Below are 219,475 nucleotides of genomic sequence, written 5' to 3' on the forward strand. Positions count from 1 at the left end.
GGGGGGGAGTGGGGGAGCCATACTTGAACGAGGCACTCTCATCATCCCCCAAAGAATCAAACACCATGCCATCATCAACCTTTTCACTACCCACCTCCCTCCTCGCCTTCTTCCACCCCTTGCCCGCAGAAGCCATCCCCTTCCGACCCACAAAGACAATCTCCTCGTCCTCGCTATCCCCCTCGGCATCGCTCGCCTCGCTGCGCTCCTTCAAGAAACTCCGCACGGGCTCCTCGAGCACGCGCACCCAACCCCGAACAGCGGGCGTCCGCTTCGCCGTGTCGCGCAGGTCGCGCGGCACCTCGCCGACGGCCAGTCCCGTCGCGGACCCATCTTTGCGCTGCTGCTTCTTGCGCTGCGCCTGGAGTTTGGCCGTCTTTTCTTCGATGCGCTGGCGGAGGCCCGTGTCCCAGTATTGGGCTACCTGGTAGGGGACGACTTGGACTGGGTAGGTTGGGTGGACTTCCCAGTCGCTTGGGAGGGGAGGTTGAACGTTGGGTACGCCAATGAGGCGGTCTAGATGCGAGGAGTACGGTTAGCGGTGGTGGTTAATGTGGATGTGCCGTAGGGGCAAGTCGATCAAGATAATGACTCTTAGGCCAGAGTGAGAAGAAGGGGAATAGACGCACCATTCTCCCATCGCCGACGCGCCCTGCTGCCCTCATTACCCTTCAGAAGCTGCTCCCTCTTCTTCTGGCTATCTCGCCTGCTCAGGGGCCGCCGGATAGGCGTCTGCTGTATAGTCGTCGTCGCCTCGGCGGCGATCGTGACGGCGGCGGCGGCAGAGGCCTTTTGTACCTGCTCGTCGAGGTTGATGGCCAGCGGGGTTCCCGTGCCGCGGGCGACGGGGCTGACGCTCAGGGCCTCGAGGGCGGAGACGGTCCACGCCTCGATGTCGACCGAGCCGGCGGTCGCGCTCTGGGCGGCGACGTGGGCAGCAACCGGGGTCTGGGATTGGGGCGGCGGGACGACGTCGTTGGGGGTCTGGTGGTCGATAACATCGGGGGGAGGGACGGCGCTGAAGATTGCCATGCTGGGCAGATGGAGTGATGCTCGTGGAGTGGTGGTTTCGGTGGTGGCTGGATCAGTGCTTGGAACAGATGGACGTCGGATGTCGAGAACGCGGAGAGGAGATGTGAGGTAAGGTAAGGTAAGGTAGGGTTCAGGGCTGCCGATAAGGGGCGATAAGAGCGGCGATCGCGGGGTGCCCGGATGCTGCTGATAAGAGTCTAGGGATTCGGGGTGAATGCTGGATCCGGGTCTTTGAGGCGTCTACTGCAAGTTTGAGTGTTTGTCTAAAGGGTTTGGCCGGTGAGCAATTCTAACACTGTTAGGAGTCTAATGTAGGTTCATGTATGATGATGATAATAGTTGAAAGGGGGATGATGAGCGAGGTGGGAATGAGAATGCCGGGGAAGGTCGCTGCGGACCGGGGTTGGCTTAGCTCCGGGGGGGTAGTGCGCATGACACACTTCATTTCGGAGCTTGGACCAATCACGACGCGAGCGCAAACCACGTCTCCTTTTTCGGCGTGATTCATGGGTAGCTCATCGTTGCGGCTCTGAATCGCCATGTCTTGAAAGAGCGCAATGTTGAAACAATATTGAAAATGAGACGATTCAGCTCGCTTTCCGCTCGCTGCGAATGGATTCCGCATGGCGGCATTCACACGAGCAAGACCTCCATAGATAGCCTGGGTATTTCCTATCGAGCCTCCCAGAATTGGACGGATATTAAAGTAAGGTAGTAAGGTGTTCCAAGGTAAATCGGTTTCGCGAGAATGGACGGGACCCCCAAGGACATCAGCCAGGCTCCGCCGCAAGCGATATCTGTCAACGTAATACTTTCCTGTAGTAGACACGATGTGCTACTTCTCTCAAAGCGACGACGTGCAGAGGACAAGGACATGATGCAGTATCTGGCGAAGATGCGGTATCCACAGGATTTCGGGGAACAGCAATTTCAATTGCGCAAACCACGAAATCTGAAAATGCATGAGCCTCCACCAAAAAAGGTCCATCACCATCTGGAAATAAAGGTCCCAATTGAGAATGTCCGTTCCAATGCAATAGGGGTTCTGATGTAGCCCTCAAAGCATCTTATCCGTCAACTCAAGAAAGCCTACAGCCAATCCTCCTTGTATTAACTCCTGTCACTCAGAATTGATCCAGCAGCTTTCCAAACCATATATCGCCTTACTCTGCCAAGCCATCTTCGCGCTCCTCATGGATTGACAGCCCAAGAAGACTTGACAACCGCCTAGGTGCCGGACTAAGACTGCTGGTCAGTAGGCAAGCTGAAGCAACGGGTCTTCGAACTTACTACTCTGCGGTCACCTGTTTGTATCGGACAAGCCAATGCTTCCTCAGACCTCCCTTGGGCCCTTCCACTCGATTCGGACAGGAGGTTCGACACCTTTGCAAACGCCGCAAGAATGTGTGTCAAGAACCTAAACCAAAAGTCAACGATCACAAAACATAACATGAGCAGAATCCGAAATACTTGTTGTTTTGCAGAACAACGTGCCCATGGTCTCCTGTTTCAGAACGTTAGCATTTGTCATGTATGATGCGTGGATCGAGGTGTGATATGCTCGCCTTTGGCCCGCTTGCGACAAATACCAAGGCCCATGGCGCTGATTGGTGATGCCTTGCAAGTTCTCTCTGCCATGCTCGATTGCGATTTCCGCCCGCTGCTTGTAAGCCCGATGTGGCTGCATTAGCAATCAAAGGACCAATGACGCGGGATGTGTCTATATCATACCTGCGCTGACCAGTAGCTTCAACTGGGGAAGATACAAGAGAACAAACTCTTTATGGGTACGCGTGGGGTGGATGGCGCAACTTGCGTATGCTTCTAGCGTCCCAAAATCCGCGACACAGAGACATAAAAGGACCAAACAAACCGTTCACTCATGATGAGCTGCTCTCAATGTTGAGAGGAATGGTTGAGCAATCAAACTGCCGATTGCAAGAAGTGTGCTGTGAAGAACATACACCAGCTAGTCGGAATTCTGGCCCCGTTATCGCGTGTTAATGAGGGTTTTGTTGCGAAGAGTTCCAAGTAGTGAGATCGCATCAGAAAGGAAGGTTTTCATTCAATGAGTGATAGAATGCTAAATCAGGGCCAAGGCTGGTGGCCGTGGTCGAGGTTGGGGTGCTCCCGCCATCGGGCCTTGAGGAGGCTGTCAACAGTCAATGTTTGAAGTCGATTACGAGAGTGTCGAAGGGTTCCTGCCGCTAGACACCCGATGCAAAGGTAAGGCAAAGGTGCCATGCAGTTGGATGAGCGAGTGGTGTCTCGTTTCTGCTGCCGCAGAAACTTAAGACAGATACACCGATGGTGTTGAGAGGAAACAAAAAAAGGCTGAAGAGTCTTTTGAGTGTTGTGCTTTTGCTGCCTTCGAAGTAAATCGAAAAATAGGATATTCTTAAAAGGATTGAATCATGTGAAAAGGGTTGAGCTCCTGCCGCCGGAAGAATGGAGTGAAGGATTGGAGCTGTTGGATTCCTGCTGCCCCAGAAATCGAGTGAATGTGAGAGAAAGGTGCTGAAATTGAAGTATGTGCCGTGTGAAGTGTGGGTTTCCTCCCGCCCGAGGAATGGAAGTGGAAATTCAGAGGTGTTCAATAAAATGAGGTGTTGAGTTTCTGCTGCCCCAGAAACATAAAGTGAGGACAAAAAGGTGCCAATGGAGTTTATGCGTATTTGCGTGTCGAGGTCCTGTTGCCCAGGGAAATAAAGTAAAAGCTGAACCGGGTTGAAGTGCCGATCAAGAGTGAAGTGCTGGGTTTCTGCTGCCCCAAAAACATGAGTTGGAGTCTAGGATTGCTAGAGGAATGAATATTCGAGTGAAGCATCATGTTCCTACTGCCCAAAGAACATGAATTGAAGAGAATAAAGTGACGAGCCGGAGTGAAGAGTTGCGTCAGAGTGAAGTGGCACGTTTCTGCTGCCTCAGAAATATGATGTGAGACAATCGTTGCGTGTTCCTGCTGCCCCAGGAACGCGGAATCAAGAACGAAAAGTCGAAGACGACGAAATCGCTCATGTATAATGGAATGTCGAGTGTCTATGGCCCAAGAAACGTGAAGTTAAATAAGGGCCAAGACTCAGACATAAAGAAATGCCAGAACTGCTGAATGAAAACAGTTCGTCAAGTTTCTGCTGTCCCAGAAACGTCATGTGAGTAGAAAGTGTGAAAGGTACCCAGTGATTTGAAAGGTGAAGTATCGAGCCCTTGATGATTCAGGAGCTCGAAGTTGAGAGCCAAGAGAAAAGTCGATGAAGTCGACTGATGTTGTAGACAATTGGGTGCCGAGCTTCTGGTGCCAACAGAAGCAAAGTGTGGAGAGTGAGAACGAGACCCCGAAAGAGAGAGAGAGAGAGCTTGCGCAAGGTGAGTGTGGCTACCAAGCTCCTGCTGCCGCAGGAGCGTGGAGCGAGAAGCAAAGAAGAACCGCCAATGAAGGTAGCCAAGTTGAGGTGACCGACTTGAGATGAATGGGTCGAGAGTTTCTGCTGCCCCAGAAACATGGTTTGAGGATGGTCCGAAGGTATGTGTGATAACCAAGTATGATCAGTGAAGGATCAGATTGAGTATTGGAAGAGAAAACGACCACCCGTGTGCTGCCTTGGACTAGTCATGATGCCCTCACTTGCAACGGAGAAGCAAAAATGCTTTCCATGATGAATGAGATGACATAAGTGCTGTCGTGAATTGTTCAATGGACAATGTGTCCCAGCTAGGCGAGTGTGCGTGAGACGCAACAGGCCGTGTTGTGGCTGGGACAGACAACCCCAGCGAATTGAGTTAAAGGTTTGGGGATGGTTGTAAACGAACAGGTGTCCTGTTTGACGACCCTTTAGAGAGACTGGTGCGTCATTCGACTGGTAGAAATGTGTCATTCAACTGAGGTGTTGATCGACTGAAATCTCAATTGACTGATATGACGTCCGAGATCGAGGAAAGTGATGATCATTGAGTGAAGAGTGATAGTCGAACCTCAAGGCTAGATTTGGATGTTCGCCGAGGTTGATGACCGAGGTGATGAGCCTCTACTTGATTGCAGTCTCGAGCAGGTAGCTGTGCGTGCTTCCTGCGCCGAAGCCACATTACACAAGGTTTGATGGTCGTGCAATAGGTCCCGTGTGTTGAGATGAGTGTAGAGTGTTGAGACTGCAATGGATCCTGGGGTGGGTAGTGCCTGGTGTGTGTCTGAAGGTTGGCAAGTTTTCGAAGTCACAATGTTTGTAGGTTGAAGTTGAAGTGTGAGAGTGAGTGTGTGACTTGTTGAGAGTTTGAGATACCCAGGGGTGGCAGGCCGTGTTCCAAAGAAATGATGAGAACAGCGACCCGCCGTCGCGTTAGTTTCGTCGTCTTCGATCGCCCGATCGCAATTTCGACTACTAACAGCCGACACCAACGAGAAGGTGCGACATTTGTCGGCCGCGTTTTTTAAGGAGGTTGACATCCCCCGAAGCCCAAACGAATCTTCGTCCGGGGGGCGAGACCTCTTGTGGGCATCAACCGCAAGAAGGTCGAAAAGATATTGATTGTCCTGTGTGCATGGCAGGCGCATATCTTGTCAAAGAATAGACTGGGCGAGGCGAGTAAATCCGACCTCAGCCGTCACGGAGGGGCGCGTAACCGACCACCAACCGCGTGCCAGGGCGCGACGAGGCGAGTAACCGTCCTCAAGTCGCCGGCCCCCGGCCAGCCTAGGAATCCTCCGACGTCCAGCCGCGTCGGCGCCGCGAGCTGTCGTGTCGAAGGGCGAGGGGAGGAGGAGCGAGGCTGATGCCATCCGGTATAACCAGAGCGCGATCTTCCATGAACTGGGCCCACCGAGGTCCGAAAGGGAGATCCCAATCGGCATGGGTCCCGAATTCCCGTACCCGGCGAGGGATACGCCAGAAGAAAGGCCACTCCCAGATGCTGTCGCCAAGCACCGCACGCAGGTTTCCCATTGTGCCGAGATCCCACGGGTTGAACGAAACCACCACATGCTCGAAGCCGTTAGGCCCGGCAATCCCCATCGGCCATGCCTGCTGGGGGAGGTTCCGAACATAACGCGCCGTCTCTGAGTGCGTTTGGTTCCGAAGCCCTTGGTTAATCCATTGGGCCCGGAAAGGCGCTTTCTTAACCCAAAAAAAGACGAAGGGAAAAGACGTAGTAGCCACGATAGCGGGAGGATACGGCCACCTGGTTCCGAAGGATACCATGGGCCAGCAGAGAACTCCCAGAGAGAAAAGGTGAAACACCAGAATCCAGACCGTGAACAGGAGGTAGGATTTTTGGGTTTGGAGGGAGACCGGGCACCACAACCACCAGCACTGAGCATAGAATTGTCAGCCGAGTACTATTCCTACTAGCGCTTCCCCTAACCCGGGACGAGAGATTCACGGATAACTTGCAGGGAGAGGGAGGGAGGTGAAAAGAGAGATAGATGACTTACGTAGTGGTCAAACAGTGCAATGCACCCCAAGTCCTTGCCCTTGTTGGTCTTGCCGTGGTACATTCTGTCCAGGAACGACCCGAGGCCCTCCCCACCTTCGAAATCGGCGGTCTGGAGGCAGTGGTGGCAGGTATTGGGTCGGAACCCCAGGTCGAACCAGTGGCGGGCGGCGGCGGCGTCAGGCAAGGACTGCATCACTATCTTTTGGCGTAAGATAGCGCCCTTCGGGATCCTGTATCCCTGGTGTACAATCCGGTACGAATACACCCAGAGAGAGGCAAGGCAGCCCAGGGTGTGGAAAAGCACAAAAAAGTACATGCCCAAAAGGGCCCAGGCGGTGACGAGGTCGGACGAGAGAGGGGAGCGGACAGTCCAGAGAGGAACTTCCCGGGAGGCAGGCAGGATATACGTCGTGACTTATATAAGTTAGTATATAACAAACACGTGAAGGGAATAAACACAGGACGAACCCAAGGAATGGCAGACGATCCAAGAGGTCGCGACAAAATCGACGACGAGCAAGACGGGGATCCAGGCCGAAACCTGGGAAAACAAAAAATTGGCGAGGGCGAGCGGCACGGCCACGACCTAGGCGGCGGCGAAGGAGACGTTCTCGAGGATCTCCATGGCGGCGGCGGCGGCAGAGCGAAGACAGCGAGAGAGAAAAAAAATAAACTCAAAAAGCAAGAGGCAGTTGGTTTTCAATAGTTCTATAGTCAAGTCAGCAAAAGTCGACCAGAAAGTCGTCTTTTAGGGGGGTCAACAAACCGTTTCTCGTGGTCCGAAGAAGAGAAGAGGTTCAGAGGAGGGGGCCGGGTCGGGGAGATGATTAAGTACCAGGCCTCTGAGGCGGATGGATTGGACTTTCTTCATGCTCTGATCTGATCTGGAGCTGTCGTACCTTCGTCCTTCTCAGAAAATCAACAGGCTCGTGGAGCATGAAGGCACCGCAATGGCGACATGAGTGGAAGGAACACTCAGAGAAGGTGCGCCGTGTTCAGGGACGGAAGGCAAGTTGACACCATCCCAATTGTTGTCTGAGAAGGAAGCACCGCAAATTGTTTCAAGGATTCGCAACAACCATCAACAAACTAATCGGCAAAGCAGATCGAATCCTCTCCAACATACACATATGGCATAGTTTACACCCCATTCCTCCCTGGACAGCGGTCATGTCACTTGCTACCGCCCTTTCTAGAATCATATGAGCCATTACTTTCTCCATCGATTTGAACATTCTCTTCATGGTTACTGCTGAGGAATTTGCTAATCTCTCACCGGGCAGTGCCATCCCTGAGGTCCCCACACTCTCCCCATGCCGCTGGGCCAACTTCTTCCTTCTCAACGTCCCCGTCGTGGTCAGAACTGATTTCCTCGATCAGTGACGGTACTTGTGTCAAGTTGGACCGGGGGAGAACGTCCGAGGGTCAACGCAGTATCATCCCGACTCCGTTAGGCTGCAGGCACGTTGGTATGCGTGAAAGACCATATGGAAGGAAAGCTCCAGCCAACTCTGTGATTTGAAAGAATTTAAACTCTTCTAAGCAGGCTGACACGTCGGGGGAGCAGGAAAATACTAGTCCCCCGGGAAGCTCGCCCTTTCTTCCTGCACTTACACAGAGTTTCCCTATTCTTCTTCTTTTCTGAAGACCGACTGCAAAGTCAACGGCAGCTGAGAACGACATGGGCGAGTGGACAAAAAGAGAGAAAGAGTTCGATGTCCAAGGCAAATTAAAAATTACAGCCAGAAGGATTGACGAAGGAAACTCTCCTTCTACCTAGATAGAACGATAAATCTCACGACTACTCGGCAGTAACAGATAAAGAGGGCAGCATAAAAAGCGACTACGGCGTGTGTCCAGTCAAAAGACCTCCGCCATCTATGCAAAGATCTCGCTGACGCTGGAGTCTTCTCGCACACTAGCGAGGCAATAATATTTCGCTATTACATCCCGTGGTCTGATTTTGTAGATTGGGAAAAAAAACTTCTAGCACTTCACCCGCAAGACATCAAAAGACAGGCGTGTAGAACGCTCAGATGCATCTGTCTGATCTCCGTTCTAGATCTGTACCTTCCTCCTCAAATCTCGCACCATTCTGTCTTTCTGAATCATCAAATAACCTACTGAGTCCCGATTGTTGCGCCTCAGAAACATCATCCTCAGCCCATGTCATGCTCTCCCACTGATGATGTACCCTCAATAGAGATTTCTTCGTACACGGGAGCTGACAAGTCTACAGGCTTCCACATATTACTGCCAAGGACAATTCACTACATGAGCGATGTCCTGGAGTGGGCTCATGTATCTTCTTGCTCGCGCTCGGCACTCTTCTGTCGGCAGTGACCATGTGTAAGTGGCCACTCTGGCCGCTGTCAAAGCAAAGGGGTTGAGAAATGTACTGAGAGGGAAAGGCTAGCTGAGATGAGCAGAGTTCATTCCATAAACAAGAGGATCAAGGCGTTAGCATCTGCGTGGAAAAAAAGATGGAGTATCCTCTTCCTAGGTAGTCTGAATCTGTGTCCTTGACGCCTTATATATCTGGGTCTCCTCGCGCTCAGACCGTTCGACGAGGCACCTCACAAATACCTGGTACCAATTGCAGATTTGGTCTAGGTCTCTCTATAGACAACTGAGGGAAATGACGGTGGAAAGCACGAAAATGAGGCTTGAACCAATTTTTACTGAAGAATAACACATCGACATCGCCAGTCATGGACCTGGGGTGACCCATGAGCCACATCACTTGCAGTAGCTTCCCGTGTGTCTTGCTTTGTTGAAAGACGGCAGACCCATCCTACGAAAATACATTTCACCGCAGATTTCTGCCTGAACTCTCAAACCACCTATCACAAAACGCAAAAGGCTCAATGCCATCGAGGTGGGTGGTTTTGCAAAGTACGTGGTGTTTCGGTCGGAGAAAGCAAATGGCCCCACTCTTTTGAACAGCAGTGCACCGAGACCCGTTGCCCGGGCCTGGACAAAGAAACTGTTCAGGTTGCGGTAAACCTCAATGTGAGCAGCTTCGAGGTTCGCGCGACCCAATCAAAGTAGAATAATCAAATGAATGATTCGAGGTTTCGAGTGCTCATTGAACAATGAAAGTCCATAGATAAAGCTGAACAGCATTCTAAGTCCAGCATGGTGTGGTCGTGACGAGAGCAGAGAGCGCGTTCCACAATCAACATCAGTCAACTGTCCATTATTTCGTGTCCCATACTGAACTGAGTAATATCGCAAGTCAAGATGGCAAGCTTTGAAACCTTACCGCCTGAGACCCTCTTGCAAATTGCAGCTTGTTCAGACCTCAGCTTGTCATGTCTTCATGATCTACAACTCACTTGTCGTCGACTTTTCCACATCACGAATCCTTTGTTGCACCGCAAAGCTGCTCAGAGTCTTGCTGCCCTACATAGATTGGTCGAAGAAGATCAGGGCCGCATCATTCAGCGGGTTCTGAGTTACCAAGTCAAGGTGAAATCGGCTGCGCCTCAACACTTCCTCGACATCAGTCTCTTTCAGGCGCTCTCGGCAGGTCACTTCAAAGCTGCCTACGCTTTGCTCAACGGCGGGGCGGAGATCATCTTCAGCACCTATTCTCCAGACCGCTCACAATGTTGCGAGACCAGAGAATGGCTCAAAGACAATGATGTACTTGGACTCGGGTCCCTCGCACACGCAGCCAGGAGTCGGTATCATATGACGTTCTGGTACAAATCTACTGCGCCGCCATACGCCTCTGAGGAGTATTTCTGGAAGTGGAAGGGGAAGGTCCTGGAGAAGATTTGGGTCAGACTCCAGCTCCATTTCATCCAAGATATTTCTCTCGGACTCCCCAGCGTCGCCAACCAGACGTATTCAAGAGAGCTCAACATGGCACTCGCTGAAGCTGCAACGGCGGACGCGCATTCCATTGACATGATGGAATACCTCATCCGAAAAGGAGCAGACGCCCACTGCCAAAATTCACCGCAGTTGACTGGACAAGCCTGGCATAATGCATTGAACGAGGAGGTCCCAGCTCTTTTCGAAGCCAAGGTGAATCTGCTCCTTTACCATGGGGTCGACCCAATGAAGGTCTGGACCTGGGAGGGAGCGCGGACACCAATCCAATTCTTCCTCACAAAGTTGTATCGAGACTCTCTGTATGGCGAAGAAGGCAGCCCCTTTGTCAACAAGGTCTTGGGTTACATGGATTACTTGGAGTCATGTGGCTGTCTACGCTGGCCCCAAACCACACTTGAGTCCTTTGTGCCCGATATTGGAACTGTGCAGCTCAACGGCACCATTGGCAATGATCAGACGGAGGAGAATGACTTGTGTGACGCTCACGGAGTGGATGGCAGTCGGGAGCTCGATCTCATCTTCAACGAGCCGAACGAATCCCTGCAGCCACTTCGGGAAGCTTTGTCGAGTCACTGTTCACGCAAGCAGTTTCAGCAACAGGTTCCGCTGCGTCCACCCGCCTCTTTCAGGGAGCGGTTTGACAGGGATTCAATGCCGATCGCTATTCAAAAGCTCGATAGCCTGTTCATGGTTTTCCCAGTCTTGAGACCCAGTGTATCGACAACTGGTGAGGGAAGTACTAGTCCTGTGGAGAAGTAGGGCAACAAGGATCAGCCTGGGTACGAGGATGGAAGCTGTTTCTAGCCTGAATCGTCGACCGTTTCTTTCAGCAGTGCTGCACCATGGCGTCTGAATTGTAACCCATGATTCAGCCTCTTTGAGTATTATATAATTACCTTACTCAACCACCATATTGCCCCGTTGTGAATCTGAGACTCTCTGGATGTTGACTTCCGTCTTCCTTGCGATCGCGCCAAGACCATCGGATTATTGTCCTATTCAAAGGTGGCTGACATCAATTCAAAGTCCAGTCACGATCAGTAGCCCCTTATCTTATCCAATCCCCAAGCATCAGTTCGAAATATGTTCACAAGTCTAGACGTGAAATTTTCATTATTAAGCATGGCACTGGCCTGTCCCGTTAGCGCACAGCAAAGCGCCTGGGCTCAGTATGGAGGTACTAGCCACACAGGCGGGACGAAGTCCGTCTCTGGATGCTCTTTGGATACTGCTGCCGTTAGCAAAACAAGTGGTATTGTCAGTGTGTACTTGGCGCGCCAAATAGCAGAGCGCCTCACGCTCAGCCGCCTACGACTACTCTCCAGGCCATGACTACATTATCCGCATGTGATCCGGTCACAACTACTTCCACGGCACCGTGGAGTGAGGGCACCGCATGCCCCGCTCTGCCGAATGGCCTCGGCGCATCCACATCCGTTCTGCCGCACCCATTCACCTTCCAAAATAGGGGCAAGGTCACGTCTTAGTCTGACTTGTCTTGCAAACATGCCTAGATCAGCTCCCGGCTCCAACGCCTTGAACTAGGAACCTTGCCTCCCAGAACCACAGTCTATCACGGCATCCTACTCCCGCAACAAATAGATAATGAACATTTCGGACAGTGGCAAATCTATCTCTTTTACTGTTACCATCTCCAAGCCAAGCGGCAACAGGGTTCCAGCCATCATCGGACAGTGGGAGCCTGGCTAGATTCGACCTTTTCCCTAGCGGGCAGACAGTGGCTCGAATCTTGCATCCGGATCACCACAGGCACAAGTAACAAGGGCCATGTCGCCATGGTCGTCCGAAACTCGAGTCGTTCGACCATGTCGGATCATTGATGCTCTTGAGATGATGCCAGCCATGGGAATCGATCCAAGCCGAATCGGTGTACCATGCTGCTCCCGGAACGGCAAAGGGGCTATGGTCGCCGGTGCCTTTGGCTCCCGGATTGTACTGACTCTTCCGCAAGAATCTGATGCCGGCGGTGCAGGATGCTGGCGAATCGCCGATTGACAGAACGGAAACGGCTTCACCGTCCAGGATGCCAAGCAGATTGAGGGCGAGAATCCTCTGTTCACCTCAGCATTTAAGCAGTATGCCAGCAACATCAAGTAGGTACCCTTTGACCACCACATTCTTCGTAGACTCGTCGCACCGAGGGCAACATACGTCAGGAGGATCCGTATTTTCAGAGGCTTGCAGCGACGAGAACGTATGGATGTATGTCAGGCGCCAGGAACCAGTGGCAAGTGCTTGGATCTCTCGATAGCTTCGGCTGTAGTCAGCATGAAGGTCACGCTAATTGCAGCTTTCCTAAGTCTCAACAGAATGAGCTCTCTGCCTTCATTTCTCAAGCAGGAATGGCTGGCTACACTGGAATATATAGGTCAGACTAGTCTGGTACCAACTTCAATGTAGACAGTTGGTCGACATGAATTGTACGTACGCTGATTCAAAGCTTTACGAGATTATCTAGGGGTTGAAACAATATACTTATCAAGAAGGGAGTGGATCTTTACGCTACTGTCACAATTTGGAAAGACGTTTGTTGAAGATGAAGTAGAAGCACAGAGCAGCAAACTGCTGTGTTCTAATTTTGATTGTCTAGGCCTTCCTCGATGAATTAATGTTTGATATCACCAGAGTCCCACGAATCCTTCAGTCATAATCATCCTCTTTAGGTATGCTTAATGCCCTCATAGCCGTGCTTATCCTTCTCGCGATTCCTCTGAAGTCTCCAGCTTCGGTTTATTTGCGAGTAAACGGTTGTTTGTTTGTTGAGTGCCAGAAGAGTGAACTGTTGTGTAGAGGTGACTAGTTCAAGTGGCAGATGTCAAAGTACCAATCCTGGGCTTTATAGGCCTCCTCTTTACTGCAAGCGCCGGCTGTGCATGTTGCAAGTGAGTGCTGAGACCAGAAGCGGAGGTGCAGGCCGGTGTCCATGCAGAAGTCGTAGACGTTGACCTTGTTGATGTTTGGCGGATACCAGTGATTCTCGCTTTGGAGACAGCCCTGCCAGCATTCGGGGAGCTCATGAAGTGGGACCGGGCCTCGTGAGAGACTATCCGGATCCTTGGGGCCTCCGGGTTCTCCTGCCTTTACGATGGAAAGTCTGGAGAGGATGGCGAAGATGATGGTAGTAGACTTCATCTTGGTTGTTTAGAGGTGATGTGGCTTTTGCAGTATAGGTTGTGTATGCTGGGCTGAGAAGGTTGGATGAGAGGGGAATTTTAGATGAAGAGACAACTGAGGATGAGGGGAGAAGCTTGGGTGAGAGGAGTATTGGGCTTGAAGACAGCGAAAGAAGATGAGTTTGTTTGTGTGGTTGGTTCTTGACTGTTTCCGATTCTGGCATGCTCTACAGGAGAAGTCACCCTCTAAATATAACCTCCCTTCCCTCTATTTCCCGGTATGGTGACCATAAAACCCTTTCACAACGTGACCTTAACTTCTAGTTTACTTTGGTTCCTGGCTTTGACGGTAAACTTTCACCAACCTTGAGGACTACGACGTTATCCGTTGTCTAAACGGTGTAACTTTACTGGCTCTGAATTAAGCTTTGGATTGAATCTGGGATTTCCATTGCCGGACAAAAGTTGAGTATATGGCACAGCGGCTACACAAGGTGTCCTGAATCCAGGGGTTGGGCGTAGTTCTTGGCTTTTCCTCCGCCATCAGCGACTTGCCCAGTGTGAGCCCGGTGTGAAATCCAATTCACCTTTACCGGGACCGGATCTCAGAGACTAACACAGATATCAACAGATCCCATGTCTCTGTTCATTTCCTACGTCTTTAACCGGTTTCAACTGAAGGATCTCATGAGGCCAAGCTCATAGATTGCCATCTTCTGTAACCAATGAAGAGTAGGCTACATGCAAGTATCATATGAAGAAACCTTGGGTAAACGTGTCAAGCGATTCCGAGGTCATCAGAAAACCAGAATTGAATCTATGACTCCAATCCACAATCAAGGTGCCTTGTGAGGCCTCAAGGTCGTTTTGAAGGCTTACACGTCAATTTGGAACCCAAGGTAACCAAGACACGAAGCTGAGACCTCAAGGTTCTAGGACCAGGCGATCAGAGATTAAATGTCAAGACTACCATTTCAATTCGCCACCTTTTTTCGTCCCCAAAATCTGTGGACAACTTCTCTTCCACTAAACCCAAATCGAAAAAACAAAAAAGATGAAGCTTAATAATATTCTCCTGGTCGCTATACCTCTCGTGACGGCTGGGGGCAATTGGTCAACGGATCCAGAGAGTCTCCTGAGGGTTTCGCTTCCCCTTCACCAATTTCCCGAGTTCTGGCAAGACTATTTGCACAAATAAAAGAACCATTATGCTCCGTATATTAACAAAACGTGCACGAATTCTGTGTCGATAATGGGTAACACGGTCGATGGTGGTCTCTCAACGCCCTTGCCACATGTACGGCTGGCAAATGCAGCAGGAAAGAAGCATTGAAGGCACAAGACTGGTTTTTTAACCGATGTTAGATGGGAATGAAGCATATCAGGAAGATACCGTCATTCGTGAAAGAAAATGACATGGCTCCCAGCAAGACCAATTCCAGCTGGATGATCGATAATAATGTCTAAGGAGGAGTCAAGACGCAGAGGTTGCAGGGCAGCCGAGGATTGCCTACGTTCCAAGACGGGGCTTCGTTTCTCAGTATATCACACGAGAGTTGTAAAATAAGACACAAAATATTTCACTACTTTCTAGAATATTGACTAAAGGTTATGTTTTGGCTGTGCGACTGCCTACATATATGTCCAACCTGGAGTAAAGTATAACAAGCTAGAGAATAACCTAGGCTTACCTGCGTGCCAGCTGGAGGCTCTATCCCCAGTTTTCTCCCACTCACCGCAGCCACCTAGTATTCAATCGGGACTAACGCTGGAGATGATTGAAGAAGGATAGAGACAGGTAGAGGATAATTAATTTGAGCGAGGATCGAGGCTAACTAAGGAGTATGGTTTTCTGGATTTGTGGAGTTTCGTAGGTGTTGCCCAAACCACCAGCCTCGAGAAAAAGACTTTCTCAGTCAAACTTGAATAACCAGACTGTAATGATTGAAGCTATAGTGAAACTGTCACGATGGCATCAATCATCCAGAGTCTCAAGACCATCGCGTGACCTCAATTAAGTAATCACCAGGGTTCAGCGAACTTCGCCCTGTGGTACTTTGTATTCCAAGAAGACAACTGAACCTTCCTGCTATTATCAATGCCCAAGTACCGCCTCTTTAACAGAAAAATCAATATAACCAAGTCCGCTGTTCCTCTGTTCCGATGGTGTTGAGCTTGAAGATGCAGCACAAGCGCCTAGTCAGTCACGAATCTGCTGTCCGCGTTTCCTCGGGAACCCGCTGCGTCAATCCGAGACTGGTCCGTAGGAGGTTGCCAGAATAGGCGAAGTGGATTCCCCATGGACATATCTGATTGGTTATGTAGCAAGATGGAGTAATTTCGAATCTCAGGATCAAGTACCCAGGCGCATGAACTGGCCCCAGAAATCTTGCACGGAACGAGTCGTTCGCAAAGAACCAGAAGGCGGTGCGCTTGGGCAGCTGACGGGAGAACAAATGGCAAACTTGGATTCACCGGCCACACTGCAACTCCATCAATGCCAGCTTGCCTAGGCAGGTAGGCGGAATGGCGGTTTGGTTTATCAAAAACCATCATAGTCTGAACTCGTGTCCCCACTATGATTCGCCGGGACTTGGCTGTTCATTCTGGTCTTATTGGCCGGTGACATGCGGTTCGATGAGCACTAAGGCCCAGGGCTGGCGGGCCGATGGGGCGCCTGCATGATGCGAGGGGGAAACTGTTGAGCAATCCTGTGAGTTCTTTCAGAGTAGGATGGCAGCATCAGGCATTGCTGTTCGGTCGGTAAAACAGGTATGCATTGGGCCTCGTCGAATTGAGGGTATTCCCAAGGGTCAAAGGATGCGAAAAGTCCGAGGTAGGACGGTTTGGCTCCAAGTCTTTTCATGACGTAAGGCAAAGGAAATTAGTCCGTCCGGCGTTGGCCGGGATCGTCGGGTGGACGGAGCCGGAGGCTGCGGGCGAAAAGATAAGCTGACAGGTGACAGGGGTTGGGTCACAGGGGGGAGGGGGTTGGGGGGAGGAGCTGCAGGCTGGAGCAGCCACAGGCACACCAGATTCTCCCGCTCACTCCCAGTCGATTACCACATCAAAAGGAAATGGACTGGATCCAAATGGGCTATGGATGGATCCCGCGCGCCCGCCCCCTGCCGCTGTCCGCCCGTCATGCCGGGCTGACAGTCCAGACCCTTTCCCTGAGCGACCTCGCACCGTCGCGCTGACGAGTAGAAGTTCTTCAAAATCAAAAAAAGTGCGATGCAACGACGGCTGCGTTCTTTGTAACACATCACTTTTGCGACCCCAAATCACAGATACCCAAACAGTATCCGTACCCTACTCACATACAATGACGACCGATACCGCATCTTCCGACCCCGCGACCAGGGTCAAATCCCACGCCTCGACGGTGTCTGACGTTGGGTACCCTCACGGCCACTTCGGTCACCTCAACGAGCACGAGGAGACGCAGCTCGCCGCCTTCAGGACGCTGCTCGAGGAGAAGGGGCTGTACAAGCCAGGCCCGCCAGCTTCCCACGACGACCCGACTCTGCTGTGAGTGATCCAACGAGCTCCTCTTTTTTCTGCCGCAGTCCTGTCTGCTTTCCTGTGCCGGAACACCCGGAAGACACCCAAAGGCACTTTTGCTGACTTTTTCTGCCCCCCGCCTTATCCTGCAGCCGATACTTGCGGGCGCGAAGATGGGTCCCTGAGGACGCCCTCACGCAGTTCAAAGACACCGAGTCCTGGCGCGCCGCCAACGACATTGACGTGCTCTACGAGACCATCGAGCTCGAAGCCTTTGAGCAGTCTCGCCGCCTTTACCCGCAATGGCTCGGCCGCCGCGACCGCCGCGGCATCCCGATCTACCTCTTTGAGGTCCAGAAGCTCGACAGCAAGACAATCGCCGCCTACGAGAAGCTGGGCAAGGAATCGACGTTCAGCAAGGCCAAGTTTGACGGCAAGACCCCCGCGGGCATGATGCGCCTGTTCGCCCTGTACGAGAACCTCACACGCTTCACGCAGCCGCTGTCGACGCAGCTGCAGGACCGCGAGCACCGCGACGCCCCAATCACGCTGAGCACGAATATTGTTGATATCTCTGGAGTCAGCCTGAAGCAGTTTTGGAATCTCAAGGGGCATATGCAGGCTGCCAGTCAGCTTGCAACGGCGCATTACCCCGAAACTCTTGACCGTGAGTGGACCATCATCTTCTTCATCACTACCTTGCCCATCATTTCATTCACTGACAGATAAAACGTCCAGGCATCTTCATCATTGGTGCGCCAGCCTTCTTCTCAACAGTCTGGGCCTGGATCAAGCGCTGGTTCGACCCCATCACCGTCTCCAAGATCTTCATCCTCAGCCCCCACGAGGTACGCCCGACGCTCGAGCAGTTCATCGAGCCGCGCAACATCCCCAAGCAGTACGGCGGCGAGCTCGAGTTCAAGTTTGGCGACCAGCCAACCATCGACCCGGCGTGGGAGGGAATCATCGAGTGGGCGCCCGGCCACGACCGCTTCACCTCGCGCCCCGCCATCTGGCGCGAGACCGAGGACGGCACCCGCGTCGAGTGCATCGGCATCGGCTACGTCAAGGGTGTGGAGCAGAAGGAGGCCATTTGCTCCGTCCCCAAGACGTGGCCGCCCAAGGCGAAGGTACCCGCGGCTGAGCCGACGCCGATTGCTACGCCTGCTACCAAGGAGGGCAGCGTGACGGAGGAGGCTGGCAAGGCGGAGGCTGAGAAGGCGGAGGAGCCGGTGAAGGTTGCCGACGCGCCCGAGTCTGATCTGCAGAAGCTTTCCATTGCGGATGATAAGCAGGTTGCGGAGAAGCACGTCGAGGGCAGCACGTCGGCGCCCACATCGGCACTGGCATAGGCCGTCGGGATTGACTGGCATTCATGAGCATGAGACTTTGGTTACGGAGAATTAGGATTGCATGTTTGGCCTGGTAGGGTCGATCTGCTTGGTAATCTGGGTTGGTTTGAATCAATACCCCCGGTGGTGATGGACGTGACTGGGGAACGGGAGCAGTAGGTCTGGGCAAGGCAATAAGGGTTGGAGTTACATCATTACCAATTCAATTCGATTTTTTTTTTTAAACTTCCAACATTTGGTATCATGACGTTGCACCGTCCCATCTACCCTGAATACCCTAGCGGCGCGCGCGCACAGGGGTTGAATCTAGGTTCAGATCATCCCGTCTTCGCCGTTCCGTCTATGGCGTCTATCCTATCCGTGTCCAAATGCGACGATGAAGAAGAGATGAAACTTTGTCGCCCAATCCCAAGAACGCCGTTCTATGCAAAAACCGGCCCAATCGTGCGTGGCACTTCTATCCCGAATGACCCCTCCTCTTGCGCCACTCCGCCACGCCCTTCTCCATCTCGTTCCACGTCAGACCATCCCTCACCAGCTGCATCGTCACCCCCAAGCTCTCCGTCTCCCGATTTCGACTCTCGTCGTCAAAAAAGAGCATATCCGTGTATGCGATACCTGTCTTCTTGAAAATCGTCTCGAAATGCTTAATCTTGCTACTCGGGTAAATCTCCAACGGCGCGTCAAAATATTCGAGCGCCTTCTTCGTCTTCTCCTTCTTGCCGCTGCCGCCCTCCTCGGCACTCGGCGGCGGAACGTGTAGTAGCTTCAGCATGTCCTTTGCCAGGTCGGGCGCCGACGTCCGTGACGCGACGGCAATCTTGATGCCTGCCAGCGGCAGCGTGTAGAGTATCCGCGGCACGTCCTGGTAAAAGGCGAAAGATTCGCCGTGGCGGTCCGTGACTGCCGAGTGCGTCGCGTTGGCTTTCAGCGGGCCGGCGACGTGAGTGTCGACCCAGAAGGGCCAGAGAGTGTAGTCGAGATCGAAGACGATGAGTTTGGGGAGGGGCAGCTCGTCGGTGAGGATTCGAGGCAGGGAGAGGGAGTTGGAGTTCGTTGTCGAGGTCGAGGGCGTCCCGAGGTTTGTGGTGCTCCCTCCTTGGGGATTCTTGGAGAGTTTCTTCGGCATCGGATCGGTGAAGGAGGGATGTTCGGGTAGCTCTGTAGTAAGTGCGAGGCGATCAAAAATGCGACGGATAGGCGTCGAAGGGTGCTGTTGCAGGTTCCAGGATAAGTGACGGATACGTTTAAGAGCGGAAGCAGGGCGAGGGTAGATTGCGACTGCGATTCCGATTGCTCGCGACAGGCTTCGTCACTGCATCCGGGTCAGGTTCCATGGTGGGGAGGCTAGAAAAGAGTACGTACCTGCCTGCCTGTGCGTGTGCCTGCTTTCCATCTCGGGCCCACCGAGGTACACAGGCACGTGGGACGCCTGAGGTGGCACCGTGGCTATTGACTTTTGGAAAGTGGAAAAAAAATGAGATGGCCTTCTGCGAGGAAACATGGTGAATTAAAATCCCATCTGGGTACGTACACCATTTGTCTTCAGCCGTATTGTCACATCTCATCAGCGACGTTCAAGAACATTTAAATCGCAGTAATCACCACCAACTTCCGCCACACCGCGACACCGCGACACTTGCTACTGCCCTTCGTCATGTCAACGGGACTTGCATGAATAAGACAGGCACGAACGTTTCACCACACGAGACAGTCATCGAAGCGGACAAAAAGCAAGAGTCGACGTTGGCCTGATTCGAACAGACGCTCCCGAAGGAACAAGATTTCTAGTCTTGCGCATTAGACCACTCTGCCACAACGCCATGTGATGAATCCACTGTGAAGCGGGGATGTTGATGGCGTCCGGTCACGAATTCAAGGATGGAACTGTGCGGACTGCAGTGGGTTAGGGCTACGATGGGAAACGCCGCGATACTCTGAACGGAGCGGTGGAGAGACTGCGCTTCGAATGGACCCTGGCGCCCCAGGCCTATGCTGGCTTCGGACGTGAGTCTCCTCTTTTGGAAAAAGACTGACCGTCAACTTCGGCTCCGATAGCTTCAAAGTCTGGCGACTCGTCCGACCGGCTGGCCCACTCCCGAGCGTCTTAGATCGATCTGGACGGGGCCGTTCGGGATCCAGTTTACGCCTACGACGTCCGGCGACACAACTTGGATCGACACGACTCACGGCAGCGGCTCTTGTTTGTTCTGACGAAAGTCGGCCCAGAAACCCGCGGATTTACGGACTTTCGGGTTTCTGTACCCTGTCGGCAACATGCACCCCGCGATGGCACTACCCCACATGCTGATGATGGAAAGAGAACACTCGACTATGTCCAGCAAACATGGCCCATTCAGTATCAAGCAGCCAGTTCCCGGCAAACTTTGGCAAACTTTTGTGCCTGTTGCATCAGTTCGGGGCTACTTTTTGGCCCCGAAAGCGATGGCCATCCGTCAGAAAGCATGGTTCACCCATCCTTCATCTACGTCTGTTTTGGTGTGCCGAGGAAGCTCTGATACGCCACGAAACCAGGCGGCAGAATCACTCGGCACCTAGCTCGAAGTAAATCACTACTCACTACGGCTCATTGAATCTTCAAGTCGGCACATGATGCACTTAAGATAATGAAATGAGTGGCAGCTTCAGCCCTTGCGCCTCGGTCTTGTTGGGATTCTCTAGAGAAGCATCCCAGCGACAGCCAGCGCCTTACCCAAACGCCACGACCCCGAATCGCCGTCTGAGCTTCGGCACCGCACCATCTAAAGTTGCAGCACAACGCTTCCAAAGATAGCGAACTTGCAGCAGCCACCACTCCTTTTGCGCCGGACTCTGACGCCCCTTGCGCAAGTACCGAGCCGTGCGTGACGTCCGATGGACTGTAGTGGGGTAGTGCGGGGGAACAAACATGGCTGGATCGCCCATCCAACGGCATTCGCGTCGGTGAGATGTCAGCTCCAGCTCTCGATATAAGACGGTTCCGTCCCTCCTCGCCCGTATAAGTGGCATCCGGCGCCGAAACTTTGTGACCACAGTCAACCCTCTTCCCGAATCTTCAAATTTGCATCTCCCAGCACCCACGATCTGTGCCCACCATGCCCGAAAGAAAGATTCAGCTCGTCCGCCTGGCGCACGTCTTCTACAAGCACAAGAACATTGAAGAAGCTCACAAGTTCTACGACGACTTTGGCTTCTACGAAATCGAGCGCAGGGGTAACAAAACGTTCTATCGCGGCTACGGCACCGAGCCGTTTGTGTTATGTGCAGAGGAGGCAGCGGAGGACGAGTTCGGAGGTCCGGCGTTCGTTGTGGAGTCGTTGGAGGACCTCGAGTACGCGTCAAAGACATTGCCAAGTGCGACAGAAATCTACGACCTCAAGGATGTACCAGGCGGCGGCAAATGTGTGACGTTCAAAGACCCCGTCGATGGCTGGCCGCTGCATCTCTTGTACAATCAGACGCCGGTTGAGAAGAGGGACCCAGGGTTTCCTAACCTCAAGTTCAACTTTGTGAGCGAAACGCACTGAGGTACTCAGGGAGCTTATGCTGATCAGATTGTAGCCGGAAGAGAAGCATCGCGACGTGAACAAGAAGCAGCGCTTGACCAAGCGCCCGGCGCCGGTTCACAAGTTGGGCCACTTTGGCGTGTGTCTCACGAACTTTGACAAGGCGTACGAGTTCTATACCAGCAACTTCAACCTGTACCCCAGCGAGGTGAGTATTCAAAGCGCGCGAAAGTCGATCGCAGCCATTCTGACAAGACCATGTAGCTCGTCCACGCTCCCGACAACAAAGACAAGGGCGTGACCGTCTTTTTCCGCCTGGCACGTGGCAAAGAATTCGTCGACCACCACTGCTTCTTTTTCCTTGAAGGCCCCAAGTTCCACGTCCATCACTCCTCGTTCGAGACGCATGACTTTGATACTCAGGTGTTGGGCCATGACTGGCTGAGAGAACAGGGCCACAAGCTTTGTTGGGGCGTAGGCCGTCATATTATGGGAAGTCAGATCTTTGACTATTGGTGAGTCCACGATGAGAGCTTCGATGCCTTTTCGATGTCTTGCAAGGGATATGGCAAGCTGACACGGGGACAGGTTCGATCCTTCGGGCTTCATTATGGAGCACTACGTTGACGGCGACCTGCTCGATGACACGGAGGAGACGCACCGTCTGCCCGCGGCGCCGGGTAACCTGCACATCTGGGGTGAGTAAGGAAGGTGATTTGTAGATGTGCCTCATGCTGACTTTCTTCCCGCAGGTCCCGAGGTTCCTTCGAGCTTCCTGCAGTGATCGCAGACGGATGCCGTGTTTCCTTTTTGTAGCAAGAACATGTATCGTAATGCATAGCACTTCAGCACAAAATTTCCGGCGAGGAATTCTAGGAATTTGACATTCTCAAAAAGGCGGGACTCATAAGCCATTTTAAGATTCAGTGACATGGAATCGCGAACGCCAGGTCTGGTAATAGTCAGCAGCCTTGCCAATGGATAGTGCCAAAAGCCACAGCTCTTCTTTTACATTGATCTCGGACAGCGGGCTGTGGGGACCTATGCTCACCAACAATTCTACGCATCATTGATGGGTGGACCATACTTCGGCCAAATTTACGTCAGCCACTTTCATATCCTTGGCGGAGATGAGGTGATTCGACCTATAAGTGGCTTTGCTGTGGCTTTGCCGTCGCTCCGCCTCGTTGACCAGCTTAGAAGCACAGGCCTGTTGTCGAGCTTAGAATTGGCTATTCGGGGATCCCGCGGTTTCGAAAAGTCTTTCCTGTTTGGTTGCGGCTGCACACTCTGGTGCCGCTCCTCTCAATTCACCAAGAACCCAAAAGACGAGTTGTTTGGTTTAGGTCGCATTATCAAGCGTCGAAAAAATAGAACCGTGTCGAAGGCCTGTGACAATTTCACATTAGTCGATATCGGGCCACCGCACGAAATGATATCGAAACAGCTGCCGTTTATCCGTTTCACACCACAACGAAATCTAGAAATGATTAGACTTTCCGCACCTCCCCACGAATATTGAAGTTATTGACAGCCGAGGTGCGTGGTTGACGGATGCTATTCGACTGCCCCTTGAAGTGAAGAGCATGTACCCCTGCACGACGATGCAAGCTCGTTGGGACGAAGATTGACTAACGAACCCTAGTCCTAGTCCTCCCGTCTAGGGTCGCATTCTCTATCGGCACTGCCTCCCTCTTGCGGCACCGGTCGCCGGTGCAATGTCAGCGACCAAGAGACCCACGTGTTCGAGCGCAAGCAGGTCGAGAGCTCCGCGGTCTTTCTGGATGGTCGAATGGGATCTTTAATCGGGAGGGGGGCGATTGACGAGCCGCAGCTCTACGGATAGGAATAGGCGCAGAGGTACACAAGCTTCGGCTCCTTCGGTTGGCCCTTTGCCTCTTTGGGGCAGGTTTCACCGATTCAGGAGCGCATCGGCGCCTTTGACAGCCATTGGTGTGCGGGGGTTAGGGTAACATTATGGTGGATGAGAATTCGCCGCCTGCAGCTCCCGTGGGCCGTCGGCCAGCTTCACATCGCAACCGGGGTGGACGGTGAGCTGAGGCTTGAAAGGCCTCCTCCTCTCTCCTCGTCCGCGATCCAATGGCACGTCCCAAAGGTGGTTCACGGATGACGTTCCCGAATGGTCAGGGCCATCCGTGGGCCTTGGGGTATTGATTTGCTCATTTACTTAAGGTTGAAAGCTGCCGCACTCATCGTGAGAAACATCGCTCCATCGCGCATCCTCCCGTCTCCCCTCGCAAGCCGCCCGCCCGCCCGCCCTTCCTCCTCTCCACGCCTCCATCTCACCCCCAAATCGGACCGCGTGCTTCCCCGCCTCCGCATCGCAGATCACGATGCGCCCCGACGCCACCTTTGCGTTGCTCACACAGGCTCTCGCCGTGCAGGCCGTGCGCATCGTCCAGTCCAACGACGATGGGTGGGCAGAGCTCTACATCCGCTCCTTCAACGACGCGCTGAGGGCCTCGGGCCACGACGTCCTCCTGTCGGCTCCCGCCGAGAATAAGTCCGGCTCAAGTTCGTGCAATTGCCTTTCCAAGGGCGCATCCAAGAGGGGCATATGCTGATATAACCTAGGCTCCCTTGACGTCGAGCCCAGCCCGCGCAAGAGCGCCTGCGAATACGACAGCTGTCCAGCGAACAGCGGACCCGTCGGCCTCAACGAGACCCGCAAGGACCTCCGCTGGGTCAACTCGTACCCGGTGACCGCAATGCGCTACGGCATCGAGCAGTTTGCCCCGGAGCAGTTCAACGGCGCCGCCGTGGATCTCGCCGTCTCCGGCCCCAACGTCGGCACAAACCTGTGGCTCCAGGTCCTCTTCTCCGGCACCGTTGGCACGGCTGTCTACGCCTCGGGCAAGCAAGGCATCCCCGCCATCGCCTTCTCGGGCGCCTCGGAAGGCGCCCTCGCGTGGAACACGCTGCCCGTGCCTGCGCGGAGTACCATTTACGCGGAGCTCGCGACGCGGCTGGTCAATGAGCTTGTTAGCGGGGGCGCGCCGTACCTGCCGGACAAGACGTGGCTGAATGTCAACTTCCCAAAAGTCAGCGACACGGAGTGCAACGACCCGGACCAGTTCAAGTGGGTCCTGAGCCGTATCAACCCGGGGCTGCTGTCCGGTCCGGACGTGAGCACCTGCGGGGGCAACGCGAGGTTGCCCGAGGAGAATACGGTTGCCGGCACGGCGGGATGCTATATTTCTGTGAGCGTGGGCGATTCGAACGACAAGACTACGGCGTCCAAGGAGCAGCAGCAGCCTGTGCTGGATCGGTTGTCGGGCTTTTTGTCTTGCTTGCCTTGACGACGTGGCGGGAGGAGAGGTGGCTTTCTGATGAGATGACTGGGTCGTTGTATGATTGATTATATAAACGATACATGAATAATATAATGTCACGGCTGCAAAAAGGTGTGGGCATCAGGACTTGGGAACGTCGTTACTGTGAGGAACCACTTGATTCGAGCCTGTTTTCGAGAAACCAACTCGACAGGTGTACATCCCATCTGCCATAATTTCTCATAAATTCAGCCTCAACTAAGAGAGATACCGGCTCAAGTGCGCAGATTGAGGGGGGCAGCGATAGTCCCATCATCCCTATACACTGCGAGACACTGCCAGCGAAACTGCTGTATAAACTCACACTGTGACTCTACTAAACATACATTGTGAACATGGCCATCTGAATCACCACTCATTCTTATTCTCTGCCATAATTAGGTTCAAAATGGATTACCACGCAGGTGCCGCCCAGTCCCCAGCTTGATAAAGCACAGAAACGCTATTAGTATCGTCGAGAACCTCGCCCTGACTGCCATCATCGCTACTATGGAAGCTGTAGCCGACAACTTGTCCATTGATGTCGCCTGGGTTGTGGCGCTTACTCTTGGCCTCGTGAATTTTTGTCTTTACTACTATCCTTTTATTTGTCGACATTGGTGCGACCAAGCAGCTTGTTTAAATTGACTTCGCCTTTTCCCTTCTTTCCCTTTGGGCCGGCGACAAGAACTATTTCCTGACCACTTCGTATAGCCATTGCTGTGTGCCATACCTTCTTACAGAAACAGCCCCCCTTCTCTAGGTACAGCGTTCGTTCCGCCTCGTCTAGGAGGGTTTTCTTAAGGCCATTCTTTTTATATGTCGACCAAATCTTCTTGAACTGAGGGAAACTTTTCAGTTGCAATTTCTATAGCCAGGAAGAAAAATGTCTGAATTGACGCTCTACCGTGCCTAAATGTACATACCTTGGTAGCAAACATGAGCGTGTTAGTCACTCCGCCATACCACTCCTTTGTCATATCCTTCTCCCTTGTGCCATCCAAGCGCCCGAGAGACACTACACTAGCACCTGGCCACAATCTGAGGGTCAAGATGGGTGGCATGAGTCGTTGCCTCGTCCTCCCCGTCCCACATCATACTATCACGGCTAGAATTGGAAATTGGGCCCCATGGGCCCCCATGAACACCCATGGGCACCCATCTTTTTGGGATGGGTAATTTGGGCTGCCCGATAACGAATCCAATATACCCATATTACCCATGGGCGTTCCCCACAAGCGCCATCCTCTACCATTGACTCATGAGTAGCCCACAAATTACCCATGGGTCGTATGAACTGCATCCATATGGGATACCCATGGGCCCTTCCAGGCCCAATCACCGCGCTCTTGAGACACGTCCCTGCTCCGTAACGCACCCGCCGACTTATCCATCTCATCAGCAGCAGGAGTGTCAGACATGACCTAGTCAGTCTGCTTATGAGAAACCCCACTCGAGGTCGTTGGCCGCTTTCCAACTCGATGAACTGTTGGTGTTGGTGTTGTTGTCTTTGTTGTTCTCATATTTCGCGATTCTAGAATACCATCGCTGCTGCGAAGACTTGCAAGTGGTGAGGTCCCGGCATGGGTGAACTCGGCGACGTAATGCGTTGCTTCGCTGGAGCCCGCATTGTTGCAAAGGAAGTTCGAGCTCACCGTCCAGCCTGCCGGGGTCTGGCCAGCTGCGACCTGCCGGGTTGGACGGACGGGCATCCGAAGGAATCTCGGTTTTGGTGGTGTCTGGGAGACCTTGTCGTGAAGCCACCATCTGACAAAAGTTTGCATCAAAGTCAGTTTCGACCGCAGGGGACGGGTGATTGAGAAGAATTGTGTCAATCGTCTTGGGGGATGGCATTGGTTGTGGTAATAGTCCTACTCTCTGCGAGAGGTGTTGCTCGGATTCGGTTGCCATGTTGATGGTCTCCTTTGGTGAGCTGTTTTGGTGAGAGAATCGGTGGATTTTATGAGTGTGAGTGTGTATATCCTTGGCAAGTTGGGATTCAGCCTTTACTCGAGCGCGATTGCAGATGAGAAAGCAAATGTCATTGAGAACGTCTATCTATCACAGCTGTTCAGCATAGCTAAAGACATGTTGCTGCTCTCATCCATCTCCGATAATGTCAGGTCGACAGTTTGTGTTGGTTCAAGCACTCCTTCAGGGTTTCCCACCTGACCACTGCGTGCGTGAAGCCATCTCCGAAAGACATATGCTGTGTCTAATTATCTCAGGGCACTCCGACTGCGATCCACCGGTAATGAGAAGTTTAATGCGAGTTGCGCGTCGTGGGAGATGAGGTAGAAGAACATCGCTAAGCACAACTTGAAGGCATCCCTAATTTGTGAGAATATGTGGATTCACACGAGTGTTCAAGTAGATAGAAAACAAAGCAAACGATGCCAGCTTCTTCATCCCAGTCCTTAGATGCTATCAAAAAGAAGAAAATGTTCTATATATATCAAGAGAATAGATGTCTGTGGTTGTGTGAGGTAGGAAAAAGCTTTCTGGGTCGGTAATTCTGCGGGAATGAGTAGCTGATGAGAGTCTTAGACTGGTACGTACCGAGGCTCCTCCAAAGCAAAGCTAAGCTAATGTGATCTAGCCGGTGAATAGGGCGATACTTTCTGGATAATTCATTATATTGCCATTTGTATAACAAGGTATTGAACGCTTGCTCATCCCGGGAAGACCTCTGGCTACAAGATAGGTTCGGAAGTCTTCTAGGGTTGATGTACATGTCTTAGTGATGACGATGGACACCGCATTACTTGATGCGTTTGGCGTTAGCCATATCTTGCAATCTGTGGATGAGAATCTCGAATAAAGACCCATATGGTCTACTCTTATGGGTTCGTTCTGCTGCTATATTCTGAAAGCTGTCTAGCGACAGGTGTGAGAGTTGTTTGGTCATGTTGCAATACATCTATTGTAAGTCGTTGCACCCAAACCCTCGATAGATGAAGGTCATCTTGCTGAGTTTTGGCCGATGAGTCCAATCTAGTTACTTGACACACCAGCGATGTTAACAAAAGTCATCGCCCAGAAAAGTGAAGGCTGACTTGGAGCATATATGAGCTTATCTCCACAGGAGTGCAAATTTGGGATTCTACTACGCCCTCAAGATCCTCGGCTATGAATCCTACCACCAGCTCTCAGTCTTTAAAAATGGTGTACCTCATTTGGGTCATGTCCGCATGATGGACGAAGCCGTCCGCGGGAAGCCATCAAGGTCTATGAGAGACAACAAGTGCCAAAGGTTAGCAGTCAACAAGGTTGGTGTTTCTTGTGGGTACCTTGCTGGCTGCATCCAAAGCAAAAGGACTGCCAAGAAGATCATTCTGGCGGACAAGCTCCCTGTGATTAAGGCTTCAAAAAGGTCTTGGACATGTATTCTTGTCCACATGCACCTTTTGACTTGAGCCATCGTCTCCTGCCAAGTGCACGTAGGCAAACTGCTCTCTCTTGGTAACGTCCTTGAATTACAACTTTCATCTACTTGACATTTTGTTCCTGGAGCTTCCTTAAATTGACCGTAAAATTTGACTGCCTTACAAAGAACGAGTTCCACACGTCCCAGGTTCTTGCCTTCTTGTTCATCTTGAACTAGAATCCAGTATGAGCTTACGTATCCAAACGAACATCAAAGTTGGGGAGAACACTTCTGTAAAAGCTTCTGGAAAACGTACCTCGTAATTCAGAAGGAGTGTTGGTATGGTCTTGTAGATCTCGAGTAGACTGATGTTTTTACCAATGCAAGTCCGAGGCCCAGCACCGAAAGTGAGTGACGCGCTGTGCATTAGAGACTTCCTTATCTTGAAATTCTCGTCAGACTCATCAGACCTCTGGAGCCACCGTTCGGGAGTGAATGATTCCAAATTCTCGCCAAATAGTGGATGGCGGTGTATAACCCACGGGTTGACACCGACGACCGTACCGGGCGGCAGCAAAGGTCCATCTGGTAATTGAAGCCCTTCTTCTGGGACAACCCTTTCCAGAAGTAGGCCGACAGCTGGATGGAGACGGAAGGCCTCCTTGACCACCGCATCAAGATAAGGTAACTGCTTGCTCTCTCTCCATCTGACGGGCAGAGACAGACTGCCCTTTCTTCGGGCTTCGGAAAGTTCTTTTTGAAGGGCAGCCATACAATGAGGACTTTTCAGTAAGAAGTACAGGATCGAGCGGAGTGAGATAGCAGTAGTGTCTGAGCCGGCCGTGACATTACTGAGCGTGTACTGAAAGACCTGACGATCATTCACGATGCCGGGATGTTTCTCTTTCGCAATGAGCAAGCGGTGTAGAAAGTCGTCATTCAAAGACTCATTTTCGTTTAGCTTCATGGTAAGGCGCTCTTCCAAGCACTTGATGGCAAAGCTCGCGATTGCCCCTGTACCGCCTCCCAAAAGTCTCATGAGAGGGTTCTTGAGAAGTAAGTAATCGAGCCATGGCATTTGTCCTACCTGAAATTCACCCCATTAGAGTTAGCGCACTCCTCCCCTTTACCTGCGACTTAATGACTTGGGGAACAAGTAGGTTATACGAACCATAGCAACGTAATCCTGGGCCTTGCTGAGAGACTCAGTAATGTCTCCAACGTCTTTGGCTTGACTTAAAAAGCCCAATGGCTTACCAAACGTGATCTTTCCAATGACATCAAACGCATCTATTTCGCAGTCAGCGCGTCAACTGTCCTGATCAGCTCCAAATAACCACATACAGAATTGTAGCCATTTCCCAATGTCGCAGACCTTCTGCTGGGAGGCGAAGTCATCTAGACGGCAAAATAGCACTTTCATAATTTCGTCGACGTCGGCCTCGAATCGGAGTAAGTTGCTCATCGCATAGGCCGAAGACACTGGTCGTTTAATCAAAGAATGATAATCTTCATCTAGCGTGGAGAACAGCGTGGGCGCGAGTTTTCCCCATGCCATCTGCTGTGCGACTCGATAATAGGCACTCTATTACCTAGTCAGCGACTGGTACATGTGAAATGCAGAGTGTACTATTGTGACCACCTTCTTGTATGCATTCTTGATGCTATAAATGGTCTTCAGCACTTCAACGTTCTGCACGCTGACAACATTGGGACCAAGGCGCACATATTGCCCATGTTTTGCGTGCAATGTTAAGTGCGTCTTATGGGCATGTCCTTGGGCTACGTCGACCAACCTCCATAAGTCTGTGAGTTTTGCAAGGAAAGGCCCTGGTACAGCGTGTAAGCCGGGTCGAAAGAGGACTCGCAAGCAGAGAATGCATAACGCAGCAGTCAAGATGAGTAGAGCTTGGCCGAGGAAGTCAGCATCGGTGATCCAGTTGACAGCAACCATGTCAGAGATGATGCAAGTTTTTTGGCTGGTAATGAATGGTATGGGGCAGCAAGCTGAGGCTGGATGCGAGACAGAATTCTGGACATCAGATCCAAGAGGTGCAGGCATGCTTAACCCAAAACCTACATTGAGGAGCGCCGGTTCTTAGTTATCTTCAAGCACACGGTTTGTCCACCTCTACCAAGTGAATTTGATAGGACTGTGGCATTCAGCAATGGGCTTCATTGCAAATCAGACATGCTAGGGAGAATGTGGGAACGGCGAACCCCGGAGTTGGGATTTCAGCTAGTCCGCGTGAACCAGCTTTGCCTGGGTGTTTGAGCGGGATTCCGGCCCATTTTCATCGTCGGAGGTGGGTGGTCCGCTCAAGGCCGAGCCGGTGTTCCTCCTTTGGCCGCGAATGTCCGGACTGGCGGCTTCTCTAATTGACTTAGGTGTTTGCCAATAGCGGTCGTCCCGGATCTCGAAGTCTACATGTGGTTGATCGTGTGAGTGGCGATCTTGGTTCCGCTGATCCGGTCTTGGTCATCTCTGAAACAAGCCGGCAACGTCACTTGAAGCAAGGTAGTGAATGAGGAGACCAGGACACTTCATTCAACCGTGCGAGCCTGGAGGCATTTGTTGCAGCTGGCATCTACCCTGAATCATACTCCCCGTTACTACCTGCTTTTCTGCTTACTGAACACACCAGACTGCTCGGGGTTCCGTCAAATTGAAATCGATTGACAGTGCTTTATTGAAAAAATATTTAGGAGAAGTAGAATGCATTGATAGTACAGCAACTCGTCTTTCCTGCGCGTTACTAGAGGGGGTGCCTTGGGAAAGCGTGGAAAGCCTTCCACCTCTCAAATGCATCGACACTTTCCCCCACGGCATCGAACCCCAAAGTCACCCTGAGATAAGCTGAATCTGCAAAGGTGAACCCGTCTGGCGAAGCAGTCGCCGGACCAGATCTGAGCCAAGCGTCCCTGGCCTCTTGAAGGGGCCCGTCTGGTAAATGATATGCTTGCTGATTCGACCTCGCCCCCTGAACGTTGACAGTGGTTCGTGACTTTCGCAAGTTCTCATAGATCTCTAGCATATCCAACACATTGTCTCTAGCTCCGCTTTTGTACAGACCTGAATTGAATAACTGGCCAAGTAACTTGCCGAGCACAGCACCATCTTCTACCGCCATTGCTGCGCCCTGTGCTTGGTACGGTAGGGTGGGATGGCATGCGTCCCCGAGTAATGCTATTGGCCCCTGTTTCGGGTCAGTAGTGATCCAGATTCACTTCGCAATTGAAGTGGAGTTTTACCCTCCGCCAAGCTCTCAATTCTTCATGATGGCATAGCTTCCATTTCAAAACGGACGGAACGCACGATAGCATTTTTGTCAGCCTGCGAAAGTCTGATTAGTGTTGCAGCTGACATCTAGGGGGCTGTGGATTGGATGTACCTTTCATCCCACCCGGCGAACAAAGCCCTCATCTCTTCCACATCCCCAGGCGCCTGCCTGACATCTTTGGAGAGATCATCTGGGCACAGAATCACGAGGTTGAACATTTGTCCGCCGTCTATGGGGTAAAGAACGCAATGCTTGTTCGGACCCATCCAGCATTTGACAGTTTTATGCTTGATCATGTCGTCTATTCGAGGATCTCCAAAGTCTTTCATTTGCTGCAAACTTACTGTAGCTCGATAGGCTAGATCCCCCGTTTCGGAGGGAGGCGAGTGGCGCCCAAGGATTTGATCTCTTGATCTCGACCAGAGACCTACATGACACTCGATTAGTGTTGCACTGGCATGAGGGGATACCAGAAGCAGGTGAGATTAGAGAGTAAGAGGGGATGTGAGCATAACTGACCGTCGGCGCCGATAACGACGTCGCCACTGACAACCTCACCAGTCGCGAGGCGCACACTTGGGTCCTCGAAATCGATCTCAACTGCCTCCGAGCCCAGTCTCAACTCCACGCCAGCTTCTTTGGCCGCGTTCCACAGTACATCATGGTAATGTGGTCGAGCAATGACCCTGATTGAATTGTCAGCCCAGTTTTCGTAGGTCTGCAATCGGGCGTAATGCGCCGCAGGCTGCACCGGCAACTAACATCCAAATATCACCGTACGCCTTCTTGATTTTGTCACCAGCTTCTATCTGGAAGAGAACCTTGCCATCTTTGTATCGGAGGTAATCAATTGTGTCGACCAAGATGGCCTTTTCTAATAGTTGAGGCAGGAGACCAAGTTTGCGAACGATACGGGCAGCGTTGGGAGGAATTTGTATACCGGCGCCGACCTATTCTGTGTTATTAACGGAGCGCCATGGAAAAACTGACTGCCAAGGAAAGTAGGGCGATTATCTTTAACAAAGACTGATACTCACTGGTTTCAAACCGGGAGCTTGTTCGAGGACCACGACGTCGAGTCCTTCGCGACGGCAGGAGATAGCGCAAACCAATCCGCCGATCCCGGCTCCAATCACTACTACCTTCATCCTAAAATTGGCAAAGTGGGATTTAGAGAGGCAGATTTCGCATTGAGTTAAATCGACAAAATGGCAGTTTTAACTGGATTCTCTCCGACTCGATTCTTATATAGGGCTGGTTGAGGAGAACCAATGCATCAGTATCCTGACGCGCCGAGATCAGATGGAATTGGGTTGCCGAAGAAGGGAACCCTGATCGATGCCACCAAAAATCCGGAACGGTGAGTTTGCCGTCGTTGACCGGGCTTTTCCGATGCGTTATTGAACCTGACCCCATGGCCAGATCGCGCCTTTGTGCAAAGTCATGGTCAAGGAAGCCCGGGCCGTTGATTTCATCTTCGAAATTGTCCAAATTGTTTCTTTACTCGCGAGTTGCGGGGTGAACAGCCTTTCTTGTCATGAACGGTCTGATTTCAAACAAATCATCGTATTTTGTTGCACGTCTTCACCGTCTGAATTCTAAGCGCTTCATGCATTTTCACTATCAAAGATCTATATGACCAGGGTGGGTGCATGAACTAGGAAAGTTGAGAGAGAATTGATATTAGGGTTTATTTTCGCCCAAAACCACAGACGCATCTTGAAGCCAGCAAACCAGATACACAATCGACTTAATCTACATACGTGTCTTGGATCGAAGCATCTGATGAGCCATACCGCCTGCTACCGCAAGATGAGCTCACTGCATGCGCATCGTGCCAGAGTTCAAGCTACAGGTGGCAAGATCGGCTTCCCGGCATCCTCAATTCTACCTGTCACAAATCCAAGAGGAACGTTCGGGCCCCAAATGTGGAGTGAGTCTGGTGCTTCCGGAGATCGTGTAGCTGGAGTATTTTCGTTGACCAGGTCGCCGTCGCAATAATGTTCAAGAATGTTTCCAGAGCTATCAAACCTACATGTATGAAGCACATCAACGGTTAACAGAATGATCTTCCAGTATTGTACCAGAAGAGAGAGAGGGATTGTTAGTTAGTTGTGCTTACCAGTAGTCAAAGAGCTGGCTGCCTAGGACGTGTCGTCCTATTCCCCAACAGTTGGTGTACCCCTTTTTCAGCAGCCACTCATGGCCGAGGGCTTCTGTGTCCATGTCATTCACCTCAAAACTGGCATGATGAACAAAAGGTGTCTGGCCAAATGGGTGGACGCTGAGGAAGAAGCTCTTGTATCTACCATCAACGAATGTAACAATCCTTGCACGACAGTGCCACTTACGTGATGGTCTGTGAAAGTGCTCCGGGAGCCTTTTCGACAGCGTAGACATATGGGTCGACACCAAACCCAGCGAAGTAGATGCGGTCGTCCTGCCGAGCAACCTCTTGAAGACCAAAGTCTTCCAAAAATTAAGCTGCTTTGTCGACGTCAACATGCTGGTACACAACTGAGCTCAAGCGAACGACATTGACTTTTTGAGGCGATGGGGCCATTGCGAGTAAGATTCGTGATGTGCGTCTCAAATTGAAAGGGTTTACCGAAAGCAGATTGGGTGAGAGGTGAGCCCTTTGACTCAATGGATCAATTATTCGTATGATTTAGCCTAATATTCCAGATATGGCGATGACACTTTGCGGATTTATTTACTACTGTCCGTCAGCCGGCATTGGACGGTTCTGCCGCGAAGACCGCCCTTTTACCTTTATCTCTCGGAGGAGGCAGATGAAAGTTCCCAAAGAACCAGTTCTAGTGGAAGGCAATTTATCGGCAGTTTATGAACTCCGTGAATAAAGCTCGTTATCAATCGTGATCCGGCTCACCCGAATTCAATTTGAGTGCTAGACGCAATCGGACTGCTCCAGACAGGAAACCCCACTTGCAGCCCTTCTGGATGGAATCTGTATAACGAAGCACCTTTCATAATGCCTTTCAATCAACTCGTCCGATTTGAGGAAGATGGTGGGACTAGGTATGGTGATCTGGTCGATTCTGGGGATGAGAAAGGCTACACAATCTTGGAGCTCAGTGGCAGCCCATGGCACCAGTTGAAGTCCACCGGACGCGAGATCAAAGTTTCCAAAGTATTTCATCCACCCTTTCAAGCTTTCTCCTTACTTACGATAATTGAGTAGCTTTTATGCCCACTTGAGAGCTGTCCGATCATCATCTGCGTCGGGCTCAACTACAGGCAACACGCAGAAGAAGCACAGGTCTATTCCATACCCATGTTCTGCCCTGACAATGGCGTATGTTACCAAGGAAAAGTTTACTGACGTATCAACCAAACCTCTAGTTGAAGGTACCAACCTATCCAGTAATCTTCACTAAGCCCAGCGATTCTATGGCAGGCCCGTTTGACGATGTCAAGGCTCACCCTGACGCGCAAGTCCAACTCGATTACGAAGGGGAACTCGTCGTCATCATCGGACGAGATGCCAAAAATGTCCCAGAAGAACAGGCTCTAGACTACGTGCTGGGATACACGGCTGGAAACGACGTGTCCGCGAGGAATTTCCAACTGCCAGAGGCTTCTGGTGGACAGTTCTGTTATGCAAAATCTTTCGACAGGTTCGCACCTGTTGGTCCAGCCATTTGGTCAGCCGAGCGGGTGCCAGATCCCCAAAAGCTGCACCTCAAGACGATGGTCAACGGGGAGGTCGTGCAGGAAACCGACACAAGTGATATGATTTGGTCAGTTGCCCAGATTATCGCGCATCTTTCGCGAGGAACAACATTACGGAAGGGAACGGTAATTATGACGGGCACACCCTCTGGGGTCGGATACTTTCGAGACGCGTTTCTCAAGGACGGTGACGTGGTAGAAGTAGAGATCACAGGACTGGGGAAAATTGCGAACCGGATGGTCTTTTGACACTCGACGAAAATAGCGGGAAGCGAAAGTTTCTAGAATGACGCATGGTGTTATAACAACAAAGAGTGAAGCCTTACTTCGGACCGTACGTGAACGTAGAATGTGTCGGCGATGCGTGCATCTTCAAGTCGTCAGCAATGTTGACACGCGGCACCACCACGATTAAGCAAGCCACTGGTAATTTGAGGACCACTTTGTTTCGGATGCCCAGAAGACTGCAAGCAATATCGGTGCAATCCACGGAATAGAGCCTTGATAATCAGGTTCCAGGATTGCACGACGAGTCTTCCTAACTACTAAAGGTGTGCGTGGTAGCAGATCACACCTTCATGTAGCAACTAAGACAATGTGGCCGGCTCGATATGGACACTTTTTAAATTCAAGTTGCCCCAGAAGTTGATTTCCAACGTGGTTACATCACCTCAAAATCCTGTGCGCCCGCAGGTGACGAGAATCTACTCGAAGCAGCCGAACCCCCGGCTATCGCCGCAGAGATAGTCCATCTGTGTTGGAGAGCACCAGTTGTACACTCCTTCCAATGTGTCTGTTGGCAGCTGTACTGCGTCACTCGCAACCTCATCAAGTCCAAATTGAATGTTGAATAGTTCTCCAGGAGATTGGCAAGCCTCTTGCGGCTGAACAATCTCTTCGCGGGCAGAGCTCATGTTTGAATGGCGCATCTCTACCTGAGCTGGATTTCGGCCTCCTGGTGATTCATGTTGAATGGACAAGTGGGAGAAGTATATCTTGCAGTATTTCGTCATCGAGCATTGGGTTTTGCGAAACTGTTCGTCGTAGCTTGACTTGGAAGTCACTAGGCCTACGAAGATTTGCATCATTACGCTTAGTCGAAGGTGCCTGTCTGGAAAGCGATGGACTCACCTAGTAGCAAGGAACCTAACTTCCAGAAGGTCGCAAAGTGGGAAAGAATGAGAGCCGCCAGTTCCTGGTTACATGAGACACTGAGAGGCCGTGTTGAAGACAGGGAGGGGTACGTTCGGGCATAGAGAAGTGTCCCAGCAAAGAATGGATGACTGAGAGCGATGTATTCAGGGTGCCAGCGGTTGAGAATTCTTGAGAAGTCATCTCCAAAGGTCTCTATTCCTGCCACGGGGCCAACCGTGAGAACTGAGAGACATGCTCTAGTGCATGCCAGCATCAGGTGCATGCCGATGATCCAGTTATCCCTTGCAAAAGTCCCAGCAACGAAAGCGGGAGGGTTGGTTTCCAGACCATATCGCTGCGATACTGCAAGGGAAAAGTATGTAATCGAACTCGTGAGCTCGCTGTGGTCTCGCTGAGACTTGTGACGGCCTGACGCTGCCTCGTATGCCAAGGCCATGAGATGGTTGGCCAGGAGGAACCACGCTCGTTCGTCATTGTTTGGAGAGTCGAGCAGGACTTTCCAAGCCTGAGCTGGATCGGGAGGAATCGCTGGAGACTCGCACGGATGATTGGAGAACCAAGCTTGGTCGCTGGCCGGAAGACGTACGACGATCCGTTGGCTGTTGAGTCCTCGCGGGCGCATTGACAAGATGGAAGCAAATGTATCGAGTTCCCACACGAGCCAAAACGCCCTCCTCCGCTCTTCTGCCGCCGACCATTCCGCGGCGGTTTCGTTGACGTCTTCATCTTCGTCCATGCAGCACAGGTCTAGGTCGTAAGCTAGGCGGACGCATACCCCAGTCAGGATCCATGCTTGGTGACTTGGGCCGCTCGTATAGAGGTAAAAAGCCAGTAGAATGCAGCCCTGTAAATATTCCAAGTTCGTTTCAAAATCAGCAGACCGTAATTCGGCGTAGTATTTTATCGCTTGCTCCGCAAACCTTTCGCCGCGATTCGGCGACGCCATATCTTTAAAATATTCATGCTTGGAGTGTCGGGCGGCGAGGGCAAAGATACCGAAAAACAGCAAGGCCTCTTGTAACGAGACCTTTTGTAGCCTATCACTGTGGAAGCTGCCGTCGGCCAAGTATTGGGCAAAGAAGTTTGGCCGATGGAGGAGTGGCAGCCACGCTTGGATCTTGTCAAAATATAGATTGACAAGCTCTGTCACCACATCATCGGGTATTCCAGTCCAGGTTGATGCCGTGCTTGGCTGCTGGTTGCTGTCCACGGTCTCGGCCTCAACATATTCGTGAGTCCGAGAAGCGAGGCCAGGGCCTGTTGGCATGGCGGCAGTGCTATTTGGAATCCCGGAGATTTGCTGCCCCGAGGCATCTTCTCGACACGTTCCGGTTGATTCGGAAAAACTTGGGCTCGTGGCGCTCGATTGAACACTCCCTGTATCCCTTCCTGGTGATTCACATGTTGAGCTTTGGCTCTTCGGGGTCTCTTCGAGCCTGGATTCGAGCAGACCAACAAGATATTCTAGTTGAGAGCTTAGTATCAACCACGAGTCACGAAAGGGCGGTCGGTCGAACCAATCCTCTGCGGGTCTATCATATTCGCGTCCCTCGCCTTCGTAGGCCGCTTCCGAAATTCCGGGGCTTTCCTCCTTGTCGGAAATGTACAGCATCCTCCCGTTCTCCGACAAAGACCACAGATGGGCTGTCGCATGTCGCCTGCAGCTTCGTAGTCAGCGGATTCTACATGTATAAAGGATTCGGACAGGCCATCTTTGTTTCCATACATCGTGTCTTCTTGCTGCAATGGGAGACGGAAAAACAACATTAGCTACGGTGACGAGACGAGGGAGTAGCTTTGGGTCGAATGGCGACGTACCGCCGGCACTCAATACAGGCACGAAATCCCCTCTCTAGAGAGAGAGTTACGATCGGTTGGTCCTCGTTCGAACTGCGATTTTGCTGCGTCTTTTCAGCCTCAGTCGTGTCGACCTCCATCGCGGATACGTCTTTTCAGATCGGTCTCAGGGGTAAACAATCGGAAGTCACATGCGCTAGAAGTACGAGTAATCTTGTGAATCGTATTCACTCGTGACGATGGCCGCGCAGATGCAGAAGGCAACCTGAAACTGCGCCCCGCTAGCTACCCCAGATTTCAAGTGACCGGCACTGCCGGATTCACGGTGTAAGGCGATTAAAAGATGCGGGGTTCGGCGGGTTTAAAGCACAGGACGCTTCGGAGGTAACTTGATCGGCAACATAGTTCGTCTGGGGTAAGTAAAGTCCACTTTGGGGAAGCACGTGTGGATTTAGTCCTCCCTTGAATCCATTTCCCCGCGCGAGTTGATCAGGCTTGGCAACCAAGAAAGGCCCAATCTGTTTCCATCATTGGTTTCTAATCCATTGATTACAGATTGACGTTACCAAGTTCTCCATGATGGCGTATTAAAAATGTAAGGAGCTTCAGTCTAGCACCGTTAGTATCTGTGCATATAGTCTTTGCCAAACTTTAAACATGCTAAGTCGGCTGTTTTAGGTATTTGCCCAGGTGGGGCCGGCCAACCGCGGCATTCCGGAATGCCGTCCCAGGCTTGTTAGGCACGCGTAGAGACGGAACCGAAAGGAAGATGCCCGGTCGAAGAGCTTCGCCGTGGAAGCCGGTATTGTGAGTACTGGGAGCCTGATGGATGGCATTTCCAGCCTGTAGAGGTATTGGTGGGCAAAAAGCTTTGAATAAAACTAACATGAAGATACCAAAGCAGCTGGCGAACACATTGTTCTCGGCTTGCGAAATGTGACTTGAACAGAACCTTTACTCACCAAAATTTACATAATCAAAGTCTTCGAACAAAAAAGAGATGGCTTCAGATCTGGTACGTAAGACATTCCATTGCCCAATTCGATGCGCTGATGAGTACTAAGTATTTTATGCGCAGGTCATCGAGCATCATGTGCCAGTTCTGATCGTTGGCGCCGGTCCTGCTGGCCTGCTTCAAGCAGTCCAGCTGGCAAAGAATGGCGTGAAGAGCATGATGGTGGAGCGAAACCTAGATTCAACCAAATGGCCCAAGATGGATATAACCAATTGTCGAAGCATGGAGCTATTCAGGAAACTTGGGATTGCAGATGACTTCCGGGCTCAAGGTGTCCCGCAACACTACTCATTCGATGTGCTCTTCAGCACGGGTCTGTCAAAAGACGGGGAGCTTATCAACAAATGGGTACGACCTCGCAAGAGTCACAACGTTTTACAGTCCCAATCTTGCGTTCTCTGACGAGATTTTACAGTCTTTCTTCGCCAGACGAGTGGCGACAGCGCATTCGCGATTGTAACGATGGGTCGATGCCGAGGGAGCCCTATCAGCGCTGTAGCCAGGCAATCTTTGAAGCTTGGCTGAAGCGTCGCATAGAGACTGAGGATCTTATCGAGGACTACTATGGCCTCAAATTCGAAAGTTTCGCGGAAACTCCCGACGGTTTGGAATCGAATCTTGTCGATGTCGTCACTGGAGAACGGCATCTGGTCGTCAGCCAGTACTTGGTCGGTTGTGACGGCGCTGGAAGTAGCGTCCGTCGACAACTAGATATCAAGATGATTGGTGGTCCTGTGTAAGTTCTGATAATTCGCCGTCAAACAGGCCCCATTCTGATAATGCGTCTTCCAGGCCCTCCGCAATGTATCTTGTTCATTTCAAATCGCGAGATCTGACAGCGCTTCACAAGCAGGGTCAGTTCTGGCACATATTTTTCACCAGCGGCGGCGTCATAATATCCCAAGACGAAATCGACACTTGGACCATTCATCTCCCCATCTCTCTCGACACAGATTGGAAATCTTTGGATCCAAAAGAGTCTATCTATCAAGTGCTAGGCGGTTCTTTGGCCCCGTATCCTATCAAGGTAGATGACATCCTTGTTTGCAGCTCGTGGCGCCCAAATATCGCCGTCGCAGAGCGATTTGCCTCAGAAACTCTCCGAATCTTCTTAGCCGGTGACGCTGCCCATCAAAATATCCCCACTGGTGGATACGGCATGAATACGGCTGTCGGCGATTCCTTCGACATAGGTTGGAAGCTGTCAGCTGTTCTGAATGGTTGGGGAGGCCAAGAACTGCTTCACTCTTACGAAATCGAACGGAAACCGGTTGCCATTCGCAACATTGAGCGATCTGGGCAACACTTTCAGGTCCATCAGACGTATGTCAAGTGGGTTACCGATGGAGGACCAGATACCCTTTCCAACAGTGGAGAACGCAGAGCGTTGCTTGATCGCATAAGAGCTCACACTGAGGCTCACCAAGGCGAGAACAAGGATCATGGAATCGAGATGGGATACCGATACAACGGATCACCTGTCATTCTGCAGGAGGATATTGGAGAAGAAAGACAGGAGCCTTCCTGGGATGCTCGTACTTTTGTACCATCCTCTTGGCCCGGTGGGCGGGCTCCCCACGTCTATCTCAAAGATGGAACAACGAGTATCTTCGACCTTTTTGGACCTGGATTCACAATTGTTGACTTCACTGAAGCTGGGAATTGGAGTCTAGAATTTGGGGCCGCAGCAACTCTGCTCAAGGTTCCGCTCAAAAAGGTGCACTTACCGGAAGAGGCCCGTGCGAGGCAAATCTGGGGTAGAGACGCTATTCTTGTTCGCCCTGATGATCATATTGCCTGGAGGTCACCACTTTACGGGAAGAAAGTCGATATCAAAGCAGCCTTGGAGGTTGTGATAGGACAACGCTCACAGTCGCGGACGTCTGAAAACGCCTCTTCTGCTGCCTTGGAAGGCGTCAAACAGCGTGGGTTTACATCGACAATGGGGAATGTTGAAGATGACAGAGTTGGTCTGCTCGCCCCGTTCCAACGATAAAGCATCTCTAGACTTCTATAGTGCCATGACGACTCACTTTATTACTGCTTCTAAGTAATATTTATCATGGAAGTCCTGCGGGCTGTCTCAAATTATGTGGTAGGTCTTTCATAAACCCAGGGAGCCCATGACTCCAGAAATTGTCGTGACAATCCACAAGGAAACAGTACCGCAGTGCGGCATTTATTCGCTCTTTCCCCTTATTTCGTCCAGTATCCCGTCACTTCTGTTCAATCTCAAAACCATCCAACGCTATTTTTATTTGTACACAATGCGCTGTATGAAAGCCAAAGGAGGGTATTTTGCTATGCTCAGCCAGAATTAATGCCAGCAATTCCTTGTGAAGTGAAGGGACAGAGTGATCTAAATATCGCATGAACATCGACCATTCATGAAGTCATCTACTGTCTGTAAACCGGCAGTGCCCTTGTTGCGCAAAGCGTCTTTGGCTTTGCTAAGAACTCACTTGCATCCCGACGACCTGAAAGACACAGTAACTTCAGCACTATCCTCTAATTGACTGATTTTACTAGTCAGATCATTAACTTGCTTCGTCGTGGTAGCCAACTTCTGCACAGTATCCGCAATGGTTTGCTAATGGAGATTGAGACGGTGGCAAGAGTTGGCCAGATTGGTGCCCATCGAAGTGCTCTTCTATAGATTCTTGTAGTGCGCTTCCATTCCTCGGAAAGCGTGGCTCTCACATGTGCAGAAAGCAGAAAGTCTAGCTTGCGGTGAATCTCGGCCAAGGAGGCGTTGATGCCTTCAATCCACTTCCAAAACCCCTGTACTTCAGGATCGATCGTCGGAGAGATAGGCGGCTTGGAGATGTTGGCTGCCTGTCGAACGTCGGACCATTTGATGATGTTCGTTTGTACCTGAAGAAATTTACTGTTAGAGTGCCGCCGCTCAGAATTCTATTGCTTGATTAATAACAGAGGAGGAATGAAACAAACTCCTGGAAACTGACCCGGCATCTTGGGCCACTCTCCGACTGTGGTCTCCCGCTGCCGCTTGTCGTTGGGGACTTGTCGATCCATCTCTATGAATATTATCGCAAATTATCTCGGGCCTGCCGATCAATGATGCGTGTCATGTGTGATATTGCCAGGTGTACAAGATTCATGCAAAGTCAGATACGATAGCGCCTTGCGTTGTCAAATGTCGGGTAGTATGAGCTTTCCGCTTCTCTTGTTGGAGAAAGTCGGAAGATTCTCGACGTTGTCTATGTGAATGTTTTAGAAGAGAATCAACTACAGAAGGTGGAAGATCTTCTCTGGCAAGAGACTTGGGTGGTTCTCTGGATCACATATATGTTTCTGGTCCGACCTCACCTTACCTCTCGCCAGCCGTGAGATTTTACGGTGGGGAAAGTAGCACGTGAGTAATATTTAATTCCACTACCTTCCATGGTAAGTCTGAATGCTTCTCTTCTGTTCCTCTCACCTTCATTTCTGGTCTTTGCCTTGTGATCAATGATCCCACCAAACTTGCGCGAAGGTGAAGTTGTAGGTGAAGCGAGCCCTCACGAAGTCCCACAGTTTCCCCTTTCGGACATAGACGGCGAAACTAGGTAACTTGAGATGAACGGACGGCAACACGGCAACACGGCAGCACGGCAAAACGGCAGCGTCCTTTGCTGCTTGCGGAGACAGGAGCCTTAAACGCAGACACAATTTTCAGCTTAGCCGCTGAATCTTCATTTTACTTTGGCCATCTCCACGAAGTTTGATTCGAGACTTCCAGCTTTAACACGATGAGGTCTGGTGTCTGTATCACAACCCGCCTTCCGAGTTTGACCTCATGTTGCAAAAGGTAGAAGGGCCCACGAAGCCATTCAGCAGTGAACTTATACACTTTCGCCAGCTTCAGCGCCTGTAAAAGCTATTCTGCAACTGTGGGTGGCATAGAATATCAAAATGAGGGTGTCACCACTGACGACCATCGAAACCATTAAGGGGAAATTTTGTGGACATGGCATCAGACCAGAAACGCAAAGACGCCAGACGCGACATATATCTAACGTGGCCAAGTCTTCTTGTTCGAACCGGAGGTACTTGTTGTTGTATCCATCAAAATGTAAGCGAGCAAGGCATACCCGAGTCAAGCTAAACTCTCCCAACCTGGCTGGGCCCGACTTACGCTTGTCAAAGTCGTCTGAATTGAGATGTCTGCTTATGCACATACAAACTTGACTTTACCAGCAAAAGCTTACGAGCCCAACGGTCAATGCCGTAGACATGTTCCCACTTTCCTCGATTCATCACAAGCTTGAACTCTCAAGAAGCCCAGCTCGTGAGCTGATTGGGAGTATGCATCCCGCCTCACCAGCTTTATTTTTTCGGAAGGCTATTTCCGAGAATCCAAATCGTGATGGTTATAGCCTTAACCCCTAATCTTAAAAACCCAAAAGATGAGGTCGAATCTTCTGCCGAATCTTCTTTTGAGCTTGATTCTAATCCTACAGATGCACCCCTCAACGATAATTGCTTATTCGATTTCGACTGCCGCAAAGGATGAGTTGCATTTCGTTTACCCGCTTGCCTAGCGTATTGATCGCAAAATGTCAAATGACTCGGCAGTCGCCATCCCATAAGCTTTCCACAAGGTCTACGAACATCCCTGTGTAGATAAATTTGTTACTGAGCTTTCCTAGTAGGGCTGCGAAGACAGTAACCGAAGGGGTGGATACAACACCCGTCTTGAAGTGCCTTCGGTCTCAACAAAGGTTTGTTCATCCTGGTCCCCCAGGACCACCACCCGCACCATCTGTTGATCTTCTGTGCCTCTTCATATCGATGCCAAGGCTGTCTATCCGCCTTGGCTATACTCTTGACATGTGGTATGAGATGCTGATATCTCACAACCGCAGAGGAGCCTCACCGCACAAAGAATTTGCGAACGGGGGCTTGTCCGAGCGCTTGGCTCTTGGCTCTCCATAAATAGTCCTCCAAGCGCGAGTTCGCAGCGGATTTGCAAACAAGTCTACACAGCCCCCAAGATAGCTGCGACAACAGGCCCAATGACTAATCTGTCTTGTGTGACAGACCCGAGTCCTCAAGCATTACTCAACTTGCGGGTACGGGCACAACTGGCATCACTTTGCGTTTTGGTGGTCGCCGGGAGCCGAGATCACAAAGTTGCCCCTGACGCTTGGACCGACTTAGCCTTTAGGCGCCGGCTAACCTTTTTTCTTGCCTTGAATTGAGCTGGCTGCCACCCTTGAGGCTCACGGATCCAGCCGAGAGCGATTGCGAAGGCAGGAGGGACAACATCAGACACAGCTGTCTTCCCCTTCCTCCCTCCCACCCGGCACCTTACTCTCAACTGAAAATTGGCCCAACGGCAGCGCTTGCCCTGAGTCGGGGAGGGAAAATGTGGTTCACAGCACAAACCCAAAGTTGTGCCGTGCACAGCCCGCGCGCTGGCGCCGGTTGGTGTTGGCCGACCTAGACTAGGGCGCAGCAAGGATCCGTGTGGAGGGGGAAGCTAGTAAATATTGTTCAGACATCAAAGCAAAATCCAACATAATGTAGCCACAGAGCTTGGACTTGCCGGGGAGTGACATGTTCACAGTCGGAAACAAACTAGGTTGCCCTTGGTGAGAGCGACGGTGCCTTTTCAGGTGGGAGGGGATAGTGGTGAGTTATGGCAAAGGGGGCTGTTTTTCTGCTCTGCGAAAGCGAGAAAGGCATAACCATAAATCCAACAGCATCTTCGGATAAGGAGGGCGGAATCTTTGGATGACGCGCAGCTTCAGGGCTGCCCAACGTTCAGCTCTCACCCATGGATTGTCTCGAGAATCAAGTTTGCGCCGCTTTGTAACTCCCATGAGGCTCTCATGAGGGAAGTCAACCAACCAACAAATAAGCCAGTGGATACCGATAGGTATAATGGACCGGATAATATGTGAAAACAACGTCGTTTTACATGCTTCTTGATGACTCTTCATACCTACCGGTGGACCTCGGAAGCGAGGCGACGGCCGAAAGCTTAAACGGCGTAGTGCCGGCAGCGGGTCGGCGGGTGTGCCAGCGGTCGACTGGGTCAGTCAACAACTAAGCCGCAACCAGAACGACTTGCGTCGTTCAACCGCTAAGCTGGGAAAGGCCAGTGTGGTCGCAGTTGTCGGGGACATTTTGGTCCCAAAGGTAAGAAGAGAAGAGGAAGGGAGGGAACCAAGGTTTGTTTCACCCCCGGACAGAGTTCGCCGCTCGCGGCCAATCCCCGCCGACGGCCATCCCCCATCAACGACTCTCCTAAACTTCTGGACGACAGCTTTTCAACCGGACTCAACGCAATGCGCGTCTCAGGAGGGCCGCTGTAGATTCGGCGTGCTCTGGAGTGCAAGGCAAGTCCAGCCTGTCGTGGACGAACGCGGGGACGTACGTCGTCTGAAATATTTGCGCCCCGTGCATGCCGAGGGCGACATCGAGATCAGTGTCTTCCAGTCCTTTTGTCTGCGGTTGCTGGCAAGTTTGGAACTCGGCATCCCCTTGCATTCGAGGCGTACGAAGGGCAGGAGCTTTGGGTGTCTCTCCATATGTCGTCTCTTCCCCCCCCAATACGCACGCACTGAAACGACGTGGGATAACCATCAATGCTCAGACTGCCAGAGGGGTTGGGCCCTGCAAGGCACGGCCGAAGCTAGAAGATGGTGAGGGATCATGACAGTCCGGGAGAAGCAGTGCGGGAGAAGGAAGAACGAGGCGTAAATAAGAGTCATCGTGCTCCCGCTCCTCTACCCTGAATAGTCTTCCGAGCGTGACTCTTTTACTCAAGGGCGTGCCACGCAATCATGGGATAAGGGAACTTGATCACGATCACTTTACCAAACTATCAACATGAACACCTTCAACCCTCGTCGGGTCTCGTACCTCAGGCCGCCTACCACGGTCATTGAGGTGCGCGAGTCCTGGGCATCGCCGTACCCTACGCCCAACTCCGTCGGATATCCCCCATCGGAAAGATCGGCCGACGAGAAATTCGCTTCTGCTGTCTGGAAACGCACCTTCAACCACGTCGATTATGCCGCATACAAGGCAGCTTGCGATGCCGAGAGGGAGGCCATGCCTGAACAGGACCCGGATGTCTCTTTCCCTGCCTCCAATTCAGCGCGGATGGGTTTGTCAAGATTGGGCGGTATGCTCACTATTTACCCCTACCGCGATATGGGATGGCTCGTCACCATGGTCTTCACTGGAGCCGGAATTTGCCTCTCTCTGAACGGCATCTTCAGTCTTATCCACCTCCTGGATCCTAAGCTGGACTTCCCCGGACGCGAGGCTGGCGCCCAGGTCACTGTCACTCTCGGAAGCGCTCTTCTAGCTCTGAGTGCCCTCATGGGCTTGCTGGCCGCATTCAACGTCGACCGCGGCATGCTCGATCCCAAGAAGGACGCTCCCGACGCATACAAGCCAGCGCTCCTCGGCAGCGAAGATTGGGTCTGGTGGCCCAGCTGGTACGAGTTCAAAACCATCTACTGGCCAAGCTCGGCCTTCCGCGCCGGCATCCTCCAGTTCCTCGCCGGCTCCTTCTTCACCATCGCGGCAATAGCCATCCTGCCAGGCGTCCTCGACCTCACACACCCGGACGCCTCCGCCATTTTCGTCTCTTTACCTCAACTCTCCGGCGGCAGCCTCTTTGTCCTCGCCGGCCTTCTCATGATTTTCTTGTCCCAGGACAAGTGGTACATCCCAAAGGTTCTCGACGCCAGTTGGCAAAACGGATTTTGGAATTTGGTTGGCGCAAGTGGGTTTTTGGCCATCGGCGTTGTGACCTTGCTCGCAAAGACTGCGACTGTGGCGATTGCTTCACTTTTTCTTATGAGCGGACTCGGATTCTTGATTGCCAGCCTGATCCAGTGGTACATCATTATGGAGTACTACCCGGTCGATCCTTACGTCAAGGACCCCATGCAGGCGGCAGAGATTCCTTCCCAATCGATCTATTAACGACACTTTTATGAACTGGGATACGGGTTAACGGGGTTAACAAGGCTTGGGCTTATACCAGAAGTAAACAGAATTTAGAGATAACGACTCAGATTTTAATTTATGATTTTACGACTCAACCTTACTTCTTCCTCACTCCGCCCCGTGTCAAGAACACAAATTCTTGATCTCTGGTGTGACTGCCCGACACGTTCCGTAGATATTCTTCGGATGAGTCTCGATGTACCCATACTCGTCTTTCAGCAGGGAGTGGAAAGATGATACCTTGACGAAATGGACACCACAAAAATGTATCATTTGCACAATTTATGAGATGGTGCTTGAAAGTCCGATCTTGGGATCAGCGTACGACTAATCTTTCTACCCAGAGCATGGTCATGGTCTCATCCGACCTCTTAACCAGGCTTTCATTTCATCGCGCCCTGACCATTCACGCACCTACATGAGCTCCTGCTACCCACAATTCAACTTGCCCTATGCTTTGGGGAAACAGCCTTCCCACTAGAGCATCAGAAATAGACCGAAAAAGCTTCTCTACTTTTTGGATCTGCGGTCCGCAATAGTGTAGAAAAGGCTGCCGTCGTAGATGCCACGAATGTCCTCCTTCGTCATCCGTCCATCCGCGGGCCAAAGCATGAGATACGTAGCGAACCCTGCTCAACGGTTAGCACTGGGAAGGCCTATACAACGTGCCAGCGTAAGTACTCACACTCGAAGAATGCACCGCCCCAACCAATCGGATCAGCCACAAGCCTCTGACCCTTCAACATCGCGAGTACGTCCCAGATGGTCATGTAGTCTCTTGCCTCGGCGTACTTGGAAAACATGTCCTCAAACTTTTGCGGGTTGAATCGACCCTCGGTGTCATACGTGTTCGTATCACTGCCGTGCTTATCCTTGTGAATTCTGTCAAGGAAGATGCGGAAGAGGGGGTCCGGCAGGTATCCGCTCACTGTCGGATAAGAAAAGTTGCTGTGGATGATGAAGACGGAAACTAGTGAGAGAATAACCCCGAATCCAAGGGCGTAGAATCCCCAGAATGTGTCAGTGGGATAGATTACACCATCTTTGTCCTGCAGTGCCCCCTCATCAACTTTTGAATCCACTCAAGGAGAGGGCAGCAAACGTACGGTATCGAAAAACTCGCAGTGTTGTTGCAAGACGGTTTGATGACGGTGCCTTTGTGACCAGCCATGTTCCGTCGTGCCGTTGGGCTTTTCATGAGTTGCCGCGATATTCGCCCGAGGAGTGCCTGCCATTGATTAGTTCCTGGCTCTCACGGAATCCGATGGTATCGTCATCCTACCAGTGTGGGCGAGCTTTTGGTCCTTCTCTGGCTGCAAGAAGGGTTTTCGCTGTTGCGTGACCGGCACTTCTGGAATCGACCAGACGACCGGTTCTGCTAGCTTATCAGCCGTCTTCCTGGACGGCTTTTGCGCCGGCTTCTGCATCTTTGTGTAATTATGATCTTCGAGGGTGGCCATGGTTACAACGCTTTGGTGTGTGTTTGCTGGGAGAGAAGCATGAGCCAGTCATAACAATCAGATTGGAAAATACCTGGTTCGCGGTGGCATATATCATGCTATTGTGAGCTACGCGAGCTAAGACATTTCCGAACATGCGCTGTTCATTGTGACGTCACTGAGCCCGTTCAAAGACCTCAGACCATCGCGGTTTTCAGGCCATAATCCGTCTCGATTCCGCCATTTCAATTTTGCATGTGATTATTGGGATTGTTGCATTCCTGTCCTTGCTTACTGCTGTAGACGGATACGAGCGGTGCTAGCCCCAAGCAGCTACATTGGTATTTCTGATGGGTTGCTTCGAGCCGCATCCTGCATAGATGAACACCTTGGCACCAACCGCGACCACTATAGTCTCGGTAGAGAATCGAGACAAGTCAATACTTATTGCCATGGTGATGAAAAGATACCCATCGGTCGCAGTGTTGAAGTCTTCGTGCTTTTAATTCGTGATGTGCCTGAACCTGCGCTATCCAACTCAGCCAACGGCACATTTTCACGATCTTGAACAATCCACATGAATCACATTATGACTTGATTTACCCGAGTTGACAGCAGCCGAAGAGATTGAAGATTTAAGGCATGCAAGGCATGTTGGAATTCACTTGAGGGGCAAGTGAAGCAATGATAGGCTATAGCCACGATAGCGATGACTGAGCGAGGGATGTACGGAGACATGTTAACACTGAGGAGAAGCATGGAAGGCAGCCACTTAACATTACCCTTTGAGCAGCTAGTTATGCATTGGTATGTGGATGGAGGAAACAATGTGTTATGAGGAGAGTGATGTGTGGACATATGCATCACGGTCCGGAAGAGCCCCGGTAGACGATCTAGGACTCTGGTAACTCCATAGACATTAAAGGGCTATATTGCAATGGCGAGTGTGACAAAATTTCAAACCAGCTTACATGCAGTCCTTCTTGTCAGATGACAAAGCTGGAAGTAGTGGTACAGACGAAGCGTTCCTACAAATCCCAAAGCCGCCAAATTTCAGTCACTCTGCCAAGAGGATCTGTCATTAGCTTTCGGAACTGAGTAGTAAAAGGTTGCTAGATTCTTACTTATTACTGTGGGACTTCTTCAGGAATGCATTAATTTGCGGACGAATGAGCTGGCCAACTGTTTCCCGCGGGCTGGTGAATTCCATCGATCATTCGTCAGTGACGTTTGGTTTCTTTAATGAAAACCACATCAAATGATCACGCGGAAAGAGGGAATTAATGTTCACGGCAGCCATCGAAGTCTGGGCCAACAGTTACTAAGCTACGCGAGTGTGTAGAAAAGCGCAGAAAAAGCGCGGCTTTTATAGCAATCCGCTTCAACCTTGGCAAGGTTGATTGAAAATTGATGGTCTTTGCACTAGGGACTGAGAAGCAGACAGGGCTGTTGTATGGAGCGATGGTGAAAGTGTCATGTCACATTTGGTTCGGGACCTCTATCACTTCACAACTCAATTTTGCCATGCAATTGTGCAACCACGTTCCAACGACTTGGCGATGTGGACAACATCCGCGTTGATGCTGTGGCGCGGTCACGAACCAGCATATTAGGCTCTTCGGTGACCGAAAAGTCGCACGAGGGCAAATCGCGATTTGCGATTCAATGTCTAACTTTGAGCAGCCTCGCCTCTTGCCTCTCCGCGCAGGCCACAAACATGTTCGTGCCAATGCCAGAGCAGACCCCATGATGATCTTTGCGAGACGAACGGGTCGCGAGGAGGGTTGGCCGCCCTTTATTTACGAAACCCGCCAGCATGAACCATCATGCTCAGGCGCCACGATGGACAAAAACGGACATTACCCAGGCCGTGTTCATGGAACGATCAGACCATCATCGCCCGCATCCCTTTTTTCCCCCCAAAAGCTGGCCGCCCGTGTGGTCCCCGAAACTACCAGCATTTTGTGCCAGGCCTACTTTGGGATCCTGATCGCAGACCTCCGCCAGTTCGTGAACGCTTGGACAGTGCTCGGGCTCGCACCACTTGGCGGCAACGGCTCACCCGTCAATGACAAGAACCTCTGTTTGTCTTTTTGAAACAGAAATCGCGCAGACAGACCTCCCCGAGCTGAAAGAGGAACGGCGTCCTGCCGACCGTCTGTCTATCTGTCTGCCTCTCTGTCTGCGCCCTGCCGACCAACTGAAGAAACACGTTCGTCTCTTGGCGGCATGGCACAAACCTCACAGCTGCATGGACCAATTGATTGTGACAGAGTCATCACTCAGCCAGTGCGGCCCAATGACACTGAGGCGCTCGGCATGCACGACCGTTGAAGCCTTGATTCCACATTTGAGTTGATCGGCTTTCATCGGGCGCAATGTCTGGCCGTGTTGAGCACGAGGCGGCCTAGGTATTTGTCGAGGCTTCACTGGTTGTCAGTTCATCTCAACTCCAATCACTTGGGAGCTTGCGAGGGTGTTTGGAGCTAACTTTCTCACGTCAGGAGTCACATTCCGGAGGAACCGGCATACGATTTCACAATAAGAATACGGCAGTGGCTCGGAGCATGCATGTCCGGGTGAACCCGTTCCAGGCTGTTGAAATTTGAGAGGACAGGCTGTGGTAATGATGTTGATAAGACGCCGAATACGTGGGCACCTTATTTGATGTACGTTCCATCGTGATCTAGAAGATCCAACGGCTCTCGATTCACAACGTGGAAAGAGGCATCAAAAACGGCCAGGGATCAGATGACAATCTTGCATCTCGCATGGACGGAGCGCATTCGGAGAATTTCGGCGATTAAATTGTTGAGTACGAAGTACGCGTCAGACGATTCCCAAGACCCAGATCACATCCTGCGGCGATTTCGTGGACAACTCACGCGCCGAAGATGATTAAGTGACCCGCTGACTGCACTGAAGGTCAAGACACGGCGATACATTTCGGATGAGGCCATAAAGGAAGCCGGTTACTAACAAGGTAAATAAGAGACAAACTCATTCCCCGGAACCGACCATACTGATTGACGTCTTCTTATTAAAAAGAAATCTTCAAAAGCAGGCATCGCAGGGTGAAGGAGCAAAAGCATATGATCAGTGGGAGGCTTGAACTCCCGGCCTTGGCATTACTCAAAATTTCAGATGAAATATTAGTACCACGCTCTAACCAACTGAGCTAACCGACCATTTGGTTGTTGGTGATGTGGTTGTGGAATTTTCGTGTTATGGAGCTGGGGGGTGGAGTCGTGGGTGAGTCAGTCAGAAGAGTTTTTTCTCGTCGACTGGATGCTCGGTTTTTTGTGCAGAGTCCAATGACAGTCCGGGAACAACTCGGTTGTAATAGCGTGCGCATCAATGCGAGCTACAGGTGGATTGGTGGAAAGAATAAGCTCGGCGAACTCAAGATACGTCACGGTTGTCTCTTTTGATGTCTACCTTGGATCTTGTTATCCCGCAGCAGATTGATTGATTGATCACTCTCCATGCCCAGTATCCGTAGCATCTAGGAAATAATTCTCGCAATCCTACGTCGATGAACACCCCTTTGTCGGCGCTTTGCTTTTCGGCTTTGCTGGCGTCAGCCATGGCCTCAGTCAAAGAGGGAGAGTTCAGTCAGAGTTCACTGTACAGGTATTTACTAGCAACTCATACGCGTAAAGCCAGACCGCCAAACCACCATGACGTCGCTAAAGCCCCATGGTGCCATAGTGCCGTACCCCCTAAAGTAAGGCACCCTGGGCCTTCGGATCCGCACCCGACACTCCGCGACGGCTCCCAGCTCCGATAGGCGCGCCATGTGGCCCTCCCCCAGGCCTTGCAGGGCTAGAGTCGCACCAGGAACCAGGCACAAGTCCCCCGCTCCTATCAAGGGGGGAAGCTTCCCAAAGTTTCCCCCCAACGGCAGCCCGAAAGAGGCAAAGCTGGGTGTCACGCAATGACATTGACCGCCGGCCGAGGAAGAAGGCGTCTGTCTCTGCCTCTGCCTCTGCCTCGTCTCCTCCTTCCGGTGTCGGTGCCCTTTTTCTACACTCCATTTCCTAAAACATCCATTCCATCCGGAAACCTTCCATCACGACCTTTTTTCTGCTCTCGAACACGCCTTGTTCAACACATGCCCCGATCCCATACGGACGGCCACGGCGAGTCGACCTTCCAAGGCATAGAACGTTTGTGCCAGACCATTCTACCCCGGATTCTTGAAACCTGAACCCGGTCACATCCATCAACCAACGCCCGGATGCTCTGCTCTCGCCCTGCCATGTGTTAAAGCATCGCTCAACATCGACAAGGCTGTGCACTCTCTCGCTGAAGTGACGAACGACAATGGACAGAATCGATCCCGCCATCATGGACTCGGGGGGCCGGGAGCCAACGTGCATCAATGCTCCGCGTCCCCGAGCTGCCGACGACGAGAACATCTCTGTCCTTTTGAATGGCCAGCCCTGCAGCTTCTCGAATGAAAAGATCATGCCCGAAGAGCCCCAATTTCCTCACGCCACCAAGAAATCCAAGGAATACGACAGTCACCACAACCACACTACCCAAGGACCAACCAGACTTGCCACCCTTTTCCCCCTCCAAAGATGTACGAGACCATGGATTACAGGCGCGTTCGCGTTGTACCTCACGGGCCTCATCCTAATCTCGGCCTACTCTGCCAGCAAGCTATTCGACGTCGGCAGCTGGCTAGCCCCTCGACCAGCACAGCCAGCAGCTGCTTCTCCAGCGTCTCGGGTCTCACCGGCCTCACCAGTCCGGAACTGGGATGCGGCCGCCTCCAAGGCGACGGCCTTTGTGGCGCAACTCAACCTCACCGAAAAGACGCTGATGGTGACTGGCCAGCTCGGTCTTGAGGCCGGCGGTTGCATCGGCAACATTGTGCCGATCGAGCGCGTCGGCTTTCCCGGCCTCTGTCTGCTCGACGGCCCCACGGCGCTGGACCGCGCCGATCTCGTCAGCGTCTTCCCCGCCGGTCTCACCACGGCCGCGAGCTGGGACAAGGAGCTCATCTTCCAGCGCGGCAAGGCCCTCGGCGAGGAGTTTCACGACAAAGGTGTCCATGTTGGACTCGGGTGAGTTCTAGACTTTTTTTTCTCCCCCCCCCCCATACCACACTGGCTCACCACAATACTAATGAGCCATGCAAAGCCCGGTCGCCGGACCACTTGGACGCCAACCCCTAGGAGGCCGCAACTGGGAGGGATTCTCCGTTGACCCCTACCTCACGGGCATCGCGATGCAACTCACCATCCAAGGCATGCAATCGGCAGGCGTGCAAGCCTGCGCCAAGCACTTTATCGGAAATGAACAGGAAACCCAGCGGACCAATTCGTGGCTCGCAAACGGCACAGAAATCGCAGCCATCTCGTCCAACATCGACGATCGCACCCTGCACGAGCTGTACCTGTGGCCCTTTGCCGACTCCGTCCGGGCCGGGGTCGCCAGCGTCATGTGCAGCTACAATCGACTCAACCAGACCTACGCGTGCGAGAATTCGGGCTTACTAAATGATATCCTCAAGACGGAGCTGGCTTTCGAGGGATACGTCATGTCCGACTGGTTCGCGACGCATTCTGGGGCCGAGTCTATAAACAACGGGTTGGATATGAACATGCCTGGGCCGATTGGCCATGCCCAAGCTGTCACTGGCGAAACATATTGGGGTCCAAACATTACCGACATGGTCAAGAACGGTTCGGTCACGGAAGACCGCCTTGGTGAAATGATTCGGCTCATCATGACACAATACTATCTTTTCGATCAGGACAGCTCCGACTATCCCACAGTCGACCCATCCATCATCTTCACAATAGCAGCACAGTCCAACTTGCTGCATTTGGTCCCCTTTGAACCACCACCAAGCCGCAACGTCCAACGAGACCACGGCAAGTTGATTCGCAAGCTCGGCGCCGAAGCAACAGTCCTCCTCAAGAACCTCAACGGAACTCTCCCCCTCCAAACCCCAACCAACATTGGCGTCTTTGGCAACGACGCCGCCGATCCAGCCGACGGGCTCGTCTTTGGCGCCGGTTTCGAAATCGGCACGCTCTCCGTCGGCGGCGGCTCCGGAACAGGACGGCACACCTACCTCGTCTCCCCGCTCGAAGCAATCAAAGGCCAGGCGCGCACGACGGGCGCGCGCGTGCAGTACATTCTCGACAACAAGGTCCTCGCCGCGGGGGATTTCAGCAGCTTGTACCCGATCCCCGAGGTCTGTCTCGTCTTCCTCAATACCTTTGCGTCAGAGGCCTATGATAGGACGAGCCACGAGGCCGACTGGAACTCGACGCTGGTTGTCGAGAACGTGGCGCGCAGGTGTCCCAATACGGTCGTCGTGACGCACTCGGCCGGTATCAATACCTTGCCCTGGGCTGACAACCCCAACGTCACTGCGATCTTGGCTGCGCATTTGCCTGGACAGGAGTCTGGGAATTCGATCGTCGATGTGTTGTGGGGTAATGTCAATCCGTCTGGCAAATTGCCTTACTCCATTGCCGTCGACGCCAAAGACACCGATATCCCCATCGTCAACCTTACCGGAGCAGAAATTACGTCGCACACAGCATGGCAAGCTGATTTCACAGAGGGTCTCTTCATCGACTACCGTCAACTCGATGCCCAGAATGTTCGCCCTCGCTATGAATTCGGCTACGGCCTTAGCTACACCACATTCGACGTGGAGCCGTCGCTCAAGATCAAACAGCTAGCGAAAAAAGTCGCCGCCATCCCGGACCCCAGCACACCCAACGCCCCCGGCGGGAACCCGGAACTCTGGGAGCCTCTCCTCCGCGTCACCGCCCGCGTCACAAACACCGGCGCCGTCGCCGGTGCCACCGTCCCCCAGCTCTACGTGGCACTGCCCCAGGACTCTGTTCCCGAGGGCACCCCCATTCAAGTTTTGCGTGGTTTTGAAAAGGTATTTTTGGAGTCAAAGGCGTCTACCACCGTTGCATTCGAGTTATTGCGTCGTGATTTGAGTTATTGGGATGTGGCGTCGCAGACGTGGGTAATCCCTAATGGGCCGATTGAGTTCCGTGTTGGCTTCAGTTCTCGTGATATCAAGGCTACGGCAACACAGGTTGTGTTGTCCTCCTAGCGCATGGTTCTAGCTGGAGTTGAAAAAAAAAAGGACTGGTTTCTTGGCATGCTTCAAAGCCTGATCTGAAATAGATGCGGCATTAGATAGCCATGGTACATTGTCTTTACACAATATCAAGACCCGGTTTCTGCAAACGTCAGATCCTCCTCCATCGCCTCTCCGTCCATCAGCTCGTAGGTATCATAGTGGACATGTTGCCAGGTCGTGGACCAATGAGGAAACAACCCGTGGGTGCGTCGAGCAAAATTGTCTCTCGGAAAACCAGGCTGTTCTAAGATAATTGGGAGATTGTTCAATCTCGCGGAGCAACTCACTTTGATCCCAATGGTGCGAAGTGATAATTAACCCGAAGTGGCACTCAATTATTTTGGTTTACTTTCGAACAACTAGTCTTTGAATTTCAACCACGCTTGAAAAATCGTCCCTGGGGAGAAGTAAGCAGAACCAAGGAAAGTCAAATTGTAACGGAATTCGGTCAATAATGCGCCGCAGGAACACATTCGGCAAAATGCATCTCAGTGAGTCATTTTCGTTGAACACCAATCACGATAGCGAAAACTGACCTCCGAAAACGAGGGGGTGCTACTTACTCTTCCGCCGCTAGATCTTTTCAGCGCGGGCCGAATCTTACCTCATAATCTTATTTAAACATCAACCACCACTAAAAGCGCCTATACACATGTCCGCAAATTCAACGCTAATTCTTCTATCACCTCGGGGACTTATTCAAGCAAAAAACTCAGTCAGGATGGCCATCCCGCAGCGACTCGCCCCCTCCTCCAAGAACCTGAAGGAGTTTTACGTTGGCAAGGATGTTAGTGACGTTCCGAGGCCGGCGGTGGTTTTGGATGTGGCCAAGGTCCGGAGACACTGCCACTCAATGTTGGAAGCTGTCGACGACTTGGGCGTGGGGTTTCGATTCCATGTTAAAACTCACAAGGTCAGTAAATATGACTCCAAAAGCGACGTCATTGAGTGGCATCATCTCGGTACAATCGACTTTTGCCGCCAACTTGGACGCGTACATCTGGCAAAGCGGTGTTGACCATCGCCGCAGACCAAGGAAGTCACACAGCTACAAGCGGGCGAAAGGTCAAAAAAGATCAACTGCATCGTGTCAACCGTAGCAGAGATGGAGCACCTTCTCCCTACGTTCAAAGAGTACAGCCACGCCGGCCGCCACGTCAACGTTCTCTACGGCGTCCCGCTCCTCGGGTCCCAGGTCGAGCGCCTCGCCCCATTGAGCAAAGAACTCGGCAGAGACGGACTCACAGTCCTTGTTGACCACCCTTTGCAACTTGACTCGGTCCGTCGCTTGCACGATCTGAGCGGCCTCCCGGTAGGCGTTTATCTCAAGGTAGACACAGGTTACCACAGGGCGGGTCTACCAGCCGCGGCTCTCAACAAGGGCGGCCTGCTGGAACAGCTCACCCAGCTCGATGCGGAGGGAAAAGCAGTCTTGGTGGGACTGTACTCCCACAGCAGTCTCAGCTACAAGGACACCACGGCCGACCAGGCGATGCACAACCTAGCCGGGGAAATCGAGGGCTGTCTCGAGGCCCTCCACGCCAACGAGGGCCTCCTCGCCGGCAACGGCGCGAGAGAAATCACCATTAGCGTCGGCGCGTCTCCTCAGGTCACCGCCATCGAGAACCTGACGGGTCCCACGGCGGCCAGCGGATCCGGCGAAGCGCGTCTCCGGACAGCCATCGGCAAAGTCCGAGAGGGGTCGCGGCGCGGGGTCAGGTCGACGCTCGAGCTCCACGCCGGTGTGTATGCCGTCCTCGACATGCAGCAGATGGCAACCCGCTCGCGGACGGCGCTGGGAAGCTACGAAGACGAGGTCGCCATCTCCGTCGTCGCGGAGGTGTGCAGCGTCTACAACGACGGCGAGCGCCAGCGGCCCGAGGCGCTCGTCGCTGTCGGCGTGCTGGGTCTCGGGAGGGAGCCCTGCCCTTCGTACCCGGGTTGGGGCGTCGTTGGGCGCGGGCCGGGTTCCGAGTTTGCGGGAGAATGGAGGCTTATCGTGGAGAGGATCAGTCAGGAACATTCAAGTCTCTCCTGGGACGTTGGGTCTGGAGAGGATGCCGATTTGCCGGCGATCCCGCTCGAGGTCGGACAGACTGTCAGGATTTACCCGAACCATGCGTGTGTGACTGGTGCTCTGTACGGTTGGTATCTTGTTGTCGACTCAAGTAGGTCGAACAAGACGGAAATTGTGGATGTTTGGATTCGGGGGTCGGGTTGGTGAGAGGAACCATATCAAAGGAGTGATGCGGCAGACAACGTGACGTAGGGCTTCTCATAAGTAGGACCCCAGCCGAAGATGGAATTAGATGTCAAACCCCTCTACCAGCTCCTCGAGGGCTTTTAAATTGTTCTTCTCCCAAGATGTGACTTTTCCCTGCCACTTCTCCCCACCACCGCCACCCTTCACTCCCGTTACAACATCTTTGATCTTTAGAACCAGCGCTTCAACAGCCGCCTTTCCACCGAGGACAACAATCTGCCCACTCCCACCATCATCGCCCGTAGCCACCACAACAACTCCACCACAAGCCATCACAGCGTCCTTGACGTTGACAGTGACCCATTTCACAAAGTCCGCGTTCCCATCTGCTCGGTGGACCCAGACACTCTTTGTAGAGTGCAGCTTGACCTTGGCGGCGTCTGCTTCAAACTCGGCAATGTCGGCGAGTAGCTTCTTCTCCCTCTTTTTGAGGTCTGCCGCGGAGCTCTGCACAGTCTTCACAGTCTGGACTACTTCGTCGGACGTGTTTTTGCAGGACAAGAGCTTGGAGAGGGTGCCCATGGCGCCAATGGATGCTGTCGCGAGGTGGATGGCTCGATCGCCGACGGAGAAGTAGAGGCGGTAGTTCTTTCCGTGGACTGGCTCGCCATGGTGGACGAGGATGAGCGAAATGTGGGATGTCTGCGAGAGGTGAGTGCCGCAACATCTGCCCCGGCTAGGTGTTAGCTGTCAAAACGTCCCAAGGGCTAGATAGAGCCTAGGTACTATGGGTCTTTCGTACGTGTTGCGATCAATGTCTCCGATGCGGATTACACGGACGACTCCTTTGCTCTGATCATAGTCCTCGGGCATCTTGTGGACCTTGGCATCGTCCGGGGTCTCGACGGTGACTGGCAGGCTAGAGCGGATGATTTCATTACATCTGTCCTGGATAGATTGTAATTCTGCATCAGAAGGTTTCCGCGGGATATCGACATAGTTCATTGCGCCGCTCTTTCCCATACCCCAGCCGAGAGTAGTGAGGTTTTCATGGGTGTTCATGACGGCGGACAGGAGATGTTGGCCGGTGTGCTGTTGCATGTGGTCCCATCGCCGCTGGAAGTCGACTTCCTGACGGACTGTTTCCCCGGGAGCCAGGGGCTCGGGAGAGTGGTACACGCATCGTAGCCCGACACGTTCGACAAACTGTATCGGTATGGCGGCTGCGCTTGCGCTGGAGAGAGGCGTGATTGATCCATGGTCGGACGGTTGTCCGCCGCCTGAAAGACAACCAGCCCCGTGTTAGTTTCCGGGGATCTCATGGGCTGTTGGAGCCGTACCGTACCTTCGGGGAAGAGAACAGAGTCGGCGAATTCGATCAACCACACGTCAGCGCTGCTCTCGGCGACAGAGCCCGCAGATTTGTCCTTGCCATTCTTCTTTGCTGGCGGGGGTGGTCTTTTTTCACAGGAGATAACCTCGGCTTCCAGCGTGCGAAGATATGAGTTCTTTTGACAGGCCAATGCCCCGACTACCTGGGCTCGAGTTGACTCTGTCACTGCCATTTTATGATGCGTTTGTGGTTTTTGTACCAACTGTCTCAAATGAAACGTAGAATCACAGTGAGTCAGTTGAGATAGCGGCCATCATCAATGAGATGAGGTAAGCAGATAAGAAAAATGGGGACCTGGGTAAAGTGGTCAATGTGATCGAGCCTCTTTTTAGTGCCAGATGGAGGCTAAAATCACGTGAGTATGGCTCCGAGATTCCGTCGTTTTGGCCATCCCGTTGTTGGCAGGGAAGCTTCAACCGTTCTCGGTGACGATGCGAGTCAGATTGCCCAGGACCATGACAGCGAGTGGCGTTGGTGGCCGTTGGAAATGGCTCTATACTCACTTGAGATGGGGAACAGCTTCTTTCTCCAGCTGAACGCCAATCGTCTCCCTCCAAGTTTGCCGTTCCGACGCCGCCCCGTTTGACGTGGTGTCAGATATGGTCGCGATGATGATCTCAAGTTCAAGCACTGGATGGTCAAAAGATCGGCTGATCACATTTAACATATTATATTCATTACATATGGCATCATCTACCGCAAACCGAGCTGGCGCTCTACACGCTCACCGCGCGGCGTTGGAAGCGCACGTCCACGGCTTGGTTCCCTTCTCGTTCGCAATCGACTCAATGGACGCCCACAGACCAAGCACGCAGATAAGGAAGCCCGTCAGGAACAGAACAACGTTGGCCACAAATTTGCACGTCTGCTTTCCGTCCTTGAACCAGTTGCCGTAGTGCATCCACAGCCAAAAGATGCCGGGCAGGCCGTACGAGAACCACGAGGCGAACAGAGCGCAGATGAGGCCGAGGAGCGAGTTGAAGACGGGGATGGACTCGGCGATGACCATGGAGATGGCCCAGATGCCCACGACGATGACGATCCACGCGATGCCCGAGAGCTTTGTGCGGCGAATCATGTGCTTCGTGTTGCGGAAGAGGCGCGAAAAGATGTACTTTGCGGCGACGTGGCCGTAGATGACGCCGGCGATGACAATGGTCGGGATGGCGATGCCCCAGATGGCCTTGCGCATCGTCTTGGAGGCGGCGGCGGAGAGGGCGGGGGAGGGCACGTCCGCGCCGACAAAGACGTAGATGACGATGGCGGCGAGGAGGTAGAGGGTCGTGTCGGCGATTTGGAGGAGCGCCAGGGCCTTGGGCCAGTCCTCGGGCTTCTTGAACTCGCCAATGACGCTGAAGAAGCACGAGTGACTCGAGAAGGCAATGGCAATGTTGGTCACGGCGAGGAATGCGCCCGTGAAGCCGAGCTGGCGGGCGACCTCGATGCTGCCGGTGCCGATGGGGCGGGAGACGGCGACGTCACCGAGGGTCATGAGGACAGCCAGGGTGATGGACAAGCAGGCTGTGATTCGCGGTCAGTCAAAGACTCCATGAATAATCCAGCAAACCTGATGGGGGTTTTGACTCACAAGCCATGGACATGTAGCTGGTGTACTTGAGCGTTCTCGGGAAGTTGAGCACGGCGAAAACAGCCAAGCCAACGACAGCCCACACAATGGTGCAGGTGGACGAGTTGGAGAGGGTGTTGAGGCAGATGGTCCAGGTCAACAGATGGCTGCCCATGACGAAGACCTGGAAGATGACCTGCGCCCAGCCAAAGACCTCCTGAAAGACGGCGCCCATGCCAATGGACTTGCCAATGACCTCGACGGCGTCGCCAAAGTTTTGCACAAAGGGGTACTCGTTGCGGAACTCGGCGAGGACGAGGCCCGAGTATGTCGATAGGAGGCTCATGACGATAATGAGGACGATGCCCGGGACGAGGCCGACGGTCGCCAGCACGGACGGCAGCGAGAGGATTCCCAGGGACACGGTCTCGGCGATCAGGACGATGCCACCCTGCCTGCAGTCGGCAAGGTTAGCATAATCAGGGCGTAAAGTAATTTGGTGGAAGCGAAGAAGGAGGGTTAGACGTACCACCAGGTGAGGGTCTTGTAGTCGATCAGTTCACCGTCCTCTCCCGTCAGGACGCTGTTGTCCTCTGCCGTCGCAGACGCGTAGGCCGGCGCGGGCTCGCGGTCGCCGGCATCCTTTTCGGACTGGTTGTGCGCCTCCGTCATTTCGGGGCTGTTGGTCGCGTCTGTGGCGTTGCCCATGTTTTCTGTAGGTGTACCACGTGGAGGCTCTACCACTCACTGCTTGGTGTATATGGCGCGTTGAGGCGTGTCAGTCAGTCCGTCGCCCTGCGTGACTCTTTACGTCTAGTCACAGATCCGGGGAGAGAAGCAGGATGAGTTGAGGAAGCGGTTCAAAGAAAATAGAGAAACCACGACGGACGTCAGGTGAGGAAATACGGAAACCGGTAGAAAACTATCTCTCCTTCCAAAGACTCATCATACCTGGATGGGGCGACCAGATGTCTTGATATAATCCACCCAGGGACGCCGTGATCGGCCTCGTCAACCTCACAGGAACCCGCGTAAGGCGAATTGGTCATACGAGACATTCACCAAGGCGATCTCGGCGCGTGTCCGCAATGGCAAACGCGCAGGGCCATACCTACGGCCCACGGGGGTGTGTGGTCGGTGGACTTGCAACGGCCCTTTCCCGGATCCCAGCAGAATGACTCGGCGGGGCCCGCTCCTCCGACCCTCTCGGGATTGTGGCGATTTGGGGTCCTGGGACGTTTGGTGGTTGGAGCCCCCTGTCGGTTCTGGAGCCTCATCCACTGCAAACACGGTGGAAACCTTTTGGCTGCCGATGACTCTTCGCCGCTGGTGTCCCGTCCCTTTGGTGATGTTCAAGCTGGTGCCATGTTAGCATGAATGAGACTCAATCTTTACCTTTTTACTTGTAGTCTCATATTGGTGGCAGCAAGTCGAGTTCTGTTACGCTAGCTTGAAATTCGTCCATCATTCGACACCAAGCCTTTATCCCACCCCCAAATCCCCCAAGACCAAGAAAAGTCAATGGGCTGATGGATTCCACAAACCCACCCCCCTCCCCCCAAAAAGCCCAAAGACTCATAGCACAATGCCACAAAGGAAAGGAAAGTCTGCCCGGGGCACGCCTCGTTAAAACTCTTCAGGCGCGCATTACCCGTCAAAAGTCCCACATGTTGGCTAATATTTACGTGATTATATCCACTTGGCCCAAGTTTTACTAATGTTGACGTCCCAGTTGGTTTGTGGAGAGAGAGAGAGAGTGTGTGGACAGTGTGTATGGCCTTTGTACATAGTATTATTCAGAAACCCACAAACGCAGGTCCCCCAACCTGCCCACTGCCCATTGCCCTTTTGCCCTTTTGCCCTTTGGCAGAGGAAATCAAAGTTGAGAAGGAAAAAAAAAACAGTCTGGAATGATCTTCGGCCCTATTTCCCCGCGTAGTTCACCAATGGCCCACGCAGATGCAGCCGATGCCGCAGCCCGCATGCCCGCATTGTGGTTGCGGCGCCTCAATCTTTTTACGCAAATTTGTTCGCCAACGGCTTCACGGTTTCGTCCCCCTAGGTTTCCGTAGTACCTACACTACCTAGTCCGCTCCGGCCCTGCATGGAATAGCTCATTTCGCCGTAGTCCGCTTCATTCTAGAAGCACCGCATGCGGCCGTCCTCCATTTCTCATGCATTTGTCCCGCCTTCGGGACGTTACCGTGGCTTCCTAGGTTTGCCGTTCAGCTGGATGAGGCGGACGCTTGGACTCCAAGACTGCAGGCAGGTTAGGGGGTTCAACTTGTGGTGAAGAAGGGGACTTTTGAAGGACCAGGACCAGCTTGACTGGACTATCGATATGTTGGCGTATTGGCGTGTGCTTCCCATGATGCGAATAAAAAGGCAACGTTCCATTTCCCCGTATTACGCACATAGTACATACGCATACACGTGGATCTGGAGAAGGCCAGGAGTCCGTCCCTCGTAGATCCCGTAGAGCTCACGACGGCTCACGACGGCCCCTTTTCCCCCTGAAGTGCCTGCCTACCTCTCTGTTGGTCCCCCATTTTTACCCTTTTGGGACGAGAGACTGCGTCCCTAAGGTCCCTTCTCCTGCGCCGCGGGCCGCAGGTAGCCGAGATCCTCCCTTTTTTTCCCCGGATCTCTCTCACGTCTCAAGCCATGTTCCCGATCACCCTATTCCCCCGCAATCTGCAATGTGAGATGGAGGGTATTAAGCGTTTTTCTAGATGCTGAGGGAGGGGGGCGTTGCCCTATGAAGTCAATGGCGTGCTTGTCTTTCGTGGGAAAAACTGGACCCTTGTGAGGTTCTGCTGCTGGTATCCCGAGAGGTGGGAAGGAGTGTATGAAGCCTGCAGTATTTAATGATGGACGACGGATCTAGCTAGATACTAGCACCGTAATGATGAGTTTCCATTTTGCTTCGTCTCTCCTATGTCGTGGACCTGGACCAAACGTTAGAACATTCGCTCTGCGAATGGATGACGGGCTACAGCACCCTACGCATCACAATGAATTTTTACCTGCTTACTCTCATCCTAGCACAGGCTCATCATTGCTTGTGCTATCACCAGGTGCAGCATCGATTAGGTCAACCTTGTGGCAAACAAGATTCGCACCAGTCGACGCCAGGCTACTGTTAGATAGCAACTCGTAGCCACAAGTTTTCACAGCTACGTTCAAGAGCCATCAATATGTCACGGGAAAGCAAATCATCTTGTTAACATCTCATCCATTTGGGGGACATATGTCCCAGGTATCTGTCTAGTTCCGCCACTTGATTCCTTCCGAATTGCGTCGTCTTCTTCACGCCATATACATTATAATTACAGTGACTCGTATGTACTAGGCTACGGGAATACCCCTTCAGGAAGCGTAATGTTTACTTCATCGGAGTGATGATGACCACTACCCACTCAACCTTCTCTTCCGCGTTCTTCAAGGGGGTCCACTGGCTGGTGAGTTTCTCCATCTTGCCCGCCTCGCTCACCAGACTGGCAAAACCCGACCTACTGACCGGCCGACCATGTTTCCTCGAGCTGCCGTCCGACTCGTCCTTTGAAGATCGTCCGCCAAGGCCAATGAGACTACCCTTTCGCGCAAGATAGCCGCCACCCAGCATAATGTCCAGCGTGGCCGTCTTCCCATTCCGGAGAACCCGTTCGCGTACCGTATTTTTGAAGCTCTTGGTAATCGACGGTGAGTCTGCCAGGTCGGAGAAGACGGTGAAAATGTCTCGGTGCGTAATACTGTCGGCAAAAAGACCGAGGCCAAGAGCCTCCAGCGCTGCGGCCGAACAAAAGGCGACGCTCAGCTGAGCAGCCTTCCTTTTGTTTGGGTCGACGGGCAAAGACGACGACCTTGGCGGAAACGCTGAAGGTCCGTCGGTGTTCTGCAAAACAATAAAACGGCTATAGCCAGAGTAAACAGAGTTCACCTGAGTGGGGACCGAAAACTGCTCCTCTGAGCTCGAAGCCGTTAGCAACTGCTCCAAGCCAAGCCCAACGCCTTGCGACGGTAACGTGTTCTCCTGATTGTTGCTGTTGTGCGTTGCATGCTTTCGGAATGGCTGGAAGAGGCTTTTCTTGGGCCCTTTGTTGTGTAGACTATCCCGATTGCGGAGACTTGTCCGCCGCTCCTGTTTCCTGTCTCGGCTGCTCGTACGGCTCATTCGGCGACTGGCTCGGGACTCCCGACCCGAGGTCTCTTCCTTCACCTCCTCTAGTGCCGGCCCAAAGTTGAGAATCCGGAGAAGGTCTTTGCATCCGCCAACGTTTTCCGAAACGTTGATTTGCCCGCCGAGGTAGTATCGTAGCTTTCCGGAGGAGTCCACAAGGGGGCAGGTAAATAAGAGGTTCCAATATGGTATACCGTCTCGGCGGTAGTTCAGGACGAGCTCCAAAGACTCCTCTTCTCGTGCGACGGTATCCCGGATGCGTTTGACGGTGTCCTGGTCTGTGAGCGACCCTTGTAAAAACCGGCAGTTGCTTGATAGAGCCTCGGTTCTTGGGTACCCTGTGACAGAAACAAACGCATCCGATGCAGCAATAATAGGGTAATCTGGACTAAGTGCATCAGTGAGGCAAAACGCCTCGGCAAGACCAGGATACTTGAAGCCGCGAGTGCCAGACAAAGCTGCCGAGGTGGAGATGGCAAGCTGATGCTTCACGAACGCCGGGTAGATAGACCGCGCAGCTCGTTGCTCGACGTATCGTGTTGATTCTGCAAACATCGATTCAAGGCCTGGAAGAACAGAATTTGTCAACTGTTTCATGTCGGCATTAAGAGACTTGGAAATTGTCGAGGGTAGGTTTGCTGGTGTCGGCATTGACGAGGCTTGTTTCCCAAATAACGCTAATGATTTCGAGTATTCCTGGGTTCTCAAAAGAAATTCAATATCCGAGCCGCAGCCATGATTTTGAGCGAAGTGAAAGAAACGTTGAGAGACGGAAGCATTCGTAAGAACCATCTGAAAAACCTCTCGCCCAAGGAAGTCCGGTATAGATAAAGTCTCTGGTTCGATTTCCACAACGGGTGGCCCAAAACTGCGACGTAGGCTTGTCGACACGCCATCGAGGCTGGACCAGATACCTGGCCCAAAAGTCGGGGATCTCGGTGACCCATCGGGGTTATAATCGGTGTATCGACGGAAGGCGTCTTCGTTGGTATGTAATGACAGCCCGGAATTGCTCCTCAAGCGCAAAGACATCTGATTTGGGCGTGAGCTTCGAGGCGTCGCGGGCGGAGAGAATGTCATGGTAGGAACTGGTAGGCAGGCCGACGTTGAACTGTTTCTCATGCCAGGCCCTCGCAAGCCCTTAGGACTTTGATTGTAGTCATCATCGTAGGGCGGCGTCACGGGTGACCTTCGAGACATGGAGGAAGTCATGTTTGTGGTTCGGTAAAAATGAGCGACAAGAAAGGAACGCGGTATGTGACAGCCCTCGGGCAGGCTCGGCCAGAGGTAGGAGTATGACAGGGAGCGTCGTTTACAAGGAACGGATTCGTCCGTAATAAAAGGGATACCTGAATTTCGGAGACGACTACGACCGCGTGTTATGTGATGCAAAAATACAATGTGACTGGCACCGATAACACATGCTACCACGCTTTGAAGCTTTGGAGGGGTTCCTCTGGAGATGGAAAAGACGGCCAACCTCCGGTGCTTATAGCAAACGCGCCGGCGGACGGGCCCTGACTCGCACTGGTACAGTCTCTTTGGTGCTGTGCCAGGCTTGTCAAACGCCGTGGGCATTAGGATGTCTTAGGTCGACGCCACGAACTTGTGGGGGAAAGTCATCCTTGCTAGGGGCTGGGGCTTCGGGAGCAAACACTCAACGAGCAGCGTCTGCCGAGCGTTGCCTTTGGTCATTGCCCTATAGCGCATAGCAACGTTGAGGCCCGATAAGCGACTTTGCTCGCGTTTGCAGGTGCGCAGTGTCGATCACCGTCATCAATGCCGGCCGGCGATTTCCTGAATGAGTTGCCCATCTGGGCCTTTGGGCCTCTTCGATTACGAGTGGACTAGTTGTCGGCCTGTCGTTCCAGGCTTGACCATCAGGGGTCACCCAGGAGCAAACTGCATGTGGTATTGAAAAAGGAATGAGACCGTGCGCCGAAGTAGGTTGGCGAGTTGATGGTGGCGGCGTCGAGAAGCTCCTTTACACGGCAATTCTCCCTCGACTAGCATCGCCGTGTTGAGGCTAATTTGAACGGAGGTTCGGCGAGGATGCCACCATGCCATCCGAAGTCTGGCGTCGACGATGAGGAGAGCGACGAAGGCGTAATAGGGAACAACCAGGGTTGACCAGGGAATGTTGGCTGAATCATGGTCCACATGGTAGACGATCTCCCGCCATTGCGTGACGATGGAGTGGCACAGGCCTAGGTGGTTTGGGCCCCTCCCAGACCGCCTGGTTGGGACGCCTGTCCCTGTCGGGGGTTCAATGAAGGGGTCCGACGCCGTTGCGACGCTTTGGCCGGTGGCGGCGGTTGGATGTCGCATGCTGCTTTCGGTAGGCAGGCAAATGAAGGCAAGAAACGTCGCCGTGCAGGAAGCGGCGGTCAGCACAAGGCGAAAGAGAAAGAATTGGGCGAGGACGGAAGTCGGTTCTGCGGTTGCCATTAGGGGTTCTGTTGACAACCTCCGTGGCCGCAAGTCGACGCGGCAATCTGGGTACAGAAAGGCGAGAGGGACTTCCGTGTTGGCGTTTCAGTATGAATGAATGTTTCGGATACCATCGACATAAATGTCGCAGATCAAATGGAACATGTCGTTCCTTAGAGTCCCACGACTGGTTCGGCAGGTGAACCGTCGTTGGTGTACACTGTGGCTTTCTCGGCCGGGGGTCCAGCGCTATCCGCGATCTCGTCGCCACACCTCCTGATGCTTCTGGTGTTTGCTGGTGTGGCCCGGTGACCATCGCAACTAAATGAGCAGCGGGGATTCTGAAAAGGAGGGGCGGAAGCAGAACTGCGGGCAGTAAAAACCGGCTGTGCGTCTAGCTCATGACTAGTTGTATCAGGTCTCCGTCCTTGCGGGAGGCTCTAAATGGTCAACGTCGAGCCGTTTTCAGGTGAAGATTGATCGACGACTGGACAAGACGTCGCCATGCATACGCACGAGAGTGCGAGAGAGACGTTCGAGAGGCATAAAGGGGCCCATGCTTGGTCTGAGTTTGACGGCATTCTCTCGTCTCGTCCGGGCGGAAGGTTGATCAGACGGTCTTTGCACGGATAGCGGGCTGCAAGAGGGCGGGAACGAGTTCGGACGAAAGAGGTTGTGGTCTGTGTGACCAAACCAAACTGACTGATTGTGGTCCTAAGCTGCGTGTGGCTGCGTGTGTTCAGTCGTTATTGTATGATGTGTGGGCTGGAGAAAAGGTGCAGAGGCACAGAGGGAAAGCAACTGAGGAGGAAATACACAGTATCCGAGTTTCGGCTTAACTGCAGTTGCGCACTGTATCAAGAGTACGTACCGCCAACGCTGGTCGTTTGCGCCTCACACATCCGTCAAGCCTCAACGGCCGCTCCAGATGCGCCCCCGCGCAACGCTCCTCATTAACCGGCTAACCTGCCGCTCAGCCGTCGACCTCAGGGGACTCTTCTGCCATCAGGATCAGTCATGACACGCCCGAGCTTCGTCTGGCGAGCTCGATTTGCAGCTATTACCCCAGACTTAGCAGTCAAAGGGAAGTGATGGAAGAGCACTTCGCCGTCCATCGCCATCGGTCCGCACGAAAGCCGGTGACACTGTGGGGAAATTATGCGCGAATGAGTAGACTTCCATGCGTAGCACCATGGTGGCTGACATCTGTGTGGGAGAAGAAAGCATGGTCAAACCAGGGCTTAGTAGCTCACAAACTAGACGCTCGAGAAGCAGAGCTCACCTTAGTCGAGCCTATGACTGTTGCCCAAGAGTGGAGGTCTCTGGGAGGCTACTCAAAGTGGTGTTGTCTCGGACCCATCCTCTCATTGCATAAGCTCAGCATGAAGGGGTTGAGATATATGATTTTATCGTCACAAACCGTAAATCTGACCCTACCTGTTTTTCAGCTTCAGCTCGACAAACTCCGGATTCTTGCTAGCCCAATGGAACATACCACCAAGGTTTGATCGTTTAGTCACCGGTACCCTACCCACTGACAACGGCCAAGTCTTAGCCTCAAAGACGGAATTGCAGAAAGCCGGCGCAAATTTAAGACTGCAGGATACGGATAAAAGCACCCAGATATTGGTCAGATGTTTAGACTTTTAGCTTCCGTCAATCCTAATCAAACCTAAAGATGGCCCATCAACAAGGAATAACAATAACAGCCGGAAGTCGCAAAAAAGCGAGGCAATTGTAAAGCAGCTGCCAAGGGACACCAAAACGGGAGCTCATCATATTGGTCTCACAAATACTGACTTTAGAGGCAAAATTATTGATTGCTAACAGAGGTACCAAGTGCAGCCTTTGCTCGCGCATGTCTACATAGAGTAGATACGAGGCATAAGAGCAATATAGTGCCGTTACCTATGAGACAACCTCATTAAATGATCCGAGGCCCTACGACATGATACTGATCACGACGTGTCTGATAGCCTTGTTCTAGGGGCTTTCAACTCCGAGATGTCCTTCTCGTGCTTAGCTCTTATCGAGCGGGCTGCAATATTGTATTGAAATGAGGACCCAATGGAAAAGAGTGAAATACAGCAGGGTTCTCGATAGTTGTAAGGATTGGGATGAGCCAGGTGGCGGTAGAGAATACAGCAACAGTTGAGCAACTGTAGTGAAGTTCAAGTGTGGAGTAAATCTGAACTATAGGTATACGCAGAGCGTCTCCGCTACCAATCTGATGCAACTGCTCTTGGCGCCATATGTGCATTTGCAGGTACTGGTATTCTTGCTGCGGCTTCCAGATATCTGAAGTAAATTCCTTTGAACACGTTGGCCGCACCTGTTCGCAGTGGCGCCTACTTTCTATCCATGTTCGAATGATGCCGTTCAGAAGCTCTTCCTAATGTGGCAGCAAGTCGTCTTGGCAAATGAAAGCTAACGACATTATCAAGTTTCACATTTCATAGTGAAAAGACACATATACTTCATATGAGCTGGAAAGGAGACGGGTGAGTGGCGAGGGGGTTCCAGGTTACCTTATGTCAGCAACGCGAATACGGACCGTACTGGACCTGATAAAGAAGTGGAGTCGGGAAAGAGGTGTGGCCCGGGGCGGTACCTAAGCGAGGCAAAGGCCGCTATAAAGGCTCCCTTGCGGGCGCTAAACCGCTAAAACGGACTTCGACAGCGCTGGGAGGGACCGACCAGGCAAAGCTTGGGACACTCCTTGACACCTCACCGTTGACATCGGCCGAGATTCGATATTCTCCACCTACAACTACAACTCAACCGCTATCCTCCTCATCTTGCCTCATGAACCTGCTTTACTCATCTCACGCACCGAGGCACGGCCAAAACAAGCTGTCGCACGTGCAGATTGTACGATAACACCGGTCACAATGCCCCTCAGCCACCGGCTCGTGCAAGCTCTCGCAGAGGCTCGATCCAAAGCGCGATCAGTGTACCACCTCCTGCGTGACCGCGGTGTCAATGACGACGCACGTGTAGCTGTCAGAATACTCCTCGGTACTCTCCACAGCCTTTGGCTACTGTTCGAAGACTTTGCAGAACAAGGCACTTCTCCTGCATGTCCAGACCACACCCTTTTTGACGACTTGGCCGACCTTTTTGATGACTCCAGCCTTGAGTGGTCGACAGGCTCGACAACACCAAAAGGCGGGCCCCCTCCTCTTTCAGGATTCGTCTCGAGCATCTACAAGATTCAGCTCCAGCTAGAATCTCTCGTCCGCTGCAACTCTTGGGCCGACTTGCTCGTTCGCCTGTCAACCACCGGCCACCGCAGAGATATTTACAGCCAAGACCTTGGTCAAACAATTGACTCCACACCAAAAGGCCTAGAGATAGATGGTGACACGTGTATGGCCTTACTTCTGAGCGCCGAATTCGACAAAAAGTTGGACGATTGCCACACGCACCGACAGTATGTGGCCGAGAGAGAGATCAAGCACCCCGAGTTTGCTGCTGCTGCAAAGCTTCTCCCGGACCTGGCCCGCCAAAGATACACTGATTACAAGACATCCCTTCACATGCTTTTCCATTCGAGGAAATCTTCGCACTTCCTTCAGTGGCTTATGGAATACGCAAGGCAAGAATGGCCGCAGCATTTCAACTTCGGCTCCGGTGCCCTTTCGATGACACCGCTGCATCTTCTGATGTCGAGACTGTCGGATGATTCGGTCACCCCTTTTCATGTTGCTGCTTCGCTGGGGCTTCCCCGGCTCTGCGAGCAACTCATACAATGGGGAGTGGACTTGAATAAGCCGAGCTCTTTGGGAACCCCTCTCTACTGTGCTTTGCTTGGTCCAACGGCACTCTTGGGACGCTCTGACGACCCTGCACAGCTGGTATCTGACTGCATACCCACCGACTCCCAGGAGGAGACTCTCAGGGTTCTCTTGGATGCAGGTGCTTCGTGTACCACGGAAACGGCTGGTCCCTGCCAAGACGAAAACTTCTCCCTGGCAACACTAGGATTCCTCATTTGCCAGGAAATTCGTGCCCCGAAGATTCTACTTCGCGTCCTCAAGTCGGGTGTCAGTATCGATTCGAGGTTTGTACAGCTCTTCCATGGGAAGAACTCTCTTTTAGAATACTGGCCATCACCATTGAAGCCACCAACCCGTTCGTTCCTTGAAGGTATGCTTCCCGCGATTCTCGATAGAGCTATCCCCGAATATGACAGCTATAACGATATATCACTATTGGCCACAGGTATTTATGAGATTCTGGACCATTTTGATCTGGCTCGTCCCTCCACCATTTCTGGATCTCGGCCTCTTGACGTCTCAGACACCTTGTATGCGGAACTGGTTCGAGAAGCAGTACAGGATTGTGAGACAGCAGTTGTCAGAAGACTCATCTTGGACCCTCGCTGGAATCCAAATGCATCCATGGCGCCTCAGAGAGCGCAGTCAATCGCATCATCCGATGATGGGGTCTCTTTTCACGAAGCTCACAAAGCAACGACAATCCTCCACTATGCGGTCGAGGCCGATGAAATAGCTCTTGTAGCTGCCATATTGACATCGAGAGAAGATGTCGATGTGCAGGTTCGTAACCACAAGGATCAAACACCCCTGATGTTATCAGAGTCGCCCGAGGTCTTTAAACTTCTTATGGACCATGGAGCAAGAACTACAGATACCGACGAGAGTGGGCGTAACGTCTGGCATTTTGCAGCCGCAAATTCCGACACCGCTCTACTTGACTGCCTTCAGGAGTACGATAAGCACTGGGACCAGAATCTGAGGGGAGTTATGACTGATGGTCAGACCCCCATCGCCCAAGCTGTCATATATCCCTTCAGTCAGATGAAGAGGCGGCGCAAAATGACGTCCGAAGCTCCAGTCGGGGCGATCCACATGCTCAAGACCTGCAAGTCAGATGCCGCCTATCTCAAGAGCCCAACCCCTCTCGTTTTTCTGGCTGTAGAATGGGGCTCAGCAGATCTACTCCGCAGCTTGATCGACTTTGGTGCAGATCCGTTGGAGATTGACAGGAAGTGTCGGAATGCCCTGCACTTCCTCAACGTGTCGGCTAGAGAACCTCTGATTTCTATTCTCTTGAGCTTGGACTTTGAGAACATTCTCAATGACCAGGACTCATCTCCAGCGGAAACCGTCTTTCAAATCTTTAACGACACTGCTTTGTTCGGCCCCACACCAGACAAAATCTTCAACCACCCAGCCAGTTTCGGAACACTCGATGCTGGCGTATACAGCCGTCTCCTTGGCTACAAAGATATCCTCAATAGCCGGGATGATGCGGATATGGGGCTATGGGAACGGTTTTCACTCACTGTTCTGGCAACAGATGCCCCGCGTTGGCCTGCAGGACTGACGGCTCAGCCATCCCTACAAACGGCTGTGGAGTGCTTGATTAAGAAGGGGGCTTTGGCCAAGTACGAAGAAGAAAGTGGCCAGTGTGGTCTGATCCCGGTTCTATCGGGGTGGCCAAAGGTTTCCGCTAGTCACGACCGGTTTTCTAAGTGGCTAGAAGATATACTGTACACAATCCTAAAAGCCTCGACGAAACTAGACGGCTTCAACGAAGCACCAGCCGCAGTTCAATGCCTTAGGCTGGCCATCAAGCAAGAACATGTTGGCCTTGTCAAACAACTGTTGGATTTGGGGGTTTCCGTCCACGCACGCTTCGATAATGTCTCTGCGCTCGAGTACGCGTGCTCACCACGTTCAAGCTGCGACCTAGTAATGTTTGAGAAGCTGCTCGAGCACGCCGACCCCGAGAAGCTGAATGATGTCGACCGGTTCAAAATCGGCTTGATCTTCAGACTACTCGACTACAGAGTTTCGCATCGCATGCCAAAACTCTCTGCCCTTATGAGCAGCGGTTGTAATCCCAACGCAACGACTCCCTCAGGAATGCCCGTCGTTGTTTCTTACATCATGGAGAGGCAAACTGAGCCCGCTATGCTTTTACTCAATGCTGGCGCTGACCCGTCTGCGAGCTCTAACATGGGCCTCGATGCGGGACTTGCTGCGGCTTTACGAGGAAATCTGGTCATTCTTCACAAGCTCAAGTCAATCGGGGAAGAATTCAACTGGGCAAAGCTTTGCACTCACGCTTTCTCGCCTGGTGAGCTGACCGGCTTGACCAGCAGTAAAATTATGCACAAGTGCAACGCGCTTCATTTAGCAGCGTCAAGTGGGCACGCCGATACTCTCACATTCTACCTCGAGTCATTGAAAGTTGAGTCGCTGAGTATCGAAGCTCCTACGGCTGATGGCTGGAGGCCTATCCATTTCGCCGCTGCCTACGACTCTGACGATGGGTCATGCGTTCGAGTCTTGTTGGAACACGGAGCAGATCCTACAAAAAGCCTGCCGGACGGATATTGGAACCCATTGATGCTCGCAGTACACGCCGGCAATATTTCAATCGCCCAGCCACTTCTCGAATTGGAACCAGACATCGTCAGTCGAATGAACCTACCTCGAGCCTTCACAATAGCCCTCAAACGCAAGTCCGAAAGGATGATTGACTTATTCCGGCCGTTTCTCGACAACGTGATCATTCCTTCTCCAGATCTTGTCAAAGACCGCGACGGCCGATGCAAAGCCCTCGGGGCTGTGATGGAGCTTTTGTTGGATGATGGGAACCTGAGAAGACTCAGCAGTGTTCTTCAGATGGTCGACCGGGAGACCTTGAACTCTGTCCGGCTTAGCTGTGGAAAATGTTCACCTTTGATTCTTGCCACAGTTCAAGGCCAATTTCACCTCGCTGATCTTCTCTTGGGCTGCGGAATGACTACATGGAATTTCGTGGATCGTTGCTCTCGCCACCTGGGGGCGCCACCCGAAAGCATGTATCCATCCTGCACAACACTCCACATGGCTCTTATGCAGCCAGAGCAACGTTCGCATCATACCATTGACGCTTTTGTTCAGAAGCTCATCGAGCAGATTGACTGGACTCGTCATGAGCTGAGCCCTGTCCATTGTGCTGTCATTAGCGGCCAGGCATCTAGGGTTCGCCTCATCGCCAACCACGTCAAAAAGCACGCCCATAGATATGTCGACATTCTACAGGAAAGCTCAAACTTTCCAACAGAAGACAAGTTGGCAAAAGTTGAAGCGACGGACAAAACAGCATCGGATGTATCGAAGCCTATGCTTGACGCTATTTTGAAACACATTTTCAATAGACGTGTCCTCGCTGCCGATTTGGAACCAAAGTTTAAATACGGATGGACACCGCTGCTCATGGCTGTCGACGAGACCAACCTACAAATGATGGAAATCCTTATAGAGTATGGCGCAGACATCAACCTGCCAGACGAAGATGACTTTGGCACTCCACTCCACAAGGCGGTGGACGAGAACTTTGAGCAAGGCGTCAGACTACTGCTGGAGAATGGTGCGAACCCAAATCGTCGAAACTCGGTGTATCAAACGCCCTTGTTCCTGGCGGTCGAGCTGGGACAGCTTGGTATGGCCAAGCTCCTCGTTGAGTTCGGAGCGGATGTCCATGCTTGCGATACCGATGGGATGAGCCTTCTCAATACCTGTGGCGAAAAGTCGAAGAATCCCAAAATGTTTATCTGGCTCATGGAACTCGGCCTGGATCCGTACAGACTCGATAAGGCCGGTTACACGCCCGTTCACGACATCATCCTCGGCGACGCATTTTCCAGTCTGACGTTCAACTACGGATTCGACTTTTACAGGATTTTGGATATTCGCAAGGGTTTTCTTCCGCTCCTCATCGAATTCAACCCTCTCAAAGCGAATTTCATCATTGTCAGACTCTTGAAGCGTCTCCCCATGGAGACTGCGGAAGTCCTGGTCAATGCGAACCCGCATGCATTTGTAAGCCCGCTTTGCAATGCTGTGCTCAAAGACCAGCTGGATTGCATCCCCACGCTGCTTCGCCATGGCGCAGACATTGACGCGGAGGGTTGTGACGAGGGCTCTGCTCTAATGGCAGCTTGTGTAAAGGGAAGCCTCGATGCGGTAAAGATACTCGTGTACAGCGGCGCCGGCATTTCGTATGTCGCCATGATTAACGATGTTGCTGTCTTGAGAAATGCGCTCGTATATGCCGGCCCGTTCCCGCAGATTGTGCGATGGATACTCGTGGACAGATACGTCCGCCAAAGGAGAATCGAAGAGGTTCTGGATGTGCCCCGTGAAGAGGAAGTGAAGCCCTGGAGCGGTGGCCAAGTCGCGGGTTACGAGCTCTCGGGCATTGGATGTCGTACGGGACGGCGTTTTGGAGAGTCTGGACTGGAATATTTGAGGCGTCTGGATCAAATTAGATGGGAATTGCGAGGCCAGATGGTGAGGCCAGTCGCCCTTCAAGTGGAAAAAGAGGGTTGAGGCAAAGTCCAGATTGGCGACCCAGAGGATTTAGATGAGTTCAGAATACAATGTCGGAGTGTAAGCAAGCGGCTGTTGCCGTATGTCAATCTCGCCCTGGTTCTCCGCCAATGATATCCTGCTGACTGTCAACAGCAATTAGTCGGCATAATGCAGGTAGGCGATTGAGAATCTACATGTCTTAATCAAGCCGATGGGAGCCTGATCTCTCTACATGGCTACCCGACGTGACGTGCCTCGAGGTCCGGAGGTCCGGATATCACACGAGAACACAAACTTTACCCCATATCATCATGCCAGTATTCAACAAATATCAATACGAGCCTCTCTGCGACGAAAATTGTATTCGCCTACTTTGTCTTGATCCAGCAAGAAACGTTGACGCTCCATTGGCTTGTTCAATCATCCATTCTTCGCGCTCGGCAGTACGTCCCTTCTACTCTGCCATCTCCTACACATGGGGAAAGCGGGATCTTCATCGGACCTTGGAAGTCCACTGTGACGGCGATACTTCGTACTTGCGGATTACACTCACCGTCGATGCTCTACTGCGACAATTTCGGAAACCCACCGAACCGTTTACGACTTGGATTGACGCCATTTGCCTCAACCAAGATGACGAAGCCGAGAAGGCCCAGCAAGTGCCTTTGATGGGGTTGATATCTAGAAAGGCTGAGATGGTTCAAATCTGGCTCGGTCCAGAAGATAGCAAGACTGCAAACCTGTTCAGTTTCTTCGAAAAATCAGTCGGCTCCCTCGGGCTAAGCAATGGGAGACTGCCAAGCACATTACCTTTTTGATGGGAAAGCACCTTGGCCTGGGTCAGCGATACGATGGCGTTGGGATTCAATCTATGCTCGATTTCTTTGAACGGCCCTGGTTCTCACGCCGTTGGGTCATCCAGGAGGCATCCTTGGCAAGTCAGGCCTTCATGTACTGCGGGAGGTATTCAATTCCCCTCGAGACTGTTTCAACGGCCGCCAGGCAGTTCCAAAATATGAATATGTCTTGTTATCCCATCAACATGGCAGCAAAACTAAGTAAATGTGCTACAAATCTCAGTGTGCTAGAGATTTTGTGGTATTTTCACGAAGCTAGCTGCCTGGAGCCAAGAGACCGCATCGCCGCCCTCATAGGCCTCGAACCAGATCGCGATCGCGCTAGCCTGGACTACACTGCCCACTGGAAAGAGATTTACAGAAGCTTCACCTTCTCCGTGTTATCTCGTGGGGACCAAGACACCATACTTCATGTCCTACTTCACTTGTTTGAATTTGGCGCAGTCGCATTGCCAGTGCCGGGAGCCCCCTCGTATCCGTCCTGGATTCCCGACTGGTCAAGACCTCGGATATGGAAGCTACCGTATCATTCTGAAATCAGAAATGTCGATACGTACGAGCTCATTCCAACTTCTCCTGGAAGGCCGGCAAGGTCAGCTTTGAGCTTTCGACAGGGCGAGTTGCAAATTCATTGGTGCTGCTCGACCGGAGGGCCACGAGGCCGCCGAGTTACTCTTGCGAAGAAGTTTCATTCCTTCATTCAGGATGAAGAGAAATGCTCCGACCGGGTCGTGAAAGTCCTATGCGATCTTTTCTCCTCCCCTTCTGAGGCAACCCACCAGATCCTTGCGCTTTCCTCGCTCTTGGGAATGATTGTGAAATTCCGCCACTCGAGTCGAGATCGAAAAAACACGAACGCATCATTCCAAGAGTACATGGGAAGACTCACACAGGGGCGTGTCGATTCTCCAGTCTCGGAATTTCTCCACCATCTTCTGACTTTGGACTCAATTTTGCAGGAGTTCTGCCTGTTTCCACTGGAGCCGCTCGAGCTCGAATCAGGTTTGACCAGTCGGGGGTACGGAATCGGGCCCAAGGAGACCGAGGTTGGTGACGCCCTGGTTCCACTTTGGCACCTGGAACGGAAGCTTCACAGACTTGAACCGATTTCGGAAGCATTGGAGAAGGGTTTATGGATGATGACGTGGCTTGTTGTGAGGATTACCATGGATGATGAGCCTGAGCTGGCGTCTGCCTCTTTTGAGGGGAAAAGGACTCCTGCAGGTAGAGTCATTGGTCCTGCAGTCTGTGTCATGCTGGTCGAGTCGGCTGACGGCGATCTCATCTGGCCAGGCCCAACGGGATGGGGACCGCAGAATTCCAGGCATAATATACACTCGATGCGCTTGATCTAAGGCACAATGTCGAGCCATTTGGGAAGGTGAGAGGCAGTAATCAATAGGGTATTGGAGGTTTTGTGTTGATTATATTTTGGTTATGGTTGAATCTGTCATTGCGGGGGAGATGCGAAGAATGAGATTTTCCTCTAGTGTTTCTTCATGGCTTTTTACAACTCGTGTAATGACAGGAGGTTTGAAATTGTGATTGATGGTGGAGCATGAGGCTCTTCTTGAGAATGAAAAGTATCACGGAAATTGTAAACCCAAGTCGTCAGTCTGGCTGGAGGAGGATTGCTTCAGAAAGCGACCAATTGAAGTGCAATACAGGAAAATGATCAAACCCCCATTATAACATGAGCAAGGTCAGAGGTCTAGCCCAAGTCGAAGAGATAGCCCGAACTGAACACATAGCCGGAAATACGATTCCGAGCATGAGCACCTAAGTAGGAGACCTAACCCAAGTTGGATGGCCTATTCGATTCCCCAAGGCTCTCAAGCCATCCTTTGATGCTGCCCGTTTGAACAAGAATGAGACACTGAGCTGTTCAGTGAAGGGGTTGTCAAGTTTCTTCGCAAGCAGAGACACCGGCAGCTTTCCCTGCTTAGATCCTCCACCAAAAAAAAAAAAAAAAAAAAGCCGGGCAGTGGGTGAGAAGTATTCAGTAAGGGTGGTCGTGGTTACGTCACGAATGCGCTCGGCATCGTCGATGTAGACCAGAGTCGGCTTAAACGATCTCACTGCAGTTCTGGACGCCGCGAAGGGAGAAGCGCACACAAGGAGTCTGTTCAGCTAGCGAAGGACGTCTTTGTGCTGCTTCTGATGAGCTATAAGGTGAGTGACTCCGAGCTGGCTGAGGGTGAAGACGTATTCAATGTCGCTTTCGGGGTGAGACTGATTCTTGGTATTGCCTTTACGTTTCTGCATGGTCCAGTATCGGTATTGTCTGACAAAGTTGGCGATCAGGCTCAGCGGCTTATCCCAGAACTCCTTTGTGCCCACGATTCGACGGCCTACTTGAACGGGGACATCCTCTGCAACATCCTGAGAGCTGAGCTTGACATGGTAGGGCCCGATGTAGAGGATGCAAATTGGATGCTCTGGATGCTGGAGACGGAAGCCGGCGAACCAGGCGTTCAAATTTCTGGCGATTTTCAAGACGTCAAATTCTTCAGTTACAACATACAGCGTGGGGCACGATGCATTCTTGACACCCATGAAAGAGAAAGAGAGGATGCAGCGCAGGAGCCTAGTCTTACCGCAGCCATCAGAGCCAGCCAGGAAGGAGACGTTGGCCTTCAAGTGGTTGAGTGGCTTGATATAGTACATCATGTCTGGGATAAGCTTGTCGAGAATGCAGCATAATCGGTCAGACCATTCACCCCCAGCCTGTGGATCGGCAACAGCGTCGACGAGGGGCCGGAGGTTGTCAAAAAGGTCGACAGTGATGTAATCGCCGGCCGGGGAAAAGTTGGTCAAGTACCAGAAGAGGTCCATAGATTCATCGGTGAGAAATAGGCGAGAGTTATGGTCGTATACGTAATCTCTGATAGCGAAAGACTCCGTGGTGAACTTATCGCTGGCCAAGTTGCGCTTGATCATCGCTTTGAGATTGGCCTGCCGCGGATGAGGGCCTGCGTCGTAGCGGATCTTGCCGAGGCTCTTCTCCATAGAGGCGAACGGAACTCCGAGGGGCTCTTGATCACTGTAGAACTCGGGCGGGATGGCGACGGAGAAGATGACTGCGTCGGGAGGCAGCTCTGACATTCCCTTTTGCATATCGAAACATTTGGCGGACTTGAGCTTGGAGGTTTTGTGGGTAGTCTTCTGAAGCATCTCAAGCTCCTTGACAGCCTTAGGGTATTTCTTTCCGAGCTCAATGGGCTTCAAATGGCTCATGATATCGGCACTCTTTTGGGCTCCACCACCGACGACGTCGCTGGTGCCCTGGAGTATACCATTATCGAGAAGGTGACCGGCAAAGACCTCGGCTGAGGAACGCGAGACACCATCCAAGGCATAGCACGCGGTGGATGTAGATATATGAAGAAACAGGAGTCATTTTCGCGCATAGGAGCGATACCCCGATAAAAATAGATTAATATACTTACTCTTACTTTTCCTAACGTCCTTTATTAAATTTCGTATGTATTCTTGTATTACTATAGTAATTTCTGCGTGTGTATATTTCCCCCTTACGTCCAACCCTGACATAGAGTAAGGCTCTAAATACATGGTTTCTACAGCAACATAAATTATCGTGCTTATGGAGTTTCGCCGTCGAAATCAATTTTTGGTGTAGCGGCAATTATTACGATCTATACCTAGATTTCCTATCCTTCTCGTCCGATTACCTATGGAAGAGAGGGCCAGGAAACCCCTAAGATTTCCCCAAGATTTCTTTGGAGGAAAGCGCCTAGTAAAGCCTAAGATTTCCTCAAGGTTTCCTCCAGAATTTCGATAATTCTCGTGGAGGATGTCCGCACAGACTGACATCCTAGACTACTGGGACCACGCCATTCCGCAGGTTGCCATAGAACTCACCACGATCGTCGGGCTCGTCATCTTCCTATTCATCATCACCGTGGGCGGTGGGCCAAGCGGGGACGCCATCGGCTTCCGGTACTGGAACGACCCCGGGCCGATGAACGAGTACCTCCGGCCCGGCGCCCTCAGCCGTTCCCTCGCCTTCTGGAAAGTCTTCATCCAAGCCACCTTCTCTTGCGACGGGAGCGAAATGGTCGTCGTCGCGTCCGGCGAGACGAAGAACCCGCTTCGCAATATCCCCAAAGCCCTTGTCTCTTGAAGTGGGAGCGATTCGGCCTACTCTACGCCTGCGTCGCCGCCACGACGGCGGTGGGGTGCCTGGTCTACCTCAACGTGAACAACCGCGCCGCCGAGGTGTTTTTTTCTGGATCAGCAGCTGGAGCGCGGTGAGCACACTCGTCGCCTGGGCCAGCGTGTGCTACATCTACCGGTGCCTGCGGTACCAACGGATCGACCGCAACACGCTGCCGTACAAGGCGCCGATGCAGCCTTTTCTCGTGTACTTTGCCGTTGTCTTATGCTTCGTCGCGTTTCTCAACGGCTTTGACGCGTTTTGCCTGGGAGGTTTCAGTGCCAAGACGATTTTGCCGCCGTGCATTGACATTCCTGTTTTCCTGTCACTGCTCCGTGGGTACAATTTTGTCAAGAAGAGCAAGTTTGTGAGCATTTTTGAGACGGACATTTGGTCGGAGAAAGGCGGTGATTGACCGGCTCGAGCCGACGTGGGTGGTCGTGAAGCCGCGTAACTGGCTGGAGCGGATTTAGTTTTGGATCGCATGAGGCGCGGCGTACTGTTTGGTACATGTAGCAAACATTTGTCAGTTGACCTTTGTCGTTCGCTGGTAGTACCTTACGTGCTACAGCGACAACTTATCGTGAGAATTCGCTGGAAAATGGTGAGATTGAGGTCAGATCTAGACCAGACACTTGCGGCGACGGATGGGTCAGCCCTGATGTCCGAACGGTTTTGGATGTTCTCACGCAGGTTCCAGACCGGTGGGAACCTGAGCTCTCATGAACCCAGACCCAGCGGTGAGCAACTAGTTCTTCACGAGTGAAAATCTTTGATCAATAGCCAGATTCCTGGTACACCCGACACACTGGTCGATATCCACCGATCGGTATGTGGCCGGGAAGCTCGGACGCCGCCTGGGATCCCCAGCTCCGATGCTCCGATGCTCCGATACTACTGCAGGATTCCACCGACCCTTTTGCCATCCATGTGTCTGTCGAGGAGAGAAGATTGGATCTTTGCCGTAGGCAGGAAAAGGTACTTGACAACAACGTATTTTGCAGAGATCATGATGCAGACGGCACTCCTGTTAGCGCTGCAGACTAGTATCGGTAGACTAGTGGAAAGACGGCAGTCAGACGCATCATTTGTGGCGTTTTTGCAGCAGTGCTGGTAGCATGCGCGGTCATGATTACTTCAGCTAAACCACCGGCCGACGAGCTCGCAGGCGTCTTGTGGGGGGATTTTGGAGTAACAATGAGATCTGTTGGCCTGAAGGCAAAGAGGTTCTAGACTAACTAGACTTTAGAGGATTCGGGGATGGATCTCCACAGAAGAAGGATCAAGTGAAGCGATGACAGAGGATCGTACGGTGAATTGTTCTCGAACGGCAAATATGACCAAGAGAAATCGCTTGGCAAAGAGTCGGCGCGACCAAGAGACCTCGAACCCTCGACGCGAACATGAGCCCATTTCTTTGCAGCGGAGAAAAACCAACCCTCTCTAGTGGCCGAGGCCGGTGCCGTCCTTTCTTTTGGAGGGGATCCTTTTCGGTGATGCTGACAGGCGCAAAGGCGGCCTCGCGCGGGTGCAATCCATTTGTCAAAACCGACCGGGTTGACCGATGTTCTGATTACTTGGCCACACCGTTCCTGAGCCAGTCGGGAGCATGCGGAGATTGGTCGTAGAGTGGGGGGCCGGATTGAGAGACGCAGGACTCGTGGGAGACTTTGTGGGCGACTTTGGGGTGAACTGGGTCAGATTTGTGGTCCTTTACGAGGTGGCACCGTGGCAGACTGGGGATGAGATCCCAACACTCGTCGCAGTGCTCCACGGATACACAAAACACACGCAGAACGACGCGGCAACGTTGTAGCCATCAAATCGGCCGGGATGTTTCTTTGTAGTAGAGGCGCGCCGAGGTCGTTGGTTGTGACTGCGGGTAGCTTGATCGAGTCAAGCAGATGTTCTGCCGACGTCCTTCTTTGGCTGTGAGTGGTACTTCACCACAAGTAAAGAGGAGCAGATGAGGAGCAGATGAGGAGCAGATGAGAGACAAGGGAGAGAGACCGGCTTGTGTGTTGGCCAGTTGAGTGCCGAGGGATGGGTGGTGGGATCATGAATGCGCCACGACGGCTTGGGAGACGTAACCGTTTGCGGTATCGATCGCAGCGGTTCGAGGTTCCTAACGGCGCACGCTAAATCAGATAAGATGGATCTGATAAAAAAAAAATCTCTGATGGCTTGGAATTTACATGGTCCTTGATCCCTACACTACACCAACTTTGACACGCCAAAGGACTTCAACTCCGAAGTCTGGAGACCCTGGACCAGGGATCAAGGCCGCGCTAGTCTGTTAACTAACAAGATGCGAAAAAAATCATCACGGCTAGCGCAAACTGCGTCGGCTGGATGATGGATCGACTGGTTCGCCCCTCCCCATAGGTTCCCAGTCTCTCTGCCTGGTCCCCCCCCCCCCCCCCCCCCACCCCCCCCGCCCGCCCCCGCCGCGCCGGGCCACCGTCACTCGTCGCGCCGCCCCCACCCCGCGCCCCCAACCCCCCCACTAACGAACTCCCCCCCCCCCCCCCCCCCCCCCCCCCGAAATGGCTCCGATGGGCGAAGATGGGTGGTGCGACCATGATTGGGCGGCGCGCAGCCTGCCTACGAGCCTGAGAGACAATTGATAAAGCTCTAATCGCCATGTCAGAAAAGCAAAAAAATGGCCTTGGATGTAACCTCACCTCTTGCTCCCTGTTGTCCCTGCAGGCGGATTCTCTGAATTTTCTTCTCCCTCTTTTCTTCATCCCGTACCCGGCCAGGCTATCCTCTTGATTGTGCCTTGTTCTTCTTGTTCGAGAATAAAATCCGTTGCGCAAGGCGTTCATTCCATCTGTGTCATTGAGCGGACGCGAACCTCTAGGAACGCTTCCTTCACCTGCGTCCCGACTCACTCACCGCATCAGTCAACGCTCACCGGGACGCATTGACCCTCGGTGTGTCACAGTTCCTGCCGCAGACCGCAAGACCGTCACCGGAGCTCCCCCCCGACACCTTCCCGAGTGAGTGCCGCCGTCCGTCAAAGGTTCCTCAAGGTTGCCGAGTGGCACGGAAGAAGGAAGTGGAGTTCTGCCGACTTTGTTCCGTGGACCTTGCGAGATCCCACTGCCTGTCGCCCTGAGCTGCAATTCGTGGTTTGCGAGCTCTTCCAGGTCTAGCACTGACCCTCGACCCAGGCTCTCTCTCGCACCATTCGCCTCATCTGAGTATTCAAAATGGGTCTTTTCGGTCGCAAGAAGGAGGCCGAGTCTCCTTCAGACATCGTCTCGCCTACCGCCGAGGCCGCCTCACCAGAGAAGAATGCTCCTCTCTCCCACAGCAGCCCTCCGCCGCCGCCGCCGGCGTACGAGTCCAACGACATCATTGGCGAAAAGTCGCCCGGTGTCGCGAGAATCGAGGCTCTGTCCGCCGCCATCACCACCACTGACCGCTACTTCATCTTCTTCGGCGTCTTCTTAGTCGCCTACGCTTATGGCCTCGACGGAACTCTGCGTTATGCCTACCAGCCCACCGCCACGAGCAGCTACGCCACGCACTCTCTCCTGGCCACCGTCAACGTCCTCCGCTCCGTCATCGCCGCCGCCGCCCAGCCCACGTCCGCCAAGATCGCCGACGTCTTTGGCCGTGTCGAGCTCATCTGCGTCTCCGTCATCTTCTATGTCGTCGGCACCATTGTTGAGGCCTGTGCCACCGAGGTCAAGGCCTTTGCCGCCGGCGCAGTCATTTACCAGGTCGGCTACACCATGATCATGCTGCTCGTCGAGGTCATCGTGGCCGACATCACCTCCACCCGCGCCCGTCTGCTGTTTAGTTACATCCCCGCGTTGCCCTTCATCATCAACACGTGGGTCAGCGGTAACATCTCTGCCCTGGTTCTCGGCCAAAGCACCTGGCAATGGGGTATCGGCATGTGGTGTATCATCTACCCCTTCTGTGCCCTCCCCCTCATCGTCAGCTTGTCCATCGTCGGCCGCCGCGCCAGAAAGCAGGGCCTGCTTGACGCCTACGCGTCCCCTTTCCGCATGCTTGGACCCAAGAAGTTCCTCGTTGAGCTGTTCTGGCAGCTCGACATTATCGGCATTATCCTGGTCATCGCCGTCTTCGCCCTGATCCTGGTTCCTCTCACCATTGCCGGTGGCTTCTCAACGACATGGCGCGAGGCTCACGTTATTGCGCCCCTCGTCATCGGCATTCTTTGCATCCCAGTCTTCGTTGTGTGGGAGATGAAGGCCAAGCACCCTCTCGTTCCCTTCTTTTTGATGCGCGACCGTGGTATCCTGGCACCTCTTGGTATTGCGCTGGGCCTCAACTGGGCCTGGTACATGCAGGGAGATTACCTCTACACCGTCTGCATTGTTGCCTTTGACTTCAGCATTGCGTCCGCCACCCGCATCACGTCGCTGTACTCATTCTGCAGTGTCATCGCCGGTTTTATCCTAGGCTTCATCGTCTTCAAGGTCCGCCGCCTCAAATACTTCATCATCGCCGGCACCATGCTCTTCATGGTTGCTTTTGGTCTCCTGATCCACTACCGTGGCTCGCCCACGTCCTCCGGACAGAGCGGTGTCATTGGCGCCCAGGTCCTCCTCGGTATCGCAGGTGGTATGTTCCCCTACCCTGCGCAGGCCTCGCTCCAAACCACCCTGAAGCACGAGCACCTCGCCATCATGACCGGTCTGTACCTTGCCACCTACAACATCGGATCCGCCTTCGGCAACACCGTCTCCGGAGCCATTTGGACCCAGGTTTTGCCTTCCGTCCTCGAGAAGAACCTTGCGCCCTTTGGCAATGATACTCTGGCTACCGTCACCTATGCCCAGCCTTTCGTAGCCATTGCTGAATACCCCGTCGGAACTCCAGAGCGCGCCGCCATCATTGACTCGTACCAGCACGTCCAGCGTCTGCTTACCATCACCGGTATCTGCTTGACTGTACCTCTCATCGCTTTCGCCTTCCTTCTGAGGAACCCCAAATTGAACGACGAGCAGACTCTCGCTGTCGAGGACAACCCTATGGGCGGCGCGGAGAACACCGACAACCTCGCCAACAAGATTTGAGGATCAGATCTGGATGTGCCAAGACTGGCGATTTGATGATTTCACGTATTTGATTTTTGGATATCCGGAACCTTTGTATATTTACCCTTTAATTAGAGAACCCCAACTAAACTGCGTCAAGTTGACCTCTTCTCTCCAGGTGTAAAAAGATTCCTCCTTAAGCATACATGTAACCACCTGCCTATCATTACCAAAGGACCCTAAACCACGTTTGAGTTGCCTCGGACCGTGATCCATCTCTGTTGACATTGTGTTTGATCGCTAGGGTTTGAGAAGAACGCCTAAGTTCATCAGCGTCCAGGACCCCTCAAGAGTAAGTAGTAGTTTGGGGCTGGCAAACGCAGGCTCACAGTGTGGAATTGTCCGTGACAAATATTGCCGACTCAGGCCCAGTACAGGGACAATCTCGTAATCTTGGGGATATCCAGGGTTGTCTTGCATTCATCACCCGAATTAATCCAGTAGCAGTAACTGTCATGTTCATCCCCAACGCAAACAATGCGACGTAAATCCGAGATGTTGTATATTTCGAGGGTCCCTTTAGCGCCCACGCCTTGAGGGCGATAGTACTTGAAGTCATTGTTGTAATGATCGAACTTTCCGACTTCGTCGTAGAGAGACTCCAAGTTATTTGGCGACTTTTCCTTTACAGCTGGAGCACATGCTTTTGTGATTGTTGATGTTGTTTCGGCAGAGCCCGTGGATGCGGCCGCCAAAAGGATACTGATAAGGGAGATCTTCATCTTCATGGTCGTGCGCGACGGTGGGCCTGTTGGTTGTTTCAAAGACTGATGGATTGGGGTGGTTTTTAATAAATGTAAATGCGTGGATAGCAGTTGGTCGTTCTTGAGCGAGCTGGGCTGAAGCTGTCTTTTATAATCGCTCGTTACGGCATCAAAACAAACGAGCGGGAACAAAACCACGCTCAAGTTCATCATCACAATAAAATGGTTCAATATCTTAAGGTTTAGGTGCCTCTTTTTCCCATCCAGTCTGGATATGAAGGTCTCGCGGTAAAGCCGGTAGTCAGTGCAATGGAGCGACCTATGTCAACCCTTGCAGTCCAAGTGGACGACTTGGGCTGAAACGAGATTAGCAGATCCTGAGAAAAAGCTGGTGTGTCCCGTACGCCAAGGAAATTGCAGGGGAAGAGCCTATCTGACTCGCGTGCTGCCTCGATGTAGTTCATATCCGTATCCGTACTCTCCGCGTATTAATGAGCATTAATATGGATGTTGGCCTGTATGTTCATGCCCCTACACTGTGAACCTATCGGAGCAGCCTAATGTCTTTCCTTCAATCAAATAGATTTTAGTTCCTCTACTACTCTCTTTCACTCTTACCTATTCATAGCCTTTGTTGACTTCAATAAGTGTTATTTTAAATTTAGGCTTTACTTTACATACTATTTTTAAGGAATGTAAAGTACTCAATATAATAGTCTCTTTCAAATGTTATGGAAATCTAGTCTTATTATTACCACTAAATTTTAGATACTTCAACATGAAACGGACGGCGCGCGTGACGTCAGAATATTCTTGTGGTTTCACTGAGGTCTCTGCCTCCGGCGCCTCTTGGTATATGATGCGGTGTTCGAGGTTGTAAAGATCTCCATTCGCAAGTGGAGAGGCAGCCAACGTCCAGCCAGATGAACGAGGTCTGAATGCTCCTCGCGTGTCCAAGATTGGACTCCCAGACTCCTCGGCGGGTGTGGACACTGATAGTAGACCTTGTGGGCGAGAGCTGACTGGCGCATTGCTCATGGTTCACAATGTTTCCAAATGTGCCACACAAAGAGAGAGAAAACCCTCCGCCGGCCTCGCCGGTCGAGCATCGGTCGAGGAAACACGATGCCAAGGCCTATAAAAGGCCCAATAAGAGGCCTAATTTGTTAAACTCTTTATCAAGCTTGGCATTCTATGGGCAAACCTTGCTCCTCCTTTTCAAACTAGGCGGTAATCTTGCCCTCGTCAGAGCGTATCGTAACTCTTTCGGCAATTCCAAGCACGAAAATCCAGTTTCTGTGTAGCGGCAACCAAGTCCTAAGCTCATTGATTTTGAGAGGGTCACCAAGACTCGGATCAACGCCATGCGGTTTTTGACCAATACACAAGACTGAATCCAGCCTGCCGATTCTGGTGACACGGTTTGGGCTTTGTTATCCCAACCGAGCTGCTGGCCTGCGAGTTGAGGCTCCAATCTGAGTTCAGGGACGCGTACGCGTCGAAAGAGGCGGATGGCTGGGGAGGCGCGGAGGCCTTGCGGGACGAAAACCCCAGTTTCAGCTTCTCCTTTCTCCAATTTGTCGAGTGCTTGATGCCTTTCCGTCTGGCTTGCTCTCTATATGAAGAACGGTCCGAAAAAGACCCCTCAGAGCGAGAGGAGCGAGGAATACAGCGACCCACGTACCTGCCGTGGACGCAGTGTCCAACCAGACCATGGTAATGGACCAAATCGGAAGAGACGCTGAGTCGTTTGATGAGCGCTTGAGGTGGCACCCGGCTCCTGGGATTTGGATGTTGTTAAATTTCTCGATGGGAGGAACGGAAGAACTAAACTCATGTCATAGATGTGACTGCTGCGGGGAAGTGGGATCGTCGTCGCTTTTATCAATGAGGAGGGTTTATCCAGAATTCTTGCGGGCAGCAGGCAACAATCCAAGCATTCGTCATTGTGCACAAAGCCTACTTGCGACACAATACGCAGAACTGATTGAAGTGGTGCGCTTTTTCAATTAAATTTGACAGCGAACCAGATATCCGTTGTAGTCGAGGCTGACAGACGCATCTATATCACACACTTCTCACCGTTTATCGGCCATACTCACCATGCGTCATGCACGAATCCATAGTTTCGACGCCTACAGTGAGCGTTCCCAAAGACTTCTCGTTGTCGGTCACTCTTGAAAACGTAACGACTTACGATCCTGTCTTGGAGACACTGCTAGACACTCACCTTAGGCTGAGGCTTGCCGTCTGGTCCGTACACGGTGCCTTGGATCGGGTTGTCCTAATTTCGATTACGGCGCCGAGGCATGTATCAGGAGAAAATTGACAAGAGCCTTTGTAGAGAGTCCATCTGGGTTTCCTGATACCGTTGCAAATTGTACATTGCAGAGATGGTCAGGAAAAAAAAGTCTTGCTTTCACCGTCCCTGAACGCCATTGAGCCACCTGCAAAGACAATCAAGGCTTTTGTCGATCAATTGACCGATGTTTGTGCTTTGTGAACACTTTCGAAGGACGATCATTACATCCTACATGAATTGAGAACAAGCTGTCTTCTTTCCGACGTAAGAGACGCGTGCGCATCGCGTCCCAATGTGCTGCTGTCATTCCACCGATGCTTCTTCAGCTCTGGTGCTCTGGCTTTACTCCGGCTTTTGTGCGTAAACCACATATCTAGAATCCTGCTGTTAGATAAGCTCAACGGTGACAAGGGAATTCAAAAAAAAAGGTCCCTCACACTGGCCACCATCCGTGTATCGACCTGTCTTTCATATCTTTCCTGGCGCCCACCAAGAAGACCTCGAGCTGCTCAGCCGACCAACCCAGCGCCCTAGTGAAGAGGGCTAGGCTGAGTCCCGACAAGCCGTTTCCTAGGTTCTCGTACGTCCACATGCCTTTCAAGAAAACTCAAATTTTAGCATTGAAACTATGAGAAGCACACACACAGAAAAGCGACCTTACCTAGTTCCTTGTACTTTGGGTCCTTTGGCCACGGGTTCGACGGCCATTTGTAAATCTTCTCCTCAATGTTGGAAAATCCCGCCTCCGCCAGCTGCTCCTTGTAAAACTTGCAGCTGTCGAGCGGTCGTTTCCATATCGCTGCTGCCTCGAGCATGTGGGCTGCCCACTGTTGCGTTGCGCATTCCGGGGTGACTGTGCCGTCGTCGCTTTGGAGGTCCAGGAGGATGTCGGATAACTCGATCCAGCCTCCTGGTTCGAGGTGGCTGTTGCAACCATGTGAGTTACCGCAAGGTACTGGGAGGTAAGGAGAGAGTTCTTCAAGGCCAGGCGCTGGAAATCACTCGACTTACTCGAAGCTTTGGCGGATGAACCTTGGCCAGTCTGCGATTGAGCCTGTGAGCATTCGGCCAAAGACGAAGTCGAATTTGTAAGAGTAGGTCCAGTCGTCTTCCAAGTCGTCAATGTAGAATGTGACGTTTGGAGGGACGCTGGCGTGCGATTGATTAGCTTGTCAAAGCATCTTGGTCGGGGTTGCAGAATCGCCATTCTGATTGTGCTTACAACGGCGGTTGTATTGGACTGAGATCGACGCCAATGATCTACCAGTCTTTTAGTCACGAGCGTTCAGTGATTCTCTTGACGAGCTTACCAATGTCTCTTGGTGATCGTCGGCTGTTGTTGATGAGGGCATGCTGTTCAGTCATGCAGTCTTCAAATAGTAGACTGGAAGCGCTGCCTTACCAAAGTCCATTGCCCAAATTCCCGTTCCGGTTCCCGCATCCAATACTCGTTTTAATGGCTTGTCTCGGCCAGCTGGTGATACAAACAGCTTTCCATCAAAGGTAAGCGTGTATAAATGGTGTTGAAGATCTAGGTGCACGGATCAGTATCCTTATGAGGACAGAAAACAGACTGCCCAGTGCTAACCTAGTCTCTCATTCTCGACCTGAATATCCAGACGCGATCACGTTAGTCCTTGAATGAGTTCGGACGAGCTCTTGAGCTGCTAAAGAAAACCTACCGCGTCATTTGGCAGTACATATCCTGGGAAAAGATATCAGCCGTGGAGATTTCATAAAGACGGAAAATTGCAAACTCACTTCCTTCTCGATAGGCGTGATATGTTCTTCCATTTTCTTCGCGATAACGCATGATGCTGCTGGTCATGGACGCAGATGACCCAGGCACAGACTGCGACACGGGTTAGTTTACGCGTCCCATTTCCACCTGCGGACCGAGGCACAATAGCAACTCACCACTCCCATCGCCGAGTCGCTGTCATCATTGCTGTCAATCCCGTCTCCATTCTACCAAAGCAGTCAGTATTGGGACAACTCATTTGCGTGTCGAGAGACCAAAGACGGCTAAAACTGACATCCGGCTCAAGCGGACCAGTATTCGCCGGCTCTGGATCCGCCATAGTTATACCAGTCGGGGGCCGAGGCGGCTGAACAGATACGAACGATGGACCCCGGTGGCTTCAATGCTTTTTATGGGGTGTCAATTCGGCTGGTCAAGAGATCGATCGATCGCAACATTGTGCGATGGAAGAGAACATAAAGGTGAAACATGGAAAAATGTGAGAAAGGCTGAGGAAGTTCCAGAAGGAAAAAATAAAAAGAGACCCAAGCTCTTAACCGCCGGATCGAAGATTAGGCGGAGTCTAATTGGACGGCTGAGCTGTGCCTCTTCGTAATAAACCAACGGGCAATCAACAAGTTGCAGATCAGGAGATTCAAGTTGGTTCACCGCTTACCCCCTCTGCCCTTCTCCTCCATCTAGCGAGAGCACCCTTGGGCAAAGCCCCGATGAGGGTTGCATCATATTCCCCGGTAGACGCGTCCGCTGACAATAGCCATTACCGATGGCGATACATAGTGTACCTACGAATAATACTGGAGGGGGTGAACGGAGGGACCGGGCAAGGGGAGGGACGAAAACACGGCAACGATCTCATTGGATCGCAACCCCGTCATGCCGGCCCCTGCTCCGTGCGGGAAGGTTGCATTCCCGAGTCTGCCGTGCCAATTGCCCAAGCCGCATAAGGACTAAGGTAGCTAAGAGGGTCTAGAACCACTGCAAGTGCCGATGCTATTGGGCAGAGACCCCTGAACGGACGACGGTATCGTCATGGGTCGCTCACTCTGAAGTCTTCAAGAGGTTTTGGTCACATTTCGGTGTCATTGTCGCTTCTATTGCCGTACCGTTGAAGGATTTGACCGTCGTATCGATGCCGTCTCTCGGTCAAAATATTCCCCAGCTCCCCCCCCTCCCCTCTCTCCCCATCCCATCCACACCGTACCGTGGCATCCTTGACCGAGGGGAGTTCGTCTCAGGATACCTCAGACTTTCTTATTTTTCCCACTCCTATGCATGGCCCGAGACACCTGTTTCTCCTCTTACCCACCCCCAATTCCCTTGATCCAACCCTTTTTTTAATGCACGAATCGGTTCCTCGTGGGCTCGAGTGTGACCATGAGTCGGGAATTCCTCACATACGCCAGCATCGCAGTCTCGGCGTTCATCGCGTACAATGTCGTATCCATTACTCGCCAGTACCTGCGGCTGCGGCACATCAAGGGGCCACCGAGCGCCGGGTTCTCGAAATGGTGGCTCGTTCGCGCCGTTGGCGGCGGTAGGACGCACCTCGACTTTTATGAGGCGTGCGAGAAATATGGTGCGTTTTATACTTCAAAACCCCCTTCCTTGGGCTTGCGCTGAAGCGCTTGTGAAAATAACCGTTTTCCCACTCTTCTGCCGTGCAGGGTCAATAGTTCGTGTCGGGCCGAATGATCTCATCACGAGCGATCCGGATCTCATGAAGCGCATGCTTAATGTGCGGACGACGTACAAGCGATCTAATTGGTATGATGGGATGCGACTGAAGCCTGGCCAAGACAATGTCTTGTCTACGCGAGATGATGAGCTGCATAACAAGCTCCGGTCAAAGATGGCCGCAGGTGTAAGCAACTGTATAAAACATGTATAAGACCCAAGACTCGATAAGCTAAGATGAGACAATAGTACTCTGGCAAAGAAGTGGAAGACCTCGAGGCCAAAATTGACCAGAATGTCCTGCGTCTCGTGGGCTTGCTTGAAAAATATGCTTCCCACGATGAAGCTTTTGACTTTGGAGCCAAGGCGCAATACTTCACCCTCGATGTCATCTCAGACCTGGCTTTCGGTGAGCCATTCGGAGACTTGGCAACCGATTCGGATGTCCACGAGTACATCAAGACCATGGAGCAAAACATGCCCACGATCCTCGTGACGAGCGTCCTGCCATGGCTTCTCGCGCTTCTCTCTTCGCCTCTTTTCAGGAGTATGATGCCGTCCGAAAAGGATGCCATTGGTGTGGGGAAGACGATGGGGTAAGCCAGAATTCCGGTCAAATTTGCCGCCCATGCAGTTACCTTTGACCGTCACCTTTGCTCACATTCGGCCTTCTCCGCCGGATCTAGTATCGCCAAGAAAGTTGCATCAGAGCGTTTCGGACCAAACAAGAAGGTGCAAAAGGACATGCTCGGATCGTTTGTCGCGCGAGGACTCACACAAGCTGAGGCCGAGTCGGAGATTCTCATGCAATTGTAAGACTCTTTATGCCCCATCCAGCCAGGCCGGCGGCCTCCCCACCACCGCGAGAATCTTTGTAACATTGAGAGAAGATTGGCCGGCTCCGATACTACCGCGACTGCCATTCGGGCAACCATTCTTCACATCATCACAAATCCTCAAGTCACCGCTTCCCTGCGCGCCGAAATCGACGCCGCTAAGCTCTCGTGGCCCGTCGTCTCCGATGCAGAGGCCCGTGAGATGCCATATCTGCAGGCCGTCATCAAGGAAGGTCTTCGCATCTTCCCCCCCGTCACTGGGCAGATGTCAAAGGAGGTCTCCAACGGGGGCGCCGGCGATGACTTCAAGGGCGTCCATCTCCCCGAAGGTACCCGAATCGGGTACTGTGCGTGGGGGATCTTCCGCAGGCAGGACATCTGGGGCCAAGACTCCCACGTCTTTCGGCCAGAACGCTGGCTCGATGCCGACACGGAGCAGCTGCGTTTGATGGAGGGTACGCTGGAAATCGTATTTGGGTACGGCCGCTGGCAGTGCTTGGGGCGGAATGTGGCCTTGATGGAGCTGAACAAGGTTTTTGTTGAGGTAAGTTCTTCAGGGCTGAAAAGTACGCGGTCCTTGTGAAGTCGAAGGCTGACAAAATTTCCCATTAGCTCCTGAGAAGGTTTGATCTTATTCTAGTCGATCCCACAAATCCATGGCACTCCGTCTGTAGCGGTGTCTTCTTACAATCCCAATATTGGATACGCGGATATACAAGACAATCACCGAGTAAGAATCTCGCATCCTGATTAGCTACTTGGGATCTTCAATAGCCACTTATATAATGAGTCTCTCGATAGTCTAGAAGACCGGTACCTAGACACGGTTTTACTGCTGACTAGCTCGTGTAATTCACTTTTTTACTACCCTCGACCAGATTAGAGCTGTCTATCAATGTATCCCACGGACTCGTCGAAACTCAGCACTTTGTAATTTATATTGCTGTCTGGCTACTGTTTTAGAAACAGAAATCAAACTTTCCGTTGCGAAGCTTTTGTTTTGAATTTTCATGGATGGAAGTTTATTGACTCAACGTTGCCAGATTCTGAGGTAATGAGTCGGGCAATGGCGAGACGGGTACTCGAGAACTGGAGGGATATCCAGCTTCGAGCCTTCGGCTTACCTCTGACACTTTGAGAAACCTTTCTAGAACAAACTGATTCGTTCGGCCATGTTGAAGCTCAGAGAAAGTGCACCATGTTCGTTTACTATACTAGATGCACTTTGCGCGAACCTCATAGTTGTCACCGGTAATAATTTGCTTTGCAACTTTCATGTCGCATCCTCTACACACAGCTTCGTATTGTCAAGGATACAACACCCATATACCTTGCACGCCCTTTAGGACCCAATTTTCAAATACTACCAAGTAAAAGCCGGAATCAGTGGGGGTTTTCCCATTGTTGTTGGAATATATATTCAACCCTCTGTCGATGAGCAAGTTCACAATTTCTTGTGTGCGTCGCTTGGGCTCGCGGCCCTCAGCAGTGAAAGCGTACCAATTGTAGTTGAGGTCGGCAGCCACGTAATGATGAGAGGTTTTGCCTTCTGACTGCTGAGTATTCGAATCGACTGCTACTTCTTTACGAAGAAAACGATGTATTTTAACGTCTCGATTGGCATAGGCTTGATGGAGCGCATGAGCTTGGTCTCTCTCGCGAGTTATCAGGGATGACCCGGCTTTGATCAAAGCCTTAACAACCTCGAGAAGCGAGCCGGTTGAATCTTCAGCCAAAAAATGAAGCAATTCAGATTGAAAATTTCGCAAGACCTTCACTTCCCATTGGCTCGGTTTTCTGGGTCAGATAGACCGGTGATCTCTCCACAAATTTCTGCGTTCCTTGGTGGAACATTCATAACGACAAGATTTCTGTCTCGCTCAGCAGTTTCAGAGTGCTAGAAAAAGCCACCGACTACTTTATGAGATCCTCGAGAAGGAATGCTGACTGCTACAAATATGGTCATTGTAGGTATGTGGCTATCAGTACAGATAAGCGGCATTGAAAAACATGCACGCAATCATAAGCAAAATGCATTGTTGAATTGGAAATGCGTTACCTCAGGAAGTTGGGTGTCTTTGGGGGAACAAGAAACTTCCAGAAACGACTAGGTCAAGCAGTTTCCTCTACAGGCTTTTGAGCAACCACGCTATGGCTAGCTCCTTGTTAGTTACAACACCCTCAGTCTACAATTTCCAAAAGGACTTACATGTCAAACTGAGCATGGAACTTATGAACCGTCTTCAATTCTTTCCGCACCTCAGCAAGCAGAACCTCGGCCTCAACTTTCGTCCACCCCAGCAAACCACAAATTACCCTCATGGAAAACCCATCGAGTCCTTCCAAGATTTGGGCCAGGTTTCCCAACCCTAATTCCCGGTAGTGCGGATCCTTCGGCCAGGGACCGATCGGAAGGATGAACTTCTTGTGAGTCACGTTCTCAAAGTTGGCGGCTTCCCGGACCCATCCCTCGAGCTGAGGACCTGGGCGGCAATCACGGCCCGTGGAGGCGAGGGTGTCCATGAGCATCGAGTTCCACTTGAAGGTGGCGTGTTCCTCTTTCAAAGTGCCATCAGCAGAGTAGTATTTGCCGCTCATATCCGTGAACTCGGCCCAGCCTCCGGGGTTGAGGTTGTCGTAAACGTTCTTGATCAGCTTGGGGTAGTCGGCGATCGAACCGATCATGTAACGGCAGAATATGAAATCATACTTTCGGTCGCCGATCCATTCGCTTTCAACGTCGTCGATCTCGAACTTGACATTGGGGGGAACCCTGTGGGCATGGCTTTTAGCTGTGGCCTTGCACGTCGAGTTCATGTTAAATCGGGAGAACCCACCATTCTGGCTGAATAGGACTCAAGTCGTTGCCGTAAACCTTCACAAGCCTGCGTTAGTTTGGGCATGATGCTCGAAACTGCATATGCTGATTCTAAGGTGGTGGAAAAGAGATGAGAGTTTTGCGTACTTCTGCATTGGGAAAGAGGTCACCCATTTCCATGGCCCCTCAACCGTTGATATCGTAGTCAGTACCGTTTTCATCGTCTGGCGTCTCAAGACATGGCCGATTCCGTGCCGATAACTCACAAATTCCGGTCCCGGTTCCAATGTCCAAGATTTTGTGGACGTTTTCCTTCTCAAGGGGTGCCAGGTAAAGTCTATGTCCCAGCATCTCGAGTGTAAGGTTGTGTGACATGTCAAGGCGGGCCATCTCTTTCTGTATCGGTCAGATTTCACTAGGGCTGTCATCAGGAAAGACGGTCTCTTACGTCGTCGTTTGGCAAGAAGTAAGCTGTAGAGTCATCATAATCAGATCAACCGTACGTTTATGACTTTCAAGTGAAGTGAAAAGTGTCCTTGATTACCTCCGGGGCGAAAAGCATGGTAGCGTCGACCAAACTCGGTGGGATAGTCAACAGCACTCGATGCCAGTGAAGCCGTGTACGAGGAGCTACTCAGAGTCAGACTGTCTTCCCATACACTGCGCAGTCTAGGGCTAAGGTGCGATACATCTGGTCATCGATGGAAGCGCCGTCATCAGTTTCCTGCGAAGTCTAGTCAGCTAATGCCGTCTCTCGGAAAATAACCCGGTCACAGACAGTAGCTGGGTCCTCCGCCTCCAATGCATCCGATGTTTCAACCGAGGCGGAGGCCGGAGGGTTGACCGGTAAGCTGCCCTGTGGACCATTGGGTAAGGCCGCTGTTGAGGTTTCAGCAGCTGCTGCCGGAGGTGAGGTTGCAACAGAAGGCGAGCCCGGTTGGGCCTCTGACGTGTTGGCCATCTTTGATTACGGAAAGTTGAAGGAAAGCAAAGCTAGTGCTGCTAGGTTTTTGAGGATGGAGAAGAAAGAGAAAAGAAAGAAGGAGAGAAGAGGGGAAACAAGTCTTACGACCAACGGAGGGGGTTGCAGACAAATATGGATGAAGGAACCGCTGTTGGTGCAAGCTGTTGGAGCAGGCTCTACTGCTTGACCCAATCACAGGTAACCGATTGACGAGGGTGCCGTTGCCGAGAACAACATTGTGATTCTTTTACTCGAGCCTAGTGATTCGGCGTGGGAAAGTCTATCACGAGCGAGATATCATCGAAGTCAAGGCAGACAAATCTTACTCACCCGGGTACGTCATACGGGTTTTGCCTCTTGTTTGAACTCGACACAATATCACCGATACCTGACTGGGTATGAAAGACGATTCTCATCTTTAGAATGTCACTCTCATTTGAGCGAAGCAAGATGTCTATGTTACAAATATTTATTTGTTTGGTGGGAGATACCCCTGGCATCCAAACCCGGAGCCAGGGACTCTAACATCCCATCTGCCTTATTGATACAGTTGTCTAGTTATGAAACATCGTACACATGCCCAAAAATAACCTTCTTGGGGGGTTGTCTGCTTCTCTTTCTTTTTTTTTAACGCCGCCCTGGGACCATCAAAGAAACGCCCCTTCTTGTACAATCATCAACGCCGTCGCGGTGCAACCAATCAGAATTTGCAAATAATCTCTCCCAAAAGGTTCTTCCCCATGCGTGACCGGTATTCTTGCATCGATGTTCACATCAAAATCCGGAAACGCAGTCTACGAGAAGAAGTACTCGCTCTGCTTGAGTCTTTGAACGTCAAAGTCGCCCTTCTCGGGGATTGGGGGGAACGTCAGTGGAAGCCACACCGCGATGGTACCGGGCTTTGTGACCTTCCTCCGTCCTCCCGAAATTACCTGTTGCTTGAAGTGAGACTCCTTCATGTTGTTCAACATTCGTGAGGCGAATTGAGAACCGGGTGTCTCGCCCTCGAGGGCTTCTCCCTCAACGGCATCGGCGGAAACCTCGGCATCGATGCCTTCCTCGTCGGCACCAAGCTCCATCTTAACGTCGACTTCATCCGCGTTCTCGGGAATCTCGCCGAGGCCGAGGGCCTCCATGTCCTCGGGCTCTGCCAGAGCCTCGGCAGCTGCCATCTCCTCAAAGATGCTGGCGGGAGTGACCATATTCTTGGCCTCTGCAATCTGCTCGGGGTCGGCGGAGCGGAGGAGCGTCTGTCTCCTGTACTCTAGCAGAAGCTCATCTTTGGACGACATCTTCGACTTCTTTCGTAGGGCGGAGATCTTCTTCTCGACTTCGGTTCCATGGTTGATCTTTGCCAAGTAGATGGAGCCGCGGTAACGAGCCTCAAACTCGGCGGCGAGACGACCGACGACATCCTCCTCGTGGATTCTGACGAAAGCGTCACGGAGGACACGGTTCATTGTGTTGACGTCAGAGGCATGCGTCCAGAATGAGTCGTGAACAGCAGCAAAATCCAGTCCGAGTTCAGAGCATTCCAGCGCTGACAGCAGCATGTGTGTTGCATCGAGGGAGTGAATGAAGTTAGGAGGGAACGCCTGAAGCTGTTTCTTACGGTGGACTGGGTCGGAGCGTTCGGGGATGGTCAGAGAAAGGTCCTGAAGGGCTGTCTTGATAACTCGGGTCCCGCTCTTGCGGTACGGCTGGGCGATTGGCATGCGAAGCGGTGTGGTCCAGACGATAGTGGCGCGGAATTGTCCCAAGAGTTCGTCAGTCGAAGTCTTCTTCTCGGTAGCCTTCGCTGTCGTCTTTGATAGCGCGGGCATGATTCCATCGTTCGCGATGCGCTCCAGTTGTTCAGCTGACAGAGCCCTGCAAACCCGACCACCAATCTCGCCGAGCCAGTACTGAATATCGTGAGCACCGCGGAACATGGATGACAGAGCCTTGAAGACAAGGGTGGCGACATAAGATGCGGTGACGATGTTGTCGAAGCCACACTCCTTCGGCAAGTTGGGGTACAGAGAATCGAGTTGCTTGCAGACCTGTTTCTTGGCACCGGCGAACGTGACACCGTAGACGTTTGTCATAACGGTTTGCTTGACCACCTTTCTCGTGATCTTTCCGTCCATAGCCAGCGCAAAAGGGTTGCCCGCCTCCACGTCCTTGGCAATGTGATCTTTGACAATGTCGGCCACAGCAGAGTAGACGTCGGCAGGCTTGTCACCAGGCTCAAGGTTGACCTGACGAGCACCCCAAATGTCACCACCGAGGGCAGCGTAATGTTGAAGACCGTTACAGGTACCGTCCTGGTGTACCGGAAGACTAGAGACGTATTTTTCTGGCTCCGGAGATTCAAGAGCTGCCTTTAGCTCGAAACAGGCTGCGAGACACTGCCATGGGTCCTCGGCCTTCAGCCACCAGCGGTTGCCATCAAGCGGGTTGGTGGCTGAGTCGATAATGTTGACTAAGTTGTCCATAGCGAAAGATTCTCTGTCCTTGAGACTGGCCTTATCGAAACCAAAGACGTTGGACAAGTGAACCTTGAGCCATTTGAGACCCTCCTCGCCGAGCTCTTTGCCCTCGGCAAAGCGAAGAATGCCACGAACGTGATCAGCACCCATGTGGTTGAGGTAGGTCGGAAGTGGGTAGGCACGTCCTCGGAAGTCAATGTTGTGAGGGAAGTAGAATGTTTGGTTCCTGAAAGCACGGGCAATCTCCAACTGAAAGTTCATGAAGCAGCGTACGGAGTGCAAGCCACCCCTCTCGTTCTCAGCTGTCTTGACAGCTCTTATCCAGGCTCTGCGGGCAGAAGGGTCGTCGAAGGACTCAGGCTCGGACGGCGTAGGAATGTCGGGGTTCAACGCCGGGATATTCGCGACCTCCTCGCCAGTGTTCCAGACCTCGAGCATAACGTTGAGAACTGGGGTGTTAATCCGCCAAGCGGTTTTGCCCAGGACATCCAACCCCTTGAAGACTTGGTCCATGTCACCGCGGGCGATGGCTGCTTCACTATACAGCCTCTGGTCCTTGTCGCCCTGCTTTACACGAACTAGACTCGCTTTGCTTTCTAGAAAGCCACCCTTGTCGAAAGTCTGCCACGGCTCCGGCTCGACAACCATGGGCAGGTGCTTAGCCAGGAAGTCGCCTTGGGGTTCTCGCTTCATGATGCTGACGAGCTCCTTGTTGAGCAAGATCATACCAATCTTCTTGCCCTTCCTGAGCTGGACAGCGTGGGAAAACGCGGGTTGGAACTGACTGATGAGGGTCTTCGTTTCGGGGTGTTCCTTCACAACTTTGATCCTGGCGGTGTCAAGGAGAGCAGAGAGGAGTGCCGCGCCGACCTTGGCCTTCACTGCAGGGGGCCAGGGTGCATCAGCAAGCGCGGTGTCCCTAGCTTGCTCGTCACTGAACAATGTATTGCTGGTTGCCTTGTTCGATGATGTTTCGTCTGCACCCTGAGCAGATTTTGTCATCACCACCTTTCTGCTCTTGGCGGTCTTCTTCACCTTCTGGCTCGCGAGTTGAGTTCGAATATCCTCTTCGGTGAGTTTTGCGAGGCCACTGATTGCGGCAGCGAGAGGCATGCCGCGGTCGACACCAGTAATAGCAGTAGAGCTCAAGGTGCTGAGGATGGTTACCGCGGCAAGGCGGCTAGGCGTAGATAGTCTGAGGAATGGCCCATACACACATCGATCGTAGTCTTCAGGCGTTTTCTTAGCCACGGCCTCGGCTGCCTCGATTTTGACCATTTCGTCCTTCAGTCGCGCCTCCAATGCAAGTTGCCAGTCGTACAGGCGGGAGTTGAGTGATGCGTGGGAGACGGAGGTATTGAGACCCATCTTTTGCAGAGATTCGTTCTCCTCGCGCCATCGCTCGACGGCTGCATCGACACAGTCGCGCTCGAGGCGGGCTTGGATTTCTCTTCGTTCGCGAATCGGAAGTGTGGAGATGTCGCATTCCTGAGGAATTTCGTCAAAGAGACTCAAGGTCTGCTTCAAACTCTTCAGTCCAAAGCCTTTCTGAGGCGTGGCCATGACTTTCGGCATAAGCTTTCCAAGAGTGGAACTCGGGGTTTCGCTTGATTCTTGAGCGTTGATATCCGGCTCATCCTTGGTTTCGGTGATTGAATCCGTTTCTTCTTCTGGCGCAAGGTTGTATATCGGGCAAATTTCCGTAATCACTGCGAGATCTTGGTCGCTGAGGATCTCTGCCATGGACAAAACTTGCAAGCCCGCCTCGCCGGGCGCCATCCTCATGTAGCGAGAGACCAATCGATGACGTCTATCATACTCTCGTTCTGAAAGAAGTGAGGCCTTGAGCATGCAAGCGATGGTCTCAGCAGTCTGAGGAAGGCCCTTGCTATTGATGTACAACTCATACCATTTATGGAGACTCTCGGCCTGATTCCGATTGGGATGGAGACGCAGCTGGTCAAGGGAGGCTCGGATGAAGCGGTTGTGAAGGAAAATCAGGTCTTCGCTGGGGAAGCCTTGGCAAGCACTCAAGCGCTTAAGGACCATTTCTGCACGATCAACTTTGCCAACGCGGATGCAAGCATCGAATATCGGCAGTAATTCCTCGACATCTCCAGAAACGCCGCTAGTGTTTGTTTTTGACCGGGCAAAATATGCTGTGTTGGACTCTTGGAGGACAAGTGGCGAGGAGGGATCGAAGGCGCGCAACTCGTGATATCTCGGGCGGCTCGAGGCATTCTGATATGCTGGGAGCACAGAGCTATTCAGCCTGTCGTAATTGGAGCTTTCGATGGGTTGGTAGTCGTCAACGGCGGTGGCAAGATTCCGTCCACCGCTCAGGCTGTTTCTCCTCGGCGTGGGCCTTCCATCATGCTGTGTGCCAAAAAGTCGTCTGCTTTTTTCGGTTGCTTTTATCGTCGTCAATGGGTATCTTGGTGTCGGTCGGGAGGGTCGGAAAACGGTTGCGTGATGGAGAGAAAGACTTCTCCGGCTGTTCCTGAGGAGCATCTTGGAAGCTCACGCGACGTAGGACAGACCGAGGGGAGGCGTCGTTTCAACAGAACGAGATCTGTTGAAGGTCTAGGAGAGGTAGCGGTGCATTAAGTAAAAGGAGTATAAAAGAACGTGGCTATATTACAAAATACAGAGAATGGACCTAATGCGTTGCGATGCTGCGGCGCATAGAGAGACAACAAATTTTGGGTCGAGGGAGAGATTTTGGGGGGCGGACGGGAGCTTGTCGATAGGAGGCGCGAGCTATCAGAATTTTGCCGTCTTTTTTCTCTGGCCTTGACTCGGGGTCGTCTCACTCCACTCGCCGGGATGGAATGACCAACGGCGGTCGTAGGAATTTTTTGTCCACTCAAAATTAAGATGGTGGGGCCTTTGACCAATCAAGGGTGGTTTTGATTCCTGATCTCTCATTCGTTAGACATGTACCCCTTAACACGTGCAGGTACGTGCCTTCCGACCTTCCTCAAGATGTACAAGACGCGTCTCGAAAATCGGGCCTGATCATGGTCACAATCAGCCCATTCTTCGCTGTTTTGATTTTTTGTTTTCGAAGTGCAATGCGTCATGTGGGTTTGAACGATCAAAGCGGGGTTTAGTCAATGCATTCGGCCATGGCACTGGCAACTCCGCGCCGTTGAAAGTGTCAAGAACAAGTTCGCGGCTCTTGTGGCGCCGGGCCGGAATAGTGGGACCTCTTCGGCCGAGTTGATTATGTAACAACTTGGGAAACGCACGGCCATCGCGCTTCCACTTCCCGGTCCAAGCTTTGGAAGGACGAGAATTTCGGTCGCGCCAGCACAGATTTTGGCGTCAGAGAGCTCAAATCCAACCGCAGCTTGTGAGGTGTGCGGCAACCTGACGTTACGATGGCTTCCCGACCAGCATTTGCAGCTTTGGGCTGTCTTCAATGTCGGAATACCGTCCTACGAGCCGTCACATCCAAATCAGCTCCCTTTCTTCGAGCTCCCGCCATCACAACCACGGCAAGTCTGCGACCTCGAAATCTGCAAAGAGCTTTCTCGAGCGTACCCGAAGCACCCAAGCCCTCGGATGAACCGACCGCCCAAGCGCCCGAAGCCGATTCGAAGGCTGAGGAGCACCTTGAAGACCTGATTGCTAGCGAAAAAGAAGAAGCGCCATGGTTCCTTGAGGTCGAGGCCCCTACACACCCGCCGAGGCAAGAAGTGTCACCCCTGCCCGAACTGCCGAGCTCTCCCCCTCCTCTCCTGGAGCCTCTGTTGAAGTATGTCTACGAAGAAATGGGACTCGATGACCTGTCACTCCTCGACTTGCGCGCTCTTGACCCGCCCCCTGCTCTGGGACCGAACCTTCTCATGCTCTTCGCGACGGCGCGCAGCGAGCGTCATCTGCACGTCTCGGCTTCCCGACTGGTGAAGTGGCTCCGTTTCCACTACAGGATCGAGGCTAACGCGGATGGCCTGATCGGTCCCGGCGAACTAAAGACGAAGCTACGAAGAATGAGGAGGAAGGCAAAGCTGCTTGGCTCAAGTGCCATGGTTGCAAAGGGTGGCGACGATGGAATCTCGACTGGATGGATCTGCGTCAACCTCGGAACCAGTGGATCGACATACAGCGAAAGCGAACGCTTCGACTCGCAAGGCAAGATGTCAGGATTCGGCGGGCCTGTTACCGGATCTACCATCGTCGTCCAGGTGATGACCAAGTCTCGGCGCAACGAACTGGACCTCGAGCGGCTATGGAGCCAGCAGCTCGTCCGAAGCGAAGCTCAAGAACGTAAGCTAGCCGACGAAGACTCTTCGTACCACAACAGATACGGTGATCTGCCGACGACTACCATCAGAGCTCGGAAACCCAACTACACAAACACATTGCAGAGAAGAAACTTCTCCACGAGTCTCTCTCGGCCTTCAACGGACACACAGCAGGCCCCTGTGGAGGCCAAAGACGCAGGTAGTACTCCTTCAGCAAACTCAAGCTCTGTCACAGACCCGCTGAACAAGTACCGCCAGCGAATTGAAAAGATACGGTTTGAGGGGGAGCTAGTGAGCGTCGAGGACTGCCTTGACCTCTTGAGGGCCATTTTCCGGGCGCCTCCAGCGGAGGAGGATCACAGCCAGGATCAAGCGGATCTCGCCACAAAAGTCATCGAGACGATGCACGAACGAAAGATGCCGGTCATGGACCACGAGATGCTTACGACCATCATTGAGGCGATAGCAACATCACCTGCGCGAGGAGGTCCGGAGCAAGGAAAGCTGCGTGATATTCAAAGCAATCTGGAATTTGTGATGCTGAAAGGCATGCAATCTTCTCCCACCGAGGCGCAACTTGTACGTCTTCTCAGAGCGTATGCCATTCAACGCAATTTGGAACAGTTTTGGGAGATTTGGAGTCTTCCCGCACGGTACGGGGAGCGCAGAGGGCCGGCATTATACCGGGAAGTGTTTTCAATCTTTGCGCGAATCAACAGGAGGTCTCTGAGCATCGACGCTCTCAGGAAGTGTGTCCCCGAGATGGTGCTCGAGCAGCCACCCGTTCTGCCAGACGACACGATATGGTCTGACCTCAAGGCCTGCATTCACCTCGCCGACCCCAATGCGGAACACATCAGCGCTCACATGGTGTCTGGCGGCAAAGTGTCCAACGATGGCAAGAGGGTTGGCGATTCGGAATTTGTCAGAATGTTCAAGGAGCTTGAAGCCCTGCGAAAGAACACTTGAAACCCATCAGGCGGGGCGGAGACTCACCTCCAAGGCTGCAGACGCAGACAGGACGGGTGACGGCAAGAATAGGCCTTTGGCGAGGCCGCGAGATAGCGCCAACAAAGAAAGACGTCTTGGATCCGATGGCGGGATTCGGCGCTCACCGACGTTCATCTATTGTGATGTCTCAACAATGAAGCCGCGGGAGACGCGGCAGAGATGGAGGGTTTCCCCCCGACATGTACAACATTCAACAAAACATCAACTAAAATGTACCATACTGTAATAACAACACCAATTAGATGGTCATGATACAAATATTCCACTCGTCTGAACGAAGGGTGAATTCGGCTTTGAAGTCGCCTAGAGCCTTGGTCACGATGAAATTCACTCAGCCCAAGCTCAACCCCAGACCTTCCTCTTCGGGAAGTGCTCCGTCTTATCTCTGGGTGACGGGAGCCCGGCAGGATTGCGGGGGAGGATCGGAGTCTATTGTTACTACAATTTTTTCTTGTTTTCCAGCTCGGCACTTACGCATGTGTAATCCAACTTCAATGCGCCGGCATTTCCGCCTCAACTCTTGGAGATGCATCTGAATAATCAGCTGAGAGCTGTGGGAGAGCACATCAGTGAGCAAACGGATTTAGTTGGTCAACCCATCGTCTGAACATGCAGGTTGTATTTGGATCCTGGTCCGCACCTGTGCTGTCCATCACACGCAGGTATTTCCCTCTCTCTCTTTCGCTCGCGCCCGGATATCGGCATGGTACTGTTTGATTGCAAAGCTGTGCAACTCGGAACATCTCAGCCAATGGGCGTCTGTACAAGACCCTCAGCACTCTAGATCGACGCTCCAAGTCAACCTTAGCCCGGTACTTCTGTACCGCTCGCGATGCCCGAACAAGCAGGAGGGCGACACGATGTGGTCTGCAATGCTTCAACGCCAACCAACCTTCGAGGCATGCTTCCCGCTTCTCGCCTTTTGCGTGACCGACACAGCCTACCCTGCTTCCCTTACCGCATCAATGGAACACGCATCGATCAAGGAGCTGGACTAATGCGCGCCGGTCTTGGCCACACGTGGACTGGAGAGACCTCCAGTCTGCAGAACGCTACATATAACCCGCTCCACTCCCTCATCGTGACATTCTTCTTCCCTCTTCCCGCTCGCCAAGGACACTCTCCCGCCCCTCCAATCCATTCTCCTCGCCACCTCCTCCCCCGTCCTCTTCCTTTCTTCCCCGTCTCCCGCACTCTCAAGTAGCATCCCAAAGTACCAAGAGCCATGGCCCGCCTGACAACGCTCGCCCTTCTGGCCGCCGCCGCCCTCCCCAAGGCCGCCCTCGCCTGGGGCTCCATGGGCCACGCGACAATCGCCTACATTGCCACAAACTTTGTCGCCCCCGAGACGAAAAGCTATATGCAGCAGCTCCTGGGCGACACGACAGACGACTATCTCGCCAGCGTCGCCAGCTGGGCCGACTCATACCGCTACACCACCGAGGGCGCCTTCTCCGCCGGCTTCCACTTCATTGACGCCCAGGACAACCCCCCGCACTCGTGCGGCATCGATCTCGACCGCGACTGCGGCGCCGGGGGCTGCATCATCTCCGCCTACGCAAACTACACCAACCGCCTCCTCCAGAAGCCCGCCCTGTCCCTCAAGCAGCGCCAGATGGCCGCCAAGATGATCATCCACTTCACCGGCGACGTCGGCCAGCCTCTCCACTGCGAGAACCTCGAGCTGGGCGGCAACGACATCGACGTCGAGTTCAACGGGGCCAGCACGAACCTCCACGCCGTGTGGGACACCAGCATCCCGCTGTCCATTGCGGGTTCCGGGAGCAGCGTGCTGGCCACCGCCAAGTCGTGGGCGTCCAAGCTCAGCACCGAGATCAGCTCGGGCGACTTTGAGACGGTGTCGGCGTCTTGGGTTGCCGGGCTGAGCCTCGACGACCCAGAGGCGCAGGCACTTGAGTGGGCGTCGGAGAGCAACAAGTTTGTGTGTTCCGTTGTCCTGCCTAAGGGTCGTGCGGCTGTTGAAGGGTTGGAAATCAGCGGGGCGTATACGACGAATGCGCAGCCTACTGTGAGCACGCAGATTGCGAAGCAGGGTTACAGGTAAGCTCTCGAAATGATTGGTCTTATTTTGGGTGAGATGGTGAAACTGATCATGTACAGACTTGCAAAGTGGCTGGATGCCATCGTTGCCCAACTTGCTTAAATGTAGCACGGCTTGCTATAACGCACTCTGAACATTTCGAGGATGTGATATGACTCGATATATTTTGAGATGATGGATGATGTTGTAGCGGTTCTAGACCAAAATATATCAAACAGATGATGGTCACTGGTCTGCTTTTGAGACCAAATGATAATTTGCGTCCTCTTAAAGGCAGTGATTACGATGACCACCCGCTTTGTATTGGAGATTGAGCTAGAAATGACTACGGCTGTGAATTAGATTAGCGGCTAGATCTGCTGAGACCTGCTATTCGTCACACTTAGGCTTGTGTCTAACAACGGCACCGTGCCATTCGTCAATGATAAAATGATTAGTGCCGTTGGCTACATGATAGACATGTGGCTTCTGGCCACATTGAGTACTCTTTCCTGAACCTCGAATCATGTGAGAGCGCTCTTTGTCCGTTTCGAAAAGAATTGCCTCGCAAGTCAATGAAATCTACTGCATAAACGTCTTCATGTTTTCATTTCAAATGCCGCAGGTATTGAACGTCTCGTGTCACCTCAAAGCCTGGTACCGCCTTTGATAGTCTGCCGCAGCATGGGCGCAACCTGCTTGCGAGAGCTGGACAGACTCTTCTGGTGCCAAGCCATCCTCCACTCCCCACCTCCGACCTGATCGAGTCTGCCCTCGCCCCAACTCTCCAGACCCAACTCGTCCTTGTAATCTTGGTAGAACTTCTTGCAGTAGTCAACAGCGTTCTCGTTAAATGCCCACAAGAGCAAATCTCTCTGGAACTTCCCACCAGGATGCGAAGTCGTCATAATGACGCCAACATCCATCTTCTTCTCCTCGGCCCACTTCTTGAACTCGCCCAGCAGCACTTTGTCGTCGCCACCAGCCTTCTCAAGGAGGTAGTCCAAATTCTGGACAATGGCTGACACGCCCATAACCTGGCGGCGGCTCTGTGCAGAGCCTTCGCCCTTGTCCTCCCACTGCTTGTAATCCTTGCGGAACACGTCGCGGAACCCCAACGAGGATATGTCTTCCTTAACGGCGGATATCTCGTTGAAAAATGCGTCGCGTCCATCCGTAAACTTTTCGAGAAAGGAAACAGCGCTAATGTCCTTGTCGGTCGTCTTATCCTTGGACTTGAGGTTTGTGGTGTCAATCAGGATCGCCGCCAGTGAGAGCCTGGCGAGGTGCTCGTCCACGTCTCTAGGACCCTCCTCTGACTTTGCGAGGTCCTCCCACGCCGGGCGGCAGTACTCCACCACCAAGCTCGCACAGCTTCCGCACTTTTCGACCACCCGGGGTTCGTCGCCAGTATCCTGAGGAACCTGATTGTCATCGGCATGGTGGTCTACGCAGCCGACCACACTGCTGCTGTATTTGCTCGCAAGGCCTCCCGTCAGGGCATTGTGGTCTACGAGAACCCATCTGGAGTCCTTCGCGGCGAGGTCTTGCGGTATCTCATCGAGCGTGAGAAGGTCGCTCGGCTTCAGCTGGGCGTGCGCCAGGGCAGCCGTCATCTCGGGACGGAGCTTGAGATCATCGCGGGGTAGGTTTGAGATGGGGATGTGGAGCGTGTGAGGCGGAGCATAGCTGCGGAGGTAGGCGTAGACGACGGCAGAGCAGAGAGAATCGAGGTCTAATTCATTTCGTGAAAAAATATTAAATCGTCAGTTTCTTCGCAAATGGAAGAAGAAACGCCAAGCCTCGGCTGTCTCTCGTACCTGCAGATTCGTTGCCGATGACCAACGTCAGGGGACTTGCCCGTTGCGGAGCCGCCAGGGCCGATCTCGCGTTGGCGAGAAAGGCGCCAAGGGAGACCCTTGGAGGCATTGGAACAAAAGAATTTGGTATTGGAACAAGGCTTGGAGCGTTGGCAACAACAATGCATGGGGAAATGCATATGCAGGTTGCCGCGGGAGTGTCAAGAGGCGCGGTCCTCGCAGCTCGGAGCTGGTGGTACCAGTAGTGGTGGGGATGACGTCGGAAGGTTGCACAGGTACAAATAAGGTAGCTTCGGGGGGTTGACGGCCCAATTGACTTTGGCCGATTTCATCGGCGTGTCTTATCACTATCTTATCTACAGCGCGGTCCCTTATCGCTGACTCTCCCCGCTATCGGATCGCGGGGCACGCCTTAAGGTACCTAGAGTACACCTACCCAGGGATTTCATACGTTAGCGCAGTGAAATGACAGGGAGGGTCCACTGCAAGTACCAGTTCTATCTTCTTCGCCTAATTTCTATAGCCGGTCTAAAGGCAGTACTTCCAGATCTGAAGGCCGAAATTCTCTACTAGAGCTGAACCTCTTACTCACAAATATTTTATTACTTTCCCACCAATTTTCCCACTAATTTTACTAAAATTATAATTATTTTTAATATTTAAATAAAATAATAAAAAATATCGATCCTTATTTTACTATATATTTTATATATAAGTATAAGTATTATGACTTTGCAGGGCTGCTACCGAATTTAGTTAAGTCCGTCTCTATAAGTACCGCACTAACGTATGAAATCCTAGGACAGGCACCTTACCTTACTGACTCAACCGCGACCCGCGAGAACCCCACCATCGCCGCGGGACCGCGGTCGGGGCGCCGGCATCTGAACAGTCACCACCTGTCACTTGCCTCCGTGCTTTATTCTCACGATTCTTTAACCTTCCGCTTTGTCCCCCGGCTTTATCCTTTCCATCATACATACCTCATATAGTCTCACTCTGCTACGACAAATTTATTACTATCTAACCCTCATCTTGTATATATACTCGTTCTATCAAAGCAAGCCAACATGGGCTCTCAACCACCCCGCATCCGCCTGGCCATCCTCGAGGCCGACACACCGCAGCCGCAAACCAACGCCCAGTACGGCGGCTACGGCGGCGTCTTCACGGCACTCCTGCGCACCGCCGCCTTGGCCGACGACCCGCCCGCGCCGCTCGACAGCATCGTTGACCTCTCAGTCTACCACGCCGTCGGCGATGACGCCGTCTACCCGGACCTGGACTCCATCGACGCCATCCTCATCTCCGGCAGCAAACACAACTCATTTGACAACGACCCATGGATCTTGAAGCTGATCGAGTTCACCAAGAAATGCATCGACAGCGGGCGGGTGAGGGTCATCGGAGTATGCTTCGGCCACCAGATTGTGGGACGGTCACTAGGCGTCGAGGTTAAGAGGAGCGACCTCGGCTGGGAGGTGGCTGTCGTTGATGTCAACCTGACGCCCAAGGGCAAGGAGATTTTCCAGCTGGAAAAGATGGTGAGCGTTCACCCCAGACCTTCCGGCTCCGATCCCGGCGCGAGGGAAGGCGGCTCTGTCGTGAACAGGTACTCACACGTTACAGCGCATCCACCAAATGCATCGCGATGTCGTAACAGCAAACCCGGCTGGCGCCGAGTCCCTGGCATACACGGAACTGTGCCCCGTCCAGGGCTTTTACTCACCAAAAAAGTTCATCACTGTCCAGGGCCACCCCGAGTTCACCGGCCCCATCGTCAGTGAGATTCTCAATGTTCGCCACAAGGCCGGTGTCTTTGACGAGGCCATGTTTACTGATGCCATCAACCGCGCAAACATTGAGCACGATGGTGTCAACATTGCTCGCGGTTTCCTGCGCTTCCTTAGAGAATGATCATGATCGTTTATAGTACACTAGCCCAATAGACCAGCGTTTGCTTTGGATACCGGTGTTACTCCCCCGAATGAGCCAGTGTTTGATCCGTACCATGTACCAACTTATCTTCATCATGCCGGCTACCTGTGCTCCTTCGTCAGTCACGTATTTTATGCTTGTAGCCTATCAGTCTGGGAAGACGTCAGCATTGCTCTTGCTACCTTATTTCCAGTATTTCGGAAGGACCGAAGTTGTGCACTTAAGGTACTCTGCGCCTTCCTTCCTGTCCTTTCGATCAGTCAGCCATCCATTACAGACCCCTCCTTCTTCAACAGTAAACACACTGGGCTTCTTCTAGCTTGAGACCCAAGTCTCAACCACCTCTCTCCATACGTCCTCTCTCCACACATCCTCTCTTCCTCTTCAACTTCTCAATGCCATCACCAGCTCTGGAATTACAACCTTTTCCTTCAACACATCTCGGGCTTTCCCTTCATCTTGGAGTAATCAAACTTATCTCTTCAACTACCTTGGTATTTCTTCAAATTCCTCCTTCTTCACAACTCACCCGAGTGGTCAGGACTGTGCCATTTGCCACCTCACTTTGAAGGCGCCTTCCCAACCTAACATTTATTCCATCAATTGCTCTCATCTTCTCTTGCCAACAGTTTCTTTCTTTCACTATCTCACCTGAGGTAGGCAGCTGATTTAGGAACAGTTCGAGAAGTCCAAGTTCCTCTCGTTGACCAACTTTACCTCAACAACTACCAGCTACCTTTTCTTCTTGTCATTCAAGCTAAGTTCGAGGGACAAGTCTTGCATTTTCAGCCTTCCCCCTTTTGCATCTTGCTCAGGCCACTCTCAAGCCTTTAAAACTATGAGCGACTCTCAATCAGGAAACGCGGGGGCAGAGGGTGCCAATCGCAAGAGGCGACCTTTCTGTTTTGAGGACGAAGACAGTTTCGACGCAGTGGATACTCGCGCCCCGGTTACAGTTAAGAATACGGCCGATACTCGGCAGGAAGAGCCAGGCATTTTCGATATGTCCATAGAGGACATGATTAGAGAAAGCCGTGGCGGCATTGATACTGACGCTAACGCTGCAACTCTATCACGGACCGAACACAATGATGTAGATGGTCTCTTCGTTTCCAGCGACGAGCCTCAAGAGACCGGTTCCTTTCGAGCCAACAAAGTCTCCATCAAATCTGAGGAGTGTTCTGATGACGACCTCGATTGGATGATCATTGACAAGGATACAGCATCCACTGGAGCTCAAGCGAAATGGTCCAAGCCAAGTGGTCCTTGGATCGTCGACCTCACTTCACCGTCGAGAGTCAAGAAAGAACCAGCCGCCGAAACCCAATGCAGTTCTATGGTTCAGGGCAATGAAATGCAGATCAAGCAAGAACCCGAGGCAGAAGCTACCGCTCACGGATACACCTCTTTCCAAGACAACTATTCTTTGGTCAAAGAACTAGAGAAAAGGAAAGAAGAGTTGCAATCGAAAGCTCTCAATGGGGCGCTAAGTGTGGACGACATCTCCGAGATGTGTGAGGTCATCTCCGACCTCAGTAAAGCTCAAGAGGCGCTGAGTATGGACAATACCGCAGCCAGAGTGGTGCCGGAACAAGAATCTGGTGAAGGCAATGGGAGGAAAGCGAAGAAGTCAAATCCTCCAATCAAAACTGCAGCAGACTACTGGGCTCGAGAAGAAGAAAAAGACCGCAACCGCAAGGCGAAAGGAAAGAAAAGATCCGGAGTATATCAAGGCAGCTCAAGCGACATTAAGCGGGCGAGGACATCGAATAGAAGTCTGAGAGAAGAACAAGAAGAAGAAGAACAGGAGTCCAAAGAAATTGAACGTCAAATCAACAACATACTTCATCAAACCGACGCGATCCAGGAACGAGCGGACGCAGGTGACTTACCCGCTGCGCCAATCATCACCGCGACCAGAAGAGCCGACCAACTGAAGCAAATGAGAAAATCCGCACCAGGGTACTTTGCTCCCAAGCTTTTGGATGATCAGACCAGGGAGCTTCTGGAAGCAACCAAGGCTTGGGGCCCACGTGCTGTTCGATGCAAAAATGGCATTTGGGAGGTCAAAGGTCTTCGGTCTCTAATGCTCCATCATCAGCTCATCGTTGGAGCCTGGATGATGGGCCGAGAGCTGAAGACAACGCCCAAACGGCCAAGGGGAGGCATTCTTGCTGACGCAATGGGCTTAGGGAAGACCATCGAGACCCTTTCGTGCATTGTGGGCAATCAGGCATCGGAGAAACTTCAAGAAGCCGGGAAGGGAGCAACACTAGTAGTTGCCCCTTCAGGACAGATGATCAGTCAATGGATGTCTGAAGTCAAGAAGCACTGCAACAAAAAGTTCGCCAAGAATATCATCCATTTCAAAGCTGGTAACAATATGGATCTTGAGCAGTTGTCTTCCTTCAACGTGGTGTCAGTATGACGCAACAATCGGCGTGTCTTCTGGGAACTAATGATTGGAACCAGATTCGCTAGCTACCATCAACTCAGGGCAAGCATCCCTCACGCCAAGGAGAGGGTAGAGATGATGAAGCGGATTGTCGACCCTGTGAAATACCAGGAGTGGCTGGAAGAGTCGACCGGTGTTCTGCATCAAATTGAGTGGCACCGGGTGGTGCTTGATGAAGCTCACGCGATCAAAAACCATCAAACCCATTGTAGGGAGCGTTTTTTTGTTTTTTCGGCAGGTTCATTTGCTAACTTTCACATTTGCAGCTGCATTCGCGTGCTTCGAGCTAAAGGCCAAGCACCGTTGGGCAGTGAGCGGAACACCGCTTATCAACGCAGCCAGCGGTGAGTTCGAATATCGAGACCACATGACAGGGTGTTTCTCACATTTCACAGAGTTTTTCTCCTACTTGAAGTTCATACGATGTCATGGAATCCAGGAGTTCAGCGACTATGAGCGCGAGTACCGCGCAGGTGTAAGCATCGTTTTTGACAAAGCCTGAGCAAGGGAAAATGCTAACTTCTGTCAGACTCAAACCCGAGTAAAGCACAACAAACTCATCTTCGAGGTCATGTACAGGAGGTAAAAGTCATCATGATGAACTTGTCAGAAACTTCTAGCTCATTCATTCTATTAGAACTCAAGGCGACTATTTCCTGGGTCAACCGATTCTGAACCTGCCAACTACTAATCCCACCCACCAGTATCTGACTCTTTCGAAGGAGGAAATGGTGGTTTTCAAGTGAGTTAAGACAAGTTTTTCATGCACCTTTCAGCTTCTGATGGGTTACAGGATGATGGAGGGATGCTTTCGTCGGGAAATTAACCGAGACCTTGCGAACGGGAATGCCATGAAGCAAATGAGGTGCTATCTGGTCATGCTACTTCGGTTACGCCAAGCTTCGACGCACCCTTTCTTACTGGAAGGCATGATGGCAGAGTATTTCACTCAGCATGACTTGCAAACCACTAAGAAGCAATTGGAGAACCTCAAAGGTGGCAACACCGTCTACAAACAGATCGGCTCTTGGACTCAGAGGCACCGAATTGCCAGCGACCGCGTCAGAAACGTCATCGATGAAACAAACCGGCTCAACCAGCAGCAGCTTCTAGACGACAGCAAAGAGCTGCTCGACGCACATAATAGCCAGACTATTGAGCCTGTTCACGGCAACATTACGAACCAAGGTCACCCTCAGCAAAATGCTAGCGAGCATGCTATTGTGACAGACGATAACTCTGATGAGGTCAACAGCCAAGATGACGTAGAAGAAGACGAAGATGGCTTGGTTCCGGAGAGTCATCTTCCCCCAAGAGTGCAGCCAGAAGATGTGGCATCCACGGAGGTCGAGGCGGAAGAGCCACGGCTCCAGCCTTTTGGTCGCAGTGATTTTGGACTGGCATTCGACATGTCCGAACAGCTAGCGTACCTCGAAAAGGTCATGGAAATGAAGAAGTCTGCATGCGTCGTTTGCCGCATAAAGCCCCCTTTGAATCCTGTGAAGGGAACAGTAAGTAATCAACCTACACGGATAAGACTTTTTGAAGAATCTGCATAGCCAACATGCTTCACAGTGCGGCTGCATTTTCTGCTCCAATTGCGTGGTGTCTCACCTCGCAATGAAGGTATATATCATCTAAATCTCCGGAACTCTCTAGATTGCTAACTCTTATTCGTCAAAGGGCAGGAATTGTCCAAAATGTCGCAAAATCATTGGCTACCCGAAGCCACTTACACCGTTCAACAATGAAGATGATGATGAAATTGCAGAATTTGCTCCGCAGAACTCCAATGATAAGGAGTATGCAAAAGGGTTTGACCATACTGGATTCCAGCATACAGAAGATGACAAGGACGACAAGCATGCAGTCAGATTCCTACAAGTGGCAGACAGACGTCCCTATTTGCCTGTCACGCCTAGTGCCAAAACGACAGCACTGAAGGAGACAATATTGAGATGGCAGGCCGAAGCTCCAGACGACAAGATAATCAGTATGTACTTTACCTTATCACATCCGACCAGTCCATTCCATCTGTTACAGATGTCTGATCTGACTCCTTCTAGTCTTCAGCCAATTCAATGTCGTCATGAAGATCGTGGGCCGCATGCTTGAAGCAGAAAAGATTGACTTCGCATACCTTAGCGGCAAGCAGAACACCGAGCAGCGCAACAGGGCCGTTGACGAGTTCCAAAATGGCGACAAGATCAAGGTTCTCATTGTGTCGCTTCGCGCAGGTGGCCAGTGTCTCAATCTCACAAAGGCAAACCGCGTCATCCTCATGGAGCTCTGGTGGAACCATGCCGTGGAGCAGCAGGCCTTTGCCCGCGTCTTCCGAATCGGTCAAATCAAGGAGACTCATTTCGTGCGCTTTATCGTCGATACACCGATTGAGCAGCGCATGCTGCAGATGCAAGCCACCAAGATTCTTTCGATTGACGCAGCTCTACAAGACGATACTACCAGAATGCCAAAGATTACCCTCAAGGACATTGCCAGCCTCCTCGGTAGAGTTACAGAAAGAGACGGAGTCATGCACATCTCAGCCGATTATGATGATGGTGAGGATGAGAGCGACGAGAACGATGATGAAGAAGATGAAGAGAGCGACCTCGAGGGTTTCGTTGTCCCCGATGACGAAGTGGAGGAGAGAGAGAATCGGATGTTGGCGATTCGGACGCGGATGGCTTCACTTTCCGATGACTCAGAGGAGGAATGAAGCTTCCCCAACGGAGAATTCCCATACACTTGGGTCGAGACCAAAATCTTGAGTCGCCCTCCAGCAACAGGGCGCGACATGGTTCAGGCAATACCTCGTTTTCTTTTTCTTTTCACGATAACTTTGTTCCTGGTTTCTTGCGAGTTGCGAGTTGCGACTTGCTTCTTTGACAGCACCACGAGAAGGTGCTGCTAAATCTCCGGCCAAATTTGGCGGTCCGGGTTTCAAAGTGGAGCAGCGGATGATATAAACGGGGGGAAATACCGCGCACACTGGATGGGAAAAGTGTGCACTTGGAAAGGAAAACTGGAGGCCATTGATCGAGGCGTATAGAGCCTTCCTCTCCCGGGAATTAAGACAGATTGGAGAAGACCTCTATCGAAAAGCTCGAGGAAATCGGGAGACAGATAAAGGGGCATCGTCTCAGATCGTTCATAGACATAGACTCGTTTCAAAAAAAGACTCTTCGTATTCGATCCTGTTCAATCCTTGTTCGGTTCGCTTAGAAAAACGTTCATGAATTTGGCGTCTTCTTGTGCCAACAAATGCAGTCTTCATGGACGTCTCACCACTGTCGCAGAGATGTTAACATCGTTGCAAAGTTTGGCACGTCTCAGACCGCGCTAGTGGGGCCGTTGGGCCGAAGTTGCCGTGAGCGCGCGCCTGCTACGCCGGACTTTATGGGTCCGCATCCCGATGATCCGGACAAATGAACTGCCCACCATCAGGCACTGCACTTGGTTTCCGGGAAAATGCATGGTAACTGTACGTTTGAATTTGATGTAGTGAGGTAAAGATGTTTGTTCATTCAAATCATGTGGTATCAAGGCGAAAACGACTACGCTAATGATGATGTCCTCCTTCCGGTCCGTTGCCGGGCTTCGTCTTTATCCCGCCGTAGTTTTGACGGCGTCCTCATGTATCTGGCCTGCGTATCAATCCACGGCTTCTCTACAGCACAAAACAAACATGCGTTTACTAGGCCCTGTATTGACAGGCTCACTAGCGATAAAAGCACAACCACAAACGGGCCAGCTTGCTCTGGGTTGTCCCAGCGCATAACATGAGCGACAAACGGAACGGCCCAGATGAGTATGTATACAAGTGGGTAAACAAAAAGCAATCGCAGTTGGCGACGAATCTTGTCGCGGGTCTTTGCCATTCCCGTGCCGTCCATGGTAGGATGGTAGAGGAAAGGAGTATTGTTATGGTCCGTGTCAGAGTCGAGGGATGTGCCTCGACGGAGGATGGACCAGATGTTGGCAAGAGACTTGGCTCGGGCGTTTGTGGGGCTATTGGGTGGTTGCCAGTGTGTGCTGAAGCTCCCTCCCTGGTTAAAATGCGCCTGAGGCGGGTTTAAGTCGATTGTATCGCGGCGTATATAGCTTTGAGGAGGAGGAGAAATGGGCTCAAAGGTGGTGGAAAGAGGACTCGTGCTGGGCTCGAATGCACGCGGTGAGACGTCGTCATTGGGTTCGGGGATACGTCCATCCTCTGCGTTTCCATAGCTTGGCCAATTCCATTGGATCTTCTGCCGACTGTGGAGAAGCTCGATCTCAGCCGTCATGGTGGTGTTTGTAGAAGAGGCACGTCGCCGTTCCGAGTCTTCCATTGAGGTTTCGGAACCACGACGGGATGTCGGAGTGGCTGGCACCGAGGCAATATGACCCCAGTGCCCATCGTCTAGCATATGAGTTGCACTCGCCCGTCGCATAGCACTGAGTCGACCGAAGCGCCGCATGCGCAGAGTGACGTAGATGTAGATGTAGGCGTAGAGCGCGACAATAGTGAGCAAAATCATGTAGCGGGGAACCCAGCTCAGGGCAAGTCTTGTCCATTCAGGCCGGGCGGGTAGATAGCAATACTCCCCGTTGTTGACGTAGCCGGGCCAGTTAATGAAGGCCAATGAGGCCATCAAAAGTGGGAAGAATGCGAAAGCGCTGAAGGCAAGGCGTCGGTGGGGATATAAGCCACTTTGGCGCCCAGAATGCCGCGGTCGGAAGATGTAAATGGCTGTGTGTAGCGCGATGAGAACGACGGCAATGTCGGACGCTTCTATGCCGACTGCAAGGAAGAAGCCGCTCGCCTGGCAAAAAGACGAGTTTGACGCAACTGGCCCGCTCTTGAAGTCGACAATCGGGAATATGATGAACCACAGCGACTTGAGCATGTCGCTCGACATGAGCAACATGATGAGACTGCGTAATCATTAGTAAATACCCATGGGCCGTCGTGAACTGTGCAGCCCGCCCAGTGAAAGCGATGCACCCCCACTATCAGTACTCACTCATGTCTGAAGCTTCGTCTCCTGCGAGAAAACCAGTAAAAGGCGAACGTAACAGATGCAAAACTCAATGCAGCGGCAGCAAGCGAGGTTGATTGAATAATCGTCCACTGGTGATCGGTCAACCCATCGGGAATGCGGGTGTAAGATGTGTCAAGGCTGCCGCTATCAACTTCGGGCGGCGTTGCGGCTGGCGATTGCGACGCACCAATGTTGTCCAGTGCGCGGGGCCACGGTGCCATGACGGCTGTGGTTTCCTGAACACCGGACGTGACCTTGGAGTCGGAACGGGGATTTGTTTTACGTGGGAGGCTTCGGATTCCTCATGATGATGTGACAGTGGCCACTCAGACGACCCACGTAGTCGATCCTGGTGTTGTTAGGGTGGCCGCTGAAGTTTCGAATCTGCGTATACACCCCTCGCCTTTTGTCCTCGTCCAACTGGGATTTTCTGAGCTGTGCTTATATTTTGACCCGTCATTCAGCTTCCTTCCATGGGACAACGCTCGTTTCGATATTTGTGATTCCCCCTGTGATCAGCCAGCTTTGTCGAAAGTCGGGTATTCGTAGATGAGTGGGCGGGACTTTGTATCCGTGTTGCTGTTTGCCTCGATGGCCGGAAACAGTAGTTGGTTTTGTTACAGCGATTGCCCGAACTAAGGTACTGCGAAATAAATATCCGGTCGTGTGGGAACCAAGATTGGCTGCCAAAAAATTCGGATTGTCTGGGAAACACAAGTTTCCTTCTTCTTGCCAGATTGGACGGAGGTGGTGGAAGAGGATGGGTTGGTGGTTATAGGAAAAGGGTAATGGTACGTAGGTCCTATTTTGGTAAGCATTCAGCCTTCTGTTAGCAGGGTCTGTGGAATATGAGGTCCGTCCTCCGCCTGGTATCGGATTGCCGCTCAGGAAAGGGCGACAGAAGCTTAAAAAGGGACGGACGCAGGCGAGACATTTGACCGCGAATAGGGGAGACGGGAGTCGGAGGCGCTCAAAAAAGCAAGACAGGCTATTAGCGTCGTGGTTCGAGGCTTTTGAGCGGATGTCAGCTTAGCCAATCAACAGGCGACCAAGGGAATAGGCATCCGGTGTGGTGTGGTGGTGTCTGTGGGTTTGTGCGTCGATCGTGTGATTGGGGGCGTGGAGAGCGGTGAGGGTGTCTGTCGAGCGAGCCAACATATCTTGAGTTTGGCCTGGTCTGACGGCTCATGAGCGTCGATGTGTGACAAAGTGCAACAGAGTTTCGTGGTTGAGGCTGCTGAACCAAGGGGGGTGGACAGTAATAGGGTGGCGTCTAGTATTATCCTCGATTGTTTGGGGCCGGCGACCTCGGTAGGCGAGAGACAACCTGGAAGCCACCTGCTGTACAGTCGGCGGTACAGGGGTAACGAGCACAGCAAGGCACAGCGGCTGGGTTGGGTTGGATGGCTGGCTGGCGGGCTGGGTCTGCTGGTCTCGTCTGGTTCGCCAGGCGCTTGTTGAACAAAAAGCAAAAAATGTGTTTGTTTCCCAAAGGGCTGTTGTACATTTGGGGGGGGGGGATTGTACCAAACAGAGGTGAGTAGCCTTGGGCGGATGGGTGAACAACGAATTGACGATCAGTGATGACGATGTGCATTCATCCATTCCATGTGATCCCCAGGGCGGTCATGATTTTCTCGCGATGCGATGCGAATGGTCAGATAGGTGCCGACAAGCTTAAGCAATGCAGCAGACAGATGGCAGTATGCAAGTGCCCTGCTGGTGGTATTGGCCGAGTTTGCCCATCGGCAGAGCTCTGAGCAAGTCCATGACTAGCTTCAACGAACCGAGACAAGTGACGAATAGCGGAAACCACAAGCGCTACCTAGCGAGTAGTTTTTGGTTTAACGAGAGTTTGATTTGCGAAATCGGGCCTGGATGCGGTGTGGGAACAGCGAAAGGAAACCCGGCCAACCGATGCTGTGGTAGGTATTTTGGCGGAAATCTCGCCCGCCAACTGTCGCCGCCTAAACTCACGTCGAGTTGGAAACATTCCAAAACATGAATGTCACTGAGTGGTTGATGGGACGGTGACGGGATGGCCACTGCCAGATCTAAGTTGATCCACGGACGCGGAATGGCCGTCGCTGAGCGACTTTGGCCCTCGATGCCGTATGTCCGGGAACGGCACTGGACGCCTGGCAATCTGTGGGCAGATGGAAATATGTGCCGGCATGACGGTGGGACGGGGAAGGTTGAGGGGACCGACCACTCCTTGGCTTCGCTATGAAGCGAACAGTCCAGCTGGTGGCCGAGGAGACATACAGAGGCTATCCTCTGGATCTCTGAATGCGCGTTGCATTAAGCAGCTTGTGCAGGACAAGCCAGTTGGACGGTGGTGATGGTTGAGCTCGGTGCAACTGCAGAGGAACGCAGGAATAGCCAAGATGAGAGCTGTGGCTTTGACGGGCGCGCAAGGACTCTAGCGATGCCTTTCCCGGGCTTGCGGTTTGCCAGGTGACGTGGACGGGACGTTGGATTTGGGACCATCCCGTCAGATTGAAGCCGAAAACGGACAATAGATGCGCTGATTGGCGTTGGTTGGCGGAAATGTCTATACTGGTGCTGACGTGTATATGGAATCGAGCGAGCCCCGAGAGCCACGGCAACAGCAAGGACATGACGGGATGCCCGTGATGGAACTGCGCAGCTGCGCAGCATCTTGATGGGAAGATAAAATCCCGTCTCGACATGGACTGGAGGATGCGGCGGTCAGGCACTCAGGGAGGAAGTAGAAGTGGCACGGGTCCATGGGTCAACAGGATTCTGGGGTGGGATACGGAGTACGGTACGCATACCTAGGTACCTTACGGATACCTGGAAGGGCACATGGCCGAGCCACCGAGGCAAGGAGCATGGGCGGGAACAGCTCATGATCGGCAAGAACCAAACCCCCACCCCCAGAATGAGGCAGGAGCTGGCACAAGGATTGTACGGATAGAGCTGATCACGACGCGCAGGAGCTGAGTCATGGTGCACAGGGCACGGGATGCGCTTTCCTCTGCTTTCCCCATCCGCCTTACTATGGTAGGGACTCCGTACAGCACTGCAGATTGGGCAACATCTCGTACCAACGCTTTCAACACACCATGTCATACCTACCTTATGGCTGATTCGCATTGCGCTCAGTCTCCCGCCCATCAGAAGCATCTCGGGATCGTATTGGCAATCGACCTGTCAGCCTTTCATCCAGGACGCTGAGGTGCTTCCCCTGATGATGGAGAAATCACAAGGGAGGAGACAATAAGGATTGCCGACGAATACACTTGCTCTCTGCTTGTTGCACGGGGCAGCCGCTTGCATTGGACGCACTTGCCTACCGTTCTTAGGTTTCCCATGCCATCCTTCCCTGCCCTATTATTACCATCGGTACGAATAGTACCTACAGCTTTCCCCTCCCTGCCCTTCCCCTGCCGGGCCTGCTCTTTCCCTGAGGTATCCTTGCCTGTGCCTCACAGTCGGCTGGCCCGAGCGTCGCATCCGCTGCCCCATGCGGTGCACGAGCCACGGGAAGAAATGGACCCCCCTGTTTGTCCAATGAACAATGGCGGATGCTGATCCGCCGTCTGCCCTGGAATGATGGGGATATCTTCGCTAATCCGTATCCGTAGCGAGGTACGGATACGTTCCTAAGCACCTACCTAAGCTACGCTCACCGTCTCCACGATTCAGCCAAGGGACTGTTGTCTCCCTCTCACACCACCTTGCAGCCAACTGATCAATCAGCACCGTTTTTAAGCCCCGAAGTGGTCGTCCAGAATTCTTCTGAGCCATCTGATCTTGCTGAACCGAGTCATCTTGAAGCACTTTACGATCTCCGGGAGCGGTGAAACGCCGCCGTTTCCGCACATCGCTGTCGCGCTGGCAACAACAACCGACCAAGGACGGCACCGACGATCATCTGGAACTCTGTCGGCACCCTGTCGGCACCCAGGCGGCACCCTGGCGGCACCCTGGCGACCCATCCCAAGCGAGCGAGCGAGCAGTCACGCAGTGTTGGTTCGAAGTGTCGACTCCAAGGGTGTCTTTGCATGGCTGAGTAGGTAATCGACCACCCATCCGTTCTCGTTGTATGGCTTTCCGAGACGCTAGGCGCCATTCCCTGTGCTCCCCTTCTTGTGTTTTGGGAACAGGTCTACGTCCGTATTTTCTTTTTGGATGCGACCACCGGCACCGTATTCCTCCCTCTCTCAACTTTGTAGCCGACAACGAGAGAGACATGACCCCTATTTCCGTTGCCCATTGGATCGGATTTGGGCAGGCTCGTCTTCCCAGCCCTTCTCGCAATCTCCTGTGAGTTGCCAACGCAGACGGCCTGTTGAACCGAGAATACAAGCGCGAGACAGGTCTCGGCGCCATTGAGGGTTATCTTGATGCGCTCCAGGCTGACACATCCTCCCTACTTTCTCTCAGTGTGTAGCCTAATACAACAGAGGCCCCATCCTACAGTCACATGATGGCTTGACGCTGTCGATGTGGAATCTACGAAAACAGCACCATGGGACAGATACGCTGAGCGCCATCTGGAATATCGAGCTCCGTTAGGGTCATTGTATGCAACGCTACAATGCATTCGTCACACGCCATGGCCGAACAAATACAAAGTCGCGCGCACCAACTCGCGTCGGCAATCTTTTGGCCATCGATCCGGAAATGCCCCGATTCCCGTGCGTTAACCTTTGCCCTTTTTACCCGCCTGCGGTATGTAGCTGGGAATACGAAGACAAATTTAACCCCTTCCAGCTAGGTCCGACTCTAAGAATCCTTCAGACGGTAAAAGAGAGGCATCTGCCCTTCAGATGTCAATTGTCAGTTGGGCAGCATGCGTCATCAGCCACGGAAACGGAACAGACACCCCTTTTGTATTCTCCGCGACTCCGCAGCGCCATGGCATACCCTCGCCCTGGCCCTGAGCCTATTCCCATGGTGCCATACTTGGGAGTCCACCACGTATGCACCTGAACCGGGCTCACTCTTCCCGCAGTCCTGGCTCAAACGGGATAATTTGGTCGCCCACCGACCCTTGTTCACCGCTGCAATCGACATCTGCCGAGCATCGCCTCGATCTTGCTTGCCCAACATCCATATGATTGGCCGACTGTCTGAATCTCTTCCACCCGATCCGTGCCATCCTGGTCGGCGATGGAAAGCTTAACCTTCATTTCGGGACTTGGACCATTGTTGTCGGTGAGCCAGGTTGGGTTGTCCCTGCCACTTAACTAACACATTGCTCGCTCTGAAAAGGTAAGTCAGGCGCGCATGTTTGGGTTTTTTTGAGCCAACTTTCTGCTCAGCGCAATATTGCTCATCATTTATGCGCTTCACAACTTTTCAATTTGGTCATTGCTTGACTCCGATGTCTTGTACGCGAAAATTTTCCAACACATGTAAAATCCAAGGTAAAAATATGATAAAGGAAAATGAAAAAGGTAATAATACTGTTCAACGGCCAAAGATGTCCCAAATTTGGTAGTATGATCCCGAGTCACGGGATCGGACACGGAGTTTTTTGGGTGGCCTCGGGACCACGGGCTATTTCATGTCGCTAGCAGCGCAGGGAGGCCGTCGTCCCAACGTTGAGGTGAAGGCAGGTGAGCAACGGGTTTTCCAAACGCAGTCAGAAGGCTTACAACAGGTCAAAGACCTGGCTTGCTTTACATATGGCTGATGGGCGATTACGGCCTAGACATTAAGAGCTACCCCGAAAAAGGAGCTACCAATGTTGTTCGTTCGCAGACATATTCACCGTGCGGGATCTCGGTTTCGGTCATCGGCAACGCTAAGACTGAGGAGGCGAAGAGCACGGTCAATAAGGATGGAGACACCTATAGGAAGAGTAATTATCCAAATATGTGAACGACGTGATGACAGCATTCGATTCGGACGAATGGTCCCCCGAAGGACCGATAGGAGCGCCAAGATGAAGCAGAGCGGCGACTGTCCGCGGTGGCTGGCGCCACATCAACTAAGGGGATGCGTCCCAGCAAGCACTACACGGTATTTGTCGTCCTCATCACGACTCTTCCCTTCAGCCCCAGCAGGATATGTAGGCACGACCAACACACATTACAGCCAGCAAGAGGCCTTTGCTCGAGGCACGTGAATCAATCAAGCTCTTCATCAGTAGAGGCATCATTTCCTTATCTACCTACCTCGGCAAAATTACAAGTCACGCCCGCAGAATGCTAAGGTAGTACGTATACACGAGCACTATAGCTTTCTATTACCGCCGCTTAAACACAGACAGAAATCTGATCTCGGAAGCTTCATGAACATTCCTTAATAGGCAATATCAATGCAAGATCTGTAGAAGAAATACCATCTGACCGTCAAAGAGTATTTAGTGCCAACGTTATTTGGTCTAGGAATGGATACCATTAAATATAATAACCAGTCGCGCGCGCCTATAATTATCCGCCTTTGATCAGACGAACTTCCTCTTGCCACCCAATTTGCCGAGTCGGCACTATGCATCAAGTGCGCCTCGGAACGTCTTTTGTTTCACAAAGAACTCAGCAATCGAAATTATCTGATAGCTGTGCACGACAGGCTTCACTATGGGAGGGGTGGAGCTATGGCAAGGCCATGGCCACGCTCATGACCATGAGCTTATCAGATGACCAGTCGCTGCCTCCTTTGCCTTTGATCTCTCGTTGTAATACCCCCCACGGGGCAGCCTGACGAGTCCTGGGATGGTACTCGGAGGACAATTCCATGACGAAGGGCTTCTGAGGACCACAGCCCTATGAATGGAGACTACCAAGGGAACGAGGGAATCCCTGTGTGAGCAACTGCTTTGATGACCGCAAGGAGTCACAGACCTGTCGTTCGTGATGTCACCCCTTGTAGCAGCTGCTACCTTATCCAAGATACCGAGGTCCGGAAACCAGGTCCGACGGAGTCGAGTCCGGGCCAAAAGTTTTTCTTCCTTATTTGGTTACTAGCACGAGATTGTACTTCATTTGTAATTATATTCACCGATATTTAGGACTGGTCTAGAATAACTTGTAGAGCAGTGTGGCTTCGTGTAGGTATCTGTATTTTCTCATTCGACATTATTTCCTAAGCGAGCTTCTCAATGCAGCTTGAAACCTTTGGTAAAAAGTTTTGTCTATTTCAATTTCTAGTCTATGATCTATGGTATCGTTTGTCTACTTAGGTAATGGCGCAGTTTGAATGTCCCATGATGCAGCTTGGCACCTCTCCATCCATCTAAGAGGGCATGGGCTGATTTTCAGCTCAGAATAAGGAATGGGGGGAGGGGGGAATATCAAGCGAAGCGCTTAGGGCATAAATGCGCAAAAAAGTCTCAAGGCAAACACGCAGAAGAAGGGGGTATGGGTCCAATGGCCTGTTGATGAGTGTCAGCCATCTGGGGTTCTTCGCCCTTGGACGCTGCATCCGCAGCCACGGCCTCCTCCTCCTCCTCCTCCTCCTTAATCTCGCGGAGCAAATTCGCCTTCAGCTCGGCCCAGGCCTTGGGAGCTGTCAAGGCCATGATCTCGTAATCGGAGAGGATCTGGGGCACGTGGCCGTCGTCCTGGAGGACCTCTTCAATCTCCTCGCACTTCTCCTCCTGGAGGTTGCGAATGTCTTCGTCAATCGTGCCCCGGGCGAGGATGCGGACGTAATGGGACTCCTTCACCTGGCCCATGCGGAAGACTCTGCCGAATGCCTGCCGCTCGGCGGCGTTGTTCCACCAGACATCAATCAGGATGACGCGATTCGCGCACGTCAAGTTCAGAGCTTGACCACCGCACTTCATCGATGCAACCTATAGGTAAGGAAGGCAAGTTAGCACCATTATAAAAGGTGGAGTGTATTCTTCTCGTTGTGGACTTACGAGGACTTTGATATTCGGGTCGCTCTTGAACTCCTCCACAGCTTTAGATTTTTCCGTCGTCGTCATCGTTCCCATCAGATAGACAAATGGGATGCCCTCCAGGTTGAGCATAACGCCGGCCATAGTAGCAGTCTTGACGAACTGAACGAAGACTATCGGTATGTTAGTATTGAAATGATAGGAATTCAAGGAAAATCATGTCCCAGTGGAGATGAGAATCTTACTAATGATCTTGTCGTCTGGCTGCTCCTTTTGCCAGTTGATGACAACGTCCTTACAAGCTGTAAGCTTGGAACTGGGGCAAGGAACGCCTTCAGGGTTGTTAATGCCGATCCTGATATAAGCCTTTTCATTCACGTCAATGACTGGGAGGTTGCCCATGGTATCGGCGCCGTACTTGGCGTTGACCTGCCTCTTCACCTCCTTCCGCTTGGCGGCCTCACGCCTCTTCTCGCTCGCTTTTTTAGACTGCTTCTTGATTTTGGATGGCGTGCCGGATATAGACGCAGTGTCATCGTTGTCTTCTCCGCCTCCATCCCACATGATGCACTGGGCCTCCTCGCTTCTGAGCGTTTCGACGTCGTTCCACTCGTCAAAGCCTTTGTCACAGACTGGGCAAGTTTTCTTGCGATATCTCAAAACCTTGTTCATAAAACAGCTCGAGCAAAACATGTGCTCGCACTAGAAAGCCGCAGTCAGTAAAACATGAAACATACCAAAACCTTTGGCCGAGCAGAATAGGGTTACCTTTGGCAGCATGATAGGATCGAGTATGCTCTGGTCGCGCTGGCACAAGCCGCATCGCTGCTCGTTGACCAGCTTTTCGATGCTGGTGAGTTCCAAGAGTCTCGCCATGCTGAATGTTTGACCAAATGTGGATTTGCCGAAAGGATCGGTAAACTGGTGTTCCTCCGGGGGAACGTTCCGGACTTGTGCATCCGCCTTTTCTTTCAACTTCGCTTTCCGGGCTTCTTTTGCTGCCGCCTGCTGCTTACTGAGTCGCTTGTCCATCTCCTTCTTGCTCTTTTTCTTGCCAAAAGCTCTGGCATGACCCTTATCAGGGATAGGTGGCACTTCGCGTCGCTTAGCACGAGTGCCAATCTGATGAAGTATAAGTGTCTTGCCCTCAAGCTCGCGCAGACGGCTCGCCATGTGCTTCAGACTGTAGGATTGGATGTCTTCTCTCAACGCCTTCTCTAGGCAGTAAGGGTGTGAAATCGCTTGTCTCCGACGGAGGACGGCAACATGCTTCTGAGGAGGCTGAATGTTTTCGTAGTGATTGCCTATGGTACTAGTACTTGTGTTAGTTTCCGGTCATGGTGTAGACACAGGACATAGACATACTCATAGAGTATTCGCTCCTCTGCAGACAGATCAACCCACTGATCCCCAGGGGTCAAGGCTGGAAGATCGAGTATCTTTCGGCCTAGGAACTCATCCTCTTCGGTTCTATCATGGATTCAGTGAGGTCCTCAAATCGCCGTTCACTATTTACTCACCTCCGGTAGGATATCAGGCTGACTAAGGCGTCAAGTCGTGCTGTGCCATTGTCCTTGAGCATTGTGAGTTTACGAAATGGGCCTAGCCATGACCAGAATGCCCACTTACCGTGTCCAAAAACTCTTCCTCGAATTCCTTCTGAGTGGTGAGCCCTTCAACTCCGATCAGCTTTAAGTAAGAGAAAAGTTCTGTGACATGTGTTAGCTGGACCATTCCCATGCCGAGGGAGTACTGGGGATCACCTTTTCCTCGGTTGATAAGAGGTGTCCCGCTCAACACCCAGAAGTGTTTCGCCCGCAGTTGATGGGAAGCTAGGGTAGCTAATGTGTTGTCAGAAGGGTTTCTTCAATCGTTCATAGATGTTGGACTTACTCCGAGCCTCGAGGTTCTTGATTTGATGGCCTTCGTCCAATATGACGCGGTACCAGTTGATGTGAAACAACTCGCCAACTAGCGTCTGGAATTCATGATTATACGCAATTGGGTCTTCGGCGTGCGTCTCCCTCATCTCATCGAGCTTCTCCTTCGAAGGAAACTCTGCGAGAAGTTCGTTGTATGTGGTTATCCTAATAGAGTTAGAAATCTCGCAGCGAATGAGTGTATGTGGATCAGAAATTGCACATACACGATCGTGAACTTGGCAATTGTGCCTATAGTCAAGACGTTGGAGCTTCTTCGAAAAAAGTAGACGTCTTCAGGGGGGATGATTTTGACGTGTTTTTGAATCTCTTCGCCCCATTGCTCAGCGACTACCTGATTAGGAGCAATGATCAAGGTACCACAGCTCCATTCCAGCTTGTCCTCGCTGCCGGGTGGATTGCCGACAATGCAACCAAGAGACATAACAGTCTTCCCCATGCCAGGAACGTCAGCGAGGACGCCGCCAAAAGGAGGCGCCTCAGCGTTTTCACGCTTCACCATCCATACGACAGGCGTCAATTGGCAATCTCGAAGATTCGATCTCATACCCTGGAGGTGGTAATCGGTTTCTCCAACGGCCCTCACCCTGGCATGACCCAAAAAGCGCAGCGCTTCTTTGAGATCCTTCTTTTGGGTACCGCTGTGGCGGTTGTCATTACCCTGGGTCCCAGCCCGGGTAAGTTGCTTCAGGCGGGATGCCTTGGTGACTCTACCCTGACACGTTGCAGGGATCGCGCCAGTACTAGCTGCCACAGATACACTGCTGATATTGTGGAACATATCGGCAGTCTTCTGAATAACTGCACTATTATCCATGTTGCTGTGCGGCTGAGCTGTTCCCTTGGAGTTGGGCCTGCGTCTAGGCCTCTTCGCTTTAGGTGGCTGAACGTCCACCTCGCCGCCACCCAATGCTCTCTTTTTAGAAATCTCTTTTCGAAAATGCTCTTTGAGATTCTGGTGCTTCTTTTGGTGGTCTCGCGCAATGTATTGCTTGGCGGTTTTGGCCACAGGACCCCGGACGGCCCTCGGCTTGCGCGGCTTCTCAGTTGCAATGCGAGATGCATCATTACTGCCGCCATCTTCATCCAAGTCCAAGAATGGGGCGTCCCCCAAGTCATCGTCCGTCTCAGTTTCGGTTTCTGGATCATACTCCGAAGCATTGTCGGCGGTTGTGTCTTGATTGCCGACAAAGTGGCGGAAGCCGTCATTTCTTTGGTACGAATTCGTGGAAATGTGACCTACTGTGCCCTCTCCATGCAAAGTTGTCACGGAATCGTTCTTGGGAGGATGATCCTCAGTCACGAAAAGGTCAGAATCGGCGACACCAAAATAGCTTGCGGGAATCTCAGTTGCAGCAGGAGCATTCCGAAGAGAATCCAACAGCCATTGGTCATCAATGGCATAAATCTGCAATTCGTCTGGTGGTGGCTGCAAAGCCAGTTCAGAGCCCTCATTCATGTCGTTTGAATGGACGCTTTGCTCCAAGCCTGGGTCTTGATCCATGATTTGATCCATGATTGGCGGAATGAACTTGTATCTTGGAAAAAGTAAGGTCCAAGAACTCAAAAATTTTGTGTTGAGAGAGTAATAGATCAACGTCAGTTGCTATGATTGAAGATGGTCGAAGAAAGTAAAAAGATTGAAGATTGATGTGGGTATCTCAAGTAGAGGTGAAGAAAGCTTGTCAGAGAAATTGATTTAAGTGGTGTGAAGAGGGAAAGATTTGAGGTACCAGCGGATGGATGAGAATGGAGGCTTTATATAGACTTTGCAGCAAAGACAAAGACTAGAGGGAAGAGCAGCAGGCCAGCCTTCCTTCAGAAACGAATCCTCGCGGCAAGAGCAGTTGGATTGGATAGGTACGTAGGGAAGGTTCAATGAAGTCAGCAGTAACTCAGAAGATGTGGGTTGAGTTATCAGTTTGTAAGTTAACTGACTGCAGAATGAGAACAACAACGAGCGCAAACAATGAAGAGTGGGAATAACCTCTCATTGGAAACCTCGGTGTGTCGGTATGGGTCTGGGCCTCGGTGAGCTTCACCGAGAACACCTTTCACCGCCCAAATGGCAGAACGAGAACCCCACTAAATTTTCATAGACCCCACGCCCCAATTGCATTTTCTAAAGCACTTGCGACGGCAGATTTACGCCCTTTTCATTATAATCAATTCAACACAGCCGCCATGTCCTCAAAATCAGGCAAAAATGGCAAGGTTGCCGACTCTCGTTTCTCAAACTTTGAGACCGATCCCCGCTTCCGGCTGCCCTCGAAGAAGCAAACCAAAACGAAGATCGACAAGCGTTTCGCGCACGCACTAAAGGATGAATCCTTCACAGCCGGCCCAAAGGTTGACCGATACGGCCGGAAAGTAAAATCCGACAAGAAGAAGAAGGCTCTCAAGAACTTATACGAGGCGGAGGACGATGAGGAAGATGAGGAGGAAGGCGAGGGCATGGAAGTCGAGGCCGACGACGTTGTCCAGCGCGAGCTCGCAAAAGCGGACGCCAAGTACGACCCTGCTCGCGGTGGCGGCTTCTCCGAGTCAGAGTCAGAGTCCGAATCCGAAGACGACGATTCCGACGAGGAAGACGCCGCTGTGGCTGACCCCAAAGCTTCCGTGTCGCGCCTGCGCGATGAAGAGGCCCAAGTTGAGGAGGGCGAGGTCACGAACCGGATAGCAATCGTCAACCTGGACTGGGACAACATCAAGTCGGCCGATTTGTTTGCTCTTTTCCACAGCTTTCTGCCTTCAACTGGCGGGCGCATCGAAAATGTGACGGTGTACCCCAGCGAATTCGGCAAGGAGCGCATGCAGCGCGAGGAGTTGGAGGGCCCCCCGAAGGACATCTTTAAGAAGTCGGATGACTCTGAAGAGGAGGAGAGCGAGGACAGTGAGGAGGAAGACGAGGCGATTAAGAAGGAGCTATTGGAGGAGGGCGATGCTGACGACTTCGACCACGATGCGCTGCGGAAATACCAGCTGGATCGGCTGCGGTATTTCTACGCCGTCATGACCATCTCGGATAAGGCAACGGCGCAGAAGCTCTATGAAGCGACCGATGGCACGGAGTACCAATCTTCATCAAACTTCCTCGACCTGCGGTTCGTCCCTGACGATGTCACATTCGACGACGAGGCCAGAGACGAGTGCAACAAGTTGCCGGAGGGATACAAGCCTGTCGAGTTCACCACGGACGCCTTGCAGCACTCAAAGGTCAAGCTTACCTGGGATGTCAATCCCGACGACGCCGCCCGCAAGGCCTCCATCAACCGCGCCTTCACCGGCAGCCGCTCGCAGATCGAGGAGAACGACCTGAAGGCCTACCTGGCCAGCGATAGCGAAGACTCTGGCGAGGAGTTTGCGGGCTTCGATGACGAGGGTGAGGAGGCAGAGGAGGAAGAGACCGAGAAGCCCAAGTTGTCCAAGAAGGAGCTCGCCCGTCAGAAGATGCGAGAGGCTCTGGGCCTGGGCGCCGAGGAGGAAAAGAAGGCGTCCAAGGACGCTCCCGTCGGCGAGATGGAGATCACATTCACGCCTGCTCTGACGGAGAGCAAGAAGAACCAGAAGCCCGAGGAGGAGGAGACGACGATTGAAAAGTACAAGCGCAAGGAACGCGAGCGCAAGGAGGCGAAGCGCGAAGCGGCCCGTGCCAGACGCGAGGGCAAGCCCGTCGCTCCCGTCAGCGAGGAGGCCGACGAGGTCGAGATCGAGGGCGACGGCGCGGAGGATCTCGGCTTCGACGACCCCTTTTTCACGACCGAGGAGCCGGCCAAGACCAAGACGTCTGTCCGCAAGGAGGAGCGTCTCGCGAAGCGCGCGGTGCGCGAGGCCGAGGAGAAGGAGAAGGAGGAGCAGAAGAAGCAGCTGCAGCTTCTCATGGCGGACGACAAGACGGACGCGGCGGAGCACCTGGACCACTTTGACATGAACGAGATTATCAAGGCGGAGAAGGCCAAGAAGAAGAAGGGCAAGGCCGCGAAGCGGTTGGCCAAGAAGGCGGCTGCTGACGGCGAGAAGCTCGGCTTGCAGGAGGACTTCAAGATGGATGTCGGCGACGACCGTTTCAAGGCCGTGTTTGACAGCCACGAGTACGCTATTGACCCGAGCAACCCCAGGTTCAAGGGCACCGATGCGATGCAGAAGTTGTTGGAGGAGGGCCGCAAGAAGAGAAAGGCTGGCGGGGATGATGAGGATGTGCCCGTGGAGAGGGAGGGCAAGAAGGCGAAGAAGTCCAAGAAGGTTGGCGGTGACGACGAGGAGTTGAGCAGGCTTGTTGCGTCGGTGAAGAAGAAGGCGGCGAGCAAGGCTGGCAAGAGATGATGTTGATGCCTTTTTTTCTCTCTCGCGCTTTGCTGATTGTTTCGAGGCGTGTTGTGGTCATACCCTAGAATAGAGGTCCTACAAAAGTTATTGCAATGTACAAAGCACAAGTTCATAACGGGGAAAAGAAATGTGTATCAAAGGAGTTGGTTTTCTATTTATGTGATGCTATTCCGTGGGGTCCTTTCATGGGTATCTGGGGTTGCAGAAAGAATCATCCAACGCCCTTCGTAGCTAGACTTTCCGTTCCCCGAAGATGTTTGACCTGGCATACTTCTGCCTACCATCCTGTTCTCATCTTTCCCAGTATCGTCATCCCGCATCTGAGGCTTCATTCTGATGGCTTCGTCTGTATATTTCCGTAAACTCATAGTTCACGAGTCGAAGATGGCGTATACGGCAAGCGAGACAAGGGAAGGCGGGCCAATCCTGCACGTGCTCAGAAAACTGTCGAAAGTAGGCTTGGACTGGACTTGCGGAGCGACAGCTGGTTCCGCCTGATCGTCGACGTCGTCGTCATCGAGAGGTAGAGGCAGGCCGGTGAGGGGATCCCATTCCATGTGATCCTCGTAGATGGAGCCAAGCATGCTTGCGATCCAGACGAGCTCGGCAAGCATGAGGGTGAAGAGAACACCTCTCAGGGTGGCCTCATTGTGCGAGAAGGGGGGAGGCATGGTTTGTATGGTATCGAAAAATGATGATGAGGGTAGGGTGGTATTTCCACTGAACACGGATACTGAGTATGAAGGGTTGAGGATTTTGAAGGTAAGCCTGGCAAAGGAAGGAACGAGAAGGAAGAGAGGTTTTGTGGCATGGTCTAGTTATTATGGATTCGTCTGTAGGTGGACAGCCGATGGATGATGTTGGCGCAGATCGGGACGATGGTCTTTAGGCATCTTCACAGGGCAAACGGTGCAAGCAGGCAGGCTACATATTTACAGAGTGATTCGTGTGCATCATGGAATCTTGTTCTATTTCTTGATGATTTAGCAAAACATGGCTGCCTCGGCTTTTGTTTATCATTACCAAAATAACAATGACAGCACTTTACCGAACAACGGCATCCTTCAAGCTGGGAACGGTGCAAACACCACCAGACTTGGTCTTGAGCTTGCCAAGACCCTGCTTTCCGAGAGCCTCAACGACACCAGCGTCAAAGGCTACAGCCAAATCGTCGGTGGTGGTGAAGCCAGGCTGAAAGGTCTCCCAGATCTTCTTCTTGGGGTTCAGCACACCCTCGGGCTCACCTTCCCAGCCCTCAAAGTTGATCCTCTCACCGGCCTTGGCGTCAGCAGGGGGAGTAACGAGCTCGACGGGTCCCTTGTGGTCGTCGACCTCGCCTTCCTTCAGCTTGGGGGATGCGGCCAGGACCATGGCGCACGACTTGATGCCACGCATCTTGACGGGCTTGAGGTTACAGACAACGACGACCTTGCGGCCCTGCATAGACTCGAGGGGCACGAGGCCGTTGAGGCCGGAGCAGACGGTGCGGCAGACCTGGCCCTCGTACTCGGTGGTGTCCTCGTTAGGCTCGTCGCCGACGGCGATGGTGGAGACGTAAAGGGAGTCAGCCTCGGGGTGCTTGATGGCCTTGAGGATGTGGCCGACACGGAGGTCGATGAGAGCCGGGGAGAGGGGCGCGGCGGCGGGGGCGGCCTTTTGGGGCTTGGGAGCCTTTGCCTTCTTCTCCTTCTTGGGCTGGCCCTCGCCGGCGCCGACGGCGGCCTTGACCTTGTCCTTGGCCTCGGCGACGACTTCCTTGACCTTCTCGCCGGCGCTCTTATCCTTCTTGCTTTCCTTGGTACGGTCGGGCAGGGCGGCCTTGTCACCAGCAGCAGCAGCACCGCCAGCGGCAGCAGCAGCAGCCTTCTCCTTCTTGAGACGCTCCTTCTCGGCCTTGGCGTCGACGGGGGGCTTCACGTAGAGGACCTCGTCGAGGTCAACCTTGACCTTGTCGTCGGCCTTGACATCGGCGGCGAAGGCGGGGAAGTTCTGGACGAAATCGAGGTGGCGGACGATGTTGGGGTAGCCCTTCTCGCCGGTGCGCTGCTCGGGGGACCAGGAGGCGACGAGGGGGCGGACGGCGGAGTAGAGGGCGGTGTCGGCCTTGCTGGGCTTGGTGCCGAGGAGGGTGGTGCGGGTGCTCAGGTGGGAGTTGAGGGTGTCTAGGATGGGGGAGGCCTCGTCAGGCTTAGACTGCTGGAGACGGGTGGCGGTGGTGAGCCATTGCTGGATCTCGGTCTCCTCGTTGGGAGTATACGTGGTGTTGGAGGCCATTCTTGCGAATCGGAACGGGGAGATGCTGCGTGAGCTGGGTCGGATGGCGCGTAGTGAGGAAATCATTAGGTGCGAGTCTGAGGTGGAATTTTTACCTGTGTGGCTCTGCGGGGTAGGTGGCAGCAACGGTGTGGTGGGAGGACTGCCCCTCCACGCCGTTCCGCTCAATTGAATGCCTCAGGCTAAAGCCAGTGGGCTTCGGTGAGAGCTGACCGAGATGAGCTCTCGGTATGCCCAGGTGAGTGCCTTCCATCAGACAGCTGAGATTGTTCCCCCTGCATTATTCGCGGAGAATAAGGTACGATCCAAGCCATGTGTTGCAGGAGAAAGCTGACTCATTATGTTTTATCATTCGAACCATGTCCATCATCCATTCTCTCCGCACGCCTGTATATCAATCATTGTTTTTCGAGACTCGGTCCAGCTTCATTTCATCATTTCGGACAAAATTGCACTGTTTGACCGAAGCCGATGCATTATCTTATCTACGCCAGAGAGATGTGCTGGACAAGGGTCTAAGTTCAATCGCTGGGACCCCGATCTCCTTCCGATCCCCGACTGCTTTCATGACGACAGCTGCCTGAAAGAAAAGAAAGAAAAAGGAAATAAGAAACAGGGGTTTAATTGAAAACGACACGAAGTCACGTGTTAGCGCTTTCCATTCGCGTCGCGCCCCTGTCTTTCCTTCCTGGCCCCGCGATCGCGCCCTTTGGCAGCTGAAGCCCGGTCGTTCCTGCCTCCTGTTTCCTCTTGCCACCACACCCTCACTCAACAAACTCGTGTCCCTCACTTTTTTTTGCTCCTAGAACGAAACCTCAATTCACTCTTCGGGGCCTTGCATCACCAGCTTCTTTTTCTTGCACCCTCTACTGCTTCAATTACTCTTTTCAAAAGTTGGTATCCTGGAGGCACAGACCTAAATTGCCAAATTTAGCGTCTTTTCTTGCATCATCGATTTAGGGCACTTTTTTGTCTCCTGGATTGACCACCACCACTACCAGATCTCCCTCACTCATTCACTATAGACAAGACGATTGCCCCTGCAGAGCTACCGACTTCCACAAAAACCACAACCGGATTACCTTGCTATTGCTCTCTGAGTCTGGCTGAGGCTACATTCACAATGAGCTCCACAGCATCGGAAACAGAGTCCATCATGTCCGCTAATCAGCGGCTTGACACCAGTGCACCCTCCTCACCACCCCGAGATGAGAGCGTTGAGCCCATGGACTCTGAATTCGCTCTTATCATGAAGGAAGAGGCCAGGGCCAAGGCAGACAATGACAAGAAGAACAAGGCCGCGCAGAAGTCGCAGAATGTGAAGAACCGCAGGAAGCGCAAGAATGAGCTCTCCAAGGAAGAGAAGCTTAAGTTGGCCAAAGAGCTGGACGAACTCCTCAAGAAGTCCGAGGCTTTCAGCAAAATGTTGATGGAAAAGACCCAGGCAATGGGTCGGGTTGGCACCAGTGTGGCAGGAGAGTCCTTGGGTGATCACAACCTATCCTTGACTGCTCAGCCCAAGATCATGAAGGGCGGTACCATGAGAGACTACCAATTGGAGGGACTCACGTGGATGAGAGAGGTCTGCCTTCAAGGCTTGTCTGGAATTCTAGCCGATGAGATGGGTCTTGGTAAGTGTCTCTTCCTCACTTTCTTCTACAACTTTCACGCCTTCTCTACTTAGTGTTTAGACAACCGTCCACGAATCTCACCTACTCCCTGGAACCACATACTGACTATTTTCCAGGCAAAACTGTCCAGACTATCTCGCTTATTGCAAACCTGAGAGAGGAGAACTACCTTGGTCCTCATCTCATCATTGCACCTCTGAGTACCCTCTCAAACTGGATGGACGAATTTGAGAAGTGGTGCCCTTCTCTCCCCGTTGTTCTGTTTCATGGAGACGCGCAAAAACGCGCGGACATCAAGAGGAAGCACTTGACGCCAAATATGAAAAATGGCAACCCCACAAAGAAGTTCCCTGTAGTATGCACATCCTACGAGATGGTCCTGAGAGAGAGGGCCACTCTGAGCAAGTTCAACTGGGCATTCATCATCATTGTGAGCCGTGCCACCCGCAGCACAATGCATGAATCCTATTTGCTCACATTTCCTAGGACGAAGGCCACCGTATGAAGAATTTCGAATCCAAGTTGTTCCAAGAGTTGGAGACTTTCGCATCCGCGACCCGCATGCTCATCACCGGAACTCCCCTGCAGAACAATCTCAAAGAGCTCTGGGCTCTTCTTCACTTTCTGCTGCCCATGATCTTCAAGAGTTACGAGGCTTTTGAGGCATGGTTCGACTTTGACGACCTCCAGGACGAAGAGGGCGCACAGGAATTCATCGCCGACCGCGAGAACCAGGAGTTGATCAAGAAGATCCACGTCATCCTTCAGCCGCTTCTGCTTCGCCGCGTCAAAGCGGATGTCGCTGCGCATCTTCCTAAGAAGCGCGAATATGTTCTCTTTGCGCCCATGACAAAGGAGCAGACCGACATGTACAATGCCATCAGCGACAAGGATGTTGATACTCGCGCCTTCCTGGAGAAGATGGTCATCAGCCGTCTGACTACTGTCGCCACTCCTGTCAAGAAAGAGAAGCTCGCTATTAAGGATGTCGAAATTCCAATCCGAAGCAGTCCTAGAAAGGTACAAGGTGAGGCAGTATCGGAGACCAAGAAGCCCAATGCTTTCTCGGCGATGATGAGCAGGGCTAGAAGTTCGTCTTCAAAGCCCCAAGAAGCCGCCAAAGCGACGCCAAAGGCTTCGTCAAAGCCATCCTCCCGCGCTGGCTCTAAGCGCAAGGAGGCGCCCACCCTCGAGACTCCCCAGTCCAAGAGCGCCAAGTCATCAAGACAGTCGACACCTTCGACCACTACCCGAGGCCGAGTCACTCGTGGCCGTCGCCGCTACGCCGAGTCCGACCCCGATGATGAAGACAAGCTCTCCGATGATGAGTTCGAGGCGAAGCTTGCCAGAGAAGCTGAGGAAGTTGACAAGGATGACGACGACTCTGCCGTCGCTCTTTCCCCTGAGGAACAACACAATGCCAACATCCTAGACCAGGCCAAAAAAGAAATGTCAACCAAGAGGCTTGGAAACCCCATCATGCAACTTCGTCTCGTGTGTAACTCCCCACACAATTTCTTCGATCCTTGGGGCTACGAGGGAGGTCCTCCCGTCGACGAGAGCATCGTCACGTCATCTGGTAAGATGCTGATGCTAGATCGCCTTCTCCCTGCCTTGTTCTCGAAGGGTCACAAGGTCTTGATTTTCAGTCAGTTCAAGACCCAGTTGGATATTCTCCAAGATTACTGTGAGCTTCGGAAGTGGAAGGCCTGCCGGCTGGACGGTTCTGTCTCCCAGGAAAGCCGTCGTGACCAAATCAAGGAGTTCAACGAGAATCCTGATTTCAAGATCTTCCTTCTATCGACGCGCGCCGGTGGCCAAGGCATCAATCTCGCAAGCGCCGACACTGTGATCCTCTTCGACAGTGATTGGAACCCGCAGCAGGATCTCCAGGCGCAGGATCGCTGCCACCGCATCGGTCAGACGCGCCCTGTCATTGTGTACCGCCTCGCTACCAAAGGCACTGTCGAGGAGGAGCTTCTCATGAGTGCTGACGCTAAGCGTCGTCTCGAGAAGCTGGTCATCAAAAAAGGGTCGTTCAAGACGATGGGACAGAAGATTGACTTGAAGGAAGACCTCGACAACGAGACGCTAAAGTCTCTGCTCTTGAAGGATGGTCAGATCTTCAAGCATTCGGGCGATCACGAGGTCTTGAGTGACAAGGATCTGGACGTTCTATGCAACAGGTAATTTTGCTCATGATTCTGTTATCAAGATTGAAGCATGGCTAACATGATACAGAAGCGATGAAGCCTACTCCAAGGCGGCCGAGGGTACCGCCAACGCCGACGGCTACAAGGTTATCGAGACTAGTTCCGACGGCATCACCATTGCTGGTCAGTCTTCTGGTTAAGGTGGTGCAGCCTGCCCAGCATTCGCTCTTTCGACATTCTACCAGTGAAGCTGAGAGGTTTGCTCGACAAGCCGTGTACACCCTTGCCGTTGTTAACCCTGCCCATGTCAGTGGAGCGCAGCACATGGGTAATTGCATATTACCCTGGAGAAGTGTACCATTGAAGCTTCTAGCGATCGAAGTTCAATGGTGGAAAAGAGAGATGTGGACTCTTGCTTATAAAGACCAAACAGTGGCAATGGATTGTTTTCTTTTCGAGGATGGAGGTCCATCCTCGCACAACATGCATTTTGAATCGGGTTTGCCTACTCTCTGAATGGCTACCTTTTCCCTATCTTGTACTATGTAGATTCGGCGTTTGATACCCCAGGACTGATCAGACGACTTACTTAGCAAATAAATGCCACCAATGCCTGTTCACTCTTTCCAGACTATGATTGCGTGAAAGCTGTGCATGCCAGAAGCCACTAAGCTCGTGATGTGATGATGCGGTAATCAACCGCTCTGGCGTCTACTAGATAAGTACTTCACTTCCGTTTCTCCAGAAGGAAGACCGGAGAAGCAGAGTGCACTCTCATAATAGCGCTTGGCAGGAGATGTTACTTGGGAGTGACGTCTCATTGCCACAGTGAACCGCTGATGAAATGGCATTCATAGTGGGATGGGTTGTCCACGGTGTTTCAACAGACGGAAAGGTGAACTTGTCTAAGAGTCGCAGTCGCTGGAGCGCATGAGAGTCTTGCTAAGCCCGGTGTGTCTGAGTAACCCGAATCACCAGGATTCGCCTACTCTTCTTCGCGCATTTTCCCTTTAAATTTCGTCAATACTTATCAACGTCAAGGACTAGGAGGCGATTACAACATCACAAAAGTACCATCGCGGAGACCATCAACGGTCTCTCACCAGCCGACGCCCTCCCAGAATCCCCGCTTCACCACAATGCCATCGACCCAAAGACCGACGTCAAAGATGAGGTCTCCAACAAACATGAGGACCTCTGCGGTTAGATGAACGGCGAGACGCTGCAGGTAGGGGCGGTACAGGTCGACGATCATGGTGTAGAGCAGACAAACTAAACTGACACAAGCGAAACCGACGCTGAGTCGAAGGAACAACCACTCGGTGCGGAGCACACTGCGGTCAATGGCGGCCACAATCTTCTGAGGGAGCGCCTCGAGCCAGCGGTGAAGCGCGGAGAGAAGCCTCTGGGCAAGCTCGCAGGGGTGATGAGGGATGTGATACGACGCCGCCCAGACGAGCCGGGACGTCTTTGCGATGATCCAGCAGAGGACGCGGAAGATTCCGGGGACGACGAGGTGGACTGCCAGGCTTAACAGGAGGGGCATGTGCAGCATGCCGATGACGAACCCGTAGAGATGGGCGAGGTTGTCGAGGCACCTGTTGTCAGCGTAGAGGACCCAGCACACCCATATCGGGCCGACGAGGTTGGGGAGGAGGAAGAGGCTGCGGAGGTACCCCTCGACGAGCCAGCGGTTAAAGGGACCTATTTGCGAAAAGACTTCTGCGTTATCTTTGATGGCCTGGACCGCGTTTTTGAGGCGCGTCATCACGATGACGGCGTTGAGGGATAGGGTGAGGTAGATGGAGGCCGCGGCGAAGATGTGGTATGCTGCGGAGAGGTCCGCGCGGTAGAAGATGGTTTCGAGGGACGCGACGAGGAGGGCAAGGATGCTGGCGAGGAGGGTTGGGGGCCACATTGCGCGCAGGGCGAGGCAGCAGGTACTCGGTATTGTCGCCATACTTGCGCCGCTTGGTTTTCTGGTGAGAGATGGAATGGTGGAATTTAGCTGTGCTGTGGTCAAGGATCCGGTATCTATGTGAAGACGGGTTTGGTGATTTGAGACGGCAAGTTACGAGTCCTCCTCCAAGTGCAGGAAGTCTTTTGTATGTGGCGGCACGTTGTCAAAGCATCCGAATAGACTTGTTCGCGGTTCTCTTTGGTGTCCAACCATGGGATCAGTGCAAGCTGGCCAAAGGCATTACCACCCCTGGTCTTCGAAAGGTCTCTTTGATCGCAGCCATAAAGGGGGACTTGTGTAGCTCACAGCAGCTTGGAAAGACCATTGAACTCAATCCATGCTGGAATCAATCTTCCCCCAGAGGATTGCTGTCGGAAGATGCTCACCAACGGAACAATGTGTACGAGAAAGTTGAGGATGAAGTTACCGGAGATATGTGGCCACCTGATCCGCATCTGCTAAGCTCCCCGAACTTAACTGTTCATTGCCCGTCTTTATCACCGACCTGCTTCTCCAAGACTCTACGAGCCGATTACTGGTTGAGCGATCTTTGGGTCCTCGAGTTTACTTCATTGCCGATAACATTGGAAAGCTTGTGCTTGACTAAGCATTGGCTCATCGTCTCTGGTCCGGAGTCCTTCTGCATGCCGTGGAAGAATCATCGCATATGTATGATGCCAGCTTCGAGATCAACCCTACGGATCTTAGCTCAGGCCCTCAACAATCGATGCAGCTACGGATCTGAAGATTGGTGATTTGATGCCAAGGGCGAGCATTCGTAAAGGTCATTTTGACAGAGTAGCCATGGACTGTATAAACGCCGATCGCTGTCAATCATGGATGGCCCCGTTCTGAAGCAAGCTCATCACTCTGATCAGATCCCTTACCAGAAATCCCTAGCTACCTCACCCTCAAAACGACCAACATCGGGCCCATCAATGGGGCACCTCCAGCAAGCTTCCCCATCCACCGCCTTGGCAAGACCGGCCCCGGGATCACCGCCTAGGGTGTAGGATTGATGGGCCTCAGCTTCGCCTACGGCCAGCCAGGGCTCGTCCATTCTGGGCTTTGGCTCAATTACTTATCGACGACATCTTCCCGACGATTCAATTCGGCTTGTGCGGGGAGATCAAGACCGACGAAACGTACAGCATTAGGATCGACAGCTCGCCCGAGTACTGCCGCGAGCTCGGCGTCACGACGTTGGCCAAAGCGCCACTCGGCTGGGGCTTCATGACGGGCCAGTATAAGTCTGCGGACTACTTTGAAGACTATGATTTCCGCCGCCAGCTGCCGTGGTTCCCGGGCGACAACTTCAAGAAGAATACGCAGCTTGTGGATGAGTTTCCCGTGATTGGATGGGCGAAGCATGGGTGTTCTGCGGGGTAGCTTGCGCTTGCGCTGGACGATGAAAAGAAGATTAAGTGCTTGGAGAAGAGTATGGAGGCTTTGAAGATCGTGTTGCGGAAGGAGGAGGAAAATGAGTTGAGGGCTTTGGTTGATGCAGCGGATGTGCAGGGAGATCAGGGTGCGGCGTTTGGCAGCTACTCTGGTTCGCCGGCTCTCTGAGGATGCTCATAGATGCGTGATGCCGGGAGGGGTGTGTCGGGAGTCGGTGCGGGTCTCCGGCCCCAACTTCCGACGCCCCGAAATCTGGGTGAGAGGGCGAAGGTCAGTGATTAAAAGGTCAAACAAACAACCATCGAAAATCAAAGATACATGATTGTTTTCTGAATCAGGTATCCGAGACAAGAAAGTATTGAAATCCGCTCAAATCACGGACACACCTCGCGTGAGGGCTCCGCTGGCCCAGTTCTCCTCGGGGAAAGGGGCCGAAGCCGGCTTGCTGGGTTCGGAGATCGGAGTGGGTCACCGACGCGCCGTTGATAAGTGACTTGGTCGGCGCGCTTTGGCCCGTCAATCAAGCTATTGCCGACCCTCGTCTTATCATTTTGGGGATATGATTGCAAAAGATCATGCATGTCCTGATGGTTCATAATAGGTACTGCTACTGCTACTAATCTCACCAGGCAGCCGCTTAATCATACTCTACACTTGAGCCGGAAATTCAACTATCTTGCAATCTCAAAGACTTCTATCTCGATTGATCATTGACTTGACTTCATTAACCATGGCCATCTTCTACGAAACCGGGGAAGATGCTCGACTAGCATGCCGCTCCGGCACCTTCGCCTCAACTACAGCCGGCCAAGCTCCCACATATCTACAAGCAAACCTCATCGTTCTTCCACGGCGTTACGCCGATGATTTCCGTCTCCTCTGCCACCGTAACCCAGTGCCTTGCCCCCTCCTCGCAGAGTCAGCAAGTCCCGGCGACTTCAAGCAGCTCAAGTCCTACGTCAGAACCCCTGACGGCGAAAAGATTCTACCCGTGGCCACAAACATTGATCTCCGACACGACTCGCCCCGATACCGAGTCTACGAGGATAGTAAACACGTCCCAGTCAACGACGTCTGGGAGCCTGTAAGCGTGGAAGACAAGTGGCTTGATGGCGACCACGTGGGCTTCTTGATCGGCTGCTCCTTCAGCTTTGAGAGGGCACTCAACGAGTCTGGACTTCCACCGCAACACATGACACATGGCCGCAACGTCCCCATGTATCGGACCAACATCCCGCTCTGTGCTGCAGGAGTCTTCAAGGGGGCGACGTATGTTGTCTCCATGAGGCCGTACAAAGTCTCGGAGATTGAGAAAGTGAGGGATATCACCAGACCCTTTGTAGCAACGCACGGGGAGCCGATCGCGTGGGGCTGGGACGGTGCGAAGAGAATCGGGGTCACGGACATCACGAAGCCTCATTGGGGTGATCCAGCCCTGCAACTAGATGGGAAAACTGTATTCGGACCCGACGATGAGGAATACGTGCCCGTCTTCTGGGGGTGCGGGGTCACGCCACAAGAGGCTGTGATGAGAGCCGATATCAAGGGCACGGTAATGGGACACGCACCGGGACACATGATCATCATGGATGTGAGGGAGGATGAGATCTTTCCCATCTCATAGACACTAAAGACTGCGTCAATGAAGACACGCTTTCCAAATTGACTTGAAACGCCGTGGTAGCAACACACGGGTTGCCTTTGCCTTTCAAATAGACGCGGGTCGAAGTCTTAATAATTAATTTCCCATTCTGGGCTGTAAAATAGAAATTGTGCTAATTTCATACACCAGAGTTATCGTGGTTATGAGCCGGTGTCAGGCTAATAGACAAGTCGACTACCACTCATCGCTCATGATGCGATGTGCTGGGGGCTCGTACCGATAAAATGCCAATCTAACGCGACTCATTGAGGCTTTTCAGAATTCCATTAATTCTTTGTGAATAACAATCGGGGTAGAAAGACCTTTAATTCTATCTGCCTTGTGTCTAGGAACAATGCAGTCCAATGACAGACAGACTCATGAAAGACGCAAGAACCAAAGGACTCCGCAACCAAGACAGGCTGAATGAACGATGTCAAAGGCGACGTAGAGAAAGAAAGAAACTAACTGTACAATGGCCGATGAGAATTCCTAAGAACCCAAGCTCTGGTGCATATATGACTTTGAAAACTCTTGGAACAGGTGCAGTAATCCGACTCACACGACCACATCGTCAGCATATTCCATTACTTGAACCAAACAACTCTTCCAAACTTCACTGATGCCAAACCAAGTTCCCAACCAATTTCCGTAGCATATTCTACCGCTTTTCCGTGCTCTCCCACCCATCACTGAGCTCTGATGCCAACGCATACCGATATCTGATAAGATGCCCCCCAAAAGAGTCCCCAAGGGCCGCCCTCGATGGGCTGTTGACGAAGGTTATACTCCTAGACGGACTCGTTCAGAGGCCGATCGCCCAAATCCGCGGGCATTATGGCCTCAGCTAACTGATAGGGAAGAGGCTTACGACGATCAAGGTAACCTCGTTTTGGCGAGGCCGCTGCGCGGGGGTCAACGGGCACGGCAAGCGCAGCCGGCGGCGCCTCCTCAACCTGTAGTTGGACCTCATGACGCACCTGATGATGAACCTGATGAGGCACCTGCTGGTGCTCCTGGTCTTCCATCAGGCTCGTTGCCACGAAACACCCGTCCCACACGAACTCCCCTTCCAACTGGAAAACCGAAATCGTCCAAGTCGTCGACGTCGACAACCTTGACAGCACCGCCCGGAGGAATTGAAGGTGGCACTGATGGGGGTGATTCAGACTCCCCTGTCGACCTCATAGGGGACGGGTCCGATGGTGATTCGTCTGGTGACGACAATCACGACAAAGGTTCGAAGGGGGCACGAAAGGGAAAACCCCCCCGGGTGAGCGCGGCAAAAATTGGTAACGATGGTGGCGACCCAGACTCTCCCGTTGACCCTCCTGGGAACGTGCTCGATGGTGGTTCATCTGGCGACGAGAGTCGTGGCAAAGGACCAAAGATGAGGGCGCGAAAGCGGAAAAACTCCAAAGTTAGCAAGGCAGACACCGGCTCCGATCCTGGAACAGGTTCTGACTCTGGAGAAGAGCCGGAAGGTAGCGCTCCTCGGGACGGCAGTACGGAGCAGACTGGCAACCCTCAGAGAGGCGAACGCACTGGCACAGAAGGCCAACAGCCTGTCGGCCAAGGCACAAGCCGTGAAGGCTCACTGTCCCGGGATCCAACTCCCGAATCGGCTGGAGGAGCTTCCGGGTACGACACCACTCCTTTCAAAAAACGTACGAGAAAGAAGCCAGAGAATGACGAGGAGCCGGGTCAAAGAGCAAGCAAAGAGCCGTTGCATGGTGGACCCGAACAACGAGGCGAAGAGCCTCGACAAGAAGAAGATGAAGACCCTGAGCAGAGAGAAAGCGGGGAGCGAAGTCCAAGTCAGTCCACTGTGGTTTACACAGATAGCGATGAAGAAACCGAATATCTGGTTTACGAAGGGCATGATGATCCAAACCAGACCGTTGACCAGGGAGATGACACTTTCAACATGACGCAATACCCAGATTCCATTGTCGAAGGTGACGACAGGAGCGAAGAATTCAACGGAAGCGGAGAGGGTGATGGTGACAATGGGTATCATGGTGAAAGTGGTTACGGCGGAGGCGGTTATGGCGGGAGTGATGATGGCGACGGAAGTGGTTATGGGGACAGTGGTGATGGTTACGATGAGTACGGCAGCGAGAACAACGACTACTCGGAATTCGATCCCGACGATACCGAGGGTTTCCCTGAAATGGGCCGCGGACCAGACAGCGAGTCCGGTTCTTCGAGGCACTCATCGCCGAGTGGTGTCTCGCCGGGAGCTTTCCATCGGAATAATCGGTCACCCAGCCACTCTCCAGGCCCGGCTGCCAGTGGACAACAGCAGCAGTCATCTACCTTGAGCGGTGGGCAAAGCTCGACAGCCCAGGGCTATAAAACGGCACAGTCCGGGGACTCTTCTGGTGGCAAGAAGGGCTCGGCGACGGGACGTGGAAACGGCCCAGCTGCCACTAAGACGAAGAACGCCATTGGGAAGAGGAGCAGGGCTGAAGATCTTTACCCAGACACAGCAGCTAGGCCACAGAAGCGACAAAAGGAGGACTTGGGTAAGGTTGCCACGCTGATGAAGAAACGCGAATTTGGCCGGACTGGATCGAGTAGGAAAGTCTCTGGCGCACAAAGCTCCCGAGAGTCACCGCCTCAGACTTCCGAAAAGCGGGCATCAGTTAAGAGATCAAGCAACTTGCTTGGCGAGGCAGGATTGAAGCCTGCGAAGAAGACGAGACGGAAATAGGCGGGAACCAGAGTGAATTCAGAAAAGCGGCGCGATGATTGGATGATTTCGTGTTAAGAGCGGTAGATATGTTTGAATGGACATGGTCTTATTGATTGACCAATGCGCCAGCATGATTATAGACAGAAATCACGCTCATCGTGGCTAGCAATCCGTAGGATTCGGTGATGCCTCCAGTCTCTTGGATCGCCTCTTTGCTAGTGCCTAATCGACCTCTAATGCAGTTAATGGTCTGGTGAAAAAACATGAAGCGGGATAATTGACGAGACATAGCGGTTTTCGGTAGAGTTTTGGCCGAGATGACTTCTCGCGAGTCCCTTCGCGCCTTTCCGGTAATAAATACAGTCATTGCAGACATAGTCCGCGCGAGAGCGGAACTTCTCTTCGTTGTATTGGCGTTGGAAACGCTGGGTATCATAGCATATCTTCGTCTTCGTCGTAATCGCCGTCCCCGCTGCCCCGTTCCTCCTCTTCCTCACGTCTGCTAGCCTCCGCACTGGCGCCAATCTTCCGTACGCCCTCTATGACGCCCAAGAAGAAGCCGCGACTCTCGGCCAGCTCCATCGCACCAACTCCGCGCAGACTCATGACACCGCTCACGCCGTTAGACAAGTCCTGCGTACTCTTACGCATCTTGGCGGAGCGAACTTCCTGAAGGTCCTTGAGGAGAGATCTCACTTCGGAAGTGGAAGGTATGTCGTCGGATGCGTGGGCCAGTAGGACCTCGGCGAGCTCGAACCAGTGGTAAGGAAGAGCATTCGGGGGCGCATCGGCTGTACATGACGGCAGGAACGGCGGTGACAGGGTTTCGTCGAGAGTCGCGCCTAGTCGACGGGCATTGCCTCTGCTGTCGGCGCGCATCGGAGGTGGTGGGGGAGCAGAGAAGGCGTCGGGTTCGAGGGTCGTTTCTTGGTGTACGATCTTGGCGAGGGAGGTCGGATGGAGCCACTGCGGAGGGACAATGTTTGCTCGCCGTTGCTTCTTGAGGAGGAGTGCCAGCCAGAGAGGCAAGTTGGCACGTGCCGGGGGCCGCAAAGCTGGAGTTGCACCCTGGACGAGCATCGGGATGTGAGCAGGAGGACAGATGCGCGACGCGTCGCGGGGTAACTGGGAGCTGGGTCCGTCCTTACGCTTAGGAGATCGATGCTTTCTAGCCGCTGGCGGGGGACAATTGTGACGAGCTCCATTTCGCACAGGAAAGCCACTTCGGCGGGCACGAGGCCCGGAGGTAGAGGCAATGCCATCGTTGGTTTCGCAGACACCAGTCGCTGCAGCAAGCCCCGGCGAAGTTTGAAGCTGCAACCGCCCTATGCAAAAGACGCGTCCAAATTTGACGATGCGACGGCGCCGCGGGGGGGTTTGCGCACGGAAGCAGCCGGCCCGCTTTGGTGGGAGGTTTGGGCCTTTTGACGACAGGAGCACAGGGGTCAGGTCCTGGGAGGTAGGGAAAGAGGACGTACCGTTTCAATCGGGGAACCGGATATGGACCCACTTCGCGCTAGGCTCAGAGCCCCATAGATCCCCGGAGCAGGACCCACTCTTAACCCGGGTCCTCCGAGCCGGTGACCAGGGTCATGGAGGAGGGCGATGGAATTGAGATAAGGTAATGCGCCCTACGCAAGGCTGGTCGATAGTGAGGCCTGGATGCATAAGAGCTGAGGTTGACCCTGCCTTGACCAGCTGAAAGTCTGGCCAATTCGAGGCGCGGCCGGACCGAAGCGGTATCATGTGAAGAGGTGGCACTGCAACGCTGGATGAATCTGGACTCTCCACCTCTGCTTGTTATTTTTACTTTTTTGTGCTAGTGTACCAAATATCCATGACCGCGCCAAGCTACAAAGAGCGGACACTATACGAGGCACCCAGGGAAGCAACAGGTGCTCCTCCTCGCCAATCGGCTCTCAGTCGGCCCTGCCACGCCAGTAGCGCGTGAAAGATATGTGCAACTTATCCAAGCAAGTGCGACCGATATTGACGTCCCTCAGTCCCTCACCTGAGACATCACCTTAGCTAATCGGGCCTGAGAGATCTGTGTCACCTCATCTACTAGTGTAGGGAAAGGGGACCTCTGCTCCTTACCTTAACGGCTGCAACCCTGTAGCTGCAGATCTCCTCACTCCCTTTCCTTTCTCCGCGTCACCTAATAACCAAAGGTCTAAGAACTGTCTCGAACGGGCTGTCCCGGCCCTGTCGTCCCATCTAGAGTCCGTTTTTGTTTTGCCGCTCCATCACCCACCTGGTGGCTCCATCAACCATTCGGAGGATTATGTCAATGAACCTGTCCCTTCGTCTCCGACTACGACCTAGATTCCTGTTTCGTGGTGGCCGCTGCAGGGCCGCAGCCGCCCACGCTCTAGCCTTCATCGGCCGTGATACTCGGAACTGGTCTCCGAAAGCAACAGATACGCTATTTCTACGATCAATTTGATTTTCCTTCGAGTCATGATGACGAGCTTCTGCATATTCTCCGACTCGCCGTTCAAAAGCCGCTAAGAAAGCACGTCGATCCATACGGGAAGAGTCGAGACCGCAACACGAAAGAGGAGGAAGAAGGAGAAGAGACACACACACGCCCAAAAATTGCAAGGGTATTGCAGTAAGCATCCGCCGCCCAACCGCTCTAGCCCTTCCTCCGAGTACAGACCATAGGAGTACCCCACTGTCATCCTCATTCTGATTCTTAACCCCCTCGTGGCGGGATTGGGCCGCCCAAAGGTCCGCCTATTCGGCCGCAGTCGCCTGGGTTGGGACTTCAGCTGCAGCAGTAAAGGCGGTGGCCTTGGACGTGTTCTTCTCCTCTTGCACTCACTTTCCCTCTCCTCCCACACCGGAGTGGAGTTTTCGATTTTGCTCTCACCATCGCCAGAGGTTCAACATCGATCATCATACGTGGCAGTCGACCCTCGCATCGGTTCACCTTCGGAGCCGGGAAGCTGGCACGGACGAATCGATCATCCCTCTTCCCGCGGGGTATCCCCGTTCTCGAACCCACCACGTCCGGATATGTTGGCAATTTTGAAGCAATTATCAAGCACTCCTGTTGGTGCCTTGGAATCCCTGACTGCTTTATCATCTAGGTGAGGCCTACTATCGTTCGGGAAATTCGGACCGGCGCCAGACGAGCCTGCTAGGGCTTCGGCGCCGCATCCCTTCCCGAAAGAGACTGCTTGTCCGCCTAATTTTCCCCACCGACACCCAAGAAGAGCCTCATCGCCAGATTTTTGTCAGCACGCTTGTGGTTTTTCCGAGCAGATAGTCTGCCTCTTCAAGTTGTAGGATTTCTTTTTTTTTTTCAACTTCAACCATGTCGTCCAATTTGTTGAACTTCAACAAACCATGCAACGGATGTCGACGTCGAAAGGTCCGCTGCGATAAGGCCAAGCCCTGCCTCAACTGCGTTCGCCATGGCATTGCCTGTGTCTACGACCCCCAGAGGGAGCCCGGCCTCCCCAACCCCGAGAGCCAACAACAGTTGCAAGAAAGAGTCGACCGACTCGAAAGGGTCATCGAGGAGATGAAGGGCATGTCTGTGCGAGGGGAATTGCACAAGGGCGCCAGCAGTTCGTTCCCATCTGCGAGTCCGGCAACAAGTCACTTTGGCGAGTCTTACAACGAACGAGATGAGTCCCTGGCTGGGGACCCTGGGATGCAGGTTTACGACGAAAACGTGTCCTATTATCTTGGTCCCGACTACTGGCTCAACCTTCAAGACGTCGTTTACGAACCACGATGTCTGTTCCGTATCGACTCGGATAAGACGGGAAAAAATCCGGCGAGTCCGTCGTCGTGGCCCATTGGTCGAACGCCCGTTCTGGCCGATCTTTCCCATCTACACCTTGAACCCGAAAAAGAAGACATCTTGACCGACGTTTTTCTCGCCCATATTGAACCCTTTGTTAGGATAGTCCACGAAGGCTACTGGCGGCAGCAAATCACAGATTTTCGAGTTGGCGTCCACAAAGTCCCGATAGACGTGGAGGCTGGCATGTTTGCAACCCAGGCCATGACTGTTGCTGCAATGCCAGCAAATCTTGTCCAAGAAAGGCTCGGTAAGCCTAAGAAGGACCTCCTTCGACACTTGCAGGAAGCTACTCAATTAGCTCTTGAGAGAGCAGACATTTTGCGGAGCAGAAAGGTTATGGCATTTTTTGCCCTGCTCTATCATATTGTTCGTTTGATTCTCTTTACGTTCCTACCCACAATGTTATGGATGCTTTTTTGCTGATTTTTCTAGCAAGCCAAGTTCATCACTGGTGACGGGGAAGTTGCAGTTTCTCTCCTAGGGCTGGCGGGTCGTTTCGGTACAAGACTTGGATTACACCGGGATCCAAGTCACTATAGCTATTCGCCCTGGATAGCAAATATGAGGCGCCGTCTCTGGGCTCACTTCGAAGTCATGGACAACCCAGTGTATAATCTAGAGGGCGCAGATTCCGGCTTGCCATCAATATCCGACGTCCAGCCCGCAAAGAATGCAAACGACAGTCAGTGGATACCAAATAGGTTTGCAAAACCGGGTTCTACTCCTCCAGATCAAGACGGAATCACAGACATGTCATTTGTCCTCGTACGGCAACATCTGCTCAAGACAATGCAGTCAATAACGCGAAAGAGGAACGACACTAGCCCTGAAGAGCTCAGTAGGATAATTGACCAGACTGAGAATTTTATCAAGGCCAAGTTCGTTTCCCACGTTGACAGTAGCTCTGCAAGCCATGCAATCATTGTATCATACTTCAGGGCAAGCATGAGGAGCATGCGGCTTCTTGTAGAAACTGTCGTGGCTCGACATACAGGTGCAGGACAAGATGCCGAGTTCCGGTCGGGGTACGTTGAGATGCAAACTCAAAGGGTGCATATCGCTTCTGTCGTTTCTAACATTCCGAAACTAGGTTCTATCAAGAATGTGTAGAGATACTTGAAGAAGCTGAACGTGGAGAAGCCGTGGCTATTCAAAACCACTGGGGCTGGATCTACCGATGGCCGACAACACCTAGCACGATTTCGAACATTCTCATCGGTCTCGCTCAGCAACCAAAACACCCGGTTACGGATCGAGCATGGAGGCAAATGAACATTGTGTTCCGCAGACATAATAACGAGGATATCAGCATGCGCAAGTTCGCCGCGTGGAGGGTCCTTGAAGCGCTATGCGACCAAGCTATGCTTTACCACAAGCAGAGATCACACGAGGGAGCCTGGTACGCCCAGAAGCTCGACCAAGTTCAGACCATGACCACGGTACAGGGAAAGGCCTCCCTCTCACTGGAGAACGCGACCGTCGACGACATCCTGGGCGACGTACAAATGTTTGGGCAAGACGCCTCAGTCTTGGGCGGCCACAGTTATTTCGCAGCACAGCAAGCACTTGAACCGTTGGGTTATCCTCCTTGGAACCAATCATCACCAGATCAATCTCACGGACCGGGCCAACCACACCCGCATCCGCATCCGCATCCGCATCCGCACCCTCATCCGCACCAGCCTCCGTCTGATGATGGCGAAGACATTTAGATTGCAGATGACGCAATCGGCAAAAACAATGAAACGACAAGGATGGGTCAAAATTCAAATCATCATTCAGCTCCCGAGGCTATCTAAGGAAAAAAAATTCTATCCGATTTCCAGAGCGCAGAGGCCCCCGAGGCCATTCGATCTTCGGAAACGGCACGGAAATGTGGATGAAGCCAAGCCATAATTCCAAGAATTCAAAACTCAATGCTTGCTTGGTCTGTGGGTCCTTGTGCGTCCGAAAGGCCAACCGTCTGGGAGCATATGTTTAGCCAAAGTCTAATTTATGGAGAAAATAACGCTCTTGGAGAATGGAAAGTCTTCAAACTCACATTGACTGGGAGCATGGACGTCAATGTCCAGCTCGTCAGCCCAAGTCCATACCAGGTTGGGGTCTTTGAGGAACGCCCTACCCACGAGGACGGCGTCTGCCTGGCCGTCTGCCAAGACCTCCGTGGCGTCCTTCCCCGTTGCGATGCCGCCGACGGACCCTACCAGGGTGCCGGTTCCCTCAACGGCTTTCCGGACGGCTTCCGCTATATGGGCTTGGTACTTGGGGCCTGGGATGACCTTCATCCTCGCATCTTGTCCGCCGCCGGTCATATCGAGGAAATCAACGCCCTTGTCCGCGAGGATCTTGGCGAGCTTCTGGGCCTGAGGGATGTCCCACTGGGGAATCGAAGGGTCGAATTCCAAATAGTCGGTGCCGGCGAGACGAACAAGAACCGGATAATCCTCGGGCACGTTGGCGCGGGTCAGCTCCGCCAGCTCGATGAGTAGGCGGGAACGGTTCTCGAAGCTGCCACCGTACTGGTCGGTTCTCTTGTTGGACGTGGGCGAGAGAAAGTTATTGATCAGGTACCCATGGCCGGCATGGATCTCGATGGTCTGCAGAATTATTCAACAGCTGGAAACAAAAATAACAACTGGGTCCCCCCCATCCGGCAATAAACTTACGTCGTATCCCACTTTGACAGCTCGCTTGACGGCATCAACCCACCTCGCTTTCAGAGTCTCAATGTCTTCCAGGGTCATTTCTTTGGGAACGTAGGTGTCATGACTGTATGCGACGGCAGACGGTCCATAGACGTCCTCAGGCCATCCCCTACCCTGCAAAGAAAATGTATTAGTTGTGCTGTGCTCATCACTCATCATTCAAAGCGCAAGTGTCTGAGACGGGATCTCTCTACAGAGTGCAGAGTGCCAGGTACCTTTTTGCCTGCTACCGCCTTACGGTCAATCCATGGAGCAACAGTGCTCGCTTTCCGGCCAGCATGTCCAATCTGGGCACCAATGTACCCTCCTTGGCTATGGACAAACTCAATCACCTCCTTGGCGGCGACCAGCTGCGAGTCATCCCAGATCCCCAGGTCCTCGGGCGAGATGCGGCCCTCAGGCACGACGGCCTGGACCTCCGTCAGGACCAGCCCGGCGCCGCGGACCGCGAAGCTCTGCAGGTGCGTCTTATGCCACGCCGTCATGTGCCCCTTGTCGGCGGAGTACTGGCACATGGGCGACACAATGATGCGGTTGTGCAACGTCAGGCCGCGGATCTTGAGCGGCGAGAAGAGGGTGCCGTCTGGTTGAGGGTCCCTAGCGGTCCCGGCGGCTGGGTCCTGAATGGGGGTGAAGTACGGAACCTTTCATCCGGACTAATCAGCACTACATTTTCCATAAACGCCCCCGGAGGTTTTCCTTGCAGTGCGGTCCTCGAGCTGGCAAGGAGAATTCCACACGACGAACGCCTCTTGGAGGAGGGGGTCTTACATTCTTGGCACCCTCGTTGACCAAGCCGGGGTCTGAGACTTGCAATGCACCGGAAACTGGCGCTTGATCTGCGCACATCGGAGCTTCGACTTTGGCCATTTTGTTGAGTGGAGATGATATGTCTGTTTTATGATCGGGACGTGATTCTACTGTCTGGTCTATCGTTGGTTATTGTGAACGGTAAACCTTGACGAAGATCAAGAAGCATTGAACGTTATATATAAAAAATTACTACAAGGGCGCTGTGCTTTCAATGTTGGAGATTTCAAGCAACAGGAACTTGAAATATCGGCGAGAATGGACGAACTGTTGAGCCGCGCGGTGCTGAGTAACTGCCGTCATATTGCGCCAAAGACGGAGCCGGATGGTTCGCTGAGAGACCGGCTCAATTCACTGCTGCTTCCGACATTAGTGTCCCGTTTGTTGGCCAAGACCATGCCGTTTTCGACTGGTGGCTTTGTGCGGCACTTCTTGATACTTGCTGACTGCATAAGGCGTACGAGTTGTGCAAAGAGTGTTACAGAGCCATAAGGATGTAGTTAGTCACACCTGCATTATCGATGATGCCCTTTGTCGGACAGAGACCATACTGATTCCCCCGACTGATGACTCAACCCCCAAAGACGCGATACTCTCGCGACACTATCGCGACTTCGCTTCTCAAAATCTCAATTCATGGCGAAGTTCCGAGTGCACGCGGATTACGAGATACTTTGCCTCTCTGGCAGCATATCAGCCCGGAAATGAAAGAAATCTCGTCTCAAACCTGTGAGATGCTGCAGTGCTCGCAACTGAGTGGCCGGTTCGTCAGGCCATCGCTGACCAAGGACCAAGGTCTGGCACAGTGGTACTCTGCATGCCAGAAGGATTCAAACCCCTGCAGACACGCGGTCTAATGTTGCCCACGGTCGCCTCGCCGACTCGCCGACACGGCGGATGCTACCCTAGGACACAGCCACAAGTCCCAGGCGGCATCAGTCCGGTCACCGATCGTGGGGTCAATAGCTCAACGTCGGGGGGTATTCTGGGGGGACTCTCTTCTGCCTTACCCGTACAGGTGTGATAGGAGAGGAGCGTTGGGGGTTGCTCCCCTGACTATGCCCGTATCAAATTGCGGCAACATGAAGCTGCAGACGGCCGATGCTCGGTTAATTTTGACTGCAATTTTGAGCGCTATGCATGAGGACTATTTCAGACATCACCTATCAACAATCCCAGAGAGCCGGTATCCGTATCATAGTGTAATAGGATACGGACGCCACTGAAACCCCCTTGCTGACTCCTCATTAATATAGGTGAGTACCTAGCATATCCGTACGTACATGTCGTCAATAGAAACCTGCGTGTTTCAAATTTGCGACCATAAAGCACATTAGAGCAAGACAAAAGGTCAAGGGCAACCTAATTAGTGCCTCGAACAATCCAAAATAAGCTATAAGCCTCGTCAACTCCAAGGCGACCCCAAAACACTGTGCTCTCATGGAATCTGAGAAGAGTGCCTGCCAAGACAACAGATTGTTGAAACGTCAAGCAAATGGTCCCCTCTATGCTCCACGGTATCCTTTTTTCTGCTTCTCTTGCCGTATTCGCCTTGTTCGGCCGGTCTGTAAATCGAGTGATCCTCGCCAAGTCTCAGACACAAGGCAGGAATTGCGATTACAAAATCAGTATATTCTAAATAATAATCGGCCGGAACTTAAAGACGGCGGACGGCAACATATGCGCGACTTTCGGATCGAAATCATGCCTAGTAACTGCCGGGCGCCACAGTTCTAGACAGAGTGCGTCCAATCAAGCACAGCTTCCCATCTGTTCTCTACACCCTGGACACGCCCTCTGAACTGTATTAGTATTCGTATGTGACTTGAGTCAAAAAAAGTAAAAAAGAAAGCCCCGAAGAGTCAAGACTTATGCTTCCAGCTTCCTATTTGGCACTGCCGGGTTGAAGCCTCCATCCCTAATGACACTCCAATGGCTAGACTGTGAATTTCGCAAAAAACCGAAAGTGCTCGTCCCATGTCCTCCATCCCAATCCTTGCGGGCCAGATGACGGTAGCCAACTTCAAGACCTTGCCATCCGTTTCGGATCTGACCGCAGTAGATTGAGCCATAGATTTTTCCCTCCTTGAAAACAAGCGCAATGGGCTGAAAATCATCAAAGACAATTGGCTCCACGTAGCATCCTGTCTCACCAATCGTACCACCCCCACACGCGAGAGCTGCGCCTGTTGCTTGCCAAATGCCAGAAACGGAAGCACAGTTTCTCGTTGCCGGTGGCTGTAAGTTTTAAGCCAAAAAAAAAAAAAATCGCAGTGAATGCTCTGCGACAGGCAGCTCACCGCCCTAGGGAAGACTCTGCCGTGTGTCGCCCGGCAAGGTAAATACACTCGATCTTTTGCGATGAACCTTTGTAGGGCGCCTTCTCTCCTCTCGTGGCCGACGCGAGTACGAATAGAAGACGCGGTGGTCAACGCACGCGCGATCCTTGCCCCTTCATCATCAGAATCATGCAAAGCCCGCGCCGGCGGCCGCTCGGCCAACGTCCGAGGATCGGGAGAAAAGACAAAAGTACAATGTCGAGGACTGGACGACGCCCAACTTTAATGTAACACTTTCTTTCAGGTTCGACTTGGCAGCGCGCCGATTTGGACGAGGTTGTTCACACCGACAATCCCGGTGAAGCTGAGCTTGAGCAATTTTTTTTGGGGGGGGGGGGATGAGAGGAGGCCAGGGCGGTACGAACCTCGGCACACCCCGTCTGTGAGGGCCCCCCGGGCAGGGATGCCGGCTTCGGTAGGGAGCCCCCGGAACAGGGCCCCGGGCAGCGAACAAGGTTGAAAAGGGGCTGCGTTCCGAGATTTTGATGGCCATGGAATGACCGGTTGCAAGGGCCGGAGATATATTCATTGTAACTTGCAAGGGGTCCAGATCGGTGCACTGAAGGGTACTTTACCCGCAGACAGGCCGTATAGTTGACAGAGTGTTTAATCACGCTGTAGATGCGTACCTCACACGGGTAGTGAGAGTAGGAGTGAAATATACGGTGATGGAACTTGGTAGAGTCGTCGGATTCGAGGATCTCACCACTCCGTAGGAAAGTCGCTGATCGAGTATCCATACGCTTTGATACCTTGGCACAATACGGTGAACGGATATATTTCATGTTCAATTGAAAAGCACAGCGGTTGTTTCCATAGTATGAAACTGGAAAGAGAGGTAATATCTGCAGTGTGTTACACGGCAGGAAACAAGTACAGGCTCTGCTTAGATATGATGTGATGATCAAGTTGTTGGAAGAAAAATTGCAGCTTGTTTTCAATCATACGACTGGGTCTAGGAAACCTGTGACCACTCTGTAGGTGGTTTCTGCGGTTCCTCCGAACAACCGTGTACCCTTGCGCCGCCTCTCCGGTAGACTTGATGCCTTTCTCGGGGTTCAGCGGGTACGCGGTCCGTGTGTGGTGTGGGTCCAACTCCGGAGGAAGCACGGAGGAGTGAGAACTCTTGGTGGAATCATCGGCGGAGGATTGGCTCCTCGGTAGAATTCGACACGAGCTGTCAAATGTTATAGGATGAAGTGTATCATTACATTATCAAACCCCTGTTCCTCGGATGTATCATTGTCGAGTTAGAAAACTGAAACGCCTCGCATTAGAAGCCGAACGTCCGCATTCAACAACGGCATTCAAGACCGGGTTTTCGGCGCAACCAACAGTGCCTTGGAATTGCGTACTGTTTCTGCGAAACTCATCGCCATCCATGATATGTTTCAAATCCTGATCGCTGACTGGAACGCTGAGGACTTTGGAATCTTCACAGTTGAGATTACTCCCCCTGGGCCTCTCACCAAGGGGTTCATCAACACGGTCAACGTCCCTCACTCGAAACGAAATAACATGTGGGTTTCCGAATCTCGACCTAAAGATACTGGTTCCACCTTGAGACATCTATGGCTGCTTCTGGAGCTGCAATTTGCAAGGCGATCAGGGCATTTTCAGGTCCGAATATCCCTCAGTGTCATGCTTCTCGCCAGGCTCCTCGTGCTCGTCTCTTATTTCCCCGTAACGCGCTTTCAATCCTTTCACTGCTCTTTCCCAAAGGACTAACAAGGGACCCATACCAAGCATTTCCAAGAAACTGATGTTGGACCTGACCATTCCTTTCCATCATCCATGCATTTTAACAGCCACCAGGCTGTCCAGTACAGCATATTAGAGCGACAAGCCCAGATCAATCTCATCCTCGTCTTCAACGGGATTCAAAAGCAAGTGAAACAATGGCACTGCAATCTGCCTTGCAAGGAAATTTGAAGCTCCTCTCGAAGCAAAGCCTGCCATTTCTGTAGCCGCAGACTTCAAGAACATAGACAGAGCACTGTGATATGAAGAAGCAACGGGGGATAGTGGTTTCACCGCTGTTCAAGTTGAGATAGTACCGCATTCGTCGATCTTCTGTCCATGGGATTCTGTTCGTGGGGTCCCTCAAAGATGCAAGACTTCGAACCTGAGCACGAGCTGAGCGTTCTTAACAAAACTTGTTGCAGTCGAATATTGGATGCCAGAATCGGGTGCTTTGAAGATAACCGTAAGGGCGTCCGGAATTTGAAGGATCTTCATGTCGCATATTCCTTGACCCATGAGTCTCTCCATCAAAACTGGGCTGTCGGCGAGATAGCCCGAGCCGATTATGGCGCCAACATCTATGACGCCGGCCTTCGAGCCAAGACTCCGGCGATACTGGAGGAAGGCTTCGAGGAACGTGTTTGCAGCCGCATAGTTGGCTTGTCCTCTGTTCCCGTACATGCCGGAGATGGAGCTGAGAGTCAAGGTCCAACCCTGCGGTAACACTGGCTTTGTGAAAGTTCCACATTCCCGGGACCTTTGGGTTGGATGTAGCCGTCCATTCTCCATGGCTCGTTTTCGCAACGCTTTGATCCCTCAGAACCATCTACATGTTGATGACGCTGCGGACGGGTTGCGCTGCGGCTGTGATGTCTATCAACGTCCTCGAGCAAGCTAACATCCCCACGCAAGGTGACTGTCGAGCATCCCTGGGCTTTGAGCTCGGCCAAAGGCTTTTAGTTCTCGGTCCTGTCTCCGCCCTGTCTTGACAAGAAGACTAGATGCTTAGCTCCATGCTCTTTCATCCGATTCGAGACTGAACGACCAAGACCACCCAGCCCGCCGACAAGGAGGTAGCTAGAGCCACCATCGAATCAAGGCTTGCCGTTAGAAGCCGACCCGACTCTTAGAGTTTAATTCATGGAATCCATCGTCACAACAATTTTGCCGATGTGTTGGCCCTGTTGCATGTCCCTGAAGCATTTTTCAACCATCCCCGCGTCGAAATTCTTTGTTGGACTAATTGGGCGAGTGTGGCCTCGTTGGTAGTATTACTCGTCAATTCGCCTCAATACTCTTTGGAAGCTTTTAGCAACGGCTCGCCTCAAAAGCTCTAGGCATACCTACCTGTTTCCTTCTCTTGGCTTGGGTTCGATCAGATGTCCGAGATCCACGCCGGGATAGCTCCGGCTCAGCTCAAAGACATTGAGTGCGAGCCTGCTATTGCCAAAGAGGTCACGTATTCCAATCTCAATCATCTTACCAAATTCCAACACGCAGCTCCAAGAAGCATGTAGCAGCTCTCCGCTCAAAGAGTTGAGCACAATGTCCACAACCCGACCGCCAGTCAGCCTCTCGATATCCTCGGGAAAAGAGGCGTTGCGAAGGTTGAGTATCCGTTCTCTGGGTATTCCATACGTCGACTCAAGATATTGCACCTTTTATCACCACCCACAGTGTAGTAGATCACCGTAGCCACCATCTTGCAGATCTGGATTGCCGCAATACTGACGTCCCCGCAAGCAGAGTGAATCAAAATAGAGTCTCGTTAGACGGCCAATGTCAAGCAGGCTATGAATCACTGTCAAAGACACGCACGGCATGGTAGCAGCATCTTGGAAGGCGATGTAGTCTGATATCTTGATGCACAACTTCTCCGAAACTATAATGCCGGTGGAAAAACAGCCCCCAATCGAAATGAAGACTCTGTCACCGGGAACAAGGTCTCTGACGTTGCGTCCTCTTTGGATGACGATCCCGGGGACCTCGAGACCGAGGCTGCTAATGTTCGAGTTGACGATACCCATGGTAATGAGGATATCCCGAAAATCGTCATCGAGAAGTTCACTGGTTAGGGTGTCGGGCAAGATATTATACTCACCTTGGAGTTCATGCCGATAGCCTTCATGTTAGCTAATACAAGCACATCATCCCCGTCTAATGGCTCTGGATCCCTAGGGGTCCAACGGAGCGTATTCAGGCGGCCGTATCTCTCGATGCGTAGGTCATGGACTAAGTTATCAAGACCCAGACTACAAGCCTGCGATTCAGTGTTGACGTTGATGGGGTACAATTTGGAAATGTGTACCGTTCCGTCCCAGATGCTGTATTCGTATTCCGGTAAGCTCTTAGCACCGTAACGAATCCTTTGAAACTTATCCCAAAATTGCGAGATGGCGTCCAGTAAGGGTAAAGTTATTGGATCGACTTCGCAAGTTACAAAGTCCAGCCTCAGTTCCTTCCCAATGGACCATGCGGCACCTATGGTTTGCCCCCATCGTGGGTCTGAGCATCTGAGTGAGATCGTGACGCCTTTCTGAACGGAGATGGCCGGTGAAGGCCTGGATGTAATGAAAGCAAGCAAGTTGGTTGGACGATGGGAATCATAGTCAACGTCCTCGAGGCCCTTTAACCAGCGTTTCTGACTTCTACGTCCTGACGGTCGGGCGAAAGGTGTGGCTGGTCTGGTCTCTGGTCCTCAGCTCCAAGCCAACAACCTGGGAGGACACGCACCCTGACGAAGCTGAGTGGCAAGGCATCATATGACAATTCTTCCATATACTGCCTCCCTTCGGAGTTTAGAAGTTTGCGGACGTGGACGAGAGTTTGCCTTAGACTTGGAGTGTCACGAAGAACGTTGGCCGCAAGCACCAGGTCGCAAGACTCGTGCTCGAATCCTTGCTCGATCGGGTGCTTGCATATATCGAGCACCTTGAAAGACATGTTGGGAAAGTGGCTGAACCTTTTCTTCGCGGCTGAAAAGAACCCGGGTGAAAATATCCGTATAGGTGTATTCGGACTACAGCCATACGCCTGTCGGTCCTCTAAACCAATGAAGAACTTTGCTTGTAGCCCCCGCCTGTTCCAGCGCCAATTTCCAAGATTTGAAGATTGGGTTTTGAGCGACCAAGTGCTCGGAAGAGAGGCTCCCTGTCGGTAATGTTCAAGGAATCGGAGATGAGGGTCAGAATGTTGTTCGGCAACAAAACCTCGAGAAGCTTGGTTTCCGCTCTGGAAGCCGAGCCAACATTTTCAAGAATAAGACGCATAGCAAAATAGAAAGGACAAACGCACCCACTTGAGCGCCGCTAGTGGAAAAATCCAGATCTTTGGTGTAGGGTGGTACTGGTCGCTGTTTCATCCAGGCGAGGAATCACAATAGATGCGGCTGCGCACTCTCCATACCTTCCAAGAGTTTCAAGGCTGCCTTGGTACAAGAGAGGGTAAGATCTAGGGTAATACTGAGACTTTCTTGTTGCAGATGCGGTTTGATTAGATCCGAAATCTTGAGAAAATCGATGTTCAGCTGCCAGAAGATCCTAGCTCCGGCATTGGGATAAGGGTTTTCCTCTGACATGTCGTTTTCAAGCGGAATTCGCTTCACTCTTTTGGGTGACATTAAAAGCTCGTCTTTTCAGAATCGATGCCAAACCCGCTTCCCAAAAGCAACCCACGCGGTGTTTGAGTTGCCTGAACGTCATTTCTGATTCTGAATCCCAATCATAGACGTTGAGGGCCTCGATGAAAGCTTGGACGTTCATTACGTGGATCTTGTGTCCGATACCCTTCCCTGCAGCAACGCTGAAGAGTTGGAGAAGGTAATTGACTTTCCTGGGGTGAATTGCCTAATACGAGTCGTCCGGAATGGTGTGTGTTGCTGTACCAGCGGAGATGTTCTCTGTCGGAGAGCGAGTGACATCCGCTAGTCCTTGAAAGGATGACCATAGTTGGCGCCGAAATTCTGAAGAGCTTGGTACCAATTTTGAGGGCCAACATCGCAGTGTAGATTCTGAATATGCTTTTTCGAAGCCAGAGTCATAATCGCGAGGGCTTTCACCTGTCCGTTGCAATGCTTCATCCAGGTGGAGCTGTTGAAAGAGGTGATGGTAAACTCCCACGAACGACTGTCGAGGTTTTCCGTCAGCCTTTACTTCCCAAGGTTCGTGATAACTGCTGTAGTCTTGTTCGCACACAAGACCATTGCCATGTGAATGACGGCGTTATGCGTAGAGTAATTGACGAAACTTCCCGTGCTGAATTGTCTCGCAGCTTCTCCAGCCGTGCCAATGTAGCCCGCGCAGGGGGAGATGATTTCGCCCTTCATGTTGTGGTTGCAAATCCATGGGTCCTGGTCCAATGACAGCATATTACGAAACATTGGCTCATTGAGACTGTTTTAGGGAATACTGACGCCGAGGATCTCATGTTTGGGGTACCTGCGGAATCGCCACTCACCGGAGATGAACCTTGAAAATGGCAATGAGTGGTCATAATGCCATGGATATGTGGGTAAGTCTGTAGCCACACGGGCAGTCCGGTCGGCATTGGTGAGCAGGTTGAAGTCGATCCCCAAACCAAGTTTCCAGAACTGGCCGAGAGATGTCAAGAAAGACTGTGACGTTCGTTCCTCAAACGAGACAAGAAGCATAGGAGAGTCGATTAGAGAGCAGAAAGTCTCCGTAGCCAGTAGTCTTGTACTGGCCGACGGCTTCGCTGTCTTTGGTCAAAGTCTCGAGCCAGTTCTCGCCGAAGCACCCAACAAAATTCCCAATCATTTTGCCGCGATAGCCAACTTCGTCGGCACTCTCTGGGTGGATCGAGGAGGAGCCTTTGTTGAGGATCAGCTGGCTCAACCTCCTTCTTGGGAATTCGAAAAAAAGATGGTGTCGAGCGCCCCAAGATCGACCGAGTAGTCCAGGAAATTCCCGTGCTGTGTCTTAATGTGAACTGGTTTTCCTAGTCTCGGAATTGCAGCTACACCCATTGAATCTGCATTCAGGAATCGGGCGTTGTGCGTCTTTCTTGTCGACCAAAAACTGCCAAAATTTCTCGGTAGCCTCAAGGACATGCCACAAATCGCGATGGGCTCCATGATGTTTTGCAAAAGGTCCGTCAACGTCGACTACTGATTTTGCTATAGAAGACCTCCGCTATCAGAAATTACAATGCATTATAATATTGGGTGGATGCACTTACAGACGTTTCTGTCGTTGACTCCAAGAATGGAGTCATGACGAATCGTTGGTGATTTCAATTTGGGGTCGTGTTTCACTGCATCCAAACGTACAAGAGTAGAAGTGTAGAGAGAGTCACCTGGATGAAGACTTGTGTCGGACTCGAGTCATCATAATGAGCGTTGGGACCTGAGCCAACTCTCGAAAGCCGCATGCCTTACCCCTGGCAGAACGTTGACGCTGATACGCTAAACAGCCATGAGCATCAGACGTAATAGTTCCGATGTAGAGCTGGCCAGCGAAATATTGGACGAAAAAGCACATGTCAGCCCAGGCTCCTCCCGATCAAACTGCACCAAAGTTCCTAATTTCCGTCCCCCACTGGGACCAAGACCATGGGATCATCATGCCAAGTCGTCATTGATTCAATCTGAGCAGTAATGATATCGGTCGACTCTGTTGAGGGGATAAGCGGGGATAACCCCCCAAACAGTTGCACTGGCTATCTCGTATATGCCCTGTCTATGCCAACTCACTCTCAATTCGTATATAAAGGAAGTCGCCATTGCTCTCCACTCACTACATGTTTGAGCAGCGATACTCTTGTTGTAAAGTTCATCGGATGTTGATGAGCCCTAGCTATTCCTAAGAGACCTTCGTCGATACGAACATGGAGGTTGTCGTTGCAGGATTTGGGCGGCAATCTATCGACAACAACCACGTCGAGAATGGCTAGCGCCTCCGGTCCCCATGTTCCCATTGCGACAAGAGTAAGTATTCTTACGGATACCGCACCGCCGCAGAGCGTTGAGTGTGAGATTTTGGGCAGCCACCCGTGGCGGTGCAAGCCCAAGTTTCTGCCCAGACGGAGGGGCTTTCTTCTGCCCATGTGAACTGCAAGTACAAGAAAGACATTGGTAAAAGTTTCGAGATTACGGATATGAACCCGGGCATTCCGGTCCGTTCTCGGCATGTAAGATGGGTCCAAACACCGCCGGGCCGTGACGACTCACAGGTTTTCCATACACCTCCAGGCATGGAGACGGTTGGGGCAGAGGAAGGGGGAAGGGGGATGAGGGTGTATCGGGATGCATGGAAAGGGGCACCGCAGTGATAACCACTTTCTCTCTAGACAAAAGAAAAGCCGACAACATACGAGTAAGCAATAGTCAGCACGATGCTAGCTCCTGAGTCTGCGGGTAGGACCTGGGGGCGATATGCACCTGACCAGGTCTTGTATGCACGTACGTTACGTAGCTTGTGGGGGTTGGCGCAGATGGCATTTCAAACGGCTCACCTGCCGCTAGCTCGATCTCGACCAATAAAGACTGCCAAGCAACTTGATGAGTTTGCTACGTTGTATTCTTGATGATAATGTGTTGTCAAAACCACATCTTTCCACAAAAGCAAAACCACAGCGCTCAAGCACTCGGCAAGTGAGAACATTCGTGCCGCCGATGAAAACCAGACGAGCCCAAGATGTTGCTCGCAACGCTCGTGGTAAGTATACAGCAGAAATAAAGCATACAGACACGCTCTCATGGGACCCTAATCACATTTGCTTGTCGTCTCAGCGCGGCTAACTCCCTGAGCCCTGCCGGCCCTCAACTTTCCAGTCGTGTCCTAAACTCTCCCTCTCAGAGCGGTTTCTGCCCGCTCCAGAAATGCATCTTGCCGTAGGCGTGCACATTGGGATCTCTCATGGCATTCCGGCATTCGGCGAAGAGAACCTCCATCTGAATTTTGCTCCAGCCCATCATTTGAAAATGGATGGCGCCTACTACGGGGAAGAACTCTTCGCAAGCCGTGCGGTAGTACATCCCTATTAGTCGCATGATTCTGAGAGAAGGGCTTTGTTAGATATTCTCACAGACTATGCGGATGTTCTGGCACACTCACTTATCCCTGGGCCATGTACCATACGGCAACTTCACCGTATGATGTTGGATGTTGACAAAGCCGGCCTCTTCCAAATACTGCCGTCCAAACACGGCGGCGTGAGAGTTTGTCCCAAACTTTGCGAATGCTTCTACAAGGTGGTTTGTGAAGCGTACAAGAGGCCAGTCAGGAGGCATCGTGCCGTCGTCGCAGTGAACCTGGCCGTCAACATCCTGAAGCTCGACCCAGGCGCCAGGCTTCATGTGCCTAAAACATCGTTATTAGTCCTCCCAATCGGATGTGGGAGTAGAACTCGATGAACATACTCGTATGCGTTCCTCAGTAGGCCAACTGGCGACTTTAGCACTGGTACCATGTTGCGCAAGTGAACAAAGTCAAAGTTCCTGCCGTTCAACCAGGTATCTTCGACGTCGTCGACCAAGAACTTGACGTTGGGTGGTACCCAAACGGGCTGAATGGGACTCAAGTCAAGCCCATGAATCTCTGCGCTTGGGAACATGTCTCCCACTGTCATTTTGGTCAGTTGCTCAACCTTCTTTTTACATAATTCCCGTCTCTCATTAAGACGTGTTTGGATTGGTACTCACTCTCGATTGCCCATATACCCGTCCCCGTACCAAGGTCAATAATCTTTTGCGGGTTATCGCCGATGGGCGCAAAGTACAACTTGCCGTCTGTAGCCTCCAGCATCATCGCGTGTAGCATGTCCTCGCGGTTCTGCTCCGTCTCGTCGTTGGGAATCGGATACCGCCCGTGCCGGAACTTGTGGTAACGTCTACCGTGCTGGAAGCTGTGCTCGTAGACGCTGGAGTTCAGAGACGTCGAATCAGTCCTGTCGTCCGCTATCGATGATCCGTCAAAGATACTTGGCGTAAACTCGTCGTCATCGTCGGTGCCGCCAGCCTCGAGGGGTTCTTCGACAGGGGCTTCGACAGGGGCTCCGACAGGGGCTCCCGTAGGAACACCGGAGATACTTGAAGCAGCTGAAGCCGGCTCAGGCGATGTCGTCGTTGTCTCCAAGACTGTCGTCGTACTTTGCTCCGCACTAGAGCCGCCAGCCGTTGGTGTCGCAGATGCAGAAGCTGCTGGTCTGATGTTACTACCGTGCCTCTGATGAGAAGCAATCTGGCGCGTCACACGCCGCGTTTGATACTATTTCGAGGGCGCCCCCCGATGCCATGGAACCACCTCAAGAAGCGAAAAAGTTCAGCTTACCGCCGACAGTGTCGCGTCGCGGGCTGTCAGAACGGCCCGCGCTAGGGCTGCCGGGATTGCTTCCCGTGCCCGTCATAGCAGCTGATGTTTGCTTCGGCCAGAGCGCATATGGGTTGGAGAGCTGGCTAGGTATATGCTTCGCCTCCTACCAGTAATCACGTTTTTCGAGTTTATGTTGCGTCAAGTTGAAGAGTGACAGAAGGTGGTGAGTGGAATGAGGGTGAGAAAAATAACAAATGGTTTTTGGCTGCGACTTTTTGCGTCGTAATCTCTAGCGGCCCTGGCTCCGAAGGTCTAGCTACCCTAGCCTGGATCACCCATGAATCGGACCACCCGTGGACTGTGGAGGCGGGGTTAATGAAGGGTGCGTCCGGGTTCGCTCAGAGGCCTAGGCTTTTCCCTTTCGCGCAGGGGATTAAGGTTTGGGGGAGAAGGGGAGGGGGGGATGTCTTTGTCTTACTCTGTTCGTTAGCTTAGATGGACTTGACGAGAAGAGAGAAACTGTTCGTGCTGCTGAACAGGCAGAGTGAACAGGAAGGGATCAGGGACAAGAGGCAGATTTAGACGGGAAACAAAATCGGCAACCTGGACGGAGCCCGTGACACTGACGACCGCCACGATGACCGAAGGAATTTGCCGGCTTGAGACATACTGCATATCAAATGCTCAGGGCATCGCCAACTTTACGAACGCCAGGAACGGCAAGCGATCTCGCACATGTCACTCGGCGTCAGTTGGCAGGTCTACGGACACATGAGAAGGTGAACGAGTGGTATCGGGATGAGGATGCGGGAACTGTTCCCCCCCGTTTTCTTTTCTTTGGACAAGTGATGAATCGCTGCAAGTCTTGCACTGCCATCTTTCTCGTGACATCGTCCACTTGCCAGATTGAGATGGAGGGAGGGGAATCATGTCATTGTTGCTGTGGTCTCTCCCATGACTGCAGCTTTACCCTGGAACCTGCAGGATCACTCCCTCAAAGTTCCAGCCTCTATTATCACTGGTGGAACATATGGTGGCGTTTATTGGGTCTCATCAGGGCCGCCCAAACCGGCGCCGTCCATTCCCAGGTGCCCGGTTAGCAGGTTGAGACGAGTGACGTTCGACATGCCTTGTTCCTAGCCCTGTTATCTGATGACTATCAGTCGTCCTTCACACTCGCCGGACGGTCCTCAGGACTCAATAGAGTACAATACTACAGACTCGTATCAAGGACTCAGTCGTTTGCTGACCGCTGCGTCACTGGCTATGAATTTGAATTTTGGTAGGGAGCTGGCCCCGGCCCGTTCCTGTCGATCGTTTCCCGTCATTATACTATGTAATCATCGCTTCGCATTCTCCTGCAGTCATTGGATTATCGTTGTCCATGTTCTGTTCGTGCTCAGTGGGCCGGAAACCGTTGATATCGCGATTAGATCAGAATGTTGCATCCTGAATCCGCACGCGAGCCAAGACCCATGTCCCTTCTCTCACCCCATACTGAAAAAACCAACGACCTGCAGTCGACATGGGTCTCTCCTCATGAGCCATCTGCTGCGCTTTTTTTTTTACTAGCAGGGCTGATATGTGACACATCACACGGTGACGAACTGCATCTCGCTCTACCCGGTAGTAGTAGCGGAGCTGATGTGAAAAAGCAATGAATACTCAGGCCTCAGTGCAGTCCTCGGCCTACGCGATGCCCGATCGCCGGTGGCTGGCAGTGTGATGTTCGATCCTATCTCGCTGATTATGCTGTGTGACTCTCGGCATACCACAAACCAACCACTGGTGGATGGGTATTGACATTGAGAAAAGAAACTCCATGACCAGTCCATATTTTGATCGTGATCCTGAAAGTCGACTGACGGTCGAAAATGACATGGAGGTTGCCACGTTGCCCAGCCCTCGCGTCATGCGGCGGGGAAGCATCGTTTAGCTGCCGGTCGGTCTGCTGCCAAGAACGGAGTCTTCTCCGACCCTAATGCGTCGTTTACATTCCAGTCTCTGCACTCATACGCTCAAACACCGTTTCCGAACTCCCGTGTACTTGGTATTAATAGCTTAGCACAATGATGAGTGATCCAAATGACCTTGGCTCAGGAAGTAGTTCACACCCGGATTAGGCGCCCAACAAGAGAGCCGTGACAGGCGCTCGAACGGAGCGCAGGCCAACTCCACGTTCCAAATCATGACCGTCTGCATCCGCTCAAGTCTTGCGGCCCAGAAGCTCCCTACCATGTTTCTTTCTTCCATCTCGGAAGCCAGTCATAACAATCAGGACCCACGCGATGAATTGTCCAGAAGCTCAGACGAAGTTTCGCGTCACTTCCTGCCATTCATCACAACTCACTCCTCTGCTCAGATTTTCAGCTGACGCATATTGAAATGGATGACCATGTGCAGAGTGGTTAAATAATCGAATTCTATCAGACGACACATGATGGTAATCCCCATTCAAAACGTGTCAGACGGAGGAGCCGCGAGGCTTCTAGCAAAACACGACTTTATCGCCTTCACAATTGGTACTGGGTCGACGTTCTTGTTGCGTACATGCACTAGTGACACTGCAGATTTATCAACTGTGCTAGTACAGCAAGGATATCTCTATGTACGTCAAAAGGATGGATGTCCTTACTCCAAGTGAAGACCTGACAACTTCTTTTGCTGTGTACATGTATGCTGTAGGTTTAAAACTACCTAATTTGCTGACTATGAGTAGATAATGCATGTATTGGCCCTACAAAGTTTCCCCTTCACTCCAATTGGTCTCTTTGCCTTCACTTCATGATTGATACGATTATAGGTAGTGTCGCATATTTAAGATTCAGCGTCCGATGACCTCGTCTCTAAATCTCTTTCCGCATATTATCCCGGTTCGTGTGAAGGAGATGTGTAAACAACTGACTCCAAATTGACCTCAGGCGCCGCTTGGTAAGGCATGTCATCCGGAATCCAAATTTAGAACTCAAGAGAGTCGGCAGTTGAACTCCTCTGATGATGCTCTGGAAGTTCCCCACCCCCGAAAGTCGCCAATCTCACAAGTAGGGGCGGGAAAGTTTCACAGCACCGTTCATGGAAGCGGTATTGGGGATAGGCGTCGGCCGGATTAGTGAAAGGCCTCGCTCATGATTGGACGCAGCTGTCAGATTCGTGTCAAGAAGTCAATAGAGCTTTACCCTCAATCTCCCGAGCGGAAGGAATCGGACGTCGGCCAACCTCAGTCGAAAATTGTTCTAAAGTCCATTTCAAGACTTAACGGATAGGGATTCAGGCCATGAAATAGGATGATGTACATTCTAGTATTCTCTTTGACATTTACAATCAACACATTGGAGTTGAAGCTTGAGTCCCGTCTATTTTGCCGCAATACCTTACTTCGAGCGCAACGACAATATCTCAATCTACTACGTTGACGAGGGCCCTCTAGATGCCCAAGCTGTCTTGCTCATTCCCGATATCACCTGAAACATTCACGATTGGAACTGGCAGGTGCCAATTTTACTCAAACATTTGATGTCTTCTGAGTGGTGATCACCCCGGATCCATGAGGACAGGAGCGTTCCTCCGCACCGGCACCGACTCCGACCATTAAATCACGCCCCGTACGAGACGCCGATCCGTCCACCGTGGACTACTATCCCCAGTCTATCGCCTGGGACTTTGTCGCCCTCCTGCAGCACCTCAGTGTCTCATCAGAAGTCGTCATTGCTCATTCTCTCGGCACGACCGTGGCGTACCACTTCGCCTCTGTGAGGCCAGATCTGGCCCGTGCCATAGTTATTCTTGACCCCCTCACTCGATCCCAAGTACTAACGTGGATGAGTACCTCACCGATCCGGACAAGACCTTCCAGAACCTCGCTATGCTGTTTGGTCCCGCACTGTATCAGGCCACGATCCCAACCTGGCACTTGACTTGGATCGGCAGGCGGTCATATGCAAGGCGATACGAATGTCATTTTGGATGGGTCATATGCGTGCCAGGTCGATCCGCAAGCGATTGGAAGGCGGGAGGTCTCTGTGGCGCAGCATGACGGCAAGACCAAGTGCCCGCGATGACAATTGGAAACAGCGAGTATTGGGTTACGACTGAACGAAGCTATCTTTCTTCGAGCAGTGAGTTTGGCGAGATACATCGGGTGGAGGGAATTGGCCATTGGTTCCATCAATCGAGAAGTGAGCAAGTCAACGATTGTGTCGAAAAGTGCACTGGTTTGAGAGAATTGGCCTGCTTCCACTGTGAAAACAAGACGGAAAAGCTAGGCGGTAGATTGCCGTCCTTGACGCGCGCTGTACCATTGACCAATACAATCAATCAAAGCATCTGTACTCGAGGTAGTTTGAAGTGTCCAAATAGACCGTGTCAAAATTGACGTTGCAAGTTGCGCAGCGTGACTAGATTTCTTCTCTTCGTTTAAGAATCTTGAACCTTTAGTACATGGTTGAGGATGAGCAGTGTCATTGCACCCGGAGCCCGAGTGTTTGTCATTGTAGTCTGAAAGTGATCAAAACGCCCAAGATCTTAATGGGTGAAACGGAAATCCAATCGCTTGTTGCCCTGATCCTTTGTTGTCTCCAGGTATTCAAGTCTCTGCTCTTCCGACATACCATCCCAGATCCTGTCTCGGCTCTTATTGCGCCACACGTAGTAGGCCTTGACCAGTGGGTAAAGGACCAAATTCATACAAACAATGCCGAGAAGGGATCGGTTGCCACGCCTGTACAATGGCGCATCATCTGGACTTATGGTCAGTACTGTGGGATCTGTGATGTATGGATTATGGAAATTATACCAGCTCTGTAAATGTTGGAAGAAATGATTCCGTCTGCCTGCACAAACATATTGTAGCACGCGGCGGAGACTGTTCGTGATCGGACTGTATTGGAATTGCGACTGTTCCATCCAACCTATTCATTGAAGTTAGCGATTGCATTTCTTATAAGAAAAGAAAAAGAGCGGGAATTGAAGCGAATTCCGCATTGTATTACTCGCTCCGTCGAGATCGGGATCTAGGTAGCTTACTTGGATGGGGTGGGCTATGATTCCGTTAGTTCCAGGCACTTAGCTTAGTGAATTCGGATATGGTGAAGCTTACGATTTGGGTACATGAGAAGCAGGGTGATGATGGTGTAAAGAACCCATCTGTTGACTCCCGTTGTGTCGACAACGGCGAGGTAGATCAAGAATGGCAGTGCCCATATCTGACCAGTCATCGAAATGAAGGTGAGTTCGCCGATGACTTCGCCCAGGTATGTGATTATAAGCATCGTGATCACTGTCCCCAAGTGTTAGTCCAGCAATTACAGTAGAGTTGAAGCTAGTTGTTGAATGAACTTACTATGTCCAACGGTCCACGGGATAGCGAGAAGATTGGCCTGGAAGGTGTCGAATCCAAGATTCTTCAAGGACAGTGTGAGGTATTGCTGTTGTGGCGTCACAGGAATCTGGAACGTGAGACCCAGGATGTACAGGGGCCAGAGGTCGTAATCCTTGAGACTTTCCCAGAGGAGTCGCGGGGTGATTGGCTCGCGGTTGTGCATGCTGCTCTTGCTTGGGTCCTCGCGGATCACTCTGTTGACGATGATTGTTTCTTCTCTGTATCATCCTGTCAGTATCCTGTCTGGAAAAAAATCATGATGAAACAAAGCTTTGGATTCAACGCACCTTTCCGAGAACCAACCCTTTTTCCCGCGGAACCAACTCGCGGTCTGACAAGGGCCAGCTGGCATCAAAAGGAAGCCGAGAATGCCAATGACCAGTGTCAACAGTCCTTCAATGAGGAAAAGCCATCTCCATCCGGAATGGCCTTGGACGCCACGCATGTGGAGCAAGCCATACGCCAAGAGTGCAGAAAGAATATCGGCGATGCTCATGGCGGTCCAGAAGAAGCCGAGCCGCAGAGACAGCTCGTGGTGCTTGTAGAAGTATGACAGGTAGAGAATAACCTGGATATTATGTGTCAGCCGATCATCGTCATAGAGGTTATCATGAGACATTGATCGCTTACGTCGGGGATAAATCCACCCTGGAGGAGACCCAACAATGCTCGGCAGGCAAGGAACGAATCTCTTCCATTGAGCCAGAACTGGCAGCTGGCGACGATACTCCAGAGGATCATCTGCGCAGGGATCCAGCGATCGGGACCAACCCATTTAGATACTAGCTGAGACGGCAATTCGGCACAGAGGAATGCAAGCTTGAAAACGGTGTTTCCGAGATTGAAGTCTGGGATACTTGTCAGTGAAATTGTGTGTGCTTATCAACCTTGGGCAGCCTACCATTGGTGCTCATGCCTAGATCTCCCAGCATGTTGTCCGTGTTCGCTAGAGCAGTCACATGTCAGAATCGAAAAGTTTTGCGATTCATCAGGATGATCTCGCGTACCTTGACTGATGTTGGCGCGGTCAAGTTCAAGTGCCATGAACATGATACAGGCCCATATCATAATCCGAATGTCGATCTTTCTTACTTGGATTCGTGTCAGTATAACTAGGTATTTGCCATGGGCAACAGGAAGAAAGAGGACATTCACTCACCCAAGGCATATTCTTCAGCCCACGTCCATCGAGCGTTAGGGTCGAACCGGTGGTAGTTCTCCCTATAGTTGGCCGGTTTAGTCGCAATGTTGACTGGAAAATGGAGAAAAGAGTCCCTCAGACGTACCAGTCTTTACGCGGATGATATTTCTCGGCAGTATCGGGGTCGTCAAACACACTTGGCTACATCAAACTTTAGCCTGAATTGAAAACAAAAGACATAATTTGTATCGGATCCGAGGCATACCTGCGTGGCGACAGCAAAGGGATCGAAATTCTTATTTCTCTGGAACCAAAAGCGCTTCTCCTCAATGGGGGCCCCAAGAGGCGGGGCACTTTCCAGGGACACGGCAGACTGCTCTGCTTCGCCCTTCTGGAAGGGGCTCTTTGCCAGAACGGTCGCCATGGTCAGTGACACCTATTGTGAGGCTCTTGATGGTGATGTTTGAGGCCGAAGGATGAGTGGTCGGATGGCGTGTCTCCTCGGAGCTACATCCTCAGTGCTATATAAAGCAGTGCTACGAAGAAAAGACGGGTCGGCGGATCTCGTCAAGAAAAATTCGGGATCGTGGAGCTCTTCCGCCACCGAGGACTTTCACTATCATGCAGCATGCTTGATTACGCTGCGATGGCGAATGCGATCCACAGTATCACGTTGTTGCAAGGGAGACAAGCGCCGGCGTCGCCTGCGGCTGTAAGGGTCTCGAACTGGGGTCATTATCGTTAGTATAATCCGTCCGACAAAAGCCAACTGGCAACACTGAGCTCAACCTCGCTCAAAGTCCGAGAGGTGTGTGAGATGGGGTGAAATAGACTTTTGCATACGATGGCCGTGCTCAACTCGACGGTTGGGAAGCCTCGGCAAAGCCTCCCATCATTGGCCTACAGCTGCCAGCTTGCAACGGAATCAAGATCGAGTACATGATTATCGCCTAGAGAATCCCAACTCCAGCTCAAACCGGCCAGGATACCGGTACATCCATTGCCTGCATCCTTGTCTGAGAGATGGAGTGGAGTGGGGGTTTACCCATCCGAGTTCGCCGTGCAGAGAATCCCCTGCAAGGTGAATGGATTATCAGCTATTGAAGAACTCGAGGAGCCTGCAGGATATGGCCGCTATCGCTTCTGCTTTGATTGTGTGGGCGGCCGTTGAGCGATAAGTCTGGGTCTGGGTTGGGCCGCGTTGTTGAAGTTCGCCATAGGCAAAGGTTCTGACGCAAGACACCACTTCGGACCGTTATCAATGCCCTTGGTTTCTGTCTACATAGTAAAGATTGCGAGACATCACTCGAAACCGACGTTGAATACCATCAACCTACAAGCGTGTTGATGAAATATCTGCTAGCTTTTGTCAATAGCAAGATGTCGCTCGTCAGAATGCGAGCTAAGGGCCTGGAGCAGCCACATGGGCTTGCATCAGCTTGCCCCCACGAAAACTGCCACTCTTCAGCCGCTTTGTGTGAAATTGCTCTTTTGTTATCGTGTACAATGTAGCTTGCGCGCGATAATGAAAGGGGGGGGTGTTCGCGAGGTGAAATAGGCGAGTCTTGATTGGCCAGTCCGGTGGAACAATGCCGTGATGACACCATTTCTGCCGCATCCACGCCATTTGCGTGAAGGGGTTGATCAATCACGAAATGAGGTCGCCGTCTTTCACCATCCCGATGCACCCTGGAAGTTTCCACCTGTAGAATGCGGGGGTTCCCCGAGCTGCTGGAATCTCACCGGATGTCGCTCTCATCCGGAGTTGCAAAGTCGCAACCGCCGACAGGATGTCGCGATGGCTTGCATCTTCCTACGTCGCGTCATGGGCGAGCCGGTCGACTTATAAAATGGTATTATTTGCGCCCGATGGAGAGAGTGCAGGGAGGAAAAAGCTTGCAAAAAAAACCATACCCATCCCGTATTCCGCCCAGTAACAGAGTTTGAATCAATCTATTCATCAGCCGGAAAAAAAAAAACATGGCTCCTACAGCTATTGACACCGAGGTGCCTATTCACACCAGCACCAAGACTTCACATCCGACGCCGCTCAAGTCATCCAACGTGCTGGATCAATATGAGTCCTTTGACGTGACCCCCAATATCGGCCGCGAGTTCCCAAAGGCAAACTTGGTGGACTGGCTCAACGCCCCCAACGCCGATGAACTGATTCGAGATCTTGCCATCACAAGTAAGTACCTACTTGGCTGGACTCGTGAGATGAAGTTGAGCGTAGCTAATCGTGGGGCAAAGTCTCGCAACGCGGCGTCGTCTTCTTCCGCGCCCAGGACAACTTGACCAATGATCTGCAAAAGCAACTAATCCTCCGATTGGGAGAACTCACCGGCCGTCCCTCCGACTCTGGGCTCCACATTCACCCGGTCCTCAACTCGGAGCGGGAACTGGGCGGGGCCGACCCGGAAATCAGCACCATCAGCTCGGTGCAGCACAAGAAGATCTACCGCAAGCCCCTGGAGGGCGAAGAGCTTAGCCCGAAGAAGCAGTCCACTGCGCAATGGCACAGCGACATTGCCTTTGAGCCTGTTCCGGCCGACTACTCATCCTTGCGCCTGGTTGAGCTGCCCAAGACGGGCGGTGGTAAGCAAGAACCCACCCAAATGATGAAGTTTTCAAAAAGTCGCCGGGGTGCAAAAAAAGGCTGACACACCGTACAGACACGCTTTGGGCGTCTGGGTATGAGATTTATGACCGGCTCAGCACTCCCTACCAAAAGTTCTTGGAGAGCCTCACAGTCACGTTTGAGCAGCCTGGCTTTGCCGCCGTTGCCGAACGTGGCGGCTTTACCCTGTATGACAAGCCGCGCGGCAACCCCAAGAACGTAGGAAGCATCCTCAAAGCAGTTCATCCGGTCGTGAGAACGAATCCCGTGTCGGGCTGGAAGAGTATCTTCCCCGTGGGCGGCCACGTCAAGCACATCAATGGTGTGACAGACGAGGAGAGCAAGCACCTGCTCAATTGGTTTCTGGACATTTTGCAAAAGAACCATGACATCCAAGTCCGCCTCAAATGGCAAAATGTCAACGATATCGGTACGTTTGAACCATGTATTCGCAAGCGGGAGAGGGGATTACACGTTACTAACAGAGATCCGCAGCCATTTGGGACAACCGAAGCACTTTCCACACCGCAACCTTTGACTACGATGACCAGGGAGAACGGTTCGGAAACAGAGCAGTTGGAATCGGTGAAGCGCCTTACCAAGACCCCAACAGCAAGGGACGTCGTGAGGCTCTGGGCCTTTCGTATGTGACCGTGCCAGGATTGTGAGACACTGGACTTTCATGCTCTTGTTACCATGGATAGATGTGCTTCACAATTTCAAACAAATCTACCCAGAATGAAGCTCAAATGTTGTAAAATTGGGGACGCGGAGAAGTTCACGTGTGCATTCACCATTCAAATGCTCAATAATTAACCCCGTAGCGAACTTTGGCCTGCATGAATTCATTAGCTGATAAATCCTTGTAATAGGTTCGGTAGGAGCACTGACCTCGAAAGCTGCTGCGGCAAGGTGTTCGCGTCAATCTCCCGTGTGGTGTAGCGCATGAATGGCTGACGTCACTCGCTCTCTCCCCGTCATGTTTGCACGCGCCTGGAGACCTAAACTGCCCGATACTTCTTACATTTTTTTGTAATTTTGGTTGCGGTAGGTGGTGCTAGCCAAGCCATAGGTACTGTCTCTCTTCGCGGAACAAACATCAATGGTAGTGGAGGCCCATAACAACCCCGTCGAGCTGGTCCACGACGGGGGACGACTCGGACAATCAAACCAATAGACCACGGCGGATCGACTCCCACATCTTTCTAAAGCTTCTTCTCGTTCTCCTTTCCCTTTGCCTCCTTTGGGGCGCTGATCCCAATACCCAGGATAATCAAGATCCGCACCAAAACCATTGGCGCCGTCGTGAAGAAGGTGACATAATCTTCCACGGTCCACGTGGACCTATCCAGCCATACCTCCCAGCCTCCGACGGCCTGCGCGGTGCCGTGGCAGTAGGCGATGTCGCTCAGGAGCATGCCCGCACAGAGGACGCGCCACAGCGCGAGGTCGTCAAAGACGCGCATGACCACGCCCTCGGTGAAGGCGAAGTGAAGCCAGCCGCCGCCGAGTTGCGTGTAGAGGAATTGCGTGTTGGGCGCGTACGGGAACGCGTTGCGCACCATGACGGCGAGGTACTGATTCGGCGTGTGGAGGACCATGACGGCGCCGAGCACCGCGAAGATTGGCTCGAGGGTCATGATGATGAGTCGGTAGATGCCCGGGACCGCGGCAGAGCCTTTGATCGTCACCCGTTGTGTGGCCATTGTGTTCGGTTCGTCCGTTTTTTTTTTCAATTCGTTATCGATCGCGTACTTTCTGATTCTTGTGAGAAAATTTGTGGTTTATACTCTTCGCGTTCGAGTATTTTGTGTCGCGATGACTGGTGGTCTGGCAGGCCAGTCAAAAACAAGTCATGGGTAAAGGTGAACGACCCGAGAAAAAAAAAAACCCCCAAGCAATATGCTCCCCCCAAACAGCTGCCGGTCACTAGCTTGATCAAATGCTTTTCCCAAGCTCAATGAAACATGCACTCGGATGCGCCGGCTGCGGGGTGCCTGGAACCCGAGACAGCAAACGCCAGTGATCCTAGCTCATACGAAGTTACGAGAGTTGCCGGAGGGGCATGTACAGCCAATAGGTGACCGAGACAATAGTGACCGAGATGAGGAAGATGGAGAACACGTAGGGAAGCTAGCATCTGGTTAGCTTGAGCGCAGAGGCCAACTGTTGCTTTCCTGCCAGGGCTGGGACTGCTAAACGATCCCGACCCTCTTGCAGGTTGTCTCGTTGATATGAGGCGGAACCCCTTGATCTGTGGTTTTTTGCTGTGCTGGATGGACGATTTGAAAGGCAGCATCAGTCCGAAAGAAGACGGTCTGCAGGCCGGAGAGGCCTAACATCGACACGGGTGTCATCGATTGCCGGCAGACGGCTTCGCGGAAGTTTTCGAAAATGCTACTTCAACTTGGTCTGTGCGGTTTAAAGTTAATGAAAACTATGAGCTCTTGAACACTTGCAGGTTTGTCAACGCTAGCGACCCCTTCAATGTATTCATCTACAAGATTGTACGGATACCATCTCACTCGAATGACGGTGAAGTAAAAGTTCCAGCAATGCTATTCATTAACAATCGCTTGGGAAAAGAGCTTCACCGTGGACGCAACGGAAATACGAGACATTGACTCAGTCGCATGGACCGTAGAGGTGGATCCAAGGTTTCGGCTTCCACTCGAACCATTTCTAGCGAAATGATCCGGCAAAAAAAGTGAGAGGAATCGTTGTGGTTGATTGTGAGATGTCTGTGCGAGGGCGGTCAAATTGGAAAAATATTGGAGAGCTCACACCGCTCAATTGTCTTCAACGAGAACAATCCGTATCGACCTAATACTTGACGTGGGTAACTGGTGTCAGACCATGAAGAACTTGGTGCGCAAAGCTGCTGGTGCACGCACACAGAAACGATGGTCTTGTTTGACTATGTAATTATGAAGGAGCTAACAACCCTTCCCCGAACAAGCATCTAGGATACCTCTGAAGCTCCTCTGCTGATGACTGAGTTTAACCTGAAGGGCTATCAATTAATGAAAACGTCAACACGCTACCTTGTCAGGAACATCTTGTACGGCTTGTGAGTCTTGCAAAAATGACTACGATATCAGATGGTCGTAGACTTGCCCTACTTCTTGTCAACATGGTCACTTTCTCCAATGCTCTCGTTTCCCTCGGGGTGATATTCCACCTGGCCAGATTCCAAAGTGGTCTCCCCGTCCCGAGAACTGTGTTTCTGCTCTCGCAAGACCAGCAGGCGAATGCCGATCACTGCAATAATTGCAGCAATGATGAAACCAAACGTCGCAGGAAAACCGTATCCTGAGAGACCGAAATCATCAGCACTAGTTTCTGACACGAGCCATTGGGGATGGCCACTTCCGACCTCCCACCGCTGTTGCTTGATAACCGTCACCATTGGTAGGGGCGAAATATTGACTTACTAAATGTTGGAGCCATGGTTTGAGGAAAGATGATGAGGGGAAGCCAAGCGTCGACGGCGTATTGCATTCCGTTCATGCTGCTGATCACCAAGGCGCGCTCCTCGTTGTCGCCAGCACATATTTCATTGGCCCAGGTGTAGCTGTGAAATGTATTGTCAGCTTTGAATCCAAGGAATGATACTAGGATATTCTAGACGGCGAGGACCTACAATACTGCAGTCATAAGATGCACGCTGCTGGTCAAAAAAGCAAACAACTTCAGTTGCACACTTGGAGGCCAAAAAGCCAAGATGCCATTTGGGATTAAAGCCAACAACTAGGATTTTGTTAGGCCTTGATGATTTTGTAGAAACCTGCTCCCTCGATCTCTGGAGGGGTGTCTTACCAATGGACAAATGATCAAGGCAAAGCGGCTCCCGGTGTAGTCGGACAGGAATCCCCAAAGAATGATACAGAAAGCACTAATGAGCTTTGATCCCGTCGGAATGACGTTCCTGTCTACAACAGAGAACTTTTCTGCCTTGAGCCAGATAGCAAAGTATCCGCCCGCTTGACAAGACTCTCCGTAAAGCTAACGATTGATTAGGATCCTGTAACACATGATGATGCTCTGTCCGCAAAAGATGTTGCACGTACCACGTAGCCCAGGACAAAAGCATACCATCTCCACTTCAAGAGGACTCTCTTGAAAGTCGCCAGGGTAATTCCCGCGGGTGCCGCTTTACCAGCTTTGGTGACTCGATCAATCGCCAACTCGCATTCTTTGGCAGTCAGGAACTTGGACTTGGTGGTGTACGGTGTATCTGGTAGGACGAAAAGAGTGGCAACGCCAACGGGAATTGTCATGCACTAGGGTATAACAAGAGATTAGCAACTTGGTTTGGCGTCAAGGCCACCAGAAGGTGACGGCAGTGAGATCCTCTTACTCCACAGACGATATATAGCCAGCGCCATCCAGCATGGCCATGGGCACCGTCGAGGCTCTCGTAAACTGCCGCTTGCAGATACCCGCCAAAAGCCGAGCCCAGGGGAGCAGTCATGTGGAAAATGGCGACTCTCTTTGCAAGCTCGGTCTTGGTGTACCAACTACCTAGAACGTAAAGCAGTACTGGAAAGAAGGAGCTCTCAAAGAAACCAACGAGGAAGCGGAATGCGTAGAGTTGGCCCACATTCTGCGTCCCTGCTTGGGCAAATGTAAAGACTCCCTAACGATTGAACCAAGTTAGTGTCTCGCTTGACAGAGGCGGTTGAGGCGAGGCGTACCCATCCGACTTCCATCGCGGCTAGCCAAATGCTCGGTCTAATCTTTTGGACAATCAACGTGCTGGGAATCTGCATCACCGCATACGCGCATGTGTAGACCATTTGAGCATAGGTGTACTCGTTCCCAAACATCTTGAGGTCCTCTTGCATTCCCGAGACGTAGGCGTTTGCCAGGTTCCCTTGATCGAGATACTTCATGAAGAAGCCCAGGCATCCTATGGTCAAAATTGACCAATCCAACTTTCGAAGTAACACACGTTCCTCATGGCTCTTGAGGTGTGTATCCGTGTCCCAAATGAAGGAACGGAACGATCGCGAGGGCGCTTTCGAATGCTGAGGCGCAGATTCAGCCATTATGGACATACAAAGACGTGGTTCTACCGGCGTCAAAGGGTTGCAGACGGAACGAAATCAGCAGTCGCAGAGTCCAGTAGGACATGACCCCCTTTATCACTCCTCCTCATCCAGTGTTGCGCCATCAGAATGATGTTTTTTCTTTCCCACGGAGAGGTGCAGCAGATATGCACTGGTAGCACGGAATGGCCACTAACAATGATCAACACGGACGTGTAGGCCAAATGTAGAAAAGCCCAACTGCCGCAAGTCGGGCGACAGACAGTTCCTCCCGTCTCTTTGAGAACATGGTGCAGAACAACCCGGCGTCGTGCTGGGGGCGATCGGGGTCATTCCGACGAGCTTGACCAATGGCGGTGGAGATGGGATCGCGGGGGATGATAAGACGACAGAGGCAGGGGTCAATGACGAGCTCAGCCAACCACCTGTACACTCTCCGGGGAATAAGCGTGTTTCCACCGACAGTATTAAACAAGCGGAATGGACCATTAAGTCTACCGAGTCTATTTGTATCTATCTGACTTCCATCAAGGCGGCTTCACAAGTTGCGTCAATGAGTTTAATGAATCGAGGTTTCACTTTATAGTATGTACCCGAGGGCGTGTCGTGTTGAGCATTATTCTTAGGATAGAACTCAGCTGATAGCCATGTGGATAACGCGAGAGCGTGGACTAAACACGGAAGATAAGCATTTTGAATGGTGTTCGTTTCTGGCAGACGACTGGACCCTTTTCTCAGAGATTTCTTCATTCAAAGATAGGACAGAGTAAGGGAAGTCTGGTCGTCGAGATAGAGCAAAACTAGTATGTAAATGCTATCAAAGCTGCCACGTACTTGATACAATTCTCCAGCAAGCCATTCTTCTGGATTCATTCTCTAAATATTCCGGCATTTGACACTATCTTTTAAAGATATGAAACTCAACGTTCTTCTTTTAGCCGTTACTGGCGCAGTCCGTGTCCAGAGTACTACAGTTTTCGCACATTTTATAGTCAGTCTACAGAACGAACTGCTATTCTTTAGCCGATGAACATCTACTTACACTCTGCCAGGTAGGAAACAAGGCTGAGTACACAGAAAGCACTTGGCGTACGGACATTAGGCTCTCCAAGGAAGCTCATATTGACGCCTTTGCCTTTAATATAGCCCATAGAGAGCCTATGTACGAGGTTTCTCTTGAGCGCGCTTTCAATGTCGCCAAAGATGAGGGCTTCAAGCTTCTATTCTCTTTAGACTACGTAGGAAGAGGTCCTTGGCCGAAGAAGACCGTCATCAGCTAGGTATCTAAAGAAGTATACATCGAAAGCCGAGTACTTTAAGCACAGTGATGGAAGACCTTTGGTTTCTACCTTCGAGGGCCCTGGCAATGCGAAAGACTGGATCGATATCAAAAGCCAAGTCAGCTGTTTTTTCATTCCTGATTGGACGTTTGAAGGAGTAAAGCCAGCTCTGGCTCTCGGAAATAACGTCGCGGATGGCCTTTTCAACTGGGCTGCTTGGCCCTGGGGTCCTTGAGATATGGATATTTATGTCGATGCCTCATATTTTCAGTATTTGGACAAGAGGCCGTATATGATGCCTGTTCTACCGTGGTTCTATACCAATATGCCCGGGTATAACAAGAACTGGATGTGGCGGGGTGACGACATATGGCATGATCGGTGGATTCAGGTCATTTATAACCAGCCTGAGTACGTAGCAGTATGGCAGTGCTTCAAAGATGATATTGTACTAACATACATCCCGATACGTCCGAATCATCTCTTGGAACGACTATGGCGAATCTCATCACATTGGTCCTCTTTAAAGCCGCGCTATGGAGGCGTTCACGGTTGGAAAAGCGCCATACAACTATGCCAACAACAGACCTCACGATGGCTGGCGTCAGACTCTACCTTTCTGGATTGACTACGGCAAGACTGGAAAAGCTACTGTATCTCAAGAGAGTCTCGTTGTCTGGTACCGTACAAGCTCATCCAGCGCCTGCTCTGATGGTGACACCGTCGGTAATACAGCAAGCCAACTTCAAATCGAGTTCCCTCCACAGCTTATCATGTTGGATAATATGTCTTTCTCCGCAGTACTCGCATGGGCAGCTGAGGTCACAGTCACAGTTGGTGGCAAGACTTTTACCCCGAAGTGGCCTTCGATTCCCGATGGAGGTGTTGGCGTCTATCATGGCAGCGTGGTCCTCCTTAGTGAGCCCGGCGATGTGAACGTCCAGCTCTCCAGACCTGGGAGACTTCTAGCGAGGTTAGACGGACCTGCCTTCAGCTCTGCGAGCTGCGACAATGGGCGTACGAATTGGAACCCTTGGGTTGGAAGTGCCGTCGTTGCCGGCTCCGTCTCCGCGACGATGCCAAACTCGAGACAAGACCAAGGCTGTACGAAGGGAAGTGGGGCCAAGGGCTTTGAAGAGCTGTGCGAGTTCAATTGCATGTACAACTACTGCCCCGGGTCGTCCTGCTTGTGCCAGGCTGTGGGAGTTCCCAACACAAAGCCGCCAGCGCTCGAGAAAGACGGATTCCCCGCCAAGGGGAAGAGCGAGAATTACTCCGGACTCTGCTCGAATGCCTGCAACCTGGGATTCTGTCCCGAAGAGCTTTGTTCTGAGATTCCTCAGACGACTGTCGTACCGACAGTCTCCGAGTTTCTTCCACCTGCCTGTAGGGCAGGTACCTCTCGAGCAGGGTATGAACGCTTCGAGGGCCTTTGTTCCTACGCCTGCAACTTCGGCTTCTGTCCTCTGCACGTTTGCCGATGTACATCAGAGGGAGGCCTGATAGAGCCACCAGCGCAGATACCCGGTGCAACTGGCAAGCCTGTTGTGGATTTCAATGATGAGAAGCTGTGCGAGTTTGCCTGCTCTCGTACCTGGTGTCCATCTGATGTTTGCAAGTCAAAGGACGACGAAGAAACGCAACCGCCAACCGACCCCAACGATACCTGCCAAGCGAGCGATAGAACCTACAGTGATCTCCCTATTGATCGGAATGGCGAGTACATGCGCTGGTTGTTGATGGAGCCTGAGAATGCAGCAGTGACGGGCAGACAATACATCACCATCGTCAATCTCACGCCGCATCCTTTCAAGCTCACTTCAACACACAGCTACCAGATGGACGAGTTCAACTGGGGCGATATTCCTCCAGGCAAGGCGCGTCAAAACGTCGCACACTATACTGGGAAAATTGGAGCTAACAATGTCGATGACAACGGAGAAGCGTACTATGACATCGGGAACACTGGCAAAAAGTTCGTCGTACGTGCCACAACTCATATATCTGATACCTATCCCAGGCGCGTCGTTTTCGACCTGAGCGGGATGAGCAAGGGCCAGCGCGAGTACAAGGTGCCGGGCCAGGAGGTAACTGTTACTCTTGTCATCACGGGGAGTGTGTCTATGACTTGACCGCTGACTGGAGGTGGAGTGGATTCAACTACACTTTGGTCAATGGGTGGGCCTGCGCCGCATGGCGCCCCAAGACCGAAGCCCTCTCCAATCCCGAGGACGCGAAATTGGACCAAGTGCTCATGATACATACACCCTGGACCGTGACTTGGGATGCATCTGATACTGCGACATTGACGCCAAAGCTACCGACATTGGCGAGCCCAATGATAGTGCCGACGTGGACAACTGGTCAGACGATCCCGGATGGAGTTTATGACTACAAACCGCCGAGACTTGAGAGTGGTCCTGACCTTACAAAAGATAGTCTTTTCATGTTCCTGGTTGTTGGATGCCCTCTAATTTTGTTCGTGTTGATCTGCTCATGCGTGTTTTGCTGCATAAGGAGCTGCAGAAAGAAGAGGCGGCAGAAAAAGGCTGCGATTGTTGCGGCAACGAACGACGCACCTACTTCACCGCCCAAGTGAGAGCTCAGCCTCAGAATGGAGAATTTCTTTATGATGGAGTCTTGGTGTGGAACCTTATCCTGTAAATACCTCTTTCAACAAATTTTGAGCTCTTTGACTACGTGTTGCTGGATTTGAGATAGCCTCGGTAGGCTTCGCTATTTCAAGATGTAATTCAAATGGACATCTATGATAACGATACTGGAGAATTATTCATAGGATTAGTGCCAACACGTTGCGAACATGACGCCGTTGATGGCGTGCAGCGGACAAACGCATTTTCCCGTGACACAATTTGTTTTGCTGGAGCAAAGGGGCTCGCTCACCCTTACTTTCCATGCTTAGCACAAGCCCGCGGCCCGTCGCCTTGGAGTCGTGGTACAACGCTGGTCCATGCATCATGTTAAGTAATAGTCCGAGGACGTAGTTGCCTTGGATTTACTGAAAGAATATGAATCACTAACCAGCGCTTATACCCAAATAAACAAATCAAATATGAGGTTCGTATTTAATTATTTACTTTATTTCTTACGCTATATTTAATTATTTAATAAATAATTAATAAATTTAATTGATTTCTTAATCAGGAATAAATAAAGCTATTACGAAAATCTTTATAATATTAACTTATAAATTTTATTTCGATTAACTTTTTTAATTAAAAAATTAACTTTTTATTTTTATAACACCGCTACGAAGCTAATTTTTAAAATATTAAACTTTTTTTAATATAAAAAACCTTATTAATAATCGTTATAAAATTAAAATTAACTTTACGAAATTAAATATCTATTACGGTCTATAACTAGATTTCCTATCTTTTATATACGGTTGCTTAAGAAAGAGAGGGCCGCGAAGTTCTTAAGATTTCCTAAAGATTTCCTTTAAAAAAAGCGCTTAAAAAAGCCTAAGATTTCCTTAAAATTTCCTTAAGATTTCTTTAAAAAAAATCATAAAAAAATCCTTAAAATTTCCTTTATTTTTTTTAAAAAAAATTATAAAAAAATCTTTAAGATTTTTTAAAAGTTTTTTTTAAAACTTTTATAATATATTTAAAAGATTTCGTTAGGAAATTTATAAAAAAATCTTAAAAAAAGGTATTAATATATTTTATTATTTTTATTATATAAAAACGTATAATAATTAATAATATAACTTTTTTTTAACGAACTAAGTAATATATTTATATTTTAAAAAGATAAGTTAAAAAGCGTTAACTTTTTTAAATTTAATAAGCTAATTAAAAAGTATTGACTTTATTAAAAAAATAAATTAGCTAAAAAGCCGTAATTTTATTATTAAATATCTTTAATTAATAAAAAGCGACGATAATATTTATCTCTTTTAAGATCTTAATATTATCCTTTTACTAAAGGACGCCGATCGAGCCGCCTAGTTAATTAATTACTATACCTAAAATTACCACCGGCTTAAGGCGTTTAACTAACTAAACGCCCTTATTATATTAATTTTATATATTATTAAAATAACTATTAAATTAAAAAAAAGCGCCTAGGTATATTAAAAAATTTCCTATATATAAACGTAAAATATATACTTATTAAAATTTAAAACCGCATTTTTTAAATAATTTAAAAACGAAAATAAATATCGAAACGAAATATACTTTTATTTATAATAGTATAAAACGCTTTTATTTCTTTTTATTATAAATATTATAAATATTATAAAAGAAATATTATTTAGTTTATTTCTATACGAACTAAAGCTATTATTAAAACGAATAAAAAAGACTCCCCCCGCGCTAAAAATAAATATTAATCCTTTTATTTTTTTTATTATAGAGTAACTAAAAACCCCCGTATTATTATAATTATTAATTAAAAAAAAAAGTATTTAAAAAAAAAAATATTTTTTATTTTAAACCGATTTAATAAAAAAGAAGAGTTATAAAGTTCGATATAAAGTTTTACTTAGCTTATTAACTTTTTATTAAATATAGTATATTTATTTAATGACTTTTTATTTTTATATATAAAAAATAAATTACGCCCCCCTCTATTAAACTAAAGAATTTTAATTTAAAAAAAAAGAAAAGTATATATTTTTTAAAAAACTTTATACCGAACTATATTTAATTATATTAAAATTTATATTAAAAATAAGCACAGAGGATAATAAAGCTATAACCGTTATAATTTTTTACGTCGCGTAGCGTTAAGTAAAATTATAAAGTAAATTAATTAAGATTAATATTAAAATAATCTAAACTAATAAGCTTAATAAAAAATAGATTATAAATAATTAAAAGATTTTAATATTAAGTTCGATTATAAATACGACCTTTTATACTATAAAATAAAATATTTATTTTTTTTAATAATAAGATAAAGCTTTTAAAAACCGCTATCTCGCTATTTATCATAAAATTTTAAAAATTTCTTTAATAATAACTCGGACAATAATAAAAATTTATAACTTTTCTTATTAATAAAAAATTCTATAATAAATTTCCGTTTCCGAATAAAAGATATTAAATAGTTTAAATTTATAATTAAATATAATAATACTTATAATATAAAAATAAAAAATATAAAAATTATTTAAATTAATATCGATCGTTTTATTAACGCTTTTTAATAATACGTAAGGTAATCTCCTATTTATATAAAAACTATTATTTTTAACTTAAATAAATATTTATTAAAAACCGTAAATGAATAATATACTAACGATTTAAAAATATAATAATAAAAAGAATTTAAAAATATTAAATATAATCTCAAAACCTAGGCTCTTTTCTTTTATTAACGTTTTAAAATACCGAAAGCTATCGCTATATAATAACTTAACCGGCTATATTATAACTTAAAAAACGTTAAAAATAATAAAAAAATTAAATATTTCTTAACTAAAATTAATTAACTAATTTAAAACGTAGGATATTTATCTAACTATTTCTTAAAACTAATCTATAATAAAATAAATATTAACCTTATCGCCGGTAAACCTCGTCCGAATAAAACAATTAACTAAAACAAATAGTTTTAAAAAATAATAAATTATTAAAAAAAATAAAAACAAAACGTATACTAAAGATAAAAATCATAACTAAAAGCTAAAATTAATTTTTCTACCGGATCTAAAACCTAATATCCTAAATTTACTTATTTTTAACTATTAAAAGCTTTAAAAAAAACCGTAAATTAAATAAAAAACCCTTTTTATTAACTATAACCGTCCATAAATTAATTAAATTAATAAACATAACGGCCGTAATAAAAATCTCCCCGTTAATAAAAAAACTATTCGTAACCTTAAAAAAATAACTTAAATCGTTTAAAACGAAAATAACTTATTTATAAATATTAAAAAAAAGGAATATATATTATTTAAAACGTCTATATTTAAAACGAGGATGGTATAATTAATATAATTATTTAAAAATAAATATAAAACGAAGGTTTTTATATAATAAATATATTCTATATTAATTTATAAATAAACGTTATAAACTTATTAAGTTAAAACGATTTAATTATAAAAAACGAGGAGTTTAAAAAAATAAATATTTTTAACAACGTTATTATTTTATTAAATTATTAATATATTTTAAAATATAATAATATTTATTTCTTTTCTTTAAGCTATAAGTCCTATAATATCGTTTTAAATAAAAAAAAAATATTAATAAAATTATTATTTAATTTATTAAAATACGATTAAAATCGACTTATAACTAAAAATAATAAAAAGCTTATTATAATAAACCGCTAACTTATATATAATATTTTATAATTATATTTATATAAAAATTATAATTAACCTTAGCCTTTACGGCCTATAAAAATAAGCCTATATAAACTTAAAAGTAAGATAACTAATCATCTATAAAAATAATTTACTTTATATATTAAATTATATAATTAACCGTATTTTTAACTAACTTTTTACCGATATTAAATAAATAGAAAGCTTAAGATAAGTATTATTCGATTTATATATTATAAATTAAGTTAATAAAAAAATCGTTACTGTAAGATTATATTTCGAAGTTTAAATACTTAAGGATTTATAAATAAGAATCCTTATTAGCTAAAAGTTTAACGTCCTTAATTATATAAATATCTTTAATTTAAATAGAAAAATCCGTATCGAAAGCTATAATAATTTTAAAATATTAATAATAATTTTTACTAAACGATCCTTAAAAACTCACGTCGCTAAAGCAATATAAAACTAAACTATCCCGCCTTTTTTTAATACGTTTATATTAATACAAATAATAAAAAGTTTAAAATAAACTCGCTATTATTTAAACCTAATTATAATAATAAAATATACTACGTAATAAGTTATTTATTAATAATATATATCGAAAACTATTCGTTATACCCCTAAAAGTTTTATTATAATTAATAACTTAATTTTTTATAATAAATAAAAGCCGATATTAAAATCCGGCCTCCGTTTAATATTAACTATTTAACTAATACATTAATATTTCCTATAACCTATAACTTGACGCTAAACAAAAATATTTTTAATAAATACTTTAATTAAAATTTAAAAATAAGAATTAAATAAAATAAAGAAAAAGACTTTATTAAAATTTAAAAAAGCGTTATTATATTTAACTAAAATAAATAATTCGTATATTGAATAATAATAATCGTTTCCGAATTTCTTTTTATATAAAAACTTATTAAGCTTATACGAATTAGATTAAAAAAAATAATTATTCCGCTTATCTTAAATTATTATAAATATAAAATAAATTAATAAGTCTTTTTATAAAATATCGAAAACTAATAATTTATTAATAATAAAATAAACGATATATACGTAAAAAAACAAGCTAAATAAATTAAATTCTTTATACCGTTCGGAGCTCCCCTTTTTATAATATAAAAATAAATAAACGAAAAACGTAAAAAACGTATAATAATAAATCTTTAAACGCTTAATAAAATTATAATTCCGAACGCGTATTTATTATTATTATAATCCGAAGTTATAAAAAAAATTAAAAAAAAAGCTTTTATTATTAAAATCAATGTAAGAATATTCTTTTACTAATTTCTAATTAAAAAAAAGTATTAAAAACGATTAATAATAATTAACTATCGCAAGTAAAAAATATTAATAATTATATTAATAGGTTTTTATAATTCGCTAGCTTATACTTAAAAGTTTATTAATAATCTTTTTTATAAATATTAAGAATACGCTTAAGTATTTATAAACGATATTATTATTGTTTTAAATATTAAAAAATATATATATATATTATTTATAATAAGTATTCTCTATTTTAAAATAAAAAAATATTACGTTTTCCTTTAATAAATTATTTATTAGTTTCCTATTTATTAAGCTCTTAAGTTTTAATATAAATACTTTTAAACTTTAAAATATTAAAAATCGTATTAAAATATTTAAACTTATATACTTCCTTAAAAACTTTTTAGTTTTAAAAAAATAAATAAATTCTATAAATTATTTTTAATATTTTATTCCTCGCTACGTTATAAAAATTAACCTTTTTTAATAATAAAAAACTAATTTATTAATAAAAGCCCGAAAGTAAAGGAAATATTAAAAGTTAATTAAGAAATATTTTTATAATATAATAATTATCGATTTAACCGCTAAAAAAGAAATATCTTTTTTAAATATTAAATAAGCCCTTATAAAATCTACCGCCTTATTTTATTATAATCCTTTTTATATACTATTTATATAATTAAACGCCTTTTATAAAAAAGGATATAATATAATACTTTTTTATTTTAAACTTAATACGGAATAGAGCTTAAGAACCTTAATTCTTTATATATTAATTTAACTTATTATATATTTTAATAAAGTATTCTTAAATATCGAAAAGAAATACTAACTTATAAAACTTAAAGTAATATACCTTATATAGACTATTCGTAAAACGAAAATAATAGTTTAATTAGCTAAAAAAAATCTAATTATTATTTTTATTAACTACGCTTTTATATATAGAGTTATATAATAAATAACCTTATTTATAACTAATTATAAATACACTAATCTCCGGCTTATCCTAGCCGCTAAATATCTTTTATAATTTTAATTTATATATATCTATATTCTAAAAATAAATAATATTATTCTAAATATACTCTTAAGAATACCTTTAAATAACGGATATTTAAACCCTAATGATAAAAAATAACTAAATAAAATCTAAAACGAATTATTAATATATTAATTTACGGACGTATTAATTTCCTTTAATATAAAAAAACGAATTCGTTAAAAATATAAAAAAACTCTTAAATAAAAATAATATTATAAAATATTATAACGAGCGGATCTAAATTTTTACCTACCGTTTAATTTAAATTAAAAACTCTTTTATTATTTAGATTATAATAAAAAATAAAAACTATATATTTTAAATAATATAGCTACGGAACTTATCGCTATAACTTACGATAAAAACTAATATTATAAAAATAAACGAATTTAATACGAGTTATAAAATAAATTTATTATTAAAAACTTAATAATAAAAATTAAAAAGTACCGTCGATATTATTTAATTTATAAACTTATAAAAAAGGATTATAAAAAGCTAATTAAAACCTTATAACCTATTTTAATACTAACGATTTTTTTTTATATTATTATTATAGATTTTATTACGGGTCTATTTAAAATTTCCGTAGATAATATTTTATAAAAATTATTAAATTATCCTTTTTTTAATTTAATAATAACCGTTATAAATAAATTTTCGAAATCTATTATTATTATCCCCGGCTATATAACGTATATTTTAATAAACTAGGCTATTATATTTATATAAATACTTTAACTTTATAATTAAGGAATCCCTAAAAATATTATTTCGGACTAAAACCTAAAATTCTTATCTAAATTTTAATAAACTTTATAAAAAAAACTCAATATAAGCCTTAAATTCTTAATAATTTATTATTTTTAAATAAATAAATAATTAAAATAAAAAAATTAAACTATCGAAACCGTATTATAAATATAATATATATCGTATCTAAATATAAATTAGCTTAAAAGTATTATTACTATATAATTTAACCTTAATAATAGATACGTTATAATAATAAAATACTTACTAAACGAACTATTTTATAAGTTTAAAACTAACGGCCTATTAAACTTATTAAATAATATAAATACTATTTTTAATAAAAATATATTTTAAAAAAAAGCTAAACTTTTTATTATAAAAAGGTAAATATAAATAAAAATAGTATTTAATAAAGAATATCGCTATATCGTATTTATTTTAAGAAATTTTATTTATCTCTAGCTAAAAAAAGGCTATAAATTACTTAAAAACTTATTAAAAAAGATATCCTTTTAATATATTAAATTAATATAAGTAATAAAATAAGTCGGTCCTTTAGTATATAAGCTTAACCTCCCACCGATTATAAATATTTATTTAATAATATTAATAACCTATTTAATATTAATTTAAAATCTAAAAAAGGATCCTTTTTACTAAATAACGTTACCGGCCGTACTGATAAATATAAACGATTTATAATAAATAAAATAAAAAGATTAGTTTAGCTATTATAAAATAAATTTTTTTTTAAATAAACGCGTCCTAATTAAAGGCTAAAGGCTGCGGAAAATATAATACTTTATTAAATAAAAAAATTACCCTTATTTTTATAATATTTAAATAAACGTAAATATGATAAAGGTATTAAATTTAATAAAAACTTATAAATAATAGCTAGTTAATATTAAGAACAAGTATATATATAGTATACCTATAATAAAATTAAAAGCTATTTAATTAATACTAAAAAAACTAAAAAAATTACTATCTAATATATAAAAAAAAAAAAAAAAATTAAAACGGTCGAAGGAAATAATATAATAAAAGGTCCTTAAAAGGATTTCTTTAAAAAATTAATAAAACTTAAAAAATAATAATTCTTTAATTTCTTTAAGAAATTAAAAAAAAATAAAACGCTATCTATACTTTTTAATAAAGTAACTGTTAAAAAATAGCCCTACCGTTTATATAAGCTAGCTATTAATTAATAAAAAAATTTAAATAATAATTTACTTTTTAAAACTTTATTACTAAATAGTAGCGTAATAATATTATTATTTATTATTACGGAATCTTAAAGATTTTTTAAAAAAGGAGCTTATTAAGACTTATATTTATAAAAGTTTACGATTTCTTATATAATCCTTTTCGTATGCTTATATTTATTATTTATTTATTTTTTCTTTTTATTTTCTTTTTTTCTTTTTTTTTCTTAACTTTTAACTTATTATTATTATTATCTTTATTTATATTATTTCTATTTAATAATATATTATTTAATATATAAAAAGATTTCTTTTTATAACCCCCTTTTTATACGTTATAAAATAAGAACGTAATACTTTATCTTTAATATTATATATTAATACTTTTTAAAAAATTACGATTTTAAAAGATTCTTTTATACCTTATATAAAAACGGTCGGTATTTAAAAGACCTCGAATTTCGTAATTATTTCTATATACTATATATTTATAATAAAGAAAAAGGTTTTATTAAAAGTACTAAGTTAAGCAAACGTATAAATAAACACCTCTACAAAAATAAAGCCTTTATTTATCGTTTATAAAATTAAACTATTAAACACAGATATATATAACCTAATACCTCTACTATATAATATACTATTTTTTAAAATCGTCCGGATTTTAATATTAATTTTAATAAGGAATATATAAAACGAGTTTTTTTTAAAAAACCCTTAGCTATTTTATATTACTAAGTTAAGCCGAGATAGCATCCTTATATATAAAAGTTAGACGCTATTAAATTATATTTAAAAACCGGTAATTTTTATAAATCTCGACCTTTTTTTTTAAAAACTTAATAACAATAAAGAATTATTTAACGCGCTTAATACCGATATTAATATTAAAATAATCTCGTAAACTCCTAATCTTTTTATTATTTTTATTAAAATACCGATTATAATTATAATTAATTAAAACCGCAACGCTAATAATATATATATTACCCCTTTTTAACGTATTAATAAAAATAATCTTAATATTAAATTAACGGCGAAAGTATATAAATTATTTTATTTCTTTAAAATAATATAAAAATTAATTAAAACCTTAGCTACTAACGATATAATTAAAAAGGACTTCGCTACCGTTATATTAAGCTTATAAAATAATAACCTAAGAGTAAGAAATATATTCTAAGAATTCTTTAATAAAACCATCGCTACTAAGCTTTTAAAATTAAAACTTATTAACTAATTATTTAACAGCTCCTATTAAACTTTTTATAAACGTATCGCTATTAACTTTATTAATAAATTTATAAATAATAATTTATTTTAAAATACTTAACAATAACTTTTCGCTAATATTTTTACTTTTTATTCTTTAAAAACGAATATTATACCTACGGGTATAAGTATTATTATAACCGTAAAAAAAGCTTATATTTTAATTATTAATAAAAACTTTTATAAGTTCTTATCTAAGGAAATAGCTTATAAACTCGAGCCTAAGCCGGATATAATCGATTAAAAAGATAATAAATATACACTTATCCCTTATAATAAAAGTATTATCGATACAATTATTATATACTATATAATTTATATAATTCTTATAAACCTTATTATAAGCGAATCCGTTATCCTATATTTTTATTTAATAAAAGTCTTTACTATATTTAAATTTATAATAAATATAATTAAATTTATTTACTTTATAAACGAAACCGCCTAAAAAGGATATTACTATAATTAAAAACTCGCCCTAATTTCTTACGCCGATAAATACAAAACTATTATCATAATAATTATAATAATCAGAAGCTATTTTTATAATATTAAATTTAATTAAACTAATCTTTATTATACGACTATAATCGAGCTAAATACTTAAATTATAAATAACGTATTTTTTAATAACGTTACTACTTTACTTTCTTATACTATTAATAAAATAACTAAAGCTTTAAAAAATACCGTAATAAAAAAAACTATAAATAAAGATTTAAATTAAGTTTTCTAACGCTATTTAAAACTTTATATATAATAAATATTAAAATAAAATAGAATAAGAGTTATTTTCGTACTTAAAAGCGATACTTTTAAAAAAAAAAATTAATATATGTATATTTACTTTTCCTTACGTTATTTATAAAACTACGTACTTATTTTTATATTATTATATTAATTTTTTAATATATCTATTTACTTTATATATTAAACTTGATTTTATAATAAAGCTCTTTAATATATAGTTTTTATAATAATATAAATTATCGTACTTATAAAAATTTCGCAATTAAAATTAATTTTTATATAACGGTAATTATTATAATTTATAATTAAATTTCTTATTTTTTATATATAATTATTTAAAAAAAAAAAGGCCGCGAAGTTCTTAAGATTTCTTAGAAATTTTTTTTAAAAAAAAACGCTTAAAAAAGTTTAAAATTTCTTTAAAATTTCCTTAAGATTTTTTTAAAAAAAATCGTAAAGAAATCTTAAGGATTTCTTTATAATTTTTTTTAAAAAAAATTTAAGATTTCTTTTATTTTTTTTAAAAAAAATTATAAAGAAATCCTTAAGATTTTTTAAAAGTTTCTTTTAAAATTTTTATAATATATTTAAAAGATTTCGCTAAGAAATCTATAAGAAAATTTTAAAAAAAGGTATTAATATATTTTATTATTTTTACCGTATAAAAGCGTATAATAATATCTTTTTATAATTTATTATTATTATAAAGATTATAAAAATATTAAACGTAAGCTTATTTAAAATTAAATAAGTTAACTAATAATTAATTTATTATTAAATTAAATTAAAGATCGGCTAAAAAATAATCTATAAATAATATTAATTAAACTTAAACATATAATTAATTACTACCTCTATTATTTAAGTTATTAATTATTACTAATATTATAAATTTTTTATAATATTTTTTAAAATCGTAAGGGTAATAAAAATAGTTTATAATTATTATAATAAAAAAAAAGGAAAAGGATTTATTATTTCGTTTATATATTATTTTTATTAATAATCGTAAAGCCTTTTTTTTATATCGAATAGCTAATAGCTTTATTTAAATATATTTTTTTTTTAACTATTTTAATTTTTATTTAAAATAAAAAATAATTACTACGGCGTAAAACGGAAAGTTATTTAATTTGGTATAATATTTATTAAAAACTTATTAAATATTAATAATTAATAATCGGAAATATTTTTATAAATTACAATTATTATTAAGAAATAGCTCTGCCCGTTTTTTAAATATATATTTAAATTAAATAAAATAAAAGATATTATTTAATATTAAAAGTTAAGAAAAAGGTTAAGATATAAATTAATAACGAATTAATTATCGATAAAATAATATTATTTATATTAATTACGATTACGACGTTACGATTTAAAAAACCGTAAAATATATTTTTTTTTAAAAAGTTTATTATATAATTTTTTTTATTTTTTAAAATAATTAATAAAGTATTTAAAATTTATTATTATTTTTTATAAACGGTTATAGCTGTTCTTTTTATTTTAATCTTAATATTTTATTATTTAAAAATAAAATAATTTAAATACTGCTTTTAACTCGGTTAATAGCTATTAATTATTATTATTAAAAACGTCGTTAATAAGGATCCGTTATTTTAAATCTTTATAAACTTAATTAGTTATTAAAAAAGTATAGATTTTTTTTTTATAAAAAGCGTTATATTATAAAGTATATTGAATTTTATTTTATATCGTTATTAAACGTTAATATAAACTTTTATAACGACTTTTTAAAAAAAGTAAATATATCGTTTTATTAATTTTATTATTAACCTTAAGGAAAACTTTATATTATTAAAACGATAAATAAATAAATTTAATAACGTTTTAAAACTTATTAATAGGGCCTTTAGTACGTTAAAAATTAAGATTTTTTTAAAATTACTTACTATTAATTAATATATTTAATTTTTATTCGAATATCTTTTTATTATTATTAAATAAAAAGGCCTTATCGATGAAGTTAAAAATATAATTATAATATTTAATTTTTTAATTAAAAACGTTTTTTTAAATATAAATATAAAATAATATAAGATATAAATAACCTAAGTAAATATCGTTATTTAAAATATTATTATAAATAATTATTTTAATTTAATCGCTTAATTCTTAATCGTTTATTATAAATTTTATAATTTAAATAATATTAACTTTATCGTAAATATTATATTAATATCGTAAAATAATAAAATATTATATTTATTACTTAATATAGTTTAAAAAATAAATAAAAACGGTAATAATAATATTCTATATTAATAAAGTTTATAAATCAAATAATAAATAGATTTTCGTTATTAACCTCCAGATTTTTATTTTAATTATATTTTTTTTTAATAAAAATCCTATTTAGCTTTTTTTTTATATTTTTATATAATAATAAAAATTCGTTAATAATATTATAATTTAATTAATAAAGAAAAGCCCGGAGGTAAAGATTTTAAAAAGTTATAAATAGGCTATTATTATTAATAATATATCTAATTATTAACTCTTTAATTCTCGTTATTTAGTTTTTTATAATAATATTAAAAATAAATTTCCGTTTTTTTAATATAAAATTATATTCTAAGGATTTTAATAAATAAAATAATTCGTTAAAATTTAAATTTATTATTTAATATTTTAATTTTAAATAAGCCGTTATTAAGTTTATAATTATTATTTTAAAATAAATAATAATATTTATTTTATTATAATAATAATAAAATTAAAAGATTTTATTTTAATTATTTTTATTATAGATCTTTTAAATAAAAACCTTTTTTAAACGGATTTATAATTTTTTAATTTTATATTTTTTTATAATATTAAATTATTATTTATAAAAGTCTTTTTTTTTTAAATTATTTTTAAAAAAATGAGGAGGTTATTATAAATATTAAAATCGGTTAATAATATACAATTAACGTTTATTAAGGTTTATAATTATAAAGTAATTTAAAACGGTTACGGTATATTAAAAATTATACGACTTATTATTAATTAATTAATTATGATATAATAAATCGATTAATATATAATTTAATCAATTTTAATAATAATTATAATAATCGTAAAGGGTTAAAAATAATAATACGTAATTTTATTAGTTTTATTAATATTAAAAAAAAAGGGTATTAATTAATTAAAAAGGTTTTTTTAAATTTTAAATATTAAAAGGTATTAAATCTAACGTTATATATTATTTAGGTTTTTTTTTTAATAATAATTATTAATAATATTCTATATAATTAAATAATATAATATTTTATTTATAATCGTAAATAAAGAGTCGTGGGTTCGAATCCTATTATAAAAGTTTATATTATTTATAATAAACTTAGCGGTTTACTTAAGTAATATATATTTTTAATTAATTTAGCCTTAGATTTTCCTTTTTCCGAGCGATTTTTATTTAATTAAATAGGTTAAATATAGGGCCTTACGATATTTAATTATTTAATTTGCTGAAATCCTTATATTTGATTGTTTGTTTGACTTATTTATTTGATTGATTTGAATGGGTAGGTGCGCTGTCACTGACAACCCGAAAATACCCAAGTGACGGCCCTCAAAGCGATTCTGTCTCGTAATGTAGGCAACATCTTAGGAAGTTGATCGTGAGATGTGGGATGTCGGCCTATAAGGACCTTTGACTGAACTCGCTGTGACCTCATTTACAGTACGGCCGGGAATCTGCTGATCGAGAGAAGGGACGCGACGTCGATTGAGGTTTGGAGAAGAAAAGTCTAGATAATCACATGTTGAGGTATTTGTTGCATGTGAATTTGAGCAGCAACAAATGCGCTGCTTATCATTGGCTCATTATGTCCTGTCGCTCGAGTGAAGTTTAAATGCAACTTCACCAGGAGTGGAGTGCGTTCTGAAAAGAAGCTGCCCTAAGTAGGTAATGTAGTATGACGTGTCTCCCGGTTATCATAGGGCAAAATTTTCTCATATTCGTCCGCGAAGTAGCTAGTTACTTCCAAAAACTCTCCGATAACCCCTTAACCGATTCATGCTGCTGCAATAGCAAAGTAGATCCGAAACTCTTCGCCGGCTGGAAATGAATGGCAAGCTGCTGACTTGAGATCAGGTGTTGCTTTTGATACAGCTGAGATTGGAGGGTTTCACTTCATCTGCTCGGCCCAGCGAAATTTCATAGCCAACGCAGACGAGAACGCTGGGCTCTGCACAACTAGGGCGCAGCTAGAAGCTGAACTTGGCACCAGGCAACGTTGAACGTAGTGACTCGGTCTTCTCCCAGTAAAAACGGGTCCTTGTCTCGCAGTATATGTGAGTAGCCGGACAACAAGCTGTTGGAACCATTGGGATTGGAGTCTAGACAGGCGAGGCCTCAAATCAGACCCAACCAACGAGCCAAGCGGAGGCCTGATCACATCCGGCAAAGATTTCTCGTGATTCATCAAGAACCTTGCAGATTTGAGCATTATGCTTGGTCCGTCGGCTGTCTTGTCTTTTCTGGTAACGCTTTCCTGCCGCAGGCCACGCTTGGCTGTCACTGAGGCACATACCATCCAGAGCAGGACTCATTAGGTTTCCCAGACACCATTCCTCCCACAACAACTCTTCAGTTTAGCTGTCAACTTCGCCATTGTTTTCCGCGTGTACGATCTACATCCCGAACAGGCTCTCGTTGCTCCGTCGCGATGAGGGCCACGGCAGCTGTCCTCGCGGCAATGATTCGCTTTGCATACGCTCAAGACAGAGACGACATTCCTAAATGTGCTCGGGATTGTCTGGCTCTAAGTCCATCGGATCTCTGTCACGTAATGAAAAACCCCGATTGCGCTTGCCGCCTCGGAACACGCGATACCATGCGTACCCAATGGGCCGTCTGCACACAGAACTTCTGCAGTTACGAGGAAACAACATTTGAAGGTATGCCTCTCTTGGTCTTTCAATATGACAAGTTTCCCATCTTTCACTCCCTCCGACTTATAAGCCTTGTATTGACGCCAAGTTCAAGATGTGTGGCGCCCCTTTGCGGCCTACTGCGTCGCGAATGGCTGGCTCAATGCCTCCCAGACGGACTTGATTTCTATAGTGACCTTGACAAAAACACCAATCATCATTGTCACACGTACTATATCTGCCACTTCCGGCGGCGATGAAACCCATACTACCGTGGAACTCGAGACATCCACATCAGAGACAGAGGCTGGTTCAACCACAGCACAAGCAGCAACACCGATGGTGCAATCGACAGCCCCTATCGCCGAAATTACCCCTACCGCCGAACCTACGTCTGCGATTGATGGTGACAACAGCGCCTCCTCCTCCGATCAATTATCGACGGGAGTGAAGGCTGGAATTGGAGCTGGAGCTGCCCTCGTGGCAATTCTGGCTGTAATTCTACTCTTTTGGTGGCGAAAGAGGAAGAAGGCCAGCCTGAGTGATGGTGACGAAGACAATATCATATCAGAGCTTGGCGGCGGGGACAAATCCAACAGATATGAGTTGGACTCATACACGACACCATTGGAAGCCGATAAGAAGAATCCTGAGACATTCTCAAATCAACAGAATCAGATAATGGCTGAGCTGGACGGAACTCCGTGTGCATCGCCTGAGCCGAAAATCCATGAAACGCATAAGGTCGCGCCTTCAATTGAGCAGGGCGCGGTATCACTGGAGGTCGTGTCCACGATTTCGCTCCCAAAGTCGCCGCCATCATCTGCAACAAGTAGGATGTCACCGCCTATGATTGAAGATCGTATCAATTCCTCGCCGGAGCCCCTGATTGTAGACATGGCTGAGCTGGAGCACCTACTACATGAAGAGCGGCTCTTGAGGGACAGGAGGCAGACGTTGGAGCAGTTGCAACGGATACAAGCGGATGAATTTGCTTTGGGGGAGCGAATAAGGACTCTGCGGCAAAATCGCAGCTAGTGAAAAGCATCCAAGCACGCTGCTTCACGAGGCTCCTAGAGTAATAGTTGATCAAGTGCGTGGCCTGTCGTCAATACGAGTCTTGAACAGAGAGGCCTAGGAGTCAAGGCGGCTATAATTGATTTAAAGTATACCCAGATAATAATATTGATTCTTCCATAAATGTAGTCATACGAATAAAAATCAATTCCGGTGGAGACGTTTGGCAGAACTTTGGCTGAAGTTAATGTTATTCTTTTTGATTTCGCTCAGATATATGCATCGAAGTACGATGACATCGCTCGATACTCATAACCCACTGGACCATAGATATCTAAAAAAAAAAAAAAAAAAAAAAAAAAAAAAAAAAAAAAAAAAAAGAAAAAACCAAAACAAAAAGGGAAAAAAAAAAAAAAAAAAAAAAAAAAAAAAAAAAAAAAAAAAAAAAACCCTAAAACCTCGTTCGCGGTGACCCGAAAAGCGAAAAGGAGAGGTTCGGAAAGGAAGAAGCGTTTTATCAAGCGGTATCTTGGTTCAACAGATATTTTGAAGCGGCATGACACCGAACAGTCTCTCGTCAATGAGAAGATCTGAGCTGTGCACGTTTGCTGTCCCACTCTTTTGAACTAGATCTTATAGGCCGTGTACTTGATGGTTTCTTGAAAGTTGTAAGATCTAGCCGGCCTAAGACGCGTCTGTCTCTCATAATATATGCACTGATCCTAATAAAGATTATAATATATAAAAAGCAATTACTATCGCCTAGACGTAAAAATACCGCCGAGAAATGGGGCTTACGTATAAAGCCTCGCGCCCGAAGATCGCGATTGTACAGTTTCTGCGCTCAGAGACCACGTGTCTCCGAGGTGTCATCCATGAACACTATAACAAGTACTCAACTTCGATCAGTGCTCTATTACTACTAAACTACTTCGCTTATTCTCAAGGTATTAGAACCGAAGAGTATTACTCTAGACTTTACATGGTGACTGAGGAAACAATTAAGTCCATCCCTGCTTAACTGTCCGCTCCTAAAATTCAGCGCCCTGGGTGTAATGTATTTATGCAATATACATTATTAGGACATGAATTTCGATGGACAACTTGTTTTTCTCGTGACTAGGCAAGCTAAATAAGCCATAGGAGGCTACCGAATATCACTGCTACGATCTTATAAGTGAAGTCCTTTTCGCGATCTCTCACAGGATGGTGATGAAATTTTGAACTCTATAGCATAATTTAGTCATTCCTACTAATTTGTGCGGTCTAACGTCGGGTTATTAGAATTGTAGATGTACACGTTGACGGAATGATGATGCAATGTCTCAGTAGCCCCTGTGAGGGAAGCACGCACCTTACACATACCTTCGCTAGTCGCCCGCCTGACAGTTGGTAACATGCATAGGGGCATACTAACCAGCCACGAAGTAAACAAGTATTGAGGGATGGGTTGGCCGCCATAATCTCGCCATACTTAAGAGGTGGTAACGACAAAAGTGTGTTAATGATCTTTGGTCGGTACTTTATCTTTTCAATGCTTGTTAGATAGCTTTATAGGAGATCTCGATGGGGCGTATGCTCTCAAGACGTCCTCTCTGTCTGTAGTTTGACGGAGCTCCGCCCTTCTCCCCGATCTGCCGGCATATGGATACCATTCTCTTGTCATCTTCTCATCACTTTCCGTAACGCTTATTGTTTTCTGCCGCAAGCATTCATGGCTCCGCCATTAGACAACATCGTCGTAGGGCAAATTGCATCTCTGTCCATACTTTTCGTTCTCGCAACTGGAATTTTTGGCCTTCGATTATTCACTCGGATTGTACATTCTATGACCTATCGGCTGTTATTAGATGACTATTGCATCATTATTGCGTGGGCAAGCATCCCAAGCTCCTGATATGCGTCTTCTACTCATCTTAAAGCGAAGATACTGTTCGCTACCCAGCTGTTCCTCCGAGTCGCAGTACTTAATGCCACGTCTCTAGTTCCTGTCGTCCTGCTGGTTAAGAGAAACGCGGACATGAGCCATGCAGCTGGGGTCATGGCAAATGTGGCATGGTCGCTCGCCAAGACATCTTTCATCTTCACTCTTTTGCGGCTCGTCACCGGAAAACTACGATGGCTATTGTGGTTCATCATGGTGACCATGAACGTTACTGTCGCGACATGGGTACCCTTATTCGAAAATCCGTGTGGTCCTCGTTCTCATTTACCATGCATGACAGGTAGACAGGCACTCGACTTTGCTGTCTTTGCTTCCGGTATGCATGAGTATGCTGCAGTTTTTGGGTCAATGAATCACACTCACAGCGTAATGTGTCAGCTTATTCAGTCTTTTTGGACTTTCTTCTATCGTTATTGCCATGGAAGATCATATGGCCACTGCACCTCAGTACAAAGGACAGAGTTGGTATATGCGTGGCCATGAGCATGGGATTTGGGTCAGTCTCTTCTCTGCCATTATTGAGGGCTATGTTCAATTGCTAATTATGACCGAAGTGCTGGAGCAACAGGGATTGTCAAGATATTCCACCTCTTCAGCTTCAATGCGCTGGATAATAGTAGGTTACGCTTTTCGTGCGCTGAGTTTGCAATCTACTTCGGCGAAATCTTACTCCTCTGCAGACAAATTAGGAGGTCTTTTTATATGGGAAAGTGCTGAGATAGCAGCAACCATCATGGCCGCGTCAATCCCCGTGCTTCGGAAGCTCTCTCTCAGCCGTAGGAGACACAGCGTTGCGCCTAACATGCGGGAAAATCAAGAAGGAGCGATGAGGTCAAGCTTCCGACGACAGTTACGCATGGTCGGTCTCGGTAGTCAAGTTACAAATAACACTACTACGACTCAAGCTGCTCCACCAACAATCCTTGGGTCAACTCGAGAGGAAGTGACTATTATTTGATGGGGGGCGCAAATGACATGTAAGATTGGGCCTTTAGGTGGAATGACTGAACAAAAAGAAGGCCTTCAGAGAAATAAGACTTTCTTGGCTGCTCTTCTTCTGGCAGATGAGATGCATTTCTTGACTAATGTCAGTCTGGAACCCAATCATTTCGAAAATTAGATCAGAATTAATACCCAAATCCGCATATAACGGGGAAAGGTTTTTTTCAGTAGCCTGAGCCTCACCGAGGTCTCGAGTTCCTTGGATATTCTCTGCGATGTGCTGCTCAAAAAGCTCAGCTGTGTCTGTTTGGTAGTCATGATAGAAATCATCGCATGAGGCCACGGCCGGATCGTGTCACCATTGATCGTAAAGCTAGATAAGTCCGGTGAAAGGTAGAGGGTGAGGAGGGAATATGCAAGTAGAGAACAGAGTGTGTCAAAGCGGGGTGGCAGAGGTCAAGAGTTGAAAGAAATGCTGAGATTGTTTTGAGGATGCCGTCCGAGGATGTAAGATGTCAAATACTGGCTTTTATGGACGAGATGACATGGTTTTCATGATGGAGGGCCATGCTGCTTGAGCATCATCAACGTAGTGATTATTTCCAAATGAAATCGGGATGTTCCAACTTCGGTGGACATATAACGGTCTAGGCTATCTGAACTGAATGTGTAAAGAGCAAATGACTTGATCTCAGTACCTATATGTAGTCACCATCGACGTGCCTCACACGCAATGAGGCTTAGCCTTGTCCATCTCACCAAGTACACTGAAAGTAACATCGTTGCCTCTGTAGTGCAATACGTTCCTTTTCAATCAGATGGCTATTTACCAGACCTCCTGATCCGTATTTGCAGTGACAGTAATTAATGTTCATGGAGCATGGTGTCTGTTCAGATGATTGCGATTATACCTCGTTTCATTGTGATCATGATGACATTACTATTACGAAGCTAGACTACTTGCTACACGTCCCGCTCAGTAAATGTTGAGCTCGCCGTGGGAGCAGCTCTTGGCGTGCACAGCCTGCTCAGAAGCCAAAGCCCACTTTTGGAACTCGCGACGGATGGCATCGCGGCTGCGGCGAGCGGGAGTGGTGGTGGCCCGACGAGGCAGGTCGGCGGGGAGCTCGTTGGCAAAGTCAGCGGCAACACGGGCAGTGGCCTTGGCGTTGATGGTGAGTGCGTCCCAGTTGATGTTGTCGAGAGTGTCGCAGGCCAAGTGGTAGCATGGGTCGGTGGGGGCGCCGGCACCGGTGAAGATACCGGACGAGGGGATGCCGAGCTGGAGGAAGCCGACGTAGTCGGAGCTGGAGCCGAAGCCGCCAAACGCAGCCGGCTTGCCCTGGGCCGCGATGTAGTCGTGAAGGGGCTGGGCGCCGAGCTTGTCGCCCTCGTTTTCGCCGAGGTAGACGTTGTAGACCGGGTTGATGGAGCCGATCATGTCGTAGTTCCAGTAGAAGCGGATGGCATCGGCCTCGGCTTCGGAAAGCTGGGCGGTGTAGTAGAGAGATCCGATGAGACCGGACTCCTCGGCGCCCCACCAGATGAAGCGGACCTTGTTCTTGAAGCCGCTGTACTTCTTGAAGGACCCGGCAATCTCGAGAAGCGCAGTGGTACCGCTGCCATCGTCGTTGACACCGGGTCCGGCCTGGACGGAGTCCAAGTGAGCACCAAGGACAATCACGTTGTTCGGATCGCCCTCCTTGGTCTCGGAGATGATGTTCCAGGTCTCACGCTCATCCCAGATCGCGTCGACCAAAAGGTTGACCTCGAGGGTCTCACCAGCAGCCAGACGCGCCTTCCAGGCGGTGGCATCCTCAAGGGGAACGAGACCAACGGGCACCAGCAGGCCCAAGTTCTCGGCGCTGAGGGTAGCAGAGCCAATGTCCTTGCCCGGGGTCTGGTTGTACAGAATAACGCCAACGGCGCCGGCAGCCTTGGCGAGCTTGAGCTTGTCGGCAATGGCGCAGATACCGCGCTTCACGAGAGCAAGCTTGCCGGTGGCATCAATGCCCTCCCACTGGTCAGCGAAACAACCAGAGCCTGTGAATAGTTGAGTAAGCTATCAATGTCACACTGGCGTTGATTGAGTCTTCTTACCTCGAGCGTCATCGACGGGGGTATCGATGAGAGGGGCCGTGTCACCGCCAGGCAGCGTCGTCGGGTGGTTGTATTGAAGTGCGACAACGTAGACATCCTCGCCGTCCGGTCCGGTCACGCTGATCTCACGGGTCTGAGAAAACGTGTGGTTGAAGTACTGGACCTTGGTGTCGAGCTGCTTGTGGAAGCGACCTTGGACACGCTCGAGGATGTAGTCGGAGGATGCCTTGTAACCAGGCAGACCGAAGGCACGATTACCACCGTTATCGCGGGCGATCTTGTTTAGGTTCCAAAGGTTGCGCTCGAGCCTGGAAAACATCTTGTTAGCTGCATCCCTGGAATTCAATTGGGTGATGAAAGACTCACTCCTCGGTCTTGATGTCAGCCTCTGCCTTGTCTGCCGTGAGGGGATCGGTTGCGAAAGATCGCAGCGCGAACAGGGCCGCGGTGAGAGCGGTGGCGGTCTTCATTGTGGATGGAAGCTGTCCTCAAGCGATAATTGAGGCACGAAATGAATTTGGCAGACGTTTGAGGATCCCAATGATCGGACTGATCAGCAGGAGGAAGTCGGTTGACTCTGCCAGCGGCGCGTACAATACATTTATACGCTTCAAGCTTGTATGCTCTCTCGGCACGCCAAGAGCATGGCTACGGCGTAAATAAAATTGCGCGATAAGACGACATACGGTGACACCGCCTCATGAGCAGTGGAGGAGTTTGCGAGCTTGGCTCGTGTTGGTCGATGCACGGCAGCAAAGATACTGACGAGGGCACGTTTGCCGTGTTTGTGGTTGGCTCGCCGCCGGGAGGCAGGGGGGCGGGATAGCTTGGGAACATCGTAGGAATACAACAAAGCGTGGCGGATCAGAACTTGGCCTGGATCAACTTTTTCCAAGGGTCTGGTAGGCCTCCCTGTCCGGCCACTTTGCTGAGGCATCGATGCGTCGCGGGAGATGCTACCTCTGGCAGGTGAACGATTTTGGGTGTTCTTGGCAAAGTACTTTTGCCAGAGAGAATTGCGAATGTTGGACTAAGGTTAAAGGATATGCTTGGATCGATGCCGATACTAGGACGCGGAGAGCAGGTCCGATGAAATGGGGGGGGCAATGAGGAGCAGGCGTGGAGCATGGGAGAAGCATGGAAGAAGTGGAAATGCGACAAGCTCTGGGCTACCGGCGGATGTTTCCCCTCTAGACTCTGTGGATCATGGTTGCTTCATCGGGCAGGTGCCAAGCCTTACGAGAGGGGCTTTTTGGAGAGAGTGGCTGAGAGAAACGAGTCTAATCGGACCTTAGGCCGATGATTCAATACCTACATTACTATTCTCTGTTGGTGTGAACACTTTCTCTGGCCCCCTTACGCTTCTTGTCACAGTGTCTCAAGAAGGCACGAGAACAGCCGACCGAAGTTATTCTTGAATTGCTAACATGCTTCTGTTTTCGTTATATGCGCAAGGCTGGTTTGCTCTGCCTTTACTCGTCGTCTGGTCACCAGCGGGCAAAGGATGCCCAAAGGAAGGTAAGTCTTGCGCGGACCACAACAGCAATCGACCGCCAATAGTCGTTTGTGAGCTCCTTGCGTATGTGCCTGCATACTGCAGCTATAGCGTAGCACTGCCAAGGGAACTTGGCTAGCAGGGTCAAGAACATCGCGCCACTGTGAACCGAGTCGTCGCTCAAAACCCCTCTCAACGTGGTAGGGCACTGAACCATCGGCGAGAACTGACGAACACGTTGGTCCAGCCGCCTGACTTCATCATATGGGCGCCAATGAACGGCTCGACGTATTAGACAGTCAAAGTTATCAGAGCCCTCCACCTACCGTATGCGCCACAAAACAGAAATTCTCACTTTCTTCTCCGACTAAAAGCGACCCCGGCAATGAGGCACTGGGCCAAGATGACGGGAAAGGCATGTGCTTATGGTGGATTGCCGGTTCAGAGACTTGGCAACGTAGAATGTATTCAGTTGTCTTGGCGAAGCGGGGAGTTGCTGATTGATGCGATAACATCCTTGACTGGGCGTGCTCTTCCATCTTACCTCCCATGTTCCCTGTAAGGTTGTTCTTGGTTTGGAGACAGCGCTCGGCCCCACAACAGGCTAATTTGTGTTCACAGTAGTGTAGGTGGGATGCCGGCCCGCCAACCTTCGTTTGTCAACAGTCGGCCGAGTGTGCTTCATGCTCGAAACGGTCGTAGGCCATGAAGTTGGGTCTTTAGATGATCCTCAGCTCTATATTCTCTTCCTCGGTACTTGATGATTATGAGAGACTAGAACAGGAAGTAGATTCGTCAATTTACGTAGAAGACTATGAGCAAAGTACCGTGTAATCAGCGTGAGCTATAGTACCTCAAGTACTCGGGAAGCACATGTAGTCACGTTACTTGGGAACTAGGAACTGGCACGAATAGCCTTCCTACTTTCGGCCAACAAGGTTGCGCAACTCGTATCAATTTTCTCGGAAAGAACCAAAGGTTAAGTCTAGTTAAGCTTTTGACACCGACACACGAAGATTGTCGCAATGACTTGCATTTGCTAGCACCCAACGTCTCGGGTCACCTTGGCTAAGGACTCGAGGACCTTGATGGCTGGACCCTATAGTCTATCAAACCTGATCGCTTGAGCCGCCCCTTGAAATCTTCTTGTTGTCACGGGTCACAGTCGAGGGAATGTTTATCCTTGATCACTTGGTACACGGGTAGATAAGTCTAGCGGCCTCACATTGGGCCGCATTTCGAGGCGCATGTGGGGTTTAACCTAATTACTTACCCACGTATCCTTCAATGAGCCATGATCATTCTTCTTAGTACAGATTACAAGGGAAAAGGTTCTCCACCTCACTGGTGTCTGGTAGCAGTACAAGGTTTGTCACATCTTACTTCAGGAGTTGGGGGCCGGTGTGTCTCAAAATATCAACAGCGAGGGTATTTGTAAATGATGTGCTAATGAAACGCTGAGATCCTACCCCTCTATTATAGACGTTCTCGAGACAAGGAAACTTGAGCCTGGTGTAGGCCGTTGAACCTGCGACCTCCTTAACCTCCTCTGCTTGCAATCTGATCAGCGTGCCTCGCATCGTTCCTCACTACCAAATGCAACCTTCCCTCATCGGCGCCGCTACTTGCAGATGCTGCTACACTCGAAAGAGTATTCGCATTTCCATGTTGTTCCACTTTACTCTTCGATATCTTTTTGACCTCCGCAAGTGTCACACCGGCACTTCGGAGCGTGGAAACGGGAACGTTGCGATCAGCACCATGTGCTATGAACAAGCTCCACAATCTCCACTGTCCTCTTGTATTTGTACAGTTGAATTTGGGCATTGAAGGGAGGATCTTCCTGATGCGTACCGTTCCAGCTCAAAGAACACTTGCCATATCTGGTAAAGAGATAACCAATGCGGACTTGGAATGGCGCAGACCAATCCAACTTTTACACGATGGTCATTGATGCATCTTATTCTAGCAGTGGACGAATTATGTCATCAGCATCCAGAAGCTGACTCTCTTATCACTACCTAGTACACATCATCTTTTGATTCAAGATGTTCAACTCTTCTGCTTTGAAGAGAATGAAGCCTTGGATTTTGGATGAGACTCAGACTCGAGCTGGAAAGATGTGATGAGTGATTAAAACAAAGTAAAGGACTTTACTACGTACCTGAGACATGAGATCTTTGCGTCAACGTGTTAATCACAACGTCATTGACACAGGCAAATATTGCTTCATTTCAAACTCATTTCAAGAATCATTGAAAATCACTTGGTATCTCAGAAAAGTGACCTGGCCACTTTTACAGGCTTTATCAGGCCTTTAGCATCGCCAGATCTCATAAGCCTTTGAATGCCGGTTGACTACACAATTGTTCATTATCGTAATCACAGGGACATATCTCTTTGTCGGGCGTCCACGCGTCAGTCGCTATAGCAGCCGCAAACAGTGAGATCGGCGACAATGGTACCCGCGGCCACTACTCTTCGGCCGCATCTGACTTCTAAGCTGTACCTCTTACTTCCGTCCGTCATACCCCACCATCCTCCGGTGACGCCACGAGTGCTTAGCATTAACGTCAGTGCTCTAGGTTCGGGTTGTAGACTTTATGTACTGCCGCGTCCACAATGGCAGACGCGATGTTGAGGACGAGCCACGGAGCGTTGGAACGGTAAAGATGTTTCTCAGGCCGAGAGATTCAGCTCCTTTTCGCTTCCTGACGTCTCGCGGGAACCAGCTGGAATCGGCGATCTGGGATCATGCAGTGATGTTTTCGGTCTTTGAAGATCTTTGAAGGCACCATCAGCTGACATTCATTCAGATTGCGGCGCTCTAATGGCTGGCTGATCCGAAAATCTCCAACAGAAAAGTGATTTGTGATGTTTCCTTGATTACTTTGAGGAGGCAGCTCTGATAATTGAAGTTTGGCGCGTCTCAGTGATGTTGTGACAGGTCTCCAGTCTATGCGGGGAGCAATTCGAGATCAGCAAAAGCGGACAACCCGAGAGGCTGGGGCTGAAGCGAGAATAGCGTCCGGAAAAGTTAAGAAATGGGGACTGGGCGTTATTAGCTCGATGTCGAGATAAGTACTGTAAGAAAGTGTCAGAAAGGAACGTGAAAGAAACGCTAGACAGAAGCTCATTTCCTCCAAAGCCTGGGCAGATTCTGAAGCTGGTTTAACTACTCCTCAATGGTCTTCTCCTGGGGAAGCAATGCAAGAAATCGTAAATGTAGCACCGTCAGATTAGGAGAATTCGACTCGCTTACACGTCACTCTTGTGGGAATCGAGGTCTAGTGTCGCCAGATTGCCACAACACCACACGCTACGAAATGGTGTTCCTTGACGGCGGGCTAGCGTCGTTTGTGGAAGTCAAAATTGCCAGCTGAGAGAGTGTCTCAGGCGCCATGCTCTCATTCCCATCCCAGCTGACTCCACATCCTTAGCTTCCGTGATGATGTCGACGAGAACAGGTTAAGCTCCTATGACGGCGCTAAGCCCACGAGGACGAGGTTCGTCCGGTAAGTTCATGTTCGCTTCTGTAGAGCCGGATCCCTCTAGATCAGACTGCGCGGGAGCGATGCCCGAGGCTGCGGCCTGCCACGAAAGGGTTTCACATCCACGAACTACACGCCTGCGCATTCCGTCCAATGACAAGAGTGAATAACAGGTGTCAAATCGTCCATCATGTCTCAACGTGTCTTCCTGTTTGGGAGGTGTCAGGCCAGCCATGAAAGTTGTCAGAAACCTTGTGGTTTTATCCGGCGTGGTGTTTGACTTTGCTTCCAGAGAGAGAATGCAACCGGGACTTTCTTGGATGCACACACGGCGGCTGGTATAGCTAGCTGATGATCTGGGGCGATATCAGATCGCCGTCGAGACTCTCCCTGACCTCATCGAGGTTGAGCGTCCCTTACACCCGAGCTACGTCGAGGGTGACGTCCTTTTCTTATAGTATGCAGCCTAATGCCCATCAATGACCGCGAGTGGTGCCGCAACCGAGACAAGTTCGTCCTGGATGCTCTCCAAGGCTGGGGAAGTCTACCAGCCATGTGCGGGTGTGTGTACGCTAAGTGCCGTTAGGTCCATCGACCTCGTTCTGGAGAGGAGTCCAGGCCTTGTAGCTTGGCGTATTCACCCAGCGCCATGGGTCGTGTGGCGTCACCGGCGACGACCAGTTCTTCGAGGCATGGATAGCCGCTTTAGGTTCGACTTTCTCGTCGCATGGGGTTGCGACGAATGCGGATTTGGATAATATGTGCGTAGCGAACGGGGCACACTCTCAAGAACGATTTATCAGCTGCACACCCTCTTGCAGGAGGTAAGTCTCCGAGAGTCGACAAATATTAGGGAGACCCGAGAAGGGATCGACGTTCATCTCTCGTTATAAAGACTGGCATGTCTTAGAGGAGCGAATTCTTCACTTTCGAGTTCGGGGCCTTAGACCAAAAGCCTCAGCATTGGGGAAAATTATTCTTGATTAACATCTTTCTTTCTTTCACAATGGTTAACACACACGTCGGTCGCCAGCTTTCAGGCGATAGCGCGAACATTGCTGGCTCGCTACCTATGCTCAACATTGCGAACACGACAAGGAATAATATCGTTGCTGTTCTTGGAGAATTCGTCGGCACATTTATGTTTCTCTTCTTTTCATTTGCCGGAACACAAGTTGCCAATACACCTCCCGGAGCCCCAGGCTCGGATCCCAACCTTCCGTCCATCATCTTCATCGCACTTTCATTCGGCGTTTCCCTTACAGCAAATGTTTGGGCTTTCTACCGGGTCACGGGTGGGATGTTCAATCCTGTGGTAAGTATTGACCTGCCCCAGCTTCTCATGTCGATTCAACTCACACAAGACTTCTACAGGTGACTCTCGCCCTCACGATTTGCGGTGGCCTGCCACCACTCCGAGCCCTTCTTATTATGCCCACACAAATCATTGCTGGACTTTGTGCAGCCGGGGTTGCTTCTGCAATGTTCCCTGGTCCGTTATCCGTGACCACAGCCTTGGGTGGAGGCACAAAAACGGCCCAAGGCTTCTTCATCGAGGTCATTTTGACCGCACAACTAGTGTTTGTTATCCTGATGCTGGCCGTTGAGAAGCACCGCTCTACATTTCTCGCTCCTGTGGGCATTGGCCTGTCATTCTTCCTCGCCGAACTCACTGGTAAGCACAACATGAAGCCATCATTTCTTCACGCTAAGCATTATGTTAACATTGGCTACCGTAGGCGTGTACTTCACTGGTGGTTCTCTCAACCCAGCTCGATCTTTTGGACCCGCCGCAGTTGACGGCATTTTCCCCCACTACCACTGGATCTACTGGCTTGGCCCTGTAGTTGGTTCTTTGATTGCTTGTGGATTCTACCTTCTGTTGCGCAACCTCCGGTACTATGAGTGCAATCCCGGTCAAGATGACGATGGCCACGAAACAAATAGTGAGCGTAGTTTCAAGCCTTGAAATTGGGATTCGGTAAAATTAGGTAGTCTATCGCAGATTGTTTGGGTTGCTGAGCGTGGGCACTATCATAGCAAAAATAGGCGTATTATAGGGTTTTAACATTGTTAAACGTTGAGAACAATCAACATATCAGACATCACCCTCGGAGAAATGACATTTAATATCTCCTCGTTACATCGACTTATGGGCTTCTAATAGACTCTAAGTTACGTTCATCAACGAAACCAGACAGGAACGTACCACTATGGACAGCGCCTAGTTGACGCTGGTGATCGTTCATATGCCAATGATGCCTTAGTATCTTCGACTCGACAACTTGCTAGAACATTACAGAATCAGGATTCCATAAGTAGATGGAAGTAGATGATTGATGGAACTATACAAGTAAAGGAATACATGGGTCGGAAGGCCCGCTGCTAGATAGCTGTCGCCTACCTACATGTACCTAGACAGCAAGTTTGAAGCCACAGCACCAGCCATCGTCCGAATCACTCAATTATGCCCAAGATGTGGCGCATTTCGGTCTCAATCCAATCAACCGTCGTTGAAATCCGACAAGGCTCATTTCTGTGGCGAATTTGAGCATTGAAGTGGATTAAGCCACTATCACTCGTTGATAGACGACAAGCGTTGTCGATCTCGACAGCTTTGAGGAGCTCAATGTTGCACAGCAACATGGGCGCGGCCACTCACGGGCTTAGACAGCTCGGCAGGTGTCGAACCACAATTCAGGGTCCTGTTCCAGAAGGAACTGGCGGATTCGAACGGCGATCGAGGAGATTGATGTCAGATTCCGCGGCGCAGATTGGAGGACGGCCCTGCAGCATGCCGATCAGATAGGGCCGACGTGCCAGGGTGCGACGTGAGGGTGTCTTGAAGCACAGGGGTAAGCCGAATGCTTCGCCCCGATGCTGCAGTCAACTAAGGTAGGCTTACTGTACTGCGTTTTTGAGCAGCTCATTCTCAAATCCCTCTGTAAACTCTCGTCTTGAGTGATTTCTTAACAAGCCGATTGAGTTTTGACGTTGCCTTACGCCGGCCCCATTGGATGTTCACCGCGTCGATTGTGATTTGGTCGGTCATGTCCGTAGAGCCAGGGTGTTGTGGCACATGACTTCTAAGCCATCTCACTCTCACGAGTCGGATGCACTGCATTCTGAATATGTGACGGTCTCACCCGTTCAACACAAGCATCCCTTAAACAATCTCAACTGCACTGGCGTTCTGTGCTTGCAAAGCAGTGCAGTGGCGAAATAATTCCAAGCCCGGTACCTCAGCACGAATTCAGTATGATCAGAACCAAAGACGCACCAATCGTTTATCTGCCGTTGGCATTTAATGTTGTTCCCGATGTTCAACCTCGAGCTAGTTGGCCAGACCACATGATCGTGTGCCACCGTGGATCTCGACTACTGTCGACTACTGCTACTGCTTTTACATGGTCCTTGCTTCAGGCACCAACTTTTGAAGTTGTCAAGCACCAATCGGACGTCCCCTCATTTCCAGGAAGGGATATTTGTGACCACTCGACTTTGAAGCGATGCTGAGGGCTCCCATCACGTAGGCCACGCCGCTTCTGCCATAGTCTCTCTTGCACATTTCATTGGTTGATTAAAGAGGGAAAGCCGCTGGCCCAGAGCTTTCGAAGCACAGAAAGCTTGCCTCGGTCATCCTGAAGGGATTTTCACCAGAAGGGAACTGATAGTTCTCGGGCGTAAGCGAAGGCTCATGATCAAGCACTAGTAGCCGGCCCAAGTCCAGATTTAAGGCCATCGTTTATGTCACTCACTTGGGAGACGAACTCGTGTCGGCCAGGCATTCACCTTTCAAACCATGCCAAGCCAATCACACCATTGTGTTCCAACCTACATCGATCCAGACTACAAAAGCCTCAAGCGAACACAAATTACGAATATCAGGAACAGGCGGGCCCCAGCCCCATTCAAAGACACGCACTTCGGCCTGTACATTCTTCACTCTGGTGCATACATCTTAGTACTTATTCGCGCAATCTTAGATTATATACTCAGTCATTCTCACATAGACTCTTCCCGTTTGACAGTACAATATGGCCTTCCCAGCAGGACTACCACTCCGGAAACTGGATCATAACTTCAACAATGGCGAAGGAAGCATTCTTTCTTTTGATCAAATGCGGAGCCTCACAATGGCGAATCCACTCTGGCGAGAATTCATCAACAACCGCATGGCCCTCGAGCGTCGTTATGGACAGATTTTGCACTTATACGAAGAAACATTTGCGTAGGTTGTGGTCTAGTCAAGAGTTGGAGTTCTTCTAACAGTTCAATTGTGAACAATTGCAGAAATTACTTTGGTGGATACGTCCCAATTCATTACGGAACCTCAAATCATAGCACGATGAATCCCGAAACTACAGTCCAAATAATCCTCACACTTGCAGAGCTTTCACTGTCTGAGTATTCAGAATCTTCTGAGAGCCCATTCACAGATGAAGATGACACGTTGAAGAGGATGGGTTGGGAAGATGTGCATGCAAAGAAGCCATGTTGGGCACTTTTGTCGGACACGTACGCTGCGACAACGGTTTCCTCGAAGAGCGCGTCAGGAGTAAGAGCCAATTCAGTTCCATCAACCCCTACACCACTGACATTTTTGTTAACCAGAAGTCATCACTCAAATTTTCAGGTTCCCCGAATTTTTACGGACGCGATCCTTTTCTTCTCCACATTGATGGAGTCTCTGATGAAGAACTGAGAGATCAGCTTTACATTGCCAAAGAAAAAGGCTGTATCGGCATCATTGTTGAAATTGTAGAAACTCAGTACAACGGAAGAGTCTTGGATCGCAGTGTGCTCAAGCGACTGAGCGTCATGTGCGCCGAGGAGCAGTTTCTGCTAGCAGTGGACGAGAGTCTCACTGCTATACGTTGCGGCGCCCCATTTTCCTTCCAGCGGGAGGAGTACTTCGATGTTGCCTCCCCTGACCTTGTATTCTTTGGCAAGGCTACTGGCGCTCAGGGCGTTGCCATTAGCTTTGACGGCCAATTTGTCAAGAGATTTGGGCTCTCGGGTAGTTCACGCGGCCGGGCCATTCGCAAGTGGCAGAGCAATTTTCATAAACCACTGCCGACTGCAGACCTCATTCAAGCCATGACCACGATCGATATCGCTATCCAAGGCAACTTTATGATGCTGAGTAGAATCATTGGACAAGCCGTTAGGAACTTTATTCTTGAGCAGGCGTTGGAGCGAGGTCATGAGGTGACGGCTCAGGGCGTATTGGGTGGCTTAGAGAGTCTGATATTTGTAAGGAAGGATGTCGCTGGCGAGATGCTTATTATGGGTGCGAACACGGCCGGTTCGTGGATTCCTTGGGTGAAGTGGCTACCCAGGCTTGAGAGGGATATGACGAGAAGCGAGGTGCTCGACGATATTATTGGCAGAACGAGCCGGCCGGCTCGTGAGGAGCTCTCGAATATGATGTTGAAAAGAGGATCTAAGCCCGTTTGGTGTTTCTGGTGTGGAGATCGAACAACAACGAAAAGAGACGACTGGTGCCGGAGGTGTTGCATTGGAGTGTGTGATGAAGATGTGTGTGGACGTCATTTCTCTCGCCACGACTGCGTTTGAGATGACGCCTGGGCATCTTGAAGTGTTGTGCTGCCATGGTTTTCTATAAGTAACGGAGCACATCACAACGGAAAGGCGGCATGGGTTTGTTACAGGGACTCCTGTGTGTGTTATGCCTACAAATATACTGTTTGTTCAAATAATACGGATAGACTCTCTCCGTCTATATGGGCAATATCAAAGATTGCCACTCGCAAAATCTCAACAAAATTTCCATCAACAGTAGGGAGTCGTTTAAAAAGAGAATTGATTTGATCTAGCCCGGACCTTAAATGGAGACCTTTGGTACCTTTGTTAGACTTACGTGATAACCAACTACAACACCAGATCCTATATTGTTCTGTCGATGGCGCGAGAGCTATTCTCATGGTCCTCAGCCTGGCGGAGACATTCAATCTGCTTCATGGGGGTGTCACAGGAAACCGACTTGCCTCAGAACAAAAAGTTGAGTGTAGGCCGGCATGGTCGATCTTGCTAAGTCCGACCTAATAAGTTGTTCAGGGGAAAAACAACTGTCTTACAGATGCTGTAAGAAATACTCTGTAAAGTAGTTGCGGCATCTTCGCCTTTTAGCTCTGGTTTCCGTTGAGAGCTGAATCACAGGGAAGGCAGAAAGGCACATTACGATGAAGTGAAGACGAAATCGAAACGCCATCGCAAACAATGGAAAACTCGGAAGGGTGTTTATGTAAGCGAAATGAACACCGATCCATCCTCTTTTCGATTAGCGAATTGTTCACAATGACGTACGGTCTGCTTGGAGGCGCCACGCATGACTTCGGAGTCGATTGCGGGGTTGAATCGACAGAGTTGACTACATCTAAGCGCCAGCGCTGAATTCAAGTGAAGAAGTCGATATACTGCGATATCATAGTGTTGCATTAGACTCTAATCTTGATTCGATGATGTCTTTTTCAGATGAATTCCCTCAGATGAGATCCCCCCTGCTAGGCAATAATGGCCAGTCAGCGGCAGCAGCTAGAATAGTGCGTTCTATGAGAATCGCCCGCCACCATCAAGCATAGTGAAATCGTTCAGAGGGTCATTGAGCTAATAATGATACATAGCGATCAACTTCACGCAGCGTTAAGGATAAAAGTAGCGGTGTTGTATCTTTGATGGTCAATATCTTCCGCGGCGGTCTGTTTTCCCCGCCGACATTGACCTACGACCCGTTGCTTCTGCTGCTGAATCACGAGGATAAGAGCGAAAGAAACAAGCTCACCGAGAAATGGAAGGATAACAAGCTACAAGAGCTGAATTTTGTGGGCGTCGTGGTGAGTTGAGCGTTGTCTGACTTCAAAGACCTACTTGCTCCGCAACCAAGACATCATACATGTAGCTAAGCTGACACATACATAAGGCTGCTCTACTCGCAAATGTTCTCACGTCTACAGGTTCATGGCCCAATCTTCTGCCACCCGAGACAACAACTCCTTGGCCGGTGCGAACCTGCTGGTTCTGTGGCATCGCCTTCGCGCTCGCTAGCGTGCTGACGGCTGCGGACCAGACCATCCGACTCCACAGAATGGCCGGACATAGAGATGGCCTGGTCCTCATCAGACAGTCTTTGCGTTCCCAGGATCGCGTCTTGATCGGTACCGAATGGAAGTATCGTCCTCGCAAAATGCAGGTCTACGCCTGGCAGTTATCGGTTCTGTTCCTCGCAGGCGCGGTCCTTTGCATGATTTCAGGAATGATTTTCCTAGTCTGGAGTGCTGTAGCCGAAGATATTGGCAGGGGGAAGGGATTTGATGACAACGGCAAGGTAGGAAACACCGCCCTGTTTCTTGGCGTAGCACTGATTTCTATCAGGTGGCTGTGATTTTTACCTCATTTGCACTGATCACAGCTGTCATATTCGGGCTGGGCCAGATAACCCTTTATTACCCGTTGCCAAAGGGAGGTGTAGTTGAAGATAGTTATTGAAATACGGCGAGGGACGGTACCCTTCATGCTCATAGGATGCAACTCAATCAAGTGCGCTGGCAAGTTGGAGCCATCGAGCATCATCTGGCATTTAGAGCTGTGGTCACCAAGAATAGAACCCTGGCCACTGTCTAAGTATCCATTTCCAAGAGCTTCGAGACGCTTAAAAGCTCTTTCAATGGTCGCGCTAACTTCGTCGTGAGCGTCCCGCCGCCAATCCACTCTTAGTCTACACCAAATGCCTCTTTTACAAAAGTGAAATAGAACCCTCCTCCTGTTCTGAACTCGTTGATTTTCTTTCTAGCTGCTTCTCTCACCAGCGCTGACTCTAGTGATTGCAATCACTGTAAGCTCCAGAATCTAGACAGCCAGCAAACTAGTATTGGCAAGATTAGCATGTAAGACTGAGTCTGTCTCGCCCAAGGCCATGCATAGCAAATACCGTCGTGTATTGCCGTATACCTGTGGATTTCTCATCTTGAGGGAGACTCCAGATCTCCATTCAAGGGTAGTCTTCGGTCTTACTTGGCATTTCAGTCTTCATATCAGTTACTTGTAGCATTAGGAAAGCCGCTTCTGAGTGTGACCTGCTCATAATGTAATATACACAGATCTAAAGTTATGTACCCTAGTGAATCCTTTTTCTTGATCCTCATCTCAGTCCTCAATCGGCATTTTGCTTCGGTTTTTGACCTGCAACAGAGTGATAAAAGACATATGAGTGAATGGCCGTGTTCGTTAGATCCTTTCGCACATCGATCAAAAAGATCTCGACCTCTGCAGCAGTCCAGCCCAGACCTCGTGTAAGTGGTCCCATAGTGACACCATGGATACCGTCGTAGAGAACAGCTTTGCAGTACGCTCCAATCATTTTCAGGTCCTCTTCCTTTGGCCACTCGCCAACGGGGACCTTTTGGACATCTTGCACTTGGTTGATGAAGCCTGCGTCATCGAGGCGTTTGGGGTTGACGTCGGCGACGTCTGCCTCGATCCCAAATTTCCCGAGACCTTCCCAAACAAGTTTCATCATCTTGGTGAGAGCATAGTCCGCAGGCATCGTTTCATCGTCGCAATTGAAATTCCATTTCATTTCCTGGAGTTCGATCCAGCCTCCTGGCTTCAAAACCCTGGACAAAGTTAGAGAAATATGGTGTCGGAATTATCTGACCTACCGGAAAGCCTGTGAAAGTAATTTCTCCCAGTCTTTGATAGCAGCTCCCATGTTCCGCACGTGAACAAAGTCAATTGAGTTGTCTGGGTATAACCATTCTGCCTCGGCATCGTCGATTATAAAGGAGACATTGGATGGGACATAGGGAGGTTGAATGGGGCTGAGGTCGATGCCAGTTACTTCAGCTTCCGGATATTCGTCACCAACTGCAGTTATCAGGCTATTTAGTAAGCCTCTCCAGATGATAATATTCAAAGGTGAACGTACTATCGATTGCCCAGATGCCAGTGCCGGTGCCAATGTCGAGGATCCTTTGAGGGTTCTTAAGAGGCGCACTGTGCAATGCCCCTCCGCAAAGGGTGACCACCATGGAGTGCTTCATATCCTCCCGTTCTTGTTCAGCGTCATCGTTCGGAAATGCATACCGGCCTTCCTTGAACTTATGATATCGTCTTCTGTTCTCGAAGTTGAAGTCACGGATGGTGGATGCCAGCGTGGTTGAGGCGTTGGACCCTCGATCAGATGCTGATTCATAACCATCACCATCATCATCGGTTTCGTCTTGTGCTTCAACGACTGCATCTGGCGACTGTACGGTGGTGGCCAATGCCCCCTCGGAGGCCGTAGCCTCAGGCGACTGGCCGGCGGAAGCTGATGTAACCGCCGGAGATTGAGCCGCTGGCGACTTTAGAGGTGATCTCGAAGGAGACTTTGAAACAGTCCGCTGCTCAGCCATTGTTTGAATTTACGTTGTCAAAATTTTTATGAAAGATTCTACGAGTTGATTCTCGAAGGGATGCAACGTGCGACCGAGGGGAATGAAGAGAAGTGGGAACTTAGAGAGGAACAAACAAGATAAACAGCTGTTGGCTATGCTGTTTCCCCGCTCGGACCTGTCGAGATATGAACGACTTGCTAGGGTATGGATCCTGGTCAGCCACATCTCCTCGTCGACATCGAATCATGATCAAGCTTAGTGCATGCGGGTGTTTGCTCAATCGGCTGGGGGG

General features: G+C 49.8%; 78 protein-coding genes across 78 annotated transcripts; 35 read left to right on the plus strand and 43 right to left on the minus strand.

Moving 5' to 3' along the window:
- CORC01_09505 (uncharacterized protein) lies at window positions 1-1,573 on the minus strand (the record flags this gene model as incomplete). Its single annotated transcript, XM_022621134.1, has 3 exons — window positions 1-516; window positions 630-1,272; window positions 1,514-1,573. Coding segments are annotated over 3 exons (1,219 nt in total), but the record flags the coding sequence as incomplete, so codon positions are not given.
- Window positions 1,574-5,720: 4,147 nt separating this feature from the next.
- CORC01_09506 (DHHC zinc finger domain-containing protein) lies at window positions 5,721-7,084 on the minus strand (the record flags this gene model as incomplete). The annotated part of the gene is made up of 4 exons (XM_022621135.1): window positions 5,721-6,335; window positions 6,458-6,873; window positions 6,928-7,000; window positions 7,067-7,084. The coding sequence occupies 4 exons, from the start codon at window positions 7,082-7,084 to the stop codon at window positions 5,721-5,723; spliced, it is 1,122 nt and encodes a 373-aa protein (XP_022472281.1).
- Window positions 7,085-9,702: 2,618 nt separating this feature from the next.
- Window positions 9,703-11,061, plus strand: CORC01_09507 (uncharacterized protein; the record flags this gene model as incomplete). Its single annotated transcript, XM_022621136.1, has 1 exon — window positions 9,703-11,061. One exon carries the CDS (start codon window positions 9,703-9,705, stop codon window positions 11,059-11,061), a length of 1,359 nt encoding a protein of 452 aa, XP_022472282.1.
- A 2,058-nt stretch (window positions 11,062-13,119) lies between these two features.
- CORC01_09508 (uncharacterized protein) lies at window positions 13,120-13,455 on the minus strand (the record flags this gene model as incomplete). Its single annotated transcript, XM_022621137.1, has 1 exon — window positions 13,120-13,455. The coding sequence occupies one exon, from the start codon at window positions 13,453-13,455 to the stop codon at window positions 13,120-13,122; it is 336 nt and encodes a 111-aa protein (XP_022472283.1).
- Window positions 13,456-16,761: 3,306 nt separating this feature from the next.
- Window positions 16,762-18,292, plus strand: CORC01_09509 (CRAL/TRIO domain-containing protein; the record flags this gene model as incomplete). The annotated part of the gene is made up of 3 exons (XM_022621138.1): window positions 16,762-16,967; window positions 17,093-17,607; window positions 17,679-18,292. The coding sequence occupies 3 exons, from the start codon at window positions 16,762-16,764 to the stop codon at window positions 18,290-18,292; spliced, it is 1,335 nt and encodes a 444-aa protein (XP_022472284.1).
- Window positions 18,293-18,749: 457 nt separating this feature from the next.
- CORC01_09510 (magnesium-dependent phosphatase-1) lies at window positions 18,750-19,421 on the minus strand (the record flags this gene model as incomplete). Its single annotated transcript, XM_022621139.1, has 1 exon — window positions 18,750-19,421. One exon carries the CDS (start codon window positions 19,419-19,421, stop codon window positions 18,750-18,752), a length of 672 nt encoding a protein of 223 aa, XP_022472285.1.
- A 1,966-nt stretch (window positions 19,422-21,387) lies between these two features.
- CORC01_09511 (glyoxalase) lies at window positions 21,388-22,582 on the plus strand (the record flags this gene model as incomplete). Its single annotated transcript, XM_022621140.1, has 5 exons — window positions 21,388-21,801; window positions 21,854-22,006; window positions 22,063-22,313; window positions 22,387-22,496; window positions 22,551-22,582. 5 exons carry the CDS (start codon window positions 21,388-21,390, stop codon window positions 22,580-22,582), a joined length of 960 nt encoding a protein of 319 aa, XP_022472286.1.
- A 1,570-nt stretch (window positions 22,583-24,152) lies between these two features.
- CORC01_09512 (5'/3'-nucleotidase SurE) lies at window positions 24,153-25,118 on the plus strand (the record flags this gene model as incomplete). The annotated part of the gene is made up of 2 exons (XM_022621141.1): window positions 24,153-24,333; window positions 24,394-25,118. The coding sequence occupies 2 exons, from the start codon at window positions 24,153-24,155 to the stop codon at window positions 25,116-25,118; spliced, it is 906 nt and encodes a 301-aa protein (XP_022472287.1).
- Window positions 25,119-26,567: 1,449 nt separating this feature from the next.
- On the minus strand, window positions 26,568-27,041 carry CORC01_09513 (uncharacterized protein; the record flags this gene model as incomplete). Its single annotated transcript, XM_022621142.1, has 1 exon — window positions 26,568-27,041. One exon carries the CDS (start codon window positions 27,039-27,041, stop codon window positions 26,568-26,570), a length of 474 nt encoding a protein of 157 aa, XP_022472288.1.
- Window positions 27,042-28,619: 1,578 nt separating this feature from the next.
- Window positions 28,620-30,451, minus strand: CORC01_09514 (uncharacterized protein; the record flags this gene model as incomplete). The annotated part of the gene is made up of 5 exons (XM_022621143.1): window positions 28,620-28,730; window positions 28,814-29,584; window positions 29,669-29,787; window positions 29,842-30,082; window positions 30,140-30,451. The coding sequence occupies 5 exons, from the start codon at window positions 30,449-30,451 to the stop codon at window positions 28,620-28,622; spliced, it is 1,554 nt and encodes a 517-aa protein (XP_022472289.1).
- Window positions 30,452-31,864: 1,413 nt separating this feature from the next.
- On the minus strand, window positions 31,865-32,926 carry CORC01_09515 (uncharacterized protein; the record flags this gene model as incomplete). Its single annotated transcript, XM_022621144.1, has 4 exons — window positions 31,865-32,205; window positions 32,298-32,464; window positions 32,541-32,728; window positions 32,816-32,926. 4 exons carry the CDS (start codon window positions 32,924-32,926, stop codon window positions 31,865-31,867), a joined length of 807 nt encoding a protein of 268 aa, XP_022472290.1.
- Window positions 32,927-33,622: 696 nt separating this feature from the next.
- On the minus strand, window positions 33,623-34,341 carry CORC01_09516 (glyoxalase; the record flags this gene model as incomplete). The annotated part of the gene is made up of 4 exons (XM_022621145.1): window positions 33,623-33,809; window positions 33,901-34,020; window positions 34,130-34,218; window positions 34,312-34,341. 4 exons carry the CDS (start codon window positions 34,339-34,341, stop codon window positions 33,623-33,625), a joined length of 426 nt encoding a protein of 141 aa, XP_022472291.1.
- An 848-nt stretch (window positions 34,342-35,189) lies between these two features.
- Window positions 35,190-35,720, plus strand: CORC01_09517 (uncharacterized protein; the record flags this gene model as incomplete). The annotated part of the gene is made up of 1 exon (XM_022621146.1): window positions 35,190-35,720. The coding sequence occupies one exon, from the start codon at window positions 35,190-35,192 to the stop codon at window positions 35,718-35,720; it is 531 nt and encodes a 176-aa protein (XP_022472292.1).
- A 455-nt stretch (window positions 35,721-36,175) lies between these two features.
- CORC01_09518 (uncharacterized protein) lies at window positions 36,176-38,563 on the minus strand (the record flags this gene model as incomplete). The annotated part of the gene is made up of 3 exons (XM_022621147.1): window positions 36,176-36,540; window positions 36,603-38,284; window positions 38,445-38,563. The coding sequence occupies 3 exons, from the start codon at window positions 38,561-38,563 to the stop codon at window positions 36,176-36,178; spliced, it is 2,166 nt and encodes a 721-aa protein (XP_022472293.1).
- An 860-nt stretch (window positions 38,564-39,423) lies between these two features.
- Window positions 39,424-41,434, plus strand: CORC01_09519 (FAD binding domain-containing protein; the record flags this gene model as incomplete). Its single annotated transcript, XM_022621148.1, has 4 exons — window positions 39,424-39,438; window positions 39,502-39,802; window positions 39,868-40,174; window positions 40,231-41,434. The coding sequence occupies 4 exons, from the start codon at window positions 39,424-39,426 to the stop codon at window positions 41,432-41,434; spliced, it is 1,827 nt and encodes a 608-aa protein (XP_022472294.1).
- Window positions 41,435-41,967: 533 nt separating this feature from the next.
- On the minus strand, window positions 41,968-42,474 carry CORC01_09520 (uncharacterized protein; the record flags this gene model as incomplete). Its single annotated transcript, XM_022621149.1, has 2 exons — window positions 41,968-42,312; window positions 42,370-42,474. 2 exons carry the CDS (start codon window positions 42,472-42,474, stop codon window positions 41,968-41,970), a joined length of 450 nt encoding a protein of 149 aa, XP_022472295.1.
- A 3,252-nt stretch (window positions 42,475-45,726) lies between these two features.
- On the minus strand, window positions 45,727-45,936 carry CORC01_09521 (uncharacterized protein; the record flags this gene model as incomplete). The annotated part of the gene is made up of 1 exon (XM_022621150.1): window positions 45,727-45,936. The coding sequence occupies one exon, from the start codon at window positions 45,934-45,936 to the stop codon at window positions 45,727-45,729; it is 210 nt and encodes a 69-aa protein (XP_022472296.1).
- A 342-nt stretch (window positions 45,937-46,278) lies between these two features.
- CORC01_09522 (uncharacterized protein) lies at window positions 46,279-47,388 on the plus strand (the record flags this gene model as incomplete). Its single annotated transcript, XM_022621151.1, has 1 exon — window positions 46,279-47,388. The coding sequence occupies one exon, from the start codon at window positions 46,279-46,281 to the stop codon at window positions 47,386-47,388; it is 1,110 nt and encodes a 369-aa protein (XP_022472297.1).
- A 534-nt stretch (window positions 47,389-47,922) lies between these two features.
- On the minus strand, window positions 47,923-48,872 carry CORC01_09523 (uncharacterized protein; the record flags this gene model as incomplete). Its single annotated transcript, XM_022621152.1, has 4 exons — window positions 47,923-48,041; window positions 48,098-48,461; window positions 48,519-48,640; window positions 48,695-48,872. 4 exons carry the CDS (start codon window positions 48,870-48,872, stop codon window positions 47,923-47,925), a joined length of 783 nt encoding a protein of 260 aa, XP_022472298.1.
- Window positions 48,873-53,177: 4,305 nt separating this feature from the next.
- Window positions 53,178-55,950, plus strand: CORC01_09524 (glycosyl hydrolase family 3 N terminal domain-containing protein; the record flags this gene model as incomplete). The annotated part of the gene is made up of 2 exons (XM_022621153.1): window positions 53,178-53,926; window positions 54,003-55,950. The coding sequence occupies 2 exons, from the start codon at window positions 53,178-53,180 to the stop codon at window positions 55,948-55,950; spliced, it is 2,697 nt and encodes an 898-aa protein (XP_022472299.1).
- A 751-nt stretch (window positions 55,951-56,701) lies between these two features.
- Window positions 56,702-58,204, plus strand: CORC01_09525 (uncharacterized protein; the record flags this gene model as incomplete). The annotated part of the gene is made up of 2 exons (XM_022621154.1): window positions 56,702-56,893; window positions 57,011-58,204. 2 exons carry the CDS (start codon window positions 56,702-56,704, stop codon window positions 58,202-58,204), a joined length of 1,386 nt encoding a protein of 461 aa, XP_022472300.1.
- An 81-nt stretch (window positions 58,205-58,285) lies between these two features.
- Window positions 58,286-59,748, minus strand: CORC01_09526 (threonyl and Alanyl tRNA synthetase second additional domain-containing protein; the record flags this gene model as incomplete). Its single annotated transcript, XM_022621155.1, has 3 exons — window positions 58,286-58,910; window positions 58,986-59,463; window positions 59,529-59,748. 3 exons carry the CDS (start codon window positions 59,746-59,748, stop codon window positions 58,286-58,288), a joined length of 1,323 nt encoding a protein of 440 aa, XP_022472301.1.
- A 552-nt stretch (window positions 59,749-60,300) lies between these two features.
- CORC01_09527 (transmembrane amino acid transporter) lies at window positions 60,301-61,851 on the minus strand (the record flags this gene model as incomplete). Its single annotated transcript, XM_022621156.1, has 3 exons — window positions 60,301-61,097; window positions 61,165-61,598; window positions 61,673-61,851. The coding sequence occupies 3 exons, from the start codon at window positions 61,849-61,851 to the stop codon at window positions 60,301-60,303; spliced, it is 1,410 nt and encodes a 469-aa protein (XP_022472302.1).
- Window positions 61,852-64,528: 2,677 nt separating this feature from the next.
- On the minus strand, window positions 64,529-65,974 carry CORC01_09528 (uncharacterized protein; the record flags this gene model as incomplete). The annotated part of the gene is made up of 1 exon (XM_022621157.1): window positions 64,529-65,974. One exon carries the CDS (start codon window positions 65,972-65,974, stop codon window positions 64,529-64,531), a length of 1,446 nt encoding a protein of 481 aa, XP_022472303.1.
- A 1,236-nt stretch (window positions 65,975-67,210) lies between these two features.
- On the minus strand, window positions 67,211-67,651 carry CORC01_09529 (uncharacterized protein; the record flags this gene model as incomplete). Its single annotated transcript, XM_022621158.1, has 1 exon — window positions 67,211-67,651. One exon carries the CDS (start codon window positions 67,649-67,651, stop codon window positions 67,211-67,213), a length of 441 nt encoding a protein of 146 aa, XP_022472304.1.
- Window positions 67,652-70,644: 2,993 nt separating this feature from the next.
- CORC01_09530 (uncharacterized protein) lies at window positions 70,645-76,104 on the plus strand (the record flags this gene model as incomplete). The annotated part of the gene is made up of 1 exon (XM_022621159.1): window positions 70,645-76,104. The coding sequence occupies one exon, from the start codon at window positions 70,645-70,647 to the stop codon at window positions 76,102-76,104; it is 5,460 nt and encodes a 1,819-aa protein (XP_022472305.1).
- Window positions 76,105-76,644: 540 nt separating this feature from the next.
- CORC01_09531 (uncharacterized protein) lies at window positions 76,645-76,755 on the plus strand (the record flags this gene model as incomplete). Its single annotated transcript, XM_022621160.1, has 1 exon — window positions 76,645-76,755. One exon carries the CDS (start codon window positions 76,645-76,647, stop codon window positions 76,753-76,755), a length of 111 nt encoding a protein of 36 aa, XP_022472306.1.
- Window positions 76,756-79,073: 2,318 nt separating this feature from the next.
- On the minus strand, window positions 79,074-81,426 carry CORC01_09532 (uncharacterized protein; the record flags this gene model as incomplete). Its single annotated transcript, XM_022621161.1, has 4 exons — window positions 79,074-80,272; window positions 80,393-80,411; window positions 80,826-81,054; window positions 81,257-81,426. The coding sequence occupies 4 exons, from the start codon at window positions 81,424-81,426 to the stop codon at window positions 79,074-79,076; spliced, it is 1,617 nt and encodes a 538-aa protein (XP_022472307.1).
- On the plus strand, window positions 80,758-81,087 carry CORC01_09533 (amino acid permease; the record flags this gene model as incomplete). Its single annotated transcript, XM_022621162.1, has 1 exon — window positions 80,758-81,087. One exon carries the CDS (start codon window positions 80,758-80,760, stop codon window positions 81,085-81,087), a length of 330 nt encoding a protein of 109 aa, XP_022472308.1.
- Window positions 81,092-81,535, plus strand: CORC01_09534 (amino acid permease; the record flags this gene model as incomplete). The annotated part of the gene is made up of 1 exon (XM_022621163.1): window positions 81,092-81,535. A coding segment is annotated over one exon (444 nt), but the record flags the coding sequence as incomplete, so codon positions are not given.
- Window positions 81,536-84,335: 2,800 nt separating this feature from the next.
- On the plus strand, window positions 84,336-86,177 carry CORC01_09535 (major facilitator superfamily transporter; the record flags this gene model as incomplete). Its single annotated transcript, XM_022621164.1, has 1 exon — window positions 84,336-86,177. The coding sequence occupies one exon, from the start codon at window positions 84,336-84,338 to the stop codon at window positions 86,175-86,177; it is 1,842 nt and encodes a 613-aa protein (XP_022472310.1).
- Window positions 86,178-88,458: 2,281 nt separating this feature from the next.
- On the minus strand, window positions 88,459-88,617 carry CORC01_09536 (uncharacterized protein; the record flags this gene model as incomplete). The annotated part of the gene is made up of 1 exon (XM_022621165.1): window positions 88,459-88,617. The coding sequence occupies one exon, from the start codon at window positions 88,615-88,617 to the stop codon at window positions 88,459-88,461; it is 159 nt and encodes a 52-aa protein (XP_022472311.1).
- Window positions 88,618-89,637: 1,020 nt separating this feature from the next.
- CORC01_09537 (methyltransferase domain-containing protein) lies at window positions 89,638-91,285 on the minus strand (the record flags this gene model as incomplete). Its single annotated transcript, XM_022621166.1, has 11 exons — window positions 89,638-89,798; window positions 89,866-90,128; window positions 90,216-90,353; window positions 90,427-90,464; window positions 90,515-90,537; window positions 90,607-90,735; window positions 90,793-90,811; window positions 90,887-90,909; window positions 90,966-91,056; window positions 91,122-91,172; window positions 91,241-91,285. 11 exons carry the CDS (start codon window positions 91,283-91,285, stop codon window positions 89,638-89,640), a joined length of 981 nt encoding a protein of 326 aa, XP_022472312.1.
- Window positions 91,286-92,340: 1,055 nt separating this feature from the next.
- CORC01_09538 (cytochrome P450) lies at window positions 92,341-94,226 on the plus strand (the record flags this gene model as incomplete). Its single annotated transcript, XM_022621167.1, has 6 exons — window positions 92,341-92,542; window positions 92,631-92,827; window positions 92,890-93,236; window positions 93,327-93,452; window positions 93,531-94,020; window positions 94,089-94,226. The coding sequence occupies 6 exons, from the start codon at window positions 92,341-92,343 to the stop codon at window positions 94,224-94,226; spliced, it is 1,500 nt and encodes a 499-aa protein (XP_022472313.1).
- Window positions 94,227-94,783: 557 nt separating this feature from the next.
- CORC01_09539 (uncharacterized protein) lies at window positions 94,784-95,209 on the minus strand (the record flags this gene model as incomplete). Its single annotated transcript, XM_022621168.1, has 1 exon — window positions 94,784-95,209. A coding segment is annotated over one exon (426 nt), but the record flags the coding sequence as incomplete, so codon positions are not given.
- A 379-nt stretch (window positions 95,210-95,588) lies between these two features.
- On the minus strand, window positions 95,589-97,255 carry CORC01_09540 (methyltransferase; the record flags this gene model as incomplete). Its single annotated transcript, XM_022621169.1, has 9 exons — window positions 95,589-95,631; window positions 95,686-96,249; window positions 96,314-96,351; window positions 96,442-96,479; window positions 96,561-96,690; window positions 96,743-96,765; window positions 96,839-96,924; window positions 96,984-97,018; window positions 97,061-97,255. The coding sequence occupies 9 exons, from the start codon at window positions 97,253-97,255 to the stop codon at window positions 95,589-95,591; spliced, it is 1,152 nt and encodes a 383-aa protein (XP_022472315.1).
- Window positions 97,256-98,052: 797 nt separating this feature from the next.
- Window positions 98,053-102,240, minus strand: CORC01_09541 (DNA-dependent RNA polymerase; the record flags this gene model as incomplete). The annotated part of the gene is made up of 1 exon (XM_022621170.1): window positions 98,053-102,240. One exon carries the CDS (start codon window positions 102,238-102,240, stop codon window positions 98,053-98,055), a length of 4,188 nt encoding a protein of 1,395 aa, XP_022472316.1.
- Window positions 102,241-103,112: 872 nt separating this feature from the next.
- On the plus strand, window positions 103,113-104,948 carry CORC01_09542 (uncharacterized protein; the record flags this gene model as incomplete). Its single annotated transcript, XM_022621171.1, has 1 exon — window positions 103,113-104,948. The coding sequence occupies one exon, from the start codon at window positions 103,113-103,115 to the stop codon at window positions 104,946-104,948; it is 1,836 nt and encodes a 611-aa protein (XP_022472317.1).
- Window positions 104,949-105,556: 608 nt separating this feature from the next.
- On the minus strand, window positions 105,557-105,856 carry CORC01_09543 (uncharacterized protein; the record flags this gene model as incomplete). The annotated part of the gene is made up of 1 exon (XM_022621172.1): window positions 105,557-105,856. A coding segment is annotated over one exon (300 nt), but the record flags the coding sequence as incomplete, so codon positions are not given.
- Window positions 105,857-106,215: 359 nt separating this feature from the next.
- CORC01_09544 (S1/P1 Nuclease) lies at window positions 106,216-107,154 on the plus strand (the record flags this gene model as incomplete). Its single annotated transcript, XM_022621173.1, has 2 exons — window positions 106,216-107,051; window positions 107,112-107,154. 2 exons carry the CDS (start codon window positions 106,216-106,218, stop codon window positions 107,152-107,154), a joined length of 879 nt encoding a protein of 292 aa, XP_022472319.1.
- A 524-nt stretch (window positions 107,155-107,678) lies between these two features.
- On the minus strand, window positions 107,679-108,960 carry CORC01_09545 (exopolyphosphatase; the record flags this gene model as incomplete). The annotated part of the gene is made up of 2 exons (XM_022621174.1): window positions 107,679-108,766; window positions 108,852-108,960. The coding sequence occupies 2 exons, from the start codon at window positions 108,958-108,960 to the stop codon at window positions 107,679-107,681; spliced, it is 1,197 nt and encodes a 398-aa protein (XP_022472320.1).
- Window positions 108,961-109,921: 961 nt separating this feature from the next.
- Window positions 109,922-110,768, plus strand: CORC01_09546 (glutamine amidotransferase class-I; the record flags this gene model as incomplete). Its single annotated transcript, XM_022621175.1, has 2 exons — window positions 109,922-110,395; window positions 110,481-110,768. 2 exons carry the CDS (start codon window positions 109,922-109,924, stop codon window positions 110,766-110,768), a joined length of 762 nt encoding a protein of 253 aa, XP_022472321.1.
- An 859-nt stretch (window positions 110,769-111,627) lies between these two features.
- CORC01_09547 (SNF2 family domain-containing protein) lies at window positions 111,628-115,963 on the plus strand (the record flags this gene model as incomplete). Its single annotated transcript, XM_022621176.1, has 9 exons — window positions 111,628-113,207; window positions 113,262-113,452; window positions 113,511-113,588; window positions 113,640-113,719; window positions 113,774-113,826; window positions 113,882-113,986; window positions 114,038-114,755; window positions 114,928-115,237; window positions 115,311-115,963. The coding sequence occupies 9 exons, from the start codon at window positions 111,628-111,630 to the stop codon at window positions 115,961-115,963; spliced, it is 3,768 nt and encodes a 1,255-aa protein (XP_022472322.1).
- An 838-nt stretch (window positions 115,964-116,801) lies between these two features.
- CORC01_09548 (uncharacterized protein) lies at window positions 116,802-118,489 on the minus strand (the record flags this gene model as incomplete). Its single annotated transcript, XM_022621177.1, has 2 exons — window positions 116,802-118,161; window positions 118,251-118,489. The coding sequence occupies 2 exons, from the start codon at window positions 118,487-118,489 to the stop codon at window positions 116,802-116,804; spliced, it is 1,599 nt and encodes a 532-aa protein (XP_022472323.1).
- Window positions 118,490-119,305: 816 nt separating this feature from the next.
- CORC01_09549 (uncharacterized protein) lies at window positions 119,306-119,647 on the minus strand (the record flags this gene model as incomplete). Its single annotated transcript, XM_022621178.1, has 1 exon — window positions 119,306-119,647. A coding segment is annotated over one exon (342 nt), but the record flags the coding sequence as incomplete, so codon positions are not given.
- Window positions 119,648-120,569: 922 nt separating this feature from the next.
- Window positions 120,570-120,758, minus strand: CORC01_09550 (uncharacterized protein; the record flags this gene model as incomplete). Its single annotated transcript, XM_022621179.1, has 1 exon — window positions 120,570-120,758. One exon carries the CDS (start codon window positions 120,756-120,758, stop codon window positions 120,570-120,572), a length of 189 nt encoding a protein of 62 aa, XP_022472325.1.
- A 1,668-nt stretch (window positions 120,759-122,426) lies between these two features.
- On the plus strand, window positions 122,427-122,630 carry CORC01_09551 (uncharacterized protein; the record flags this gene model as incomplete). The annotated part of the gene is made up of 1 exon (XM_022621180.1): window positions 122,427-122,630. The coding sequence occupies one exon, from the start codon at window positions 122,427-122,429 to the stop codon at window positions 122,628-122,630; it is 204 nt and encodes a 67-aa protein (XP_022472326.1).
- A 2,947-nt stretch (window positions 122,631-125,577) lies between these two features.
- Window positions 125,578-129,546, minus strand: CORC01_09552 (SNF2 family domain-containing protein; the record flags this gene model as incomplete). Its single annotated transcript, XM_022621181.1, has 9 exons — window positions 125,578-126,042; window positions 126,112-126,263; window positions 126,336-126,792; window positions 126,859-127,402; window positions 127,456-127,560; window positions 127,611-127,663; window positions 127,720-127,931; window positions 127,984-128,177; window positions 128,237-129,546. 9 exons carry the CDS (start codon window positions 129,544-129,546, stop codon window positions 125,578-125,580), a joined length of 3,492 nt encoding a protein of 1,163 aa, XP_022472327.1.
- Window positions 129,547-130,214: 668 nt separating this feature from the next.
- Window positions 130,215-132,353, plus strand: CORC01_09553 (uncharacterized protein; the record flags this gene model as incomplete). Its single annotated transcript, XM_022621182.1, has 1 exon — window positions 130,215-132,353. One exon carries the CDS (start codon window positions 130,215-130,217, stop codon window positions 132,351-132,353), a length of 2,139 nt encoding a protein of 712 aa, XP_022472328.1.
- A 374-nt stretch (window positions 132,354-132,727) lies between these two features.
- Window positions 132,728-133,027, minus strand: CORC01_09554 (uncharacterized protein; the record flags this gene model as incomplete). The annotated part of the gene is made up of 1 exon (XM_022621183.1): window positions 132,728-133,027. The coding sequence occupies one exon, from the start codon at window positions 133,025-133,027 to the stop codon at window positions 132,728-132,730; it is 300 nt and encodes a 99-aa protein (XP_022472329.1).
- Window positions 133,028-133,400: 373 nt separating this feature from the next.
- On the minus strand, window positions 133,401-134,630 carry CORC01_09555 (methionyl-tRNA synthetase; the record flags this gene model as incomplete). The annotated part of the gene is made up of 1 exon (XM_022621184.1): window positions 133,401-134,630. One exon carries the CDS (start codon window positions 134,628-134,630, stop codon window positions 133,401-133,403), a length of 1,230 nt encoding a protein of 409 aa, XP_022472330.1.
- Window positions 134,631-135,753: 1,123 nt separating this feature from the next.
- On the plus strand, window positions 135,754-138,614 carry CORC01_09556 (SNF2 family domain-containing protein; the record flags this gene model as incomplete). The annotated part of the gene is made up of 4 exons (XM_022621185.1): window positions 135,754-136,261; window positions 136,378-136,691; window positions 136,748-138,447; window positions 138,503-138,614. 4 exons carry the CDS (start codon window positions 135,754-135,756, stop codon window positions 138,612-138,614), a joined length of 2,634 nt encoding a protein of 877 aa, XP_022472331.1.
- An 899-nt stretch (window positions 138,615-139,513) lies between these two features.
- CORC01_09557 (uncharacterized protein) lies at window positions 139,514-140,374 on the minus strand (the record flags this gene model as incomplete). Its single annotated transcript, XM_022621186.1, has 1 exon — window positions 139,514-140,374. One exon carries the CDS (start codon window positions 140,372-140,374, stop codon window positions 139,514-139,516), a length of 861 nt encoding a protein of 286 aa, XP_022472332.1.
- Window positions 140,375-141,312: 938 nt separating this feature from the next.
- Window positions 141,313-141,943, plus strand: CORC01_09558 (aldo/keto reductase; the record flags this gene model as incomplete). Its single annotated transcript, XM_022621187.1, has 3 exons — window positions 141,313-141,383; window positions 141,526-141,724; window positions 141,794-141,943. The coding sequence occupies 3 exons, from the start codon at window positions 141,313-141,315 to the stop codon at window positions 141,941-141,943; spliced, it is 420 nt and encodes a 139-aa protein (XP_022472333.1).
- Window positions 141,944-142,505: 562 nt separating this feature from the next.
- CORC01_09559 (uncharacterized protein) lies at window positions 142,506-143,399 on the plus strand (the record flags this gene model as incomplete). Its single annotated transcript, XM_022621188.1, has 1 exon — window positions 142,506-143,399. One exon carries the CDS (start codon window positions 142,506-142,508, stop codon window positions 143,397-143,399), a length of 894 nt encoding a protein of 297 aa, XP_022472334.1.
- Window positions 143,400-144,147: 748 nt separating this feature from the next.
- CORC01_09560 (uncharacterized protein) lies at window positions 144,148-146,133 on the plus strand (the record flags this gene model as incomplete). Its single annotated transcript, XM_022621189.1, has 1 exon — window positions 144,148-146,133. One exon carries the CDS (start codon window positions 144,148-144,150, stop codon window positions 146,131-146,133), a length of 1,986 nt encoding a protein of 661 aa, XP_022472335.1.
- Window positions 146,134-146,547: 414 nt separating this feature from the next.
- CORC01_09561 (uncharacterized protein) lies at window positions 146,548-147,377 on the minus strand (the record flags this gene model as incomplete). Its single annotated transcript, XM_022621190.1, has 2 exons — window positions 146,548-147,183; window positions 147,264-147,377. The coding sequence occupies 2 exons, from the start codon at window positions 147,375-147,377 to the stop codon at window positions 146,548-146,550; spliced, it is 750 nt and encodes a 249-aa protein (XP_022472336.1).
- Window positions 147,378-149,437: 2,060 nt separating this feature from the next.
- CORC01_09562 (uncharacterized protein) lies at window positions 149,438-151,647 on the plus strand (the record flags this gene model as incomplete). Its single annotated transcript, XM_022621191.1, has 3 exons — window positions 149,438-150,301; window positions 150,368-150,960; window positions 151,026-151,647. 3 exons carry the CDS (start codon window positions 149,438-149,440, stop codon window positions 151,645-151,647), a joined length of 2,079 nt encoding a protein of 692 aa, XP_022472337.1.
- A 276-nt stretch (window positions 151,648-151,923) lies between these two features.
- On the minus strand, window positions 151,924-153,510 carry CORC01_09563 (NADH:flavin oxidoreductase/NADH oxidase; the record flags this gene model as incomplete). The annotated part of the gene is made up of 4 exons (XM_022621192.1): window positions 151,924-152,532; window positions 152,602-152,754; window positions 152,856-153,284; window positions 153,412-153,510. The coding sequence occupies 4 exons, from the start codon at window positions 153,508-153,510 to the stop codon at window positions 151,924-151,926; spliced, it is 1,290 nt and encodes a 429-aa protein (XP_022472338.1).
- A 4,382-nt stretch (window positions 153,511-157,892) lies between these two features.
- Window positions 157,893-159,559, minus strand: CORC01_09564 (uncharacterized protein; the record flags this gene model as incomplete). Its single annotated transcript, XM_022621193.1, has 3 exons — window positions 157,893-158,226; window positions 158,880-159,155; window positions 159,351-159,559. 3 exons carry the CDS (start codon window positions 159,557-159,559, stop codon window positions 157,893-157,895), a joined length of 819 nt encoding a protein of 272 aa, XP_022472339.1.
- A 601-nt stretch (window positions 159,560-160,160) lies between these two features.
- Window positions 160,161-160,475, minus strand: CORC01_09565 (polyketide synthase; the record flags this gene model as incomplete). Its single annotated transcript, XM_022621194.1, has 1 exon — window positions 160,161-160,475. One exon carries the CDS (start codon window positions 160,473-160,475, stop codon window positions 160,161-160,163), a length of 315 nt encoding a protein of 104 aa, XP_022472340.1.
- Window positions 160,476-161,454: 979 nt separating this feature from the next.
- CORC01_09566 (KR domain-containing protein) lies at window positions 161,455-161,856 on the minus strand (the record flags this gene model as incomplete). Its single annotated transcript, XM_022621195.1, has 2 exons — window positions 161,455-161,656; window positions 161,726-161,856. The coding sequence occupies 2 exons, from the start codon at window positions 161,854-161,856 to the stop codon at window positions 161,455-161,457; spliced, it is 333 nt and encodes a 110-aa protein (XP_022472341.1).
- Window positions 161,857-164,343: 2,487 nt separating this feature from the next.
- CORC01_09567 (methyltransferase) lies at window positions 164,344-165,896 on the minus strand (the record flags this gene model as incomplete). Its single annotated transcript, XM_022621196.1, has 5 exons — window positions 164,344-164,545; window positions 164,606-164,851; window positions 164,911-165,112; window positions 165,193-165,687; window positions 165,821-165,896. 5 exons carry the CDS (start codon window positions 165,894-165,896, stop codon window positions 164,344-164,346), a joined length of 1,221 nt encoding a protein of 406 aa, XP_022472342.1.
- Window positions 165,897-169,664: 3,768 nt separating this feature from the next.
- On the plus strand, window positions 169,665-169,835 carry CORC01_09568 (uncharacterized protein; the record flags this gene model as incomplete). The annotated part of the gene is made up of 1 exon (XM_022621197.1): window positions 169,665-169,835. One exon carries the CDS (start codon window positions 169,665-169,667, stop codon window positions 169,833-169,835), a length of 171 nt encoding a protein of 56 aa, XP_022472343.1.
- Window positions 169,836-170,323: 488 nt separating this feature from the next.
- CORC01_09569 (phthalate transporter) lies at window positions 170,324-172,744 on the minus strand (the record flags this gene model as incomplete). The annotated part of the gene is made up of 12 exons (XM_022621198.1): window positions 170,324-170,538; window positions 170,595-170,709; window positions 170,825-170,838; window positions 170,898-171,077; window positions 171,141-171,397; window positions 171,467-171,747; window positions 171,810-172,027; window positions 172,081-172,125; window positions 172,187-172,270; window positions 172,339-172,400; window positions 172,466-172,521; window positions 172,586-172,744. 12 exons carry the CDS (start codon window positions 172,742-172,744, stop codon window positions 170,324-170,326), a joined length of 1,686 nt encoding a protein of 561 aa, XP_022472344.1.
- Window positions 172,745-174,300: 1,556 nt separating this feature from the next.
- CORC01_09570 (TfdA family Taurine catabolism dioxygenase TauD) lies at window positions 174,301-175,608 on the plus strand (the record flags this gene model as incomplete). Its single annotated transcript, XM_022621199.1, has 4 exons — window positions 174,301-174,511; window positions 174,574-174,918; window positions 174,996-175,370; window positions 175,436-175,608. The coding sequence occupies 4 exons, from the start codon at window positions 174,301-174,303 to the stop codon at window positions 175,606-175,608; spliced, it is 1,104 nt and encodes a 367-aa protein (XP_022472345.1).
- Window positions 175,609-176,145: 537 nt separating this feature from the next.
- Window positions 176,146-176,646, minus strand: CORC01_09571 (uncharacterized protein; the record flags this gene model as incomplete). The annotated part of the gene is made up of 1 exon (XM_022621200.1): window positions 176,146-176,646. One exon carries the CDS (start codon window positions 176,644-176,646, stop codon window positions 176,146-176,148), a length of 501 nt encoding a protein of 166 aa, XP_022472346.1.
- A 1,412-nt stretch (window positions 176,647-178,058) lies between these two features.
- Window positions 178,059-179,991, minus strand: CORC01_09572 (pantothenate transporter liz1; the record flags this gene model as incomplete). The annotated part of the gene is made up of 7 exons (XM_022621201.1): window positions 178,059-178,252; window positions 178,375-178,514; window positions 178,584-178,690; window positions 178,760-178,945; window positions 179,011-179,223; window positions 179,301-179,579; window positions 179,638-179,991. The coding sequence occupies 7 exons, from the start codon at window positions 179,989-179,991 to the stop codon at window positions 178,059-178,061; spliced, it is 1,473 nt and encodes a 490-aa protein (XP_022472347.1).
- A 913-nt stretch (window positions 179,992-180,904) lies between these two features.
- Window positions 180,905-181,271, plus strand: CORC01_09573 (glycosyl hydrolase family 71 protein; the record flags this gene model as incomplete). Its single annotated transcript, XM_022621202.1, has 2 exons — window positions 180,905-180,982; window positions 181,044-181,271. 2 exons carry the CDS (start codon window positions 180,905-180,907, stop codon window positions 181,269-181,271), a joined length of 306 nt encoding a protein of 101 aa, XP_022472348.1.
- A 536-nt stretch (window positions 181,272-181,807) lies between these two features.
- CORC01_09574 (uncharacterized protein) lies at window positions 181,808-183,403 on the plus strand (the record flags this gene model as incomplete). The annotated part of the gene is made up of 1 exon (XM_022621203.1): window positions 181,808-183,403. The coding sequence occupies one exon, from the start codon at window positions 181,808-181,810 to the stop codon at window positions 183,401-183,403; it is 1,596 nt and encodes a 531-aa protein (XP_022472349.1).
- Window positions 183,404-183,525: 122 nt separating this feature from the next.
- Window positions 183,526-183,870, plus strand: CORC01_09575 (uncharacterized protein; the record flags this gene model as incomplete). The annotated part of the gene is made up of 1 exon (XM_022621204.1): window positions 183,526-183,870. One exon carries the CDS (start codon window positions 183,526-183,528, stop codon window positions 183,868-183,870), a length of 345 nt encoding a protein of 114 aa, XP_022472350.1.
- Window positions 183,871-198,590: 14,720 nt separating this feature from the next.
- CORC01_09576 (transmembrane alpha-helix domain-containing protein) lies at window positions 198,591-199,833 on the plus strand (the record flags this gene model as incomplete). Its single annotated transcript, XM_022621205.1, has 2 exons — window positions 198,591-198,822; window positions 198,911-199,833. 2 exons carry the CDS (start codon window positions 198,591-198,593, stop codon window positions 199,831-199,833), a joined length of 1,155 nt encoding a protein of 384 aa, XP_022472351.1.
- Window positions 199,834-201,526: 1,693 nt separating this feature from the next.
- On the plus strand, window positions 201,527-202,715 carry CORC01_09577 (uncharacterized protein; the record flags this gene model as incomplete). Its single annotated transcript, XM_022621206.1, has 5 exons — window positions 201,527-201,688; window positions 201,740-202,073; window positions 202,136-202,253; window positions 202,312-202,353; window positions 202,400-202,715. The coding sequence occupies 5 exons, from the start codon at window positions 201,527-201,529 to the stop codon at window positions 202,713-202,715; spliced, it is 972 nt and encodes a 323-aa protein (XP_022472352.1).
- Window positions 202,716-203,675: 960 nt separating this feature from the next.
- CORC01_09578 (peptidase family M28) lies at window positions 203,676-205,269 on the minus strand (the record flags this gene model as incomplete). The annotated part of the gene is made up of 3 exons (XM_022621207.1): window positions 203,676-204,742; window positions 204,800-205,107; window positions 205,166-205,269. 3 exons carry the CDS (start codon window positions 205,267-205,269, stop codon window positions 203,676-203,678), a joined length of 1,479 nt encoding a protein of 492 aa, XP_022472353.1.
- Window positions 205,270-210,791: 5,522 nt separating this feature from the next.
- On the plus strand, window positions 210,792-211,754 carry CORC01_09579 (MIP family channel protein; the record flags this gene model as incomplete). The annotated part of the gene is made up of 3 exons (XM_022621208.1): window positions 210,792-211,100; window positions 211,160-211,460; window positions 211,525-211,754. The coding sequence occupies 3 exons, from the start codon at window positions 210,792-210,794 to the stop codon at window positions 211,752-211,754; spliced, it is 840 nt and encodes a 279-aa protein (XP_022472354.1).
- A 728-nt stretch (window positions 211,755-212,482) lies between these two features.
- Window positions 212,483-212,837, minus strand: CORC01_09580 (uncharacterized protein; the record flags this gene model as incomplete). Its single annotated transcript, XM_022621209.1, has 2 exons — window positions 212,483-212,652; window positions 212,789-212,837. 2 exons carry the CDS (start codon window positions 212,835-212,837, stop codon window positions 212,483-212,485), a joined length of 219 nt encoding a protein of 72 aa, XP_022472355.1.
- A 1,084-nt stretch (window positions 212,838-213,921) lies between these two features.
- CORC01_09581 (uncharacterized protein) lies at window positions 213,922-217,190 on the plus strand (the record flags this gene model as incomplete). Its single annotated transcript, XM_022621210.1, has 5 exons — window positions 213,922-214,016; window positions 214,079-214,343; window positions 214,400-215,041; window positions 216,433-216,642; window positions 216,729-217,190. 5 exons carry the CDS (start codon window positions 213,922-213,924, stop codon window positions 217,188-217,190), a joined length of 1,674 nt encoding a protein of 557 aa, XP_022472356.1.
- A 768-nt stretch (window positions 217,191-217,958) lies between these two features.
- On the minus strand, window positions 217,959-219,201 carry CORC01_09582 (methyltransferase domain-containing protein; the record flags this gene model as incomplete). Its single annotated transcript, XM_022621211.1, has 3 exons — window positions 217,959-218,421; window positions 218,467-218,671; window positions 218,733-219,201. 3 exons carry the CDS (start codon window positions 219,199-219,201, stop codon window positions 217,959-217,961), a joined length of 1,137 nt encoding a protein of 378 aa, XP_022472357.1.
- Window positions 219,202-219,475: the final 274 nt, after the last annotated feature.

Source organism: Colletotrichum orchidophilum (genome assembly GCF_001831195.1).
Source record: "Colletotrichum orchidophilum strain IMI 309357 chromosome Unknown Scaffold_87.1, whole genome shotgun sequence".
NCBI lineage: Eukaryota > Fungi > Ascomycota > Sordariomycetes > Glomerellales > Glomerellaceae > Colletotrichum > Colletotrichum orchidophilum.